This window comes from Cervus elaphus, chromosome 20 (assembly GCF_910594005.1).
Source record: "Cervus elaphus chromosome 20, mCerEla1.1, whole genome shotgun sequence".
Lineage (NCBI taxonomy): Eukaryota > Metazoa > Chordata > Mammalia > Artiodactyla > Cervidae > Cervus > Cervus elaphus.
Genome location: NC_057834.1, coordinates 52,762,608 through 53,050,965, shown reverse-complemented (window position 1 = coordinate 53,050,965; position 288,358 = coordinate 52,762,608). Strand labels below are relative to the sequence as shown.

At 39.7% G+C, this 288,358-nt stretch overlaps 1 protein-coding gene and 2 pseudogenes across 3 annotated transcripts; 2 read left to right on the top strand and 1 right to left on the bottom strand.

Moving 5' to 3' along the window:
• Positions 1–108,380: 108,380 nt before the first annotated feature.
• TRIM33 (tripartite motif containing 33) lies at positions 108,381–249,286 on the bottom strand. 3 transcript variants are annotated; one of them, XM_043875612.1, is made up of 20 exons: positions 248,549–249,286; positions 186,193–186,311; positions 185,630–185,774; positions 185,334–185,466; positions 150,814–150,930; positions 148,036–148,150; positions 145,951–146,097; positions 145,363–145,480; positions 143,677–143,951; positions 142,781–142,945; positions 135,944–136,144; positions 127,227–127,359; positions 124,541–124,604; positions 122,096–122,252; positions 120,373–120,722; positions 117,913–118,036; positions 116,764–116,838; positions 114,859–115,011; positions 113,413–113,463; positions 108,381–113,333 (listed from the first exon to the last, which is right to left on the bottom strand). In XM_043875612.1, the coding sequence occupies exons 1-20, from the start codon at positions 249,072–249,074 to the stop codon at positions 113,121–113,123; spliced, it is 3,381 nt and encodes a 1,126-aa protein (XP_043731547.1). In that variant the 5' UTR covers positions 249,075–249,286; the 3' UTR covers positions 108,381–113,120. The 3 variants fall into 3 exon arrangements, with proteins under 3 accessions (XP_043731547.1, XP_043731549.1, XP_043731548.1); XM_043875614.1 differs by lacking the exon at positions 248,549–249,286 and adding an exon at positions 189,900–189,930; XM_043875613.1 differs by lacking the exon at positions 113,413–113,463 and having other exon boundaries at positions 248,549–249,284.
• Positions 218,680–218,904, top strand: LOC122676423 (annotated as a pseudogene).
• A 560-nt stretch (positions 249,287–249,846) lies between the features above and the next one.
• Positions 249,847–253,367, top strand: LOC122676735 (annotated as a pseudogene).
• The last annotated feature ends 34,991 nt before the right edge of the window (positions 253,368–288,358 follow it).

Here is a 288,358-nt window from a genome sequence, read left to right as displayed (position 1 = left end):
TGTATAGTACATATATCATATAGGCTCAATCATGCCCAACTCTGCCACCCCATGGACTGTAGCCTGCCAGGCTCCTCTGTCCACGGGACTCTCCAGGCAAGAATACTGGAGTGGGTAGCCATTTCCTCCTCCAGGGGATCTTCCTGACCCAAGGGTCGAATCCGCATCTCTTGTATCTTCTGCATTGGCAGGCAGGTTCTTTACCACTATGCCACCTGAGAAGCCACACACATATACAGTATAGCATAGTATACATAGGTAAACTCAAAAGGACTGAATTTTTAAAAACTTACTAAAGTATAGTTGATTTACAATGTTGTGTTATTTTTCACTGTACAACAAAGTGATTCAGTTATGTATATACCCTTCCCAGGTTGTGCTAGTGGTAAGGAACCCACCTGTCAATGCAGGAAACATGAGACACGAGTTCCATCCCTGAGAAGATCCCCTGGAGGAGAAAATGGCAATCCACTCCAGTATTCTTGCCTGGAGAATCCCATGGACAGAGGAGCCTGGCTGATTACAGTCCATGGGGTCACAAAGAGTCAGACACAACTGAAGCGACTTAGCACATATATAGATAGATAGATAGATAGGTAAATATATATATTTAATTATATATATATATAAAATATATATATTTTTTACATATTCTTTTCCATTATGGTTTATCACAAGATACTGAGTATAGTTCCCTGTTGCTTATCTGTCCTAAGAGTTTGCATCTGCTAATCTCAAACTCTCAGTCCGTCCCCCCCCACTTCTCCCCCTTGGCAACTAGAAATCTATTCTCTATGTTTGTGAGTCCATTTCTGTTTTGTAGGTAAGTTCATTTGTGTTATATTTTAGATCCCACATATAATAATATCATGTGGCTGTTTTTAAAAGCACTGACTTTGAGTCTCCAGCTCTGTTACTGATTCTCTTTCTTCTTCACCTCAGTTAACTCCCCAGGACGATTGCCATATTGATGGCAATCTTGCCTGGGGCTTGTGAGGGTTAAGTAAGATAGTAGGAAAGAGTTCTGCAAAGTATTCAAAAAGTATAGGTAGATGTGATCTAGTATCATGAGAAAGTTTTCTAGTCTGTTCTTCCTTTATTTCTATTCACCTCTCCATCCTGGTAGACCTGACTTTTTCTCAGGGATCTGGACATCCCTGACCCACTGTCCCACCAGTCACAGCAGTGACCAGTCAGCAACGTGCACCCTCAGGCTGGCCGGGCCCCCCCCCAAGTCCTCGTTCAGTGCTGCCCCTTCAGGATCGTCTCTCAAGGAAGCACAGGAGTCTTTAAGAGACTGGAGCTGAAATGTGTAGGTTGAACTTGCTCACACTGATAATTTAGGTCTTTGTGCTCGGCACTCGGATGACTAAAGCCACAGCTAAAAGAGGAGCTGAAGACACTGTCGGGCCGGGAGAGCTGGGAGGTTACGTGGGGGAGGCAGCTCAGGGGGGCCACATGTGGCTCTCACTCTGCCTTTCTGACTCCACCGTCTTTAGCAGGAGTATTCTGGGCCATTTCCTCCTCTCCAAGGGCGAGAAGACAAAGGAGTTAAACGAAAAGGAAAAAGATTTTAAGCCTGATGCACACCTCACATCAAGACAATAGAGAGCTGTGGGATTCCAACTGTATTTTTTCAACCCCTGTCTCCTATCCTTCCTTCCAAGTGCACCCTCAATGCAGAGGCTAATGGCATCTTGGTATTCTATTTTTGTTCTTGACTCATACCCAAACCCCTTCTCCTAGCCAAGGTGGGGGGGTGGGGGGGATGGCAGTTGTTGAAGGAGGGGATGTTGCCATGGAAAACCTTGAGTTTCCTCTTGAAGTTACAGTGTAGAGCCAAAAGGTAGGTCAACAGAAGCACCTCACCATTCCTGGCAAAAGGACACACAGACTCTGCAGATAGAGGAGCCTTCATTTAGTCAACAAGTAAGCATTGATGGTCTTGGTGCATGAGGCGGACTCCCTGATAAGCACGGGAGAAAAGGAAAGACTGGGTGTGTGGCCTTGATGAGCTCACTGTCCAACAAGAGAGAGCAACTGATGAACAAGTGAATGAATCCTGTAGAAAAGCTTATCCCAGTGCTCTATAAAAAGCAACCTGCGGACATAGGGGTAAGGGCCAGGGGAAGTATGCTGTAGAAGACGACATTTCATCTGGACCTTAAAAGACGGGAGGCTTGTCAAACAACAAGTGGAAAAAGAGAGAGTGGTATTTAGACAAGCATCCAAGATGATTTTACACTCTCAGGGATAAAGCTGTACTCAGCCAAGCTAAAACCTGGAATTCCCCCCCACAACGAAAGCAACATGCTAGTTCTGAGACCTGCCAGGAAGTCCTAGAGGGCCAACTGCTGCCCATTTACAGTGGACCAGCCACTTTAGCTGTTTAACTACATAGTCAGTGAGCCAAGCCAGCTGGAAACAGAATAATGGGGAAAGGGATTCACTTTACAGCCAACTTGGCCAAATGACTCCTATTCCATTAAGGATGCTCTACCTGGTGCTTAAGATCTGACTTCTTGAACCTCTCCAGAAAGCAAGCCAAAAGGAACATTGCTAAAAGACTAGTTAATACAGCAAATCTTGTGTGTACTGTGTTTCATGTGTACTGTGAAACAGAGCAGTGTGGGCTAGCTTGGAGATAGGATGAGCTCAGGTTCTACAACCAGGAGGCATTCCATGCTCCGCCCCCCCACCCACTGCCTTGGCCTCTTCTAAACCCAGGAATGAAGAGTGCTGCTTTGGGGAACTCCTGGTTAAACATAACAAGTAGAAAGCATACCTTCATCTCTATTTCCCACCAAAAGTCCACTAAGATGATAGTATTAAAAAAAAAAAAAAACTACAAAAACTAAGATAATAGGGGAGGAAATTCAGCAGATAATAAATATCTATAAAATTTCCAAAGCTAAGGAGCAGATTGACCAGAGGTAACCAGGAACAAAGCCAGCAGAGAGAGAGGAAGAAGCGAGACTGACTGGACTGCACATCCCTAGAAAGGCTCAGGCACCGAAGACTTCCCAGTTCCAGTGGGGCTAGAAAAAGGACCAGTGGTTACGAGACTGAAAGAAGCAATTAGACCTATCCGTCCTCTTCTTTGCCTTGCCCAAGTAGACAGTTACTCCTAACCCACCCCAGCAAAGGCTGTGCATTTACCCGCTGGAAAGTTAAACCAGACAGTAGCCAAACTTAGGAATACTGGGTCCAACTGATGGCGGCTTTCACCCTCTCTACTGAAAACAGGGATTGTACGAAAACCAGCATACTCTAAACCCCTGTCCACTTCCCCTGCTTGTTCCAGAATGCCAGAAGCAGGCTTACATTCCTCTCCAGGGACACGGACCAACACAAGATAAAATTCCTGCCAGTAATGACTTTGGGAGACCGCCAACAAAACAGGCTGACCCCATCTGACCACCACTGCACAGTAAAACCCGTCAGACAATAAGCCCCTAGTATGTACACAGAGTGTTGGATTGCAGTGCCTTAAAACACTGGTATTTTAAAAATGGACAGTCAAGGATTACCTGGCTTTTGGGGAATACCTATAATGTAAAAGAGATCAAAACAAATCAGTAGATAAAAGAAACTTAGAGGAGAAAGAGACAGTAAAGAGAACAGAAGAAATTCTAAAATCTATAAATATTACCCTCAGAGTAAGGTAAGATAATTGCATCCCTGAATTTGAGACTAAGAGATTTTGAAATTAATATTCAGAAAATAATAAAGAGCTCTTGGAAGTAAAAAATATATAAAAAAATTTAAATATAACAGGAATTTTGAAAGATAAAAGTGAGGAAGTTTTCCAGAAAATTAGAATCAAAAGAATAAATAAATGGAAAGTGAAAGGTAAGAAAATGAGAGAATCAATCAGAGGATCAATTTTTGAATAATAGACTTACCGGAAAGAGAAAGCAAAGATAAAGGGGAAGAAATTACCAAAGAACCAGTGCATGAAAATTTCATAGGACAGAACATAGGCCTCCAGTCTGAAAGAGCCCCTCAAGTGCATAATGAATGAAAAACAGAGCCCACACCAGAGTTCATAATCAAGGGATTTCAGTGCACCAAGAAAAGATACTAAAAAGCTTCTAGAAGGGGGAAATTGGAAAAGAGATCACATGCAAATTTCCAAAGCTGGTCAGGAATCAGGGTGACAATGATTCCTTCAATAGCAATACTGGGAACTAGAAGACATTAGAACACAGATTTTAAAATTCTGAACAAAAATTATTTTCAATATAGAATCCAAGTTATCCAAATTGACAGTAAAGTAGGAGGGCAGAAGAAAGACATTTTCAGAAGGTCTGAAAAAAATGTACTTCCACATACTTTCTCTCAGGAAATTACTAGAAAATGAGCTCCACCAAAATAAGAGAAAAATCAAGAAAGAAGAAAATTTTCTCATATTCCAGGAGTAGGGAATGAACACACAGAAAGGAAGGAATTGCCAGGATGTGGTGCTGAGAATTTTCAGGGCTGAAGCTGTGTAGACTAGAGAAAAGCCAATCCAGAGATGAGCAGCACAAGACCATCAGTGGGAAGGAAGGAAGAAAAGGACAAGGGGTGGGGGGACGGGGGGTGATGAGGAACAGAAAGAATCTTCAGTCTCCCTGTCCTGAGAGGATCCCCAGTTCTGACAGTGCAGGGATTAATCAGTGATGGATACTAAGCAGTCAACTAAGCAAACTAAACATGAGGTGAATTTTTAACACCAAAAAGGGAGCAAAGAGATAAACAAGAAAGGAACTGTAATGGATTACCCATAGGTTTCAGCTGTGACTAATAATAAAAGTGTAAACTTTGGGACTTCCCTGATGGTCCGATGGTTAAGAAGCCACCTTCCAATGCAGGGGACGTGGGTTCAATCCCTGGTCCGGGAACTAAGATTCCATATGACAAGAAGCAACTAAGCCCTTGTGCTGCAACTACTGAGCCTGCACACCACAACAAAGATCTGGAATGCCACAACTAAGACTGCCGCTGCTGCTGCTGCTAAGTCGCTTCGGTGGTGTCCGACTCTGTGCGACCCCATAGATGGCAGCCCACCAGGCTCCTCCATCCATGGGATTCTCCAGGCAAGAGTACTGGAGTGGTTTGCCATTTCCTTCTCCAATGCATGAAAATAAAAAGTGAAGTCGCTCCGTCGTGTCTGACTCTTAGTGACCCTGTGGACTGCAGCCTACCAGGCTCCTCCGTCCATTGGATTCTCCAGGCAAGAGTACTGGAGTGGGGTGCCATTGCCTTCTCCAACAACTAAGACTAGATGCAGCCAAATAAATAAATATTAAAAAAAAAAAAAATAAGGAATGTAAACTCTGACCTTTGCTGTAAAGTCTGGTTTAACAGTATCAAGAGGTTGATGCAAGGACAGGACTTCTAGGGAAGAGCATGAGAGAGCTAAATCTACAGTTAAATCTATTGGTAAAAAACCAACAGGCAATATTTTAAGCAGGAAAAAAAAAGGAATAACAAAAAAGCATGATTTTAAGAAATAAGGAAGTGAGTACAAGATTAAACACCTAATAGAGTTGAAAGTGGTTGTGATAGTTACTGTTATGTGTCAACTTATGACTGGCCTTAGTGCCCAGATATTTAATCAAAGATTATTTCTGAGGGTGTTTTTGGATGAGATTAACATTTAAATAAGAGGACTTTGAGTAAAGCAGGTTACCTTCCACAATGCAGGTGGGCCTCATCCAATCAGCTGGTCTTCCTAGAACAAAGACTTGACTTCCCCCACCAAGGAATTCTGCCAACAGATAGCCTTCACACTTGAACTGTATCTCTTGCCCTTCCCTGGGTCTCCAGTACACCCACCTACACCACAGATTTTGGAATTGCCAGCCTCCATAACAGCATGAGCCAATTCCTAAAAATGAATCTCTTTCTCTATGTAGACACATTCTATTTGTTCTGTCTTTCTGAAGAACCCTGACCGATGCAGTGGATGTCACCTGGATTGGGACTGGTGTGAGGCACCCAGCAAAAGATGGGTATTTTTGTTATGAACCTGGTTAACACTTGATCCTTTGGACTGTGTACATTTTTACCTTGAGGAAAAAGGATTACATTTTTAAATGGTTAAAAAGGAATATGCTTTACAATCAGGCAGCTCTGGTTTAAATTCCACCACTGCCACTTCCTGGCTGTGTGCCCTTGAACACATCTCCCTGAATCTCATCTTCCCCAGGTGTTAGATGGATCCTTAAGATGACCTTAGGGTCATCAGGCAGTGTATGCACGCTCAATCATGTCCAACTCTTTGCGACCCTATGGACTGTAACCCGCCAGGCTCCTCTGTCCATGAAAGGCAAGAGTACTGGAGTGGGTTGCCATATCCTCCTCCAGGGAATCTGTCTCACCCAGGGATCTAACCTGCATCTCCTGCCTTGTCAGACATATTCTTCACCACTGAGCCACCTGTGAAGGCCAGGGTTGTCAGGAGGGCTAAGTAAACCAATAAATGTAGAATATGGCTGGCACAAGCTCAGTGCTAAACAAAGGGTAGTTGTAATGACAAAATGCCTCTCCTTTCATCAGCTTCCCCTGGCAGGAACTTGGGTGTTCCTTTGATTTTGTCAAGATTATTGTTCCAATAAAATACACTGGCAGAAAAACTCATTCTCTTGGAAAAGAGTATTTGCCCTTTTAATATTTTATCCCTGATGCGCTTTAGAAGACAAATGCACTTCAGTGTTCTAATTAAAACTCCTTCCAGCGCAGCGCCTGAGCCCATGAAGCGAGGTCAGGTCCTGGAGCTGCTATGGATCGATGGCCGCAGACGCCCGCGTGGGGCTGCGGATGCTCAGTGGCTTCCTGCCACCACTTGCTGCGTACAAATAAAATCACTTCCAATGACCTAATGTGTGCTGCTGCCACTCAGAAAACTGCATAAAGGAGCGAAGAGGCAGCAGCATGAGGTTCTGGTGGAAAAGGGGTGCTCTCTGGCTGGGGAAATGCGAGACTGGATGGGCGCTTACTACCCAGGAAAGCAAGGTGTGGCGCTATCAGGGAAACACGCCTGCCTCCCCCAGGGGATGGCTCTTCACCTGCTTGGGAAGTCATCAGAGGCTGGCTACCTGAGGGCCAGGGATGGGCCTCAGAGGGGTCCACAAGGGCCCTGAAATTGTCTGCAGGCTTTAATGTGAGTGCAAATGTGTCTGGGGGGATTTCCAGAAGTCTGTGCCCCTCAAAATGTGGCATTGCCTTAAAGAGCTGGCAACTTCCCATCTGTGTGCTAAGGCGCTCTCTGTGATCCCAAAGACTATAGCATGCCAGGCTCCTCTGTTCATGGAATTCTCCAGGCAAGAATACTGGAGTGGATTGCCATTTCTTTCTCCAGGAGATCTCCCCCTACCCAGGGGTCAAACCTGGGTCTCTCATGTCACCTGCATTAGCAGGTGGATTCTTTACCACTAGCACCACCTGGGAAACCCAGCTTCCCATGTGGGTTCCCTGAATATCACCAGAGTAAATAAGCATGGGGAACTCTGAGATGTCCTGGCTGGGAGTGGCCATGGATGTCGGCCAAGGTGAAGGTCAGTCCAACTGCTTTTCTGCTTCCCTGGGCCCCCCACTGCACCTCAAGTCTTGGACCCAGCATGACCCTTGGGGGAAGCCTGCCCCCGGCCTAGCCCTTCATCAGGGGCCACCTGGGCCCCCACAACCAGGGAAGAAAAGTGAGGGAAGGGAAACCACACTTTGGGGTTAGCACGGGGCCATCTGTGACGTGGACATTATAGTCCCCTTTTTCTAAAGAATGAAACGAAAACCCTAAGACAGTCACTTGCCCAAGATCATACAGCTACCTCGCTGTTGGGTCAGGTGTGAGCTCAGAGCTGACCCCAGAGTTAAGGCTTTTACCGCTCAATGACACACAAGATCTTTTGGGATCCACAGTCTACATGCTGGCTGTTCAGAAACATTGTGTTATATCTGCGATTTCCCCACAGCAGTGCCTCCTCAGGCATTTCAGCATCTGCACATACTGTTTCCACTGTCTGGAGTTCCCCCTCAGTCATGGTTATCTTGAGGAAAAATCAGCTCTCACCCATCCACACTCAGTTCAGTGTTCTTCTGAGCTCTGAACCCTCCCGCCCCTACCAGAACCTCCCTGCCCTCCCCCTCCAACCTCCAGCTCCACCGCTCCCAGCTGATTTAATTTAATCCTCCTTTCATCTCAGCTCTCAAGACACCACACATACTTTTATTAAAGAATATAGCATGTTATTTGTTTTCTTCTCTGTCCTTTTCATTAAAATGGGAACTCCAAGAGGAAAAGTGTTTTTGTCCTTTTCTCTTGGAAAACAATAAAAAAATCATATGCAACCTTCTTCTAGCTACTCAGAGCTACTTATAATTCTCCCAGTGCCACAAGATCTCCACACCTCCCTGCCCTCTTTCGAACTGTGGAATACAATACCTGGCACATAGAATATACTATTAAAGTGTCTGGGATGTTAGTTATTGAAAGGATGCATTGTTTCCCGAGCAATGCAATACGCTTGCTAATCATGTTTCCTTGTACGGCTTCTCAAACATGATCTGAATGAGACACAACTTTTTAAAAAGACATCATATTAGCTCCTGAAGTAATCTCTGCCATTCATTGGAGAAGGCTGGGAGAGAGAAAGATTACAGAGCCAAACCTCTCCAGCCCTCTTGTGGTGGCAGAAAGAAGCAAGAATGAAAGCAGAATTAGCCTTTCCAGGGAAATGTCCTCTAAATGAAACGGCAAGCAAATTGGACATGATAGATTCACAGACATTTTTATTTCTTGATGCAGCTGGACAAAACAGCCGGTTTCCATCCTCACTGCACTCTCTGCGCTGGGCCTTTATTTATTGCCGGCTTCATGGTCCTGCTACTCACCCCTCACAAAAAGATTTGCTGGAGGCTGGCTCCCTTCCCATTAAGGTCACCAGAGAACTGTTGGATGCTGAGAAATAATAACTTCAGCAGAATTTCAGTGAAGATTTAGTGGAAGTGAACTCTACATTGTGCCAGTCAGTAAGGACGAGAGCTGGCCGAGACCACACACACGGAGCCCAGCGTGGCACCACAAAGGCCAGGGCAGGCTAGACCAGGCCTGGGAGGGCAAGTCCTAGTGGGCAAGGAAAAGCCTCCTTGGGAACCCCAACAAGTGAAAGAGGTCCTTGAGGGTGGGAATCCATCATGGTCAGCATCCCTACAACCAGCCACCCAGTATCAACAGGAGCCCCCAGACATCTGTTTACCATTAATTTGTAAACATTTTCAGCAAAACTCAAGGAATGATTCAGTCAGTGACAGAAGATAAGCAGCACAATTGGCAACATGGAACCAAATGGATACACTCTCTTCTTCTTCACTGAAGCCCCTGAAATGTGCTTTCCCTTTGTCTGGGCCAACAGCAGTGCCTGGCCAGACCTCCCACCTCAATACCTTCCATTTTCAAAGGGACTTTTAAGTTCTTCTCCCTGGGAGTGTTCTTCTGTATGTCATGGTGGTTTTCAGGCCATAGGTAAACCAGCTTTCTGAATGGGTTTTTGCATTTGGGGGACCTTCAGAAAAGAAACTTATATTGAAATCCTTTCTAAGTTCATGGGAAGGTGCCCAGAAATCAAACTAGTAACTGAATTCTTCCTGTGTTCTTATCTAAACACAACATGTTTATTGCTCCACATGTTACATCCACATGCAAAGATTCATGTTAGATAAAATCCAGATCAATTTACTCCTTCACATTTTGGAAAGGGACGTCTTACACGATTCCATGACGGTCACTCAGTTAGCCCACCACATACCTCCCTGAATGTTAGGCATGCGAGCCTGAGCAAACCATTTTCTGGACCGCATTTTCTTCTTCTACACAATAAAAGCGTCACTCGGTGGTCCACAAGGACATCTCCAACTCACTGACACTGTGAGTGTTGTCTAGGGGCAAATTTGTTTTTCAGCAACATACTTCCTTCTAGATTTTAATAAGGTAACAACTTTATGGCTTTATAGAAATCTCTGTACCTTCCTCTGAACTTTGCTGTGAACCTACCTAAAATAGCTCTCAAAAATAAAATCTTTGAAAAGCAAACAGAAACCAAAAAATAATACATATAAGAAATTCAAACAAAATAGAACAATACACACCAAAAAAATTTTAATCATCCTAAATATTATTATTTAGCTATGTCTCATTAATATTGTTAAACATTATTCTAGACATCATTTGTGCATATATTCATATATAAGAGTGGATAGGTAAATGTAAATTTTTTGGAAATGGTATAATCTACATAGTCACTTCTGTATGTTTATTTTTGTAAAATTATCCAATTTAATATTTTTTAATTTAACATGAAAAAGAAACTGAAGTAAAACTAGAAATACCCCATCACAAGAAATATGTAGTGACAGATACAGTGGCCAATGATCACAAATTCTTTGTCACTCTTCTCACAGCCATGAATCTGAGCCTGGCATGTGACTGCTTTGACAAATACAATACTGTGGAAGTGTTGCTAGTAGAACTAGCAGTTTCTACTTCCTTCCTCTGGGAGTCCACCCACCATGCCTCAAGGAAGCCCAAGCAACTACACAGAAAAGGCAACGAAAAGGAATACTGAGGCACCTGGCCAACAGCCACAACGGAACTCCCAGCCAACAGCCAGCATCAACTTTGCCCGCCCAATGAGTGAGCCATTTTGGAAGCAACTCCTCCAGCCCCCATTGATACCAGGCGTAGTAGACATAAATTGTCCCTACTCTGAGCTCTGCCCAAGTTGCCAAATTGTGATAAAATATAAGATTGTTGTGTTTTAAGCCACTAAGTTTTGAGATAGTTTCTTATGCAACAATAGATCACAGAAACAAAATCCCCTCATAGTTAAGAAAAACAAGAGGGAAAGTTTAAGCAGTAGAGTTTCTCAGTTATCTATTTCACTTTTAGAACGTCTTAATTGACTCTAGCTGTTGATATTTCAAAAGAAAACCCCCAAGATTATTTAGTCTTAGCTACATATTTAAATAGTAAAATGTGTACCATGAGATTTCTTTACCACATGCTCTCAACTCCTAATTTTGTCACTTGGTTGGTGGATTTTAACCTCATGTATCCTCCCCACTGGAAAAAAACAGCAAGAGAGAGTTTTTGATTACTATCAAATATTATTTCTCTGATTGCTTTGGTCTCCCAGCCTTTTTGCTTTGTATTTACTGTTATCTCAGGCCTTTTCCTTTCTGTCAACTTTTCTCAATTAGTACCTGGAAATAGAATTAAATAATACTAAATCACATAGTGGGAAACTTATTTCCTTTTCACTGTCTTTCATTTCTGGTTAAATCAAGGAGAAAGTCTCAATCAATTCTCATATATCTTCAACATGTTTCCAAAGATATCTACTCTTCCTTTTAACAAAGAGAGAGTAGGCCTTAAGGTTCAGTACATTTAATAGGCGACAATGTGGAGACAGAATTTAACCATGTTCATTTATTTCCATGATTTTAGTTTATTCTATTTTGGCAAGTTATATTGGTTTTCAACTTAGGTGATATAAAGTTTCCTTTTAAAACAAATTTCTTAGGTTTAAAAAGTGAGCTGATTTAAAGAAAACATTGTGTATGTAATTGAACAGGTGGCACCTGAATGGGGCAAAAAATAAGTCTATGATACAAGAATGCTTGGCCTTTAGGAAAAATTTTTTCTATACTGTTAAAAAATTTATATATATAGACTCTTAACTCCTTTTATTTTGTTGTTAATTTTGTTAAAAATCTGTTCCTAGGCTCTGTTCCACCCAGCGAGGTAATGCTATCCCTTGTGGAGGGAGCCCCAGAGCTTATGCTTTAACATCACCCCCAAATTGTTCATTTCCTCACTTCACCCATCTACCTTCCTGAGAATTCCTTTCCACTTCCCCTCCCAAGCGAGAAGCCAGATGAGGAAAGGGGAAGGTGTCTGTGAAGTCAGCCCTGTGTCAACAGTTCCCATACCAGGAGAGGAACTTTGCCTCAGAGTCCCGGTTCTCTTCTGACTGGCTTCCTGATCCCCCTAAGCATCTTGACTCCTTTATTTTCTTTTTTGTCTTCAAGAATGCTAAGTTCGGGGCTTCCCTGGTGTTTCAGTTGTGAATCTGCCTGCCAAGGCAGGAGACATGGGTTCGATCCCGGGTCTGCGAGGATCGCACATAACCACTGCGCAACTAAGCTTGTGCACCACAGCTATTGAGCCTGTGCTAGAGAGCCCAGGCGCCGCAACTACTGAAGCCCGCAAGCCCTGGGGCCCCTGCCCCGCAACTAGAGAAGCCACCGCAGTGAGAAGCCCGTGCACCACACCTAGAGAGTAGCCCCTGAGCAGCATCAAAGACCCAGCATGGCCAAAAAATAAAATAAAGCAAGCAAGCTAAGTTCGGACTTCCCGGGTGGTCCAGTGGTTAAGATTTCATGCTTCCACTGCAGGGGGCATGGGTTCAACCCCTGGTCAGGAAACTAAGATCCCACATGCCCCTGAGCCAAAAAAAAAAAAAACCACAACAGAATGCTAAGTTTCTATTTGTTGCTGGGACAACTAGTGTGTGTGGTTATTTGTTTTGACTCTTCTTTCTTGTTCTCTCAGGCTGGTGAGTCTCCTCCACTCTCTCTGTGACACATCTGTGCTTCTCCTCTTCACTCCCTCAGACCACTTTTGTCCAGACAGAGGGGGTCAGACAAGCCTCAAGAGTTTGTTAACTCACATTCTTTCCCCAGTAACAATTCTGTCTGAGGCCTCACTGAGCTGCACCAGAATCTCCCATTTCTTTCTTTTTTTTTTTTCCCATCTAATTTTGAAGTTTGTGGCATGAATTTGTAACCACATCATTGTTTATTTGGTATGGGTGAGTTGTTTTTGTTATTGTAGTTTTTGCTGGTTTTTACACAATTTTTGCAGAGGAAGAGTCTATGAGCTTGCTTTTTTAAAGTTATCTTCTTCCCTTTATTATTATTTTTTTAAGATCTTTATGATTATCTGAGCTACATTTGATCTAACCAAAGTGCTGGCCAAGATTTTGGGGCACAAACTAAAAAATTCCTGAGTCTCCCCCAGGATGTCACAAGGCAATGTGGTTAGTGGAAAGGATATAGACTGGATTTTAAACTCGGCCCTACCACTTCCTAGCTGTGTGCCTTAGGGCAGTACTTAACCTCATTCAGCCTCATTCCTTCACCTGTAAAGTGGCTAACTTGTTGCCTGTCAAATAATAAATACTCAGAAAGTGTTAGACCTTTTTTCACTTTTTTCTTTCAAACTTTCTCAGTGTCAGGATTGACCAGACTCAGTGGTAGTAGAAACCAGCTTTGTTTGTTTGTTTATTCTAGGGACAAGGGATGCAGGGTTGTGTGTTAAGATTGATATGAATGCAGACTAATCCATGGGGGCAGCGGTGGGGGGAAACCACTTGTTTCCTGTCTCTTAAAGAGCCCTGAGAGTAACACATACCTAGGAGCCCTCTGAGAGTAAGCAGACTCCATTCTCTTCCAAAGAAAATAAGCCAACAGACTCAAATGCATGTGAAAGATAAGATAAAGCCCTTGATTAGGAGGATTCCAAAAGCAGGCTTGACTGATCCAGGTAAGGCCAGTCAGCTCTTTGATTTTTTTAAAGTTCTCTAAGCATTTATTTGCTCTCTTTCTCGCTCACTCAAGGTCATGCACACATTTATGCAAACATGCATATTTTTACATGTATACACACATTAACACACCAATGTGCACAAACATACGAGCACTCACACACACACATGCACTCATATTCACACTCACTTTCATATATATGCAGACACGCACATACACACATATGTTCACCCTCACTCACTCATGCATACGTTTCTCTTAAACTCTTCTCCTTATTAAAAGAAAAAAAAAATCTGCTCTTAGACATCAAGAAACAGTATTTCCTCACAGAAATACTCCAAAATGTTATCCTATTTGTTATCACAGAGGTCTGGAAGGTAGCCAACTCAATTAAAATGTAGAGACAATTAACTCCATGGGTCAAAAGAAACCATCCTGGGTGAGAGCAGAGTAACTGACTGCCTTCATCCTTCTTACCAAAAGACTAAATTTACAGTCTGCTAAATAGACTTGAATACAACAAAGCGAAACCCCAAGTTTCCTACTTGAGTTTTAAAAATCTCAAATATGATCTTTATCACAGGTGGTAAGAAGCTGAGTTCGCTAAAAACACTTGTTAACCTAATTAGGTGACAGAGCTTAAGTACCCATTCTAAATTGGAGGACGGGTGAGTGAGCAGACAAATGAAGTGGGTGGCTTAGTTTCCCCAAAATCGCTGCTGGTGGTGATTTATTTTAGAAAGCCACAGCTTTAGTTAAGTGTGAATAGCATCTGATTTATCACGTGTGCCTCATATGCTGTAACCAAAGTATTATTCAGCTCAAGGAGCCCTGAAGTTCCCGTGAACTAAATCAGCAGTAAGTCTGTGTCACTGGGCAGACACAATAGATGCCACCTTCTTACCCTGTAATGTCTTCCACTTCATTTAGATGCTCTTAATGGCAGCGTCATCCCTTTTGAGTGCACTCTGGGATTCTCAGTAAAGATGGTGCTAAATCTAACATAAACATAAATCTAATATATACATAACAGTCCTGGTGGAACCAACCCAAGATGCAGAACTGGTGGGCTGGTGACCCCTGTGGCATCTATTTGCATGCACTGATCATGAGAGGAGTTTTTGAAGGGCCAGAGGTACTAAAGTAGCAGAGAAAAGGAAGGAAATGAGAAGTTTCTGTCCCTGCCACAGTCTCCTCACCTTGCCCAGCTCCTCCCAATTGTGCAGGGTAATTGTGCAGGAGATTTTTACCTCCTGTGGAGAGAGGGGTTAGGACAGAAAGCCAAAGGAGCAGCTTCAGTGAAAGTTCTGGTGAAATTCTTGACACCACTGAGACTGTGGCAGCCAAACACAGCCAAGCTGGGAGAGAGGGGTCATCACTCCGTTTCTGTAACTACAACATACCGGTGGGAACTGGCAGGGGCTGTGAAGCTGCAGGGAACAACTGCAGTGGCCATCCTCCCGGCATAAGACCTGCTCTCACAAGAGTCACCAGCATCAGCAGAGGCCAGTAGCTTCCCTCAAGGACTTGTGCACCACGGGCTTCCATGAGAATATCAAGCAAAAGAACTCGAGGATACTCTGTCTGACTACCCGTCAGTAGTCCCTGTAAACTCACAGAGACACCTGCAGGAGACTTTAAATGGTGGCTGGATTGAAATCCTTCATTCTTCTAAAGAAGTTCCAGTGTCAATGTCAATATCACTTCTTTTGTTCTGTCCACTGAGAGAAACCTGAGTCACTCAGACACATATACATTCCACAATCAGAAGACAAATTATTCAAACCTTTATGCCGATTCTGTTGGGTGTCTAACAGTGACCAAGTCCCGGCAAATGGAGTGGAAGCTGGAGAAATATGTGCTACTTATAGGCCTGGCCCATAATAATCCCCCACTTGCTATGTCCTACCTCTTTCTCCACCTCTCAGTTGAATAGAGAAGATTCCAAAGACCTAGTTAGAGGAGGGCATACAATGTAGTTCACAAAATGGAAGGAGCCCAGCTCCTGAATTTTTTCCACAGAGAAAGCTACGAGACCACAAATAGTCACCTTGGTAGAACACAGGCGAAAAATAAACTTTTACTCCCTGGTGGCTTAGTGGTAAAGAACTCACCTGCCAATGCAGGAGACATAAGAGATGTGGGTTTGATCCCTGGGTAGGAAGATCCCCTGGAGGAGGGCATGGTAACCCACTCCAATGTTCTTGCCTGGAGAATCCCATGGACAGAGGAGCTTGGCAGGCTACAGTCCATGGGGTCACAAAGAGTCAGACACGACTAAAGTGACTTAGCATGCAAGCCACTGAGATTTGGGGATTGTTTATCATAAAAGCTAATGTTGCCTTCCTTACTGTTATACCAGAAAAATATTATCCCTAATCTACCAATGAGGAAATTGAAATTCATAGGGATTAAGTCAGTGGTTCTCAACAGCAGTGATTTTGATTCCCAGGGGAGTTGAGCTAGGGATAGAAATGATAGAGACAGAGATCTCCTATAAGTTCTGTTTCTCTAGGAAAGCCTGAGTAATACAGCTAGCATTTCTCCATTTTTACTGAAGGTAAGACATGTATACATATATACACACAAAAGAGATTGCTAGGATAAAATCTGTGTTCTTCTATTCCTCCTGAGAACACATCTGGAATACATTTCCCAGCCTGCCTTGCAGTTAGATGTGGTCATATGACCAAGTCTAGCCAATGGAACAGGAGCAAAATTGATGTGCACTTCCTCTAGGCCTGGCCATGGAAACCTCTCATGCATACAATGCTTCTAACTGGTTGGGAAGGAGGCAGTCACATGTTGAAGATGATGACACTTTCTTCAGCCTGACCTCTACATGACTACTTGAAGGAGAGTCAACCCAAGAACATGTTCACCTGCTCAGGATTGTGATGTGAACAAGAATTATACTTCTACTGTGTACATTAGGGGTCTATTTGTTATATTAGCTAACATGTTACTCTGTAACTTGCTTCTTTCACTTAAAAATATGTATCAGATGTTTTTCCATGTCAGTACAAATACTATAATTTCTTATAAGCTGTACTTTATTTCCACAACTTAGCTTTTTGAAGTTAAGAGAGATCTCATGTTAGAGATGTATAGTTCCCCAAAAGTTTCCCTTAAATGATCAGGGCATCTGAGAATCAAGGAAATACCACAACTCTTACTTTTTAGAGCTTTGCAAAGTAATAAAAATTTACTGTTGCTGTTAAAAATCAAAATAGCACCAGAGGATTTTAAAGAATAATAAAAATCCTCTAGTGTAGCTGAAATGTTTAGACAGGATAGCTCTCCACTTGAAGTTCAAATTGAAATAGTTTTGCTAATGAAGGGGCAGAATGTTGGTTAATACCAACATTGAGCAACTAATGTCGCTCAGTCGTGTCTGACTCTTTGCTACCCCATGCTCCTCTGTCCCACCAGGCTCCACTGTCCATGGAATTCTCCAGCTAAGAACAGTGGATTGGGTAGCCATTCCCTTCTTAAGGGAATCTTCCCAGCTCAGGAATTATACCCAGATCTCCAGCATTGCAGGCAGATTCTTTACTGTCTGAGCCACCAGAGAAGCCCCAAAGGGACAGAATACTCATAGTCAAAAGTGGTAGGGCTTGAAGAAATCTGAGATCCCCAGTGCAAATTAGTAGGGAAAGCATGGTTTAAGTAGTCTGATCATATACAGGTTTAACTCTGAAATCTACTCAGGATATATTCAACAATTGAAATGATGGTTTTTTAAAACTATTTTATCAGGGTCTATCCAAACAAAATAAACTTGAAAAAAAATTTCAGAGAGCATGTCTATGAAGGATTAAAGTGGCGTGAATGAGACAGAGATATAAAATCAATCAATTTGGTGTGTGCTGTGTGCTCAGTCGTGTTTAGCTCTTTGCAACCCCATGGACTGTAGCCTGCCAGGCTCCTCTGTCCATGGGATTTTCCAGGCAAGAATACTGGAGTGGGTTGCCACTCCTTGTTCCAGGACAATTTGGTGTACCATCTCCAAAAAGATTGAGAATCTATATTTTTAAGGCCATATTTTATTCATGTTAAAGAAGAGCTACTAAATTCTTTACCTTATTATCTTCTGTCAAATTTTCCAAGTTCAATAAACTCCTTTAAATTACAAAGTGCAAAGTGCATTTAGTAACATATGAGAAATAGAATGCTGGGTCTAGATTCATGGGTCAGAAGACATCATTCTCCTTAAAGGCTTTTGAAATATTATACATATAAAAAGGGCATTTTCATAGTACTAGTTCCATAAAACATTAAATATGAAAAAATAAGCAAGATCCACTGAAGTGAAACTTGACATATTAAAATTAATTTTCCTTATAAAATACATTTGCTATTTTCTCTCCAAGGCAGTGAAGGGTTTGTGGTCACTGTATAACTCTATTTGCCTCTTGATGGTTTCTGAGGTCCCTGGAATCCCCAAATTATTCTCTCTGAAATATGATCTCTTTGGTAGGGTAGAATTTTTTTCTCACAGAAAGAATTGGTGGTTTAAGAATGCCTTTTTTAGACACAGAATAAAATATTCATCAAAACTTGACTTTGGATTTCCCAATATCTATTTTTGAAAACTTGCCATCAAAAGTCTTATGATGACAAACGTTGCTAGGTGATGGGAAACGTAATAGATTTACATTATGATTTTAATATTCTCAGTCCAATTTTTCAAATTCCACAAATTTCTTTATATTTGTGCAGAAAACAACCCCTGGAATTTTCTTCCTCCTCAATTACTAGTTATGCCACAAACACATAATATTAACTAGAAGTCACTGTAGAGAATAGTTTAAGATGTAACTCACAAGATTTGATGGAGTAAATTCCGGAAGCTCTCCACCTAATGTCATTACTGATACATGAAGAAAATGTAGGTTTTACGGAATAAAATGTGGTTTGTAAAGCTGACTGAGCCAACACCTTCAAAATAAGAAAGCCGGCTGACAACTCAGTTTTAATAGGCAATGTTTTTACCCTCAAATCATGTGGTTTCTCTGTTAGTGAGTAATGAAAGCCACTTGATTTTTCTGTCCAAGAAATAACAAGTCTTTTTCAAAGAAAATAGTTTTATTTAAAGCTTTGAGATTTGGGGGAGTTTTTTCCATGATTATAAAAAATAGCATCAAAAAAAAAGCATCAAAAGACTCTTCTTTCTTTACTATAAAAAGCAGAAAACTACTTATTCTCTTGGAGTCCTCTGTGGAATTTGTATTTATTGGAGAGTAGATAGGAAATGGTCATCACTTCACCAATGTCTTACTTGCTTTTTAAATTTTTTATTTCATTTAACAAACTCTTATATATAGTGTTTATGCTAGTAATGTTCCAACCAATTTATGTATATTAACTCCATTAATCCTCATGATGCTTATGTAAGATTTGCCTCATAATTTCTTCTTTTCCCCCAAATTTAAGTGAGTTGTTACTATAGATAGGACTTGTTTTTCAATTTAAGTTCTTTTTTCCTTCAGAATTATCCCAAGCAGATAGAAATGAAGGAAAATAGAGAGTTAGCCTTTAAAATATGACTTGGGGATCAACATCAGTAGGGATATGACAAAAAGAAAAGTATACCAAAAGGTAACTATTTAACTCTGATGGAACTTGTAGTTTAGGAAATTTGTATAAAAATAGGCTAACTTCCAACCATAAAACCTAACCACCTTGTATTTATTCTATAAAGAAAAAAATCAAAAACGTTTTAAAGAAAAAATCAAAAAGTAAATGTAATGCCATAAAATGTAATGCTACAGATCATGTACTAGAGTTAACAGAGTATGCTGCTGCTGCTAAGTCACTTCAGTCATGTCTGACTCTGTGCGACCTCACAGACAGCAACCCACCAGGCTCCCCCATCCCTGGGATTCTCCAGGCAAGAACACTGGAGTGGGTTGCCATTTCCTTCTCCATACCAGAGTATAGTTAATACAATTTTTACAATGCTTACTTAAGCATTTACAGAAAATATTACCATGTAGTAGAATGCTGTCTTACACGAAAGAAGACCAAGGTCCTATTTTCAGTTCTCCATATGTGTCTTGAATTGTGTCATTGACAACACCTTCCTTAATGAAAGTTGAGAAATGGCCAGATGAATTCCTAAAGTCCCTTCTCTGTGAGCCAAGATTTTCTTTCTTGTTTCATGTACCAGCTTATCTTCTTCCATCACAGTAGTCCCCAACTATGATTCTCAGGATGCTAGATTTACACAAAAATAAAGCCTTCTAAGAAAGCGTGTTTCAGAAAAGTTTCATATTGTGTGGTCCTCCTGGAGATGCACAATGTACCAAAAACTCTGAGAAGATCTGCAATAAATGAACATCAGAATGAAAAAAAAATGCTTAATACAAATCCCTAATTTCCACTCTCACTCCCTCCCCCTTCCATTACAACCTTATTCTAAAGTATTTAATGTGCATAGACAGTACCTGTTTCTTTTCTCAATCAACATTATGTCTATGGAGTCCTCTATGCTGCACGATAATCATCTAGTCTTAGCTTGTAACATTTGACTGTGTGTCGTATATCTTGGTCTGCACTTGATTTATCCACCTCTTAATGGAGGAGCCTTGGTTGCTTCCAAGTCCTCTCCAAGAACAATGCTCTCATGTTCCCCTACATGAGAATTTTGTCCAGACAGCAACTTCTGTGTTGAAGGGCAGATGGACCCTAAGTTTCACTAAATACTGCAACTTTACAGAGTGGTCCTGCCAGTTTATACTGAAGTCACATGGCCGGGAGTCCTCATTTCCAGTCCACGTACCCTGACACGGCTTAGTTTCCTGTCGCTGGAGAGCAGCAGTGGTGGTTCCGGTTTTAAATTATTGCACCAGACAGAGACGATCAAAAACAAGATGAGCTGCCCTGCATTCATTTCTCCTCTTAGACTGTCTTAAATTGTCCTCGGTGCCAAGAGATTAGGTGGTGAACACCGAATTTAATGTCTTGTAGGGTCACCGCAGGCTCAAGAGGCTCAGTGGGGGCTCTGATTTGCAGACATAAACTCCAACTGTGGTGTGGAGTTTCAAGGACCCAGATTGTGGTCTCATCTATGAGTGATAGTGAAAATGAAGTCACTCAGTTGTATCTGACTTTTTGCTACCAGGCTCCTCTGTCCATGGGATTTTCCAGGCAAGAATACTGGAGTGGGCTGCCATTTCCTTCTCCAGGAGATCTTCCCGACCCAGGGATTGAACCCAGGTCTCCTGCATTGTAGGCAGATGCTTTGCCGTCTGAGCCACCAGGGAAGTCCATTCGCAGGTCGGTATAAACCCCTGACAGCGTTTCTGCCATAAGCTGATGAAGTTACTGGGGAACCACAGAGCAGGGCTCCTCACTTGCTTTGCACAGGGGGTGTCATTCACACAAACACACCATAGAGACAGTAAAGTACAGCAGAAAACATGTTTGCTAGGAGAACAAAGAACTAGAGCGCCAAGCATCCTTACCTTGTCCTGAAGAATCCCAGACAAGCCCCCAAGATGAAAGGTTGCTGCTGAACCACAAAAGATTCTGGGATTCTTGGCCTCCGGAGAAGAAGAATTCAATCCCTGGCCAGTGATGAGGCTTGATCACTCAGAGCTTTTGTGTAATAATGTTTTACTAAAGTATAAGAGAGACAGAGAAAATAGTGTTTATTAATGAAGGAACAAAGAAGAATGGGGGGCCTTATTTTAAAGACAATACAGCAGCTTCTTGGGTGAGACAGAAAGAAAAACAGTTGAGTGAAATTATTATAAAACCAAAGAATAAGAAAGCAACATAAAAGGCCTGTGCATGAAATCTTCTGACTTTTAGGAGTCAGATTTTTCTCAAGAAATCAAGGAAGAAGAAGAGCAGTTTTAAAAACATGCCTCATTCTCACACTCAGGGTAGTGGAAGATTAAAAATGAAAATAAGGCCAATTAAATAATAGAAGGAGACAGATTTCCTCTTAAAACAGCATATAAAACAGTGACCATATAAAACTCAAACTGGTTTTGCCTCTTTAAGTTGGTTGTTGATTAAACAAACCTGGAGTTATTTTACATAAACAACATGGCACATGCACAAGAGGGAACCCCAGTCTCCTGAATGATCTCAGAACCAAGAATCTTCAATCCAAGGAACTAAAAACTAGAACTGGAGCCCTTTAAAAAGTCCTCCAACAAGGACAATCTGGCTTCCAGCAGCACCAGTGACTCATATGGACTAATTCAAAACTAGCCAATCAGCTTCCAAGTTTGAAAATCCTCTAACCCTTTAAATTTAAGCCCAGGCCCCAGATCCAGGAGACAGATTTTGGAGTCCTGTCACTCATGTCAGTTGACCTCGCAATAAAACTCTCTTTTTCCTCAAACTTTAGCCTCTATGTGGTTTAGGTAGTGAGTCCTTGCTCAGTAATACTTTGAAGGAAAGCTGAAATCTCAGAAGATTAGATAGGCTGACATAAGAGAAGGGGGGAAATAGAGTGGGAAAGTGGGAGTTTTACCTGTTACTAGGTCAGAAAACAGGGTTGGCATTCGATGAAATCGAACAGATGAAAATGAGGGAGAAGAAGGAAATGACTTCCCTAGAAGTAGTTGGGCTCTGGGAAATTCTTTGAGAGGTGCTCTCTTAAACCTACATCTGTTAAGCTCTGTAGTGAGGACAGTTGGGGGAATAATACACTAACAGTTGTAGACTTGGAGGACCACTGGGCCAAAGAGCTAGGGAAGCTGGACCAACTTAAGGGAGCAACACCAGGAATTCGTGTAAAATGATGCAGTCATTTTAAGGGGAGATGAGACGGGGTCTGTGTCCTGAGGGAATGCACATATTGGCTCATGAAACCAGTGTAAGGGACACTAAGGGAAGATGCTCTCCAGGAGGCGCTAGTGGTAAAGAACCCGCCTGCCAACACAGGAGATGCAGGGTTCGATCCCTGGGTTGGGAAGATCCCCTGGAGGAGGAAATGGCAACCCACTCCAGTGTTCTTGCCTGGAGAATCCCATGGGCAGAGGAGACTGGTGGGCTACAGTCCATGGGGTCACAAAGAGTTGGACACAACTGAAGCGACTTAGCATGCACAAAGGAAGATGCAGCACAAGTAAGACTAACCACAGCAGAGTGAGACAGGCTAGTTACAGTCAGATCAGGCTTGTCATTGAATGCTGGCCTGACGGGAACCTCTCCTGGGTGGGATGATCTGACGGGAAGGTGAGGGTGGTCATGACTTGTGTAATCAACGATTACATGACTTAAGCACACTCAGATCTCATTAAGTGTCTTTCTCCCTGGGAAGTTTCAAAGCCAAAATGAAAAACACTATCTCTTTTTAAATGACAGAAAGCGAAAAAGAAAGGACAGCATTTAACTCCAGCAGGCAGTGGTTAAGAGAACAGACCACTTAGGGTTAAGCTGTCAGAGACTCACTGAGCCTTCCTAAGAGGAGCAGGGGAATAGTAAAGCAAAAGAAACGCCAACAGTAGAGCAGACCTCTATAAAACTGGTAGCAGAAGGAAATGCTGGGACAGAGGTGGGCCTGGGAGCTGGGCATTAGGGGCCTTCCCACAGCTGAGGCGGTGTAAGGCTCCCTGTGCAGAGTGCAGTAGTGAAGCGCTAGTGCCCTAGGCCAGCCTCGGATAGCTGTGGGTCCTCAGTGGGCCCTGGAGCATGGGCTTCAGAAAATCAACCACAGCTTCAGCTCATTAATCCGCTAAACGTTGAAACAAATGTGGGGACGAAGGGAAAATATTTCCTACCATGGTGCCTGGAACTCAAATGTTAACTCCACCAACATGTGTGCCCAAGAGTCCCCTCAACACTGAGGCTCACCAATCCAGTGTTGTTGAACCCATTTTCTGTGCCTGAGACCAAACTAACACTAGAGCTTGGATCAGAGAAAGGCTTAATTGCAACGGCCAAGTAAGGGGAATGGGTGTGTCATGCTCAAAAGACCCAAAGTCCCTGATAGGCTTCAGGGAGGGGTCTTTATAGACAAAACTTGGGGAGAGGGAGGCAGGGTGTATGACCCTCCTCTGACTGGTTGGTGTTGAAGTAACGGGTGCTATTCCAGGAATCTCAATTGTCGGCCTTCTGGTTCCAACGAGCCTGGGGTCCTTGTGCTAGTATTCAGCATGAAGTTACCATCCTCTACCTGGATGGAGGCCTTAGTTCCTGTGGAATAACTCAGAATATGTAGCAAACTGTTAACACATCCCCAGGGAGGAACCAGGCCTCTACCCCATCACTGAACTTTTGTTTCTTTTGGAGTTCCTTCACTTTCCTAACCAGTAACTGTTTGGAATGTATAAGAAGCTGAAAGCCTTTTTCCTACAAACAAGAAATGGGATATGGAAAGGCTTTTCTGGCCAGGAGGGCCCCAGAAAATCCTGTTTCAAAAGTGCCCAACAGGATCCCACCAAGCCACTATCCCCCTTTGTCTCACTCACCTCACAAAGCTAAACCCAGATCACCACTAGGCACCCAGACCCTCAGTTCCCTGTAGTTCTTGCATCCTTTTTTTTTTTTTAGTATGGGGAAATAGCACATAGCCAAGATGGCATCAGTCAGGCTCTCTCACCCCACGGCCTCTCACTCTTGCCCCACATTTTGTAAATAATGACATGGTATGGCTATGTAACAGCTGAGATCATCTATAGTACTGCCCATGCGCATGACTATACTTAGCCACAGGCCACTTTTGTTCTGTATGCATTTATAAGCTCCACCTGGAAAGCTCTTGAGGCTGCATTATGGCTGTGTCCTCTGGGTCAGCCGTGAGAGAATGCGGAGCAGCTGCTGCACCAGCCCAGAGAGAATAAACATGTTGGCAGTTCCTATGGCTCCTTAGTTTTCTTCCAGCTTCCCTGCTCGCACCTTGCTTACCCTGGGTTCAGCCAACAGTGTGTGAAATGAGACACTCAGGCTTCCCTAAATCGTCCTCTCTGTTTTCTGGGACTCCAGTTGCGCTCAGCCAGCAACCCCAGACCCTCGCCCTCTTCTCTGATCAGCTGGGTCACCCTGCTGCAGTGGTGGATATCTGGCTCCCCCTTGAGGATATGACCTCCCCTAAAACCTTCCCAATGAGTCTAGAGGAGGGGGCAGAATTCTCATCAGACATTATTTACAGGCCATTTCGCCAACATCCACCCTAAAGCCCCCAGCTCCTTTGTTTCTCATGTCAATAAACTACTCAGGAGCTCCTCATACATATCTTCCAACTTGCTTCCTTTGTTCCTTGAAGAGTTCAACCCTAGGCTCATTGTCTTTCCACTACTCTTCTCATCGTTATTCTTGGAGATTTCCTTCCAGTGGTCTGGCCTCTCAGCTCCCTGACCTCCACTTCTGCAAGGACTTTGTCCTCTGCCAAACCTCAGTCATCCACTCCCATGGCTGTATTCCTTGTCATAATCAATAAATACACCCCTCTGATTGCCTTTTCATACTGTTCATGGGGTTCTTGTGGCAAGAACACTGGAGTGGTTTGCCATTCCCTCCTCCAGTAGACCACATTTTTTCAGAACCCTTCACTGTGAATAGAAGGTGGGAAAGTGGCAGCAGAGACATTTTATTGAGTTCCAAAATCACTGGATGGTGACTGCTGCCATGAAATTAAAAGAGGCTCCTTGGAAGGAAAGCTATGACAAACCTAGACAGTATATTAAAAAGCAGAGACATCAGTCTGCCAACAAAGGTCCATATAGTTGAAGCTATGGTTTTTCCAGCAGTCATGTATGGATGTAAGAGTTGGACCAAAAAGAAGGCTGAGCACTGAAGAATTCATGGTTTCAAATTGTGGTGCTGGAGAAGAATCTTGAGAGTCCCTTGGACAGTAAGGAGATCAAACCATTCGATCCTAAAGGAAATCTACCCTGAATGTTCATTGGAAGGACTGAGGCTGAAGCTCCAATAATTTAGCCACCTGATGCTGGAAAGATTGAAGGCGAAAGGAGAAGTGGGTGGCAGAGGATGAGGTGGTTGGATAGCATCACTGACTCAATGGACGTGAGTCTGAGCAAACTCCAGGAGATAATGAAGGACAGGAGTACCTGGCATGTTGCAGTCCATGAGGTCACAAAGAGTCAGATACAACTTAGTGACTGAACAGCCACAACACACCCCCGTGCTTGTAATTGCAAGCATTCCTCATCCTGTGCTCAGATTTCCTTTCTTTCCATATCATGCACTCTAATAATCAACTCCAGAGAGAATTACCAATATCATGGAAGATGAAAGAGATCACTACAGATCCTACAGACATTTAAAAAATAAGATTATGAACAGCTGCATGCCAATTTGACCACTCAGTTGAAATGAAACTTTTAAAGAGATACAGATAAAAATGACAAAAATATCAAAAGTAACTCCTAATTAAAATCCTTACCAAAATGAAAACTCCAGTTTTCAATCCAGAGAATGAAATTCTCCAAATGGTGAATTCTTTTCAAACAATTTAAGGATGAAATGATGTTTATCCTACACAAACTCCTTCAGGAAAAGAAGAAAAATCAATTGCCATCTTGTTTTATGAAGTCCAACATTACCTTCATGTCAAAACAGGCAAGACTATAGACCAATGTCCCTCATGAACATAAGGGTAAAAATTCATAACAATACATTAACCAATCTAATTCAATTTTTTAAAGGTTTTTCTACAACCAAGTGGAACTCATCCCAGGGATGCAAGATAGGTTTCATATTAAAAAATCAAGCAAAAAAAAAATCAAGCAATGTAACTTACCATGTTAACAGAACTAAGAGAACATATATGATCATCTCAATATATACAAAGAAAGCATTTGGCAAAATACCCACCCATAATTTTTTTTAAAAAGAAGCTTACATTTATGAGAAATCTACAGCTAACATCATACACAGTTGTGAAAGACTGAATGCTTTCTTTCAAATATCAGGAATAAGAAAAGCATCCGTTCTTGTCTAGTCAACATTGTACTAGAATTCCAAACCAATACAATAAAAGAAAAATTGACTTTAGAAAGGAAAAAATGAATTTTATTTACAGATGACACATTTGTGTACATGGAAAATCCTAAGGCATCTACGAAAAAGTTTCCAGAGCTAATGAGTTTAGCAGAGTCACAGGATGAGATAAATATTTGAAAATCAACTATTTCTATAAATAGCAATGAACAACTGGAATCTTAAAATATCATTTACAACAGTATCTACAGTATAAGATACCAATGGATAAAATTAACAAAATTTACATTGAAATTTATCTGTACACTAAATATCACTGGGAGAAATTAAAGATCTAAATAAATCAAGAGAAGTACCATGAATCAGAAGACTTGATACTGTTGAGGTGCCACATCTTAAATTGTATAGATTTAAAAACACAATTTAAATTTAAGTAAACCTCTTGGTATAAACTGACAAGTTGATTCTAAAATCTATAAAGAAATGCAATGAGCCTGTAAAAGTCAAAGGAATTTTGGGAAAAAACTAAAGTGGAGGACATGTGCTATCTAATTTCAAGACCCGCAGTGATCAAGAATATGTGCTTTGACACTAGGCTAAATATATAGAATGATAGAATATAACAGGATCTAAAAATAGAATTTCAGCCAATTTGGCAAGGTAATTCAATGGGGAAAAGGACAGTCTTGTCAACAAGTGGTGCTGAAACTAATGGGTATACATATGGAGGGGTAAGTAAATCTTGACTCTTAGGTCACACCATACAAAAAAAATTGACATGGATCATAGACCTAAATCTAAACACTTTTAAACAATGAAATGTCTAAAGATAACCACAGGAGAAATTTTATCCACCTTAGGGCAAGCAAAGATTTGTTAGGAAACAAAGGCACTAGTCATAAAATAAATTGGACTTGATCAAGTTTAAAACTTCAGCTTCTCAAGACTCCTAAGAAAAGAAAGATGAGCACTGTCTAGAGTGGGAAGATTCCAAAGGTAAAGTTTTCTAAGGCCACAGACTCAGGAAGCTTTCCCATCCAATGGGAGATGTTGTTTGATAGCATCCTGGTGTTTTTCCCTGACTGTGTTAGATTTGGATGTTGCTGAAATTGGTGCTACAAAAGTAGAGTGGCATTCAGCATCAGTAATTTGATTCCTGCCCACTCCCCAAACTGGATCTTACACAGCTGGGTGAGGAAGTTCACGGAGAATACTTTGTCTCAAATTACTTTGTCTCAAATCAGAAATGGAGCCCTTGACCTAAGTGTGGGCCTGTGAGTATGTGTGTTTCTTTGTTCTTTTTTATAAAAGCACATGTATGTTCATTTTTAATCAGAAAGTGCAAATTTAATTATCCAAAACATATTGGTTGTAAGTGACAGAAACTCAGCAATAGCTAAATGGACAGGTTGTTGGGACTTCCCTGGTGGTGCAGTGGATAAGAATCCACCTGCCAATGCAGAGGACATGGATTTGATCCCTGGTCTAGGAAGATTCCCACATGTAGGGAGCAGCTAAGCCTGTGTGCCACAGCTACTAAGCCCCATGTGATCTAGGGTCCGCAAGCAGCAACTGCTGAGCCCAAGAACTGCAACTACTGAAGCCTGCGTGCCTAGGGCCTGTGCTCCACAAGAAGTTACCCCCATGAAGAGCAGACCCCATTTGCCACAACTAGAGAAAGTCCTGCAAAGCTACAAAGACCCAGTGCAGCCAAAAAATAATAAAGAAATGAAGCAGGGGAGGAAGAGTAGGAGAAAGAGAAGGAAAAGAGTGAGAAAAATTAAGGCAAAAGATTGGACAAGGTCCTACTGTATTGCACAGGAAACTCTGCTCAATGTTATGTGGCAGCCTGGGGTGGGACCGGGGTTTGGGGGAGGATGGATACATGTATATGTATGTCTGAGTCCCTTTGAGTCCACTTGAAACTTACCACAACACTGTTAAAAGCTATACCCCAACATAAAATATGAAGCTTTTAAAAGTTGTTGGGACTTCCCTGGCAATCCAGTGGTTAGGACTCCGTGCTTTTGCTGCAGGGGGCATGGGTTTGATCCTTTGTCAGTGACGTAAGATCCCACATGCCTCACAGTACAGATAAAATAAAATTTAAACCCGTTTTTAAAAGACACTGCTTTAAAAAGGGGCCACCTAACCAGCTCACCCTGAATCATTATGACTCTAAGAAGACCTGGATCCAAAGCTCCAGTGACAGGCCCAGGTTCCTCTCTCCACTGTCCACTCTACATCCTTTCCCAATCAGGCCAAGAAATTAACGATCCTGCCCAAGTCACGTGACTTGACCCCTTTCTGCCAGGGGTATGAAAAACTACTATATCAGTGTAATCTTCATGTTAAATGAATAGAATTGTGCATGCCCATTTCCTCCCCCTCCTTACAGAGTACTGCATTGCACTATCAAGCCTCAACTACTCTTCACTTGGTCATTTGTTCTTTCAGTTCTTCAACAAGAAGCCTGCCATGTGCCATGCCCTGCACTGGGAGCTGAGCGTACTAGATTAAACATGGTCCCTGCCATTAGCTGCTGAACTACAGGGCCCTTCTACAATTAGAGGAACTTCTACCATTAGAGGCACTTCCATGGGACCACCAGAAGCACTAATGTAGAGATGAATCCTAAAGAAAAAATTCACATGAATAACTTCTTCCAAGAACCTTAAAATACGCTTGCTTTTCTCTTGGCTCACAACTTTAGATTGTGATTCCCTCTAATTCTCTAGAGACCAAATCACTGGTTTCTCACGAACTTGGATATTTAGTTTTTTCTAAGATATTACCCTGACTTCCAAAGTTACTCAACATCACTTGAAACTTTAATTCCAGCAGAAGTTGCTTGTTAACTAGTACAGACATGTTGGGAGGAATGGTTATTGCAGTCGAGCAGGGCAGGGATTGGGGACACTACAATCATTCCAGAAAATTTCTATCTTATAAACTTGTCTTTTTCTATTGTGTTCAGGAATAGCAACAAATTCCCCTACTTCTTCAGTTCATAAATACTTTTAATCTCCCTGGGTAGTAAGATATCAAAAAGCTATATTTGAAATGCGGCTCCTAGCTGTAATGTATTTATCCCAGTATGCTGTACAATTCTGCATTTATTATGTTTCTTGTGAGGATGAAGTTGCATGGATAGCAATGAAGACCATCTTAGTGCCAACTCGTAGTGTATACAACTCAACATTTTCTCCAGCCTTGTAAGTTAAGTATGAAACTCGTCAACATTTTCTGTATTTTTCAAAAGATATGATTCTTAACATAAGTATACAGAAGATATAAGCACAAATATAAATATATCTACACTTATATATAATTAATCAGAGAAGGCAATGGCACCCCACTCCAGTACTCTCGCCTGGAAAATCCCATGGACAGAGGAGCCTGGTGGGCTGCAGTCCATGGGGTCGCTAAGAGTCGGACACGACTGAATGACTTCACTTTCACTTTTCACTTTCATGCATTGGAGAAGGAAATGGCAAACCACTCCAATATTCTTGCCTGGAGAATTCCAGGGACAGAGGAGCCTGGTGGGCTGCCGTCTATGGGGTCGCACAGAGTCGGACACGACTGAAGCAACTTAGCAGCAGCAGCATATACAATTAATACAAAAGACAAATTGAGAGTCATTTGCTTTGGTAAATGGAATACTCAGCACAGAATTCCTTAAAATAACATTTTAAATTGCATTAACTTGGTGCTTAAAATTAAATTGAACATAAATTCAATTTACATGTAATCTGAGGAATACGTCTACGTAAGACAGACATGCTGGTAAAGATTTGACAATTACACATATTCTAGGAATGGTCCATTCAGAGGGCCACCTGAGCCTCAATCCTCTTTCCAAGTCTGTGATGAGCCCATACGTTTACTGATTGCCCTTCGGGTCTTGGATCCAGACTAACATTTGGTTGGTGGCAGTTGTAGGGGAAAAACGTAGCGCAGCAGATTGGAAATTTACGAACCTCCTGGAAAAGCTATTTGCTAAGCTTCTGTCAAATCTGCCTGAGTAGGCTGTGGCAGCTGCAAAATCGAGGCGCCCCAGAGTGCAGATGGCGCTCCTGTCACGTGGCCAAGGGTTGGCTGGATCCCTCGCATCACAGAGCCCTTCAGCCAAGGGAGCTGGGCCCTAGTTGTTCGGCACCTGCACCCCACTCCGGCCACCACCACCACCACGCAGGGCTGCAGACACGGTGGCAGAGTAAGGTAGGGGTTGGTTCCACGCCTCCACTTGCCATAGCGCACTATGGCGGGCTTGGAAGGAGCACGCTCTCCCAGTGGCACCTAGAATATTTAGAAAACTTAGTTACAACCCAAAATAGATACCTCCCTCCAGCAATGCAAATCCTTCCCCAGCCCACTCAAAAGGTATCAACACTCTCTAATCTGGCATCTCTGGCCCCTGCTAATCTGGGTCCGTCTGCCTCCAAAAACCTGCACAGAACCTCACCTTCCAACAAGTCCTTCTGGCTCCTCCACACAGTTCCAGCTATCCCGCTACACGGAATCTTGTCAGTACTTAAAGGCTTTTGATTTATTCATTGTCATTGATTCACGTATTCATTCCATAAATATTCATAGAGCACATAGTACATGCTGGGTGCTGGGGATGCAGTTGTGAGAAAGACCTGAATTAGTAAACAAGATAAACAAGGTCCTACATTCCTACTTTCCATCTAGTCGGGAAGATCAGCAAGCAAGTAGATAAGTGAGAAGACAGGCAAGTCGAGATGGTACAGGGGCACTCAAGATTATTAAGCAGACTCAGGAATCAGAGTCGTCAAGGAATGATTGATCCCTCACTGAAACCTAGTGGGTGTTGGGCAGGTCCGGGGAAGTGTGAGTGTGGGAGCAGTAGGGACCCGTGCAAAGGTGCCTGGGGTTTCCAGGGACTACATCCTAGAGAACTGAAACAAGTACCAGAGAGGAAGCAGGACTATAATAGTTTGTGCCTCTTTATTTTGCTTTGTATGTGCTTTTAAATTCATATCTGTGTTCTACCTCATGTACTATTGTCTTCTCTGAAGTACCCAATTATTGACAGAGCTTAGTAAGCACGAGCAGTGCAATGCTCTATAAAGTGCTATCAAATAGACGACAACCCCTTGCAAATGTGCTAAAGAAGAGATCTTTCTGTAGCACCCATATGCTGCCTGTCAGGCTTCCTGTCGGTAAGACAGCCTGGGCACTGGGTGCAGAAGGGATTGCTTAGTGCTAGAGAACGATGGCCAAATAGTACCCAAATTCTTTTTTTTTTCCTTCTAAAATAAGTACATCTGGTGACTAATAAATGACATCCCATCTCCCAGACTTTGAGAGGGAACAATAATTCACGTTCCAGTGTAACAGATGGGAGGAAAAGGAAAAGAGCAGATTTAAGATCGTATAATTCTTCAATGGACATCTCTCAGGTCTCAGCTCTCTGGGCTTCCGGGAAGGATTCAATGCCTGTAACAATGCCACCCTTCTGAAAGCACCCTTCTCACTTGGCTTCTGAAATACAACACTTTTCTACTTCCTTTCTCATTATTCCTTCTCAGTTGTCTTGGTAGGTTCATCTTCTTCCACTCGGCCTTTTGGTAACTGGGAGGACTCAAGGAATATTCCAAGCCCCTTTCCTTGTCTCACTCAATGTTCACTTCCTGTGGCACAATATATTTAAAATGATGAAAGGGAAAAGTGCAACCAAGAATATTCTACCCAGAAAAGCTCCCATCCAGATTTGATGGAGAGATCAAAAGTTTTACAGACAAGCAGAAGCTAAGAGTTTAGCACACCAAACCAGCTTTACAAGAAAAGTCAGATGGGTTTCTCTAAGCAATAAAAAAGGCCACAACTAGAAACATAAAAATTGCAAAAGGAAAAAGCTCACAGATAAAGGCAAGAGACCAAAGTAGTAAAAGGAGTAAAATCATCTATATCCACGATGAACAGTTAAGAGATGCACAAAACAATTAGATGTAAAAAGTCAAAAACCAGAATAGGGGCTTCCCTGGTGTCTCAGTGGTGGGGGAGAAAAAAATCCACCTGTCAATGCAGGAGACACAAGTTCGATCCCTGATCCAGGAGGATCCCATATCCTGCTCAGCTGCAACAGAGCAGCTAATCCTGTTTGCCACAACTATTGGTCCTGTGGTCTGGAGCCCAGGAGCCACAACTACTGAAGCCCACATAGCATAAAGCCCTTGTTCTGCAGCCAGAGAAACCACCACAACTAGAGTAAGCCCTTATTCACCTTGAGAAAGACTGTGAGCAGCAACTAAGACCCAGCACAGCCAAAAATAAATAAGGAAAAGAGCCTTTTAAAGACTAAAAACGCAGTGTTAATGTGTTTGAAATTAACAGATTGGCAACTTAAATCATATATATATATATATTTATATGTAACTCATGGCAACCACAAACCTAAAATCTGCAACACAAAAGAGAAAGGAATCCAGGTTTCCTGGTGGTCAAGTGGTTGAGAATCTGCCTTGCAATGCGGGGGAAATTGCTTTCCATCCTTGGTCTGAGATGATCCCACGTACCATGTGGCAATTAAGCCCATCACAACTACTGAATCTGTGCTCTAGAGCCCAGGAGCTGCAACTACTGAGGCCCCACATGCCTGAGGGCCTGTGCTCCAAGAGGAGCCACCACAATGAGAAGCCTGTGCACCGCAGCTAGAGAAAGCCCACGTGCAGCAGTGAGGAACGAGGACAGCCAAAAAGAAATGTTTTTAAAATGTTAATACAAGTAATTCAGGGGGGAAAAAAATCTTAAAAAAAAAAAAAAAGGATTCCAAACATAACATTAAAGATAGTCATCAAATCACAAGATAACAGAATAAGGGAACAAAAAACACACAAATGACCCCAAACAATTAAGAAAATGGCAATAAAGACACACACGTCAATAGTTACTTTAAATGAACCAAATGCTGCAAGATCTACAGTGGCTGAGTGAATACAAAAGCAAGACCTGTATATAAGCTGCCTACAAGAAACTTACCTCAGATCTAAAGATACATACAAAGTGAGGAAATGGAAAGATATTCCAAGCAAAAGTAAATCAAAAGCTGGAGTAGCAATATGTATATCAGACAAAACAGACTACTTTACTGTTACAAGAGATAAGGACACTACATAATAATCAAGGGATCAGTCCAAGAAGACAACTGTATATATATATATACACCCAACATAGGGGCAGCTAAGTACATAAGACAAATATTAAGACAAAAAAGGAAGAAAATGACTAACACAATCATAGTAGGGGACTTTATAACACCCCAGTTACATCAATGGACAAGTGTGTGTGTAGATAGGCATATATACAAGGTAATACTACTCAGCCATAAAAAAATGAAATTTTGCTATTTGCAACCACATGGATTGACTTGGATATTGTGCTTAGTGAAACAAGTCAGAAAGACAACTGCTGTACAATATCATTTATATGTGAAATCCAAAAAGTAAAGCTAGTGAATATACGAAAACAAACATACTCAGATACAGAACAAACTAGTGGCTACTAGTGAGGGGAGCAGAGAAGAGGCAACCTAGTACGGAATTAAGAGGTACAGACTATTGTGCATAAAATATGCTGTAAGAATATACTGTACAGCACAGGGTATATAACAAATATTTATAAATGGAGTTTAATCTTTAAAAATTGAATCACTGTTGTAAACTTGAAGCTTATGTAATATTGTAAATCAAATATATTTAAATGTTCTTAAACGGTCTCCTTCTAGGAAATGTCTTTGGTGCCATGTCGTCAATGGCCAACACTTGACTGATTACTCCCATTCTGACTGCAGTTGAAATGAGCTCAGTGATATTTTTTTGGCTGTTTTGTAGCATCTAAACACTTTTACTTATGGAGAATTCCTCTTATAAGTCTTGTTAGGAAGCAGAGTTGCAGTCTTCCAGAGAAGCTATAGAGATATCAGGTAATAAGGCTTCTTCAACTTACTGATAGAGAAGGCAATGGCAACCCACTCCAGTACTCTTGCCTGGAAAATCCCACGGACGGAAGAGCCTGGTAGGCTGCAGTCTATGGGGTCACAAAGAGATAAACGTGACTAAGGGACTTCACTTTCACTTTTCACTTTCATGCATTGAGAAGGAAATGACAACCCACTCCAGTATTCTTGCCTGAAGAATCCCAGGCACGGTAGAGCCTGGTGGGCTACCGTCTATGGGGGCGCGTAGAGTCAGACACGACTGAAGCGACTTAGCAGCAGCAGCAGCAGCTGCTTACAGAAGAGCTAGGACTGAGGCAAGTGAACCAGTTCAGCCAATCAAGAGGTTCACTCAGGGACTCAGTCCACATCTCCCCAGGTGACAAAAGTGAAGACGATACTCTGGCAGCACCCTCCCAGGACCAGGGCTGGAGTGTCAGGTACAAGATGCAACATGCCATGTCAATAGCAGCTGCAGTGGCACAGTGTCTCCTCATGTCTGCTGGTGAGATGTTGGACCAAGTTTTGGACATTGAGCCTCCTTTTGATTCTTTCTGCCCAATTTACAAGTCTGGCTCTCAAGGCTTCTTGTGGATCCCATGAGCTACCCAGTGTCTATTCAGTAAGTCACTTTTCCACATAATCCAAAATTTTTTTCTATTCTGATGAAGGCCTGTCCATCACTGGCCCTACTCAGATGAAAGATTCTGATCATCTCTGCTGTGCTTCACCTTGGTCAGGGACCAACGGCTTTTAGTCACCAGATATCAGTGGCTTTGAGATATGATCGTCAGACTCCTAAAAGTTGCTGAGACACTTTCAGGAGGTCTGCAACATGAGTTATTTTAAAAAAATTACTGAGACATTATTTGTCTTTTTCATGGTATTACATTTTCACTGACACATAAGCAATGATTGAAATAGCTGCTGCCTTGGCACAAATCGAGGCAATGGCACCAAACTGCAATAGAAGCATTGTCTTTATCAGCATGCCCTCACAGAGGAATCAAAGCCAGGTTCACTTAGGATATTCTTCTTGAATAAACTACTCAGGAATAAACTTAACCAAAGAGATGGAAGACCTATATGCTACAAACTATTAACTCTATTGATAAGGGAAATTGAGGATTGAAAGACATAGAAAGATATCCTCTGCTCCTGGATTGGAAGAATTAGTACCTTTAAAATGACCATACTACCCAAAGCAATCTATAGATTTATTATGATCCTTGTCAAAATGCCCATGACAAATTTCATAGAACTAGAACAAATAATCCTAAAATTTGTATGGAATCACAGGACCCAAAACTACTAAAGCAATGTGTGTGTGCTCAGTCATGCCTGACTTTGCAACCCCATGGACTTTTGTAGCCCCTCAGGATCCTCTGTCCATGGAATTTCCCAAGCAAGAACACTGGAATGAGTTGCCATTTTCTACTCTAAGGGATCTTCCTTACCCAGGGATTGAAAGTGTGTCTCTCATCTTCTGCATTGGCAGGCAGATTCTTTTACTACTGCACCACCAGGGAAAAAGAACAAAGCTGGAGGCATAACAATCCCAGACTTCGGACAATAATACAAAACTACAGTAATCAAAACAGCATGGTATTATCACAGACAGATATAGATCATTGGAACAGAATAGAGTGCCTCCTCTATGGCCATAGCCTGAATGCACCTGATCTCATCAGAACAGAGAGCCCAGAAATAAACCCAGAGACTTATGGTCAATCTATGGCAAAGAAGGTAAAAATACACAGTAGAGAACACAATCTGAGTGCTACTGGAAGGATGGACAGCTACATGTAAATTAGAACACTCCTCACATCATATACAAAACTAAACTCAATGGGGAGGGAGGTGGAAGGGGGCAAGTATACCTATGGCTGATTCATGTTGATGTTTGGCAGAAATCAACACAATTCTGTAAAGCAATTATCCTTCAATTAAAAAATAAAAACAAAAATAACTCAATGGTTTAAAGAGCTAAATATAAGACTTGACACCATTAAACTCTTAGAAAATAACATAGGCAAATAGTCTCAGATATAAATTATAGCAATATTTCCTTAGATCAGTCTCCCAAGCCAAAAGAAATAAAAGCAAAAAAATAAATAAATAAAGGTAAAAAAACAATTGGAGGTGTGGTTAGGACTCTGCTCTCACTGCTGAGGGCCAACCCAGTTTTGATTTCTGGTCAGGCAACTAAAATTCCACAAGCCACACAGCAAAGCCATAAAATAATAAATAAAATTGGCCCACTTTAAAAAAATGGAGCTTAATCAAACTTAGAATTCATACAACTTAACAACAACAAAAAAACAAAATGAGCAGAAGACCTAAGCAGACACTTCTCCAAAGAAGACGTATAGATGGCCAAGAGGCAGATGAAGAGATGCTCAACATCACTAATTATTAGAGAAATGTAAATCAAAACTATGAGACATCACCTTACACTAGTCAGAATGACTATCATCAGAAAGTCTACAAGTAACAAATTCTGGAGAAGATGTGGAGAAAAAAGAACCTTCCTACATTGTTGGTAGGAATGTAAATGATGAAGCCACCAGGGAAAACAGTGTAGAGTTTTCTTAAACTAATAACCACATGATTCAGCAATCCCACACGTGGGCACGTATTAGAAAAGAAACTAATTCAAAAAGACACTTGCACCCCAATGTTTCTGGCAGCATATTTACAATAGCCAAGACATGGAAACAACCCAAGTGCCCAACAACAATTGGTTTAATAAGATGTGGCATATACACAACGGAATACTACTCAGCCAGAAAAAAATGAAATGTTGCCATTTGGAGCAACATGGATGTACCTAGAGAATATCAAACTAAGTGCAGTACGTCATAGACAAATATGACATTATGTGAAATCTAAATAATACAAATGAATCTATATACAAAACAAACACAGAGAGAAAACAAACTGGGGAAGGGAGGAGGGAGAAGAGGATAAATTAGGAGTATGGCATTAACAGGGACATACTACGTGTTACTACTACTACTACTACAACATAGAAAATAGATAAACAAGGATTTACCATATAACCCAGAAAAATATAGCTAATACCTTGTAATAACCCATAATGGAAAATAATCTGAAAATATATGTAAAATATGTAATAATTGCTTTGTATATGTGAAACAATATTATAAATCACTTCTAATTACTTTTCAAAAGAGTAAGAATTAATAAATCTTGACTCATATGTACTTCTCAAAATTCTATTTGTCAAAGTGGGAAATATTCAAAAAGCACCTCTGCAGCCTCCTGAAATGAGAAGATTGTCTCCAAAGCATTTGTGTGGTTATTGAGTTGCAAGCTGAACTAGCCACTTTTTAATGGAATCATCTTTACTTAAAAGACTGATTGACAAGCTATAGTGAGCTATTTCAAATCCTAAAGGATGATGCTGTGAAAGTGCTGCATGCAATATGCTGGCAAATTTGGAAAACTCAGCAGTGGCCACAGGACTGGAAAAGGTCAGTTTTCATTCCAATCCCAAAGAAAGGCAATCCCAAAGAATGCTCAAATTACCACACAATTGCACTCATCTCATACACTAGTAAAGTAATTCTCAAAATTCTCCAAGCCAGGCTTCAACAATATGTGAACCATGACTTCCAGATGTTCAAGCTCATTTTAGAAAAGGCAGAGGAACCAGAGATCAAATTGCCAATATCCGCTGGATCATCAAAAAAGCAAGAGAGTTCCAGAAAAACGTACATTTCTGCTTTATTGACTATGCCAAAACCTTTGACTGTGTTGATCACAATAAACTGTGGAAAATTCTGAAAGAGATGGGCATACCAGACCATCTGACCTGCCTCTTGAGAAACCTATATGCAGGTCAGGAAGCAACAGTTAGAACTGGACATGGAACAACAGACTGGTTCCAAATAGGAAAGGGAGTACGTCAAGGCTGTATATTGTCACCCTGCTTATTTAACTTATATGCAGAGTACATCATGAGAAATGCTGGACTAGATGAAGCACAAGCTGGAATCAAGATTGCCAGGAGAAATATCAATAACCTCAGATATGCAGATGACACCACCCTTATGGCAGAAAGTGAGGAGGAACTAAAGAGCCTCTTGATGAAAGTGAAAGAGGAGAGTGAAAAAGTTAGCTTAAAGCTCAACATTCAGAAAATTAAGATCATGGCATCTGGTCCCATCACTTCAAGGGAAATAGATGGGGAAACAGTATCAGACTTTATTTTTTGGGCTCCAAAATCACTGCAGAATAGTGATTGCAGACATGAAATTAAAAGATGCTTACTCCTTGGAAGGAAAGTTATGACCAACCTAGACAGCATATTAAAAAGCAGAGACATTACTTTGCCAACAAAAGTCTGTCTAGTCAAGGCTATGGTTTTTCCAGTAGTCATGTGTAGATGTTAAGAGTTGTACTGTGAAGAAAGCTGAGTGCTGAAGAAATGATGCTTTTGAATTGTGGTGTTGGAGAAGACTCTTGAGAGTCCCTGGGACTGCAAGGAGATCCAACCAGTTCATCCTAAAGGAGATCAGTCCTGGGTGTTCATTGGAAGGACTGATGCTGAAGGTGAAACTCCAATACTTTGGCCACCTCATTCGAAGAGTTGACTCACTAGAAAAGACCCTGATGCTGGGAGGGATTGGGGGCAGGAGGAGAAAGGGACGACAGAGGATGAGATGGCTGGATGGCATCACCGACTCAATGGACATGTGTTTGAGTAAACTCCGGGAGTTTGTGATGGATGGGGAGGCCTGGCGTGGTGCGATTCATGGGGTCACAAAGAGTCGGACACGACTGAGCAACTGAACTGAAGACAAGTTTTTGAAAATGAACAAGTTAAACTATCTTTTCAATGAAAACTGTCTTTTCAAAGTATTTGTAGCCAAAGACAAAATTTGAGCTTTCAAGCAAATTAGAATTTTGGAAAATGTATTTCCTCAACTTTGTGTTAGAAAAGTCTTAAAGTATCAGGGAGCTATCAAATGAAATTTGTTGTAATATCAAACATGACTTTTCAATACTGTAAAATGAGACGTACCAACATTTAGAAAATCTGCATAATTCCTGAAACCAGTATTTTCCAAACGACCAATATGTGAAATAAAATCATTCATAAGTAAAAGATCTATTCAAAGTGCACGATAACAGATTTTACTGTAACTGAGTGTGAAAGTTCATTGATATAGATTCAGATTCCACATTACAACTAACACTAGTATTTAATGTCCATTGAAACAGTCTTTTTCTCTGAAATTACCCTCGTTTTTACCAATATGGCCAAAGTTAAGACTAACCTCTATGCAAAATAAGTCTGGTTAATTGACCCACATAGGCTCTTGGAAATTGGCTGTGATGGAACTTTTTATAAGTCTCTGACTGAACTCTTAAAGGCCCATCAAGACCAGGAATGCCACACCAAAGACTTGTTACAGATTTCACCTTACAGATTTGGATGAATTCCTCTTTCCAAGATCCTAAAAATACTTTGAGATTCTTGCACCTGTTAGAGGAGGCAGCCTTATTTATTCACCTGATCAAACTGCCTGGAACCAGAGTTTCCAATTTCTGGAGGGATCAGATAGAAGATAAGTGGTTAATCCTACTTATAAAGGCATGATTTACCAAGGTGCTACAAATAATAATTACTTTAATGGGGAAAGTCTTTCTACATCTGGAAAACACAGCCCTGTAATATTTCAGGGCTTCCTGGTGGTCTAGTGGTTAAGAATCTGCTTGAAATTCAGGGGACACGGGTTCAATGCCTGGTCCAGGAGGACCCCACATGCTGCACAACTAAGCCCGTGCACCACAAGTGCTGAAGCCTGCATACCCTAGTGCCCGTCTCCACAACCAGAGAAGCCCCCAGAATGAGAGGCCCAAGCACTGCAACTAGGGAAAGCCTGTGTGCCGTAACAAAGACCCAGTGCAGCCAAAAATGAACATCTATTTAAAAGCCCCCAGCATTTCAGACAAAACCAGAAAGTATAGCCACATTCATCAGTTACCCAATCCCAGGTGACTAACCCTTTTTGGTAAGCTTTATGAAATCATTCTCCATTAGACTTTTTAAATTTCCTAGCTTTCAGGGACTCCCCTGGTGGCCCAGTGTCTAAGCTTCTGTGCTCCCAATGCAGAGGGCCTGGGTTTGATCTCTGGTCAGGGAGCTAGACCCCTCATACCATAAACTGAGAGTTTGCATGCCAGAACTAAAGATCCTGAGTGCCACAACTAAGATCTGCTACAGCCAATTAATATTTAAATTTCTTATAGATCAAACTGCTGAACTGGGTAACAGAAACCTGTGCTTGTAAAAGTCCTTTCTATGAGTCTTCCTGAAGATGAAGCATTTTTGCAAAGCATCAGCTTAACTGTCTATGAATGACAAAAGACTTGAAGGCAAGATTAAAAATCTGATTACGATGTTTTTGACAAAGAAGCTCAACCAAGTTCCTGTGATATTCATTTCAAGATAAACAGCTAGAATTTTGACTAACAACATACCAGGACATACCCAAATTTTAGAAACTTTAATTTCAAGGATGTCTATATTTAAAACATTTACCCAGAGGTGTAATCTGAGAAGGTTTATAACTCTCTTGACAATGCTTCCCATGTAATTTAACATACCAAACAATCCTAGCTTTTTATTTCTCCCTGAGATGCCTTAGGGGCCCTCAAGCATTTCAAAGCTAGCTGGAAGTCAAAAGAACTTTAATTAGGATCTGATAGCATATCTGTCAAAATGTAAAAGTTTGTCAAAAAATCAAAGTTGCAAAATACTTGGTCAAATAGGATCATAGGTTCATTATGAAAATTTATTCACTTCACCAAAACAACAAAAGATTTCAAAAGCAAATACAAATTACTTAAAAGTAAGTAAGTTCACACATCTGTTATAAAAAGCTGCATTCCAAGAAAACTTTGTTCTTTTAACAGAAACCAAATCTAATCCTGTACCAGCCCTTTTTGATTTTAAAAAAATCCATCTACCTGATTAAATTTAATCTAACTCCAGCCTGACCATGGATAAAACTCCTTTTTCAAGGCTCCCTTTTTTAAAACAAACCTTTCATAATTTTCTGTATCCATATTGAGTTTATCCCTTATCTTTCAATCAACCACCTCTAGGAAACAAATTATCCTTTTTTTTTTTCTTTGACAAAATTATGTAGTTTCATTTTTCACATGTTTTACTAAAAACATACATCTTATGTTCCTGGCATACTGAAATGTTTCCCTTATTTTAGTAATTACAATTATAATTTTAGTCATTTCCCAGGTGGCTCAGTGGCAAGAATCTGCCTGTGATGCAGCAGTCTTGGGTTCAATCCCTAGGTTGGGAAGATCCCCTGGAGAAGGAAATGGCAATCCACTCCAGTATTCTTGCCTGGGAAATCCTATGGACAGAGGAGGCTTGCAGGCTACAGTCCAAGGGATCACAAAGAGTCAGACACAACTAATAACAACAACTTATAACAATGTTATAATTTTAACCCCTAAAAGCCTTACTCTCTAGCAAACACCAAGAAGCAAGAAATTTTGGATTGCCTGCCATACCAGCACTTCAGACTAGAAGTGATTGACATATTCCATAACATCTATTTGAAATGGATGTTCAATGAAGTCCCATCTAAGCAAAACTCAACTTAACGAAAATCTGGAGAAAGTATTTTAGATATGTGTGCTCAATCACTTCAATCATGTGCGACCCTTTTCAACCCCATGGACTGTAACCCACCAGGCTCCTCTGTCCATCGGATTCTCCAGGCAAGAATACTGGAGTGGGTTGCCATTTCCTTCTCCAAGGAATCTTCCACTGAGGGATCAAACTCAATGTCAAGAGCTAAAGCAAAGGATAGGAAGGGCCCATAGGGTCTTGCTTTGTTATAAGACAAGACAAAAGCTTTCTCTACCAGAGAACTTTGGTCTCTACTCCCCTCTCCCCCTTCCAAGTTGATTTTTTACCTTCTGACTACCTTCCTCCAACTGTAGTCCTAACTAGTCTTTGAGGGCAGAAAGAGTCAATCTACACACACTCACTAGACATTTTTGTCAGGCCTTTACCTGCTGCATCTTTGAGTCATTACCTGTGCTTACGCTGAACTCCTTTAGGATGGACTAGTTGGATCCCCTTGCAGTCCAAGGGACTCTCAAAAGTCTTCTCCAATACCACAGTTCAAAAGCATCAATTCTCAAAAGCTATAGGAGAGAAGCCATCCTCTTGAGTACCCAAAGCAAAAGATGGGGAAATGAGTAGAAAATAGATTAACATTTCATATAATTCATGGGCTTCCCAGGTGACTCAGTGGTATAAAGAATATGTTTGCCAGTGCAGGAGATGGCAGGTTCAATCCCTGGGTCAGGAAGATCCTTTAGATAAAATGGCAACCCACTCCAGTATTCTTACCTGGAAAATCCCATGGACAGAGGAGCCTGGAGGGCTACAGTCCATAGGATTGCAAAGAGTCAGATACGACTGAGCAACATAATTTTTATCCACTCTTAAAATCCAAAACCCTGTTGAGAAGATTTATGGAGTCTCCTCTGAGACCCTAACCCATATAGAGAGCCACCTGTTCCACACACAGCTCCTTCTACCAGGGACACTACCATCATTCAAAGTTTGACTGTCTCCTGCTTTTCACTCATGTCCTGCTGAACTGAAATGTTGCTTTTTCAAAGGACTTATTTCAGTCTAATTTAAGCCACCTCTCCCTCCAAGTGTCCACTCTTTCCCTTCTTCAGTTCAGTTGCTCAGTCATGTCCAACTCTGCAACACCGTGGACTGCAGCACGCCAGGCTTCCCTGTCCATCACCAACTCCTGGAGTTTGCTCAAATTCATGTCCATAGAGTCAGTGATGCCATCCAACCATTTCATCCTCTTGTCTTTCTGATCCCTGGCCAGTGCCCTCACCCCGGTCCCATGCACGCTTCCCCACACTCCCCATCCCACATGGGCAACTGCCTGTGCCCCTTTCCCCATCTGGGACCGAACCAGCCTCACCTCATAGGGATGTCATAGTGCATCCCCAGGCAGAGTAGTGCTCTTGGTCTCTGACCCTGGACAACTGTCCAGGGACCTTTCAAAGCATTTATCATAATTTTAACCTTTATCTGCATTTATTTATCTTGTCTCATTAGTCTGTGGCTACCAGGAAGTAAAGAACCATGTCTGTTCTGCTTAGTTCTCTATACCCAATTAAGTACTTGATATTAATTCATCTACTAAAATAATAAGGTTAGGACTATATCTATTACTCTTTAGACTTTTTTCTAACACAATCATCAGTTCAGTCACTAAGTCATGTCCAGCTCTTTGTGATCCCATGGACTGCAGCATGCCAGGCCTCCCTGTCTATCACCAACTCCCAGAGTTTACTCAAACTCATGTCCATCAAGTCGGTCTTGCCATCCAGCCATCTCATCCTCTGTCATCACCTTCTCCTCCTGCCCTCAATCTTTCCCAGCATCAGGGTCTTTTCAAATGAGTCAGCTCTTCCCATTAGGTGGCCTAAGTATTGGAGTTTCAGCTTCAACGTCAGTCCTTCCCATGAACACCCAGGACTGATCTCCTTTAGGATGCACTGGTTGGATTTCCTTGCAGTCCAAGGGACTCTCAAGAGTCTTCTCCAACACCACAGTTCAGAAGCATCAATTTTTCGGTGCTCAGCTTTCTTCACAGTCCAACTCTCACGTCCATACATGACCACTGGAAAAACCACAGCCTTGACTAAACAGACCTTTGTTGGAAAAGTAGTCTCTGCTTTTTAATATGCTGTCTAGGTTGGTCATAACTTTCCTTCCAAGGAGTAAGCATCTTTTAATTTCATGGCTGCAATCACCATCTGCAGTGATTTTGGAGCCCAAAAAAATAGTCTCTCACTGCTTCCATTGTTTCCCCATCTATTTGCCATGAACTGATGGAACCAGATGCCATGATCTTGGTTTTATGAATATTGAGCTTTAAGCCAACTTTTTCACTCTCCTCTTTCACTTTCATCAAGAGGTTCTTTAGTTCTTCTTCACTTTCTGCCATAAGGGTGGTGTCATCTGCATATCTGAGGTTATTGATATTTCTCCTGGCAATCTTGATTATAGCTTGTGCTTCTTCCAGCCCAGCATTTCTCATGAGGTACTCTGCATAGAAGTTAAATAAGCAAGGTGACAATATATAGCCTTGACATACTCCTTTTCCTATTTGGAACCAGTCAATTGTTCCATGTCTAGTTCTAACTGTTGCTTCCTGACTTGTATACAGGTTTCTCAAGAGGCAGGTCAGGTGGTCTGGTATTCCCATCTCTTTCAGAATTTTCCACAATTTATTGTGATCCCTACAGTCAAAGGCTTTGTCATAGTCAATAAAGCGGAAATAGATGTTTTTCTGGAACTCTCTTGCTTTTGCAATGATCCGGTGGATGCTGGCAATTTGATCTGTGGTTCCTCTGCCTTTTCTAAAACCAGCTTGAACATCTGGAAGTTCATAGTTTGCATACTGTTAAAGCCTGGCTTGGAGAATTTTGAGCATTATTTTACTAGCACGTGAGATGAGTGCAATTGTGGGATAGTTTGAGCATTGTTTGGCATTGCCTTTCTTTGGGATTGGAATGACAACTGACCTTTTCCAGTCCTGTGGCCACTGCTGAGTTTTCCAAATTTGCTGGCATATTGAGTGTAGCACTTTAACAGCATCATCTTTTAGGATTTGAAATAGCTCAACTGGAATTCCATCACCTCCACTAGCTTTGTTTGTAGTGATGCTTCCTAAGGCCCACTTGACTTCACATTCCAGGATGTCTGGCTCTAGGTGAATGATCACATCATCTTGATTATCTGGGTCGTAAAGATCTTTTTTGTACAGTTCTTCTGTGTATTCTTGCCACCTCTTCTTAATATCTTCTGCTTCTGTTAGGTCCATATCAATTCTATCCTTTATGAGTCCATCTTTGTATCAAATGTTCACTTGGTATCTCTAATTTTCTTGATCTCTAGTCCTTCCCATTCTATTGTTTTCCTCTATTTCTTTGCACTGATCATGGAGGAAGGCTTTCTTATCTCTCCTTGCTATTCTTTGGAACTCTGCATTCAAATGGGCAGCTAGCTCCCAAGGCCGAGTCCTAGTGCACATCTGGGGTATATCTTTCCTTTTCTTCTTTGCTTTTTGCTTCTCTTCTTTTCACAGCTATTTGTAAGGCCTCCTCAGACAGCCATTTTGCTTTTTTGCATTTTTTTTTCTTGGGGTGGGTCTTGATTCCTGTCTCCTGTACAATGTCACAAACCTCCATCCATAGTTCATCAGGCACTCTGTCTATCAGATCTAGTCCCTTGGATCTATTTCTCACTTCCACTGTATAATCTTAAGGGATTTGATTTAAGTCATACCTGAATGGTCTAGTGGTTTTCCCTACTTTCTTCAATTTAAGTCTGAATTTGGCAATAAGAAGTTCATGATCTGAGCCACAGTCAGCTCCCGGTCTTGTTTTTGCTGACTCTAGAGAGCTTCTCCTTCTTTGGCTGCAAAGAATATAATCAATCTGATTTCAGTGTTGGCCATCTGGTGATGTCCATGAGTAGAGTCTTCTCTTGTGTTGTTGGAAGAGGGTGTTTGCTATGACCAGTGCGTTCTCTTGGCAAAACTCTATTAGCCTTTGCCCTGCTTCATTCTGTACTCCAAGGCCAAATTTGCCTGTTACTCTAGGTGTTTCTGGAGAAGGAAATGGCAAGCTATTTCAGTGTTCTTGCCTGGAAAATCCCGGGGACAGAGCAGCCTGGTGGGCTGCTGTCTGTGGGGTCACACGGAGTCAGACACCACTGAGGCGCTTTAGCAGCAGCAAAAGCAGCCGGGTGTTTCTCGACTTCCTGCTTTTGCGTTCCAGTCCCCTGCAATGAAAAGGACATCTTCTTTGGGTGTTAGTTATAAAAGGTCGTGTAGGTGTTCATAGAGACATTTAACTGCAGCTTCTTCAGCATTACTGGTTGGGCCATAGATTTGGATACCTGTGGTATTGAATGGTTTGCCTTGGAAACAAACAGAGATCATTCTGTCATTTTTGAGATTGCATCCAAGTACTGCATTTCGGACCCTTTTGTTGACTATGATGGCTACTCCATTTCTTTTAAGGGATTCTTGCCCACAGTAATAGATATAATGGTCATGTGAGTTAAATTCACCCATTCCAGTCCATTTTAGTTCAAACTGATTCCTAAAATGTTGACATTCACTCTTGCCATCTCCTGTTTGACCACTTCCAATATACCTTGATTCATGGACCTAACATTCCAGGTTCCTGTGAAATTATTGCTGTTTACAGCATCGGACCTTGCTTCCATCACCAGTCACATCCACAACTTGGTGGTGTTTTTGCTTTGGCTCCATCTCTTCATTCTTTCTGGAGTTATGTCTCCACTGATCTCTAGTAGCATATTGGGCACCTATTGACCTGGGAGTTTGTCTTTCAGTGTCCTATCTTTTTGCCTTTTCATACTGTTCAAGGGGTTCTCAAGGCAAGAATACTGAAGTGGTTTGCCATTCCCTTCTCCAGTGGACCACATTTTGTCAGAACTCTCCACCATGACCCGTCCGTCTTGGGTGGCCCCACACGGCATGGCTCATAGTTTCATTGTTAGACAAGGCTGTGGTCCATGTGATTAGGTTGACTAGTTTTCTGTAATTGTGGTTTCAGTCTGTCTGCCCTCTGATGCCCTCTCTCAGCGCCAACCCTCTTACTGGGGTTTCTCTTACCTTGGACGTGGGGTATCTCCTCTCAGACGCTCCAGCGCCACACAGCCACCGCTCATCACTCCAGCACTACATATAAATGTGTAAATCTCCCTCTAACTTCTGTTTCACCTGCATCCCATAAAATTTGAAAGCTGCATTTTTATTTCAGTTAAAAGTATTATTCTAACTTCATTCTTCAGTGATAGGTAGTTTAGAAGCATGGGGTTTAGTTCAAATATCTTGTTTTCCTAAATGTCCTATGGATTTCTAATATAAATACATGGTAGTCAGTGAACATTCTATGATTTGAATCCTTTTTATTGTCTTGTTTTATGGCCTCATATGATCTATCTTTGTGAACACTTCATGCACATTTGAAAATAATGAGCATCCTACAACTGTAAGGTGTTGATTTAATAATATCAACTAAGTTAAGGTGGTTGAGAGTGTTCACATCATTTGTCTTTACTGATTTTTGTCTAGTGGCTTAATAAATCATTAAAAGAGGTTTATGCTTCATGTGTTTTGTTACTAGACACATAAGCATTTACAACAATTATATTTTCCTAATGAGCTGATATTATGAAACATCTCTCTTGTCTCTGCTTTTTGTCTTGAAGTCTGTATCTGACTTGTTCTACTTAAACTGAAGTGAAATAGCTTAAACTCCAACTTTCTAGCTCACGTTATCTCTTCAATCTCAGTACAAAACTGAAAACAGCATGAACCAAAAAGATTATTCCTCCTAATGCAGAAAGGAGAGGTGTGACCAAGAGGCTGGCCCATCCCCTACTTTCATCCCTGAGGTAACAGCTTCTCCCTGCTCCACATGCTTTGCTGTTAAAGTTTCTCTATTAGATCACGAAAAGCAACTCTACTCATTTCTAGCATTTTTATGCCTTCAACTTTATTAAACTTGGGGCTTTCAATAATGTATGAAAAGAAAATCATTTCATGGCCAATAAAGCAAGATTGGAGAGCTTCCCTCATAGTTCAGTTGGTAAAGAATCTGCCTGCAATGTGGGAGATCCTGGGTTGGGAAGATCCACTGGAGAAGGGATAGGCTACCCACTCCAATATTCTTGGGTTTCCCTTGTGGCTCAGCTGGTAAAGAATTCACCTGCAATGCAGGAGACCTGGGTTTGATCCCTGGCTTGGGAAAATCCCCTGGAGAAGGGAAAGGCTACCCACTCCAGTATTCTAGTCTGGAGTACATGGACTGTATAGTTCATGGGATCACAAAAGTCAACCATGACTGAGTGACTTTCACTTCATAAAGCAGGATTGGATGATAGACTTTTCTGAACTGTGCATCTAACTAAGCACAATCAATGCAACTTTAACAAGTGCTTCAGTCCAGTGTAGATTCAGAGGACCGTTTTGTCGCACTCTGAGGAAATCAAGAGCAAAGTTAACTGATTTTTCTTCATTTGAACTTTGTAGAACACTTTCTATTCCTGTCACTGGAATAGCTGGAAATACAGATCTTTAGTCTGTAATCAAGAGGGTTCATAGGGGTTTCCCCTGAACTTTCATGTTAATAAAGTTTGGGGTTTTATTTTTCAGTAAATTGCTATGGTCAGATTGCTGAAAGAACCTACTGCTAGCCTTAGATTGTTTTTGTTGCAGGAAGGGGGACCCCTTCCAGGGCCCAAAACTGGGCTCTTGTCTAACACTCGGAAATGAATTGTCCAAGGAGACACATGCTGACAAAGCAAGAGATTTTATTGGGAAAGGGCACCCGGGTGGAGAGCAGTAGGTAAGGGAACCCAGGAGAACTGCTCTGCCGCGTGGCTCGCAGTCTTGGGTTTTATGGTGATGGGATTCTTTTCCGGGTGGTCTTTGGCCAATCATTCTAATTCAGAGTCTTTCCTGGTGGTGCACACATCGCTCAGCCAAGATGGATGCTAGCAAGAGGGATTCTGGGAAGTGGATAGACACACGGTATTTCCTTTTGACCTTTCCCGAACTCTTCCAGTTGGTGGTGGCTTATTAGTTCCATATTCCTTATCAGGGTCTCCTGTCATAAAACAACTCATGCAAATGGTTGCTATGATGCCTGGCCAGGGTGGGCGGTTTCAATCAGTGTGCTTCCCCTAACATTTTCAGTCTTCTCTTAGTCTCCAATGCCCCTACTGGATGTCTGAGGTCATTAAAAATCAAAACCAATTTCCGCATGGCATGGGATTTAAACATCACATACCATTATTGTAGGAACCTCCATGAATGAATGTTGACTGGCAGCTACCTAGGTGATGGAATTTGAGAGAGTCACAAAAACCCTATCCCAGGAGCAGATAGTCCACCATCAGTTACTCCTTCGAGTGAGACATTTTCTTCAGAGGTTTCACATTACAGCTCACCTGCCACTTCTGCACTGGTAACAATGAGATTTACAATCAGTAACATATTGGAGCATTTGTTCATCTGATCAACTGATGGCTCACTAGGCTTCAGTCCCCATCACACTGCAAAGAATTGACTGCAAAGCCCTCTATTTGGAGCTTTGCTTTTCTCTCTGGGTAACTCTAGTGGATTCCATTATCACCCCAAAACAGATGATGCCAAATATACATCTCAAGTCCTGACCTGTTTCTATGAACAAGACATTTCCCATCATTGGCTTCCAGGTAGTTGGGCATTCCCACTAGGCTACGATTAGCTGAAACCCAAATTTTCAGATCAAAGTTCCTTATCACATTAGCATACTACAGGCCCTAATTTGTCCAATGAGTTATTCTCCAGTCACCCTAAGACTTTTCCTTCCTCATTAAAGAAGTCTCAAAGTTCCATTCTTTCCAAGTCTAGTTGCTTCCAAAGAAAAATGAATGTAGGCAGTCTAGGGGATAAAAAATCAATAGACAGACTTCCCTGGCAGTCCAGGACTTCCCTGGTGAATCAGACAGTACAGAATCTGCCTGCAATGCAGGAGACCCAGGTTTGATCCCTGAGTCAGGAAGATCCCCTGGAGAAGGGAATAGCTACCCACTCCAGTATTCTTGCCTGGAGAAGTTCATGGACAGAAGAGCCTGGCAGGCTACAGTCCCTGGGTTGCAAAGAGTCAGACACAACTTTCACTTTCCAGTAGTTAAGACTCCCTGCTTCCACAGAGAGTCCCAGGCAGGATAAAGCCAAGGAGGAACACACCAAGACACATAGGATTCAAACTGACAAAAATTAAAGACAAAATACTAAAAGCAACAAGGGGAAAATGATAAATAACATACAAGGGGACCCCCATCAGGCTATCAGATGAATTCTGAACAAACTGTACAAGCCAGAAGGGAATGGCATGACATATTTGAAAAGGAAGAATCTACAACCGAGAATACTCAACCCAGCAAGACTCTACTTCAGATTTGATGGCGAAATCAAAAGCTTTCCAGACAAGCAAAAGTTAAGAGAATTCAGCACCACCAAACCAGCTTTACAACAAATGCTAAAGAAAATTCCCTAGGCAGGAAACAAGAGAAGGAAAAGACCTACCTACAGAAAATAAACCCAAAACAATTAAGAAAATGGTAATAGGATCATACATATCAATAGTTACCTTAAATGTAAGTGGATTAAATGCACCAGCCAAAAGACAGACTGGCTGAACAGATGAAAACATGTGCATGAATGCACTTCCACTTACCACATCACTCTGCTTGACCCCCCCAAATTGTATGTAACTATTTCATACTATTAGGTTAATCATGTTCCCATTATGGCTTGCAATTGTAATTATCTTTTATTTTTTTGTCTGGCTATCGATTGTGAAAACTGATAAACATCTTTCACTATTATGACTATGTAACTATTACTTAATACCACTGTGTCATGATTGATCAGCAGAAAAATAATAGAATTCTATATCACCAAAACTACCATTTAATAGAAAAACCTGCAATCACTTTTTAAAATCCAGATGTATATAGAATTATCTTGGAATTTTTTGAAAAATACAAATGTTCAGAGTTGTTTTTGCCAGAGCTCCAGATAAGTTTCTAATGAGCAACCATGTTCAAAAACAACTGGACTATATGAGCATCTTTTACTCTTATCTAGTTTGCTTTACTTTTTCTAGTTCATATTCATTGCTTCCATTTCATTTAGTTTGTTTTTTTCAATTTCTCCATTTCTTCCTTTTTTACAGTCTTTCTCAAGCCTATATCAAGCATAGTAGAAAAATCCTTGTATCAGTTCAGTTCAGTCCACTCAGTCATGTCCAACTCTTTGCAACCCATGAACTGCAGCACTCCAGGCCTCCCTGTCCACCAATTCCCAGAGTTCACCCAAAACCACGTCCATTGAGTCAGTGATGCCATCCAACCGTCTCATCCTCTGTCATCTCCTTCTCCTCCTGCCTTCAATCTTTCCCAGCATCAAGGTCTTTTCAAATGAGTCAGCTCTTCACATTGGGTGGCCAAAGTATTGGAGTTTCAGCTTCAGCATCAGTCCTTCCAATGAACACCCAGAACTGATCTCCTTTAGGATGGACAGGTTGGATCTCCTTGCAGTCCCAGGGACTCTCAAGAGTCTTCTCCAACACCACAGTTCAAAAGCATCAATTCTGTGGCACTCAGCTTTCTTCACAGTCCAACTCTCACATCTATACATGACTACTGGAAAAGCCATAGCTTTGACTAGACGGACCTTTGTTGGCAAAGTAATGTCTCTGCTTTTTAATATGGTGTCTAGGTTGGTCATAACTTTCCTTCCAAGGAGTAAGCATCTTTTAATGTCATGGCTACAATCACTATCCGCAGTGATATTGGAGCCCAGAAAAATAAAGTCAGCCACCGTTTCCACTGTTTTCCCATCTATTTGCCATGAAGTGATGGGACCGGATGCCATGATCTTGGTTTTCTGAATGTTGAGCTTTAAGCTAACTTTTTCACTCTCCTCTTTCACTTTCATCAAGAAGCTTTTTAGTTCCTCTTCACTCTCTGCCATAAGGGTGGTGTCATCTGCATATCTGAGGTTATTGATATTTCTCCCGGCAATCTTGATTCCAGCTTGTCCTTCCTCCAGCCCAGCGTTTCTCATGATGTACTCTGCATATAAGTTAAAGAAGCAGGGTGACAATATACAGCCTTGATGTACTCCTTTTCCTATTTGGAACCAGTCTGTTGTTCCATGTCCAGTTCTAACTGTTGCTTCCTGACCTGCATACAGGTTTCTCAAGAGGTGGGTCAGATGGTCTGGTATTCCCATCTCTTTAAGAATTTTCCACAGTTTATTGTGATCCACACAGTCAAAGGCTTTGGCATAGTCAATAATGCAGAAATAGATGTTTTTCTGGAACTCTCTTGCTTTTTCAATGATCCAGTGGACGTTGGCAATTGATCCTTGGTTCCTCTGCTTTTTCTAAAACCAGCTTGAACACCTGGAAGTTCACAGTTCACGTATTACTGAAGCTTGGCTTGGAGAATTTTGAACATTACTTTACTAGTGAGATGAGTGTGAGATGAGTGCAATTGTGTGATAGTTTGAGCATTCTTTGACATTGCTGTATAAATAATATGTATAATGCATATTTTAGAAAACTTATGAATTTTTGCCTAACTAAAAATTTATGACATTTTGATTCCACTTGTTTGACTTAATATGAATGCTAGATTTCTAATTAAAAAAATATACACACAAGTGATAAAGGTTTACTGTACAGCACAGGAAACTATAGTCAATATCTTGTAACAACCTATAACAGAAAATAACTTCAAAAATAATATGTGTGTATATATGTAACTGGATCACAAAATCCTACTTCATAAAATTTAGTAATGTTTATCTTTTTGCCAGTTTTTCTAAATGTCCTAATGTCTAATAACAATGTATGAGATATAAAATTTTAAATATATTTGTAGGATATGATTAATATAAATTAATATAAGTAGAAATATATTTAAATTATTAATGACATCATTCAAGATGCTCCTAGTTTCTGCACTTGATAAAATATTCTCAGATAAATGTTAATATGTCTCACAGTGATTATATATTTTTTATTTTCCCTTATAGTTCTTATTTTTGCTTTAAGTATCTTTGTTTCTTTGTTCGGTGTCTAATGGTTTATGACATCTATCTCTGAATTATACCTTTTATCATTAAAAATGTTTGTTTCATTTAAAAATTTAATAAAAATTGTAAAAAAAAAAATTGGCTAGTGAAATGAAATGCAACACATCAGTGGAGAGGACAGCTTGAAAATTATGAGATGTTGGATTACTCTTCATTTCAGATCAACAGTTCCAAGACCTACTATAAAAGAAGAAAAATCTTAAATTTTGTATATGGAATAAAACTTTTAAAAAATAAAGACAAAAAAAGACTCCATGCTTCCACTGCAGGGGACACAGTTTCAGTCCCTGGTCAGGGAACTAAGATCCCACATACCACACAGTGTGGCCAAAAAAGAAAAATCAGTAGGTGGGAGGCAGTTCAGTTCAGATCAGTATTTACTAAACACCTCCTATGAACCAGACACCACACCAGCATGAAGATCCAAAGACCTCCTGGGAGAAAATGACAAGGAAAACAAATATATCTGGAGTGTCATTGTGATGCTATCTTAGGCTGCTATAACAAAGAACCACAAACTAGGAGGCTTAAAAAGCAAATACTTATTTCTCACAGTCTGGAGGCTGGAAGCCTGAGATCAAAGTGCTAGCATGGTTGGCTTCTGATGAGGGCCCGCTCCCACACTGCAGACAGCACCTCCTTGTTGCCTCCTTCCACGGTGGAGAAAACTCTAGTCCCTTCGCTACCTTGTAAGAGCACCAGCCCCATTCATGGTGTCTCTACCCTCAAGACCTACCTCCCAATGCCCCACCTCCAAATACCATCACACTGGGGATTGCTTTTCAACATAGGGGTTTTAGAGGAACACAAACATCGAGCTCATAAGTGGAGCTCAGCAACAAAATCTAGAGGAGAGCGTTGCAGAGAGCAACCTAAAGGAAGTGATGCTTGGGTAAGGCAGAGTAGGAATTAGCCTGCTGAAAGGAGGCAGAGAGGCATGGAAAAACAGTGTGAGCAAAGGGACAAAGACAACACCTTGGTGGCTTTTCATTTCTGGACCTTAAAAATCAAGTCAGGGAGTGTAGATGGTGATGTGAAGGTGGCAAGAGGTGAAACTAATGGAGGCAGCCAGCAGCCAAATTATTAAGAACTTATTAATATATCCTTGAACAGAAAAGTGTGTATTATATTTTATAAGAAAATATAAAAACAAGGGTTTTAAGCAGGGAGATTACAAAGTCAGGTTGACATTTTGGATAGTTACTTCTGGAAGTAATTTGGAAGATGAATCTGAGTAGGACAAGACTGGTGGCAGGGAAACCAGCTGTGATTTAATATTGTGATTTAATTATTGGATATGTAATAGCATTACACATCCAACCTTTCCCATGGAATGGTGGGGGCACTACACTCTTTGACCTTGGACTTGATTTGGCCAATGGGATGCTAGCAGACATAGCACAAGCAGAGTTTTGAAATACTTGTGTGGTTGAGCTAACCCCCGGTGCTCCTGCCTGCACCGTGGGGAGAGCCTACCTCTGCATTCCTCTGGTAATCTATATTGCGAGAAGGATGACAGACCAGTGAAACAGACCTAAACCCAACCTGCAGCTGAAGCAGGTCCGCTCAAGCCTATCCCAGATCACTGAACCCTAGTCAATGTGTAGGTGCTGAGTAAGGAGTAAATGCTGGTTGTTAGCCCCTGAGTCTTGGGTGGTTTGCTGTAAGAATTATTGCTTCAATAGCTAATGGATATACCAGTTAAACCATGGAAATTGCTCAGTGAGAAGATAATGAAGGCTTGAATTAGGGTAGTGGCAGTACAAACAAGAAAGAGGTGAACTCGTGAAGTCCCCAGGAGGCAGGATCTAAACGATGGGGTAATTAATTGGATGTGGGCTGCATGCATGCTAAGTAGCTTCAGTTGTGTCCAACTCTTTGCGACCCTATGGACTGTAGCCCTCCAGGCTCCTCTGTCCATGGGATTTCCAAGGCAAGAATACTGAAGTGGGTTGCCATTTCCTATTCCAAGGATCTTCCCGACCCAGGGATTGAACCCACATCTCTTGAATCTCGTACATTGGCAGACAAGAGTCTTTAACCACTGGTGCCACCTGGAAAGTCCAATAACCTCCCTAAATCAACACCTTTTCTGAAGTCAACCAAAGTGGGTTTCTGTTGTTTAGAGTCAAGAGCCCCAACTAGTAAAGAAACCAGCAACAGGGGAGATGCAAGGAATTGGAGAGTTGACTGGGGGACTGATTCTCTGACTAATCAGAGGAGAGAGCAGTAAATACTTAGGAGAGGGAATCTGGCAGCCCCTGACCCGCAGCAGTAAATCACTAAAATTGTTATCACTTTTAGTCACCTGGAGGGATGAACTCATTAAAGCAAAACTTTGAAGGCCATACTGTTACTTGCATAGAACAAAATGAGGGGCATGAGTCATACGGGCTCAGGAAGCATGGTTTTTTCCTAAGAGGATTGGACAGTTTTTTTTTTTTTTAATGACATGCTTAAATCTCTAAATTTTCAACCCATAGGCTGTCTAATACTGTGCTGTCTTATCTACACTCCTTTGAGGCTAAAATAGCTGAAAACCAAGAACAGAGTTGCACTGACAAACTTCAGTATCTGTTGAATTGACTAAGTTCCCTAGGTATATTATGGGAAGGCTAGAGTATCTTTCAGAAAAGATTGTGACCCCCCAAAAAATTATAATAAAGATATTTGGGGAAATCTGGACTCAAAGAACTCTGAGCACTGAACCCCCACCATGTCTCCCTTGCCAACTGAAACACATCCCCACCCTGTCTGACGCCCAACTTAAAGATGTATAACTCCCTTCACACCTTTCAGCACAGAAGGAAGCCAGTTCTACTCATGCCCTTCCTTGCCCCATCATTTCTTATTCTTTATTATGGCATGTAGGATCTGTTCCCCATCTAGGGATGAACCCATGCCCCGTGCAGTGGAAGCTCAGAGTCCTAACCACCAGACCACTAAGGAATTCCCTCCATCGCTCATTTCTTATCACTCTGTAACTCAAGTCAGACCCCAGCACAGCCTGGAAGTAGGGGGCGGGTGGGGAGGGTTGGGAATAATTACAGCTGACCCGTGAACAACACAGATTTGAACTACATGGGTCCACTTATATGCAGATTTTTTTCAATAGTATATACCACAGTGCTGCAACTCAGCGGTTGGTTGAATCTGCAGATAGGGAAGAACACAGGGAGAAAATGTCTGCATGGAGGGCCAAATATATACTTGGATTTTCAACTGTGCGGAGGGTCAGTCCCCTACCCAAGGGCTGTTCAAAGGTCAACTGTACTTATAAAGTTAAATCTTCATCTAAAGAATTTCAGAGAATCAGATGGGAATTATTAGGATGCAGAGCTTTAATCAGGGAGTGCTCTGGAGACCCTGGTGGGCTTCCTGGTGGCTCAGACAGTAAAGAATCTGCCTGCAGTGCGGGAGACCCAGGTTCAACCCCTGAGTCTGGAAGATCCCCTGGAGAAAGAAATATCACCCACTCTAATATTCTTGCCTGGAGAATGCCATGGATGGAGGAGCCTGGCGGGCTACAGTCCAGAGTTGGACATGACTGAGTGACTATCACTGGGGACCACGTCTGTGGAATAGAAGGGACAGAAGCAGAGGTGGGCAGAGAGGTTGAGCTGGGCGCACCCTCAGCAGAGGCTTCAGCCAGCCCCACTGCAGGTTTCGGAACTGAGATGGCCATCTGGAATTGCACAAAAGTTGGGGCTAAGTGTCCAACTTTGACTAACTTTGGCTGTGGCTGCTCCAGGAAGGGGTGTGACCCAGGGCAGCGATGTTTTCTTCAGCCCTGAGGGTGTTGCCAGCTGAGGCCCACAGCCAGCAACTCTCCCAGCTGCTGAGGAAGCAAGTCTTTCATTCCTAAGAGGGGAGGGCGCTGCATTCTGGGAGCACGTAATTTCACATCATTACTTAATCAGGAGTATGATCACCAGAAATCAGGAGTTAAAAAAAAAAAAGAATGAAATCAGGAGTCAGTGTCCCAGCTCCAGTCACTGTAAGTGGTCCTAATGGCCATGTCAGTTGTTGACTTAATCTGTATTCAACAGTGCTTCATGCAAAATGAAATTCTATGGAATGATGGGGAAAAGAATTCGAAAACTTAGTGCTATAGAAATGTAGAGGATGTATCATGTATGACCTGCCCATACACCTATCCTATCCCCAGAAGATCAAAAGGCATAGATTACCAGCATCTCCAAAAAGCAATTTCATGACCAATTTCCATAAACCAATGATACATTTAGATGCAGCTGAAACAGGATCCTTGATTTTAATGGAAAAGGAAAGCTACAGAGTGGAAGCAGTTGATTTCAGGCACTCAACTGCCAAAAGCAAGATAATCATGGTAGTTACAGTAGACTGCAGGGCCGGAGTGGTAATCAAGGCTCTGACCTGAATTGGTGGGGACTAATTGATTATGTTGTCCACCATCATCAACTCTCTCTGTAGGCTGCATCTTCAGCCCCCTTTCAGTTCTGTGTCATTATATGACTAGCTTATGGCCAGTGAGATGTGCAAAGAAAGATAGGTAGGCCATTTTCAGGGAATGCTTTTTTTTTTTTTTGGCTGTGCCACACGGTATATGAGATCTTATTTCCCCAGCCAAGGATCAAACCCATATTAAAGGGGAGTGGGGGATGGGGAAGATGCCATATTCGCTCCATCCAATGGCATGAAAAATGGTCTGGGGCGGGGGCAACACCTGAGGCAGGGTAGAGCAACAAGGTAAGAGTCTGGATCTCTGGACAACCTCTTTATTTTCTGACTGTGCTGGGACCTTGCTGCTGCTCAAAGACTTTCTCTAGCTGCAGAGAGTGGGGGTTACTCTCTGTTGAAATGCACTGGCTTCAGTAGTTGTGGCCCACAGGCTTAGTTGCTCCAAGCATGTGGGATTTTCCTGGACCAGGGATCAAACCCATGTCGCCTGCAATGGCCGGCAGATTCTCAGCCACTGGACCACCAGAGAAATCCCTAGACAACCTGTTAAAGCAGAGCTGCCATACCAACCCTAGACTGCTCACCTTTAGACAGTGACATGAGAAATGGGTAAATTCTAGATAAATCACTGTTTGGGGTCTCTCTCATACCCAGAAAAATCTGTATCCTATGCTGTCTAGGATAGGATATCTGTATCCTATGTGACTTCCCTAGTAGCTCAGTCAGTAAAGAATCTGCCTGCCACACAGGAGACCCAGGTTCAATCCCTGGGTCGGGAAGATCCCCTGGAGGAGGAAATGGCAACCCACTCCAGTATTCCCTGAAGACTCTCATGGGCAGAGGAGCCTGGCAGCCCACAGCCCATGGGGTTGCAAGAGTCAGACTAAACCACCACCACCTATGCTTGTACCTAAAAGCATGGCACTGATTTAGAAGTAGCCAGAAAGAATCATTTCATGCCAAAAACCAGGGATGTGTGTTATACCATGCAAAACATTTGGTCGAATTGTCACCTACACACCTACAACACCTTGAGAGGTGTGAATCCAGCCTGTGGTTCTGGAAACAATCAAAATATTTGATTTTGATTTCAGTTGCTCAGTCATGTCCAACTCTTTGTGACCCCATGGATTGCAGCACGCCAGGCTTCCCTGTCCATCACCAACTCCTGAAGCTTGCTCAGACTCATGTTGGTGATGCCCTCCAACCATCTCATTCTCTGTCATCCCCTTCTCCTCCTGCCTTCAATCTTTTCCAGCATCAGTCTTTTCCAATGAGTCAGTTCTTCACATCAGGTGGCCAAGGTATTGAAGTTTCAGCTTCAGCATCAGTCCTCCCAATGAATATTCAGGACTGATTTCCGTTAGGATGGACTGGTTGGATCTCCTTGCAGTCCAAGGGATTCTCAAGAGTCTTCTCCAACACCACAGTTCAAAAGCATCAATTCTTTGGTGCTCAGCTTTCTTTATAGTCCAAATCTCAAATCCATACATGACTACTGGAAAAACCATAGCTTTGACTAGATGGACCTTTGTTGACAAAGTAATGTCTCTGCTTTTTAATATGCTGTCTAGGTTGGTCATAGCTTTTCTTCCAAGGAGCAAGTGTCTTTTAATTTCATGGCTGCAGTCACCATCTGAAGTGATTTGGGAACCCAAAATAATAAAGTCAGCCACTGTTTCCACTGTTTCCCCATCTATTTGAAGTGATGGGACTGGATGCCATGATCTTAGTTTTCTGAATGTTGAGTTTTAAGCCAACTTTTTCACTTTCCTCTTTCACTTTCATCAAGAGGCTCTTTAGTTCTTCTTCACTTTCTGCCATAAGGGTGGTATCATCTGCATATCTGAGGTTATTGATATTTGGGGTACTCTGTCCCTTTTTAGAATAATTTAGGAGAAACTTAGTCTGCAGTGAGGGGCAGAAGGCAGTACAATTCTGTCGGCAGCCTGCACTCAACTTGCAGAATGCGGGACTTTTGTGGGTCAAAAAGCAAAGTTAACTGATGTGAATCACTGAAGTGGAGCATTTCTAAATTAGGAGACAGCTTGTGAGCAAGAAATAAGTCTGTGGCATGGCCCCATCCTTTCTCAAGCATCTCCCTTTGGGATCTCTCTCCTAGAATAGAGAATCACCCAGTGGCCCGGAATGTAGGGGCGTTGATTTCCCCTACAAAGCAGTTGTTCCCAAAAGCCTGAAGATAACCACCATTAAACTGGGAGTAGGCTGAGGAATAAACTGGGCACAAAGGTCAGTAAGCAAATAGCCAGAGCCTTCAGACTTAAAAATCTCTACCTCGACAAGAAAGGGGGCCGTTGGTACTTTCACCTGCAACCAACCAGAAGCAAATAGACAGGAGGCCAAGGATAACACAAGTCTGGCCGGAAAATTCTCGTGACTGGTCAACCTTCAAGTCTGTGACTGATCAACCTCAGAGAGAGGTCTGCAAACCTCACATAAAGGACCACCTGGTAACTACTGAGGCTTTGCGTGCTCTCTGGCCCTGATTCGACTTCCTATGTTTGCAGAATCTGCCACAGTGTAAGTTTTCTGGGGAGAGGAAGGGCGCCTCCCCTGCCCCCACCAAGACCGGATGTCGCTCTTCCCTCACCCTGGCAGCCAGAACATGGGGAGTCCCCCCAAGCCTAGCCCAACCCTGGGCAAGTGACAGGCAGGGCAGTTAGAGCTCCCTCAGGGGACTCAGCAGCATCCCTATGTCCAGGACCCATGGAGCTGGCAGCCTAGGGGACTAGAGGTCCTAGATCAATGATCCCAATGGCCCGACCCTCTGGCAGAAGTTCTGGCCTCAGATTCCTGCTCCTTTTCTAAGCCTAAGCTCCTCAGCTTTCTGGTGAATTCTTGAGAAACTTACTGTCTTTCCAATAAATTCCCTTTTTCTGCTCAAGGTAATCTGTCTTGTTTAAATCTAAGAAGCATGACCTGTAGTTAAGGATTATCAATTCTTGAAATCATCAGCACAAAGTAGCAGTAAATATATGAGATGGTTTGAAATCGCCCAGGGAGAGCGTGTAGAGGAGAAGTGAGCTGGAGACGGGAACAGGAGGGGTGATGGCTAATGGAGCAGTGGGAAATTAAGAGATTGTGTGCGAAGAGATGGAGTTTCAGGTTCAATACTCGAGACTGGAGTTGTTCTATATGGAAATAAGGTACAAAGAGGGTTGGTGACATTCACAGAAGCCACCAGGGCTGTAAGTCACTGACCTGGACACAGAGGTCACAGAAGATGAAAACACAGATGCATTTTCACTCAGCAAGCATTTTTCAGAGCAAATTCCTCTAATCCAATTTAATTTCTTAATGTATTTCCCCTATTGTGCCATTAAGCAGTACATTTTTTCCATTTTTCACTTCTACAATCTTGAAATTCATTGGCAGTAATTCTTTCCCACTTACATCAAAACTGATTCATCATCAGCTTCTGATCTATATATTCTACCCATTTGGAGCATCCACAATTGTGAATTTCCTTTTATGACCATTTTTTCTAATGAAACTTGGTAAAGCTTGCCAAGTAGAATTTGTTGTCCTGTGAATTTTCAGTGACAAATTCTATCAAGTATACCACTGTCAGCTGTGTTTAGTAACGTTTGGAATGAATTGGATACACCCTGAGAACTCGTATATATTTCTAGGCTAACCCGTGAGAAAATGTGAGCAGTGTTAGGATGCAGAGAGGAGCAGAGAAACAAGAAGAAAGGAGGGGAGAGAGAGCCCCAGAGGGTAAAGGAGACAAAGACAGGGGCAGCTCCCTGTCTCTAAGGTTGCTGCCCAGCACTGCCGGCCTCTGACTCCTGAGCGCAGCGCAGACTGCAGTTGGTGGGGCTAAGTCATTTCTTGGGCCAGGGAGCTGTGCCCCTCATGCAGTTGCTGGCAAGGACGCTCCAGAGCTCTCCTGCCTCTGACCCAGCACTCAGCAGGACCCCGAGGCTGGCAGCTCCATGAGACTGGACCTCAGAGCCTGGACAATGCAGAGGAAAACAATGGACTTGAAATGTTTGTGAGAAGTAAACTGTTAAATGGCTTCACTTAAGACTGGTTCCAAATAGGAAAAGGAGTACGTCAAGGCTGTATATTGTCACCCTGCTTATTTAACTTATATGCAGAGTACATCATGAGAAATACTGGGCTGGAAGAATCACAAGCTGGAATCAAGATTGCCAGGAGAAATATCAATAACCTCAGATATGTAGATGACACCACCCTTATGGCAGAAAGTGAAGAAGAACTAAAAAGCCTCTTGATGAAAGTGAAAGAGGAGAGTGAAAAAGTTGGCTTAAAGCTCAACATTCAGAAAACTAAGATCATGGCATCCGGTCCCATCACTTCATGGCATATAGATGGGGAAACAGTGGAAACACTGGCTGACTTTATTTTTTTGGGCCCCAAAATCACTGCAGATGGTGAGTGTAGCCATGAAATTAAAAGACGCTTACTCCTTGGAAGGAAAGTTATGACCAACCTAGACATATTAAAAAGCAGAGACATTACTTTGCCAACAAAGGTCCGTCTAGTCAAGGCTATGGTTTTTCCAGTGGTCATGTATGGATGTGAGAGTTGGACTGTGAAGAAAGCTGAGCACCGAAGAATTGATGCTTTTGAACTGTGGTGTTGGAGAAGACTCTTGAGAGTCCCTGGGACTGCAAGGAGATCCAACCAGTCCATCCTAAAGGAGATCAGTCCTGGGTGTTCATTGGAAGGACTGATGTTGAAGCTGAAACTCCAATACTTTGGCCACCTCATACGAAGAGTTGACTCATTGGAAAAGACTCTGATGCTGGGAGGGATTGGGGGCAGGAAGAGAAGGGGATGACAGAGGATGAGATGGCTGGATGGCATCACCGACTCAACGGGCATGAGTTTGAGTAAACTCCAGGAGTTGGTGATGGACAGGGAGGCCTGGCGTGCTGCGATTCATGGGGTCACAAAGAGTCAGACACGACTGAGCGACTGAACTGAACTGGAGCCACTGGGATGATGCAGGGGTCATTTGTTACCTTGGCCTAACCTGCCTATTTTGATTATCTGTAGCTGTGTGGCTTGTGGCAAGACATTTAACCACCCTGATTGCTTTCCCAAATAGAAAATGGAGAAAACAATACTTGCTGGACTGTTATAAACACTAGAAATATTGAGCAAAGTACCTAGTATATAGTAGACACTCAAATAATGGCTTTTTAAAATTATTATCAATAGTATAGTTTAGTAAGAATTTCAGTCTGGTTTTACGTGGAAATCAAGTTGCCTTTTCATTTCTTTTCCTAAATGCCTTAGGATTCAACCCACTCTAGTGGCAGGAAGGAATGACCCAGTTCTGCCTTCACCTGAAAGAAAGGACCAATTTGTGGATGCCATGGACTTGAGCTCTGGTTTTCTGGACCATCAAGGCCTACTGTGCAGGAAAAGGGGTTCAGAGCTCTGAGTGAGGGTTCAGGTGGAAGGATGAGGGGAGGGAATTGAAGACGGGCTGGAAGCAGAGGATGGATTACTGAATGAGGTATTTGTACAGGATCCCATTCCTAGATTCTGACCCGCAGAAAGTTGTCCAAGAAAGCACCTCCTTTTTTGCTGGAGGAGCCAAGTGAGTAGATCAAGAGACTTCTGTGAGCACCAGGAGCATCCATGAGTCAGGTGAGCCAGGCCTTCCCCAAAGAGACCCCTCCCCTAGCTGCGCCCAGGGCATTTGACCTGCAGCCGGGACCACAATTCTGCCTGAAGCTCAAAAGCCACCTTTCCTGCCAGAGGGACATGTGGCCAGAGCCTCCCTGTGATGGCCTCCATGCCCCCACCTCCCATCAGTGCCCAGAACCCACCCTGGACATCCAGTGAGGGATGGTAGGGGGCGGGGCCCCAGGAGAAGGTGGGACTTCCTGCCTTCCAAGCCCCTCCTTCCCCCTCCGCTTCTTCCCAACGCCCTCTCAAGGCATTCTGGGACTTTAAACAGCAGACACTCACGTGTGAAGAAATCCTAGGCTTAGTTTGTTTAGCAAATGCTTTGTGTACTCCTGGAACAAAGTTGTGCCTTGATAAACAGGGATTATTTCAAGTCTTAAATGATCACGAGCGAACCAGTAAGCTTTTTCTCTATTTATAAACCTCTAGACCCCATTCTATGCACATGAAAAGACGAAAACATAATTGCCAGTCTCTGACACCTGCCCAATTGTCTGGAAGCCTCTCGCGTGGCTCTAGCTGTCCGGTTCATCTCTGGCGCCCCTAGCGACCTCTCAGCCACCGCGCCTCTGCGGTGCCGTGATGGTCCTCCCCATAGTGTCCACCAGAGGGCGCTGGTACTCTTCAGACGACTCCAGACTCTGCTGAAGCCAGCACGGCGTTGTATTGAAGATACAGAAGGCCTCCGCCATACATTTACCTGAACCTGAAGCCCAGGGATTTTTTAGACTGAAACTATTTTACATCCCCTGTGGCAGTCCCTCTCAGATAATAGTGATGATGATGTTGATAGTTACTTTGCCCAGGGAGTTTTCCGGCCCAGAAGAATCTTTCCTTGGCTGTTCCTGTTAAAGGATTATGACCTTTGGGGGACTAAACCCCTCCCTTGGATGTTTTGCAAAATTCTGGTTTATATTTGCATACCTGTCTAGATTTTAAAGTACTCTTCAAAAAACATCTCATTTAGGCTTCACAAATCTTTTGTTTCCCTCCCCCCTTTTTGAATGAACAGACAGGATTGCAGAGGTCACTATTACTGTTGGAAAGACACCTCCAGCTAATAAAGCTCACCTGAACCGAGGCTCTCCATCTCCAATCCCTGGCCTTCTGCCTCCCCAAATCCTATGTGTATCCACTTGCTGTGCTTTATCACACATCCTTTCTTTGACATTTTCTGTCACATAGACATGGACACCAGGGCGAGCGTGGATGAGAGCCCCAGACTCTTTCCCCAAAGCAAGGGGCTGAGAGCCAGCATAGAAATGGGGCAGTGAGGTGATGAGCTCTCCAGACTGGCCTCTGGAGATGCAGGCTCTGGCCCGCATCCTGCCCACACCTGGGTGGCCCTGGGCACCACGTTAACCCCAGCTCCTGGGCTGAGCACTGCAGAGATGGGCATAATAATAATCTCTGAGGAGACAGTGTGAAGCTCTCTTGGTCTCGCCAGTGGTTGTCAGGAAGGTAGTGTTCTGCCCGTAGTCCGAGTCCCTGGTTGGGAAAGAAGACTCCTTGAAACAATGCAACTCGCAATAGGGGAATTTATTACTGACTCGAGCCAGGGCCTCCCGCCCTCACCAAGGGTGTGAGGACGAAAGGCCCCGAGCCCCAGTTCTCTCGGGTATTTATTAGGTAAAAATAAGCAGCAGGTAGTTGGCGCAATCGGATTGGTTACACAGTGGGTAGTTGGCGTAAGCGGATTGGTTACACAGTTGCAAGGTAATTTTTGTTGGCCCAACTTGGGGCTTTCAGCTTTCCCCTGATAGGTTCCCTTTTTTTCTGGCTAGGCATATGTTGATTGGCTGGCTCCAGGAGGCCTGATAATTATGTTACCCTGGGAAACCAGGCCTACTCCTAATCTAGGCTGCCTGCCATGGCCTTAGCCTTGACAGCCTCACAGTAGAAGCTGGGGCGAAAGTGCTCTGGATCGTGTTGGGGTGAACAGTTTATGTTACCAGTGCTATAGGGGAGAGAGACGTCACCTTCTGGGACTTGCAGGCGTCCTTGGGACCAACTGCCAAGGGAGGGCCCTGGCTTCCTGAGGAAAGAAGATGGAGCCAGAGTAACGGGAGAGCAAGTTTGTTTAGCGAGAGCACGTTCCACAGGCAGAAGGCAGATGTCTCATGGTCGCGGGTTTTTATGGATTAAGTGATCTCATAGGCTGACGAGTGGGACGAATATTCTTGCTACTTTGGGATATGGTGGAAATTTCCCAGGAGTTGAGCCACTGCCCATTTTTTGGCTTATTACGGTCTTCCTTGGGTCTGTCATGGTGGAAGGGAGAGTGATTATTAATATTACAATGAAGGTATAATGAGCTTTAAAGGTCAATGACCAGACTGTTGTCAAAGCTACCTCAGTTCCAGCCAGTCTTTATCACTTGCCAGCAATGGTACCTCTCAACCATTTTTTTTCAATATTTGTTTGCCTGCACCAGGTCTTAGTTGTGGCATGTAGGATCTTTTAGTTACAGCATGTGGGATCTAGTTCCCTGACCAGGGATCAAACCCGTGTATCCTGCATTGGGAGTGTGGAGTCTTAGTCACTGGACCATCGGGAAGTTCCTGCACCTCTTCTTTATCTAGTGTTTATGTCCCGCCCCTTTCCCTCCTGTCTCACCAAGGCTATTGCCCCAGAATCATTCCTCTCCCCTGCCCTGCCCTGCCCTCAAAAGGAAACCATTATTCTTTTTGAAGTTTCAGAAGGAAACTGCACAGAGAAATAAGAACCAGTTAGAACCAACTAGGCCCAATGGCAGAAAGTGAAGAGGAACTAAAGAGCCTCTTGATGAAGGTGAAAGAGAAGAGTGAAAAAGCTGGCTGAAAACTCAACGTTCAAAATGGAGGAAAAAATGGAAACAATGACAGACAATTTTCTTGGGCTCCAAAATCCATCCACTGTGGACGGTGACTGCAGTCATGAAATTAAAAGACGCTTGCTCTTTGAAAAGCTATGACAAACCTAGACAGCGTATTAAAAAGGAGGCTTCACCCTGCTGACAAAGGTCCATATAGTCAAAGCTATGGTTTTTCCAGTAGTCATGTATAATGCGAGAGTTGGACCATAAAGAAGGCTGAGTGCCAAAGAATTGATGCTTTCGAACTGTGGTGTTGGAGAAGACTCTTGAGAGTCTCTTGGACTGCAAGGAGATCAAACCAGTCAATCCTAAAGGAAATCAGTCCTGAATATTCATTGGAAGGACTGATGCTGATGCTCCAATACTTTGGTCACCTGATGTGAAAAGCCGACTCATTGGAAAAGACCCTAATGCTGTGAATGAAAGATTGAGGGCCTGAGGAGAAGAGAGTGACAGAAGATGTGAGATGATTAGATGGGCCTAAGTTTGAGCAAACTCTGGGAGACAGTGAAGGACAGGGAAGCCTGGCATGCTGCAGTCCATGGGATCTCAAAGAGTCAGACATGACTGAGCAACTGAACTACAAGGCCCAAGACAGTGAAAGATTTGACTTCCAGGAGACCTTGAGCCTGATTATATGTGCCCTGTAACTGTAACTCATTAACATGCTAAATGACACACCCACCAGCACTATGAGTGTTTGACAGTTGCCATGACAACAACCAGTAAGATCCCTACCAGGACTAGAAAGGAGAACTGCACCAGTTTGGGGTCCAAACCACACCTCTATTCTCAGATAAGTCATGAATATTCCTCACACTCTTTCCATTTCCCTCTCTCTTAACTTTGTTTAGTCGCTAAGTCATGTCTGACCCTTTTGTGACCCCATGGACTGTAGCCCACCAAGTTCCTCTGTCCATGGGATTTCCCAAGCTAGAATACTGGAGTGGGTTGCCATTTCCTTCTCCAGAGGATCTTTTCAACCCAGAGATCAAACCTGCATTCCTGCTTGGCAGGTAGATTCTTCACCACTGAGCCACCCGGGAAGCTCCCTCCTATATATTTGGTGTCTGTCTGAATTGGGTTGAAATTGACTTATGAACCAGTTTCCTGCTTCTCTATTCTTTGACCATTGAATAAAACTTGTGCTGTTCCAGTCTCAATGCTGGTTTTTATTATTGGCTACTCAAGTCCACTCAGAAAAAGAACCTCCCTGGCCTGACTGAGACAAGAGATCTTGACTTGGGCTAGGACCCTGGTGCAGTTCCAGTCGACCAATTCGGTAACATTTCCATTTATCAGTCAAATCAGAGCACACGTCTTCTCACCAAAGCCAGCTTAGAGCCCTGCCCCATCCTTCTCTCCATGCCAACAAACCCCTTCTCAGTGAGGCAGGAGATAGATGGACCCCAGGTCGAACAGCTGGAGTTTGCCCCCTGTGGATAGATACCTCAAGATGAAGAGGAGCTGAGTCCTGTCCAGATAGAGACCATATATTTCTCATTCTCAAGGAGAACTCCCTGACTATACATGCCTGGAAAGACTCCTTAGAGGTCAGAAGGGAGTGATGTCAACCTACCGATAGGCCTCTTCACTTGAATCCAACTTGACTAAGAGATGTGTGCACACATGGGAGGATCTTGAGATAAACTACATGTGCTGCCGAAGTGAGCACAATCCTGAGATAAACTAAATACAGACTCCGAACCAGGCAAACCAAGATGATTGGCCAGAGGAAACCTGGAGGAAATGCCCCGTGTAAGTGATTCAAACCACCACAAGGACACAATTCTGAGTCTGCTGAGCCTGTCTATCCACACGCATTCTTTTTCTTCCTCATAAACACTTGTTTCACTATTTCCCTTTTCTTTGTGGAATTCATTTCTGCAAAGTCAACAGGCCAGGGGCCTTATCACTGGCCACCATCCCTGGTGGTCTAGTGATGAGGATTCAGCACTCTCACTGTGGCAGCCTGACCTCAATTTCTGGCCAGGGAACCAAAATCCTTCAAGCCGCTGCAGGCCGAGGCCACCTGAGATCATCGGGAGCCAGATTTTCCACAGCCAAGACTCGGTGGTTTGATCTAACAATTACTTGTGAGAACGGATATCTGAAAGGTCAGACCCGTGGGAGAGTGTCCCTGTTCAGCAGGAGTGGGAGGCTACCTCTGTGGCTGTGGACACGCTCCGAGTGCCGCCCCCACATCTGCCATGTACTTTAATTATTGAAGTATAGTTGATTTACAGGCTTCCCTGGTGGCCTCAGACAATTACAGTGATTTCTGCTATACAGCTATTCAGTTAAAACTTTTTTTTCATATTTTTCATTATGGTTTATCACAGGGTATTGAATAAGGGCTTTCCAAGAAGGGCAATGCCAAAGAATGTTCAAACTACCGCACAATTGCACTCATTTCACACGCTAGCAAAGTAATCCTCAAAATTCTCCAAGCCAGGTTTCAACAGGACGTGAACCGTGAACTTCCAGATGTTCAAGTTGGTTTTAGAAAAGGCAGAGGAACCAGAGATCAAATTGCCAACATCCGCTGGATCATAGAAAAAGCATGAGAATTACAGGAAAACATCTACTTCTGCTTCCTTGATTATGCCAAAACCTTTGACTTTGTGAATCACAATAAACTGTGGAAAATTCTGAAAGAGATGGGTATACCAGACCACCTGACCTGCCTCCTGAGAAATCTGTATGCAGGTCAGGAAGCAACAGATAGAACCGGACATGGAACAACAGACTGGTTACAAATTGGGAAAGGAGTACGTCAAGGCTGTCTATTGTCATGCTGCTTATTTAATGTCTATGCAGAGTACATCATGCAAAATGCCGGGCTGGATGAAGTGCAACCTGGAATCAAGATTGTTGGGAGAAAGATCAATAACCTCAGATACGCAGATGACAATACCCTTATGGCAGAAAGAAAAGAGGAACTAAAGAGCCTTTTGATGAAAGTGAAAGAGGAGAGTGAAAAAACTGGCTTAAAGCTCAACATTCAAAAAACTAATATCATGGCATCTGGTCCCATCACTTCATGGGAAATAGATGGGGAGACAATGGAAACATCGACAGATTTTATTTTCCTGGGCCCCAACATCACTGCAGACAGTGACTTTAACCATGAAATTAAAAGACGCTTGCTTCTTGGAAGAAAAGCTATGACCAATCTAGACAGCATATTAAAAAGCAGAGACATTACTGACAAAGGTCCATCTAGTCAAAACGATGGTTTTTCCAGTAGTCATGTATGGATGTGAGAGTTGGACTATAAAGAAAGCTGAGTGCTGAAGAATTGATGCTTTTGAACTGGGGTGTTGGAGCAAACTCTTAAGAGTCCCTTGGACTGCAAGGAGATCCAACCAGTCAATCCTAAGGGAAATCAGTCCTGAATATTCATGGGAAGGACTGATGCTGAAGGTGAAACTCCAATACTTTGGCCACCTGATATAAAGAACAGACTCACTGGAGAAGACCCTGATGCTGGGAAAGACTGAAGGCAGGAGGGAAAGGGGACAACAGAGGTTGAGATGGTTGGAAGGCATCACCAACTCAATGGACATGAGTTTGAGCAAGTTTCGGGAGCTGGTGATGGACAGGAAAGCCTGGCATGCTGTAGTCCATGGGGCCACAAAGAGTCAGATACGACTGAGTGACTGAACTGAACTGAAGTGGCGCTAGTGGTAAAGAACACACCTGCCAATGCAGGAGATGCAAGAGATGTGGATTTAATCCTTGGGTTGGGAAGATCTCCTGGAGGAAGAAATGGCAACCCTCTTCAGCCTTCTTGTCCAACCTTCTTGTCTGGAGAATCCCACGGACAGAGGAGCCTGGTGGGCTACAGTCCATGGGGTCACAGAGTCAGACATGACTGAAGTGACTTAGCATGCACACATGCATGAATAGTTAATAGTTCTCTGCAATTTACTCTTTATTACATTAACTCCCCACCCCCATCCCATCTCTCAATCCTCAGCCCCTCTGGGGTAGCTCTGAGCTTCCTGTTTTATTTCTCCCAGATGCCACACCTGAGGATTATCCAATGTAATGATCAGATTAATCACAAAAGTTGTTTTTTCTCTAAGGGAAGTGGGCAGGCTCTGGCAGCCTTTCATAATAACAGTCTCACAAGTAAAAGAAAGCAGTCAGATTCCAAGAAACAGTGCCATTTGCATTTTGCTGTCACGTGTGAGTGTGGTTCAAAGACTTAAATCAGGTGGCTTTCAAAAAATTTTGCTCGCTTCCGTTTTTCTGACAAGAACAATCACTGAAATATGCTGCATTTACAGGGTGCCTTTTATCAAGCACCAGCTTCGTTGTTTCCCTCACAGCTCTCCGTCCAAGTTGCTTTGGTTCTCTTTGTCCTCAAGAGAGGGTTTTCCTGCACCTGGACCTGACTTGTGTCTCAAACTCAGGAGGGGAGCTGGGCTTTGAGGAGGAGGTTGGGAGCCATAGGGCCAGTGGCCAGGCCCCAGGGTGTCAGGCCCAGGGCAAGTTTCCCAGGGGCTCCTGCCAGACACATTCTGCATTCTCCAGACCATGCCTGACCACCCTGAGGGGGCGACCCACCTGTGGGCTGGGCACTTCATGTCCCTTCCATGCTGGGCCAGAACAGGCTGAGCAGGGGCTGTGGGGCTGCACTCCCCTGAGGCACTGCAGACCACAGCAGCTCCCAGCACTCAGGCCCGGTGGGCCTAGCTCTCCTGGAGCAGCAAGCTGCTAACTTGTAGCAACAATGTCCAGCCTCTCACCCCTGGCCTGCCCTGAGGGGTCTTCTCTGTGGAGCAGACATCCTACCCTCCAGGCTCCTTCCACATTCTGCAGGCTGCTTGCCCTGGGCAAGGCCGAAAGCCTCTCAGCCTTCGGGTGTCAATGGTCTGCAGGAGCCAGAGCGTCCTCCCGCCTCCCCTTCCCCTGTCAGGGTTCTGGTCTCCAGGGCTCCGCACTTCAGAGCCCCAGCTCGCAGCCCCACCTCTCCTGGGAGCCTGGGGCAACCAGCGAAGCCAGGCCATAGCTGAGATTACACTGCACTGAACTTTCAGTTTCTGTCTGGGGATGCTCACATGGTTTCTGTCTTCATCCTCAGGACCTTCCTGTGAACTCGGGAAGCCTGTGCCCGCTGTGACCTTTACACATAAGGGATCCCTGGCTTAGGTCTGAGCTTACACAGCCAGAAGCCTTCAGACTCACTTCCTCACTCGAAGGCCAGGAAGTCCACGGTTGCTGCTCTCTGCTTTTGTAACCAAGCAGGACCCTCCGGGGCCTTCCCAGGACAGACCCTTCCCCATATCCTCCGCCTCAGCTCCCCTCTGAAATACCTAGATAACAGTATCTGGTGCCTTTTCCTGAGCTGTTTTACAGATGCTAAGACCCCCACTAAATAGAAGAAATGAACTACGTGATGACCATGAGCACAGTAGCCCTCAGACCTACTAGTAGCACCTAAGGATTGATAATGTTAACCCCTGTGACCCTTTACCTTGTTACCATCAACCAATCAGAATTGTGCACCAGCTGATCCCATACCCTGGGAGAGCCTCCGTCAGCTGATCTTTTAAAATACTTTCCTGAAACCCATCAGGGAAGGTATTTTGAGCACTAGTTGCCCAGAACTCCATGCTTGGTGCCCTGTGATCAGCTTTCCTTGACCACAACCCAGTGTTAGTAGGGTAGATTGGCTTTACTGAGAGCAAGAGAGTGGACCCAAGTTTGGTCCAATAACACTCTTCAGGCTTGCCCCTCAGAGGTACCCTGAGGGCCATCCTTGGTCACGAGGGCCTGGGTGAACCATCCAGGTGGGGCTAGCTGAGGCCATTCAATCTGGAGAGTGGCTAAAGCCCCAGTGCAGGTGGGCATACATAATGGAGAAACTCCCATTCACACAAGACACAGTTATTGTAATATGTGCTTTATTTGAAAAGAAATAGCTTTTAGAGGGGGCTTCCCTGGTGACTCAGTGGTAAAGAATCCACCTGCCAGTGCAGGAGACATAGGTTCGATCCCTGGTCATGGAAGATCCCACATGCCGTGGAGCAACTAAGCCCTGAGCAACACAGCTACTGAGCCCGAGCACTGAAGCCAGGAAGCCACAACTACTGAAGCCCTCACGTCCTAGAGGCTGTGCTCCGCAACGAGAGAAGCCACCGCAAGGAGAAGCCTGCACCCTGCAACTAGAGAAAACCTGTGCACAGCAACAAAGACCCAGCACAGCCAAAAATAAATAAAATTATTGTTAAAATAGCTTTCAGGGACAGCTAAACTGCATTTGTAACTCATCTACATCTGAGGCTACAAAATGAGCACAATTTATCTAAGAACGGCACATAACAGTTGCTGATTCCTATGTGCCAGCTATCATCCTTGCTCAGTAAGTCCCATAAGGACCCTGTGAGGCAGGTAATCTTACCATTATTCTTATTTTACTGATGAGGAGGCTGAGGCATGAAGCAAGCAGAACACTGTGGGGCTCTCCTGGGTACAAAAGCCCCTCCATGACCCCTATTTCTTATTTTTAGAAAAAGGATTTAGTCTCCTAGGCCTGAAGTCCAAAGAGCAGATTTAAGAAGGTGCTAATCAGGGACTGAGGGAATGCAGAAACAGAGGAAGAGCAGTCAAACAATAAATCAGCCATAAAACAGTCCTAGGGATATATACTAACAATCTGATACATGTCTTTGAGTTCTGCAGGAAGTACTATAGTGAGCCCTCATGGCACCGTAGTAGCAAAAGCTTTGCCGCCTAACACCTCAGTCCGAAAGGCTGAACTAACAGCTCTAACCTGAGTCTTTAATCCTAGGTGATGGAAAGATTGTATACATACACACAGACTTGTTTTACCTGCCCACCCACCCATCTGGAAAGAGAGATGACTTCTAAATGCAAAAAAACTCCCCTATAAAGTATGGGGCTGAGATTTTACACCTCACAGAAGCTGTCCAAAAACCAAAACAGGTAGTAGTCATCCACAGCCATGGGCACCAAAAGGGAACTCCTCAAATTTTCCGAGGAAATGACAGGGCAGATAGGGAAGCAAAGAAAGAGACCCTGATGCCCATAAAAGAAATGGCTCTAATCCCATCCCTCACCCCTCCTAACGTTATACCCAGATACTCGACTTCCAAGGAGAACAGGGTATGAGACAGAGGGGGAATGAAGGGAACAGTTGGGTGATGGCACATAGATCAGAAATTGCTCATATTCTCTGCTTGACCAATGGAAAACTATTAAAGTGCTACATGATTCTCTCCATTTGGGGAAAGGTGCAATGTCTATGATTGTTTCCCTGCTTTTTACAGGGAAAGGGCTCCTGGAGACAAAAGAGTCACTGGAGCCTGTGCCCTTCATGTCACCCATAACCCAGGAGGCCACATCAAGCTTCCACCTCTTGCTAGTCCAGTCCAGCAATGTGGGACTTACCCAGGAGAGGACTGGCAAGTAGGTTTCCCTCACATCCCCTCTTTCCAGGGCTTCAAATACTTATTGATCTTCATAGATAGCTTTACTGGATGGATAGAGGCCTTCCCTAATAGAATAGAGAAGGCAACTGAAGTAGCATAGCTAAGGCACTCCTAAAGGAAATTATTCCTAGATTTGGATTGTCCCAAGACCTTGGTTTGTAGCAAAGGTCACACAACAGTTTTCACAGGCTTTGGGAATCAAATAGCACCTCCATCCATCCTGGAGACCTCAGTCCTCAGGTAAAGTGGAACCAGGCTAATCATACTCGAAAGAAAAACTTTAGTCAAACTGTCAGGAAACGTCAGAGCCATGGTATCACCTGCTGCCAACACAGATCCTAAAACAACCACTAAGTTAAGACCCTTTGAAATGACATACAGAAGGCCATTCCTTACTCTGCACATGCTAACTGACCCAGAAACATAGGCTCATCTTAAATACAATATAAATCTGGGCCAGATCCAGAAGGGTATGTAAGAATATGGCGACAGTACAGCTCTCTCCAGATGACAGTCCCAGTTACCCTGTTGTAAAACCTGAAGACTGGGTACTTTTAAAGACCTGGAAGAATGAGTCCCCTGGTGACTCCTGAAATGGAAGGATCCTTAACCAGTCTGGTTGAGCACCCTGATAGCAGTCAAATTCCAGGGGATCACCAGCTGGGTTCATATATTCAGGAACCTAAAGATCCATTGTGGATGGCAACTGCAGTCATGAAATTAAAAGACTCTTGCTCCTTAGAAGGAAAGTTATGACAAACCTAGACAATGTATTAAAAAGCAAGACATCACTTTGCAGACAAAAATCCATATAGTCAAAATTATGGTTTTTCCAGTAGTCATGTACAATGTGAGAGTTGGACCATAAAGAAACCTGAGCACCAAAGAATTCATGCTTTTGAACTGTGGTGTTGGAGAAGACTCTTGAGAGTCCCTTGGATCCAACCAGTGAATCCTAAAGGAAATCAGTCCTGAATATTCATTGGAAGGACTGATGCTGAAGCTCCAATACTTCCGGGCACCTGATGTGAAGAGCCAACTCATTAGAAAAGATCTTGATGCTGGGAAAGATTGAAGGCAAAAGGAGAAGGGGGTGGCAGAGGATGAGATGGTTAGATAGCATCACCCATTCAATGGATATGAAGTCGAGCAAGCTCCGGGAGACAATGGAAGACAGAGGAGCCTGGTAAACTGCAATCCATGGAATCGCAAAGTCAGACACAACTTAGCGACTTAACAACAACAAAGTCCATCATGGGCCATAGCGATGGAAGGTTTCCATTTTCTTATAATCTCCTCTTCTCAGCCATAGTGATTTTTATTTCACCTAGTGCTTCCATACAGTTGCAAATCTGCAACTAAGACCTTTCAGTCCAAGAAGGAGGGATCAACAGGTTTAGACCTTCCATTTTAGAAATAGATACTAAATTTTAAGCTGGAGATTAACAAAAATATGCTGGTCTTGTACAACCAGATTCCTACCCCTGCTTGAGGCTCTGATTATAATAGTCTTTTGCTGATCTTTAGCTCCTGCTACTCTATTTAGTTTTCTCTGGGGCATCACAAAACAATGGTGATGCAGGGATTCTAACCACTCCCCGAAGCAGATTCTGCTGAAACAACAAAGGCCCCCTGGGGGCCCTTTAATGACAGGGCAAGAGTTTTATGACCCCAACTAGGTAGGGGGTACAAGCCCCTTGCCAGCCTGAAGTTATGGAAGATCTTCACCCTCATCTTCCCAATAAAGGTTTTTGGGGGTTTTGTATCTCTCAGGGAGGATTTGAGGCAGAAGGTAAATGCCCACCCCTCCCTCTCCAGGGTAAACCAATTGAAGATTCATTCCCTGTGGACCAAAACTCCAAGATGAGAATAACAGGACAAGTAGGGAGGGAGCTGGGCCCTGCCCAGACCACATATTTCTCATTCTTGAAGTTAGGAGATTTCCCTGACCACACATGCATGCAGAAAAGCTCCTTGGAGATCAAAAGAGGAGTGATAACTACCCTTAGGACACTTTAGTAGAATCCATCTTGGCTAAGAGATGTGTGCACACATATGAGAGGGTCCTGAGATACAACAAATATGGACTGTGAACCAGGCAAATCAAAATGATTTGGCCAAAGGAAACCTGGAAGCAATTTAAAAGTGATTTAAACTGCCACAAGGGCGTGATTCTCTCTCTGAGTCCATATGCGTGTCTGTTCACAAACACTGTACTCTTTACCTCTGAATAAATACTTGCTTCACTACTTTCTGTGGAAATTCTTTTCTGAAAAGTTGAATAGCCAAGGCCTTTGTCACTGACTGCTGGTCTAGCGGCTTCGATCTGGTGTTCTCACAGCTGGGACCCGGTCTCAATCTCTGCCTGGGAACCCAAACCACTGCAGGCTGAGGCCACTGGAGATCATATCAAGATGCCCACCTAGGTGGAGGTCAAGCTGAGCACAAGTATGTGGGCCCCAGACTGGTTGGAACCAGAAGCTGATTGAGATTCCTGGACCACCACCCTGTTATCTCACCATCAACCAATCTAAAAAGTCATACCTCCCTGTCACCCTCACCCCAAATGTTGCCTTTAAAAACCCTTCCCTGAAAGCGATCAGGGAGTCTGGGTCTTCTGCACATGATCTGCCTGTTCTCCTTGCTCAGCCCTGCATTAAACTTTTCTCTTCTCCCAACTCCAATGTTGTAGCTCGCTTGGCCTCACAAACCCAACTTGGGTTCAGTCACAGGTAGAATGATAAGTAACTTGCCTCACAACTAGGGTTCAACCCCTGCAGTCTGGCTCTGAGCCCACACTCTTTGTTATAGCCACGCTTTCCGGGAAACAGACTCACTCAGAAGGACAATGCAGATAGTGGAGTGCAGTTTATTACGCCGGCGGGCCCAAGGCAGAGTCTCCTCTTAGCCAAGGACCCCGACCAGCATTTGTGAAAATCTTTTATACCCCATGTGTCCAAACCCACTACCCCAATTCCCTTGAGACTTACATAAACAAAGGAAGGGTAATAACAACTACAATAACCCCATCATTCACGTGTTATGTGTTCAAACAGTCAATAATCAATAAGCCCGCAGTTACATTCCAAATAGTTAATAACTGATGAGCCTGTGCTTACATTCTGATAGATAGTGTCCGGAGGCAGGGGTGATTAGTGTCTGTTTTCTCTTCTTCAAGATTCCCCTGCCCAGAGGGGGCTCTTATCCTTTCATTGTCATTCCCACAGGCGCTAAGCACAGAGTTCAGAGTCCACTGGAGAGGTGGCTGCGAACGATCAGCACAGACAGGCCTGAGATGGCATCCAGGCCCTATGAATTCCTTCTTCATTCCCCCCTCTTGATGCTCTTAGTTTCCATAACGAGCATCATTTATTGAGATATATTGTACCTTAGCCCTCCTGCCACCCACATGAGAGAATGCTATCAACCTCTGGGTTACAAAATTCACAAGGCATTGTAGGAAGCAGGGCCCACAAAGCAGTATGATCAAGATTACTATAACAACAGTTCATTAGACATGGCTTTCACTTGATTTTGCATATCCTCCAAGGCAGCAGATACATCTTCAGACAGGTCAGGGATGCACACACCATTCGCCAAAGTCCCTCCTTGGGCTGCTGTGAGTATGTCTAATGCCATCCTATTTTGAATTACTGCCTTCCTCATCTGAATCTGTTCCTCGTTCAAAGCTTGAATGGCTTTAGTACTGTCTAAGAGGGCCTGTTTAATGAAATTAATTAAGGCCTCTACCTTAACCATGATATCCGTTGTCCCTACAGAGGGTATAAACAAGGCAGCAAGATAGTCATACCATTGGAACACAAATCGTGTCCATCTTGCATGCAGATAAGGCAGGTTTACTGGAGGCTGGTGTAGGCTAGGCTTAATTCTGCCATGGGCGAAAGCAAATCCTAATGTGCAATGCCGCACCCAGCCAACTGGTAACCATGGCCATAAGTTAAGCCCACAGAGCCACTGGGTCCCATTGGGGGCTACCCAGTGGATTCCAGGATTATATTTCCAGTCGGAACCGGGCCACTGAGCAGACTGATTGGGGTGATAGGTAACTTCCAAGATTTGTTTACTTTGTTCAGGGGACAAATAACAATTCTTTTGGGTCTAGGGGATGGTCTCCAAATCCAACTTTCTGTTCTTTTTGTTCCCAGCAAATAGTAGCAGGGGCAATCAACTGTCCTTTCTCAGGAGTCATCCTGAAACATTCATCCCAAACCTGGTAGTATTGCTCAAGGCACCGGGAGGCCTGTCCCCCTTTTGTAAGGGAGCCCTTTTCCTCTTTAATTCTCATATATGAGGTATAAGCCTTTGTTATCTCCGTAAGGCTGGTGTTCATGTTAAATGTAACCCTATGTCCCTGGCCCATTGATGGCTTCTTCTAACACCAGAGGGCAAAGAAAGGTTATGGTTGGTGAGAGAGAGGAAAGTTCCTTTCTGTTGTTGAAGTCCCCATAATGGAGTGACGATACCCACCAGGGGAGTCTGTCTATTACTGACAGGGGCATAGCCCCACATACCCAAGTTCAGAATTGCATTGGTGAGGCCGAGCAGCAGGAGTTGTTTACCCAGCTCCATCCTGTAGAGGGCTCGTCTAGGACCTAGTTTTCTTCTTCCTCCTCAGAATGATCTTGGTTTCCCGTGGGTCGGTGGGGTCCTTCTGGGTGGTCCACTCGGCGTCCTCCGGGTCAGCGTGGTATGTCTTCTTTGCTCTGGTGTGATGGATCAAGGGACAATACCTGCAACTTTAACTGCAGTAGGGGTAGTTAGAATAACATAAGGGCCCTTTCACCAAAGGTCTAGCAAATCATGTTTCCAATCTTTGACCCATACTTGGTCACCAAGTGTAAACTCATGAATCTGTTCCCCAAGGGGGAACAGCACCCTTTCTTGTACAAACTTAGTTACCCGATTTATTACCTTACCCAGTTCCATCTGCTGTGAAATCCTATCCCCCCTTACCTGAGGCAAATTTGTTGACACCTGTTTTCTTATGGGAGAAGGCCTCCCATACACAATTTCGTGTGGAGAATAGCCTTGGGACTATGGGGTCATCTGAGTCTGAGCAGAGCCATTGGGAGCAAGTCCACTCAGGAGCAGTCAGTCTCTGTGATCCACTTGGAGAGTCTCTTTAAGTGTCCGGTTGGTTCATTCCACCATTTCAGAACTCTGGGCCTCCTCTTTGTAGATCTGTGCCTTCTTCTTCGACACCCGGTAACCTGCTTCCATCAACAGCTGGAGCAGTGCATTTGTCCCTTTCCAGCATTTTTCCTCGGTCTCAGGCAGCCAGCAGCAGGTCATCCCCCTATTGTAGGAGCTGACATCCATACTCTTCCGGATGGAATGAGTCCAGATCAGAAGCCAAGGCTTCCCCAAAGATGGCTGGGAAGTTTTTAAACCCTTGTGGGGGAGTCCAGATGAGCTGTTGTTTGGTGCTCCCCACTGGATCTTCCCATTCAAAGGCAAAGATGGGCTGTGACGCTGGGGCGAGGCGTATGCAGAAGAAGGCATCCTTGAGATCTAGGCAAGTGTAAACTTTAGTCCTCGGCGGGAGGAGGCTAAGTAAGGTATAGGGGTTTGGAACAGTGGGGTGTAAAGTCACAGTAGCCTGGTTGACTAGCCTGAGATCTTGTACAGGCCTATAGTCCTGTCCTCCTTCCCTTTTGACTGGCAGGATTGGCGTATTCCAAGCCCACTGGCACTCTACTAGAATGCCTGTTTGTTTCAATCTATTGATGTGGGGCAATATGCCGGCTCAGGCCTCCATCCATAGCAGGTACTGGCGCTTTCTAACCAGGATGGTGCCTGGTTTGAGTTCCATTATCACTGGGGCATGATGTTTAGCCAGCCTGGGGGGAGGGGGGGTTGTCTTCCACCCAGACCTCAGGGAATAATTGAGTTAGCTCCCTCATGCTCTTCTGGCCCACCCGGTTCTGCCTTCAGAGGCTCATGCAACCTCCACTCATCTTGGGGTGGTATTGAGAGAGAGGGCAAATAAGTCATAGAGTCCGTCCAGAAGGTGGGCCTCTCCTCAGGGGAGAAAGTCACTTGTGCTCCTAGTTTGGAGAGCAAGTCTCTTCCCAACAGGGGTACTGGGCACTCAGGAATGTAGAGGAATTCATGAATCACTTGGTGCCCACCCCCCCCCATCTGACATTTTCTGGGCTGGCAAAACGATTTAGTCATCTCTTCTCCCGATACCCCAGTTACAGCGGTAGTCTTTTTGGACAGTGGTGCCACAGGTTTTGTTACTACCGACAGTTCTGCTCCTGTATCCACCATGAAGTCAATGTTTTGGTCCCCCACTTTTACGGTTACCATGGGCTCTCAGGGACCTGATATCTCTGAGCCCTGGCAGCCCTAGTTAATTTCCAGGTCAGCAAGCCCCACAACTGCGGGAGCTTCCTCTTCCCTCCTTGCCTTAGGGCATTCACTCTTCCAGTGGCCAAAAGCTCGGCGCCGGGCACACTGGTTTGGCTGTAAGGGGCCCAGGGCCTCCCTTGGGACCGGCTGAAGGACTGTCCTGTCCCTGGGGCAGATGAGGTTTTCTGGAGGGCCCGAGTTAGACTTTCCCAGAGCAGCAGCTTGCACTGTAAGTCTCTTGTCTGTTCTCTTTCGTTCCCTCCGGCTCTCCGGCAGAGCGCAGTCTCTGCTTAATTCCAACATCTCCCTCCCCCTCTTGTCAGTACTCACCGGGAGAGGCGGGTATAGCTTGGGCGGCTCGGTTGGAGCCGGATTCTGGAAGTGTTGGCCAGAGGCTTCTGTCACCGGGATCGGAGCCTGCCCAAACGGCGGCTCTACGAACTCCGGGAAAGCTGGCGGAGGAGCAGCGGCTGTTGCAGAAACTTCACCTGGCCCTGGATCGGGTATTAAGGCAGCCTCCGGTCCTGGTGAAGCACTGGGAGGCAGGCGTGTCATTACCCAGCATGGGGGAGGGGTCAGGTCATCCCCGTCCAAATCCTGTAGAATTTCCTTTTTTATCATCAGTCAATTTTTGTGCCCTTAATATTTTTCCCTTTCCCTTCTGGATACAGAACCTTGTCCAAGTAGGAGGGTCTCAAGCTAACCCTAGCCATGAGTCAATAGATGGATATTGATCCAGGTGTCCTGGCTCTCCTGTGACTACTGTATAGACTGCTTCCACTATTTTTAAGTTCACCGTGTTCTCCGGTGGCCATCCTGCTCCCATAGGGGTCCATTCGACCTCACAGAGTATGTCGAGGCAGTTAGGCTTCATCTTCACCCCATAGTCTCCTCCTAATCCCTTCTTTAAATTTTTAATCATGCACTCCAATACAGTTGCCTTAGATTCACTTTCCCCCATCTTGCTTACCTTCTCGGACCTTCTTCTACTTTTCCTTTTCGTTCTGTCTACGAAGTTCTCAGTACCCTATGTACTTCTGATATTTCCACTCAGTGACACTTAAATTGCCATTCTGCCTCCTTCCTCATTGGGGCGAGAAGAGCCTTACCTGCCAGACCCCAGAGGGAGAAGGGGGATTGGCGTGTCTTCACCTGCCAGTCAGCATAGCTGAACCAGAACATCACATGGTCCGAGACTGTTTCTCCCTTAAAGTCCGTTCTGCCTTGGTGGGCTTGATCAGGTGCGAATGAAAACACAGATGGGTTAAATATCCCATGTCCCAGGCCATCTCCGGAAAAGCCAATTCATACTCACTTCTGTATCCCCCTCCTTCTAGCCTAACAATTCCGAGGGGGTCAAGAATTTCACAGCAGACAGGACACCTCCTGGGGGAGGGCAGAATACGAGCATACAAGGACCAGTTTCCTATCCTAAAAATCCCCTGGCGATCGCTTGGTAATAATTTTCCCCGAGACGGCGTGGAAACACCTCCTAAATGACCTTCACAAATTTCCTTCCTAAACCCTAGCACGCTCGTCGACCTGTGTACCAAGCAATCGCCGCCTGCCTATTCCAGGCTCCTGTGGGTCCCCGCTCCTTCTAGTCCCTCCCAGGGGGGTGATCAGGCCCCCTCTTCCACCCTGCTGGGTGGGCTCCTCCTCACCTGAGCGCTCAGTTCCCCTGCTGCCGTCCACTACCTGCTGACGTGAAAGGTCCGGGCGTTGAGAAGCAGAATCCTTCCAGAGGGGCGAGGCACCTTCCCCCCTCTAGGAGATTCAAGCCACAAAGCCTCGGGGTGGCCTCAAATGAGACCTGTCTCCTCAAAGTGAAGAGTTTCCTGGCCAATGCACCAAATGTTATAGCCACGCTTTCCGGGAAACAGACTCACTCAGAAGGACAATGCAGATAGTGGAGTGCAGTTTATTACGCCGGCGGGCCCAAGGCAGAGTCTCCTCTTAGCCAAGGACCCCGACCAGCATTTGTGAAAATCTTTTATACCCCATGTGTCCAAACCCACTACCCCAATTCCCTTGAGACTTACATAAACAAAGGAAGGATAAATACAACTACAATAACCCCATCATTCACGTGTTATGTGTTCAAACAGTCAATAATCAATAAGCCCGCAGTTACATTCCAAATAGTTAATAACTGATGAGCCTGTGCTTACATTCTGATAGATAGTGTCCGGAGGCAGGGGTGATTAGTGTCTGTTTTCTCTTCTTCAAGATTCCCCTGCCCAGAGGGGGCTCTTATCCTTTCATTGTCATTCCCACAGGCGCTAAGCACAGAGTTCAGAGTCCACTGGAGAGGTGGCTGCGAACGATCAGCACAGACAGGCCTGAGATGGCATCCAGGCCCTATGAATTCCTTCTTCATCTTAACTACTAGATTATACTTCTCAAGACATGTCACCAAAAAAAGAATACATTTGAGAGTTAGAACTGAAACCACACAACTCAGATGGGATTCAAACCCAGCCAAAACTTGAACCCACTGTCTCTTGAGACTGCACACCTCGACTCAGGACTTAATGAAGTTCAGGTTCTTTATATCTCATTACAAAAGAACTCAGTGAGAGACAAAGTGATCAGTAAGAAGTGGATTTATTGATAAAGTGGCTATTTCTCCCGTGGTGAATTTTAAAAGGTCTGTGCTAAGAAAGCTTTTATCTAGTGAAAGTCACTCAGTCGTGTCCAACTCTTTGTGACCCCATGGACTATACAGTCCATGGAATTCTCCAGGCCAGGATACTGGAGTGGGTAGCCATTTCCTTCTCTAGGGGACCTTCCCAACCCAGGGATTGAACCCGGGTCTCCCGCATTGCAGGCAGATTCTTTACTAGCTGAGCCACTAGAAAAGCCCAAGAATACAGTAGTGGGTAGCCTATCCCTTCTCCAGCGGATCTTCCTGACTCAGGAATCAAACCAGGGCTTCCTGCAGTGAAGGCGGATTCTTTACCAGCTGAGCTACCAGGGAATATCTAGGAGACTGCTTAATACATACCTAGATTGAGAGAATGAGGAATGAATGAAGGGGCTCTTCCAGAAAGAGCCCTGTTTGTGGTCCGGACTGCCTCACATCTGAGTATTGGTAGCACGGGAGAGGTAACTGGTTTCAGCTAAGCTAGTTGAGTCTTGAGAACAAAGAGCCTCACAGGTAACCTAGAACCACACCCCTGGGAGCCCTGGTGCTGAATCAGGAAGGAGCTAGCCAAGCACCACCACCCTCAATTCACGGGCAGGGCTCATTCTGAATATCTGCGCTGTTCTCCTTCAAACTCAGACTCACTGCAGCTGCTCTTTCCTTCATTTATCAATTCTAGCCTTTATTTATTAATACCTCCTATAGCTCCTGCCTCATTGTAGTTTCTATTTCCTCATCACTTCAGCCTGGCAAGACCCCTCGAAGCCCTAACTCTACTTCTTGATCTTGCCCCACCCCATGAGCTTTGATTTTATCCATATTCCCAAATTCAAATGCCTCTTGCACCAATCAGCCTAAGACCACAAGGGACAAACCTGGGTCTTGATCTGACAAAGCAGGTTTCCTGACCTGTGAACAGTGAGAGAGAATGCTCACAGCAGAGGAGCCCAGAGGCATCTCACCAAACGCAAGAGAAACTGGGTTAGTGAGTTAGATTGAAAATGCTGGGGAAGAGCATAGGTGACATTTAAATGAGCGGGATTTTGTTAGGCTCACAGGAAAGCCAAGCTGAGTAGGAAGAGGTTGGATCAGGTCTGGGCTGCAGAGAGAACCAAGAGCCTCTTCTTTCCTCAGAATCAGAGCCAGGACAGCGGTGGACAGTTGTGTCCAGAAAGCCCTTAACTACAGCTCTGCATCTGGGCTGTAAACCCAGGCTACCTCCCTGTGTCAGGGTGACTGAGACCCTCCAGGCAAGAGGTGATGTTTCATTCACATTGAAAATTTTCAAACAGTGACATTTCTGATCATCTATGATTTCAGAGAACAACGTTTCTCGGTGCGTGAAAACAGTCATTCTAAGAAGGACGTTATGGTGACATTTTTCAGCTGCAGCAGATCCTTGGGAGATATTGTTTCCCATCAACTTTGCAGCTTAATTTATCCGTGTCTGTTATTCCAGCATAAATAACCAAACAGATTGTTGTTTTTTTCAGTCCAAGAGGGAGGATTGGATGGACCTAGTCGATCTCCGCAGGCTGGGGCCCAGCTCAGGCACTGGGCATCGCATTGGGATCAGCCCAGCCTAGCTGAGTCCCCCAAGGTGGAGCTGGGAGCCAGAGGCCCGTTTGGGGTTGCCTCCCACAGGGGCGTTAGGTGCTCCCAGTCACGCTTGGGTGCCTGGCGTGGGGCAAGTAACTCCTGCACATGAGAATGGGGGCTCCAGCTCCAGAGCTGAGCAAAGCCCCTCGTACCGACAGCCTGGCTTGGGTTCAAAGCATCAGAACATCTCTACTGCACCTTTCCAAGGAGAAGGCCATATCTTAGGGCATACTGCTAAGACACTTCACTCGTGTCTAACTCTTTGTGACCCATGGACCGTAGACCACCAGGCTCCTCTGTCCGTGGCATACTCCAGGTAAGAATACTGGAGTGGGTTGCCTTGTCCTTCTCCAGGGGATCTTCTTGACCCAGAGATTGAACCTGTGTCTCTTACGTCTACCTGCATTTGGCAAGCGGGTTCTTTGCTACTAGCGCCACCTGGGAAGCCCCATAGGATAAACTGCTACAACACCAATCTGAAAAGATGAGGGCTTAAACAAGATTGAAGCTTCTTGTCTCTCAGGTAACAGTTCAGAAACAGGTGACGAGGTGGGCAGCCCTGCTGCCCTCACGGCTTCCACTTGTAGTTCAAGCGCAGAATGCGATTCTTGCCAAGGCCCCAGCCAACAAGGAGGGAAGAAGGAAGCGCACACACTCAGTCCTGCTAAGTGTGCGCCTGGGCAGGACACGTTCAGCTCCCATCTTGTTGGCAGGGCTGGGCTCAAGCGAGGAAGGCTGGGAAATGTCCTTGGCTCGATGGCCACGTGACCAGGTGAGCCTTTCCTATCGTGAGAAAGCGGGGAGCAGACAGCCCCAACACTCAGTGACGGGGACCGTGTCAGGCCAGCCTCTTCCACTCCCAGGCAAGAGCTTCCTTCCCTCTTCTGTCCCGTCTCAGGAATTCTAACACTGGAGCCTCCCTGCACCCAGACAAATGGTGAGGGGGCTGCGGATCATGGCAGGCGTCTCCTGCTGATGGCAATGAGAGCCTGCTTCACCTATCCTTCTGCAGTGTCCCCCAGCACTCAGCTCCCTTGCCTACTCACCATCCCTATATGCCTGCCGCCCCTTCCTTCTGGTGTATTTTGGTGGGTGGAGCACTGCACCAGACCACCCCTCCTCCGACCCCCTGCCGGCAACACCGGAGCATCTTGAGGCCGGTCACTGCCTCCAGGGCTTTTCCCAGCCTCCTCCAAACAGCCTGTTCTCTTCGGCCTCCCACAGGCCAAAATGTGTAGGGTCAGAGGGCACTGAGGCTGTGCCGGCCTTTGCTCAGCCCCCTTACTGCCCGCCCATCTGTGCAACAGTCTTGGCCCAGTGACCACCTGGGGAGGCAGGTGTCTTCAGTGTCCAGGGCAAGCAGCAGAAGACAGGAGGTGTCCAGGGACCTCAAGCACAAGCCCACGTGCCAGCCCCAACCCACGCGGTCCTCCGCAGCCGGCACCCCTGGAGGATCCTCAGGCGCTGATCCCCAGGCCCAGGCAGCCCCTGCATCCCTGATGTGATGGACACTCTTCTGACTCATGTCAAGCCCAGAGAACTGGCGGACACAATGGGCCACACCCACAATTATTATAGACAGACACCTCCCGCCCCAGCACTTGCTTGTAAGTTCACATGGAGGAATGCCCACCTAGAGATGAATTTGTACTAAGGTAATAGTAACTTCATGTGCTGAGAGGCAGGGTGGCATAGTGGTTGTGCACATAGACCTGAAGTCAGGCTAACAATTTAAATCTAAGATCTGCCACTTACTAGCTCTGGGGCCTTGAGCACATGACCTAACACCTCTGAGCCTCAGCTCTTTCATTTATAAAATAGGACTAATAATGGGAACCCACTTCATAGTCTTCACAGAGAGGATGAAAAAAATTGCTTACGTTAAATAAGTGCTTAAAACTGGGCCTTGTTGTTTAATCTCTCAGTCGTGTCCAACTCTTTGGACCCCGTGGACTGTAGCCTGCCAGGCTCCTCTGTCCATGGGGATTCTCCAGGCAAGAATACCGGAGTGGGCTGCCATTTCCCACTCCAGGGGATATTCCCAACCCAGGGATCGAACCCATGTCTCCTGCTTTGGCAGGTGGATTCTTTACCACTGAACCACCAGGGAAGCCCAAAACTGTGCCTATCACAAAGCATTTGATAAATATTGGCTATTGTTACCTTCTAGAGGCCTCTGGATTTTAGTAATGGATAGCAACAATGCGTGGCTCTGTGGAAAGACACTCCAGCGAGGAGCTCCCACATCAGTTCCATGAGGGACCAAAACCTTGGCACTTCCTTCCTCTCCATCCCCTCTTGCCACCATAGTCCTGGGGGACTTCACTATCCTGGTGGATGAGTCATCTAGTCACTGGCTTCTTACCACCTTGACCTCTTCTCCTGCCTTTCTACATCCTCCTGTGTTCATAGTGGGGATAGTGTCATTCCAATTTTCCTCACCCTGAAAAATCACTAACCCGTGTCCCATTATCTGAGGACAACCTTCCATCCTTCCAGCTTGTCTAATTGCTACCCCAACTATAACAGATCTTCAATCTCATTAAAATATCCTGCTCATCCAGATAGTGTTCTCCTTATCCATCACTTCTTCTCATTACCTCTGGTTTTCTTAAAATAATTTTTATTGGAATACAGTTGATTTATATCATGTTAATTTCAGGTATACAGCAGGGTGAATCAGTTAAACATATATCCACCCTTTTCCCATATAGGTCATTACAGAATATTAAGTAGAGTTCCCTGTGCTGCCCAGAATCCTTATTTATCTGTTACATATACAGTAGTGTGTATATATCAATCTTAATCTTCCAGTTTATCCCTCCTCACCCCTTTCCCCCTGGTAACCATGTGTTAATTTTCTACATCTGTGACTACTTCTGTCATTACCTCTATCTTGACTTATGGTTCATCTTAATCTGTGATTCATCACATCATTAATTTCAGTCAACTCGTTTGCCTTCTGTACTTTCTATGCACCAGTCAGGCAAACTCCATCCTAACCCTGGATGATTCTGCTATCCTTCTACCTGCCCTCAGCCAGTTGAGCAATATTAGAGAAAATAAAGACCTGATATACTTAGAAAAGTATATCAGGCACTGTCCTAAGTGCTTTTCACATAACAACTCATTCACTTCTTCCAACAATCCTATGAGAAAAGGATTACTATTCTTTTCATTGTACAGATGAAGTTCAGAGACATTAAGTAACCCATTCAAAGTCACACAGTCCAGGCTTTTCTAGCTCAGAAGACTGAGCTCTGGTCATTACATTAAATTGCCTCTTACATAAAGTCTCACAAAAAAATGAACTTATAAATTCATGGTCACTAATCTCAAGTAATGCCTCATCAATGCCTGAGCTACAGCTATTTTACTCTCCACTACAATTATTTCAAACTTTTATTCTTCTCAAATATCCGATCTGCTGCCTCAACCCTCTCTACAACCCCTTACTCCCAACTGATGACCCCCAACATAATGCACAGAAAAAAGTGGGTTGCCGTTTCCCTCTCCAGGGGATCTTCCTGACCCAGGGACTGAACCCACATCTCCTGCATTGCAAGTGGATTCTTTATCGCTGCATCACCTGGGAAGCACTCAGTAGCATCGTAGGGATGGCCAATCTCCTGCAAGAGTGAGGAATCTCTCGTAAAGTATATCACGACTTGGTTTTGGAAGACTCTCTCCTCTTGCTTCTACCAAGGCCCTGGCTATTACTTTTGTTCCACTGAATCCACCCTCTCACTTACCTTGCCTTCTCCTTTGCCCTTCAAGTCTCCAGCACATCTCTCTGAAAACATTTTGGCCTTCTGATCAACTGAAACATTCCTCCAGGAAATTTAGGCTTTAAGACTTTCATGAAATTCTCCTGTTAGGGCCTGGCTGGAGAGGAGTTTAGTGGACAGGTTAAAGAGATTAGATAGCCAGGGTGACAAAGACTATTGATGACCAGGAATGGAAGATGCCAAGAGACAAAAATTCATCTTCAAAGACCAGAGTCTGCTGTTTCTGTAAATGCAAGTAGCAGTTTATATGGTGGAATGAAAAACAATCAGGAGTCTTCCAGTCATGACACGCAGTTTTGGAATTCCAGTCTGTATATCCTTACCTAAAACAGATACCTTGTAGGACAACTGAGACTCACAAGTTAGCTGATCTCTTGCACATAGCAGCATAGGAATAGTCACATACTGACTGACTTAGTCTGGTCTGACATGAAAGGAAATGTGCATATGGAAAGTAAAGGAATGGGAATGGAACTGTGATGAGGCACTGGATAATGAGGTCTGCTAAATGGATAATCCATGTGAAAGGTCTGTGTATATATGGAGACAACAAAGAAAATGTGTTGAAAGAAATGTTATATAACATACTCCTTCAGCTAGGTTTTCTTATCTTGGAAGAAGAAAGTGAATAAAAATTGAGCTGGTGAATAATCCATTTCTTACTATTCTTTGGAAGGACTTGGGTAAAATCACTTCTTCCTCATATGGTTAGAATTAGTTTATAAAGTAATTTGTCCCTGGAATTTTCTTTAATGAAAAATTTTAAATTATAGACTTTCTTTAAGTTGTAAGAATTTGTATCAGTTTTTAAGTCTAGAAACTTTATTTTTTTATTTTTTTTTATATTTTATTTTATTTTTTTAGGAAGTTTTTGCAGTTGCTTTCTTTCTTTTTTTTTTTTTTTTCATTTATTTTTATTAGTTGGAGGCTAATTACTTCACAACATTGCAGTGGGTTTTGTCATATATTGACATGAATCAACCATGGAGTTACATGTATTCCCCATCCCGATCCCCACTCCCACCTCCCTCTCCACCCGAATCCTCTGGGTCTTCCCAGTGCACCAGGCCCGAGCACTTGTCTCATGCATCCCACCTGGGCTGGTGATCTGTTTCACTATAGATAATATACATACTGTTCTCTCGAAACATCCCACCCTCGCCTTCTCCCACAGAGTCCAAAAGTCTTTTCTGTACATCTGTGTCTCTTTTTCTGTTTTGCATATAGGGTTATCATTACCATCTTTCTAAATTCCATATATATGTGTTAGTATGCTGTAATGAGAAACTTTATTTAAATTTTCCAATTTACTGGCAGAAAGTTGCCCATGATACCTATTCTTAAAATTAATTTTAACTTACTAATTATAAAAATACAGAAAAATCAAACAAGTATAGTGAATTTTTTTTTTTAGTTTAGTAAACTTTGACAAGGTCGACACCACCCTTGCAACTACTAATTGGAACAATAAATAGTCACCCGAGGAGTCCCTCCATATGCCTCTTCCTATCACTGCCCATTTCCTCCCTCTAAATGTAACCACCATCCTAAATTATTAGAGTCAAGTTTTTCATAATCCAAGAATGCATTCTGAAACAATCTAATTTAGCCTTTCCGATGTTTTCTTTTTAAACCGACATGTTTTTTAAAACCCCTTTAACACACAAATCTCAACTTTCATCTTTCTTTTCCTCACAATATATCTGCTGAAGAACAAAGACAGTTCCTTCACAGTTCCATACAATCTGGATTTTGCTGACTGCATAGTCATGGTGCGATTCAACATGTTCTTCTCTGCTCTGTAATTTCTACAAATTGGCAGTTGAATCCAGAGGCTTCATCAGATTCAGGTTTGATTCTTTTGACAAAACAGTAGGTTGGGTTGTGTTCTTTCATCAGGAAGTTTATAATGCTAATGGTATGGACCTAACAGAAGCAGAAGATATTAAGAAGAGGTGGCAAGAATACACAGGAGAACTGTACAAAAAAGATCTTCATGATCCAGATAATCCCGATGGTGTGATCACGCACCTAGAGCCAGACATCCTGGAATGTGAAGTCAAGTAGGCCTTAGAAAGCATCACTATGAACAAAGCTAGTGGAGGTGATGGAATTCCAGTTGAGCTATTTCAAATCCTGAAAGATGGTGCTGTGAAAGTGCTGCACTCAATATGCCAGCAAATTTGGAAAACTCAGCAGTGGCCACAGGACTGGAAAAGGTCAGTTTTCATTCCAATCCAAAAGAAAGGCAATGCCAAACAATGCTCAAACTGCCACACAATTGCACTCGTCTCACACGCTAGTAAAGTAATGCTCAAAATTCTCCAAGCCAGGCTTCAACAATACGTGAACTGTGAACTTCCAGATGTTCAAGCTGCTTTTAGAAAAGGCAGAGGAATCGGAGATCAAATTGCCAATATCTGCTGGAATATCGAAAAAGCAAGAGAGTTCCAGAAAAACATCTATTTCTGCTTTATTGACTATGACAAAGCCTTTGACTGTGTTGATCACAATAAACTGTGGAAAATTCTGAAAGAGATGGGAACACCAGACCACCTGACCTGCCTCTCGAGAAACCTATATGCAGGTCAGGAAGCAACAGTTAGAACTGGACATGGAACAACAGACTGGTTCCAAATAGGAAAAGGAGTATGTCAAGGCTGTATATTGTCACCCTGCTTATTTAGCTTATATGCAGAGTACATCATGAGAAATGCTGGGCTGGAAGAAGCACAAGCTGGAATCAAGATTGCCGGGAGAAATATCAATAACCTCAGATATGCAGATGATACCACCCTTAGGGCAGAAAGTGAATAAGAACTAAAAAGCCTCTTGATGAAAGTGAAAGAGGAGAGTGAAAAAGTTGGCTTAAAGCTCAACATTCAGAAAACTAAGATCATGGCATCTGGTCCCATCACTTCATGGCAAATAGATGGCGAAACAGAGGAAACAGTGTCAGACTTTATTTTTTTGGTCTCCAAAATCACTGCAGATGGTGACTGCAGCCATGAAATTAAAAGACGCTTACTTCTTGGAAGGAAAGTTATGAGCAACCAAGACAGCATATTAAAAAGCAGAGACATTACTTTGCCAACAAAAGTCTGTCTAGTCAAGGCTATGGTTTTTCCAGTGGTCATGTATGGATGTGAGAGTTGGACTGTGAAGAAAGCTGAGCACCAAAAAATTGATGCTTTTGAACCGTAGTGTTGGAGAAGACTCTTGAGAGTCCCTTGGACTGCAAGGAGATCCAACCAGTGCATCCTAAAAGAGATCAGACCTGGGTGTTCATTGGAAGGACTGATGCTGAAGCTGAAATCCAATACTTTAGCCACCTCATGCGAAGAGTTGACTCATTGGAAAAGACCCTGATGCTGGGAGGGATTGGGGACGACAGGAGAAGGGGACGACGGAGGATGAGATGGCTCAGTGGCATCACCAACTCAATAGACATGAGTTTGAGTAAACTCCAGGAGTTGGTGATGGACAGGGAGGCCTGGCGTGCTGTGATTCATGGGGTCGCAAAGAGTCAGACACAACTGAGCGACTGAACTGAACTGTGGATTGCTCATTGCAAAGATCCACCAATTCACTGAAGGTTGCAAAATGATATTTTGATTCCATAATTTGATTTCCATTCAACTTTGTAAAGGAATGCTTCCCTAATCTGCTACTTGGTTACTCAACGATACAGTTCATATAGGAAAGAAGGATACAGTATTTGATTCTCTCCATGTATGTACCATGTTTGTAGTTAATGAATTGGTTCCCATCTTCTAAAGGTGACTGATTTTTATATTATTTAAAGAACTCAAATATAAATGTATTTTATGGGTTTCAATCAATTGCAATTATTCTTTTTGAAATTAAAATTGTATCATTTTTGGAAAGTGGAAATCTCTTCACATCGGCTCCTGAGTCCTTATGATATGACCACAGTAGTGATTAACTTCCTTCATTTTCATGTGATAAGATGCTCCAGGCTTATACATTTCTCACACCAAAATTAGAATCAGTCACTTAACAAAAAATCTGATTAATTTTGGTGGGAATAATATTTCAAGACCATAAGCTAGCTTGGATATAATGACTTCTTTTGTGGAACAGTTAGGAAAGCAAAATAAACTAAAAATTATTCTTTTAAAAATGAGATAATTTACATAAAATAAAATACCTCAATTTAAAGTATATAGCTAGATGAATTTTTAAAAATTCATACATTTTTGTAACCACCACCACAGCCAAAGTGTAAAACATTTTCACTACCGAAAATGTTATGACCTTTTTCAGTAAATCTAGTCCCCCCACTGGAAACAACCACTCATCTAAATTCTATTACCATACATTAGTTTAACCCATTCAAAAGAAATGTATACTTTCCAATTATTGGATATTATTGGATATCCTCTTTGAAATTTATATTTCCACATGCTCATTTTAGGTATAATCGTTATAAAAAAAATAAGTTTACAAATTTTCAAATATAGTTTGACAAAGTTCCTTTTTACTAGGCAGTTTGGTTTGTTTATATTTACTGACTACTAATATTTGGATTTATTTCCATATTATTTTGTGCTTTCTATTCATCTTGTTTTTTATTCCCCTCTTCCTTCCTTAAGTTTCCCTCTTTCCCTGCATGTTTATTACACAGTCTATTACTTTTGAGTTGTTATTATGCATACTAAGATCTAAGTATCTTGACTCTACTGTCAAACAACTCAAGGCTCTTAAAATGCTTTGAGTTTCTCTTTCCTGCTTACATGCTACTTTTGTTCAGTATTTCAGTTCTTATTGTTTATGAGCAGGCTTCTTTATTTTCCCAATTTTTTTTCTTTTGGTTGTACCGTGTGGCATCTTAGCTCCCTGACCAGAGATGGAACCCGTGACCCCTGCATTGGAAGCACAGAGTCTTAAACACTGGACTGTCAGGGAAGTCCCTCAATATTTATTAAGCTATTTCAAATACCACCCAATTCACCCACTTAAAGGATACAATTCAAAAGTTTTTAGTATATTGTGCACAGATTTTAGTATATTGTGCACAGATATGCACAATCATTACTACAGTCAATTTTAGAACATTTTTCATCACTTCCTAAAGAAACTCCATGCCCTTTAGCTGTCAATCCCTAACCCTAAGCAACTACAAATCTATTTTCTGTCTCCTGTAGGTTTCCCTGTATAAACATACCACATACTGTTTATACATTAGTCATTGATGAGCATTAGATTATTTCCACCTTTTGGCTATTAAGAATAAAATATTGCTAAAAACAATTGTGTGCAAGTTTCTTGTGGAACTAGGTTTTCATTTCTGTTTATACACTAGGAGTGTAATTCTGGATCATATGGTAAAGCTATGCTTAATATTTTCAGTAAGTGCTAGACTGTTTTCAAAAGCAGCTGTACCACATTAGTCTCACCAGCAGTGTATGAAGGCTCTGATATCTCCACATGCTCACACTTGTTACTATCTGACTTTTTACTTCTAGCCATCCTAGGGGTTTGCTCTGCATTTCCCTGATGATTTTGAGCCTCTTTTCTTGTACTTATTGGCCATTTGTATATCTTCTTTGGAGAAATGTCTGTTCAGATCCTCTACCTGTTTCTTAATTAGGTTATTTGTCTTTTTATTGAATTTTAAGAGAGGAGTAAATTCTGGATATGGTCCCTTTTCAAATATATGATTTGCAAGTATTTTCTCCCATTCTGTGGGTTTTTACTTTCTTAATGGTATCCATTGATGAATATGAAATTTGATATTCATATGAAGTCATTTATCTTTTTGTTGTTGCTATGCTTCTGGTGTCATGTCTAAGAATTCTTTGACAAATACAAGGTAATGAAGATTTTCCCCTGTGCTGTCTTCTAAAACTTTTATGTGTGTGTGTGTTAAGTCACTTAAGTCATGTCTGACTCCTTGTCACCCCATGGACTGTAGGTTGCCAGGCTCCTCCATCCATGGGATTTTTTCAGGTAAGAATACTGAAGTGGATTGCCATGCCATCCTCCAGGGGATTTTCCCGACCCAGGGACTGAGTCCATGTCTCTTATGTCTCCCCACTGGCAGGTAGGTTCTTTCTCTCTTATAGCTACATTTCTGATACACCTTAATTTGTTTGTTACGAGATAACGGTCGAACTACATGATTTTGTCCACGGCTATCTGGTTGAACCACTCATTTGTTGAAAAGACTATTCTTTTGCCAGTTGAATTGCCTTGGCACTCTTGTTAACAAGTTAGCTGACCAGAGATTTCTGGGTTTATTTCTGGAGTTCAGTTCTATTCCATTGATCTACTTCTATCTCTGTGCCCATACCATAATGTCTTGATTATCTTTGCTTTTTGTTAAGTTTTGAAATGAGAAGTGTGAGCTTTATTCCTTTTCAAGCTTGTTTTAACTATCTTGTCTCTTGCATTTCCATGTGAGCTTTAGAATTACCACATCAATTTCTACAGAGAAGTCATCTTGGATTTTGACAGGGATTATACCAAATCTATTGACATATATCAGTTGGAGTATTGCATTATTAACAATGTTAAGTCTTCTGATCCATGAATGAGATGTTTTTCTAAGTACTCAGATCTTTTAATTCTGTTTTATACTTTTCAGAATTTAAGTTTTGCACTCATTGGTTAAATTTAATTCCTAAGTGTTATATACCACCCTTATGGCAGAAAGCAAAGAAGAACTAAAGAGCCTCTTGATGAAAGTGAAAGAGGGGAGTGAAAAAGCTGGTTTAAAACTCAACATTAAAAAAAAAATTAAGATCATGGCACTTGGTCCCATCACTTCGTGACAAATAGATGGGGAAACAATGGAAACAGTGACAGACTTTATTTTTTGGGGCTCCAAAATCACTGCAGATGGTGACTGCAGCTGTGAAATTAAAAGATGCTTGCTCCTTGGAAGAAAAGCTATGAGCAACCAAGACAGCATATTAAAAAGCAGAGACATTACTTTGCCAACAACAGTCCATCTAGTCAAAGCTATGGCTTTTCTAGGCGTCATATACGGATGCGAGAGTTGGACCATAAAGAAAGCTGAGTGCTGAAGAACTGATGCTTTTGAACTGTGGTGTTGGAGAAGACGCTCGAGAGTCCCTGATGCTGGGAAAGATTGAAGGCAGGAGGAGAAGGGGATGACAGAAGATGAGATGGTTGGATGGCATCACCGACTCAATGGACATGAGTTTGAGTAAAATCTGGGAGTTGGTGATGGACAGGGAGGCCTGGCGTGCTGCAGTCCATGTGGTCGCAAAGATTAGGACATGACTGAGCAACTGAACTGACCTGAACTGATTATTTTTGATGCTATTATGAATGGAACTTTTTCCCTTATTTTATTTTCAGGTCATTTATCGGAAATGTGTAGTAACACAATGGATTTTTATTTACTGATCTTATTTCCTGCAACCTTGCTGAACATGATTTTTAGCTTTAATATATTGTTACTAGATTCCTTAGGGTTTTTATTATAGAATCATGTCATCTGTGAATGGAGATATTTCTACTTCATCTTTTCCAATTTGGATGTCTTTTATATATTTTTCTTGCCTAACTGCCCTGGCTAGAGCCCCCAGTAAAATGCTGAATAGTAGTAAGAGTAGATATGCACATCTTTTCCCTAATATTTGTGAGGAAGCATTGTGTTTACCACTTAGCATGATGGCAACTGTGGATTTTTCATCACTCAGTTCAGTCACTGAGTCGTGTCCTACTCTTTGCAACCACATGGGCTGCAGCACGCCAGGCCTCCCTGTCCATCACCAGCTCCCAGAGTTTACTCAAACTCATGTCCATTGAGTCGGTGATGCCATCCAACCATCTCATCCTCTGTCATCCCCTTCTCCTCCCACCTTCAATCTTTCCCAGAATCAGGGTCTTTTTCAATGAGTCAGTTCTTCACATCAGGTGACCAAAGTATTGGAGTTTCAGCTTTAGCATCAGTCTTTCCCATGAATATTCAGGACTTATTTCCTTTAGGATAGATTGGTTGGATCTCCTTGCAGTCCAAGGGACTCTCAAGAGTCTTCTCCAACACCACAGTTCAAAAGCATCAATTCCTCTGTGCTCAGCTTTCTTTATAGTCCAACTCTCACATCCATACATGACTGCTGGAAAAAACCATAGCCTTGACTAGACGGACTTTGTTGGCAAAGTAATGTCTCTGCTTTTTAATATGCTGTCTAGGTTGGTCATAACTTTCCTTCCAAAGAGTAAGTGTCTTTTAATTTCATGGCCACAATCACCATCTGCAGTGATTTTGGAGCCCCAAAAAATGAAGTCAGCCACTGTTTCCCCATCTATTTGCCATGAAGTGATGGGATCGGATGCCATGATCTTGGTTTTCTGAATGTTGAGCTTTAAGCCAACTTTTTCACTCTCCTCTTTCACTTTCATTAAGAGGCTCTTTAGTTCTTCTTCACTTTCTGCCCTAAGGGTGGTGGGTGTCATCTGCATATCTGAGATTATTGATATTTCTCCCAGCAATCTTGATTTTAGCTTGTGCTTCTTCCAGCCCAGCATTTCTCATGATGTACTCTGCATATAAGCTAAATAAGCAGGGTGACAATATACAGTCTTGGCATACTCCTTTTCCTATTTGGAACCAGTCTGTTGTTCCATGTCCAGTTCTAACTGTTGCTTCCTGACCTGCATATAGGTTTCTCGAGAGGCAGGTCAGGTGGCCTGGTATACCCATCTCTTTCAGAATTTTCCATCGCTTATTGTGATCCACGCAGTCAAAGGCTTTGGCATAGTCAGTAAAGCAGAAATAGATGTTTTTCTGCTTCTGTTAGGTCCATACCATTTCTGTCCTTTATTGAGTCCATCTTTGCACGAAATGTTCCCTTGATATCTCTAATTTTCTTGAAGAGATCTCTAGTCTTTCCCATTCTATTATTTTCCTCTATTTCTTTGCACTGATCACTGAGGAAGGCTTTCTTATCTCTCCTTGCTATTCTGTGGAACTCTGCATTCAAATGGGAATATCTTTCCTTTTCTGCTTTGCTTTTTGCTTCTCTTCTTTTCACAGCTATTTGTAAGGCCTCCTCAGACAGCCATTTTTCTTTTTTGCATTTCTTTTTCTTGGGGATGGTCTTGATCCCTGTCTTCTGTTCAGTGTCACAAACCTCCACCCATAGTTCATCAGGCACTCTAAATATCAGATCTAGTCTCTTAAATCTATTTCTCACTTCCACTGTATAATCGTTAGGGATTTGATTTAGGTCATACCTGAATGGTCGAGTGGTTTTCCCTACTTTCTTCAGTTTAAGTCTGAATTTGGCAATGAGTTCATGATCTGAGCCACAGTCAGCTCCCGGTCTTGTTTTTGCTGACTGTATAGAGCTTCTCCCTTTTTGGCGGCAGAGAATATAATCAACCTGATTTCGGTATTGACCATCTGGTGACGTCCATGTGTAGAGTCTTCTCTTGTGTTGTTGGAAGAGGGTGTTTGCTATGACCAGTGCATTCTCTTGGCAGAACTCTTTTAGCCTTTGCCCTGCTTCATTCCGTACAGGCCAAATTTGCCTGTTATTCCAGGTGTTTCTTGACTTCCTACTTTTGCATTCCAGTCCCCTATAATGAAAAGGACATCTTTTTTGGTTGTTAGTTCTAGAAGTTCTTGTAGGTCTTCATAGAACTGTTCAACTTCAGCTTCTTCAGCACTAGTGGTCAGAGCATATGTGATATTCAATATCACGGATTTTTCATAGATGCCCTTAGTCAGGTTGAGAAAGCTCCTTTCTACTTCTAGTTTGTTGAATATCTTTTTTTTTTTTATCATGAAGGGGTTCTAGATTCTGTCAAGTGCTTTTGTTACATCTACTGAGATGATGTAATTTGTTTTTTATTGTATTGATTCAATTGATATTACATTGACTTTCTGATGTTGAACTAACTTTACATCCCTCAGATAAATCCTATTTGATCATGGTGTATAATTCATTTTTATGTTGTTTCATTTAGTTAGCTAGTGTTTTGTTGACCTGTATGTCCATAATAATAGATATTTGCCTGTAGTCCTTTCTTATGATATCTGGTTTTGGTATCAGGGTAACGCCTCATAAAATTGGAAAGTATTCCTTTATTACCTATTTTTGAGACCATTTTGTGAAAAATTGATGTAAGTTCTTTAAATTCAGTAGTGAAACCAATGGAGCCAAGCTTTTCTTCGTGGGTAGTTTTTTGTTTTTAAAATTACTACTTCAGACTCTTCACTTGTGAGAGGCCTATTCAGTTTATCTATTTTTTTCTTTAGTTTTAATAGTTTGTTTTCCTAGGAATTTATTCTTTTCATCTAGGTTTATCTAATTTGTTGTCACACAATCACTTATTGTATTCTCTTATCCTTTTTTGGGTGGGGAGTGAGACAGCGATACCTTGCAGCATTCAGGACCTCAGTTCCCCCACCAGAGGTGGAAACTGTGCCCCCTGCAGTGGAAGAACAGTCTTACCCACGGGACCACCAGGGCAGTCCCATAGTCCTTTTGCTTCTAATAAGATCAGTGGTAGGAAGGAAATATATACTACTATATATAAAATGGGTAACCAACAGGGACCTACTGTATAGCATGGAGAACTATACTCAATATTTTGTAATAACCTATTAAAAAATCTGAACATATAATACATATATGAAATACACATGAAACTGAATAGCTGTGCTATACACCTGAAACTAACACAGTATTGTAAATCAACTGTACTTCAATTAAAAAAAAAAAAGCAAAAAAGATCAGTGGTAACATTCGATCCTTCACTGGATTCTAGTAATTAGAATCTTTTTTTTCCCCTTGGTTAATCTAGCCCAAAGTTTGTCAATTCTGTTGATCTTTCCAAAGAATCAGCTTTTGGTTTTATTTATTTTTTTCCCCTATTGTCTTTATGTATTTCATAAATTTCAGCTCTGGTCTCTCCTTTCTTGTTTGCTTTAGATGCAGTTCGCTGTATATTTTCCGTGTCTTAAGTTGGAAGGTTGCTGTGCTTAGTCAGTCAGTCGTGTCTGACTCGGTGTGACCTGATGGACTATGGCCTGTCAGGCTCCTCTCTCCAGGCAAGAATACTGGAGCAGGTTTCCATTCCCTTCTCCAGGGCATCTTCCCCACCAGGGAAACCCAAGAATACTGGAGCAGGTAGCCTAACCCTTCTCCAGGGTATCTTCCTGACCCAGGAAAGGAACCGGAGAAAATGGCAACCCACTCCAATATTCTTGCCTGAAAATCCCATGGACAGAGGAGCCTGGCAGGCTACAGTCCATGGGTTTGCAAGAGTTGGACACGACTTAGCGAATAAACCACCTCCTGCAACGCAGACAGATTCTTTACCATCTGAGCTACCAGGGTAGCCCACTGGAACGTTAAGCCATTGATTCAATTTTTTTCTTACCATAGGTATTTTTAGCTATAAATTTCCCTCTAAGCAATGTTAAATGAATTTCATTAAGTTGTTACATTTTGTGTTACTTTTATTCATCTCAAAGTATATCCTGATTTCCCTTGATTTCTTCTTTGAACCACCGGTTATTTGAGTGTTACACTTAATAATTCACTTATTTGTGATTTTTCTCAAACTTTTTTCTGATTTCATTCCATTGTTGATGAAAAACATTTTGCATTATTTCTATCCTCTTAGACTTAATAGATCAGTTGGTTTATAGTTTTTTTCATCTTGTTTCACTGTTCTTTCTGGTTGTATCAACCATTATTCAAAGTGGGATATTGAAATCTCCAACCATTATTGTTGTACTATTTCTCTCTTCATGTATATCAGTTTTTTGCTGTCTTGTATTTTTGTGCTATTAGTAGGTATATGTGTAATTGTTAAATCTCCCTGATGTGGACTGACAATCACTTTATAAACTATTCCTCATACTATGTCTTGTTCTAAAGTTACTCTCTATCAAAGTGTAAGCACTCCAAGTTTCTTGGGGTTGCTGTTTGTAGGACACATTTTATTCCATTCTATTATTTCAGTCTATTTGTATCTCTGAATCTACATTTCCTGCAGACAATATATATTTATCCATCCAGTGTGACCATCTCAGTCATTTAGTTGGATTGCTTAATCATCACATTTACTGTTTTTTAATAACATCATTGGATGAATGCCTAAATTTTTAATTTTTGCTTTCTGTCTCATGTCTTTTTTTCAGTCCTCTTTTAATGCCTTCTTTTGCTTTAAGTAAATATTTTCCCAAGTAGTATTCTAATGTCTGAATTTTCACTGTACATTTTGAGGGTTTTTAAGTTTTTCTAGGCTTTACCATACACATCTTAACATGATCAGCTACAGGTTTCCTAGCTAATTCCTTATAGGAATATTACTCTTATAGCTCTATTCCAGTTTCCTTCTTTTTGTAATATTATACATAAAATTTCTTTAATGTTATAAACCCAACAATACACTATTATAATTATTTAACCAATTTAAATGTTGACAATATGGGTTTGAACAGCATGGGTCCACTTATACATGGAATTTCTTCAATAAATACATTCTATAGTACTATATAACCCATAGTTGGCTGAATCCCTGGATGCAGAGCAATAGATAGGTGGGGCCAACTATAATGTTACACACAACTTTTCAAATGCAGTGCCCCAACCCCATGTTGTTCAATGGTCAACTGTATAGTAATTTCCTTAAGCCAATATAACTCCTACCCACCTCCTTTATGCTGTTATTAGCAAATACAATACACATATCTTATATTTCAGTCTGGGCCCAATGACATATAATATACATATTGTCCCATATAGTTGCTATTTACAATTAAGAGAAGGAAAATATGCATTTATGTTCATATAGTTACATAATATCTTACACAATTATCTTTACTGAAACAGATTCAGATTACCACATGGTATCATTTGCTTTCAACCTTAACTCCTCTTCAAATTTTTTGTAAGGCAGATCTCCTAGCAACAAATTCTGTCACATCTTGCTTTATCTGAAAAAGTCTTTAATTTACCTTTGCTTCTGAAAGGGATCTTTGCTGGATATAGCTGTCTTGGTTGACATTCTTTTCCTCTGAGCATTTTGAATTGTATTTACAGCCTTCTGGTCTCCAACGTTACTGTTGCGAAGTCAATTGTTAACCTTACTCCTTTGAAAGTAGGTTGTTCTCCTGCTTCTTTCAAGATTTTGTGTCTTTAACTTTGATACTTTTAAATTTGCTGTCTCTGAACATTTTATCATATTTGGGTTCACTAAATTTCCTGGACTATAAAGTTACTGATTTGCAGTACTTTGTGGAAATTCCTTGAGTATTTCTACTTCTCCTTTCTCTCTTCTCCTTCTGGTATTCCCATCCTGCTTATGTTAGAGTCTTTAATTGTGTCCCACATTTCTCTGAAGCTGTATTCATTTTTAAAAATTTTCTATTGATCCATCTTCACGTTCACCTATTTGTTCTTCTTCCAGTTAGTTGGAGCCTCTCTAGTGAAATTTTAAAATTGTACTTTTCAATTCCAAAATTTCCATTTGGTTCCTTTTTTTTTTTTGCTGCACCACACAGCTTTCAAAACTTCCCTGACCAGGGTTCAAACCCATGTCCCCTGCAATGGAAGTGTAGGGTCTTAACCACTGGACCACCAGCAAAGTCCCTCCATTCCTTTTGAATATGTCTCTATTGATATTCTCCATGTGACATAATGTGGTCATCAGATCTTCATTTATTTTTTAACCATAGTTTCCTTTAGTTTTACTTTCAAGTGTCTCTTGTCACTCTCACAGGCAGTTTCTGTTGAATGCTTTATTTCCAGTGTATGAGTTACACTCCCCTGTTTCTTTGCATGACTATTTGTCAGGAACTGAAGATTTTAGATAATGCATTGTAGCAATGGGTCCTTCCCCTCTCTCACCTCCAAGGATTCCTATTTGTGACTGTCTAAAATTTGGTGCCTTAAAACTGGCTTAAAACTCAACATTCAAAAAACTAAGATCATGGCATCTGGTCCCATCACTTCGTGGCAAATAGATGGGGAAACAATGGAAACAGTGACAAACTTTATTTTCTTGGGCTCCAAAATCACTGCAGACGGTGACTGCAGCCATGAAATTAAAAGACACTTGCTCCTTGGAAGAAAAGATATGACCAACCTAGACAGCATATTAAAAAGCAGAGACATTACTTTGTCAACAAAGGTCCATCTAGACAAAGCTATGGTTTTTCCAGTAGTCATGTATGGACGTGAGAGTTGGACCATAGAGAAAGCTGAGTGCCGAAGAACTCATGCTTTGGTGTTGGAGAAGACTCTTGAGAGTCCCTTGGACTGCAAGTTCAAACCAGTCAATCCTAAAGGACGTCAGTCCTGAATATTCATTGGAAGGACTGATGCTGAAGCTGAAGCTCCAATACTTCGGCCACCTGATGTGAAGAACTGACTCAATGAAAAAGATCCTAATGCTGGGAAAGACTGAAGGCAGGAGGAGAAGGGGACAACAGAGGATGAGATGGTTGGATGGCATCACTAACTCGATGTACATGAGTTTTGAGCAAGTTCCAGGAGTTGGTGATAGACAGAGGTCTGGCATGCTGCAGTCCATGGGGCCACAAGAGTCGGACATGACTGAGTGACTGAACTGAAATTTAGTGAAATGTTACCTCCTCCCCTCTCCTAGTATTAAGCTTCCGATGTACCTCAAGAGGCACAGTTTTGGGTATAATCACAAATTCTTGGGGTTTAGTAGGGGTTTAGTCTTGTTTGACTATGCTCAGCTATTAAACTCATGTACTGTTTTCAACAATGTTGTGGGCATAAGAGTGCTCTATAAACTACTCCAATCATATTAGAGTATTCTGGCTCCTTTAAAGGCAGAGAAATACTCCAATCATGTTGGAGTATTCTGGCGCCTTTAAAGGTAGAAATCTGTTTGAAACTTACAATCCTAGGGATGGCTCCTTCAAGCTACCTTATTCCCTATAAACTAGTTGAAAGTGAAAGTTGCTCAGTTGTGTCCAACTCTTTGCAATACCACAGACTAAACAATCCATGGAATTCTCTAGGCCAGAATACTGGAGTGGGTAGCCTTTCCATTCTCCAGCAGACCTTCCCGACCCAGCAACTGAACCAGGGTCTCCTGCACTGCAGGCGGATTCTTTACCAACTGAGCTATCAGGGAAGCCCTTATAAACTAGTGACCTACAGTTTAAGACTGTATCTTGAATTTCATCTCAGTTGTCTCGTCACAACCTCTAGTGTTTCCTCTTCCTGGGTTCTACAATCGCTGTGGACAGTGACTGCAGCCATGAAATTGGAAGACAGTTGCTTCTTGGCAGGAAAGCTATGACAAACCTAGACTATGTTCAGAAGCAAACACATCACCTTACCAACAAAGGTCTGTTTAGTCAAGGCTATGGTCTTTCTAGTAGTCATGTATGGATATGAAAGCTGGACAATGAAGAAGGCAGAGCACAAAAGAACTGGTGCTTCCAAACTGTGATGATGGAGAAGAATCTTGAGAGTCCCTTGGAAAGCAAGGAGGTCAAACAAGATAATTTTAAAGGAAATCAACCCTGAATATTCATTGGAAGGACTAACATTGAAGCTCTAATACTTTGGCCATCTGATGCGAACAGCTGACTCACTGGAAAAGACCCTGATGGTGGGAATGATTGAAGACAGGAGAAGAGGACAACAGAGGATGAGACATTTGGAAGGCATCACCAATTCAATGGACATGAACTTGGACATACTCCAGGAAATTGTGAGGGACAGGGAAGCCTGGTATGCTGTAGTGCATAGGGTCATGAAGAGTTAGACACAACTTGACAACTGAACAACTAGTGTTGTGCCCTCAGGCATGAAGTTATAAATGCTCTGTTGAAAAATGAAGTCACTTCTTTCACAAAAGGAGATATTGGTTTCATAAACTGCTTCTCCTTCAAGGCAACATCTTTTAAGCCCAAGCTTAGACAATGTCAAATTTCTGAGTGTGATACCCCTAGAAGCTCAGTGGAGGAGGTGGGAAAGCAGCCTGAGGTCTTGGTTTGCCTCTCCTGGCATGGAACCACCACTTCATGAGACAGGGCAAAGGTGATCAGTGTCTCAGTATTTTAAGCATGCCACATTCAAGGTGGGGTCTCCTTTCTGAGTGGAGGCTGAATAGGAGAGTGCTCCCACTTCTAACCACACTCAAGACTTGGCACCAACAACAGGTAGCTGGGGGCAGGGTGAGACAGATGTCCTGCTTTTCCTAGGAAAAGAGCCTTCCAACTAGGAGTTGAGAGGAAGCCTGTGTTTTGGGCTGCAGCAATCTGAAGCCTCTATGTCACAGAGGTTACAAGGGAGAGGAGGGAGTCATGGAATGTTCAGAACCTGTTAACGGTTGAACCAACAGAATTTTCACATGTTTTCTCGAGGAGATGTTTCTTCATCTGCTGTTTGCACACAGGACCACCTTCAGGGGCTTTATATGTTTTTTCCAGTTTCCAGGAAGCGGAAATGCTGCTGCCATAAATCATTCAGCCTTTTTTTAACTTGCAAAAACTGACATTATTGTTTTATAAAGTTTACCCTCATTAAACATTTTCTTTGGTCACCATTCCTTACTATGTCTTAGATCTTTGTTTCTGCTTTTCTTGGAGTAAACCCTCACATTCATTTAATGTAGACAGATATATTGGTGTGAAAGTGAAGTCGCTCAGTCATATCCGACTCTTTGCGACCCCATGGACTGTAGCCCACCAGGCTCCTCCGTCCATGGGATTCTCCAGGCAAGAATACTGGAGTGGGCTGCCATTTCCTTTTAAACCCTATTAGCCAAAACGTGCTTGCCTTTTTTGATAGGCCAGAATTTTGTACCCAAAACTAACAGTTTCCTCTCAATATCTATTATTCCACTGTCTTCTGGTTTTCATTGTTATTCTTAAACAGCTGTAAAGACTACTGTTACTTTCAGGAGAGCTCTTCTCTTACAAAGCAAAACCACCAAAATAGAAGGTCTTAAAAGAGTAAGAGTATTACTCGAACTTCTCACTTTTTTATGTCTTCCACAACTTAGCTCAGTAGATCTAGATAATGATTTTTTTTCCCAGACGCCACCAATTTGAAGATGTTTTTACTCCAAATTTGGCAAATTCTTAGCAAAATGCCCTCAAGTATCATCCCTAAGTATTCTATCATCTCCATCTCATACTTTATTAGATGTTCCTTGACCTTCTCCATATATTCTCGATGTCCTTTAACCTCTCCTTCATATACTCTGTAATATACTGCATTCTGTATAATTTCATCTTGGTCTTTCATCTATTTTTTATTTCTAAATATTTTAGGTCTGACTGGTTATTTTTCTTTCCATGAACTCTTGTTATCCTGCACCTCCACCACTTTTAATACTCTTATTCCTTCTCAAATTGTTGATGCTCTATTTTCGGTATTGTATTTCAATGAATCTAAGCCATCAAATATTGAAGGCTATGCCATTTTTTTTTTGACCACTAACATAACCAAAATATACTACAATGCCATCCCAATTTTAGACATGTTAATTTAAAAAAAAAGTCTTCAAACACTCATCCAGTATGGTCATTATGGGTCAAAATCCACTGTTTCTCCCAATTTTAAGAAAACTTCTCATTTTTGCCATTCTGAATGAATCCAAGGCACATTACCTGCGAACATTACTGGAGATTGGGTCTCAAGTGGTTTCCATGAGTATTAACATTGATTCTGTTAAGTGGCTGCAATCACCTCTGACCTGAACTTTAATTTCTATGACTGGATAAATAATATGAGTCAATGTTGGCTTGTGGGTACAAATTCTTAGGGAAGACTTTTTTCCTTCCCTGTACATAGTCTCCTCTTCAGTAGGCTATTCTGGTTCATTCTTTCATTGAGTGTATCATATTTTGAGGAACCAGGTTTTAGAAAAACACCTCATTCTGACCTCACACTTACATTGGCTTTACACTTTGATCTCATTCCAAAGTCCTGAGGACACCTGGAGCAATGATCCTCTTAACTCTTCTCTGGATTCATGCTTTTTGTCCCACCCTTCATTCATTTTATTTTGAAAATTTTCAAGTATCCAGAAGTTTGAAACAATATGCACTCATCTACCTTTAACTGACTTACCAGTTTTCCTGGTGCATTTGCACTATCATACATACACACATATTTTGCCTAACCATTTATAATACTTCATCCCCAGATATTAGAGCATGCCATCTCCCAAGAAAAAAGGGATTTTCTATATAAGCACAAGTCTATTATCACACCTAAGGAAATTAAACATTCCGTATCATTTAAGAGTTCATATACAGATTTTCACAGATGTGCCTAAAATGTTTTAATGGCTGGGATTACTTAATTCAAGATCAAATCTAAGGTCATGCACTACATGTAACTGATCTAGAATAGTCTCCACATCTCTTTTACAAAACAGTTACTTTAAGAATTTGTATCAAGCATCTCTGTAAATGTCTTATATTCCACTTATGTCTATTCCACATGATTAGATTCAGGCCTAATACTTTTGGCAAAAATGCTACAGGTGACAGGGTGGAGCTTTGAGCATCGTCTTCCTAACTCAGCAATACACTTAAACAAGGTTTTTGTTTTTAACTGAGTCTTATTAAGCATTTCAGATGTTTGGACCATCAGGGTTCCTCAGGGCATGCAGTCTGCCATATTGCAGAAACTGATGTCCTTGTATGTTGCCTTTCCAAATCACCAATGTAACATATTTGTAAACAAAAGAACAGTGCTATATTTACCACTACCTGAGGCTCAAGTAATATGAAAGGGAAGCTTGAGACAAAAGCTGGCACTAAGGTACTGTATCCTGTTAATTTTTGCATTGATTATTCCCGAAAAGTCTAGGGCAAAATATGAGTATCTGCTGGGATTTGGAAGTCTAACTACCAACTAAATTAGTGAATGACAAGTTAACTACTTCAAGAGGATAGATTTACAAGTCTTAAGGTCTTGTACTGAAGAGTCTTTTACCTCATCAGTAAAAAGGGAGAAATTTACATTTCTAACCTGCCCCTTTTCATGGTAATAACAGGCAGGAGAAACAGGAAAAAGGAGGCTAAATGGTTGTGGAGAACTTACTATGTGTCTACCCTGCGGCTACAAAGGATCTTGTGTCTATAGCAATTCCATGACCTGGATATGAATATCCCTATTTCTCAACATAAATAATCAAAGTACACAGATCAGTAACTCTAAGTTTATCACTTCAAATCAAAAGGTTTCAATTGCCCAATGGTCAAAATCCATTCTTTTCCCACTATACAATGCATATAGAAAGGTAACAATTTGGAAATGGCTCAACTCTGACATTTGTTGGTGAATGCCTATCACCTACTAGGCATATTCAGTGAATACAACAGAGGTGATTCCTGATGTATCTTACAGATTCTATCTGCAGCCCAGGATAAGCACCAGAATTATCCTACAGGACACCTACCTTCTCCTTAATTCTCCAGAGGAACTTTAAACTCAGCAAATCTTCAAATCTATTCCTTTCTCCCCTTATTTTAATAGGTACCACATAAAATGTCTTAGGCAACCACATGGCCTCAGTTACTGGGCCACTGGGATAGTTACTGAGATAGCTCACTTCTTAAATTTCTCTAAAATTTGACTGCCATTTTCCAATCTCCACTGCCAGATAACTTAGGGCTCACCTAGATTACTCATAGCCTAAAACTGCCTTTCCACTACCAATCTCTTCCATAACTCATTCTTCATAATCAGATCAGAAAGATCATTTTAATTATGTCAACTAACCAAGCCCCATCCTGCTTAAAATTCTTCAGGGACTCCTTGTTGACCTCAGTGAAAAAGCCCCAAGCCATTTTATCATAACTTCCAAGACATTCTGCTTGAAAAGGATCCTGCTCCGTTCTTCAGCTTAATATTTTACTACTCCAATTTACATTCTATCCCAGTTAAACTGACCCTTTCAGTCCTGGAATACAAAAATGTTCTCTTTTACTTTTAGGCTTCTGTATATTTATTCTCTTCATTTTCTCTTTTACCTGGTCCTATCTTTTAAGAGTGAGAGAGATCATTTCCCTGATCAACAAAATTTGGGGTTAGGTCCTTCTCTGTGTTACTAACTATATTCTGTGTTAATCTCTATCATTCTCAAATGGAGTATAAACACTTGGGAGGGCATGGACTGTATTTTATCTTGTTCATCAAAGTATCTTCAGTGCCTCACACAGAGTATAAATTTTTTAAATCTAAGTGATTAAGTCTCAAAGAGGAAGAAAAAAAAAGAAATTCATTTGAAAACTTTTTCAATTTTCTAATTTAATAGAAATAACCAAAACAATGTGGCTTTCAAACAAGGTTTTAAACTGATCTAATACAACTTCTACAACACATTCCAGAGCATTATAACAAGAAATATTTACAGGCAGCTAATGTATTAAATAACCATGAAAAGAAAATCTTGCTTTTATTACACACCAGCAAAAAACACAGGAACAGAACAATTAGAAACTGCAACCTTGTTTCAAAAAAATTAAATATGATTATTTAGAGAATACAATACCACAGAAACAGCACTTTTTCTTTCAGAATCATATTGAAGGGTAGTTAACTATGTGCAAAAAAAAGTAACTGTAGTATTAGTAATAATAATGAGGGGAGAGAAGAGGGGAATAATAAAGAGGGGAGACAAGGGACTAGTAAGGCTGTGAATTTAACCCTTTCGTGTGCAGGTGTGTCTACACAGAAAATCAAAAGGCTTTCAAATTGCACAAGTTTTCTTGTTATAGGCTTATATACATGTTTCACTGTGATTTAAAATATAGTTAATGCCTACATTTTTCAGACCAGGAGCAGACATGCATTTCGTTCTTAAGATTGAAATTTAGGCCACACTTGAAAGGGAATATTGCAGTGGCACTTGCAAGATCATTTCAGTGCCTTCCCACATACAAATCTGGAGAATTTAAAAGAACAGCATTTTTAACTTTAAAGATCACTTGCTAGAAAAGGGCTAAACTTAATTTTGTACATTTTGTAGTTTGATTATAATAAATATTTCCAAATTGACTTATTTTTGAAGATAATTTTGTTTCTCAGATACAATAAAAATATATAAAAGACCACAAAGGCAAACACAAGGAACTAAGATGGAAGAAATACTATATGTGCATTTTGACCAAGTAAAAGAAACCATTATATCAAGAGTATATGTTGAAATCTGAAATGTCTATGTAAACTGTGGCATATAAATTTTCTTAAAAAAGTACCTTCGATTTTTTTACTCAAACGCCTACTTTTAAAAAAATATGCAACTTTCCCCAATTTTTAAAATAAAATGCCACAATATATTGTCATTAGGTCCAGCATACATTTAAATTCCTTAATTTTTAAAAGATAGACTGGGTGATATGCATACAAACTTTCCTATAAAATCACCATCCACGAGAGGATTATGACATGCTATTAGGCAACAGACTTAAAGCAGTGTTATTGCTTTATCAAGAAGATAACTGTGAGAAATAAAATATCCAGGTCTGGTATATGATGATCAAGTTGTGATTCACCTTACACCTTGGATCACCTCCAGCAGATTATTAATATAGGACAGTATGAGTTAAGAATTCATGGCATGACTTAAGAACTTGATTGTTTGAATTACGGAAGTTGGGGAGGGTAGACTACTATAAAACTGTTCACTGATCCAATGTTAAGTATGCAAATAAGCAGTGCTGACCTCAAGAAATGACATTTTTTAATACTTCATGTGTTGTATATTAGTGGGCATGGGTAAGGGATATTAAAAGGCCAAGGGAGAATGGGCCACAGCATTTACTCCATTTTAAATACGAAGAGAATAATGGATGATAGGCCACAACCCAAGAGCATAGTCCAAAAACCTAAGTCTACTGGCTTATTAAAACTAATCACTCATAGTTACATGGCAGGTTACCTGCTGAGGTAATTGATAAATCTACAATTTGCACGCTATAAACCTTTTGCTTCTATTTAAAAGTGTTATTTCTTTGGAGTAACTAAAAATCTCAATGTTGTAACAAAAAAATTAGCATTAACTAACTTTAAAATTTATTTAAAATTTCCTTATATAAGAATAGAAGTCACAAAGTACCTTGTTGATTCCAAAAAGAATAATTTTGACAGTGGATTCAATGCCTTAGCCTCTCTCTGGTAATGATCTGATGTTTCGGTAGAGCCTGACCTACAACTGAACCACACTCGGGAACACACACGCTTTCCCCTCGCAAAGCAGTTCTCACTCAGTGATCAGCTGAGCCAGGTGCTAAAAAATGCAAATTCAGGCCAGAGGAACAGACCCAGGAACACTTTGTTCTTAGTGGAAATGAAAAATGAACTGCGGTGCAAGTTTGCAAGCTTTTAAGGAAACATTTAACATCTTCAAATCAAAAATACTACCTTTTAACAAAGAATACAATTTTAAGGGAGTATTAAAACAAACTGACTTCAGGGATTGATATTCACTGTTTGTCTTTTTAAAACATAAATGAATAGGAAAATGTAAGATATCTGAATATAAATTTTTTATACTTTAACAGGCATTTAGTGAACAAATCAGCTTAGAAACACAATGAATGATAAAATGTGAAAGAAAAAAAGGTTTAATGAAATCTACAGTGAATACTTTCATATAATGGTGGTTTGTTGATAAGTTATATAATTGAAAAGTAATTCCTCATCAGTATGAACCTACCTTCTGTTAACAGAAATGGAACCTATTAAATGCTGGCAATAAGTGGCTTTTGAAGAACCAATATTAAAAGAAAATAAAAACCAAAATCTCCATCTAACATGTAACTGTCTTTAAGGAAACACATTAGCTTTTAAGGCCCCAAATATCAAATATTTTACTTACAATCTGTTTCTGGTAGAACGTGTTATCTAAGACCATGAAAAGGATTCACATGAAGAGCAAGCACAAACTATCAGAACTCAATGGCTTGGCAAAATGAAGTTACATTGCTACTGATCACTTCCCAAAATGTGCCCTTAGGTAAGTCTCCTGATAAACGGAAATCATTAATGTTGTAGGGAAGAGGAAAATGCACATAGATAAAAGTATTTTAAAATAATAATTTTTCCTTTTTATAAGAAATCTGTTCTGAAGAATCTGAAATTTGAGTAAATTGGTAAGTTTGATATATGTTTTAAAGTTTAACTTATAACAACTGAAAAAGCTAAAAGAAAGCCACAGAATGAAGTCAACAGCAATAATAAAAGTAATACACCATTAGAAGGCTTGAATCATATTCATGTTTACCCCCACCACATGATAAAGAAAAACAACCCAAAGAAATTTGCGTAATAACTTCTTTAGAGCACTTTATTTGATTCAATACGCACTAAAAAATATTTACCTCTTAGACAATTATGTCAAATAAGTTTTTCTGAGTAGTCTACTGTCTGAACTGTTTAAGCTGAATTTTTAAAAAGGCAAATGATTTGCCACAAATCTGCTGACATCTGAAAAATATCTAATGGCAAGTCTTCTATTTTGGTCACTTTACATTCTAATATGTCCATACAAAAGTAGGACTAAAATTTTTAACTCAACAAAAGAGAAGCCTGTACACAGTCTAGAACATACATCTTGGATCTGAGCATCACAAATGAAGAGAAGAAAAATGAACAGAGCCAAGGTGATTTTATCTGCCTCGGGTGCTAAAATCAGGGTAGTGAAGGTGGGTCTACTCCAGTAACCATTCAAGTGGGGATTTGATCGGCTCATCTTCAGGATATACTTACAGGTCTGTTCTAAGTCCTTAAAGCCCCTAGTCCATGCAAATGTCCCACTTGGTGGACGGATGAGTAATCTAACCCCACCGGGTTTATTTCAATATTTCGATATTTTAATAATAAGCTGCTTCTGAAGATTTTCTGAGAAGTCTGTTCTCTATTAAAATAAGATAGAACCTCAAAATATGCATGTGAACATTAGAAATAGACAGCATATATTACAAATCCATTCTTGATAGGAACATTAGTAAGAATACATATTAGCTTAAAAAACAGGCTCAGCAAATGTTGCTGATCTGCCAGAAGTTTTAGTTCACTATTTACAAATAAGACAAAGTGAAATACAGAAAATTTTACACATTTGGTAGTTGACAGATAACTGTTTGCCAATAGTGGTCTATCAGAAAACCGATATGAAGGAAGACGGGGTAAGAGCCAGCTGTCACCTCAATCAAAATTTTAAATGTACAGAAAACTAGATTAATTTTCAAACAACCATTCTACCTTTCATGGGAATAAATGTGTGATCAGATGATTTGATTGGGAAGTGCAATTCTGTGGAAGTGTTTTCTGTAAATGACTATTATAAATGATCTGCTACTGAAAAGTTACCATATTTATTTCAGTAGAACACTAGAATTGATTAAATGATGATCAATGGGCATGTTTCCCAAATTCTTTAAGTATGAACAGAAAATAAAACTACTGTTGAATTCTTTAAACCAATATAAAAACTAAGGCCCAACAGCATCAAAACAAGAGAAAATATAATGGCATGATCCAATGCACATCTGCACTAATATCAAAGTGGAATCTGAGAACTTTGATTTTTGACTAGAAAATAACCCAGTATTGTATATGTGTGAAGGGAGAGACATGAAAGTTGTTTTAGTAAATGTGCACTCTAGTCCAAAGAGACAATTTAACCAGTGACATGACCCTTAAGTACTTGAACACTCAGTATTTGCACCAATCAATACCAAATGATCAACATCAGCCCATTCTAGCAATCAGAACCATTCTCTGAGTAACAGAAATCTTCAAATCATTTCACTTTCACTTTTGTTTTTACTTTTAAAGTTGCAAATAGAGTCCTTTCCCCCTTTCTTGACCAGAATGTGTTTTCTGTCCATTATTTCAATCTAATACTGTGTAAAAGCTATCAGCTTCTTCAAGAAGGAGCCCACTGTAGGCAGGATATTCCAGCAACACTTAAATAGAAGTTTTTCTTTCTTTTTTGAACAACTGGTTTATGTTCATGTCATTTTACTTTATATGTACTGGTCTCTCGTCTGACTTTAGGCGTTTTCTGCGGGGCTGAATAAAGTCTTCATCAGAGTCCTCAGTTACCTCACCATCATCCTCTTCCTGCTCAAACTCTGGCAAAGGTGCGAAGGTCCTGTCTGAGTAGATCTCTGTGAGTTTATCTTCAAAGTACAATGCAACTGCTTTCCCTGCCTGAGCTACTTCTGAATCAGCCTGCAAGCAAAAGATAGGAATATTCACCTATTGGTAATGCATATTCCTTCACCAAGTTTGCATGGTCTGAAAAGCTTACCTTCAAATTAATCTCTTGTGTTTCTGCATAAACTTGAACAACTTTCATCATCTAAAAAGGATACCAGAGTCAAAAAAAAAAAGGGAAATTATAATCCTTTCTAAAGTTATAAGACTGCATAGGATTGGCGACGAAAGTCAGCCATATTAGGGGGAACAAACTGCTATGACCAGATCAAGTTCTTCCTAAAATTATACAGAACATGGACCCACTTTCTTTACAAAGCTATTACTAAAGCTACTGTGAAATTTTCTCAAAATTCTGAATTAGTGAGGTCAACCTGAATAGGAGTTGCAAAAAATTATTTGAAACAAATAATATAAGAAATGTTTTGCTTTGTTTTTTAAACCGACAAGCTTTCCACAATCAATCAGAATTCCATCTGTGTGGTAAATTGTTAATCATAAATTGTTAAACAATCATTAAAATAGGTCTTCTCCCTGGCAAACGTTATTAGCTATGGTTCACGAAAGCATACTTATTTGAAAATAACTGAATTAGAAAATAAGACAAGAAATTTGGGACTGTATTAATTTAACTTCAGGAGAATGAGGTTTTACTACATTCTCTGTGACACAGTGCTATAAAGGCAACTAGACTTATCACTAATATTTTTAATATGAAATTAAAAAGCCACCTAGATGCTCCCAGAGGCAACTCTGAGTACATTTCACATGATTCAATGTGAATTTTTTAGTAATATTCATATGGCACTCGAATTTTATCAGAAATAAAGAAACTTTTAGTAATCTGAAGATTTTGTGGATTCTCATCCATTTTCTTCTCTGATGATAATTAAAATATTCCTTAACAAAAAGAAATTTGACCTTCCCAAAGATAACAAAAACATCCTTGAAGGTGATATAGATCACATTTCTACTAAAGGTATGGATAGCTCATCTTTAGTCTCAAAAAAATACATAACCAAAGTTAATGAAAGTCATAGCCAAGATGTTGAGAAAACTCAACATTATATACTCTGGATTACTAGTCAAGATGAGCCACTTGAGTTTATAATCTTAAGGTTCTATATTTACATGGTCAAGAATGAAATCAAAGACACTGGTACAAATCCCTTTCCTAAATGTATCCAAAATGTAGGCTTGGATGTAATCATTTCCTACAAAATGTACTTAACTACAGACTATTTTCTATACTTATCTCAACCCTCAACATATTCAGGAAGGGATATCCAATAAATATCCAATAATATTCTTAATTTATTACATTATATTTAAGTATATATTTCAAATTATATACAGTAAACTTTATTCTTTGGAACTGTGGATGCAATCCAATTTTACTTTTGACAGACCTGGAGCAGAATAATTTGTTCAAATCAACTTAGAAAAAATCTCTTGGCAGGGAAAACAAAATCCAGGAACAAAATAAGCAAACAAACAAAAACTAATAATCCAAGACTCTATAGTTTGGAAGCTAACATACTTCATTAAACCTTTCACAGTTCTTGAAGATCAAACGAACATCAGCCACAAAATCATCTGGGATTTGGTAGTGTTGGGAATGTTTTTTCTGAAGCTTCTTTTTCACGGTGGATAAATCCATTGGTTTCTTTATAATTTTATAGTAGTTTGGTATCTAAAGAAACAAATAAGGATAGATAAGGATTCTCCAAAAATGCCAAAGTGTTTAATTTGAAAATGCGAAGTATATTAATTTTAGAGAAAAATATGTTGATTAAGCCAGCTGCGTGCAAATTTTGAGTATAGTGAATTGTACTTGAAATCTTCTGCCACAATCACACAAATATCAAATCACATTCAGAATACGTGGTAGTCTCCTTGGTCCTCCATGAAGGACCCAAAGTTCCATGTTTAATAAGGTAATTAGGGGGGAAAAAATCAATCAGCAAGGATACCCAACCACTAGTGTTAGGGACACACCTTGCCCATCAGAACTGTATGACTTTAAAAGGAAAGAAGATTACAAAATGTATTGCTATTAATAGAACATAGTATCCTTTATAAAGGATAAAACCTTATATCACAGAACTCTGAACACAGCAATAGAGGTGAAAGAGACTGTAGTGACACAAGAAAAAATTTTATTAACCATTTAGTTGCCATGTCTTTCTCTAGGGGACCTTCCCAGCCCAAGAATTTAACCTGGGTCTCCTGAATTGCAGGCAGATTCTTTACCATCTTCAGCCACCAAGAAAGCCCCTATTATCCACTTAGTGGTCATGCTTGGGAGTTCTGGCCCCAACTCCTGGCCAGAAATTTGTATCTTTGCAAAAATAACTGAACACAGAGAGACAATTTTAAAAAGTTCATTAAAAGAAAATGTTGTAAAGAAAATTTCTACCATAAAGTCCCTGAACTTGAAGACCAGACAGACTTCCTGGTGTCAGATGACTACTATCTGAACAAAATGTCTTCCTTGTATCTAGAACCTTTTATACTTTCCATTTCTAAGCCTCCCTAAGTAAATAAATTACTATTCAATACCCTATATAACAGGTCTGGTATTCAATAATATCTTAATTCAACAATCAACAGCAAGCAAATACAATATGTGTAGCATATTCTTATCACATTTTTAAGGTATCCCTGGTATTCCTTTTGCTACAGGATTTGAGAGCCTAAATTTATTCCTTACAAAAACCTGCTTTAAGAAAAACAAAGCGCAACGGTTTACAAATTCTCCCCACAATCTCCCCACAGTCTTCTCTTAATCTTGACTGTTCATAAAAGAGGGCTTATGAAGGCAAAACCAGTGTAAACGGTTCAACTTTACACTTTTATTCAAATTAATACTTGCATAGAGATTTTTCTCCCCAAGGTACAAATCCTAGAATCAATCGTACAACTAGAATTTTAGAAATAATTTCGTTCAAATTCCCCCTCTACAGTTAAAACTAGAGGCAGAAAATTATGTAAATCTCCCCAGTTATAAGGCTGGTTAATGGCAGAATTAGAAGTCAAGTGTTCTGATTCCAAGTTCAAGACTCTTTTAATTATGCATGTAGCTATAACCCTTATGTCCATTTAAAAAATAAAAGATGTGGAAATTAAGTTTTGATCAGAGCCAGTCTTTAAAAACAAACTGCAATTTTAACAGTGAAACTCAAATCCATTTAGCCCTAATAACATCATAAGTACTTATTACTTAGAAATTTTATCAAATACTATACTAAAATTATTTTACACAGGTTATTGTATAGAATCCTGAAAATAACCCAATGAGGGAAGAAACCATTTTAGAAAAGAAAGTGGATGAAGAGATTATTCAGGCCTGAGTTTTAACATTAGCAGACTAAAGCCAGAGCCCATAGTCTTAAATATTATACTAAACTTATTCACCAGGAAAGTACTAAGGTAAACAACTCACCGAAGCAGGAACCGGCTCCTGGAATTCAATACTTAATTCATGGCAGTAGAGGTAAAGCAGAAGACGTTCACATTTCTGGCCCAATAAAAGAAAAGAAAACTCATGAACTGTTTTCCCCCCTTAAAAGATATTCTTGAAAATGAGGACTTTATCAGTATAAAGTGTTACTACAATAAACTGAAGATAAGCTCTCTACATATGAGCTATCCTCCTACATATAGCTATACTAGCTGTAAATACAAAACTACCTGTTTCCCACTCAGTTCTGAGACCGTGACTACCTTCTGCCCTACTGTATATAACTTATTTACCTACTATTACCTCTTAACCATTGCTACTCATTCTAATTTCCCAAGGCAGGCAAGACACATGCTATTCCCTTTCTTGAAAGGATTCCACTCAGGTTCAAAATGAAATAAAAACTGTCTTCTCAATCCAATTCAAGAATTTTGTTATACAATCAGAAATATTCTGTAACACTCTAAACACATACTTTCTCCTCAAAGATAGTGGAAGATGGATTTATGCAACAGATCAAAGTCAAACGTAATTGTAACAGAAGTCTGTGAAAGATATTCTGTCTTTGGAGATCAGAGTACAGAACAGATCAGCAGAAATCTGAGTGAAATAATGAGGATTTTGGATTTCATTCTTAATATGATGGGTGCTTAGGGATTTTAAGCATGGAAGCGATAGACCTGTTTACATATTTTAAAAAGAACACAATGTACTGCGTAGAAAATGGACTGTAAGGGGCAAGAGTAGAATCAGGAAGTCTGGTGAAGAGATCTTCTAATTTCTGGCCTGAGCAAGAAATGACTGGCAGTACTATTTGATGATGGAAATTACTGAGACAGGAAAGCAGTTTTTATGTCATTATTTTCTTGCCTTTGTTTATTGAAGGATAGGAGAAGAAATCAAGATTAGGCTGGGAAATGTTAAGTGTGAGAAAGCAAAATTCAAGAGCCTAGAGCTAAGGGCTCTAAGGTCTACAGACAGAGATTTCAGAAGTCATGAACGTATATACCATCAGATAATGTGATTAAAATATGAAAATTTACCAGGTTATATGTATGTTACACCGAAGGAAAAAAAATATATAGACAGACAACTACAAAATACCTAATAACAAATCAACTTGACACTTACCCTTTGGTCCACGGGGCTTAAGCCCTGTGCAGTTTTCCCCTTCTTACTATGTTGCAAATTATCACAATCATATTCAACTTCTGGCTTTCCAATATCTCTGCAAAATGTGCATATCCAGTCCCCACTAAAGAAGGAAACAGGCAATCAGTCTTTGGAATTATAACAAAACTCACTCCAGGAAAGCTAGTTCTCTAGAGCTAAGTCTTCAGTTTCTTTGGTTTTTTTTTTCAGTTTCTTTGTTTTCTTTCCTTTCCAGTTTTTGTGGAACTCAAGAGGTACTATTTTTGCCAAATCTCATAAAGTGAAGTTATGTGATTAAAAACGTCCCAAAATGTCTTCATTCTTCAACTGAATGAAAAGCCTTCTGGAAAGCAATATAAAACCACTACCTCCATTAAAGATGGGTCTCGTCATAGCACAAAGCTGATGATCAGCACTTGCAGCATAAGACCAATTTTTCAAGACCCCAGTATTACCACCACAGTGACTTCATACACGTGAAGCAGAAAGGAAGACAGGATACACAGGTCCTCAGGTATCTTGTTTTGGCATGCAATGCCAAAAATAAAACAATTATTTTTTCATAGCTAGTCTTTTAAATCTGCTCAGTTAATAGTTTTGTTTACATCAGGATTTCTATCAAGCTATAAACTCCAATTTGATTCCTTAGTATGCATTTTCTCCTTTCCCTCCCTCATTATATATATATATATATATTCTAAGGATTATACTAACACTGCATCACCTTTTCAATTCCTCCCAAAGCATCTGCCTTTGAGAGAAAGTTTTCAGTGGCAAAATTCTAACGTTCCAGCAGATGTTACTATCCAAAGGAAACAAAAATATGAAAAGCTTTAATTTCAAGACCAAAATGCCAAAGCCTTTCTTTTTTAAAAGAGGAAACAAAAAGAAGGCTCTTAATACAGCTACGGTAAGTGACTTTACCTTCTAAAATTTAGGTAAAATTACAATTCTTCAGAAAAATATTCTGGCATTGTTCCTATATACCCAGTACTTTTCTAATCTTAAAGGTTGAATTTTTCAAAAAGGTAGCACTACTCAACTAAAATCATTGCTTCTTAGGAATCTGAGAGAAAATGTGAATCTTTATCTAGAGGCAAAAAGAAGCTGAGCTTTCCCAAGGACACTTAAAAATTTTTGAGGTTAGAGATGGAGAAGAAGGAAGGCTCAGAGAATTAAGTGTGATTCTATTATTTTATGGTCTCTGAAATCAACTGGAGATGAAATAGCATAAACATAAATATGTTAAATGGAAGGGGAGAAAAACAGCTCTTCTAATCCAAATTCTACTACTTGTAGATGAAGAAACTAATCCCTGAAAATCAGTGAAGTGTCCAAGTTAGTCAGTTCACTACAGAATTATGACGAGACTACAGGCATCATAATCAAGCCCAGCATATTTGTTCTACTGTATTAGCTGGTATCATCAGCTTGTACTGAGTGCTCATCAATTAATATTTTAATGCTTGAAACCAGATTTACCTGCCATGGGGTCATACAATCCGGGGACAGTGCTCATATGCTGCCCAAATCTTTATTTATCTTTACCCCCATGTTATTCTCTTCTAAATAAGGAACTCAGTAACTTTCCACTCTATAATGACTAAAAGACATTCCAACTAGAGGATCAAGGAAAAAGTCTGAGAACTTTGCACATGGTGCCTCAGGCAGGCACTACTAATGAACTGCTTCCAATAGTGAAGATGAAGCTATTCTCAAAAAAACCTGACATTAAAGGTGTTTTCACAAAGTACTTTTTTCTTTAAAATGCCTTCCAAGAGCTTTCAAACCTTAAAAAAGTAAGTTTTTGGTTAGAGCCAATAGAGTTGCCTAAAACTGAATACTATTCATAATTATTACAGACCTTATAAAAATTGATGGCAACAGATTAAGAAATTATCTTCAAGAGGAAATCAACTGAGTTTCTCAATGCTCTAGTCCACTGCTCCTCATAATTTAGAGTTCATCTAACTTGCTTATATGAAGTATAAACTGAAGGTGAGTAAACAGTCTATTTTTTATCACTAATGTACAACTTAGATCTTGGACATTTCTTCATTCAGCTGTTAATTTCTCTAGAATGTAATGGAGTAATATGCTTCCCTGGTGGCTCAGGTGGTGAAGAATCCACCTGCAATACAGGAGACCTGGGTTCAATCTCTGGGTTGGGAAGATCCCCTAGAGAAGGGAATTGCTACCCACTCCAGTATTCTTGACTGGAGAATTCCACTGACACAGGAGTCTGGCAGGCTACAGCCCATGGGGTGGCAGAGTCGGACACAACTAAGCAACTTTCACTTCACTTCACACAATGGAGTAATAGGCTCTTTGTTTTATATAAATACTAGGCATTGGTTAAGGAGGCCATCTGTCCAGAATAACTTAATTTTTTTAGCTTATAAAAAACAACAACAAAAAAATCAGTTATTTCACTTGTACCTTGGAAAGCTAAGAAGTGTTGGAACATGACAAGTTAGATGAAAGACCTTTGGACATTTTTCACAGCACAAGAGATCCCCTCCATTTTGGCAGACAGCACACCAATCTTCATTTGGGTCATCATCTTTGCTGCTGCCATCTCCTCCAATCCGTGCTGACCTGTGCATGAGGCTTCGAACTGGGGACTTTCCATTAACAAGGCTGTTGAGCCCTGACTGTTTGCAGCTTTCATTCATATCTGCAGGTTCAGTTTTCACATGGTTTTCCAGGCTTGTTAATGCATCCAACTCACTCTCTAGATGCAGGTTGGTTGAAAGAGGTGGTGTCAAGCTACTCTCAGGACTGCTCAACTAAAACAAAGCAAGGACAAATTCTTGAAGAATCATTTAATCCTTATGGTATGCATTGTGTGTGCTACTGTGGGTGTGTTTACAACATGATATACTGACAGAACTTAAAATTATTTTGGAATTTATTGTAAAATTGCTGGAAATCATATTAGTAACATAAAAACTGAAAATAACCCCAAAATTATTTTGGCATGTTAATGAATTATTTTAGGGAGCCAGTCACTATACTATTGGTTCACTTGGTAATAAAGGAATTAAACTGTTAAGCATGTTGATTGGGAAGTAAGTATCAGGGTATTCTCCTATAGACAGCTGGCTATGATACACTAATTTTTCACTCAAGAATCTGTTGTGCAGATTTTTTTTCCCTTTTCTATTGGCTTTATTTTCTTTAACCATTACTTTTAATTAAAGTGCAGTTAATTTACAATGTTGTTGGTTTCAGGTATACAGCAAAGCGATTCAGTTACATATGTGCTTTTTTTCCAGTTTTTTTTTAATGGGTTATTACAAGATACTGAATACAGTTCACTGTGCTTCCTACATGATAGGTCCTTCCTTGTCACACAGCTTTCGAAAAGCGTTTTGAAATATTCTTCTGCCCACTTATCATCCTACTAATATAGAAAGACTGTGACAATGTAAAATCTTTCACCACCTTTTTGTACTGTTTTTCAGGGGAACTTTCCAAACCAAATTCTGAATGAAGAGATAACAGTACTCTCTAAATCTACAGAGCTGAAATTTCTATGTGCCAACCATGTAGAAAATTAAGACATAAATTGTAGGTACCAAGAAAAGAACCAAGATCAAAATTTCTAAATGAAGAGAAACTGGGCCTGCCTTCATTCTATATTATAAATTTTATAGTAAAATGTTCCATCTGAGGAATTGGTTAAAAATTGATTAAAAATTATTAATAATTCATAGGCCAAAGGCAATCTTCTCATTAAAAAACTCTCTTGAGCATTAAACTTCTTTCATGTCAGCAGTCTTAATCCTGAACTCACTGGTGTAGGAAAATGGCCAAGGATTTTTGTGGCTTGAGACTCAATGTGACTAATGAAATGATTAATAAATTTAGAAAAAGCTAGAACCCAATTTAGAATCACGGCAAAATTACATGACAAATTACAAACCAAAAGATAGCTTGAAAGGAATCCTAATACAAGCCTTTTCTGATCAATTACATTTGACACTTAGATGGAAAAATATCAGTTAGAAAAAGAGAGATTTGGCTTATACCAGGCACAAAAATTTAGAAATGAACACAGGTCCACAGGATCACTATCCAGACTTATCCAGGCAGAGATGAAAGGATCAGTGAAGGGACCTCCTGGCATCACCGACGGTTGGTTCCCCTGGAACCTTACCATGCAGGCACTCCGTCTGCCATCCTCAGTCTTCTCCTGTTTCACAGCTCCTGAAAAGCTACATATTTCATCCTCAGTGCCAGGTTCTTGCTTGACCTTCACTTGATCAGACTTAAAACTAAGACTGTTCTTCTCAGTTCTTCCTGATGACCCACAGCTAACAAAAACAACAAATAAAGGTCACATATGTTTGACTGCATCGTGTACATTTACATGAAACAATTATATGCAAAGTTCATTAAGTTATATGAAATGTTCATTAAAGTAAAAGCAATTTGTTAAGCTCACAGCAGATAAGGATACTTCATAATATGGTTAAGAGGAGTGTATTATAAACTCATACCATCAAATCTTAAAAAACGTTTATCAATCTTTCAGGAGACCCTAAACACATTTCATCGTCTGAGGAACCTACACTACATCATTTAGGGGATCTAGTAAATGATCATTTCCCTAGGCTACTAGTATAGTGACTGCTTCTCTAAATATAATAGAAGTTTAAATTGTTCTCTATCTCCAAATATCTAAAGGAAACATCAATAACAGTGATCCATGAAGTGCCCTCCAAAGGAATCACTATTTCAGCTTTTGAGTCCTAATGTGAATTAATGTGAAGAGCAGACTTCACTGGAAAAGACCCTGATGCTGGGAAAGACTGAAGGCAAAAGGAGAAGAGGACAGAAGAGGATGAGACAGTTAGATAGCATCACCAACTCAATGGATATGAATTTGAGCAAATTCCAGGAGATAGTGGAGAACAGAGGAGCCTAGCATGCTACAGTCCATGGGGCTGCAAACAGTCAAACACGACTTAGTGACTGAACAACAACCAAAGGCTAAGAGGGACAGATGCGTGACTAATCGGCTCTATCTAGATCATAGAGCAAACCACCGGCAAGAGAAGTGAATTAACTTTAAGACTGTATCACTGCCAAAAATGAAAACCCTTTTCACTCAATGTGTACTTTTCTACTAAAAGTACTGATTATTTAAAGTGTAATTTAAAAACAAGTAAATAATATAGAATCAGTCTTCAAAATGCATATACATATAAATAAAAAACATTCAATGTATCTTAAATAAAATCCTTACTTTGCACTAAATTATTCAAATTAAAAACAGAAAAATCAGTCAATATTTATTAAGTTTACCTTCAGCACAATACATTCTCTCTCTTCCCACACTATAATATCTTAGCTCTCTGTCCACCAAAAAAGTAAAAGAAACCATGAACAATTCAGTAGCAGTGAATTCAGTAGCCTCGAGTACCCACAAGGTTGTCTCAAAGCACCATTTGTTTCCCCACTAATATGACCAGGATTCCTTATGCAGTTCTTGCCTCAAGCCTGAGACCAGCTATTTGACTAAGATGAACGTGTGATATCATTTCACAACAGGAAGCAAGAATGTTTAAATGACTACTGGGGTTATAGCAAAATAACTAAGAAAAAGTTCTGATAAGCCAAATATGGAACAATTTAATTATCAATAGAAATAACATCTATAATACTAAAATATATAAAATATGTTTAAATATATGAGCTCTTAAAGTTAATATTGGTTAAAATTGGTCACTGCTGGAGGGTGCTGGGAATCAACTCATTACTATTAAAATAGGTAAATAAAGAGAATCAATTTATTTTGCCTTTCCAATAATCAAATAGTTGGCAGAAAATTTTTCTTTACAGACGTATTCAAAGAAGGTATAATACAGTAATTAAAATATCATTTTCAAGCCAGAAAAAAATAAAGCTGAGGCACTGACAATCAATGGTTGCTGTCACAAAAAAAATCTATGTTTTGTGACCCTGACAGTACACATTACCACAGTGAAGTAGTATCCCCATCCCTTTCCCTCAAATCAAACCTGAATCTAATCAAACCTCCTGACCTAAACAGCAATACAGAGAAAAAAATCAAAAGGTAGTTTTTACATGAAAAGATGGGGAAATGAGGAAAACTCTTTAAGAAAAACAATACATTTCTCTTCAACAAATACAATGAGTTTGACCTCAATGTACATGTTGATGGCAATGTATAGGACCTATCTGAATCTGATTAAACAAAAATAATTTTTAAAAAAAGTATTTATGAGAAAAATTAGGAAATATGAACATTAACTAGAGCTCTATTGATTAGAGTTAGCTACCAAATTTTTTTAGGTGTGTAATGGTTCAATGGTTATGAAACTTTTAAATCCTTACCTTTTAAGTAATAAATATAGAAACAGTTCCAAATAAAATGACAAAATGTCTGAAATTTATTTAAAATAAATTTAGACTGGGGAATGGGTGGAAGTATAGAATAAATAAAGACTGGCCATAACCTGATCATTGTTGACGATGGCTGAAAAGTATATGGGAGTTCATTATAATAGTCTATTTTTCAAAATACATATTTGATTTTTCTTAATAAAAATAAAAAAGCTATTAATGTAATACTCACCTGCCTCGACTACCAGTACTAGAAGTACTAGGGGGTCTCACAGGTGTGTGAGAATTGGATAAACCTGAAAATTAATAAGTCAAAATGAATATCTATGCAGGTAAGAAAGTTCAGAATTCTATCTACCCACTACAGAATTCAAGTATTATTATAAAGCAATTCAGCAATTCTTGGAAATCAGACCTAGTCAGTCTGTAAGTCAAGGATTTCATGTATAATCACTGGCAACTGTCAATCAGATTCTCTTAGCTGAGCCCAGAAAGCATTCTCAGAATCCTCTCAGAGCAACACTATTCAATCAATGGAAACTACTATATCAAGGGAAAGCTATTTGCAATCCCACCCAAAGTCATTTGATAAATATCCTACCTATATTAATTATTCTTTAAAAGTCCTGGCATACATTCATTAAACCTTAAAAACAGTATTAATCAAAAAATGTATTAAATGTGGATTTTTCATGCGATGCATCATTAAGTCTGAACTGTTCTAACTCTAGAAATAATAAGGGGGTATGTTTCAGGAAGAAACATGAAAAATACATTCCATAACCACTTCCACAGTGTCCATCTATTTCGAGCTGCTTTAATCATTCGTTCATGTGATAGGGTTAATAAAACTGGGTATCTCATGGACTTGATTGGCCACATTTTAACTGCAAACTGAAAATTCACTTGCCCTTTCTCATTTCTTGCTTTTTGAACAAATTTTCAATTTTTTCATTATTTAACAAAGTGTTTTAAACTTGAGTTGAAACCAAAGAATTCTTCAATTGACAACCTGCACTGTAAAATAGAATGCATGGATAGTAAATACATCTACAAATCCAGCAAAAAACATAAATATAGCTGGAGGTTGAGGGAGGGGAACATCAGATTTCTCAAGAGCATATACCACAGATACATATTATTTCAATTCACTGAAGACTGCCAACAACATTTGAAGAAAAATAATTAAAGCAATCAGGGAAAAAAATATTATTATAATGGTTAAGTTTATGTCTCAACTTGACCAGAATATGGTACCCAGTTCTTTGTGGAAAGGTATTTATTATGTTGGTGCAAACGTAATTTTGGTTTTTGCTTTGTTGAGATTTGCCATTTGATACTGGAATACATTCTAAATAAATGTGGTTATGTTATACATCATTTTAATGCACATTTCTCACTTTTTTTGCTAATGACTTATTACTTGCTGTTTATTTTATATTTATTTTAGACTAGGGAGATGATGTTAGACAAAAACCAAATTTATCTCATCTTTGAGAGATTTTCTTATTTAAGTTCAAAATGGGCTGTAAAGCAGCAGAGACAACTCGCAACATCAGCGACGCATTTGGCCCAGGAATTGCTAACACACAGTGCAGTGGTGGTTCAAGAAGTTTTGCAAAGGAGACAAGAACCTTGAACATGAGGAGCATAGTGGCCGGCCACTGGAAGTTGACAACGACCAGTTGAGGGTCATCATCGAAGCTGATCCTGTTCCAACTCACAAGAAGTTGCCAAAGAACTCAACATCGACCATTCTACAGTCATTCAGCATTTGAAGGAAGTTGGAAAGGTGAATAAGCTTGATAAGTAGGTGCTTCATGAGCTGACCAGAAATCAAAAAAATTGTCATTTTGAAGTGTTGTTTCCTCTTATTCTACGCACCACCACCAATCATTTCTCTATCGGATTGTGATGTTGATGAAAAGTGGATTTTATACAACAGCTGGTGATGACCAGCTCAGTGACTGGACCGAGAAGCTCCAAAGCACTTCCCAAAGCCAAACTTGAACCAAAAAAAAGGTTATGGTCTCTGTTTGGTGGTCTGCTGCCTGTCTGATCCACTACAGTTTTCTGAATCCTGGCAAAACCATTACATCTGAGAAGTATACTCACCAAATCGATGAGCTGCACCAAAAACTGCAATACCTCAGCCAGCATCGGTCAACAAAAAGGGCCCAATTCTTCTCCACAAACCTGACCGCATGTCAGACAACCACTGCTTCAAAAGTTGGAACAAATTGGGCTACGAAGTTTTGCTTTATCCACCATATTTAAGTGACTTTTCACCAACCGACTACCACTTCTTCAGGCATCTCAACAACTTTTTGCAGGTAAAATGCTTCCACAACCAGTAGGATGCAGAAAATGCTTTCCAAGAGTTCGTTGAATCCTGAAGCACAATTTTTATGCTACAGGAATAAACAAACTTATTTCTTATTGGCAAAAATGTGCTGATTGTAATGGTTCCTATTTTGATTAATAATGATGCGTTTGAGCCTAGCTATAGTGATTTAAAGTCAAGGTCCAAAACCGCAACTACTTTTGCATCAACATGATAGATGTTACTGACATTTAAATCAGTAGATATTGAGTAAAACATAATGAAGGTGGGTCTCTAATCAGTTGAAGACCTTAAAAGATTGAGTTCCCTAGAGAAAGAAGGAATTTTGCCTCAACTCAAGACTGGCATCAACTCTTCCCTGGGTGTCTACTCTCCTGACATGCCCAGCAGATGTCAGATGTGCCAGCCCTAACAATCACATAAGCAAATTAATTCCTTAATCTGTCTCCTCTCTCCCCACACACACATACCCCTCTACTACTGGTCCTGTTTCTCTGGAGAACCCTAATACATACACTGAGAGATACTTTTTTAAGGTGTTACAGAAATGAGGTGGTACCTCAACTGACTTTACCTGATGATCCTGGAGATAGGGCAGAGGGTCCTGGGGAGGGATTCATGGTGCTTGTGGGCTGTGGGGGTAGGTGACTGCCTGAGATGTATCTACTTAGTAGATTATCTAAACTACTTGAACCAGCATCTTCCAACTAAAGAAAAAGAACAAAAAGATAAATTTGCTTTGATTAAAGCAGATAACTTATTTCATTAATATAATCATTTATACTCAGTTTACTAAAACAGATTATCCTATATCAAACTCAGCTTAACTGTTGCTTCCTTATCCTCCTGAAGACCCACACAGTATAGTTTATGCAAATATAGCTTTAATTAAAATGATTCAATAAATACCTGGCAGCTCCAGACAAAGCCCAATAACCCACTAAATCCCTTGTGTTTTACTATGAAAATAGCTCTGACACACCCTTACACTTTTGCCTTTTCTCAAGGCTGATGTAGGATCCTGTTTTCAGCATCTTTGTCCCTAGCATCCTCCTAACTTTATTTCAACATCCATAGTCATGCCAAAATCATTCATATCTATCAATATGATATGATTGATATCAATCAATATCTAACTAATTAGATACCTGATCATGTCTGTATCTAATTTAAAAGTTCTGAAAAGTCTATTACTCAACAGAAAGCCTTTATCTTGAGGTATAAGGTCCCTTATTACACACAAAAAAGGAGGCACTCAACAGAAAAACTAAGACCTTTTAGCACACTGGATGCAGTAAGTTAAAAGCCAGAGGACCTGGCGCTGTGACTTTAGGCTAGTTCCCAATGTGAACATCAGTCCCTATCTTTAAACATCCCACTCACAAGGAAGAACTGTGATGATGAAATGGAAAAATATTTATGTAGAAAAATAAGTAGTAGCAAAAAATATTTAATTATGAAAATTACCTTAAGAAAAATTTTACACTATTCCATATCAGAAATGCTCAAATTATTAATTAAATAATTGCTCATCTTCTAGGTCTTCTTGCTTACTTACTGATCTACTTTTACCCATACCTGCCTCTTTTAATCTTCTCTCTTACTAGAGGCAAGATCACTTTTTAGGCAAATCTACTTCTCATTCAAAACAGGAAACTGGGGCCTGGTGGTTAAGAATTCACCTTGCAATGTAAGGAACGACAGTTCAAACCCTGGTCCAGGAAGATCCCACATGCTGTGGAGTAGCTAAGACCATGTGCCGCAACTACTGAGCCAGGGCTCTAGAGCTCCTACGCTGCGACTACTGAGCCCACGCACTACAGTGACTGAAGCCTGTGCTCCGCAACAGGAGAAGTCACTGCAACAGAGGCCCATGCGTGCCACAGAGAGTAGTTCCCTCTCACCACAACTGGAGAAAGCCCACGTGCAGCAACGAGGACCCACCACAGCCAAAACATAAGTCTTTAAAAAAAAATCCCGAAAATTGAAGACATATTGGCACATTTACTTCTCACTCTCCTTTTCCCCTCAAAATCACACTGATTTTCAAGGCTATAAAACAGGAAAGAGTGACATCAAATCTTGAAGAAAAACTACAAATATAAACCAAGGTAGAACTGGACTGACATAACAATGATCAGAACAAAGCAGCCCACAACATACTACAGTCAAGAAAGGACTCTCCTAAAGTAAATAGCTTTCATCATAAAAACAAGCTGAACCTATCAACAAAGTGGAGGGAAGGTACCTCAAGACAATAAGGGTCATTTATGATAAGCCCACTGCTAACATCATACGTAACAGTGAAAAGCTGAAGTGAAAGCCTCTCCTGTGAGATCAGGAAAAACAAGCATGCCCACTCACTACCACTATTCAACATGGTATTAGAAGCCTAGCCAGAGCAACTAGGTAAGAAAAAGAAGAAGTAAAACTGTCACTATTTGCAGAGGACATGGCATTATATATAGAAAACCCTAAAGACTTCACCCAAAACCTGTAAGAATAAATGAATTCAGTAAAGTTGCAAGACACAAAAATCAATATATGAAAATCTGTTGCATTTCTGTACACTAATAATGATCTATCAGAAAAAGAATTTAAGGAAACAATCCCAGGGGAGTTCCTTGGATTGCCTAGTGGTTAGGATGCCAGGCTTTCACTATCAGGCCCAAGATCAATTTCTTGTCAGGGAAATGAGAACCTGCAAGCCGGGTGGCATGGCCAAATAAATAAATAGAGCCAGGCTCCGCAAAAAGAGAAGCCACCTTAACAAGAAGCCCATTCACTGCAACAAAGAGTAGCCCCCCACTCACTGCAACTAAAAACTCAGCACAATCAAAAATTTAAAAAATGAATACATATAATTTTTAAGAGTACTTAAAAAATAAAATCACATGAAAAAGAATAAACCACCTAGGGATAAATTTAACCAGGAGGTCAAAGATATATACACTGAAAAATGTACAACATTGATAAAAGAAACTGTAAGACACAAATAAATGGAAAGATACTCTGGGCTTGTGGATTGAAGAATTAATACTGTTAAAATGTTCATAATAACTAAACCAATCTTCAAATTCAGTGCAATCCCTATCAAAATTCCAATGGCAGTTTTCACAGAAACAGAACAATCCTACAACTTCTTTGGAACTACAAAAAAAACACAAATAGCCAAAGCAATCTTGGGAAAGAAGAAAGTTGGAGGCATCATAGGCCAGAATTTCAAAGCCACAGTAATTAAAACAGTACGATACTGGCATAAAACCATACATACAGATCAATGGAAAAGAATAAAGACACCAGAAATACACTCCTACATATATGGTCAATTGATACAAGACAAAGGAATCAAGACTATACAACAAGGAAAGGATAGTCTCTTCAATAAACAATGTTGGGAAAACTGGACAGCCACATGCAAAAGAATAAAACTAGACTATTATCTTACACCATACACAGAAACCAACTCAAAGTGGATTACTCAAAGACCTGAATGTAAGACCTAGAAGAAAACAATGGCAGTAATAAGCTCCTGGACACTGATTGTGGCAATGATTTTTTGGATCTGATTCCAAAAGCAAAATTAAACAAGTGGGACTACATTCAAACTAAAGAGCTCCTGCACAACAAAGGAAATCATCAACAAAATGAAAAGGAGACATACTGAATGAAGAAAATATCCATAAATCATATATCTGATAAAGGGTTAATATCTAAACTACATAAAGAACTCACACAACTGAACAGTAAAAAAACTAAACCATCTAGGGACTTCCCTGGCAGTCCACTGATTAAGACTCTGTGCTTCCACTGCAAGGGATGTGGATTTGATTCTTGATCAGGGAACTAAAATCTTACATGCAACTCCCCAAAATCCAATTAAAAATTGGGCAGAGAATTTGAATAGACATTTTCCCAAAGAAGACACAGAGATGGCCAACAGGTACATGCAAAGGTGCTCAACATCACAATCCTCAGGGAAATGCAAATCAAAACCACAATGAGATATCACTTCACCCTAGTTAGAAAGACTATTATCAAAAGGACAAGAGATAACAAGTGCTGGTAAGGATGTAGAGAAAAGGGAACCCTTGTGAACTGTAGTGAGAGTGTAAATTGGTGCATCCACTATGGAAAACAGTATAGAAGTTTCTTTAAAAGTTAACAGAACTATCACATGATTCAGCAATTTCACTTCTGGGTATTTACATGAAGAAAACAAAAACACTAATATTTTTCAAACTTAAATTTTTGGCCACATCAAGGCACGCAGGATCTTAGTTCCCCTACCAGGGACCAAATCTGTGCCCTCTGTAGAAGCACAGAGTCTTAAACTCTGGATCACCAGGGAAATCACCCCAAACACAAATTTGAAAACATATATGTGCCTCCATTTCACTGCAACATTATTTATAACAACTAAGATATAAAAATAACCTTAAGTGTCCATCAATAGATGAAGAAACAAAGCTATAGATAAATGAATAAAATTGTGTGATATATGCATATACACAATGGAATAAATATTAGCCATAAAAAGGAATCTTGTCACATGTGACAATATGAATGGCTAAGTGAAATAAATGAATGAATAAGCTAAGTGCAATAAATCAGACAAATAGCATATGGTCTCAGTTACATGTGGAATTTAAAAACAAACAAAAATAGAAACAAGCTTATAAATACAGATAGATTTGTGGTTGGCAGAGGTGGTAAGTGGGTAAAAGGGATAAAAAAGTACAAACTTCCAGTTCTAAAATAAATCATGGGGAGATAATGTACACCATGGTGACTATTATTAATACTCTATTATATATCTGAAGATTTACTTTCTTAGCAACTTTCAAAGTCCTCCGCTCTCACACACAAAATTTTTATGTATGGTGACTGATGTTAACTAGAATTACTGTGGTAATCATTTTGTGATGTATATAAATATCAAATTACTATGTTGTACAATTGAAACTAAGTCAATCATACCTTAATTTAAACAAAAAGGTAAACAGGCCTTTCTCATAAAGCCCTTTAATGTCACAAATAAAAGGCAGAAAGTGAGAGCATGCTGTGGGCTAGCTAGAGGGATGATTAAGAGATATGAAGAGTTGTGCCTGCTCAATGGTCACCGCTACTGGCCAAGGATTCACTTGTTACGCTGTAACTACAGGAAAAAATCCCTAGCTATAACTAAAGTTACCTAGAGAATCTGTGAGGAGGAGCAGTTCCCAACATGGGCCACAGACAGAAGTTGAGCTATATCTCACCTAAACGTAAAGGAGTGGATAAGAGAATTCAAAACAGACATGAAAGGTCCATGTTACCTATTTCTATTGCCACTCCTTTTATACTCTCCCACCTACAGTTTGTATCTCTGGCCCTAGTGACAACCCTAGAGTTAGAAGAGTGAAAATATTAGGAAGAGGCAAACTTCAAGTACATAAAAGGGCTTCTCTGATGCCACTACAGCACTGACAGGGGAATGCCAGTGCAAGTATTTATCTCGATGTTTCATCGGGCATGGATTGAGTCACTATAACTAAAGTCAGAAGTCTAACTGGAAAAATATTAATTCACTTGTTTATTAAACCAATGTTATTTAAGTGTCCTTGAATAACGGCATGGAACAGGTAGGTGTTATATAAATAATTTCTAAGACTTCAAAGGAAAAAGACAATCTACAAAGGAATGTAAACAATCAATGAACTGGACTTCCCTGGTGGTCCAGTAGTTGAGAATCTGCCTGCCAATGCAACAGACAAGGCCTTGATTCCTGGTCCAAGGAGATCCCACACGCCACAGGGCAACGGAACCCACGTGCCACAACTACTGAGCCCACGCTCTACACCTTGTGTGACTCGTGCCCGAGAGCCTGTGCTCTTCGGCGAGAAGCCACCACAATGAGAAGTCCAAGCACCACAACTAAGTAGCCCCCACTCACCACCACCAGAGAAAGCCCATGCAGCAAAGAAGACCCAGTGCAGCCATTAATAAGTCAATAAACATTTTTAAGATCAATGAACCTAAAAAAAGATTTAAAAAAACCCACACGAATTAAAGAAATATAAATGAAATCAACAAACATCGTTTTTACCTATCACATTGGTAAAGATGGAAGACAGCCACTATCAGGAACACAGTACAGAATGGGTATTCTATAACATTTAAGTTTACATATGAATACCAGAAAGACACATATGGTTTTCCCAAGACGTCATATTATCCATATAGTATCCAAATAAATTACTATGTCAAGTATGGAAAACTGTTTACAAAGAATTTAACACATCTACTGTTTAATAATCTAATAATAATAATTTAACACATCTATTGTTTAATAAATCTATTCTGAACAGAATCTAATATTCACTTAACTATTCAAAAAGAATCCAGGTTCATCATATATTCCCTCAAAGTCAAAATTACTAACAGATATTACAATTCTTCTGGAGATGAATAGTAAAGTGAAATAAAAAAATAATTCAACTTGAGAGAAATCTATTTAAATCAACTTCTACTCTACACTGGATAGCTGTAATGACCAGTATTAAGATATATCAATGAACACCTGAGACTGCTTTGTATTTATTTCCTGTCTGCACTGCATAGTTAATGCTCCCTTGTCTGCTTCCTGTGTAACCTCCCCCACACTTCTTTTCACTATACCATAGAAAACTACAGGGTAGGAGAAAAAGTATGCAATTCTTCAAGAGACTATAGGTTTACTTCCCTTTCTATTTTTGGTTGTACTTCTGTGGTAACCATCTCAAACTGCTTTAAAAACAGGTGTCAATGAGTATTTGCAAAGGAAGCATGTTAGTTGCTCAGTCATGTCTGACTCTTTGCAATCCTACGGACTGTAGCCCACCAGGCTCTTCTGTCCATAGAATTCTGGACAAGAATTCTGGATTGGGTTGCCATTTCCTGGATTTTCCCGACCCAGGGATCAAACCCCCACCTTCTGCATTGCAGGCAGATTCTTTACCATCTGAGCCACAAGGGAGGCCCAGTGTTGGCACGGATGTGGAATAACTGAAATCCTCATACACGGACACTGGTGAGAATATAAAATGGTGCAGCCACTGTGAAGAGTTGGGCAGTTCCTCAAAAACTTCTATGACCCTGAAATTCCACTCCCAGAAATTTAGAAAACTGATAATCTATGTTCACAAAAACTTACACACAAATGCTCATAGCAGCATTACTCCTAAGAGTCAAGAAGTGGAAACTCAAATGTCCAGCAACTGATGGAAGGATGGACAAATTTGGTATATATTCACAGGACAAAATATTCAGACAAAAGAAGGAATTAAGTACTGATATATGCTACAAAATAGATAGATTTGGTAAACATTATGCTAAGCGAGAGATGCCAGAAACAAAAGGCCACATACTGCATAATTTCATACATACAAAATGTCCAGAATAGGCAAATTCATAAAAACAAAATAAATTTGTGGTTTCCAGGGACTGGAAAAAGGGAAATGGAGAGTGACTGCAAATGGGTAGTTTCTTTTAGGGTGACGAAAATGTTCTGGAATTAGATAGTGGTGATGGTTGCACAATCTTGTGAATATACCAAGAACCACGGACTATACTGTCCATTTCTTAAAAGCTGGATTTCATGGTACGAGAATTATATCTAAATTTTTTAGAGCAGATACTACTTTAATAAAACAGTAAATAAAAATAAAGTTAGGCCATATGTCTGCAAGGAAGAAAAATTTCATAACAGAAAACATGGATCCTGTTCTTCCTATCGCACTTAGAAAAACTAAAGATGGGAACGGATATATTCTGGAACTTCTTGTCTTGATTTCAAAGCTCTTGCGCAAGGTAACAAGAAAAGTCTAATAAGGGCTCATTTGCCTTATGATACCCAGGCTTTTCAAAAATGTGGAGCATCCATCCTTCCTTCATCTGTTCTCTGTGGCCCTAGAAAATTATGTTAAGTTTGACATTAGCAACCTTTCTTTCCCTTTGAAAGTTTCTTAAGAATTGGAACCAAGTCTTGTTTCGTTTTATCTTCAGCATCCACTTCAGCATACAATGAGTGCTTGAATGACTTCTTTAACACTGTACCTACCTATCCCTGGTTGCCCAGAGCCCCTCAATACTCTACTTTACCACACCTACAATCCCAAACCATCTCCCCACTATCTCTATGGACAGCAGTGGGAGAGAAATGGATTTCTAATCAGGTGCTAGGCTTTGAAATGCAACTTACCATTTATTGGGTGACTCTGAGAAGTAACTAACCTCTCTCTTTCATGACATAGGGATACTGTAGATACCATATGAGATGATTTCAAGCATTAAACTGAAAATTTATAAATTATAAGCTTACAACTTACAAATTTTATTTTTTATTGATATATTCTAAAATTCTATACTGTACAGTCCAGTACTCTCAACACCACTACACCTACCAATCACTTAGCCAAAAGATTTCTCCTATTACCAGGGAAGCAATCAGATTAAGAGAATTCACAAGTTAGTGATTCTGAAACAATTCAGAAGTTATAGAAACATCCTTTAAAACTAATACTATAAATCCACTAAATACATAATACTAAATTGCAGCCACGAGAGTCACAGGTCCTAATGTTTGAGTGATTTCACTGCTCCTTGCTCCCACAGTGACCCTTGACTCTGAATAACTCACACTATACATGAGATTACTCAATAAAACCTTCAAGTTTTATATTTCATTTTCTAAAAATGCTTTTAATTCAAATACCCTTATAAAATTTTAGAAGGCACCAAATGATATTTTTCTTCAGAAAAATAGGTGAAAGGGACACAACAGCTCAGAGACCCATCCTGCCCATCTTCTACTCCTCACTATTACTTCCTCTCTCAGTACCACCCCTGAACATGCCTGATATCTAAACCTTCCAACCTCCTTTCTCAGTTGAACCTATTTGCATAAGTCTCTTTTCCACCTAACAGAAGATTCCCAAAAATTTAATTTATTTTGGTCCTGCGTCTTCTCTCTGGATCTAAACCTTCTCTCTGTATCTAATGAAGCAAAAGTGCTGCATTAAACACTAGGTTTGCCTGTTGGTAGATGATAGATAAGCAAAGCTGACGCCCTGTAGCTTTAAAATATTGAGAAGTACTAGGTCTAGCACACATAAATTTTAAAAATTCAAATATTTAGACCAGATTTTTTTTGAAATTTCAAAAGAAATATTGCAGCTGAATTAAAAAAAAATACAAAAGCAACCAGAAATATATACTCAACTCCCTAATTAACACAAGGTTTTAAATCTCTCATTCAACTTAAATACAAACCTGTATAGGTGGAATATCTGGCAGCGATGGAAGGTTTTCTGGATTGGTAACTGAGGGAATTAATTCTATTGCTGTAACAGATGGGCTGGTGGGACCTCGATTTGCATTCGCCATAGTAGCTGTAGTAGGGCTGGTTGGATTGACTGGGTTGTTATGTACTGACACAACAGGAAAGGGTCCAGCATGCCCTGGGTTTGAATGCTGTTAGGAAAAGAAGATATTATCATTACTTGATCTGCCAGGATGGCCTAACATGAGCAGTATCTTGACAACAATTTTCAGTTTAGTAAGGATACACAAATTCAGTGTTTGATACCTGTGGCCGAGAGACAAAGTAGGCCCTCTCAAACTTAGGCAGGAAAAATAAAATTCAAACTTAGCCATTTCATTTTCTGTCCTCTTTTTTTTTTTCATTTTCTGTACATTTTGGTATAGTATTTAGGAAAAAAACAAAAACTTGCCAATAATTGTACCCTGTCAGTCTGGTGATATGATTTTACTTGAGAACAAAGATATATAAAAATAGATGATCTGGAAGTCCCTAAAGTTTTCAATCATCAGACACAGAAAACCTCTGTTCTGTCTATATTTCACTTTGACACTTTGGTCTTTTAGTAAATAAAAATAATTGTGTATTGTGTAACTAATATGGTAGAATGACGAATTTACAAATGGAAACCTGGTTATCAATTCCTAACTCTTAATTCTGTGTGACGTTAGGCAAAATCACAATCTTGGTAATTTAGAAATGTGGATAAGGACAAATGAAAATGGACACCTGTCTTTCTGAAGGTTGTTATGAGGATCATTTAAGATAACATATAGAATTTACAGAAGAGCTAACACTTATCTGACTCAAACTCTTCCAGAAAACTGCAGAGGAAGGTAAACTGTGAAACTCATTCTATGAGGCCACTATCACCCTAACACCAGAACCAGACAAAGATCCCACAAAAAAAGAAAACTATAGGCTAATATCACTGATGAACATAGATGCAAAAATCCTTAACAAAATTCCCGCAAACAGAATCCAACAACATATTAAAAAGATCATACATCATGACCAAGTGAACTTTATCCCAGGGATGCAAGGATTCTTCAATATCCACAAATCAATTAATATGATACACAACATTAACACATTGAAAGACAAAAACCATATGATTATCTCAAACGATTCAGAGAAAGCCTTTGACAAAATTTAATATTCATTTATGATAAAAAAAAAAAACCCTCCAGAAAGCCGGCATGGAAGGAACATACCTCAATATAATAAAAGCCATATATGATAAACCCACAGCAAACATTATCCTCAATGGTGAAAAACTGAAAGCATTTCCCCTGAAATCAGGAACAAGACAAGGGTGCCCGCTCTCACCACTACTATTCAAAATAGTTTTGGAAGTTTTAGCCACAGCAATCAGAAAAGAAAAAGAAATAAAAGGAATCCAGATTGGAAAAGAAGTAGTAAAACTCTCACTGTATGCAGATAACATGATCCTCTACATAGAAAACCCTAAAGACACCACCAGAAAATTATTAAAGCTAATAAATGAATATAGTAAAGTTGCAGGATATAAAATTAACACACAGAAAGCCCTTGCATTCTTATACACTAACAATGAGAAAACAGAAAAATTAAAGAAATAATTCCATTCACTATTGCAATGAAAAGAATAAAATACTTAGGAATAAATCTACCTAACGAAACAAAAGACCTATACATAGAAAACTATAAAACACTGATGAAAGAAATCAAAGATGACAAAAATAGATGGAGAAATACACCATGTTCATGGATCAGAAGAATCAATATAGTGAAAATGAGTATACTATGCAAAGCAATCTACAGATTCGATGCAATTCCTATCAGGCTACCAATGGTATTTTTCAGAAACTAGAACAAATAATTTCACAATTTGTATGAAAATACAAAAAACCTCAAATAGCCAAAGCAATTTTGAGAAAGAAGAATGGAACTGGAGGAATCAACCTACCTGACTTCAGACTACACTACAAAGCTACAGTCATTAAGACAGTATGGTACTGGCACAAAGAAATATATATCAATGGAACAAAACAGAAAGCCCAGAGATAAGTCCACGCACCTATGGACACCTTATCTTTGACAACAGAGGCAAGAATATACAATGGAGAAAAAACAATCTCTTTAACAAGTGGTGCTGGGGAAACTGGTCAACCACTTGTAAAAGAATGAAACTAGAACACTGTCTAACACCATACACAAAAATAAGCTCAAAATGGATTAAAGTTCTAAATGAAAGACCAAAAACTATAAAACTCCTAGAGGAAAACATAGCCAAAACACTCTCTTGACATAAATCACAGCAGGATCCTCTATGACCCACCTCCCAGAATATTGGAAATAAAAGCAAAAATAAACAAATGGGACCTAATTAAACTTAAAAGCTTTTGCACAACAAAGGAAACTATAACCAAGGTGAAGAGACAGCCTTCGGAATGGGAGAAAATAATAGCAAACGAAGCAACTGACAAAGAATTAATCTCAAAAATATACAAGCAGCTCATGCAGCTCAATTCTAGAAAAATAAACAACCCAATCAAAAAAATGGGCCAAAGAACTAAACAGACGTTTCTCCAAAGAAGACATACAGATAGCTAACAAACACATGAAAAGATGCTCAACATCACTCATTATCAGAGAAATGCAAATTAAAACCACAATGAGGTACCATCTCATGCTGGTCAGAATGGCTGCTATCCAAAAGTCTACAAACAATAAATGCTGGAGAGGGTGCAGAGAAAAGGCAACTCTCTTACACTGTTGGTGGGAATGCAAACTAGTATAGCCACTATGGAGAACAGTGTGGAGATTCCTTAAAAAACTGGAAATAGAACTTCCATACAACCCAGCAATCACACTGCTGGGCATACACACCGAGGAAACCAGAATTCAAAGAGACACTTGTGCCCCAATGTTCATCACAGCACTGTTTACAGTGCTAGGACGTGGAAGCAACCTAGATGTCCATCGGCAGATGAATGGATAAGGAAGTTGTGGTACATATGCACAATGGAATATTACTCAGCTATTAAAAAGAATGCATTTGAATCCGCTCTAATGAGGCAGATGAAACTGGAGCCTATTATACAGAGTGAAGTAAGTCAGAAAGAAAAAACACCAATACAGTATATTAACGCATATATATAGAATTTAGAAAGATGCTAACGATGACCCTATATGCGAGACAGCAAAAGAGACACAGATGTAAAGACCAGACTTTTGGACTCTGTGGGAGAAGGCGAAGGTAGGATGATTTGAGAGAACAGCATTGAAACATATATATTATCATTTGTGAAATAGATAGCCAGTCCAGGTTTGATGCATGAGACACGGCACTCAGGGCCAGTGCACTGGGATGACCCTGAGGGATGGGATGGGAAGGGAGGTAGGAGGGGGGTTCAGAATGGGGGACACATGTACACCCATGGCTGATTCATGTCAATGTATGGCAAAAACCACTACAATACTGTAAGTAATTAGCCTCCAATTAAAATAAATAAATTAACTTAAAAAAAAAAAGAAAAAAGCTATGGTTTTTCCAGTAGTCATATACAGATGTGAGAGTGGGACTATAAAGAAAGCTGAGCACAGAAGAACTGATGCTTTTGAACTGTGGTGTTGGAGAAGTCTCTTTGAGAATCCCTTGGACTGCAAGGAGATCAAACCAGTCAATCCTAAAGGAAATCAGTCCTGAATATTCATTGGAAGGCCTGATGCTGAAGCTGAAACTCCAATACTTTGGCCACCTGATGCACAGAACTGACTCACTGGAAAAGACCCTGATGCTGGGAAGACTGAAGGCAGGAGACGGAGACAACAGAGGATGAGCTGGTTGGATGGCATCACTGACTTGATGGAAAAGAGTTTGAGAAAGTTTCAGGAGTTGGTGATGGACAGGGAAGCCTGGCGTGCTGCAGTCCACGGGGTCGCAAAGAGTCAAACACGACTGAATGAACTGAACTGAACTGACATACAAAATAAACAAGCTACAAGGATATACTGTATAGCACAGGGAATATAACTAATATTTTATAACTATAAATGAAATATAATCTTTGAAAATTTTGAATCACTATGTTGCACACCTGAAACACATACTATTGAAAATCAACTATATCTCAATTAAAAAACAAAACAAAATATTTGCAGTAGGTTTCTGATATATTTTCTCAGGATAAAGAAAATTTCTTCTATTCAGTTTACAAGATTACCATGAATTATCACTAACTTTTATCAGATACCTTTCTGATCCATTGAGATGATCCTTAATGTGGTGATTTAAACTAGTAGAGTTGTTTAATGTTCTTGTTTTCTCAAGATAAATTTAATTATGTGTGATAAACATACATATATATGTGTTATGTTAAAAAAAAAAGATAACGGATTAAGATCTTTGGGAAATAACTTAGTATACACATATAAATCATCTGAAATATTTTAAAACTTAGAATTCTAACAGTGATTTCTATAGGACCCAAAGTCTAAGGACAATGTTCTAAGATGGCTTGTCTGATTTTGTAGCTTCTGCACCATTCTAAAGGGTGTACCTGCCTCTTGGTACTATTTAAAGGCTTTCCAAGAACTAAGGGGTCATTGTGTATTTGAATACTTTTAAGGAAATTAAAATCTAGATAGTCAACCTTCATATATACTTTTTTTTCTGAAGAAAACCCAATTTACTTAAGAATGTACCATGGTCTGTGAGTTTTTTCCAACTATTTCTTTCAAAACTGTCCTTCTCCAAAAATAAAATATAACACAGGATATCTCTAACTCATCCATAATCTAATCCAGCATACCACCCCAGCATAAAACAAAAAACAAAACCAAAAAAACCCCTGAAGAGATAGGCAAATGTACAGTTGAAAATAAAGGCATGAATCAGCGGAGAAAGTGTCCGGCTCTAAAACCTGGGTAACAAATCTTTGGATTGAGTTCTGATACTTAATGATCAACAAAAATGACGAAAGGCCTAAAGAAGCTGTCAACTGATAAATCAATGTTAAATTCTGACTTACTCTTAATAGTAAAAGGTAACAGACATACAAATATGCATAAACGAATAGGAAAGGAAAAAGGCTCTATCGCATAAAGAAATGTATATCTCAAAGAATTTAACTTTTGTTCCCTAATATTCTTAAACCATGTAAATATGCATCTTAAACTGTATAGGAATAATTTTAATGAAAATCTGGTCTAAAGAAAAAGTATTAATGCTTGATAATAGCATTATAAACAGAAATCAGAATTTTAAAATCAAAAGATATCTTTCCAGCAGAAAACAACAAACTGATTCACAGGTCTATCTAACATAAATATATTAAGATAAAATTCTATAAAAGTAGATGATAAATTCAAGTCCAAGGAGAAAAAAGTATGGAATTTTGACTTTCAAAAAATAACTTGCTAAGATAAAGAAATATTGTATGATATCCCTTATATGAGGAATCTAAGAAGAAATAATACAAATGAACTTATTTATAAAACAGAAACAGATTCACAGACTTAAAAAACAAACTTAGGGTTACCATGAGGGAACAATGGGGGCAAGGGATAGTCAGGGAGTGTTGGACCGACATGTACACACTGCTGTATTTAAAATGAATAACCAACAAGGTCCTATTGGATAGCACAGGGAACTCTGTTCAATGTTATGTGGCAGCTTGATGGGAGAGAAATTTACGGGAGAATGGAGACACATATATTTATGGCTGAGTCCCTTTGCTATCCACCCAAAACTACCACAACACCATAAATAGGCTACAATCCAAGAGAAAATAAAAAAGTTTAAGAAAACAACAACAACAACAAAAAAAACAATCTGCCACAGTACTTGGAGTAATATCCACTCCAGTGGATCCACTTACAAAAATAGTGCAAGGGTTTTACTTTATAATGTCAGTATTTATAATATGGTAGACAGTAAGCCCTTTGCAACTATTTAAAGTTAAACTTGTAATGGAAGTTTTGAATGTCAACCTTCAAATGTGAGGTATTATAGTATGTATTTTTCAAAAGTCTTTCAGAGGTAATTGAGCCAAAAAATTGGAGGACCACTTCTCTAGGATGGTATTTGTGCAACTTTCGTATGCAGGTCCATCTAAATCAATACAAGTTCACATACTTCTGAGTACTCCCCTCCTGTAAATCCTGATTCAATGGATATGGCTCAGAATCCATTTATGACAAGGTGCCCCAGTAATTCTCATGGCCTTAAAATCATACTTTGAGAAACATCACTCTAACAATGATAGAATGACTTTGATATATAATTAGAAATCCTATGTAAAAGTAATCATACCTCCTATACAATCTACTATTCAAGCAAAGATTAGAAAGAAAACATGCCTCTCTAGACACAACAGTAGGCATATTCATCCTAAAATAAACAACGCTGAGTAAAGAGAGGAATAAAAAAGTCAAAATGTCACATTAAAAGAGAAGAACAATTTCAAGAAACTAAAGTTTTATTCTTAATTTTACCATTACCTCTAGGAACTCTGGGTAAACAACAAGCTCCTTTATTTTTTACTTCTGTAAAATGAATTGGTTGGACTAAATAAGGGATGCTCAACACAAAGTATACATTGGGTTTAAAAACATCAAAGAAGCTCTTAAAATTTAATACAAATTTTATATGTATTTTCCTGGGATAGGAAGATAACAGAGCATTGGTCAAATTCTCAAAGGTATCCATGACCACCCTTCCTCCCTCCTGCAACTGATTAAGAAAATTGCTGTCTTTTAGTTTTAAAATTGTATGATTCTTACAAATGTAACTCTAGGCATACTTGTCTTTGGAGGTGTGGCTGTATCATGGAATACTGAGGGCCGCTGTGCCTGGGTATCCCTGGTATTCGGGCAGCATTCTGCGCCAATCTCATCTGATGGGCTTGGAAAGCTCCACAGTTCATGTTGCCTCTTTGCATTGCTTGCACACTGATCAATCTTGGAGGCTGCAAAAGGTAGATATTGCATTTATGTAATAATATTTATAAATCTATCTTTCAACTATAAAATGTTACAGTAAAAATTTTCTCAGGATAGTAAGAAGTGTAAGTCATTCTGCTCGTCTCTTGCCCCAATCTCCTTCTCTTAGACTAAGTGTGTTTCAAAACCTATCAGCATTAACTTAATCAACCCCAGATTAACAGTTTTGATTTGAATGGGAGAGAAGAAAGCAGGGAAGATACACCAAAGGAAATGATTTGACCAAAAGCCTAAAGAACATATAGGGTATTAGACAGAAACAACACGGTTCTTTGACCCAAAACCACAGGTACAGAATAAAAAAGATCTGGTATAGAGGGATAAAAATGTGTATACCTCCATGGTGTGTGTGCTCAGTCGCTTAATGTCAGACTCTGCCAAGAATACTGGAGTGGGATGCAATTTCCTACTTCAGGGGGTCTTCCTGACCCAGTGACAGAATTTGTGTTTCCTGCATACCTCCATAATACTAGTGAGTTAATTGTTTCCCATCATAACTATTTATCTCTTGTCCTTCCTCATATCTCCCCCACATCCCTGCTATATCCAAGGAAAATGTCTAAACTGATCTTTGAGCTCTGTCCCTTGATCTCTGTCCCCATCGGTAACTTTGAAACGTGTAACACCTATATAGGACAGAATATATATGGCCTTGAGGTCTTCATAATCTTTATCAGCAATGAGGTAGCACACTCACCTGCTGCTGCAACATCTGAGGGGCTGCTTGTCTGGAGTGCTGCTGTGTTGCTGCTGTTGTTGTTGGTGCGGGTGCAGGTGGCTGCTGCATCCTCATCTGCTGCAACTGCTGATGTTTCTGTGCATACACTTGCTGCTGCATATGCTGAAGTCGAAGCTGTGCCAAGTTAATCTGTCCAGGGGTTTTACTAATGTGGTTTGTCCCTGGAGGAACTTGCCCAACTACAACATTAGGAGTATAACCAGGAGCTGGTTTACTCTCTATTACTAGATTACCTGAAGGATTTAAAAAAAATGAGAATAATTTGCAAATAATCAACTAACATCTACATCATGGATTAATCATTATATTTTTCTCTCTCCTCTGACAACTACCACCACTCAAAGCTTCTAATAGGACAACAAGAAAGGGAGCTAGGTTCAAAGATGGTAACGATCAGAAACCTAATATAGTCCAAAGCCAATTAATTGACTTCTGATTACTCAGAAAATATTATCTGCCCTTATTAATTACACAAATGTACAGAAAATTAAAGAGCTGAAAGATATACTATGAGAAGAGGCCCACCTAGTCAGTCTAAATAAATTCTCTCCCAAGGAGACTGAAGGATATCTGAGACTGCTAATACCGACTCCATCTGCCTTTGAACTGTCAAAATGTGCAGCACAGAGTACTACACTGTCTTCTATGGACATGTTGAATGTTTTAAACTATTACTATTTATATCCTTGGAAATGACAAATTCTCCTTCCTTTTTCCAGAGTCAAGTACTTTCTAGGAATAGAAGGCATATTTTAGGAAGGTTTGATCTAAAGTAGAGTTCGCAAACCTTTTTCCTGTAATAAGCCAGATTTTTAGGCTTTGCAGGCCACATAAGATCTATCATATACTTTTTGTTTTAACAACTCTTTAAAACATAAAAGCCAAACTTAGCTACCACATCACACAAAAACAGTCTGCTGATGCCTGATCTACAGGTATAGTCAAACCTGAATATACACAAAAATAATAATTATTTTTACAAAAAGCCATTCATTTTTGCTTTTACAGCTTCCAATGGTGAGGACTTGACTATTCTGAAAATAAGTTTAATCAATCTTAGACAGCTCTAATTGTTGCTTGGGGGTGGGGGTGGGGGGACAGGGAGGGCGATGTTGTATTGTAAACTGAGCTGTTTGTATGTTTATCTATAATTTTCACTTACAGTCCTTAGGTCCACACTGTAGAGTAACAAAAGCAAAGTCCACTTGGCTTCCATGTCAAAAGAGCTACTCTTATCTTTCAAACATGCCTCAGAACATGGGATTTGGACACATTAGCATGCTGAAGGCCTTCCACAAGTGGACAATTTTGTACAATATATAAGCTACTAAGCATGTAAGAAATTATTTAGAGAAAAAACTCATTTGCTAAGTTTTTGACATGTAACAGTCAATAGCAATTTTAAAAGATGTGGGGGGAAAAGTTAGAAATGATACCTACTGTTGAAAACTATACAAAGGCGACTCTCAACATTCTTAAAGATGTAATGAACAAAGCTGAAGTGAGTTTCCAAAAAGAACTTATCTTCCAAAAGTTTACATGTTAGAATGACACTTAAAATCTTGAAGTATCTAAGATCTGTTTTAGCTGCTTTCTCCTAATTCAGTGTTCCAAGTTATAGCCATACAACTAATTATTTCTTACCTAAATTGACTACATTCTTTGCCCAAAAGGTAGGGTCACAATGGAAGCGTATTGCTCCATTAGCAGCAGGGACAGGATCACATCGTGCTTTCAAAATATGGCGCAACTGAAAAGTAATCTTAAAAGGAAAAAAATCACATTAGTCTTAAAATTAAATACCACTTGAGAAAACAAACAAGATAAAGACATAATAAAAACTCATATAGCCCCAGAGTGTCCATCTCAGATGAGACAGAATCAGTATTTAAAAAACTGTATTAACAATCAAATGCACATGCTTGAATGTCTGCCATTTCTGGAGATAAACTACATTATACAAGTAGGTATTTCCAAAATCTATGACTGATTCAAACCTTAGTGTATGATTTCATTTATATGAAATTGTAAAAAATGACAGAAATTCAGACTAGTGGCTGCAAAATGCTAGGGGTAGAGAAAAACAAAAAAATTTTTGCAGGTAATGGAAACTTCTTTATTGTGGTGTGATGGTGATTACATCTACTGAAATTCAAAATGTAAATTTAAATAGGCATAAGTAACATCTTAATAAGGTCAATTTAAAGAAGAAGAAGGCATTGTGTGTCTCACCAGTCGCTTGCTGTACAGTAGCGCTGTGCTGCTACCACTTGCAATTGCCCAGTTCGTAAAGTTCATGACGTGCTTCACCTGCCGGGAGAGGCCTGTGATGTCATTCTGCTGCTGTAATAGCTTCATCTGTCTTTCTTTTGTAACATTCTGAAACAGAACAAGAGGTTCACTGAGGAATTACTATATGTACATCAGTTCAATGTCTACCGCAAATGAACATAATACTTATATTTCTCTTTAAATATGGGATAACTTAAGTGCCTCATTATTTAATGAGTCTGTGATCAAGGACAAAGTTACTAACAAAAGAGGGACTAAAATTTAGTTCTTAGTTCTCTGGGCTAAAATAGACACTGTATATACAGAAACTAATGTTAGTTATGTCTCCCTTTTCCTTCAGAAGATGAAAAGTCTTTGTTAAAAATAGTGTCCTTCCACTAGGCTAATCTAATATATAGAGCTTATGACATATGAGCTGACCTTTAGAAATAATTTTATTATCTTAACTCAATACACTTCTCAGGCCAAAGAAAATTTTGTGTTACCAGTGCCATCTACTGGTGTGGCAATGAGGCTGAAAAAATCTTTTAAATATTAAGACAAAGGGAGAAAGATGAATTGCAGAGTGGAAGCAAAGACCAATTTGAGGAAAATGCTGCAAAGGAAAAATAAACTGCTTTCTGGGGATGAAACCTGCCAGAAGGAATAGAGGATGCTCTATGTCCTTTGACTTTCAGCATGCTAAAACAACTTGCCTCTTCTGTCTTAACCACTTTCTTACAAAAATGATTTATCTGAGTTTACTGAACAATTTTTCTCCTAAGGAAATAAGTTGCTCACTTTATAATGTAAATCAGTAGATAAAAATATTCAACTGATGGGAGTTTTATTTACAACTTCCCAGAAAATCATCCCTTTTAAGTTAAGGAAAACCTCTATTTTACAAAGTTTAGAAACACACAACACTAGAAAATATCTATTGCTTAAATTTCAGCATGTTAGAAATATGGGGCAGATTTATTATTAGGTATTTGTGTATATTTTAGCAATAAGAGGCACTTTAATTCAAAACTTTTAATTCAAAAGTTCTTGAAATGGTTTCAGAACATTACTTTAGACCTATAATTAAAATGTATTACTGTAAGTTAAAAGGGATCAAAAATAACTGCCTGCTCATGCTCTCCCTTTACAAGGTCCTTTTGAAAACAAAAATCCATTAAGGTTAAACGCAACTAGGCTGGATATAAAACAGTCACAAGAAACCTCAAACTAACAATATGCGTGAGAATACTTTTAATCTGACAATAGTGGAACAATGGCAACATGTATTTCAAGACAGAAATTCAGAAATAATACTCTGCTGACATATATTTATATGTAACTATGCCTAATATTTCACAATTTTCTATAAAGCAATAGCAACAGAAAAAAATCTATGAAAAATTTGAGGTTAACAGTAACTAAAAGTTAAATAATCAAACATCCATGTAATTTAAATTATTACTTTTCAATTGTACTTTAAGTGTAACCCCATATTACCTAAAGCAATTTCAAGCCACAAAATTTTGAGATCAACCAACTATGGTCAGTACAGTCTCTGATTAAAACAATCTGGATTTCACAAATTGACTGGCTTCTCATCTAGAAATTTACATTCATATATTAACCTCAAAATATGCAACATAAAGACATAATACAACAAAATTACCAGTAAATGAGTCAGTAAGACTCCCAATATACATTAACATGTAAAAGTTAAACTGAGGGGCTCATCTTGAGGGGAGAAGAGGGAGTGTGGCAGGTCAGTTTTGTCTTCATTTATATCACATTTTAGTAATAATTCTTTCATTTCTAAGAGGCCAACACTATCTCCTAACTGATACAGCTGAAGTATTATTAATTAAATTGGGCTAGAAAGTAACTTGAAAAAAGGATTTTCCAATTAAAAAAACACACAAAAAAATTTTTAACTGACTTTACTTTCATACCCCCCCAAAACCAATCTAAAAGAGCTTTCAATAAACATTAAAAACAGCTAAAGAGCAAGAGAAGCAGTTTTTGTTTTATTTTGGCTTTGAACCATACCTCTAGCTGCTGTAAGAGAGATTTTCCTTTCTTATTAATTTCATTGATAAGGGTGAAAATGGCCACTTTAATTTCCTGTTCTACTCGTTTGTTAGTCTCATTTACTTCTTTTATCCTGAATAAGAGAAATGCATCATTAGGTTATCGACTTATCCTACGTCTCTGAATTACCAACTGTAACAGAAATTCATCCAACTGGGCACTTAAACGAGTAATTAAATTTTTGTCAAATGTACAACTTATGTTTTGGCAGACCTGACCACTCAATTTGGTCCAAACAAGTTATATATGTAGACAAAGAATGAATTAAATATTTAGTAATTTTAAATTAAGTTCATAAAGGACAGTTTGTTACACTACATGGCAATCTCCTTTAGTTTCTATGACTTAAAAGTGATATACAAATATCTGCCATCAATGATTGCTGGTTAGTGTTAAATATGGCACATTGGTTCTATTTAATCATAGTGCTTTTCAAGAACAATGAGCAAAGAACCAATGTTGCAACCAATACTATTATCTTTTGAAATAGTAGGAAGCATAGAAGCATTTAGGTTCACTTGTAACTACTTCAAATGTGAATTCATATATACTCATTGCATGGGTTTTTCTCAAAATGACTTACTTCTCAGAATGTTTTAAGGGAATAAAACACTTTCATTCCTTTTATAAAAACAGCTGTTAAATGTTTTAGAAATAAATATAAGCTACCATGAAGCTATGAAAATTCTGGTTGCAAATATGAAATAGCCAATATCTTGCTATTTATAAAATAGGAAGAGAAAAACCCCACAAATATAAACACATAAAATGTTAACGAACAATCATAAGATGGTAATCTTCAACTTTTACACATTCTACTTTTGTACAAACTATAACTAACACTTTCAACCACTAAAATTGCCTTTCATTTATCAAGTACAAATTTGAATAACTTGAATACACTGGGTCAAGAATGTAGTTATCCCTCCTTTGTACATCAGGCACTGATTTGAAATTTTTACTCAGTGCTATCCTTATCTTATTAAAGTGAGTGGAGGACAATTTTTTTAAAATGAGAGTGCTAATTACTGTGCTAAGAAACACATGACTCAAAATGATTTGGAAAGGAAGGGAGGTTCAAGAGGGAGGGAACATACACATACCTATGGCTGATTCATGCTGATGCATGTCAGAAACCAACACAACATTGCAAAGCAATTATCCTCCAATTAAAAATAAATAAATTTAAAAATTAAAAAAAAAAAAGATTCAGCCAAAGGTTGAAATCAAGCATGCTGGCAGTAGAGTCAAACACCCCTAGGTTTAAGCATGGATAATACACATTTTTCGATTGTAAAGGAAGTAAAAAAATGAACGTACAGTAAAAAATGGAGAAAAGTCATCAAAGAATTTAAAAGAAGTATAATTATGGATTTTAATCTTAAAAGTTTTATTTTAAAGCTTTCTGGAGATGAAATTCTCCAACTATCTGTAATCATACGACACATAAACCTCAACTGTCTATACAGATTGAGGAACATTCATACAAAATATGTACAAAATATATGTATAAAAATATGGGACTATGATATGAATTCTCTCTCTATCCTTTCTCTGAAAAGGATAACCATCTGTAATTTATGAGAAGACAGTTATGTTCTCCAATATCGTCTACAATATAACAGTAGTATAAAAAACATCCTGACATAACCACAAGAACAAACCATGACTAGTATCTGTGTATATATATTTACATTTTATCTACAACCTCTGAGGAGCCTCTATTTTCCTTTGGTATAACCTTTCAGGGTCAAAGTTATAACATCTCTTAATGTCTAATGTATTATTATCTAATATACTATACAATCACCATCCATTCATCTTCAATATTTTAAGTATTTACTGTCTTTTTAAATCATCAAAAATTAATTTTAATATTCTAGAGAACCTAAAAGTCTTAATTTTGTGAGTCTGAAGAATAAAAACATATGAACCCTTATTCATACCTCTAAGAACATAGGGGTTTTAATTATGCCAGCTCCAAGTGTTTGTCTGCAAGGACTCCTTTAAGAGTCCTAATCTTCTTAACCTACTCACTTATGAACTTAGTCCCAACAGCCTTTATGGGTTTTGTGTGTCTGTTTTTACTTGGTTTTTTGTGGCCACACTGCATGATCTGAGTCCCCTAACTAGGAATCGAACCCATGGCCCCTGGAGTAGAAATATGGAGTCTTAACCACTGGCCCACCAGAGAAGTCCCAGTCCCATGTGCTTTATCAATAAATTTAGTTAATTCAGAAATTAACGAAAATAGGATGTCTAGTGTTCGTGATTTTAAAAAGCGAAAATTTGAAGGTTAACTATGTGCCAGAGACTGTGTTCTCATAATAATACAAGTAAGATAAATACTGTTTTTAATGCTTGTTTTACAGATGGAAAATTTGTCCACCATTCTTCACATTCTCTCCTCTGTCTTCCAATCTCTAGTTAAAATTTTATAATTCAACTCTTTATACATTAATTGCTTTTTCTACATTTAACTAATAAGCCTTACGAAGACTAGAGTGATATTAATTATATTAACAGTCAAAGATGTATCCTAAATGAGTATCCAAAATTTTAGTGAATTAAATTTTCTTTAATAAATATCATAATCCAAACTCAAATCATTTACTCCTCAAAAAAATCTTTTCTATATATGCTTAATATAATATAGAAGGAAAACAAATTTAAACTGGACCCACTGAGTTTAATAATCCTTAAAGTGAAATTTTGGTTTTAAGGAACCACACTTACCTATTCTGCACCTGAGTAGCTGCAAAATGAACATAATTCTTCTTCTCAAGAAGCTTAGCTAGTAGATTCTCAATTGCACCTTTCTGGTTTTGAAAAGCTTCTTCCAAAAACTGATACCTTCAAAACAAAACAAAACAAACAAAAAAAAAAATTACATTTGAAACAGAAAATTTATGACTGTGATTTGGGAATGAACAACTGCTAGATGAGTCAATCTTAAAACCTTACTTAAATGATCAACATTCTAAGAAGGACACACACCCCTTACATCACACCAGCAACTTTTAACTATCAATTATCCTTCACTCTTAACCTGACCCAGTGAATCCACTATAAAACAAACAAACAAAATTACTCAAAACTGCTCAAGTGTTTGAGTTTTGATTCAGGATTTTGCATTTTTTAAAAACCCAAATAGTGGCATGAGTTGTATACATTTTAAATCATAAAATATAATCACATGATACAAAACACTTTCAAAGGTGGGAAAACCACCCACAATTCCAAACTCATAAAATCAGTGCTACTTTGTAATGTATGTGTGTGTTAGCTGCTCAGTCGTGTCCGACTCTGCGATTCCATGGACTGTAGCCCACCAGGCTTCTCTGTCCATGAAATTCTCCAAGCAAGAATACTGGAGTGGGTTGCCACTTCCTTCTCCAGGGGATCTTCCCAACCCAGGGATCAAACCCAGGTCTCCTGCATTGCAGGCAGATTCTTTACCATCTGAGCTGCCAGGAAAATCATACAGAAATATAATATAAAAGATCTGAAAAAGAGAGAAGGGGAAGATCAGCTAGAACTCTAAGACAGTAGCTCAGATGATTAGGGTATGGTACTAATGGGTAGCTGAGGAAACAAGCTTGAACAATGGTCTCGGACTTTGTCATAGTGATCAACATCTTTGGTAATTTGAAATTACCAAATTTAAAATCTTTGGTAATCTTTTGTAATTTCAAAACTTTGGTGATTTGAAAGTTTAACTGGAGCCATAACATCCATGGTATAACCTAAAAACTGAATGCCTAGCTAAGGCAAAATCAAGAAAAGATTGCCAGAAAAGAGAAGCTCAAGGTACTGAGGAAGTTTTCATTGTCTATGTGGACACAGATCATTAAAGTAAAAGCAGAAATTGAGATGCAGAGGAAGGCTATGAGCACCTAAACGTTTGTACCTTTAGTAAAAGTCTGTGCTATGGTAAATACAGGAGGAAAGGCTATGCAGTTGTTAACAAAAGGAAAGTCTGCTGAGTGTTGGGGTTTAAGATGTAAAGGAAAAACGGAGAGAATTAGAATGCAAAGTTTAGAGCAATAGAGTGATTGTGGTTACACAGAACAGCTGGCAAATGAGGTTTTTATTTTGTGCATTAAGAATTTTTTATTACAGTGAAATATACATAACAGGCATATCATTTTATGATTTTCATGGAGAAAAATTTTAAAGCAAAAAAAAAAAACTATTTACAATGTAAAGTCTAGCACATGATAACTTGGATGATATATTAACTAAACAGCACAAAAGCATGTGAGTATTTTAATTTAAAAGGCTTTTAAAAGAGGTTCTGTTACAAAGGTGAACCAAACTATTCCTTCACTGAAGAAACATTAAAGGAACAACATTTGATTCATTTCCTATACCATTGATTTCTCGAAGGCCAAAATGAAATTTTACTTTGTTTAATCTGTATGGATAAAGCAGGAATATGAGATTTCCATGCTAACCCTTTTGACTTAAGCTTTACATTGTAAAGAAGAAAGATCTTTTGACCCAGAGTTTAAATATGTCAGCAAATAAGGCGGCATTGGGCAGAAAGGTCAACTAGTACCATAACTCAACAAAATTTTAATTCATGAAATTTAAATCTGTACAATTTTCTTTTCTCAACTCAAAATAATGTTTCAGAATCCTACTTCTAGAAATGTCTTAATGCATTCATATGAACAAGCAGGAAGCAAATACACCATGATACACCTAGGAGAAAGTATATTCCCTTTCCTGCCTTCATACAGGTGTTGACACCTACACTGGATGTTAAAGGCTAAGACCTTTCTAGGTAAACAAACCTGGGAGAAAGGTAAGAGCTTTCACTGGGGCAAACAATCTGAATGCACAAAAGTACACAGTTCTGAAGACATCTGTCAACTTCAGGGCTAAGGAAAAGACAACGCTAGAAAATCAGGGAGGCGCCAGATGTTAAACAGAGCTGTCCATTCTGCTGAAGCTGGACTCAGATAAGTAACAGCTAACCAGCAAGAGACTGGTAAAACCTGATAATCAGATTTGCCTCCATTCACTTGAATGAATGTCTACTGTATTATTAGAAGAAAAATACTAACTTGGGCTTGAAAAACAAATGAACAATACAGTAGTTTTGGCTACAAGCATCTGATTCTCTTAGCTAACAGAAAAAACACTGAATTTTCTTTTTGAACTAATCAATGTAATAGTTGAAATACTTCAGAAATGAAGGGGAAGAACAACTAATAAATGGATTAAGCATAATTTTGTTAGTATGTAATATGCAGTTTCTTAGATTTTAATCTTGCATATGAAGCAGTGATTCCTAACAGGGAATTCTTCACCATGTTATTTTGTGTATTTCAAAATGTCTATATAAAAATTATGCACACCCACAATTTAGTAATGATGGGTTTATAAGTTAAGACTTTTTGTCCTTTGGCTAGAATTATAGAAACTCAGTATAACATGTATACTACCAATTACATGTTTTGGATGGAATCATTATGCTTATATATATATAAATTTATTGAGAAATAAATTATTATTTAAAGCTGTTTGCTAAGTTTTTGAAAAGAGGGCTCTCATAAGCATGGGAAGTGAATAAATAAAAGGATTTTTCCGAAAGCTGAGAATCGCTTAGCTAAAACTGCAAACTGTAACTTCTGAATGCACATTTAAAGTCTTGTCAGGTCCTGAGTTGTAAAAGGATGCCACTCTATTTGCCAAGTAATTATTCTTGGCCAAGTAATTATTCTTAGGAACTGTCAGAGTGTTTAACAGTTGATAAGATTTTACTCTGGTACTTCCAGGGAAATATATCATCTTAAGTTTGTATGCAAACTGAATATCTAGGTAAACATCCTTTAAAGCTGATATGTAGTAATTCTGACTCAGTTTCTTCCTTAAATCAGTTATCTATAAAATTTCATAAGTATGAATTACATAAATTTTCAAGCATAGATTAAAGCACTGATTCAATCCCACAGAACCAATCATCCACTTGCAAAAAGTATCCATTTATAGCTAGTTTTTTCAGTATACCCACCTATTCTATCCTCAAGATTACTCTGAAAAATACTCCAAACATAATTTATCTAAGGATTTATCAATCTAGAAATAACAACAATTAGCCCATTTTGAGAACATACAATGTTTTCAGGCACTTTGCTAAATATCTTACATGGATTCTCATTAAATCTTTAGAAAGACTTAATAACTAAGTAATATTACAGTCATCACAATAACAGATGATTTGGACAACTTTCTATGTCCCAGGTCTTCTTCAGAAAAATATGTAATAATCATATCTTACAGGATTAGTCCAAGAATTAAATTGATAAAAAAAATATAAAGCACTTAAATAAACATACTATTTTGCTTATTAAAGCACAGTAAAGGCTTAAAGCTTGTTATCACTGATATTTTTAGCAATATTTTAAAACCATTTGCATTGTTTAAAATAGAAAACCTCAATCCAACCACAACAACAACAAAAGACCTACAGTGTATATAAAGACCTCATAATAGTGCTGGGAGAATTTTAAACTGAGTTATGTTCCTTACTCAAGACAGTATGTGAAAGGGAGATGATAATGCCATAAGGATTCAGCAACAGCTGAAGAGAGCATGCACTCTAAGCACACATGATAAGAACCAAAAGGAGAGAAATCTCAAGAAAGCTTGGGGAAGACATTAGGATTCTCACATAAATAGAAAAGGGAACAGAACAAAAACTAACTTTAAATCACAAAAGCAACACAATGACATCAACTCATGTTTCAGTTACTTAAGACTTCATTAGTAGATCAAGCTGTTACTTTACATTGCTACCTTTCTTCAAATTTCCTAATCTTTTCTTCTGTAACATCTAACCTGCTCTTAATTCCATCTGAAATCAAATAGAAAAAAACTGGAGGAGAGATAAATAGAGGAACAGTGAGTTTTAGGACAACTGTAATAAAATACATGTATGACTGGCATCCCCAAATAGGGAGGGAGAGGGAAGAGACAATAAATATTAGAAGAAATTGTAACAGTGGAATGAAATTTCCCGAATTTGACAAAAACTATAAAACCTGTATAGATCTAAGCAGCTCAACACCCTCCAAGCACAAGAAACATTTTAAAAATTACACAAAGATATATTGTGTTCAAATTGCTTAAAGTCGATAATAAAGAAAATTTTTAAGTACTGAGAAGGAAAAAGATATATTACATACAGAGGAATAAAGACAGAACAGTATCTAATGAAATAATTATATGGTTTTTACCTTTCAATTTGTTAATATGGTGTACCATATTGATTGATTTGCAAATGCTGAAGAATCCTTGCATCCTAGCATAAAGCCCACTTATCATAATGTATGATCTTTCTAATATGTTGGATTCTTTTTGCTAGAATTTAGTTGAGGATTTTTGCATCTATATTCATCAGTGATACTGGACTGTTGTTTTCTTTTTTTGTGTGGCATCTTTGTGGTTTTGGTATTAGGGTGATCGTGGCCTTGTAGAATGAGTTTGGGAGTTTTTCTTCCTCTGCATTTTTCTGGAAGAGTTTGAGTAGGACAGGTATTAGCTCTTCTCTAAATTTTTAGAAGAATTCACCTGTGAAGCTATCTGGTCCTGGGCTTTTGTTTGTTGGAAGATTTTTTATTATAGTTTTGTATGTGTAAAAGAATGAAATCAGAACATTAGAAATTAGAACTTTCTAACACCATACACAAAAATAAACTCCAAACGGATTAAAGACCTAAATGTAAGACCAGAAACTATAAAACTTTTAGAGGAAAAAAAAGGCAGAACACTCTCCAACATAAATCACAGCAACGTCCTCTATGACCCACTTCCCAGAGTAATGGAAATAAAAACAAACAAAGTGGACCTAATAAAACTTAAAAGCTTTTGCAAAATGAAGGTAACTATAATATAAGCAAGCTGAAAAGACAGCCCTCAAAATGGGAGAAAATAATAGCAAATGAATCAACTGACAAAGAATTGCTCTCCAAAATATACAAGCAGTTCACGCAGTTCAATACCAGAAAAATGAACAACCCAATCAAAAAGTGGGCAAATGACCTAAACAGACATTTCTCCAAAGAGGACATACAGATGGCTAACAAACACATGAAAAGATGCTCAACCTCACTATTAAGAGAAATGTAAATCAAACCACAATGAGTTATCATCTCACACCAGTCAGGATGGCCATCATCAAAAAGTCTACAAACAAGAAATGCTGGAGAGGGTGTGGAGAAAAGGGGACCCTCTTACACTGCTGGTGGGAATGAAAACTGGTACAGTCACTATGTAAAACAGTGTGGAGATTCCTTAAAAAACTGGGAAAAGAACTATCATGAGACCCGCTGCTGGGCATACACCCACCCCGCAAGGAAACCAGAATTGAAAAAGACACATGTACCCCAATGTTCATTGCAGCACTATTTATAATAGGGAGGACATGGAAGCAACCTAGAGGTCCATCAGCAGATGAATGTTTAAGGAAGTAGTGGTACTTATACACAATGGAATGTTACTCAGCTATAAAAAGGAATGCATTTGAGTCAGTTTCAAGGAGGTAGATGAACCTGGAGCCTATTACACAGAGTGAAGTGAGTCAGAAAAAGAAAGATAAATACTGTATATCAACATATACATGGAATTTAGAAAGACAGTACCAACAATTCTTATATGCAGGGCAGCAAAGGCGACAAATGTAAAGAGCAGACTTCTGGACTCAAGGCGGGGAAGGTGAACGTGAGATGATTTGAGAGAATAGCATTGAAACATATACATTACCATATTTAAAATAGATGACCAGTGCAAGTTCAATGAATGAAGCAGGGCACCCACAGCAGGTACTCTGGGACAACCAGAGGGACAGGGTAGGGAGGGAGGTGGCTTCAGGATGGGGGGGAAATACGTATACCTGTAGCCAATTCATGCTGATGTATGGCAAAAACCATCACAATATTGTAATGAAATAAAATTAAAATAAATTAATCTTTAAAAAAAGAATAGACTTCTCAGTGGAAACAATTCAAGCCATAACAGAGTAGAGCTACATCTTTAAAGTACTGAAAGAAAAACTGTCAACTTAGAATTAGATATACAAAAACAGCTTTCAAACATGAAAGTGAAACTTTTGGGAATGATAAAAATACTTTCACTATTCTGACTGATGATGGTTTCACAAGTGTGTTAACTTTGTCACCAATATCCACCTGCTCCTTTACCGCCTCTACATGACTAAAGGAAAGTTACTATAAGTTGTGGACAAGAAACGAATCCTTAGAAGTAGTAGTCACAAAGTGCACCATGCCAATTTTTAGACCACGTACACATCATCTGATGGTCTGAAACAATCTCATTCTGGATGTGTAATAGCCTCAACCTGGCAGTGCTTCAACGAACTGGCAAAAGGAAATTCAAACCTTTATTGAAGAAAGCATCAAATTCTAGACAAAGTATCTGCATAAATAATTTTAAAGGAAAATGAGATGTTCATAGTTTTAAAACAGCTATATATATATATATGGCATATTTGAGTGAATGAGCAAGCCCATTCACTACATCAAGGCTGTGATAGATGATACTGTTAAAGTGCTGCACTCAATATGTTAGCAAATTTGGAAAGCTCAGCAGTAGCCACAGGACTGGAAAAGGTCAGATTTCATTCCAATCCCAAAGAAGGGTGGTGACAAAGAATGTTCAAACTACCATACAATTGTGCTCATTTTACACACTAGTAAGGTTATGCCAAAAATCCTTAAAGTTAGGCTTCAGCAGTATGTGAACTGAGAACTTCCAAATGTACAAGCTGGGTTTCGAGGAGGCAGAGGAACCAGAGATCAAATTGCCAACATCTGTTAGATCAGAGAAAACAGATACTTCAGTTCTGTGAAAACTAAGTAGAAAACGTCTACTTCTGCTTCACTGACTACATGAAAGAAAGCTTTTGACTGTGCGGATCACAGCAACTGTGAAAAATTCTTAAAGACGTGAGAATAACAGACCATCTTACCTGTCTCCTGAGAAACCTGTATGTGGGCTCAAAAAGCAACAGTTAGAACCTTACATGGAACAACTGACTGGTTCAAAACTGGGAAAGAAGTACGACAAGACTGTATATTGTCACCCTGTTTATTTAACTTACATGCAGAGTACATCATGCAAAATGCCAGGCTGGATGAAGCTCAAGCTTGAATCAAGACTACTGGGAGAAATATCAACAACCTCACATACACAGATGATAACATTCTAATGGTAGAAAGTGAAGAGGAACTAAAGAGCCTGTTGATGAGGGTGAAAGGAGAGTGAAAAAGATGGCTTAAAACTCAAACTCAACTTCAAAAACCTAAGATCATGGCATCCGATCCTATCACTTCATGGCAAACAGAATGGGAAAAAGTGGAAGTGGTGATAGATCTTATTTTCTTGGACTCCAAAATTATTATTATTTTTTATACTAGCCAAAATTAGAAACAACCCAAATTACTATCAATAAAAGAATGAATTAACTATAGCCAAGAGGTTTCCAAACTTCCTTGGGTGATGATGCCATTTAGCATCTCAGCAGTCTTTTTTTTTTCCACAGAACTAAAGTACCTAATATTTCCATTTATCAAGTAGCTAAGTAAAATAAAAGACAAGAATCCAGATTTTATTTCATTTATTCATTTATTTATTTATTTCATTCATATTTTAGTTATTCTTTAAACTGCACTTTTAGACAGTTTTCTGTATTTGTCTATACACACACTCATATATATAATATATATAATTATATATAAAATAATATTATATAATATTGTTAATATATTATATATTATTATATTAATTATATTATATAACTATTATATATTATATAATATACAATAATATAAATATATTATATACAATATAATATATAAATATTTATAATATAAATATAGTATAATATATTAATATATATTATATAATATAATTATATAATAAAATCACAATATATATGAAGTCACAAGATATGTATATATTAATATATATATATTATATATGTCATAATGACTTACATATGTCATTAATAAGACTTCAAAGTATCCAGTGAATTCTTCTCTTTGCCAGAAGGATTCAAAGGCTAGAAATACAACAGTAAACAAGACAAAACAGGGTCCTATTCTTCCTTTCCTTGCATTCTAATTAATGAGAAAACAATTTAAATAGTGATGTGACAAGAGAGGATATGGATGGTTAGAAACTATAGATTGGATATACAGAGTGACATTTTTGTTAAGATCTCAAAGATAAGTACCAGTCATACAGAGATCAGAGATCAACTACAAATGGTGACAGGCAGGCTTACATTGCTGCAAAGGAAAAGTGATCAACCAGTTTCAACCAATACAAGATTTTACTTTACAGAATTTTAGCAACATACATCTCAACCAATCTGTCCCCTTCCCACATGGTAACTGATGACTCTGAAGAATGGTCCTTTCTCAAATCTTCTGAAATTCCTGTATTTCAAGCTAATTCTCAGCCATGCCCACTTCTTCTAGTCATAGCAAACATTCTGCAAGGTAACTTTGAGCCTATGAGTTCCTCAGATAGGTGGATAGATTCACAAACTACAATACTAAAATTAACCAGGCTTTTTCAGCAAAACCAAAATGAACTATTTTTGGAGATTATCATGAACTACTACCGAACCATTACTCAATCTCAAGCCTCGTAAAGATGGTGAGGCTCCCAAAACATCAACGACTGTCTCTGTTTTTTGTATTATATGCATAATCATCACCTAGCATGGTACTTGGTACATGGTGAGTACTCAAATACCTACTGAACAAATGAGCTGAATGAACACTGAACTTCAGTAAACAAGCTGCTTTTTCTCTGAAAATAAATGCACTTCAGGAAAACAATTTGTCTGGATAGGAAAATTTGATTTGTTGCCATACCCCTTCCTGAGAAGACTGATGGTAGATATGAATTGGTATATCATTTCTACCAGCTATTTGGATCACAAATTGTTGCACAAATCATTTAATTGTAGATATTCTACAATCCATACATACAGATATATGGATTATTTGAGGTGGGGGATGTCAGGGTGAAATAGAGGAGTGGGCAGGAATCTAGATTTAGGGACAGAAGATCTTATTCTAAATAGGAAATAGGCGAAAGGGAACATAAAAGAAAGTATGTTCAAGACCCCCCCGCCCCACTTCAAGATGAGGGGCCCCAAGCTTATGTTTCAGATCTTTTTGCCTGGTACAGAAAGAAAGTGAAAGTGAAGTCGCTCAGTCATGTCCGACTCTTTGCAACCCCATGGACTGTAGCCTACCAGGATCCTCCGTCCATGGGATTTTCCAGGCAAGAGTACTGGAGTGGGTTTTGCTAAAGATGGTTTGGCTATTTTTCTCAATATAAAAAGAAGTTTGTAAACAATTAAGCCCCAAAAGAACATGGAGAAGACCACACATTTACACAAACTAGGCCACCAAGCAATCACCAAAATCAGTGACTTGTGAAGTCCTATAAAGCACAGACAAATACAATAACTAGAAAAGTGAAAGTGCAGTCACTCAGTTGTGTCCAACTCTTTGCAACCTCATGGACTGTAGCCTACTAGGCTCCTCTGTCCATAGGATTTTCCAGGCAAGAGTACTGGAGTGGGTTGCCATTTCCTTCTCCAGGGGATCTGTCTGACCCAAGGATTGAACCTGGGTCTCCCACATTGCAGGCAAACACTTTACATTTGAGCCACCAGGGAATCCCATGAAGTCCTACAAAGTGCAGACAAATACAATAACTAGAAGCAGGCAGCAACTGGGGGAGAGAAGAATCCAGGATCAGACACACATCACCCAATGTGTACTACTGCATTTGCCCTGTTACAACACTGTGAGGCAGGTTTGCAGTGATCTCACAGCATGTAAAAGTAACCCCCTTTTCTTCTTTAGCTCCATGACCCTAATCACTGCTACAGCAGGATAGGACACTGGCTCTGGGAACTACAAAGAAGCCACCAATGATGGTCTCTCTGGAAGCCAAGGAGGAAACGCCCAAAACTGTTAAAGGTTAAGGATCTTGTCCTTGCTTCATATACCCATCCCTGGGCAGCTCAAGATGGGTACAGAGGCATTGTTCCTAACACCTATCCTTATCCACTCATATTTTTTTACAAAAACACACACACACACACCCGCTGGGCACAGTAGGCCTAGCCTAATCAAGCAAAGGATGGACACCACCACCCCCCGCCCCCGCTGGGCACAGTAGGCCTAGCCTAATCAAGCAAAGGATGGACACACACACACCCCCCCGCTGGGCACAGTAGGCCTAGCCTAATCAAGCAAAGGATGGACACACACACACACCCCCGCTGGGCACAGTAGGCCTAGCCTAATCAAGCAAAGGATGGATCTGGTATGTAAAGCGAGCCCCATGCCCTGGGATTAGAGGTTTGTAAAGCGAGCCCCATGCCCTGGGATTAGAGGTTTGTAACAGGAAACCTTCATCACACATAGAGATGGACCTTCGTCTAATCTTGGCTTCCCCTCTCTGCACCTTTTACCTGGCCCAAGCCTTTCCTAACCTCTCTGCACCACCTTTTTCTATTCAGGCTAATTTCCAACCTTTCAGTAGAAGGCAACCAAGTCACGGGGGTAACCCAGTTAAAAACTAGCCTCCCATGACACACTGAAGATGAATGGGTTTTAAGAGGATACCATAAGAACAGCCAGCTCTAACATGCAAATATAAGGTAGGTCAATAGGCTATAGACCCCAAATAGTTTTTCTTTCTGGTGATACAGCAACAAAAAGTATTCCAACTGTGCAGGCCCAGAGCTCCTGCAAACTTATGCCTGAGATTGCTCATATAACTGAGAACACAGTACAAGAATAAGGGCCTCTGATTAAAATTCACAAAAATACAAAACCAGACTACTTATATTATGAAAAGAAAGTTAAAATGCACAAGGTAAGTCATTTGTCAGTGTGGCTGGCATCCTGGAGAAAGTGGGACCCAAGGAACAGTCACCCAAGGGAACAAATAAATAAAACTGTCTTGGCCCCGAAAGGGGTGCAAGTGAGCTTAGAAGCAGCAGGTCTGCAGCTGTCCCCTCAACCATCCCTTTCGCCCATCTTCACAACCCACTGCTTGGGGCAGTTCTCAGCACCCTTCCCAACATGGGATTATAAGGAGACAAGATGCGGAAGACCCTGCCTTCCCTTGAGATATCCCCTCCCAAAGAATATAGTAGCTTGTGGTTTGTGTCCATCAGTCTGGTCTCATGATTAATCTTTACATTCTGGCATTGGAAACATTATTTCATATCCTTCTTTAAGAGTAAAACACCTTCCCTCTCCAGGCCACTTTCCAAAACTGGAGATTCTGGAGATGGAGGCTCAGATAAAGCATGCAGGGAGGGTTATCCCCGAAGCCTTTACGTGCATCTGTATGGAGCATAACTGGAGTTCCTTTGCCTCATCCGTTTCCCCAACCAAGAGGGAAGGGGGGTGATGCTATGGATCCTGGTCTGAGATACATGCCTTACCCACTGTGTTCCTGCTTCCCCACTTTGCCAACTGATGCCTGCTTCTCAAGATTTCCTGATCACAAAACGTCCATCCTCGCTTTTTTTAAAAAAGCCTAATTCCAAGAAAAGCTATTTCTTTAGGAAAACATTTTTGAGAAATTTCACTTATACAGTTCCAGTCAAGGGACCATCACGGTATACTCTTTTGTTACTCTTTAACAAAAATGTCTGACATTAGATTCTAAGCAACTACTCTCTCTTAAACCATACTGATCCTCAAAAACAATCCACAAACACCATTCTCTAACTATACAGAAAACTGTAATCAGGGATAAAAAATATTAAGGTGGAGCAAAGGTGACTTCCACTCTTAAACCATCACAGAATAACTAGTACCAGAATAGCCCTGCAACCAAAGATTAATAAGTCAGAAATACACAACACAACTATATTTAGTCACTGGACTGTAAGCAGAAAAATCTTGTAATTCCTCAGAGAATATCAGAGAACATCCCTCTGTCTGAAGACAGTCACATGGTAAGAGCACAGAGGGCGGGACACTGAGCAGAGCAGAGTGTCTCTGAGCTGAGGGGCGGAAATCAGGGCCTGGGACGCCATGAGCCAGTGGGATTCAGGGAGGAGGACCCCGGAATGGAAGGCGCTGTGTAGGGTGAGACTGGGGGGTGGGATACAGGAGAAGGAAAAGGAATTCCTCACAAGCCCTTAGCCAATCTCTGGGCAGTAGTACACAGGATGAGATTATGCAGGGATTAACAAAGAGCAGCTGTTATGAAGTTGACACTGTGAAGAGACAAAGTGGAGATCAAGCAGTTCTAGGAGACAGAATTCCAGCTGAGCCAGTGGAAGAAGAGATTTTGTTTACTTCCCAGGCATCCATCTGAGAAACCAGAAAGGCTACACATTAAAAGAAAGAAAGAACTATACTTGGAATTGATGCTTTTGAAGAACTGATGCGTTTGAACTGTGGTGTTGGAAAAGACGCTTGAGAGTCCCCTGGACTGCAAGGAGATCCAACCAGTTAATTCTAAGGAAATCAGTCCGGGATAGTCATTGGAAGGACTGATGCTGAAGCTGAAGCTCCAATATTTTGGCCACCTGATGCGAAGAACTGACTCACTGGAAAAGACCCTGATGCTGGGAAAGACTGAAGGCAGGAGTAGAAGGAGACAACAGAGGATGAGATGGTTAGATGGCATTACTGACCTGATGGACATGAATATGAGCAAGCTCTGGGAGGTGGTGATGGACAGGGAAGCCTGGTGTGTTGCAGTCCATGGGGTTGCCAAAGAGTCAGACATGACTAAGTGACTAAACTAAATTGCTACTTGGAAGAAATTCTACCATAGGCCTATTCTGTCCTAACGAAGTCTAAAATCAAGTCTTCACAAGACCTTCCAAGAAACAGAGTTCAGAAGCTGAGAGAGGCTTGGGAAATACCTTGGATTTCCACAGATCCATACAAAGAGTAAAATCAAGCTTACACAAGATCAAGGTGATCAGCCAATGATTTAACTGCTTGCTAGAATAACAATTAACATTCTACAGAGGAAGATAAAAGAAACCAGAATTTCTATATCATCCATAATGTCCAAATCACAATTAAAAATCACTAGGTATTCAAAGAAATAGGAAAGTATGACTCAAAGTAAAGAAAAACCTGTTCAATACAAACTGTCACCAAGACAGTTCAACAGCAGTGTTAAGCAACTACTTCGAATAGGCTACTGGATATTTACTCAAAATTTAAATGAAGTCTCAGCAAAGAAATAGAAACTGTTTTTTAAAAGCTAAAATTCTAGACAAGTACAATATTGAAATAATTCACTGGATCTGTCTGGTAGCAAATGGGAGATGACTTAAGAAAAGGGTGAGTGAAAATTAACACAAATGAGAAGTTGTAACAACTGAAGTGAGAAAACCAACTGAAGGAAAATGAATACAGCCTCAAGGACCTATGTAACAAAATCAAGTGTCTAACAAATGTGTAACTGGGAGAGAGAAAAATCTTTTTAATGGCCAGCTTTCCAAACTGATGAAAACCATCAACTTACAGGTACAAGTTCAGTGAACCACACACGAGATAAACAAAATACAAACATAAAAACACCATGGTTCAAATGGTGAAAACCAAAGAAAATCTTGAAAGCAGCCAGAGAACTGCCGAACAACATTCAGTCAAGACCAGTATGAATGATATAATTAAAAACAAAGAAGGCCAGAATACAAAGTAATGACTTTAATTACTTTAAATGTGGAAAGAAATTGGTAGTCCAGAATTTTATAAATAGTGTAAATACATTTCTAAACATCTATTCCAAAGAAGCTGACAGTATCAATTGCCAGCAGACCCGCAAAACAAGAAATGCTGAAGAACAGCTTTCAGGGCAAAGGAACTGAAGAGATGTAGAGAAACAGTAACAGTAATAAATGGGTTAATATGAAGACTGGGCTTACAACCAGAGAGCCCTTGTGTTGCAACTACTGAGCCCACAGCAGTTGTAGAGTGCCTGTGTCACAACTAGAGAGAAGCTCACAGTTGTAACTAGATATTTGTAGTTTAGAACACCATGATCTACCTTTTATAAAAACTGTAATATCTAAGATTGGGCTTCCCTGGTGGCTCACTGGTAAAAAATCTGCCTGCCAATGCAGGAGACACAAGTTTGATCCCTGGGTCAGGAAGATCCCCTGGAGAAGGAAATGGCAACCCACTCCAGTCTTCTTGCCAGGAAAATCCCATGGACAGAGAAGTCTCAAGGGCCATAGACCAGGGTTCACAAGAGAGTTAAGACACGACTTAGCAACTAAATAGCAATACTTTAAAAAGCCAAAAGTGGATATAAAATAAATTACCAAAAAGTTTTAACTTAAAAGATGGCAGGAAAGAAACAAAATAATAAAGCAAAAGAGGGGCTTTCCTGGTGGGTCAGTGATAAAGAATTCACCTATTAGTGCAGGAGATATGGGTTCCACCATTGATCCTCAAAGATCCCACATGCTGCAGAGCAGCTAAGTTCATGTGCCACAACCACTGAAGCCCGTGCTCCAAAACAAGAGAAGCCACTGCAACGAGAAGCGAGCACACCACAACTAGAGCAGCACCTCCACCCCCCACCCCGCCACAACGAGAAAGCCCGTGCAGCAACAAAGACCCAGCACGGCCGCAGATAACTAAATACATTTTTTAAAGCACAAAAGAAAATAAAAAATAAAAAGTTAAACCTAACCTCATCACTAAATTCAATAAGCCTCCTACATACAAACAAGTTCCATTCCAAGAGAACATAGCTAAGTCCAATTTTTTCATAAGTCCAACAAAGTTAGTGTAGGTATCCAACTAAAACAATCTGTGATATAGTACTGTAATAGGTTTATAATACTTTTCACACAAGTAATACATAGAAAACAAACATAAAAAATAAAAAAACATTTTTAATCTTACAGTACAGTACCTTGAGAAGAACAGCTGCTATTTAGTCACTAAGTTGTGTCCAACTCTTTTGCAACCCTGTAGACTGTAGCCCACCAGGCTCCTCTGGCCATGGGACTTTCCAGACAAGAATACTGGAGTGGGCTGCTATTACCTTCTCCAAGGAATCTCCTCAACCCAGGAACTGAACCCGAGTCTCCGGCACTGGCAAGTGGATGCCTTACCACTAAGCCACCGTACAGCACAAAAGCTGGCATACAGGTGCCGCATCAAGTGAACAGGCGAGTAAGGGGGAGGAGGAGGGAGGGGCTGGTACAGCTGAAGGACTGTCAGCAACAGGAGACAGAGGGCAAGCCGCACTTTCACTCATGCCTGACAGACAGAACACATGTTCGCATCTTTGAGAAGGTTCATGTGTAGGGAATAGCTTTAAAAGAGTAAGAGCCTCCAATTAAAAGAGAAAGTAAGAAGCCTTCAACATTTAATTGATAATTCCGGGAACCCTTCTGCACTGTTGAGAATGTGAACTGATACAGCCATTACTGAAAACAATACGGAGGTTCCTTTAAAAAAAAAAAAAAACTAGTAATAAGTCTTCCATATGACCTAACAATCCCACTACTGGGCATATATCCTGAGAAAACCACAAATCCAAAGACACATGTACTCCGATGCTCACTGCAAAAATGTTCACAATAATCAGGACGTGGATGCAACCTAGATGTTCACTAACAGATGAGTGGATAAACAAAATGTAGTATACATACACAGTGGAACGTTGCTCAGCCATAACAAGAAACAAATCTGAGTCAACTGTAGTGAGGTGGATGAACCTAGAGCCTCTTACAGAGTAAAGTCAGAAACAGAAAAGTATCATATATTATCAGTAACACACACACACGGCATTGATCACCCAGTAGAGAACGGACCTGCTGACACAGTGGGAGAAGGCAAGGATGGACACCCTGAGAAAGCAGAACCGACATACACACACTTATGTCACCTAGTCGCTCAGTCGTGTCTGACTCTTTGTGACCCACGGTCCGCCAGGCTCCTCTGTCCATGGGATTCTCCAGGCAAGAATACTGGAGTGGGTTGCCATGCCTCCCTCCAGGGGATCTTCCCGACCCAGGAATCGAACCCAGGTCTCCCACTTGGCAGGCAGATTCTTTACTATCTGAGCCACCAGGGAAGCCCCTATTAATAGCATGGGGCTAGACCAGACATCTCTAGCATAGTTTAATGGCTTGCACCCGTGCATGCTGTCACTTCGCTAGTATCCAGCTCTATGCGATCCTATGGACCATAGCCCACCAGGCTCTTCTGTCCATTGGATTCTCCAGGCAAGAATACTGAAGTGGGTTGCCATGCCTTCTTCCAGGGGTTCTTCCTGACCCAGAGATCAAACCCGCATCTATTAACTCTCCTGAATTGGAAGGCAGGTTCTTTAGCACTATCGCCACCTGGGAAGCCCATATGTATATACACTACCATGTATAAAATAGGTAGTTAGTGGGAAGCTACTATAGAACACAGGGAGCCCAGCCTGAAGCTCTGTGATGATACAGAAGTGTGGGAATGGGAGAGGAAGGCTCTAGAGGGAGCACACATGTAAAAAACCTCTGTGTGTGTGTGTATATATATAATGTATATATAATTGACTGATTTGCATTGCTGTACAGCAGAAACCAACACAATATTGTAAAGCAGTTTTTCACCAATTAAAAAAAAAGGGGGGGGGGATAATTCCTATATTCAGGCAGCTCTACTACCTCTTTCTTCCCCTATACCTAAATTAACAAATATTTATTCAACAGATGAAAGGTCTAAATTTGTGTAAAATATTGGGATTTAGTGAATAAAACAGATACCTATCCTCATGAAACTTACATTCCAATGGGAAGAACACAAAAAATAAACAAGCTATAAATTACAGAATATGTTTAGAAAGTGATGTTTTATATATTAATAAATATATGTATATATATCTATATATTAAAAAAAACAGCAGGATAAGGAGTAAAATGGTTAACTGCAATTTTTAAATTAACCTTTATTGGAATACAGTTGCTTTACAATGTTGTGTTCAAACTGCAATTTTAAATATAGTGATCAGAATAGATCTCATTGGCAAAGCTACATTTAATCAGAGACTCAATGAATATATGAAAGTCCGCTATGCAAATCAGTAGAGCAAGAAAGCTCTAGTTAGAGAAAACGGGCAGGCAGCAGCACCCCTAGCATGTTTCAGAAATAGCAAGTACAGCTGTAGCAGAGTCAGAGGTACGAATAGTAATAGATGAAATGCGCATTTATATGACTCTATAGAAATCTTTTACTCTGAACACAGCACACTTTGAGCAGGGAAGTGACACAGTTTGAGATTCACTCTAGCAGTTGTGCTAAGAATAAACTGAAGGGCACTATTAGAAGCATGAGGATGATTTATGAGACTACTGTAGCAAATCACACAAGAAATCACAACCATCATGGTGGTTGAGACTAGGTTAGTATCATGGAACTAACAGTAATGAGGTAGAAGTTGTGAGACTGGGGGATATATTTTAAAAGTGGAACCAAAAAGATGTTCTGGTAAGTTCGGGTTTGGGTATGAAAGAACAGTGAAGTCGAAGATGATCCCAAGATTTCTGGCCTATGCAACAGAAAAATTGAAACAAACTGAGATGGGGCTAGGCTGCCAGGGGAAACAGCTTGGAGTAGGTATCAATTCAATGGATATACAGTTGACCCTTGAACAACACAGAAGTTAGGGACCCCAACTGATCAATCAGTCAAAAATTCAAATATGACTTTATAGCTAATCTTGAACTACATAATTCCATATCTGCAGATTCAACCAATCTTGGATGTGTGGCACTGCAGTATGTATTTAGTGAAAAAACAAAAAAAAAATCCACATATAAGTGGACAGTTCAAATCGTGCTATTAAAGGGTTCACTGTATTATATGAGAAAGCAGACACTCAAGCAGAGATGCTACAGTCTGTAGAATAGACAAAATTGAAATTCCAGGAGAGAGTACTGAGCCAGAAATATGAATTTGGACAGTACAGGCATACGGATGGTATTTAAAGTCATAAGACTGTAATCGTAGATCATGGAGTAAGGCCTGGCACATCCAACATCAGGAATCCAGAAAAAAGAGCAAATGAGACTGAAAAGAAGTAATCAGTGTGGTGAAAGGAAAACTAAGAAGTAGTCAAGTATTCAACAAATAAAATGTACAGAAAAAATGAACAACTGTGTCAAATGTTACTGATATATACGGTATTAAGACAATGACTGAGAAATGACTTCTGGTCTTAATAATGCAAAGGTTACTGGGAACTCTGAAAAGAACAATGCTGGGAGAATGCTGACAGTCAAACATGCATATTTAAGAGACTAGGAGAGGAGAAAATGGAGGTCATTCTTAGAAGCAATTCTTTCAAAACTTTTGTTGCAAAAAATTAAAAAAGGAGAGACACAGTTGTTGGCAGAAAAAGTAGGTTAAAGAGAGAGTCTTGTGTTTTCTTTCATTTTTAAAGATAGAATAAAAGTTTCAGAATACTGAAATACTGATGGAAATAACTGCTAGAGACTGGAAAAACTGAAACTGGCAGAGATGGCCAAACTACCAATGTCCCCAGCTACATAAAATAAGATGGAATCTAACTGTATATTAATTGGAGCAACTGGCTCAATAAAGGTAGAGGGTTTAATTAAGATAACAGAAATGTAGAGGTGTGGGTACAAGTGCTTGTAGATATGTAAATGTGGTAGAGGGAACCTACAGAAGCACTCTTGATTGCTTCATTTTTCTCAATGAAGTAGGAAGCAAAACAAGTATCTGGGAGTGAGGACAGAGGGTGACATGCTGGACATTTAAGACAGAAAAGGTGTGAACGCACAGTTCGATTGCAGGCAACACTAGGGTGTCTCTGAGGTTATGTGCTCATGAACTGAGAAAGCAACCAGTTGTGGTCAGTATTTTTTCTCGTGTGATATGTAACTACATAAGCAAAGCATCAGGATGGTGGTTCTGCCAAGTAAGTTCAACCAAGTGGGATATGGGAGTCAAGGCTAAATGCCAGGGAATGAAAATGATTAGCCATAAAATTAAAGAGAGAATGGGTTAAGTGAGAACATAAAGAAATGAGGTAAAGTGAAAGGGTAGTACAATCAATGGATTAAAATAAGTTACTGTGTGGTGAATAACTGTTGAAGTCTGGTACTAAGCAGAATGAGCTAGAATGAAGAGGAATGCTTAAAATTGAACATAACTGTTGAAAATGCCAAGGTCTCGAATGTGATCACAGATGTGAGTGGCAAATAAAGATGACATAAACCTTACAAAAGAGTTCAGAAACATAAAAGACCAGAGTGTCAGAAGGATCAAATCTGTGCTTATTACAACTGCCAGAAATTCTTAGAATTTCTTAGAACTGTAGAATTTCACAGATTACCACTGAATTAGGAACTAAAATCTGTAAGAGAGAAAGTACAATGACCCACGGGTTATATGTGAAAGTACCAATGAGCAATACAAATGATGGCACTTGAGATTAACATCTGGAGATTTTTCAGGAAGGTAAGAGGAAGAATGGTCCAAAAAATAGCAAATAGAAGACCTAGTTCAAATCTCTAGGCCCAGCAACACATGAGATAGCAAAGAAAAAACAGCACCAGTTAAGAAGACTACAGTGGAAGCAGCGTCCTAGAGGTCTGCTTCCATTACAGCAAAGGAGGTACAGAAAGGGATCAAAAATGAGGCTGAGAACAGAGAGACCCTGCTGAAGACAAACCATGAGCTACAGAGAACGAGCATCAGAAACTGTCACCTGGAAAGCTTTACAGGAATTAAAGCAGAGCAAATGAGGGGAGACCTGGGAGTGTGGGGCTTTTCTTGGATGACAAACAGGGGTAAAGACGATAATATTAGTCCTAGCAGATTTAAAGCAGATAATGGTAGAGAGGGTGTAGATATTGGTGGTGAAGAAGGGTGGGGCCTGAGGCTTTCTCTGTTAATCTGTGGAGAAGAAATCCTAGCTCCAGTGAGTCAACAACATCTTCACTCCAGATGAGGACAGAAGAGTCAGAATTGTGTGGTCTTAGAACATGAAGGTTTAGTCATGACCCTTATTTCGAGAGAAGCAAACTCACTCCAAATGTGTATGTTATATCTTGCCTCAAGATGACAGGGAAGGGAACTGAGAAGTTCTGAGAAGGTACAGTGAGTGTGCGGACCCTCTCCACCTATGATAATGGGGGCAGGTCTATGAGATGCCTTCCAAAATGAGAGGCCTCTATTTAAATAGCTTTATCAATTTTACAGTTAAGAATTCAACATTTACATCACCATCCTCCCTACTTCTATCCTGCTCAATTTAATTTTACCATAAAATGTTTATTTAAGATATCAAATTTAACATGGTCAAAACTACCAACTCCCTACATACACCTAACAAAGTATGTCTTCCCACAGTCTTCCACACCTCAGTAAATTCAAGCCTAATTCTGCTACTTTTGGTTAAGATGAAAGCGAAACATCTTGGCGTTATTGGTATCTCATATAAACCATATATCAACAAATCCACATATAAGTTTCAGGCATCAAATCCAAGTTCAAAACATACAGAATCTGACTATATTTTACTATCTCCAATGTTAGTCTAAACCACCATTATGTCTTGCCAAAATTATTGAAAACAATCTCCAAGCTAATCTCATGATTCTGTCCTTGTTCCTTCTTTAATCTCTCTTCACTAGAGCTAGTGTGATATTTTTAAAACAATCATCAGTTAAACCATTCCACTGCTCAAAAGCTTGAACATCTGACTCAGTAAAAGGCAACATTCTTACAATAACCTACAAATCGCTAAATTGTTCCTTTCTGTCCTTGACTTCATCTGACAACCATCTACCCCTTGGTAACTGCCCTCAGACCATACAGCTACTCAAAGATGTTAAATATGCTACTATCTTGCCTGTTGCACTTGCTTTATCTGAAACATGCTCCTTGCCAAAGTTAAGCAAGGCCTGATCCCTTTCTTCCTTCAGTCTCTGCTCAAATGCCACTTCATCATGAAAGCCTTTTAAAACCACCCTATTTAAAATAAAAACCTGCAAACTTGCACGCTCACATGCTCTGTCCCAATTTTCAGAGCATTTTTCTCTATGATGATCACCACCTGATGTATTTACTATTTGTTTCACTCTACCATGAAAAATTAAGTCATGGGGACGGCGACTTTACTTTGTTCACAGAAATATACCATACCAAGCACTAAGTATACAACTACTTGTTGAATTACTAAGTGATTGTAAACATGGTCCAATATTTAGCCAAGGAGTGTAATATTTTCTTGAACATTTTTTCTTTTGGAATTGATAAATATCCTTTGCTCTCATTTGCTTAACTCTCAATATACTGATCCCAAACATTTCTAATGTTCCATCAGATATGTCTAACACTTGTCAATAATATTTTTTAAAAGACCTAAGATAACAAATTCAATAGAAGTAGTTCAATTTTTTTCCTTGAGGCATCCTTCATGGGGTCCTTAGTTCTCATGCTTCAGTCTAAACTAGCTAGTATACACTTGTCATTCTAGGCATTCCCATTCACTTTCTTGGTTTACTAACATTTCTGTGGATCACATTCTCTAATAGCTCTCCAGAAAGTGGTGTATGGGAGGCAGTTTCAAAATCCTTGCATGCTGCAAAATGTCTACATCTTACTCTCACATCGATTAACAGTCTGGATATAGAATTCCAGGTTGAAAATATTTCCCTGTCAATCTCCCAACTGTTGCAGTTAACAGTTTCAGCGTCTTCTACCTCCCAGTATTGCTACTTTTAAAGATTATTTTTTAATTTTTTTTAGTTGGAGGCTAATTACTTGACAATATTGTAGTGGTTCCTGTCACACACCGACATGAATCAGCCATGGATCCACATGCATTCCCCATCTCGATCCCCCCTTCCACCTCCCTCTCCACCCCATCCCTCTGGGTCTTCCCAGTGCACCAGGCCCGAGCACTTGTCTCATGCATCCAGCCTGGGCTGGTGATCTGTTTCACCATAGGTAATATACATGTTTCGATGCTGTTCTCTCAAAACATCCCACCCTCGCCTTCTCCCACAGAGTCCAAAAGTCTGTTCTGTACATCTGTGTCTCTTTTTCTGTTTTGCATATAGGGTTATCATTACCATCTTTCTAAATTCCATATATATGTGTTAGTATGCTGTAATGGTCTTTATCTTTCTGGCTTACTTCACTCTGTATAATGGACTCCAGATTCATCCATCTCATTAGAACTGATTCAAATGAATTCTTTTTAACGGCTGAGTAATATTCCATGGTGTATATGTACCACAGCTTCCTTATCCATTCGTCTGCTGATGGGCATCTAGATTGCTTCCATGTCCTGGCTATTATAAACAGTGCTGTGATGAACATTGGGGTGCACGTGTCTCTTTCCGATAAAGATTATATTTAGATTCCCATTTCTCTGTAAGTTACCCACTCGATTCTTTCGCAACTCTGCTTATCTCCATTCTAACCCGAGTATCATCACTTTATGATGATATATAACTCTGATAGGAATCCTTTACTGTTGTGTAATGGGCATTAAATGGGTCATTTCAGACTGGCAATTCTAGGTTTATAGGAGAATTTCTTATATTACTTGATAATTTCATTTCTTTTTCTATAATTCATACTGGTAAGCAAAGGACCTCATAATTTTTAAATCTTTTAAAAAATCTTTTTGTTTTCTAGGAGGCTAAATAGAATTTATCAAACCTATCGACTGGACTTCCCTGGTGGTCCAGTGGTTAAGAACCCATCTGCCATTGCAGGAGACCCGGGTTAGATCCCATGTGGGAAGATCCCACACGCCATGGAGCAACTAAGCCAGTAGTCGCAAGTACTGAGCATGCCTACAGCCCAGGCTCCACAGGACAAGCCACGGCAACAAGAAGTCTGTGTGCCACGAGGAAATACCCTCCACTCACCACAACCAGAGAAAGCCCAGGTGCAGCAGTGAAGACTCAGCGCAGCCATAAATAAACGAATGACTTTTAAAAAAGAAAAGACCAATTGAGTTTTTTTACCTATCATACTTACAAGAGTTCTTTTGTATTTTAATCACCTGGGGGGTGGGGGGGGGGGGGGGGCCTGTGTCTCTAGTATGTGGTAGGATCTTAGTTCCTCCACCAGGGATGGAACTTGCACCCCCACAGTAGAAATGAAAGCGCGCTTAACCGCCAGACTGCCAGTAAAGTCCTTTAAATTGCTTCTTTTGTAGAGACTCTGTCATTAATTTGTAACCAACAGCTTGTCATTGATTCAGAATGTCATAATTTTTGTTTTACATTTCCTTTTGTTCCTGTGTTATGTCCTTTCATGTGGATATCTATATCAATCAGAGACATGTACAGCTGTAGTGACTAACAGTGGCTCATACAACAAGAACAAACGCGGGCAGCTGATGGTGTCAGTTTAACAACACCAAAGCTAGAACCTCTGAGATGCTCTTGCCTTTACCCTTATGAACATATAATGATGTCAGAGTTCCAGGAATCATCCAAATTCAAGGAAGGAAAAAGGAGGAAGATGGGTGACACCAGCAAGTTCTGTCCCTTTTATCAAGAAGGTAAATACTTTCTGAAAATCATGCTCTGAACAGATTTCTGCTTGTATTTTAGGGGCATAAACTGTAGATGAGAGCCACCTTAATGCCAGAAGTGTTGAGAAAGGGAATACTTAGCTTTTCTAGTCCCTATATTTGAAGCCAGACAAGATACAAGTTGAGAATTCTTAACTATCTCAAAATGCCTGGCATGTGACACTGGCTCACATCAGAAGTCAGATGACCCTTCCATTGATTCACATCCATTTATATATAAATATACTTTAAAACTGCTTATAATCATCTGTGAGAGACAGCAAAATCTATGAACTGATGGGCTTCACTATAATCTTTTTAATAAGAAATGAACACCAAATAGCAACATTAGAAGGCCTCTTCTAAACATCTACTTCCTCCAGAGAGTGAAAAAAAAACCTCTAATTAGAGAAAGCAGAGTGAGAAAGAAGATTTTTGTTGCTTTTATTGTTGTTCAGTTGCTGAGCTGAGTCGAGTCCTACTCTTTGCCACCTCACAGACTATATATAGTACATCAGGCTCCTCTACCCTCCACTATCTCTTGGAGTTTGCTCAAATTCACGTAATTTGAGTTGGTGATGCTATTTAACTATCTTGTCCTGTCACCCACTTCTCCTTTTGCCTTCAATCTTTCCCAGCATCAGGGTCTTTTCCAATGAGTCAGCTCTTTACAACAGGTGGCCAAAGAATTGGAGCTTCAGGAACAGTCCTTCCAGTGAATATTCATTGTTGATTTCCTTTAGTATTGACTAGTTTGATCTCCTTGTAGTCCAAGGAACTCTCAAAGAGTCTTCTCCAGCACCACAGTTCAAAAGCATCAATTCTTCGGCACTCAGCCTCCCTTATGGTCCAACTCTCATATCCATACATGACTACTGGAAAAACCAAAGCTTTGACTAGATGGACCTTTGTTGGCAAAGTAATGTCTGTTTTTTAATATGCTGTCTAGGTTTGTCACCGCTTTTCTTCCAAGGAGCAAGTGTCTTTGAATTTCATGGCTAGAGTCACCGTCCACAGTGATTTTGGAGCTCAAGAAAATAAAATCTGTCACTGCTTCACTTTTTCCTCTTCTATTTGCCATGAAGTAATGGGACTGGATGCTATGATCTTAAGCTTTTTTTGAATGTTGAGTTTTAAGCCAGCTTTTTCATACTCCTCTTTCACCCTCATCAAGAGGGTCAAGAGTTCCTCTTCACTTTCTGCCATTAGAGTGGTATCATCTGCATATCTGAGATTGTTGATATTTCTCCCATCAGTCTTGATTCCAGCTGGTGATACAGTCCAGCATTTGAAATGATGTACTCTGCATGTGAGTTAAGTAAGCAAGGTAACAATGTACGCCTTGTTGTACTCCTTTCCCAATTTTAAACCCGTCCATTGTTCCATGTTCAGTTTCTTAGTCTATTGTCGTCGTTCAGTTGCTAAGTTGTGTCTGGCTCTTTTGTGATCCCATGGACTGTAGCCTGTCAGGCTCCTCTGTCCATGGGATTTCCCAGGCAAGAATACTGGAGTGGGTTGCCATTTCTTTTTCCGGGGAATTTTCCCAACCCAGGGATCAAACCCGTGTCTCCTGCCTCGTAGGCAAGTTCTTTACCACTGAGCCACCTGGGAAGCATAGGGAAGAATAGTGAAATGTAAAAATTCACTACTGGCAATCTGGAATCAAGTTGGGTACATGAACGTCCCATAGTTTAGTATGCAGATTTACACTTTTAATTTCCTCAATTATAACCAAGTACCTCATCCCAACCCTCCATCTACACCTATTATCCCCCAAGTCCAGAGCCTCTGATTTTACTTATCCAGAGAACAGACCTAACTTTTGTGATACCTATCACCTCCAGATCCTGAGCCACCATAGGTTCTGGGAAATAAATCAAGTGGCTTCCTTTATACTCATTTGCATGATCCTGGATTGTAGTTCACTCAACTCTACTAGGTCAATTATCAGATCCAAAAATATTCAATCCATTTCCTTGTTTTGAAAAATTAACTGAAATGTTCAATGTTGTCTCTTATTTCATTCTTGTCCTTTATATAGGTCTATATATATATATTTTTTTTAATGAATTAGAATCTTTTCTTCTTGTTTTAAACTTTTGGCTGTGCAGGATCTTTGTTGCTGCACTTGGGTTTTCTCTGGTTGCAGTGCCCAGGCTTCTCTTGTTGGAGAACACAGGATGTAGCATGCACTGGATCAGTATTTATGGCACATGGGCCCAGTTGCTCCGGCATGTGGAATCTTCCCAGATCAGGGATCAAACCAGTGTTTCCTGCATTGCAAGGTGAATTCTCAAACAATGAACCACCAGGGAAGCCCTAGACATTTTTCATACTCATTTACTGTAAACAGAATTATTACAGAGAGGAAGAATAACCCCACGGTTTAGCTAGAAACTATGCAGTACTCTGAGATAAAAAAAATTCATAAAATCCTATAGATGCAGGATTTCCCTGGTGGCTCAGTGATTAAAAAAAAAATCCACCTGCCAATGCAGGAAACATGGGTTCAATCCCTGATCCAGGAAGATCCTACAAGCCACAGAACAACTAAGCCCATGAGCCACAACTATTGAGCCTGTGTTCTACAGTCTAGGAATCCCAACTACTGACACCTTCACATCTTACTCTGAAATGAGAAGCCACCACAATGAGAAACCCATGCCCTGCACCCACAGAGTAGTCTCCATTTGCCACAACTAGAGAAAAGCCACTGCAGCAACAAAGACCCAGCACAGTCAAAAACAAATAAATATAAACAATAATTTTAAAAAAGTCTACAGATGCTTTCCTTTTTTAAAAACAGTGAGACTGTTAAGAAAACCAAAAATCTCAATAAAGTGCTTTTAGAAAAATTCCATGCTGGTCTGGTGGTTAGAACTCCGTGCTTTCACTGCCGAGGGCCCAGGTTCAATCTCTGGTCAGGAAACTCAAAAGCCTGGCAGCATGACCATAAACAAAATATAACAATGGTCAGACTGTTACTGAGCTCTTACTGTGTTAAGCAACTTTACGGGTACAATTCTCAATTCAAACCTAACACCCACTTTAGGGTGGTACTACTACATTTTCTCCATTTGAAAGATACACACTCATGCGCATACATACCAGAGTTCACCATCTGTATCACTATACTATGTAGCAATCACCTTTAAAAGAATGGGCGGGTGAGAGGGGACTAAAAAATATAAATATAGAGTATGTAAGTCAGTCTGGTAAAGAACCCGCCTGTCAGTGCAGGAGATGTAAGTGACACGGGTTCAATCCCTGAGTCGGGAAGATTCCCTGGAGGAGAAAACGGCAACCCATTCCAATGTTCTTGCTTGGAGAATCCCATGGACAGAGGAGCCTTGCAGGCTACAGTCCATAAGACCAGAAACAATTGGATGTGACTGAGTACACATATAAGTCAGTAATGATTCTGGAATGAGGCTAAAGTTTGATCAAGAAAAAATTCACATCTTTCTGATAAAATCAAGATTCATCATAAGAGCCTAGAAAAAGTATAACAAGCTAAGGAAAATCAAGCTAAGGAAAGAATAAAAGAAAAGAATAAAAGGAAAGAATAAAAACAAAAGGGAACTGTAAGAATTAGAATATTTAACAATATAATAAATTATTTTAAAAATTAGATTGCAAAAAAAAAAAAAATTAGATTGCTAAAATGACCAATGACTCAAAATATGGCTATGCTAATAAAAAATAAGGAAATAAACTTAGCTGTTCAACATTATAAATAAGAAAGAGACAGAAACACAGATTTCTGTAAAGTTTTTTATGGTCTATTTCCAAGGAAATACATTTTTAAAATCTCTACTAGATGGTCGGATTTTCTAAGAAAATATGTACTGTCACAATTACATGAATGAATCAAGAAGAGATGGGAAACCCAATTTGATTAAGAAGCATGTGAGAAACTGAGCCCCTTGAACTAGCCCTAAAAGGCGTTAAGTCCAGACACAGAAATAGAGTAGATAAGTTCGAATGAAAGTGTTGGAGAAGACAAGATACCAAAGTGAACTGGTTTTAAGAAATAGTTCTTGAGACAGACTCTGTATGATTTCAATATATTTAGACCATGGAATTTCTGCACCATGCTTTACATCCCTGGATGTTTCAGTGTCTCCTGGTTTATAGTCTATGGGAACTTGAATAGAATTTGTATCCTGCTGTTGTGTGAAAATTGTATAAATCACAATTATGTTGAATTGGATCATGGTGCTTTTCAGGTCTACTACACCCTTCTACTTTTCTGTCTATTCAGTCTAATTTTTGAGAGTTTGATATTAAAACTCCAACTAAAAATCTTAATTTATCTACTTGAAAAAATAATTATATATAGTGGAACTATATGTAACTTTTTACCTACAGTTTTTCCCTTGTGGCTCAGATGGTCTGCCTGCAATGCGGGAGACCTGAGTTCAATCCCTGGGTCAGGAAGATCCCCTGGAGGAGGAAATGGCAACCCACTCCAGTATTCCTGCCTGGAAAATCCCATGGACGGAGGAGACGGGCAGGCTACAGTCCACAGGGTTGCAAAGAGTCGGACACGACTGAGCAACTTCACTTTCACATGTACCTTTGTTCTGTATTTTCCAAGTCTTTTGCAAATGTGTTATCATATACTTTCATAATTTAAAAAAACAAAAAACCAACAATAAAAGAAATAGTTCTATTGACAGTGTTCTGTAAGTTAAGAAAAGCAAAGAAGTTCAAGACAAGGTGTTTATAACCGTTAAGAGTATAAATAGGAGATAACAGATTGTGTAGTAAAAAATTTAACTTTGCCCAAAGAGAGGTCTGGCCTTTGCCCTAAGCAGCTGGAAGGGCATCTCTAAGCCCTTGAAATGTACTGCCTGACAAAAGTACCTTTGTTTCAACTTGGGGCCTTAAGGCCACATGCTAATGATATGATTTATTGTAGGGTCTTCAGCTCAACCTCAGGAAGGGCTGGAGACGGGTCAATTACATGGATAGTAAACTCCATCTGTATCTACATGACAGAATTCCAATAAAAATCCTGGACGCCAAGGCTCACGCAAGCCTCCTTGGTTGGCAATATACCCTTCATGCTGTCACGCATCACTGCTAGGAGTTAATTACATTAAGAATTTCACTGAGAAAAGACAACTGGAAATGCCACATTTAGAACTCTCCTAGACTCTGCCCCATGCCTTTTCCTTGGATGATTTTAATCTATATCCTTTCACTGTAATAAATGTTAGCTGTAAATATACAGCTTTCAGTGAGTTGGAACAAATTATTAAATCTGAGGGTAGTCTTGGGAAATTCTAAACTTGGAACTAGTGCCAGAGTGAGAATGAATAAGATAAATTTTATTTAAAAGTGTGAATGGTTTTGGGGATCACCCCCAAATTCTACAGTTGATAGCAGAAGTAAGAGAGGAACTGTGAATTGTTCTCTAACTTCATAGTTAACATCAAAAGTGGGATTCACTAGAATGACACTGACTCATTGAAACTTGTGGTAGGGAAGAAGGAGGAAAAGATGACAAGGGTTATGAACCTTTGATTCTTGGATGATTATCTACTCAATGGTGGTATGGAACTGCAGCTGTGGTTATCAGAGGTAAAAGTTACCAAGAGAACTTAGAAACTAGATCCAACTCCCTAGGAGCTGACTCACTGGATAAACAAGGAAATGCAAACTAATAAGAAGGTAATTAAACAATTCCTTGGATATTATCATCTGTACTAGCTAAAATGAAGAGTGTGTTGGGACAGATCCTGACACTAGACAAAGCTTAGATTTCAGCCAGGCTGAGCTACAGCCACTAAGCCTAAGGGTCATTCCAAATGGAAAAATTACACTGGGAAAACAGGCAGCACCTCTACGACTTCCAATAACAATGAAGTCGAGGTTGAGGAAAGACAAAATCAAGAAACTAACGAAACCAGAGTGTACAATGCTAAGGAATTATTTCATTTTGTGGACTGACACTGTATGCTTCCTGAAAATACCTCTATGAAAATACTGTGAGAGTGACAACACTTAGAGGTAGTACTGTTGATTTTGAAGGCTGCAGAATAGAAGAGCAATGTTTGAGCTGATGTGGGACCCAGCACTCACTGCTGAACCACCACAGATGGTTACCCAAAACCTCAGTACATAGCAGGTCATTCCAGAGGGGACAGCGAGCTGAGTGGACTGGATAAAAGCCCCTGTAAAGTTTTTTTACCCTCAGACAGGTGATTGTCCTTCTCCTATAAATGCCAACTAGAACTTCCCAGAAGAACTGACTGACATGCTTCTTATTCAAGCCATGTGAGGTTAGCATTATGAAGATCAGGATACTCGTCTACTGAATATGCCTCTTACTAAGGTTAAGAAAAATAATACAGTTAAGGAGGACCTTATACATGGGTACCCCCATGTAATTTTACTGCTGCAAAACCTAGCAATAATCTGAGATGCCTTATCAGATTTATTGTCTCAGCATTATGGGCCTTACAGATGCTGAGAAAACTGGGGTGATTCACAAGAACATAGGAAAAGACAAACAAGACAGTCAAGAAATTTATCCCAAAAGGATGAAAAATTTTAGGTGGCTGTTTAAAAATGGGGAGGGGGGAAGACAGGAATAAAGCAAACAATGATGGGGTTGAAACAAAGGTCTTAATACAGCACTCTAGGGGGTTGGGAGGACCAATGGGAGCTACTGCTGGTCCTCAATGTTAAAAGGCATTAAACAACTCTGTTACACTTACCCTAGTATGAAGAAATGTTAAAAGCTAGAGGGTGAAGAGGACAATGAGAACCTGACCTTGTACTCCCTGGAGCAACTATTCCATGGATTAATCAAACTGAGAACTAAAGGAGAGGCCAGGGTCTTCTGGCTCAAAGTCCAGCTGGAAAACACAAGGCAATATGCATTTGTGTGGGTAAAATAGCCTGGGTTGGATAAAAGACATTTCTGGGACTCCCTGACATGGGAGCCTAATGTACTATGATTCTAAAATCTGCTGAAGTTACAATGGGCATTAATGTTAGATTGGGAAGAGAGGGATGGTTGATAGCATTAAAGTGAAAGTCTGGGTGAAAGCTGGAACATAGTGATATAAACAGATTATGTGAAATAGTTTTCTCTCTCCTTTATATGATTACTAGAATGGGTATTACTGATATTGTCTAATACTGTAAAATATAAGAAACACATGTTCACCTTGAGGCAAGTCTTGATTAAACATGCTAAATGAGAACAATTAAAACTGTCCAAGTCCACAGAAGTTGTCGACTTGAGACAGTACAGGATACCTAATGGATAAAAAGAATTTATGACTTTAATGACAAATGACAAGCTGCTTTGCTCTCACTTGTACCAATGAATTCTCGGTACAATAACCATGTGCACCCTGTAAAAAAGTAAATGGTTCATCCAGTTAACAGTACACTATTTAAAGCTTGAATTCAATAATGCCACCATAGCATCAGCAGTCCTTGATATGGTTTGAACAAGAGAAAAAATATATACAGCAGACTTAATAAGTAGCATTCAGGGACTGAACATGCAAAATTTTTTTTCCCTCTAACTCTGAAGAAAAGCCAAGAGCAGTTTTTCATGTGGAAGGACCCTAACTGATGTTTACTATACTAACCACAGGGTTATTTCAATTCACCAGCTTACTGGTATAATTTGTTTAGAAGAGATTTAGACATAATGCAGGTCCTGAGTATAATAATATATGATGTTGATTTCACGGTAATATCAGAAACTAAAGATAAAGGTAAGACTGACGTAAATGCAACGGTGACACACATGAACAAAAAGGCTGTTACTGAATGTAACAGAGGTCCAAGGACCTGCCCAAACTGGTAAAATTCTTAGGAATAACCTAGGTAGGAGCCACCTTTATCATTCCACAGGTGAAAAAAAATAAGCAGCTTCTGCCACCTACACCCCTAGAACTAAACAAGTAGCCCCAACATTTGGTTGGTATATTTGAATTTTAAAGAACATATACTCCACATCTGGGAATTTTACCAATACAACCACCCAAAACAAAATCATTTGAATGAGGGCCTGAACTATGTCTGAACAGCAAAAAGCAGTCTTTCTCTTGATGCTTATGGACCCTGTGATCCACAACTAGACATGATTTTGGAAGTGTTAGCAACACATACGCAGATTGAAACTTATGGCAAAAACCTCTGAGTGCCACTCAGCAGAGATCCAGTATTTTGGACCAAAAAATTTCTGGATGCCATGGTAAAACATATGCTATTAAAGAGAAAATTACTAGTTTGCCACTGGGCACTGAGGTTGACACTGTGACTGCAGGGCATAAAATAACCAAGAAACCAGAAATACCCCTTATGTCTTAGGTGATAGGAGAAAACAAATAAGGAAGGCAGAGTCCAGAAGTGTTCCACAAAAACAGAGATGGTTTGTGCAGGAACATGCAACCAAAAGGATGCAAAGAAATATTTATCGTATTTATGAGCAGGTGAAAGTTAAAGTGTTAGTCAGTTGTGTCCGACTCTTTTCAGACCCCATGGAACTGTATAGCCTGCCAGCTCCTCTGTCCATGGGATTCTCCCGGTAAGAATACTGGAGAGTGGGTTGCCATTTCTTTCTCCAGGGTAGCTTCCTGACTCAGGGATCGAACCAGGGTCTCCTGCATTGTAGGCAGATTATTTATTGTCTGAGTCACTGTACTCTCTTTCCCCCTAAACTTGACCTTGGAACTACTAAAGGAACTGCTGAATGCTATGATCACATAGGTGGTACTCCAAAAACAGCTATTAGCTAACAAAGAGCTGCGTGGTTTATGGATGATGGTTCCCAAGTGTACAGAAAGCAATCTGTTTAGAAGGGTACCACTCTAACTGAAGAATGTAATAATGAATCATATCAATGAGCTGGACTGCATGCTGTTATCCCCTATATATGGGTTTTTACTGAACCCTGAAGTTGGTATGACAAGAGAGGGTGGTTCTCGAGGACTGTTTCCTAACTTTGCGAAGATGATAAAGAAACAGTCTGGTAAGACTCGCTAATGAATGCTATATACTGAACACTTTAAACTTTGTGAGGTATCACTGAAGGGTGTTTTTAAAGGGGTTGGGGTAGGTGAGGCACAACAACATGTTAGCCAAATGACACTGGCAGCAATATAGACAGAATGAATTTGACAAGGTAAAACTCAAAGCAAGGACACTAGTTGTAAATGTGCTGCAACAGGAACCTAGGCTTTTAAGTCCAATGCCATTGGTTCTGCCATAGTTTACCCAGGAAATCTAAAGTGTGAATGAACTAAAGAAAAGGTAGGAACATTCAAGAGGTAATCAGGACTTGGATATAAGGAGTAAAGGAAAGTGATGACAGAAAAGGAAGGATGGATTATGGTTAACCTTCTGTGTTCCTACTCTTTTTGCTTTACACCATCAATGTAAAAAGCCACAAGAGATCTAGGAGCTCAAAAACCGGACAGCAGCTATGAGAAAGTAATTTCATATCTCACTGAGATTTATGACAAGACAAGGATAAGATCTGGACATCAGTCACCTCCAATAAAACAATAGCTAATCTGTAGGTAAGATGAAACATTTTGTAACAAAGGATATGAAAGTTCAAAGAAATGGGTTGTAGAACAGTGAAAGGTGTCTTGACAAAGAAAACAGAACATTACCTTTATGAGATCAAGTTTGAAAGATTTCACACACTGTATTCTATATTCTGAATATCACATGGGAGAAAATGAGCAAATGAGCTAAAACATATCTGGAGTCCAACTGACTATGTTCAAGTCCTAGTTCTACCACTTATGGGGACATGCTGTATACATTATTAAAGCTTTCTGTGAGTAGACTTGCTCACTTTGAAACAGCTGAGATATCAGTACCAATACTTCATGGAGGGTTGGTATGAATTAAACAAACATACGGCATTCAGAAAAGTGCCCAGCACAAGCTATGGATGCAATATTTGTCAGCAAATAGGATTCATGTATCCTCTAAGAGAACTTTAATAAATTCCAATGGCTCTAACAAATTAAAAGCTCTAAAACATGAGAGTTAAACATTTAAGTGTGGTTAATTGAACTTAACAACTAACTAGAAATTTCCGTAGTTTCCAGAATAGTTCTGAAGTGACAAGCTGGTAATAAGTGAACACTATTGCATTCTGAGGGTAAAAGAGGGTTGAAATACAAAGCTTATTTTAATGAATTAGTAACTATGCTACTTAGATGTTTATAAATTCCCAGTTTTTCTACAAACTAAATCTGACATAAAATCAGTATGTTTATATACTTTGATGCTAAAATGGCTATCAGTCATACACATGAAAATATTACCTTTTAAGATGACAGCCCAAAGCCCATAACCATGTGATAAATACCACAGAACACTTGAAAAAAACAAGTGAGTTTGAACCAGAGGGACTATATATGAAGAAATAATATAACTCTATTATTGCAACCCAAATCCACATACTAATACATTTTCAACAAATATCCATAAGACAATTAGATATGAATATAGAAACCATTAAACAATGTACCAAAAAATGTATCTTGCTCTAAGACATAAAAAATACAAAAAAATATGTTTTAGGAAAAATAATTCTATAATAACTTTTAATAATATTTCTTGATAAGCAATAACAACGTCTGTACCTATGTTCTTTGTGTTCCAATAGCTGACAGTCTCTACATGTCAGTCTATCACATGTTTCACAGAAAAGTTTCAACTGTTCTTGTTTGTGTACAGGGCAGAAAACAGGACGCTGACCAGATGCTCCAACAGACTCTGTAGTAAAATAAAACATACATTTTTAAACTAAACAAAATTTTTGTCTAACTTTATAAATTCTTACTGATGCTGGTATCAAAAGCTTGTAAAGTTAAGTAGAAATGCTATAGGGGCAAAAGACAGAGAATGACAGTAATCATTAAAACTGCTTCTATCTTACCTGAGACATCTTCTTTCTTCCTGATCAAGTGATCTTTAGTGAATTTTACTCTCTGATGAGCTTCAATACACGTCTTACAAAGCCATTCTCCACACTCTACACAAAAGCCAACCGCACTTGCATTGTCTTCACAACTAGTACACACCTAGAAGCGGAAATAAATACTAACCTGCATTAAATTTACAAAATATAGATCCACAAAATAAACAAGCAAAAACTTTCTACCTTACTCTCAAATATACTAATTACTGTACCTAGAATAAAATCATCTTGCTATCCATTTCTCTTCAACAAAATCCTTCCCTTCCAGATCAAACATTCAGGTGGGTAAAAACCTAAGTCTCAAAACACAAAACTGATAAAAGCTTTGAATTTTTAAGTGATAACTTTTAATCTCTTTTAACCAGGTCTGAGGGTGTAGAATAAAGACACTCTTCATTTTCAAATTGAAAGATGAAACTAGGGCATAATTACCCTAAATAATGTAACAATTCAAGCATGTTTTCTTATAATTTACATTTTGATATCAAGAAAGTAATACAAAGAAAAATTGAGACGCATACCTGTTCTGATTTCTCATCAGAACTGCTAGGAGTTTCAGATGTATCTTTCACAAAATAATTATCCACGAGGTCTATCTGTCTGCATTCTTGGCGGCATACTGGGCACCGTATTACACCAACTACAACACAAAACAACATCAAGAAATATTTTCAGGAAAATAAGGAAATTATACACAATGCCTATATGTGAACTACTCATTCATATATCATAGATAAGAAGAAAGAAATGAGCGCTAAGAGCTGAGTAAAATGCCATTCCACTGAGTTATTTCATTGGGTGAAAATAACACCCATTTGGGAAGATAAAATAAGCATTAATATGCAAATAAAAAAAACTTTAAGATGCTACTTTATTACAATATGTGGTTGGTAATAATGGCCCCCGAAGATATCCAGGTCCTAACCATTGGAAAACTGTATGACTTTATACAGCAAAGGAGATTTTGCGAGTGTTATTAAAGCTCCTGTGATGGTAACATTGTCCTGGAATATCTGATAGGCCCTGAAACGTCATCAGTTCAATTGTTCAGTCATGTCTGACTCTTTGCAACCCCATGGATCGCAGCACGCCAGGCCTCCCTGTCCATCAACAACTCCAGGAGTTTACCCTACTCATGTCCATTAAGTCGGTGATGCCATCCAACCATGTTATCCTCTGTCGCCCCTTCTCCTCCTGCCTTCAGTTTTTCCCAGCATCATGGTCTTTTCCAGTGAGTCAGCTCTTCACATCAGGTGGCCAAAGTATTGGAGTTTCAGCTTCAACATCAGTCCTTCCAATGAACACTCAGGACTGATCTGCTTTAGGATGGACTGGTTGGATCTCCCTGCAGTCCAAGGGACTCTCAAGAGTCCTCCAACAGCACAGTTCAAAAGCATCAATTCTTCTATGCTCAGCTTTCTTTATAGTCCAACTCTCACATCCATACATGACTACTACAAAAACCATAGCCTTGACTAGACAGAACTTTGTTGGCAAAGGAATGTCTCTGCTTTTTAATATGCTGTCTAGGTTGGTCATAACTTTCCTTCCAAGGAGTAAGTGTCTTTTAACTTCATGGCTGCAGTCACCATCTGTAGTGATTTTCAAGCCCAAAAAATAAAGTCTGCCACTGTTTCCACTGTCTCCCCATCTATTTGCCATAAAGTAATAGGACCAGAGGCCATGATCTTAGTTTTCCGAATGTTGAGCTTTAAGTCAACTTTTTCACTCTCCTCTTTCACTTTCATCAAGTGGTTCTTTAGTTCTTCTTCACTTTCTGCCATAAGGGTGGTGTTATTTGCATATCTGAGGTTATTGATATTTCTCCCAGCAATCTTGATTACAGCTGGTGCTTCATCCAGCCCAGTGTTTCTCATGTTGTACTCTGCATAGGAGTTACATAAGCAGGGTGACAATATACAGCCTTGACGTACTCCTTTTCCTATTTGGAACCAGTCTGTTGTTCCATGTCCAGTTCTAACTGTTGCTTCCTGATCTGCATGCAGGTTTCTCAAGAGGCAGGTCAGGTGGTCTGGTATTCCCATCTCTTGAAGAATTTTCCACAGTTTATTGTGATCCACACAGTCAAACTTTGGCATAGGCAATAAAGCAGAAATAGATGTTTTTCTGGTACTCTCTTGCTTTTTCCATGATCCAGCAGATGTTGGCGATTTGATCTCTGGTTCCTCTGCCTTTTCTAAAACCAGCTTGAACATCTGGAAGTTCACGGTTCACGTATTCCTGAAGCCTGGCTTGGAGAATTTTGACCATTACTTTGCTAGCATGTGAGATGAGTGCAACTGTGCGGTGGTTTGCACATTCTTTGGCATCCTCTTTCTTTGGGACTGGAATGAAAACTGACCTTTCCAGTCCTGTGGCCACTGCTAAGTTTTCCAAATTTGCTGGCATATTGAGTGCAGCACTTTCACAGCATCTTCTTTTAGGATTTGAAATAGCTCAACTGGAATTCCATCACCTCCACTAGCTTTGTTCATAGTGATGCTTTCTAAGGCCCACTTGACTTCACATTCCAGGATGTCTGGCTCTAGGTGAGTGATCACACCATCATGATTATCTGGGTTGTGAAGATCTTTTTTATACAGTTCTTCTGTGTATTCTTGCCACCTCTTCTTATATCTTCGGCTTCTTTAAGGTCCATACCATTTCTGTCCTTTACTGAGTCCATCTTTGCATGAAATGTTCCCTTGGTATCTCTATTTTTCTTGAAGAGATCCCTAGTCTTTCCCACTCTATTGTCTAAGACTCTATTTCTTTGCATTGATCACTGAGGAAGGCTTTCTTATCTCTCCTGGCTATTCTTTGGAACTCTGCATTCAAATGGGTATATCTTTCCTTTTCTCTTTTGCTTTTCGCTTCTCTTCTTTTCACAGCTATCTGTAAGGCCTCCTCAGACAGCCATTTTGCTTTTTTGCGTTTCTTTTTCTTGGAGATGGTCTTGATCCCTGTCTCCCGTACAATGTCACAAACCTCCGTCCATAGTTCATCAGACACTCAGATTTAATCCCTTGACTCTATTTGTCACTTCCACTGTATAATTGTAAGGGGTTTGATCTAGGTCATACCTGAATGGTCAAGTGGTTTTCCCTACTTTCTTCAATTTAAGTCTGAATTTGGCAATAAGGAGTTAATGATCTGAGCCACAGTCGGCTCCCGGTCTTGTTTTTGCTGACTGTATAGAGCTTCTCCATCTTTGGCTGCAAAGAATATAATCAATCTGATTTCGGTGTTGGCCATCTGGTGATGTCCATACATAGAATTTTCTCTTGTGTTGTTGGAAGAGGGTGTTTGCTATGACCAGTGCGTTCTCTTGGCAAAACTCTGCTAGCCTTTGGCCTGCTTAATTCTGTACTCCAAATTTGCCTGTTACTCCAGGTATTTCTTGACTTCCTACTTTTGCATTCCAGTCCCCTATAATGAAAAGGACATCTTTCTTGGGTATTAGTTCTAAAAGGTCTTACTATCACAAATGGTCTAACAAGAGGCAGGCAGGGAAGATTAGACTACAAGAAGATGAGAAGGCAACTGATAATAAAAGCAGAGATTGTGCTTTGGAGATACAGACACAAGCCAAGGAATATAGGGGGCTACTATAAGCTGAAAAAAGAAAATGGATTCTCTCCTCAGAGCCTCCAGAAGGATCAAGACATGCCGACACTTTGACTCTAGTCTAGTAAAACTGACTGCAAACTTTAGCCTTTAAGAACCGTAAGAGAATAAAATGTATGTTGTTCTAAAACACAAGTTTATGGCAATTCTGTTATAGCAGAAATAGAAATACACAATCTTCATCTTATGAATTCTGAGTTGATTGAGAGCGACCTGAATTCATCCTAATGTATAATGTGGGAAGAAAGATCATCTGAGACTTAACCTGCCAGTGTTCTAGCATCTATCAGAAGAAACAAACCTGCCAAGGTAAGAAATGAAAGTTCAAGTTAGTTAAAAATTAGAAAACAGCAGCATAGTCAACACAACAGAGTGACTACTATATGTCAGCCATAAAACTGAAAAACATAGAATGACACAATCCTTGTTTTTAAGAAAGGGCTGAAGACTAGTATTTTTACAGTTTATACCATGTACAATTGTAGGAAGCACCATACAAAGACAAGGATATAAACAGTCCAAAGAGTGGTAATATAGGAAGTACAGCTCAGTGGTAGTGAGGGTTAGGGGGTAGGAAGAAGGAACCAGACACTCTACTTACCACTATGTGTGTCCATGTTTGCATTTTTGTGTGGGGACTCATGTGTGTATGTAATCCACTGCCTTTTCTTTGAAATTCCTAAGATTAAAATAGGGAGGAAATCCTATATGTTGCAATGATAATTTTTTTTTAATTTTAGGAAATTAAAAAGTCTTTGAGCTCTCCATCTTGATTTATTCTTGAGTTACGTGCCATAGTTGCTTTGAAATCTTTGATTATCCGTAGTTTTCCTAAATTGTTTAAGAAATAATCCACTTTCATCTGTTTTTTAAGTTACTGAATCTAAATTCGTAAGACAGAGCTCTTTGATAGCAGTTTTTTAAATGCTGCAGGTTTGCAGCCATTACCACTTCAAAGAAGTCTGAATAAGGAAAAAATTTTCCCTTGTTAAATTAGTTCCTATTTCTGTAGAAATTACATTTTTAAATCTGTGATAGATGAGTTATCATAATGCAAGTATATAGTTCTTTTTTTTTTCTATCAACTACTCATTGTCATTCAACAGTAATGACATTAAAGATGCAGCAAGCTTATAAAGTACTATTTTCTAAAAGAAATAGGAGGCATCTTCATCTTTATTATTCTACTTCTGGTTATGCAAACACTCGTAACAGAAGTGTTTATGTCTGGTCAGAAATCTGGTCAGTAATCAATTTTGATTTTGTTAAGTTAAACAGTCTGTAGGCAGGCAGAGTACTGGGTACACAGTGGTCCAAAGTAAGATAGAAGCCTACAGTAAGAATGCTAGATCTTAAAAAAGAAACTGGGAGTGGGGAAGGAGGTGGGTGACGGGTTCAGGATGGGGGGGACACATTGCACCCATGGCTGATTCATGTCAATGTATGCCAAAACCCATCACAATATTGTAAAGTAATTATCCTCCAATTAAAATAAATAATTTTTTAAAAAAAGAAACTGGTTTATGATTTATAAGTTTTGTGCCTTGGTCAAACATTAACATGATGTCACAAATTCCCTGGCAGTCCAGTGGTTCAGAGTCCATGCTTCCACAGCAGGAGGCACAGGTTTGATCCCTGGTGGGAGAACTGAGATCACTCAAGCTGCCCCACGTGGTCAAAAACTTAAAAAACAAAAGTCCTGTCATTGAAAAATGATGTCTGTGTAGAATGACAAAAATAACCAGTGTTGAATCATGTTATATTTCCTGACATTCCACATTATCCCAGGTTGCTAAACGTGTGCTTTCCAAGAAGTCTGACTTATTGAATACATTTACTGTCCTATGTGACAGTTTTGTCACTGTTAGAGATTCAGTAATTAAAATGGGAAACAGAAGCTTAGGTTATTTTCCTTCTCAAAACTATGTTCCTTGGAGCCACATTATTATGATGGCTTTCATGCTCTTGTACACAGAATGTCTTAAGCTGAGTGCAGTTTAGAGGATCCTAATTACTTCTTTCAACGCTGTGATCTGACCTGTAACAAATCCGTACTATACACTATGTAAATTGCTAAGAAGTCCATTATAAACCAACTGAATGTACAAATCTTAGTGCTGGTGCTGAAATCTCTTCAGAATAGTCACCATGATATCAAGGTTTGTTTCAACATTTGTAAGCATCAAGTGTCAATCAAAATTGAAGATGAAACACTAACGAATGTTGAATTCTCAGGCTTTAGGTATACTTCCTCTTTAGATTTTTTGGTTCTCTGTTTTTACCGTACTGTTTCATTTAAATTTCCTACACACTAACTTCATATGTGCGACTAAAATAAAACTTCAGTATATATTTTAAAATGGGTTTAAGACTAGTATTTAATTTTTACAGTTTATACCATTCACAACTTACAAAGACAAGGATATAAACAAAGAGCTGTACATCCAAGAAGGATAGCTCAGTGGTAGAACATTTGACTGCAAAGAGTTGTACACACACAAACTACAGAAGCTTATACAGTAACTGTGATGGAAGGTCACGCTAAAAGGAGTATCAGCACTGCAGTAACATGAAGGGGAAGAAAGCGCAGTAGGCAGGGGACACATGTATCTATGTGCGGCTGATTCATCTTGCTATACAGCAGCAGCTAACACAACACTGTAAAGCAACCATGCTACAATAAAAGTTAAAAAATAAATCAAAGTAGGAATATCAGTCTCTCAGCAAACATGTATACTTTGCTACACAGAATTTTACAATTATATGTATATGAAACAAAATATTGTGTTTATACTACAAAATGCATACAAATATCCCCCTCAAAGGAAATGCATAAAACAATTCGTGAAAGCAAAGGAAGAAACATTATGGTCAGGAGAAATGGAAAAATGAATATAAATATTTTTACATCTAAGATGGCATGAGTTAAAAGTCGTTCAAGAAACATACAGCATAACTACAAAGGAGAAAAGTATAAGTAAGGAGCAAAAACACATGGGCAATTAACTTCTTACAGTGAATAAGGTAAGTCTTCACTGAGAAGGTGACAGTTACACACAATCTTGAAGAATCAACTGCATTCACTAATGTACAAGCGAGAGTATACTTGGTTGGTCTGGGTTCATTAAACCCTGCACATTTCTAAGGAAAGCCTTCAATACTAGCCCTTGATGGGCATATGGGAGATGCCTTCTGAACTCTTGGAATATTAATTATGCCTGATAAAAGTGCCTCCCCCCAAAAAACATAAAAAGTTTCTGTTTGCCTGAGGCCTGAGGCCATCGGCATTCAGTTTGACCTCTGGATTGACTGGAGGTCAAGCAGGTGGTATCAGTTCTGTGGAGGTTCTACACCTGTATGACTGATTCCCCAATAAAAACCAGAGACACAGAGGCTCAGGTGAGCTTCCCTGGTTGGTGACACTCTTTGTGAATACCATCACACACTGTAACTGGGAGAATAAAGCGTCTGCACTTCTAACCCTACTGAAGGAAGACGCCTGTAAGTGTGCGCCTGCTTCCTCCCGGACTGCACACCGCGTACCAGGAGCATAAGGGGCTTTCTTAATTCTAAGTCCTTCCAGCAAATCACGAATCTCAGTGTGGTCTTGGGGACCCCAAAAAAACTAGGAAAGAAAGAAACAGTGTGGAAAGAAAGAAACAGTGTGCAAACCAAGAACAGCAGAAGCAAAGTTCACAAACAGAAAAAAAGAAAAGAATAGGAGCCTATAGATAAAAAACTATCTGTAGGTATTAGCAGATATATAGTTATATATCTAAAATATTGAGAAAGTTAAGAAATTTGTGACATCTAAAGGAGTATCTTTCAAAAGACATTCTGTTCTGAGCAAGAAACACTATTATAAAAGTATCCATTATATCTGTGTAAAAGAATGATTTGATGCAAATCATACTAGCTTTTGATTTCTGAATTCAATAAGCTCAGATTCTTAAAATTTCTACTTCCACCTAGCAAGCTGACATCACAGTTTATGACTCTTCATCTTTTCAAAAAATGTAGATAGCAAAAGGACACTGAATACCACAGAAGAAACACAACCCAAAGTACACAAAGTGTAGGGGGATACATTTGAGAAAGACGTTTGTCATAAAGATTTTCAGAGAAGCTTGAAATTCAGAATTTGAAACATGAAAGAACTCCCAAAGAGACACAGGAAAATTTAAGTTGGCAGACATCAACAAACCCCATTCCTATGATGACTACTTATTCCTGTCAGATTACCCAGCAAAGTATCTCATCACCAAAACAAAAAGAGCTGAAGTTTCTTTAGGGATCTTTTTGGTATTCTATATTCATAAATACATTTTTAGATTATATAAACGTTTTTGTTGAAAATGAAAATCTTTTGAGTTTGTAAGTATCCCCTATAATTAGTGATGAAGTGAGTGTGCTCCTGAGTCTGTCACTCAGTACCAGCTGTCATGCTGTTTTCAGTATTACACAAAACCGAAACCCAAACTTCAAAGCCAAAGTCAGTGACCAGTTTTACACATGATGTTCCTAGAACTGATTTCATTACTTCAAAGCTCCAGTTCTGAGAGACTCATTCATACTTACTCATTTCCTTTAAGTGTTAATTTACTAGAATGTATAATCATTGGGGTGGAGGATGGGAGGGGGTTAAAGGCTAAAATAGACAAGTCTACAAACTAGTTTATCTCCACAGTGCTGTTAAGTGGAATTTAGTTTCAGTAAATTGACTGATGGACTTCCATTCAAGACGGATCATTAAGCAGATGTGAAAAGACCATATGACCCCCAACTCAAATACAGAAATAGCTAACATACAACAAATTAAAGTGTAAACTCAAAAATAACTAAGTCTACACCCAAGAACGCAAAATTCTGAAGTGCCAAAAACAAAACAGGGCACTCAAAGCCTAAGTAGTGAGGCAGTGATATAAGTGAGCTACAGGGGTTGTCATTACCACTGTTGGGAATAGGAAGTAAGATAAAGGTCAAAAGGTGAAACTGAACTGCCTCAATAAAGCCATGGGGCAGTCTTTAAGCACTCTACAAACAAAATTCCTCACCAGCCCTGGAGTCACCCACAAGCAATCTCAACACTAAATAAGCTTCATGCATAGATATGTAAACAAAGTATGTACTATTTGCACAGTACACAGACAGGCCAAGTCAAGAAACTAAGAAGCTTGCCTAGTATGCTAGTAGCTTCCAGGTTGGTGAACTGGTAGAGATTCAGGAAGCATGGAAACTCCATACCTCTTCCCACACACCCTGACCTATGCATCACTTCTATCTGACTATTCCTGAGCTATGGCCTTTTATAATAAACCGGGAGGTAATGCTGGATGACTTAAGGGAAGTTCACGTAGTGAGGCAACCTCTAGTCCTGAAGCTTCATGTCCTGGCACCAGTTCTTCCGCAATGTCAGAAACACTGAATGGAAAATTAGAAGGAAATCTATTATAAACCAGAAGGAACCCAGTCCATCACACTAGTCATCTTCTCCAAGGGTGAAGTCAACATTTCTCTTCTGTCCTCTATCCTAAGCTCAAGTTCTTATTTAAAATCTCCTCTTTAATCAACTCATAACTCCAAGCAAAATGTTCACAAAGTAGAAGTCATTATTTTTGCCCAATAGCTACTTCTTTTCCTGGGATTTCTACTTAGGTAAATTCACATATTCATTCAACAACAACCAAAAGAAACTCTTCTGGACTCTTATAAACAAAAAACCATCTCATTAGAACTCCTTCCAACCCAAGGCACAAGAGGAACGCCCACTGAAGATAAGCTCATAAATAAAACTAGCTCATAAAAAAAACTACAGTGCACATGAAGAAACCCAATACTGTTAGAATAAGTAGACAAACACAAGAAACCAAGAAGTAAAAACCTAAAACCACAGAAAACAAAACAGTCTGATAGACTTCAAATATGTGTAAAATGCTCACAGAGATAAAGGACAAATGGAATCTATGAAAATGGGTAGATATGAAAAAGAAAATGAAATTGAATAAACTTAAAACACTAATTAATAAGCAAGTGGTAACTGTTAAGGAAACTATTAAGATAGAAGACAGATATGAAGAAATTATATAGAATTCAACACACAGAGAAGGAGAGATAGAATGCAAAAGAGAAGAAGCAAGCTAAAGAATTCAATGAGCCTTTCTGGCAGTGACAACCTCCCCACAAGAACAAGCCTCTCACAAAGGATCTCCTTCATCCCTCTCCATAAAAGAGGAGGAAACATAAGGAGTGCCTGGTGCGGAGCCCTAAATTCCCCAGTTTTCATGGATGTGAAATGCCCAAGATGCTATAAAATCACCACCATCTTTGGCCATGCACAAATAGTTTTGTGAGCTGGCTGCTCTACTACCCTCTGTCAACCTATAGGAGGAAAAGCAAGACTTCAGGAGAATGTTCCTTAGACAGAAGCAGCATTAAAAGCACCCTGAATCAAGATGATTGGGAAACCGTCCCAATAAACACATTCTGGACATCCAAAAAAAAAAAAACAAAGGAACTAAATGAGAAACTCCAGCATATGTTAAAAGAAGTTCATTAAGGAAATGAAGTAGAGATGCTGAAGAGATAAAGGCTGGAAATTTCAGACCTAAAGAAATGAGCCCTCAGACTGCAATCCAACTCTTAAGCAAGATAAAAATACCTCTGCACCTAAACATCAGCCAAGATGAAGAAGAAATTTTTGTTTTCTTTTTATGGCCATGTCATGTGACTGTGGGATCTCAGTTCTCTCACCAGGGATTAAACCCAGGCCACAGCAGTGAAAGCCCACAATCCTAACCACTAGGCCACTAGGAAACCCCTCAAAAAACTCTTATAACTACTAGTAATAGAAGAAAAGCAGACTTAGAGCTTATCTCATCAGTAAAAAAAAAAAACAAAAACAAACTGCCAAACAATAACAGGAATAATTATCTTCAAAGCTGTTGGAGAAAATAAAAGTCAACTGGCAATCTATATCCTGATAGTCATTATTCTACAATAAGAGCAAATCAAATTACCAGACACAAAACAGTACTATTCATTGCTATAAGAACTAATAAAGCATTGGGCTGAACCATATAAAACTGCCAGTATTCAACAACTTAGGACCTGCAAATATATCAATTTTATACAGTTCAATCTGATAACTGAGAACATGGAAAAATATTTAGAAGTGAGATGCAAAAAATAATTCGCAAAGGCATCAATTAAAACATTGATATCTACCTTCTCTAATTGCTTTAGGTGTAGAGTTAGGTTATTTATTTGGCTTTTTTCTTGTTTCTTTATGTAAGCCTGTAATGCTATGAACCTTCCCCTTAGCACTGCTTTTACAGTGTCCCATAGGTTTTGGGTTGTTGTGTTTTCATTTTCATTCATTTCTATGCATATTTTGATTTCTTTTTTGATTTCTTCTATGATTTGTTGGTTATTCAGAATAAACATGCATGGGCTAAAAGTAAATATAACTATGACAGAGATTAAAAAAACATAAAATACTAAAATATAATGATTTGTTCTATTATAATTAAACTCCAGCTTTAACAATTATTCTAATTAAAATATGAAATGAAAATTGAGATATGATTAAAATTATGTCAATTAAAATAAGGTAAAATCTTTCCTTAATAAAATAAGCAAGGGCCTTGAAATTCAATCACACAAACCAGAGTCAAGTTTCAGAAATTCCAAGAAAGAACCTCTATTAGTTGGCATCTTTTTCCAGTCTGATTCACATAAACTGGCTCATAAAACACTGGGGACATGGGGACTCTGCCAGCCCACATGCTTTATCAGACGTTTCCCAGCCCAACTCGGCTCGACCTTGTACTTCTGCCCTCACCCCAGTAAGGTTTTTAATGTGCCTACTTGAAAGTACAGGCTATGCTGGGGACAGGAAATAATCATATCAAATTATATCTATATTTGCATTTGTACAAGGTTTCACTGTAAGATCAGTTAGTATTTACTGAGAAATTTATTTGTTTTAGTTCATCCAGTTCTTGTAACAGCTCTGTAAAGTAGGATCTCAATTACTACACCCATTTCAAAAGTGAGCAAACTGAGGTTCAGAGAGATTAGATAATGTTCTCAAGTCACAGGACAATCTAAGTGGAAGGGAGAGGAGACCAAGGTGGAAACTAAAATGTATGAACCCACAGCCCATACTCTTTTTAAAAATCTATGCTAAACTAGCCCTCAAATTAAAAGACTGGTCTATTAAACTAAGGCAGTCATAATATAAATGGCTTCTCTGGTAGCTCAGCTGGTAAAGAATCCACCTGCAATGCATGAGACCCCGGGTCGGTCCCTGGGTCGGGAAGATCCCCCGGAGAAAGGATAGACTACGCACTCCAGTATTCTTGGGCTTCGCTGTGGCTCAGCTGGTAAAGAATCTTCTCAGGGGACCCGGGTTCGATCCCTGAGTTGGGACGATCCCCTGGAGAAGGGAGCAGGCCAGCATTCTGGCCTGGAGAAGTCCATGGACTGTATAGTCCATGTGGTCGCAAAGAGTTGGACATGACTGAGCAACTTTCTCTTTCACTTTTCAGAGGATAAATTATAGGCAGAATTGATTGAGTTAATGAATGCATATATGTAAATAGAGAGCTAACAGTTACAGCAAGGGAAGAAATTTAAAATTCTAGATGATTTGCAAGTTTCTGCAAGGGTAATTCATGGATAATTACACAATTACTCAAAATGAGGGAAAAGTAATTTTAGCCAGGATGTAATGAATAAGTTTTGGGTAGACTGTGTTTAACATATACATATAGCCACCAGCATACAAGTAGTTCAACTCTGAAGTACAATTACGATTAGTGAGAGAGTACAGGATCAAGGACAATATATATCCCTTTGTACATCAACCTTTATGCATCAAGCAAAAGAAAAGGAGGTCTCAGATTTAGGGGACAGATTTAAACATTTTCAACTTGCAAATCACAGTAAGGACATTTTACATTAAAACCCAGTATACAAACTGGGGCGGGGGGGGGGGGGTCAAACAAGAGTCAACTACTTTTTCCATTAATTACTCATAATCTAGTCATTACTGTACCAATCTACTTTTAGAATTACACATTATCGGGCTTCCCTGGTGGCTCAGTGGTTACAAATCTGCCTGCCAACGCAGGAGACATGGGTTCAATCCCTGGTCCGGGAAGATCCCACGGTGCAGGACAACTAAGCCTGTGTGCCGCAACTGCTCAGCCGGTGCTCACGAGCCTGGGAGCCACGACTACTGAAGAGCCTGTGCTCTACCAAAGAAGCCACCATAACAAGCAGCCCATGCGTCACCACGAGACACGTTGCCTCTCAGCACAACTAGAGAAGAGTCTACGCAGCAATGAAGACCCAGCACAGCAAAATTCATCATTTAAAAAAAGAATTACACACTATCTTTAAATGTCAGCTGACTCGGGCATGACCAAACAATCTTTTTATTCAGCCCCAGCTTTTCTTTCCCTTGCCCGGGAGCAGTCAGTCCAAATCTTTAATCATCAATTCCCTTCCACTTAGAAAGTAATTCTAAATGAAAAAATACAGACATGTTTTTCAGGTGGAAAAGGGAATGGAAGGGAATTTACACCTACAGCCAGCCTCTCATCACTTAAGTGGGAGGCCAGATTAAATGATGAGAGTGAGTCTTGTGAGCTAAGTGCTAAAAGTCCACGCTGAATAATTCACAGAACAGGAAAAAGAATCTGGAGAGAATAAGATTATCAGGTAGTGCCAAAAGTTCCAAGTTAGAAAGGTATATCCATTCCCATTGCTAATTCCTCCCTTCACCTTGCACATACCTCTTGTTCATCTCTATTCCTTCCCTGTGTGTACAACCTAACAGGCAGCTAAGAAGCAGTACACACCTGCTGAGGAGGAAGGAAAAAATAACCAGATTCTGAAGCAACAAGTCACTGATTTTTTTCTACAGAAATTTTGTAACAGTGAAGGTAGCAACAAAAAGATTTGTGTGTGAGTACTGGGGAGCTGGAAATGTGGAATGATAAATATGCTGCCCAATCTTAGCAAAGACATTGTCAATAGAGAGAGGGAAAGAGAATGATTTGCTAGGAGAGGCAGAATAAAGAAGTATACTGCTTTATACAGGAGAAAACTGGAGTTATATTAGAAAACAACTAAAGTAACTTACAATCAAATTGGCTTAACCCTACAAAAAAATTACCACAGAGAACATGTATTTCAATTATTAGTAAGCATCCTATAAATCACACAGCTCAGTTTTACCACTGTGGTGATCATTTTGTAATGTATAAAAAAATCAAATCACTATGTTGTACACTGGAAATTAATATGTTGCATTCAATTAAAAAATTAAATACTTGTACAAAAAATAATAACACATAGGCAGGCTGAGCACAGTAAAACAAAACTTGAAAAGTAAAAAAAAAAAAAAAAGAAAGTATTTTTTACCACTAAATATAAAACTGGCTTAAGCTGAAGTCATAGATGGCCACTTAAGTGCACAAATGATCATACAAGACCTGAAATTGATTATCAAATATAACAAAATATGTTTAGGAAACACAGCAACAAGCACAGATGTTACTATAAGGCTTACTGATATTCTTTAAGCTTCCTAATTCTTAAAGATAAATCTTTAAATTAAAATTTAAAAATCTAACATACTCAGAAAGTTATAAGTTCATTATCAAATAAAGCAATCTAATTTCAACACTCTAATTATTTGACATAAAGTTGCCAAAGTTTTAATATTAAACTTATGTGAAAAATAACATACTTTTAAATTGGTAATTCAGCTTATAGCCTAGTAGCTATTTAAAATTCCAGTTTAAAAAAGAATAAACAGTTCGGCCAATAATTTATTAAGAATGATTTTTATACTTTTAAGAGCAAAGAAGGAGGAAAAAGCTACAGGGATAGCATTTGGACTACAAAGCACAAGGTATATATATACTGATACTATCTAGTCCTTTGCAAAAAAAGTACTGAACATCTAGTTTGAATGAATGATTTTTCACTAACTTGGGAATTTCAAGATGGTTCTTGAATTCAACTACTCAAATCCAAAACTATAGGAATTTTGAGTCTTCTTTGAGGATATAGCTCACAGGAGAGAGGGGTATATACACACATATGCTAATGTGAGTAAACTTGTATGCACCTAGGTTTTTCCACTCTCTCTTCACGGAAGTGGAAAGGCCCAGTGGATCTGAAGCCTTGACCATGAAGAGCCAGGATTACCACAGCTGCCTGGTACAATGCATCTGCTCATTAACTGCCTATTCTAGGAGGCCCCCTGGGAGGCAGAGTCAGTCAGTCAGTCCTTGGATCGTGAGGACTGCTCCAACCCCAGCTGTACAAGCTGAGCAGGGAAACAGTAAGGCTTTACTACTCTTGGGATAAGGTAATTAACTTGAAAATATTAGAACAAGCCACTGAAACAAAGTTTATCATGTCTTCCATGGTTTACAGTTCACCACTGACCAGTAACAAGTCCCATAAAATCGACCCTGTAAAGGGAGCCGTACTCATGTACAGGCAAAGAACAAGTGTATGTGTTCCATTTGAGGAAGTTCAGTAACTTGAGGGAGACCAATGTGAACAATCGGAACCAGCTGACTGACTTCTATAGAGGCAGGACTAATAGAAGGAACGAAAGAGAACTTCAGGAGAAAAACAAAAAAACCAACTAAGAACTCTGAAGAGAAATGAATTAGAATATATATCACACATATATGGAAATGAGTTCTGCTGGAATTAAATAAGCATGATTTTCATTTAAAAAAAATAGAAGACCTTGGGGAAAAAAGCAAATTAATCAAATCAAGAAACATACTTAAAAGATTTTAAAAGAAAAGGATAAATAAATACCAGCAAATGGGGATGGGTGGCAGGAGAAAGAGCAAACAAAAAAACAAAGAGAAAAAAGGAAAAAGAGTATTTTCAGCTTGCTCAAAAAGTTCTTTTGGGTTTTTCCACAACATCATATGAACTTTTTGGCCAACCCAATAGCATTATATAAACCTAATCTGACCTCAAAAAGTATTAAACAGGACAAGGAGAAATTTTATTTAACAGTGAAAGATACAATCCAAAAACCATCAAGGTTTATGCAACACACAAGATGACAGCCACAAACAAAAAGTAAAAATATATGCATATGCACAAATAAAATGGTAAAATATAAAATTTAGTGGCTCTTGACTACGAACAAAGATAGTGGAGGTGATGGAATTCCAATTAAGCTGTTTCAAATCCCGAAAGATGATGCTGTGAAAGTGCTGCACTCAACTATGTCAGCAAATTTGGAAAACTCAGCAGTGGTCACAGGACTGGAAAAGGTCAGTTTTCGTTCCAATCCCAAAGAAAGGCAATGCCAAAGAATGCTCAAACTACTGCACAATTTCACTCATCTCACACTAGTAAAGTAATGCTCAAAATTCTCCAAGCCAGGCTTCAGGAATACGTGAACTGTGAACTTCCAGATGTTCAAGCTGGTTTTAGAAAAGGCAGAGGAACCAGAGATCAAATTGCCAACATCTGTTGGATCATCGAAAAAGCAAAAGAATTCCAGAAAAACATCTATTTCTGCTTTATTGACTATGCCAAAGCTTTTGACTGTGTGGATCACAATAAACTGTGATAAATACTGAAAGAGATGGGAATACCAATACCACCTGACCTGCCTCTTGAGAAACCTGTATACAGGTCAGGAAGCAACAGTTAGAACTGGACATGGAACAACAGACTGGTTCCAAATAGGAAAAGGAGTACGTCAAGGCTGTATATTGTCACCCTGCTTATTTTAACTTATATGCAGAGTACATCATGAGAAACGCTGGGGTGGAGGAAGCACAAGCTGGAATCAAGATTGCCGGGAGAAATATCAATAACCTCAGATAGGCAGATGACACCACCCTTATAGCAGAAAGTGAAGAACTAAAGAACCTCTTGATGAAAGAGGAGAGTGAAAAAGTTGGCTTAGAGTTCAACATTCAGGAAACTAAGATCATAGCATCCGGTCCCATCACTTCATGGCAAATATCTAGGGAAACAGTGGAAACAGTGTCAGACTTTATTTTTGGGGGCTCCAAAATGACTGCAGATGGTGACTTGCAGCCATGAAATTAAAAGACGCTTATTCCTTGGAAGGAAAGTTATGACCAACCTAGATAGCATATTAAAAAGCAGAGACATTACTTTGTCAACAAAGGTCCATCTAGTAAAGGCTATGGTTTTTCCAGTGGTCATGTACGGATGTGAGAGTTGGACTATTAAAAAAACTGAGCACCGAAGAATTGATGCTTTTGAACTGTGGTGTTGGAAAAGACTCTTGAGAGTCCCTTGGACTGCAAGGAGATCCAACCAGTCTATCCTAAAGGAGACCAGTTCTGGGTGTTCATTGGAAGGACTGGTGTTGAAGCTGAAACTCTAATATTTTGGCCACCTGATGTGAAGAGCTGACACATTTGAAAAGACTCTGATGCTGGGAAAGATTGAGGACAGGAGGAGAAGGGGACGACAGAGGATGAGATGGTTGGACGGCATCACCGACTCAGTGGACACGGGTTTGGGTGCAGTCCGGGAGTTGGTGATGGACAGGGAGGCCTGGTGTGCTGCAGATCACAAAGAGTTGGACACAACTGAGCAACTGAACTGAACTTCTTTATCTGAATTGTGAAATCCAGAAAATTTTGATTAAAGTTTAGTTTCAAAACACACAGTGAAAAAGACCTGATCTGAACTGGCATGAAACTATTTACATCTTTAGTTACCCTACTTAATGTAAATACTGCTGCAAAATACTAAACTATTTAATTTACACAGATACTACCACAAACCCTGCTGAAAGGTTAAGTACTATCTTTCCTCTCTAAAACGAAAATTTATGCATCCCAAAGTGCACCTGACACCAAGCTGAATCCATGAAAGGAATCTTTTAACTTAAAACAATAAAATATTTTTGTTTTCCTACATCCATAAAACTTTAACCATGTAACTTGGCCATGATGGGGGGGGGGGGGGCGGGGAGGCGGGAAGTAAAAGGTTTTACTGCCCATATGTATGGACACAATCCAGTTAACTCTAAAAATAAACAAATTAATTAAATAAAATATAAATTCTCCACCCCTCCCAAAAAAGTGAAATGATTCCTAATTAAGACATGGTACAAAAGACCTATACATAGAAAACTATAAAAAATTGATGAAAAAAATCAAAGAGGACACAAACAGATGGAGAAACATACCATGTTCATGGATTGGAAGAATCAATATTGTCAAAATGGCTATTCTACCCAAAGCAATCTATAGATTCAATGCAATCCCTATCAAGCTACCAACGGTATTTTTCACAGAAGTAGAACAAGTAATTTCTCAATTTGTATGGAAATACAAAAAACCTCGAATAGCCAAAGTAATCTTGAGAAAGAAGAATGGAACTGGAGGAATCAACCTGCCTGACTTCAGGCTCTACTGCAAAGCCACAGTCATCAAGACAGTACAGTACTGGCACAAAGACAGAAATATAGATCAATGGAACAGAATAGAAAGCCCAGAGATAAATCCACAAACCTATGGACACCTTATCTTTGACAAAGGAGGCAAGGATATACAATGGAAAAAAGACAACCTCTTTAACAAGTGGTGCTGGGAAAACTGGTCAACCACTTGTAAAAGAATGAAACTAGAACACTTTCTAACACCATACACAAAAATAAACTCAAAATGGATTAAAGATCTAAATGTAAGACCAGAAACTATAAAACTCCTAGAGGAAAACATAGGCAAAACACTCTCCGACATAAACCACAGCAGGATCCTCTATGACCCACCTCCCAGAATATTGGAAATGAAAGCAAAAATAAACAAATGGGACCTAATGAAACTTAAAAGCTTTTGCACAACAAAGGAAACTATAAGCAAGGTGAAAAGACAGCCTTCAGAATGGGATAAAATAATAGCAAACGAAGCAACAGACAAAGGACTAATCTCAAAAAACAAGCAACTCCTGCAGCTCAATTCCAGAAAAATACATGACCCAATCAAAAAATGGGCCAAAGAACTAAACAGACATTTCTCCAAAGAAGACATACAGATGGCTAACAAACACATGAAAAGATGCTCCACATCACTCATTATCAGAGAAATGCAAATCAAAATCACAATGAGGTACCATTACATGCCAGTCAGGATGGCTGCTATCCAAAAGTCTACAAGCAAAAATGCTGGAGAGGGTGTGGAGAAAAGGAAACCCTCTTACACTGTTGGTGGGAATACAAACTAGTACAGCCGCTATGGAGAACAGTGTGGAGATTTCTTAAAAAACTGGAAATAGACCTGCCATATGACCCAGCAATACCACTTCTGGGCATACACACTGAGGAAACCAGATCTGAAAGACACACGTGCACCCCAATGTTCATCGCAGCACTGTTTATAATAGCCAGGACATGGAAGCAATCTAGATGCCCATCAGCAGACGAATGGATAAGGAAGCTGTGGTACATATACACCATGGAGTATTACTCAGCCATTAGAAGAATTCATTTGAATCAGTTCTAATGAGATGGATGAAACTGGAGCCTATTATACAGAGTGAAGTAAGCCAGAAAGATAAAGAACATTACAGCATACTAACACATATATATGGAATTTAGAAAGATGGTAATGATAACCCTATATGCAGGACAGAAAAAGAGACACAGATGTACAGAACAGACTTTTGGACTCTGTGGGAGAAGGCGAGGGTGGGATGTTTCGAGAGAACAGCATCCAAACATGTATATCATCTATGGTGAAACAGATTCACCAGCCCAGGCTGGATGCATGAGACAAGTGCTCAGGCCTGGTGCACTGGGAAGACCCAGAGGAATCGGGTGGAGAGCGAGGTAGGAGGGGGGATCGGGATGGGGAATACATGTAAATCCATGGCTGACTCATGTCAATGTATGACAAAACCCACTACAATATTGTAAAGTAATTAGCCTCCAACTAATAAAAATAAATGGAAAAAAAAAAAAAAGACATGGTAGAGGATCCCCCGGCAGCCCACTGGTTGAAGCCCTTGTCTCCACTGTAGGGAGCACGGGTCCCACCCATGGTGGGGAACTCAGACTCTCCATGTCTGTGGTGCAGCCAAAAAAGAAAACTCACAGAAATGATATTCTGGGTTCAAACAGGAAATTTTTAAGTGAAAAAAATTACTAAAATGGAAAATACTTTATAACTACATTTTACTTCATAACAAATTATTACACAGTAAAATACAAAAGGAAAAAATATTTGGCCTACGTGACATTTATTGTAACAATTAAAGACATATACAGTTACAGTTAAACTACTGAAAGTCAAAAAATATTTTCGAAAGTAGTAAGAAAATGGGGCTTCTTCCCAGGTGGCTCAGTGATTTAAAAAATCCATCTGCCAATGCAGGAGACACGGGTTCGATCTGTGATCTGGCAAGATGCCACGTGCCATGGAGCAACTAAGGCCGTGTGCCAAAACTGCTGAGCCTATGCTCTAGAGCCCAGGAGCTGCAACTACTGAGCCCATGGGTGGAAACTACTGAGACCCGAAAGCCTGACAGCCCATGTTCTACACTAAGAAAACCCACGAGAAGCCCAAGCACCGCAACTAGAGAGTAGCCCCCGTTTTGTCCGCAACTAGAGGGAAAGCCCTCACAGCAGCAAAAGACCCAGCACAGCTATAAATAAATAAATAAAAAGAAAGAAAAAAGAAACTTCTGATGTACAACTCTTTTTTTTCTTCCTTCTTTTTATTTATTTATTTATAGCTGTGCTGGGTATTTTTCAATGCTGTGAGGGCTTGTACAATTGAATGACAGTAAGATTTACATTAGACTTTGCAGAACAACAGAGGTCAAAAACCAGCGGGGTGACACAATTCAGAGTGGTAAAAGAAAACATCACCAACAAAGGACTCTATACTCATCAAAAATGACCTGTGAAAATGAAATAAAGAAATCCTCATATAATCATGAATGTAGAGAATTCATTTCAAACTGACCTGCCTTCAAAGAAGGTCCTCAAGTTGAAAGGAAGTGACCTCAGATGTAACTCAAATGCATACAGAGATAAAGAGCACAAGTAACATTAACCCTTGTTAACCTTACTGCAAGATTAAACCAGTCAATCAATCCTGAATATTTATTGGAAGGACTGAGGCTGAAGCTCCAAAACTACGGCCACCTGACACAAAGAGCCGACTCATTTGAAAAGACCCTGATGCTGGGAAAGATTGAAAGCAGGAGAAGGGGATGACAGAGGACGAGATGGTTGGGTGGCATCACCGACTCAATGCTCAAGTCTGAGCAAGCTCCAGGCGATGGTGAACAACAGGGAAGTCTGGCGTGCTGCAGTCCACGGGGTCTTGAAGAGTAGGACACGACTCAGGGACTGAACAACAAGGCTAATTATATTGATAAATGTATCACAGAATATAAATCTTATTTATTCTCTTCCCTTAATTGATTTTAAAAAGTTGCATAAAACAATAATAGCACAAAGGAGGAGATAGAAAATGGACTTACACTGGTGCCAGGACACAACACCAAACCATGCCACAAACCCAGAAAAAACTAGAGAACGCCAGAAATGGTAAATAAACCAGGTTAATATGACAAGCTCTTACGTATTTTTCCCTTTCTTGTCTTTAACTTCTTTAAAAACCATCAAAGTGTATAAGCAATGACTAACAATATTGTTGGGTTTGTAACATACAGATGCAATGTATGAAACAACAGTAGCACAAAGACACCCGTACCAGGTTTTTCTTATATATTTTGAAGCAGTCTTGTTAGGTGCACATATGGTTATAATAATATCTTCCTTATAATTGCCATTTTCATAATTATAAAATTTTCAGTTTGTGTCTAGTAACTTTTTTCTCAAAAACTATTTTATCTGATATTAGTTTCTGTATTTTATGGAAATCAAGTTAGTAGTAATCTAAAGAAGACTGTGATAAACCAAGATACATACTGGAATCCCTAGAGCAATCGCTAACAAAGGAATTAAAATAGAACACTAGGAATTACCTAAGTATTACAAAAGAAGGCAAATAAAGAACCAAGGAACAACAACAACAACAAAAAGTTGCATAGAAAACCAACAAAGATTTGCTGATATAAATGATGACGGTAAATGAGACTGAAATAAATACTCCAGTCAAAAGATAGGACTGCTACTTACAAGAGACACAGAGATCAAAAACATAAATAGGATGAAAGAAAAAATATGGAAAAAATGTCATGGAAACTGTTAACTATGAAAGAGCTGGAGTAGCTATACTAATATACGATAAAATAGTTTTTGAGAAAAAAGTTATTAGACACAAACTGAACATTTTATAATTATAAAAATGGCAATTCTAAGGAAGATATAATTATAAGCATATGTGTACCTAACAAGACTGCTTCAAAATATAAAAGAAAAACCTGGTAAAACTGAAAGTAAACAAATAGAAGCATGAAGATGAATGAATGAGTGGGGGGATAAAATACACAGGCTCACTAAATGTGAGACATTATCAAGTGGCTAAATATATGTGTAATTGGTATTTCAGAAAGGATATTTTAAAAAATCAGAAAAATATTTTAAGAGAAAATGGCCGAATTTTCTCCAGCTTGAACAAAAATAATCCAAAATTCAAGAATCTCAATAATCCCTGAGGATTACACCTCTAAATAAAACCATACCAAAGCACATCATAAAATCAATTGCTAAAAACTAACAATAAAGAGTAAGCAGTGGGAGAGGTGGGTACGAACGTATTACACACAAAGGAACAAAGATAACAATGACAGCAGACTTTTCATCAGAAACTGTAAATCCATGGGACTTGCCTTGTGGTCCAGTGGCTAAGATTCCATGTTCCTAATGCCAGGTTCTATCCCTGACCAGGGAACTAGATCCTACATGCCATAACTAAAATATTCTGCATGCTACAACTAAGACACAGTGCAGCCAAAATATATAATTTTTTAAGCCAGAAGTTGTTAATGGAATGCCATCTTTAAAGCAGTAAAAGCAAAAACAGACATGAATCAACAAACCAAATGAAATGACAAACTACAGGGGAGAAAACAAACAGCAGAGATTACTGATGCAGAATCAGTGCATAAATATAAAACGAATGTCTAATGTATTCAAAACAGAATAGCATTAACTATGACCAAAGGAAAATACAAAAACAGATTTTAAAAAGAACAAAAACCTAGAAACAAAAACAGCTAAGTAATAAATTTAAAATAAATGGAGACCATAACAAAGACAAAAGTATAATGAAACTTTTCAGTACACTTCTGAATGGAATTAAAAAAAAAAAAACTCTTCAAGAAATTTTTTGAGGGAGGTTTATTTTTTGACCCCTGCCACACAGCATGTGGGATCTTAGTTCCCTGACCAGGGGTAAAACCTGTGACCCCTGCAGTGGAAGCAGGGAGTCTGAACCAATGGATTGCCAGGGAATTTTAGTTAACTAAAGTTTAAATAGCCACAACTAACTAGTGCAATGGTACAAGACCTAGGAAGTTCCTAGGAATTCAGACCTAGGAAAATATTTGAGATATTACTTAAAAAAAAATACATTAACTTTTTAATTTTTTGAGAAAATGGAATTACACACACACACACACACACAAATCAACAGCTAGCTAACTTCCACTAATGGAAGAATGAAAAGTGAACCCTCCCCTCAAAGTGCAGATATAAAACTTGACAAAACTGTCACAAACAAAAGAACCCATCCATTTCAAAGCACTGGGAAACAATCATTATCAGACAAAATGAGAAGTGCTTATTCTACAAAAATATGCTATCGTAAAAACAGTGGAAGGCATTGGCCTTCTTGCCTGAGCATGATCCTACGATCCCTATTTCCACTCGAAAATTCTAGTATGCACCATCAGCAGTTTTACTAGAGTGAGGGTGACCATAAAAAACAGGAGCTCTGTTCTCATACCATATACAAAAATAAACTCAAGATGGATTAAAGACCTGAATGTAAGACCAGAAACCATAAAACTAAAACAAAACGTAGACAGAACACTCTTGACATAAATGGTAGCAATATTTCTGGATCTGTCTCCTAAGGTAAAGGAAACAAAACCAAAAATAAACAAATGTTGGGCTTCCTTGGTGATCAATGCAGGAGACACCACTTATCCCTGGTCCAGGAAGATACCACAACTAAGCCCGTGTGCTACAACTACTGAGCCTGCGCTCTAGAACCCAAGAGCCGCAAATGAGCCTCTGGGCTGCAACTACTGAAGCCGAGTGCCTAGAGTCCATGCTCTGTAATAAGAGAAGCCACTGCAATTAGAAGCCCACACACTGCAACCAGCAAGTAGCACCTACTCATCACAAGAGAAAGCCCACACACAGCAATGAAGACCCAGTGCAGCCAAAAATAAAATAAATAAAAATTTTAATTAAAAAATGGGACCTAATTTAACTCAAAAGCTTCTGCACAGCAAAAGAAACCAGGAACAAACAAAAAGACAACCTACTGAGTGGGAGAGAACATTTGCAAATGATATGACCAATAATACCCAAAATATATACTGTTGTTTAGTCACGAAGTCGTGTCCGATTCTTTTGTGACTCCATGGACTACAGCCTGCCAGGCTCCTCTATCCATGGGATTTCCCAGACAAGAATACTGGAGTGGGTAGTCATTTCCTTCTCCAGGGGATCTTCCCAACCCAAGGAATGAATGCAAGTCTCCTGCATGGCAGGCGGATTCTTTACCACTGAGCCACCAGGGAAGTCCCATAAAGCTCATGTAACTCAGTATTAAAGAAAAAAAAACAATTAAAAAATAGGCAGAGGACCTGAATAGACATTTTCCCAAACAAGACATACAGATGACTGACAGTGCTCATCACTGCTAATCATAAGAGAAATGCATATCAAAACCACAATGAAGGACTTTCCTGGTGGTCCAGTAGTTAAAAATCCGCCTTGAAATTTGAGCCACTCAGGTTCAATCACTGGTCAGGAACTAATTCCCACGTGCTGTGGAGCAACTAAGGTCGTGCACCACAACTAGAGAGTCCATGTGCAACAGCTGGAGTCTGTGCGCTGCGACAAAAGATGCTACATGACACAACCAAGATTCCGAGTGTCCCAACTAGGACCTGACAAAGTCAAATAAACAAATAAATATTATTTTTAAAATATATCCTCACATCCATCCGAATGGCTATTACCAAAAGACCACAAATGACAAATGTTGGTGAGGATGTGGAGAAAAGGGAACAGTCCTACACTGTTAGTGGGAATGTAACTGCTGCACCCACTTTGGAGAACAATATGGAGGTTCCTAAAAAAAAAAAAAAAAACAACTAAAAATAGAACTACCATATCATCATCCAGCAATTCTACTGGAATAAAATTAAAGAAAGTGAAATGCTAACTCAAAAAGATATATGTACCCCAATGTTCATAGCAGCATTGTTTACAATGGCCAGGATATGGAGGCAACCTAAGTGACCATCAACAGATGGATAAAGAAGTGTATATATACATAGAGAATATTATTCAGCCCTAAGAAAAAAAAAAGAATGAATGAAATTCTGCCATTTAGAACAACACGGATGGACCTGGAGAGTATTATGCTTAGTGAAATAAAGTCAAACAAAGAAAGACAAATACTTTATGTTAAATTTACATGCAGAATCTAAAAACTACAACAAATGAATGAATATAACAAAGCAGAAACCGACACAAAAACAGAAAACATCAATAGTGAGAGGGAAAGAGGAGGCACAAGATAAAGGTTGCACAAGATTATGAGGCACAAACTAGTAGGCATAAGATAAAAAAGCTACAAGGATATAGTTACAGCACAGAGAATATAGCCAATCTTATATAATAACTTCTGTATTTTTTATTTTCTGTTCCTTGTTTTTCTTCATATAATAACTTTAAATGGAGTATAATATATAAAAATATTGGCTCACTGTTGTACACCTGAAACTAATGTAACTATGTTAATCAACTATACTTCAACTTAAAAAACAAAAAAGCAGCTTTGCTGCCATATGAAGCAGGATCAATTAGGTCAGGAGAGCCAATGTGAACAGATTTGCCAGCTAATAGTAGGTATTCCAGTTTGGAGAGAACACCCTGTACACACTGAAGTCTGGGTCACAGCTAAAGCAGGCAGCAGGCCCCTGGGAAAACACAAGACACTTAAAATCAGAGAGTCACAGAATTAAGATAAAACCTTCTACACACACCTGGCTAACTAAAAGAGATACTCAAGAAATCCCAGCAAAAATAAAAGGCCAAATGAGACTAAAAACTGGCTGCAACTTTTAGTGTGTTTCCCGAACTAAACAAAGATGGATCACTAATGGTGTGAGGCTGATAAACTCAAGATCTTTGATCAAAAATTCCACCCTTAAGCACTGACTGACCACCAAGCTATGCAGACATACTAACAGAAGTGAACCCTAGAAAGCCAGGCTAAATAATAAAAATAAAAATAACTGAAAAGAGGTATCCATGCCTGTGAGCTGCACAAATTTCATACTCTTAAGACTAAGCAAGTTACTACAAAATAGCAACAACCTGCAGAAAAATAAACCAGAACTCAGAGTTGCTATAATATAGGAAATCATAAAGAAACAGAGAAGTGTGACTTAACCTGGGGGGGGGGGGGGGGCGCGGGCGGGAGGGGGAGAATCAGTCAACTAATCAACTGAGTCCAAACACTGGAGTTAATAAACAGATTTCAAAGCAAGCAGCTATTATAAAATACTCCTAAGAATAAAGTAAAATACGATGACAGTACTCAACATATAGGAAGTCTGAAGAGAGAACTAGGTATTATAACAACAATCCGTAAGATAAAAAGTAGAACATCCAAAATAAAAATTTAATCATATATCTAGGCTCAATAGCAGACTTAGTGGACCTGTAGATAATCTAAGTATTCAATCCTTAAAAGGCAGAAAGATAAAAAAAAAATGGGGGGAGGAGGAGGAGCAGCCAGGGAGACATCAAGATCTCAAAATCAATGTAGTGGAAGTCTCAGAAGATGAGAGTAAGGAGTAGGAAAAATGTTTTGAGAAAATGTCCCAAACTCAATAAAATACATTAATCTGAAGAGTCAAAAAGCTGGAAAAATTCAACTATAATAAAACAAAGAGAATCAAACCTTGATTTATCATGCTCAAACTACTGAAAGGCCAAGATTTTTCAATGAAAATCCTGAAAGCAGCAACAGAAAAACAATTCATCACCCACAGGGGAACAACAACATTAACATCTGACTTTTCATCAGAAACAATGGAGGCCAGAAAGCAATGAAGTGACATATTTAAAGTAACTGAAAGACTGTAGAACCAAGGATTCTTTATAAAGCAAAAATAGTCTTCAATCTGAAAGCAAAGTAAGGAAATCCCCAGATAAACAAAAATTAATAGAATGTCATGAGCATATCTCTACCACAAGAGAAATACTAAATGAAGTTCATTCAGGCTGAAAAAAACTGAAATCAGACAATACCCTGGATCCACAGAATGGAAAATAGAAGCATTAGAAAGGGTAAACATGGAAGACATAAAAAAGACTGTTTTCCTCTTAATTTCTTTTAAAAAAAACAAAAAACGTAAGATTGTTTAAACTGATAATCAGAATAAAGTTTTTTAAACATATAAACAGAATAATACAATAGTTACAAAGGAGAAGAAGTGAGAAGAAGTGAAAGTCGCTCAGTCGTATCCAACTCTTCGCAACTCCATGGACTGTAGAATGCCAGGCTCCTCTGTCCATGGAATTGTCCAGGCCAGAATATTGGAGTAGGTATTCCCTTCTCCAGGGGATTTTCCCAACCCAGGTCTCCCACATTGCAGGCAGATTCTTTACCATCTGAGCTATCAGGGAAGCCCCAGTTACAAAGGAGAGGAAGGGATCTACAGCAAAGTTGCTAGATTTTAACAAAATAAATATAAAATCACCTTGAAATGGCTTGTATTAAATTAGACATATAATTGCTAGAGGAAAAACTAAGACAAAAACAAAGTAAAAACAAAAAGAGAGAAAATTTTAAAGAACATTAAAAATACAGGACACAAAAGGCTTAGTAACAGAAAGGAACCAAAACCCGACATGACAAAGAGAAAACAAACATCCAAAGTCCAACCAGGGCTTGACCTGGTTTCGATCCCTGGGTCGGGAAGATCTCCGGGAGAAGGGAATGGCTACCTAAATCCAACCACACAACTGCTGTTGCTGTTCAGTCCCTAAGTCGTGTCCGACTCTTTGAGACCCCATGGACTGCAGCACCTCAGGCTTCCCTGTCCTTCACCATCTCCCAGAGTTTGCTCAAACTCATGTCCATTGAGTCAGTGAGGCCATCCAAACCATCTCATCCTCTGTTGTCCTGTTCTCCTCCCGCCTTCTATCTTTCCCAACATCAGGGTCATTTCAAATGAGTCGACTCTTTGCATCAGGTGGCCAAAGTAGTAGAGTTTCAGCTTCAGCATCAGTCCTTCCAATAAATATTTAGGACTGATTTCCTTTAGGATGGACTGCTTTCCTTTAGGATGGACTGCTTTGATCGCCTTCCTGTCCAAAGGACTTTCAAGAGTCGTTTCTTACACCACAGTTTGAAAGCTTCAGTGCTCAGCATTCTTTATGGTCCAACTCTCATATCCACGTATGACTGCTGGAAAAACCATAGCTTTGACTATATGGACCTTTGTCAGAAAATTGATCTCTGCTTTTTAACATGCTGTCTAGATTTGTCATACCTTTCCTTCCAAGGAGCAAGCATCTTTTAATTTCATGGCTGCAGTCACCATCCGCAGTGATTCTGGAGCCCAAGAAAATAAAATCTGTCACTGTTTCCACTTTTCCCCATCTATCTGCCATGAAGTGATGAGGAAAAAATGGACAAAGTACTCCAATATAAAGGCAGAGATTGTCAACCTGGATAAAAGACAAAATCCAACTATATGGGGTCTAAAAGAAACATTTCTAGATATAAAGACACAACAGACTGAAAGTGGAAAAAAAAAGGAAAAAGATATACCATGAAAATAATCATGAAAGGTGGAGGAAAAAGACTCTTAGACAAGAAAGATTACTCACTAGACATAAAGATACATATTTTATATGCTAAAGAACCAATACATCAAAAATAGCTAACAATTATAAATGCATATGTACCTAAAAAAACACATGAAGCAAAAATAACAATGAAAGGAGAAAGGGATAATTAAACTATTGCAGATGGAGATTTCAATACTCATTTTGCAGAAATTGATAAAAACCGTCTTAATAAAATATAAAAGCCTTAAACAACATAGCAACCAACTTGATGTAACTGATCTACTCAGAACATTCCATACAAAGATCAGTTCAGTTCAGTTGCTCAGTCATGTCCGACTCTTTGCGACCCCATGGACTGTAGCCTGCCAGGCTCCTCTGTCCATGGAATTCTCCAGGCAAGAATACTGGAGTGGGTTGCCATACCCTTCTCCAATGGCTCTTCCCAACCCAGGGATCGAACCCAGGTGTGGTTAAAAGAGATCTCTTATTAATAATGAAAAGATGCACTTATCATCCCTATCTCTCAGTCTTACAAGTTCTGTCCAGAACTAGGGACAAAGATAAAACACGTAACTTATAGTATCTGCAAGGAAGAGGAAATAAGCCATGTCAGAGACCTTGTGCCGGGTACAGAGCCTAAAATAGTATTACCTGGCCCTTTAAAGAAATAGTTTGCCAACTCCTTTGCTAATTAATGGGCTTCCCAGGTAGCTCAGTGGTAAAGGATCTGCCGACCAAGCAGGAGATGTTGGTTCAATCCCTGGGTCAGGGAGATCCCCTGGAGAAGGAGATAGCAACCCACTTCAGTATTCTTGCCTGGGAAATCCCATGGACAGAGGAGGTCTGGCAGGCTACAGTCCCTGGGGTCGCAGAGTCGGACACGACTTAGTGAGTAAACAGCAGCAGCAGTGCTAGTTAATAAAACAAATCTCAATAATTTGAAAGGGTTTAGATCATTCATGGTATGTTCTCCTACCACAATTAAATTAGAAGGTAACAACAGAAAGAAATCTGAAAAGCCCAAATTTTGGAAAGTTTAAAAACCAACTTCTAATTAACCAACAGGTAAAAGAAGAAACCATGAGGACAAACAGAAAATACCTTGAACTGAATATATGTTAAAGTTAATATATACAAATTCACTGGATACAGTTAAAGCAATACATAGAGTCCAAAAGAAATTCTGCCATAAAATGTTCTATATCTGCAAAGTCAAATGGGGCAGCCATTAGGCACATGAGATCAGAGAACACTTGAAATGTGACTAGAATGACTGAAGAACTTAATCTAGTATTTAACTTTAGCATTAACAGCCACATATGGGAGTTACCTAACACATTTGACAGCACAGGCTTAGAAAGTTAGAGCTTTAAAAATATACTAGAAAACAACAACAACAAAAATTGTAACCAATAATCTGATCACGTGATTCTGAAAATCAAACCCAAATTAAGTAGAATAAAATAAAGATCAGAGTAGGTATCAATGGAGGGAAGGGGGATAAAACTCAAAGGTGATTCTTTGAAAAGATCAACAAAATTGATAATTAGCAGGATGGGAGACAAGGTGCAGGTAATGAAAGGAAGGGGGAAGGGAAGAGATGGGGCTATGGGTGTGCGGAAACACACTGAGATTGATTTAGAAGTTAAAAAAGAAAACAAAGAATACGAAAATCAATAATATAAGAGTGAAAGAGGACTTAACAACAAACCGTACAGAAATCAAAAGAATTAAGGGAATATTATGAAAGGCTTTTTTCCTGATAACAAAGATCTTAATTTAAAATGTTCATCTTTTTTTTTAACCTTTTTATTTTGTATTGGGGGTACAGCTGATTAACAGTGTTGCGATAATTTCAGGTGAACAGCAAAGGGACTTATAAAAGTTTTTATACCAACAAGATAAATTTAAATGAGTCAAAGAAACTTCCTCAGCTGTCCAGTAGTCAAGACTCCATGCTCCCACTGCAGGGGGCACAGATTTGATCCCTGGTTAGAGACTTCCCTGGTGGCTCAGACCGTAAAGCGTCTGTCAACAATGTGGGAGACCAGGGTTCAATCCCTGGGTGGGGAAGATCTCCTGGAGAAGGAAATGGCAACCCACTCCAGTATTCTTGCCTGGAAAATCCCATGGAGGGAGGAGCCTGGTAGGCTACAGTCCATGGGGTTGCAAAGAGTGGGACACAACTGAGCGACTTCACTTTCACTTTCACTTGAGAAACTAAGTTCCCACAAGCCAAGTGGTGCAGCCATAAACAAACAAGTCAAATTCCTAGAAAATATAACCTACTAGAAAGTTCCTAGAAAATACAAACTACCAAATACTAGCTCAAGGAAACAAAGAAACTGAACACACTAATATGAAGTAAAGAAACTAAATTTGTGATTAAAATCTTCTACAAAAGAAAGTCCAGGCCTGCTGGGTTTTTTCAATGATAAATTCTCTCAAGAAAAAAAATAATACAAACCTTACACAAACTCTTTAAAAAACAGAGGAGGAAGAACTTCCCCGATGGTACAGTGACTGGATCAGAGTTTACCAGAATTCCACATGCCTCGCAGCAACTGGGCCCAGGGGCCACAACTACTGACCCCAGGGGCAGTAACTACTGAAGCCCGAGAACCTAAAGCCCATGCTCTGCAATAAGAGAAGCCACTGCAGTAAGAAGCCCATGCACCACAACAAAGAACAGATGCTGCTCGCCGCAACTAGAGAAACCCCATGTGCAGCAAGGAAGATCCAATGCAATCAAAACGTAAAAAAAATAATGTCTTAAAAAATTAAAAACCAAGGAAAAGAGAACAATTAACAACTCATTTTAAGAGGCCAATATTACCAAAGACATAAGATGACAAAGACATCACAGAAAAAATATTCTAAGGAAATTATATTGGGGAACAGAGAGACAAGGATCATTCCCAAGTTTCTTGCTTTAGGAATAAGAAGAATAAGAGCTTACAAAGAGTACATCTTAAAATTTTCGAGACAAGTTCAATTTTAGACATGGTAAGTTTGAGATGCATCTGGGTCATTCAAGAAGAAATATTAAAGAGGCAGTTGTGTTAAAACTGTACTTGAGTGAGACTGCATAATGATAATATAATGTTTTATTCTGATATGTCCTACCAGATAAGATGACTTCTACTCTTAATAGCTTCTTAGTTGTTTTACATTTTCTGGTAAAAATAATATAACTAGCATTTTATATGTTAGTGATTTCTGGGTTTCAATGAGTTATTATATAATCATTTATCTTGTTCAAAATTTTAACCATGTCCACGTTTTACTTTTTAAAAATAATTATAAAACACTAAATAGTGGGAAAACAGAGCTAAATAACCTTGACCAAGATCCTCTGACCTGTAAATTTTCTAATTTGCAAAAAATAAATCATACTGGAAATTCCCTGCGTATCCAGGGTTAGGACTCCAGGCTCTCCTGCCGAGAGTCACAGGTTCAATGCCTCATCAAGGAACTAAAATCCCACAAGGTGCATGGCATGACCAAAAAAATAAATACAAACATACAGATAATTAAATAATAAATTATACTGATCATCCCTTCAACTGTTAAGTGCTTATTTAGGTCTTCCAAACCACCGCATGATATCCTGAGAGCAGAAATCATCCTAATACTGCCTTTCATAGAACAGGAATTGAAGCAAGAATTCAATGAACCATGATTCTATAATTTCACACCTATAAAGTGTCAAATGTCAGGACCTAAAGAAATCCTCAATATATCCACTTCAACAAATAGTGTTGGGAAAACTGGATTGCCACATGCAATGTGGAATGAAAGAATGAAACCGAACCCCTGTCTTACACCATACACAAAAATCAAAGACCAGAAACCATAAAACTCCTAGAAGGATACAAAGGGGATAAGCGCTTTGACATCAGTCTTGACAACAGTTTTTTCAGTTTGATGCCATGAGCAAATGTAACAAAACAAAAATAAACAAGTGGGAAACATCAAACTAAAAAGCTTTTGCACAGTAAAGGAAAATATCAACAAAATGAAAAGGCAAGCTACAGAATGGAAGAAAATATTTGCAAGTCGTTTTCTGGTAAGAAGTTAATAACCAATATACATAAAGAACTCACGTAACTCAATAAAATCCAATTTAAAAATGGACAAAGAAATGGAATAGACATTTTTGCAAAGAAGAAATACAACTGGCCAACACGTACATGCAAAGGTGCTCAACATCACTATCCATCAGGGAACAGAAACCAAAACCACAACGAGGTATCATCTCAAATCTGTAAGAAAGGCTTTCATCAAAAAGACAGATACCAGCTGAGGAGACATGATGAGCAAAGCTCATTCTCCTGAGTTGAAGATATTTATGGACAAGAAGCTATTGAAATTAAATGGTGGCAGATATGTCCAAGGACTATTGTGGGGATTTGATCCCTTTATGAATCTTGTGGTAGATGAATGTGTAGATGGCAACTAGTGGCAACAGAACAATATTGGAATGGTGGTAATACAAGGAAGTAGCATCATCATGTTAGAAGCCTTAGAACGAGTATGAACAATGGCTGTGCTCACCAAAGGAATCAACTGCTTCCATGCATCCCCTTTCCACATTTTACGAGAAAAATTGGGTCGTGTACATTTTCTTACTGAACTTTTTTGTTAAATAATTGTAATAGTCAAAAATGCTTTCTCAGCTGTTCTCAATAGAGAATATTTGATCTTATTCTGATTTTTTTCTATCTTGACCTGTTCCTGGTTGGAAAAACAACAAAAAGATAACAAACAAGTAGTGAAGATGTGGAGAAAAGCAAATAGTTGTGTACTGATGGTGGGAATGTAAACTGGCACAGCCATTATGAAAAACAGTACAAAGGTTTCTTAAAAAAAATGAGAACTGATATATGACCCAGCAATTCCACTTCTGGGTATATATCCAAAAAAAGAAAAGAAAACAAGATGTCAAAGAGACACTGCACTCCTGTGTTCATGGCATTATTCACAATAACCAGACATGGAAACAACCCAAGTATCCATCAACAGATAAACACTTAAAGAAGACGTGGTGCTACTATTCGACATAGTTTTGGAAGTGTTGGCCATAGCAATCAGAGCAGAAAAAGAAATAAAAGGAATCCAGATAGGAAAAAAAGAAGTAAAACTCTCACCTCTACATAGAAAATCCTAAAGACTCTACCAGAAAATTACTAGAGCTAATCAATGAATATAGCAAAGTTGCAGGATATAAAGTTAACACACAGAAATCCTTTGCATTCCTATACACTAACAATGAGAAAACAGAAAGAGAAATTAAGGAAACAATACCATTCACCATTGCAACAAAAAGAATAAAATACTTAGGAGTATATCTACCTAAAGAAACCAAAGACCTATGTATAGAAAACTATAAAACACTAATGAAAGAAATCAAAGATGACACAAATAGATGGAGAAATATACTGTGTTCATGGATTGGAAGAATCAATATTGTGAAAATGAGTATACTACCCAAAGCAATCTATAGATTCAATGCAACCCCTATTAAGCTACCAACGGTATTTTTCACAGAACTAGAACAAATAATTTCTCAATTTGTATGGAAATACAAAAAACCTCAAATAGCCAAAGCAATCTTGAGGAAGAAGAATGGAACTGGAGGTATCAACCTGCCTGACTTCAGGCTCTACTACAAAGCCACAGTCATCAAGACAGTATGGTACTGGCACAAAGACAGAAATATAGATCAATGGAACAAAATAGAAAGCCCAGAGATAAATCCACAAACCTATGGACACCTTATCTTCAACAAATTAGGCAAGAATATACAATGGAAAAAAAGACAACCTCTTTAACAAGTGGTGCTGGGAAAACTGGTCAACCACTTGTAAAAGAATGAAACTAGAACACTTTCTAACACCATACACAAAAATAAACTCAAAATGGATTAAAGATCTAAATGTAAGACCAGAAACTATAAAACTCCTAGAGGAGAACATTAGGCAAAACACTCTCCGACATAAACCACAGCAGGATCCTCTATGACCCACCTCCCAGAATATTGGAAATAAAAGCAAAAATAAACAAATGGGACCTAATGAAACTTAAAAGCTTTTGCACAACAGAGGAAACTATAAGCAAGGTGAAAAGACGGCCTTCAGAATGGGAGAAAATAATAGCAAATGAAGCAACAAAGGATTAATCTCAAAAATATATAAGCAACTCCTATAGCTCAATTCCAGAAAAATAACTGACCGTCAAAAAATGGGCCAAAGAACCAAACAGACATTTCTCCAAAGAAGCCATACAGATGGCTAACAAACACATGAAAAGATGCTCAACATCACTCATTATCAGAGAAATGCAAATCAAAACCTCAATGAGGTACCATTACATGCCAGTCAGAATGGCTGCTATCCAAAAGTCTACAAGCAAAAATGCTGGAGAGGGTGTGGAGAAAAGGGAACCCTCTTACACTGTTGGTGGGAATGCAAACTAGTACAGTCACTATGGAGAACAGTGTGGAGATTTCTTAAAAAACTGGAAATAGAACTGCCATATGACCCAGCAATCCCACTCCTGGGCATACACACCGAGGAAACCAGATCTGAAAGAGACACGTGTACCCCAATGTTCATCACAGCACTGTTTATAATTGCCAGGACATGGAAGCAATCTAGTTGCCCATCAGCAGACGAATGGATAAGAAAGCTATAGTCCACATACACAATGGAGTATTACTCAGCCATTAAAAAGAATTCATTTGAATCAGTTCTAAAGAGATGGATGAAACTGGAGCCCATTATACAGAGTGAAGCAAGCCAGAAAGATAAACACCAATACAGTATACTAACGCATATATATGGAATTTAAAAAGACGGTAATGATAACCCTATATGCAGGACAGAAAAAGAGACACAGATGTACAGAACAGACTTTTGGACTCTGTGGGAGAAGGCGAGGGTGGGATGATCTGAGAGAATAGCATTGAAACATGTATATTATCAAGTGTGAAACATCGCCAGCCCAGGTTGGATGCATGAGCAAGTGCTCAGGGCTGGTGCACTGGGATGACCCAGAGGGATGGGATGGGGAGGGAGGTGGAGGGGGATCAGGATGGGGAACACATGTAAATCCATGGCTGATTCATGTCAATGTATGGCAAAAACCACTACAGTACTGTAAAGTAATTAGCCTCCAACTAACAAAAATAAATTAAAAAAAACAAAAACAAAAAAAACGACGTGGTGTGGATGCATGATGCATACCTGCATACGGTCACACAGACAAAAAACGGGACAGTGTTCAGCCACGAGGAAAAAGGAAACCCTGCCATTTGTCACAACACAGATGGATCTAAATAAAATAAGCCAGACAAAGACAAATACTGCATGGTGTCACTTACATGTGGAAACTGGAAAAAAAAAACCTTAAAAGTCAAAAACTCTAGTCAAGAAACACTAGAAGTGGTTGCCAGGGGTTGGGGGTTGGAGAATAGAAGAAGAGAGAGAAGCTTATGATAAAAGGATACAAATTCTCTGCTCTAAGATGAATAATGACTGAAAAATCTAATGTACAACATGGTGACCATAATTGATAACACTATATTATACAGGTGAAATTTCCTTAGCAATTAGAACTTAAATATTCTCACTGATATATATAAAAACACAAGGTGATGGATGGGTTAACTGAATAGACATGGAGGAATCCTTTCACACTATGTATCAAATCATCATGATGTACATTTCAAATACCTTACAATTTTGTCAACTATACTTCACCAGGGCTTCCGTGGTGGCTCAGATGGTAAAGAATCCACCTGTGATACAGGAGACCTGGGAATGGCTACCCACTTCAGCATTCTGGCCCAGAGAATTCCATGGACAGAGGAGCCTGGCAAGCTCCTCTACAGTCTACGGAATCGCAAAAAGTCAGACACAACTGAGCAACTTTGACATCACTTCACGAGGATATCTCAACAAAGCTGAAAAAAAAAGGAAAAAATCCTCAGTATCTCCACTGTCGTGATCTTAAATACAGGACATTTTAATTGAAGCCAATATTCTTTCTTACCTAAACTACTAAATCTTGCCCTCCGGGTCAGAGGGTAGTAACAGGGAGCTGAATCTACCCCCACTAGACAATGACAAGACAGAATAACATGGTGGAAAGTGAGGCAAGTCATCACTCTACTCCCAGTCTCTGGTATGCTGAAGTTCAGGGGAAGCTGAGATTCCACCCTTAACCTACAGCAAAAAAGTGGGGTGAGTCAGCCCTAGGCTTTCTCTTCCCCTGTGTCAGGGAAGCTCAGTGGAATTGAGCATTGTTGTTTAGTTGCTAAGTCCAGCCTGACTCTTGCTTTTCCCAGGCAAGAATACTGGAGTGGGTTGTCATTTCTTTCTCCAGGGGATCAACCCAACCCAGGAACCAAAACGCCTGTCTCCTGCATTGTAGGCAGATTCTTTACCACTGAGCCACCAATACACACTGTCCAGTCGCTAAGTCGTGTCTGACTCTTTGCGACCACACGGACTGCAGGCTTCCCTGTCCTTCACTATCTCCCAGAGTTTGCTCAAACTTATGTCCACTGAGTTGATGATGTCATCCAACCATCTAAGCCTCTGTTGCCCCCTTCTCCTGCCCTCAACCTTTCCCAGCATCAGGATCTTTTCCAATGAGTCAGCAACAAATTTATGAGTTAGTATATCCCATTTTTGTAAGGTAAGAGCAAGTGGGAACTGAAATTTCAGCTCATTCATTTGCAACAAGGCAGTTAAGAGTCAGCACTCCACTTCTGCTGAAATGGTGACATTAGGGCCCAAGGAGAAGCCAAAACCCATTTAGCTATCATGTTGTTCCATAGGAAAACCGCTAGTTAAAAAGGATTAACTATGACCCTGAGTATCAGAATATAATGTCCACAATACCACAAAACACTCAAAAATCAGCCAAACTAACAACTAGGAACATTCTAATTTAAATGAGAAAAAACAACTGACGTATGTTCAAGAGAATCAGATCTTAGAATGGTGTGACAAAGAATTTAAAGAAATTAACATACATACATGGGTACATAGTCGTGTCTGACTCTTTGTGATCCCACAGACTGTGGCCCACCAGGCTCCACTGTCCAGGGAATTTTCCAGGCAAGAACATGGAGTGGGTTGCCACTTCCTACTCCAGGGAATCTTTCTGACCCAGGGATTGAACCCGAATCTCTTCCATCTCCTGCACTGGCAGGTGGATTCTTTACCACAGAGCCATCTGGGAAGCCTATACAATACCAAACTAAAATAACTAAAAAACTTGATAAATTACCTCAATAGTAAAGTGAAAATGACAGAGAACAGAATCATTGAACTTCAGACCAAATCAATATAATTTACCCAAAATAGATGAAAAAATATTTAACAGTCTCAAGAACCTGTGGGAGAATAAGAAAATGGCTAACATTCATACCACTGCCATCCTAGGAGGAGCACTGGAACTCAAAAAGTATTTTAACAAATAATGACTAAAAATCTCCCAAACTTGCCAACATATAAACGTACAGATGCAAAACCCTAAAGAATGGAATTAGAGGGATAAATCTAAAGGATTTACAGAATAAATCCAAAGAAATCCACATCAAGACCCATCATTGAGTTCTGAAAGCTTACAGACACAGAAAAGCCTTGAAAGGAGTCAATGTAATTGCGTTACAAAGAACATCAACTCCAACAACAGTGGATTTCTCAATGAGGGACATAAGGAAGTGGAACAAAGTTGTTCAAAGAAGAAAAGAAAAAACATCAACAAGTCCTGTACTCAAAAAGAAATATCCTTCAAACAAGAAAACCAATCAAAAAGATATTCTCACAAAGCAAACAAAACTTTGTCATTGGCAAACCTACCCTTAAATGTATGATTAAAGAAGTCTGCTAAACAGAGGAAGTGAAGTCGCCCAGTCGTGTCCGACTCTGTGACCCCGTGGACTGCAGCCCACCAGGCTCCTCCGTCCACGGGAGTTTCCAGGCAAGAGCACTGGCGTGGGGTGCCATTGCCTTCTCCAGGGGATCTTCCCAAAGAAGATGTGTTAACAGAATGAACATCAATCTTCAGAAAAGAACACTGTAATGGCTAAGAATGAGGGTAAACAATACGTTTCCTCATGGGTACCTTAAATCTTATGTGATGGCTGATGTAAAAATTATAACAATATCTCATAAGGTGCTATATATAGAGGAAATATTTAAAGATAATCCTAGTTTACAACAGGAAAAGGGTAAAAGGATCTGAATACTTTCTATACTCAACTCCAAATAATAAATCATCAGTATAGACTGTAAGTTAAAAATGAATACAAGATCTAAAACAATCATTAAGAAACTATTCAAGCGCTATATAAAACTATATAAAAACACTATAAAAAAAGATGGAATCTTAGAACTTCCTGATAGTCCAGCAGCTAAGACTCACTCTCCCAGTGCAAGGGCCCAGGTTCATCCCTTGTTTGGAAACTAGATTGCACATGCAGCAACTAAAGATACTACATGTCACAATTAAGACCCAGTGCAGCCAAATCATAAATAAAAATAAATATTAAGATAGAATTTTTTTTTAATGTTTACGTAACCCACATGAAGGCAAGAAAAGAAAAACAGAGGAATCAAACAGTAAGAGATTTAATACTTAGCATATCAATAACTGACTTAAAATATAAATGGTCTAAATACACATATTAAAAGACAGAAGTTGGCAGAATGGATAAAATTAAAACATGCTCCAACAATACATTCTCTAAAAGAAACCCACTTCAAACAAAGAAGTTAAGTACTCTTTTGTTTAAGGCAAAAAGACAGGAAAAGAAGATACACCATGAAGATACTGATTTTCTTAAAAAACAGAACAGGAACAATTTTTGAAAAGGTAGTGGAAGGAGCTCTGCAGATGCCTTCATGGGGAAATAACCATAACTGGGGAAATTTTTTTTTTAATAACCACAGGAAATCTCTGTCAATTGTCCTCAGACCATACAGTTTTTTAAAAAAAAGAACAAACATACACTTAGGGAAAGTACTAAAGCTTGGTGGAAGAAACAGCAAGTCTGTGGCACTGAAGCTACAACCCACTCTCCACCTCCCACAACTCCAGGTAGACAGGACCAAAAAGACCTTCCCACAGGCTCCAAGTCAAGGGTAGGCCATCAGCGTTTCTCATCCTGCACAGACAGCTCTGGACTGCAGATGCTCAACTCAAGGCAGCGCAACCAAGAGGTCAGAAACTCCTTTCCTCCACACAGCCCCAAAACATAAGACACAACTCTATCCTAGACACAGCAGAACAAAAATTCTGGGGCCAACTGGCTCATTTGCTTGTAATGCACAGGTTGCATGCCCAAGAAGAGCAAAGTCAGTAAGACAACTGTACTCCACCTAGTATCCTGCTCATACAGTAGGGAAGTCACCCCAAGAAGTGAGCCATTAGCCCCACCTACAGCTCTCCCAAAAACACAAGAGACGACTCCACACATGGACATCATCAGATGGTCAATACCAAATTGAAACTGATTATAGTCTTTGCAGCCGAAGATGGAAAAGCTCTATACAGTCAGGAAAATCAAGACCGGGAGCTGACTGTGGCTCAGATCATGAACTCATTGCCAAATTCAGACTTAAATTGAAGAAAGTAGGGAAAACCACTCGACCGTTCAGGTATGACCTAAATCAAATCCCTTATGATTATACAGTGGAAGTAACAAACAGATTCAAGGGATTAGACCTGATAGACAGAGTGCCTAAAGAGCTATGGATGGAGGACTGTAACACTGTACATGAGGCAGTGATCAAGACCATCCCGAGACCATCCCCAAGGAAAAGAAATGCAAAAAGGCAAAATGGTTGTCTGAGGAGGCCTTACAAATAGCTGAGAAAAGAAGAGAAGCAAAAGGCAAAGGAGAAAAGGAAAGATATACCCATTAGAATGCAGTGTTCCAAAGACTAGCAAGGAGAGATAAGAAAGCCTTCCTTAGTGATCAATGCAAAAAAAATGGAGGAAAACAACAGAATGGGAAAGACTAGAGAACTCTTCAATAATATTAGAGCTACTAAGGGAACATTTCATGCAAAGATGGGCACAATAAAAGACAGAAACGGTATGGACCTAACAGAATCAGAAGATATTAAGAGGTGGAAAGAATACACAGAAGACCTATACCAAAAAGATTTTAATGACCCAGATAACCACAATGGTGTGATCACTCACCTAGATCCAGACATTCTGCTTATTGTCACCCTGCTTATTTCATTTACATGTGGAGTACATCATGTGAAATGCTGGGCTGGATGAAGCACAAGCTGGAATCAAGACTGCCAGGAGAAGCATCAATAACCTCAGATATGCAGATGACACCACCCTTATGGCAGAAAGCAAAGAGGAACTGAAGAGCCTCTTGAAAGTGAAAGAGGAAAATGAAAAAAAAAAAAAAAAAGAAAGTGAAAGAGGAGAGTAAAAAAGCTGGCTTAAAACTCAACATTCAAAAAACGAAGATCAAGGCATCCAGTCCTATCACTTCAAGGCAAACAGTTGGGGAAACAATGGAAATAATAACAGACTTTATTTTCTTGGGCTCCAAAAATCACTGCAGATGGTGACTGCAGCCATGAAATTAAAAGATGCTTGCTCCTTGGAAGAAAGCTATGACCAACCTAGACAGCATGTTAAAAGGCAGAGACATTACTTTGCTGACAAATGTCCGTCTAGTCTAAGCTATGGTTTTGAGTTGGACCAGAAAGCTGAGTACCAAAGAATTGATGGTTTTCAACTGTGGTGTTGGAGAAGACTCTTGAGAGTCCCTTGGACTGCAAGGAGATCAAAACAGTCAATCCTAAAGGAAATCAGTCCTGAATATTTATTGGAAGGACTGATGCTGAAGCTGAAACTTCAATACTTTGGCCACCTGATACAAAGAGCCAATTCACTGGAAAAGACCCTGATGCTGGAAAAGATTGAGGGCAGGAGGAGAAGGGGATGACAGAGGATGAGATGGTTGGATGGCATCACCAACTCGATGACATGAGTTTGGGTAAACTCCAGGAGTTGGTGATGGACAGGGAGGCATGGCGCACTGTGGTCCATGGGGTCGCAAAGAGTCAGAAACGACTGAGCGACTGAACTGACTGACAGCTCCAGAGCAGCAGCTCAGAGACTTCACCCAGGGAAGAGGCAGACTTTAAGAACAGAGAGCTCTGAAGTACTTCCCCAAACAACTGACTTTACTTGGAACAGAATATGCAAGAGTTCAAGACTAAGAGCACTTCCTGAAACAGAAAATCTTGATGGTAAACAAGAGGAAGTTGATACCTTCGTGAGAACAATAAGCTAAACTACAAGTCAACTGTTTATCAGAGACCCAAGGAACCTAAAAAGGAACCCACCTGGGATCATGACAAACCTCAAAGACAATCTCAAAAACTATCTTAGAACAGGGTCTGAATTTCATTACAAAGGACTATGGGAAAAGTTATATCCCAAGGCATAGCCTGGTGTGATATCAAGAGAGGTAGATTTCATAACAGATCAAAAATATAAACAGAACACACCTAAAATCATGATATGCCAGGATGACTACATATGCCCAAGATTAAGCCCTCTGATAAGAAATATCAGAGGCTTCATATTGTTCAATCACTAAGTTGTGTCCAACTCTGCAACCCCATGACTGCAGCATACCAGACTCCTCTGTCCTCTATCTCCCAGGGTTTGTTCAAATTCTTGTCCAATGAGTTGGAAATGCTATCTAACCGTCTCATCCTCTGTCGCCCCCTTCTCCCCTTGCCCTCAATCCTTCCCAGCATCAGGGTCTTTCCCAATGAGTGAGCTCTTCAGGTGGCTATAGAATTAGAGCTTCAGCAACACTCTTCCAAAGAATATTCAGAGCTGATTTCCTTTAGGATTGACTAGTTTGATCTCGTAACAGTCCAAGGGACTCTCAAGAGACTTCTCCAGCCTAACAATTCAAAAGCATCAATTCTTCGGCACTCAGTCTTCTTTGTGGCCCAACTATCACAAACATACATGACTAATGGAAAAACCATACATCTTTTACTATACGGATTTTTGTCAGCAAAGTGATGTTTCTGCTTTTTAATACTCTGTATAGGTTTATCATAGCTTTCCTTCCAAGGAGCAAGTGTCTTTAATTTCACGGCTGCAGTCACTGTCCACAGTGATTCTGAAGCTCATGAAAATAAAATCTGTCACTGTTTCCACTTTTTCCCCATGTATTTGCCATGAAGTGATGGGACCAGATGCCACGGTCTTAGTTTTTCTAACAAGTTTCATGTCAGCTTTTTCAGTCTCCTCCTTCACCCTCATCAAGAGGCTCAATAGTTCCTCTTCACTTTCTGCCATTACAGTGATATCATTTGCACATGTGAGGTTGTTGATATTAAAAAGCAAGAGAGTTCCAGAAAAACATCTATTTCTGCTTTATTGACTATGCCAAAGCCTTTGACTGTGTGGATCACAATAAACTGTGGAAAATTCTGAAAGAGATGGGAACACCAGACCACCTGATCTGCCTCTTGAGAAACCTGCATGCAGGTCAGGAAGCAACAGTTAGAACTGGACATGGAAAAACAGACTGGTTCCAAATAGGAAAAGGAGTACGTCAAGGCTGTATATTGTCACCCTGCTTATTTAACTTATATGCAGAGGACATCATGAGAAACGCTGAGCTGGAGGAAGCACAAGCTGGAATCAAGACTGCTGGAAGAAATATCAATAACCTCAGATATGCAGATGACATCACCCTTATGGCAGAAAGTGAAGAAGAACTAAAGAGCCTCTTGATGAAAGTGAAAGAGGAGAGTGAAAAAGCTGGCTTAAAGCTCAACATTCAGAAAACTAAGATCATAGCATCTGGTCCCATCACTTCATAGATGGGGAAACAGTGGAAACAGCGTCAGACTTTATTTTTTTGGGCTCCAAAATCACTGCAGATGGTGACTGCAGCCAAGAAATTAAAAGACACTTACTCCTTGGAAGGAAAGCTATGACCAACCTAGGCAGCATATTAAAAAGCAGAGACATTACTTTGCCAACGAAGGTCCGTCTAGTCAAGGTTATGATTTTTCCAGTAGTCATGTATGGATGTTTTAAGAGTTGGACTATAAGGAAGGCTGAGTGCCGAAGAATTGATGCTTTTGAACTGTGGTGTTGGAGAAGACTCTTGAGAGTCCCTTGGACTGCAAGGAGATCCAACCAGCCCATCCTAAAGGAGACCAGTCCTGGGTGTTCATTGGAAGGACCGATGTTGAAGCTGAAACTCCAATACTTTGGCCACCTGATGTGAAGAACCAACTCATTGGAAAAGACCCGGACGCTGGGAAAGACTGAGGGCAGGAGGAGAAGGGGGCGACAGAGGATTAGATGGTTGGATGGCATCACCGACTCAATGGACATGGGTTTGGACGGACTCCGGGAGTATGTGATGGACAGGGAGGCCTGGCGTGCTGCGATTCACGGGGTCGCAAAGAATCAGACACGACTGAGCGACTAAACTGAACTGAATCTTAATTTCAGTTTATCTTTCATCCAGCCTGGTATTTTGCATGATGTACCATGTATATAAGTTAAATAAGCAGGGTAACAATATACAGCCTTGACGTACTCCTTTTCCAATTTACAACTAGTCAGTTGTTTCACGTCTGGTTCTAACTGTTGCTTCTTGACCCACATACAGGTTTCTCAGGAGACAGGTAAGGTGGTCTGGTGTTCTCATCTCTTTTAAGAATTTTCCAGTTTGTTGTGATCCACACAATCAAAGGCTTTAGCACAGTTAATGAAGCAGAAGTAGATGTTTTCCTGGAATTGCCTTGCTTTCTCCATGATCCAACAAATGTTGGCAATTTGATCTCTGGTTCCTCTGCCTCTTCAAAACCCAACTTGTACATATGAAAGTTCTCAGTTCACATACTGCTGAAGCCTAACTTGAAAGATTTTTGGCATAACCTTGCTTTGTGAAATGAGTGCAATTGTACAGAAGTTTAAACTTTCTTTGGCATTGCCCTTCTTTGGGATTGGAATGAAAACTTACCTTTTCCAGTCCAGTAGCCACTGCTGAGTTTTCCAAATCTGCTGACACATTGAGCACAACACTTTAACAGCATCATCTTGTACAATTTTTAATAGCTCAACTTGAATTCTGTCACCTCCACTAGCCTTGGTCACCTCTACTAGTTTTGATCATAGTAATGCTTCCTAAGACCCACTTGACTTCACACTCCAGGATGTCCAGCTCTAGGTGAGAGACCACACCATCATGGTTATCCAGGTCACTAAGACCTTTTCTGTATAGTTCTTCTGTGTTTTCTTGCCACTTTTTCTTAAATTCTTCTGCTTCTGTTAGGTCCTTACCATTTCTATCCTTTCTTGTGCCCATCCTTCCATGAAATGTTCCCTTGGTAAGTCCAGTTCTTTTGAAGTGGAATATAAACCTGACTTCGTTAAAATGATCTAGTCAAGTCACTAAACAAACAAACAATTGGCAGTCTTGGGGGTTGGGGAGATAAGCATTACAAAAGAAGGCAAAAATGGAAAAACGAAAGAACAAAGGTTATGTGATATATAAAGAAAAGAAAAAGCAAGATGGCAGGCATAAGTCCAACTATATCAACAGTAATATTAAGTGTAAATAGAATAAACAAGCCAACCAAAAGACAGCAATTGTTAAGCTGGATTAAAAACAAAACCAAAAATAAGCTTTTTTGGTTACAAAAATACAAAATATACAATTTATATTCAAATACACAAATAGATTCAAATGTGGTCACAAAGAGTCAGACAGGACTGAGCAACTGAACAACAATGGAAGGTAAGAAAAGATATCATACAAACAGCAACAGTAAGATAATGGCTATACTAATTAAAGTACTTCCTAGTCCCCAGAATATAAGGAAGAATGAAAGACTAATGTATAAAACTAAATTGTATTTTTATGCAGTAAATAATGAAGTAATAGACAATCCAAAAAAAATGAAATTAAGAAGATATTCTCGTTTATAATAGCATTAGAAAGAATACAGTACAGTTGACCCTGAACAGCATGGGTCTGAATAGCACAGGTAAACCTATACATCAGTATTCTCCAATAGAAAATACCACAGTGGGCTTCCCTGGTGCCTCAGACGGTAGAGAGTCTGCCTGCAGTGCAGGAGATCCAGGTTCAATCCCTGGGTTCGGAAGATCCCCTGGAGAAGGAAATGGCAACCCACTCCAGTATTCTTGCTGGAAAATCCCATGGATGGAGGAGCCTGGCGGGCTACAGTCCATAGGGTTGCAAAGAGTAGGACACAACTGAGCAACTTCACTTTTTAATACTACAGTATCACACAATTCATGGCTGGTTTTATCTATCGATGCAGAATCACAGGTATGGAGAAACCAAATTGTATATACTGAGAAATGACTGTAAATTATGCACAGATTTTTGCTTTGTCTGCTCAGAAGGTTGGCATCCCAACCACGACAATGTTCAAGGGCAAACTGTACTTAGAAATAAATTTCTTAACATGTAAAACCTATATTCCAAAACCTGTAAAATACTGTTCAAAGAAATTAGAGAATTCCTAAATATAGGCATACCCTGGAGATACTGCGGGGTTGGTTCCAGACCATCACAATAAACTGAGTTTCACAATAAAGCAAGTCACACAAATGTTTTGGTTTCCCAGTACATGTAAGTTACACTTATACTACACTGTAGCCTGGCAAGTGTGCAGCAGCATTGTGCACAAAAATATATACATACACATACCTTAATTTAAAAATACTTTACAATTAAAGTATTCATCAAAGTTAATCACCATCTGAACCTTCAACAAGATGTAATCTTTTTGCTGGTGGAGAGTTTGAAATATTTCAAGAGTTACCAAAATGTGACAGATACATGTAGTGAGCAAATGCTGTTGGAAAAATGGCGCTGATCTGCTTGATGCAGAGTTACCACAAAACCTGCATTTGTAAAAAAACACAGCAGCTGCGAAGCACAGCAAAGCAAGGTATGCCTATAAATGTAAAAATGTCCTACGTTCATGAATCAGAAGATTTGATGTTGTTAGGATGGCAATACTCCTCAGAACTGGCTTACAAACTCAACATAATTTCTATCAAATTCCCAGCTGGTTTTTTTGTAGAAATCAACAGGCCAATGCTAAAACTCATATAGAAAATCAAGGGACCTATAAGAGAATAACTAAAATAATCTCAAAAAAGAACAAAGATGGAGACTTACTACCAACTTTAAATCTTACCACAAAACTATAATAAGCAAGACAATTTGGTACAGGCATAAGGATGCACATAAACAGTCATCACCCAGTATTCATGGAGGAATGGTTCCAGGACCCCTATAGATACCAAAATCCTTACATAAGTGAAATATTTGTATATAACTTACACACAACTGCCTATAAACTTTTTTTTTCTTCCATATACTTTTAATCATCTTAAGATTACATTTAATACCTAACACAACGTAAATGGTATGTAAATAGTTGCCAGGGTGGCTTTGCTCTTTAGAACTCTGAAAATTTTTTTCTGAGTATTTTCTATCTGTAGTTGGTTGAATCCATAGATGTGAAACCCCAAGATATGGATACCGGCTAAAATGTCAAAGACAGATAATATCAAGTATTAGCAAGAATACAAAGCAATTAAAAATCTCAAACACTACTGGCAGTAGTATAACTTGATACAACCATTTAAGAAATCTGTTTGGCATTATCTAGCAAAGCTGAACTCATGCGCAACTTATAACTCGGCAAGTCCACTCTAAAATAAGGATGTAAGCAACAGAATGTGTGCATATGTTCCCCAAGAGACATGTTAAATAAACATCTTCATAATAGTAAAACACACTATAAACAACTCAAATGTCCACCAATATTTGAATGGATAAATTTTAGTACATTCATACGATGAATGCTGTGCAGACAATGAACAAACTACAATCAAAAGCAACGTGAACAATCTCACAATGTTGAGCAAAAGCAGTCAGCCACAAACTAGTACAGACTGTATGGTTCTATTTAAATAAAATTTGGAAAAAAAAAAAAAAAAAAATTGGGGGGCTTCCCTGGTGGCTCAGTGGTAAAGAATCTGTCTGCCAACGCAGGAGAGACAGGTTCGATCCCTGGTGAAGGGGGATCCCACAGGCTGAGGGGCAACTAGGCCTGTGCTCCACAACTACTGCACCTGTACTCTGGAAACCAGGAGCTGCAACTGCTGAGCCCATGGGCCATGAGTGCTGAAGCCCTGCAGCCCATGCTCTGCAACAAGAGAAGCCTTTGCACTACAAGTAGAGAATAGCCTCTCCAGCAACGAAGACCCAGCACAGCCAAATAAATAAATAAAAATTTAAAACAGGCGTATTAACCTATGTTGTTAGAAGTTAGGTTCACAGGTAGTATATAATAACTGGAAGGAGACTCAGAGAGTACAGGCCTATAGGGTAATAATGTCCTTTCTCATTCTGGTTGTCGAATTTACAAGTGTGTTTACTTTATGCATACTGACTGAACTATATGCTTTAGATTTTTACACCTCTATATTTCAATAGAACATTTACTTAAAAACTACATATCATTAAAAATAAACCAGTTATTTTAGTCCCCATCACAAAACTACTCTATAAGCAAAACTGATTACTACCTGGATAATGCTCTCTACTGAAAAGACAGTTTTCAAACAACTTTTCGACATGATATTGCCTTTTTCCCAAGTTTCATCATGCCACATTAAGTGACCCATTGGACTCAACAGTAGATCGAACAGACATCAAATGTGCCACTGTAATAAAAATTAATTTCATGCTGTTCAGAATTTGGCAGCAGACCTGTGAACTGCTCTAGTGTAATATGCTGCTACAACACATCAGCTGAGAACCGTTCATCTAACTCCCTTTTTAACATGTAAAATCTTGAGTGTTTTCAGAAGAAGGAAGAACAGGTAGGTAAATTTCAGATGTATATTACAACATGGCTTGGTACAGAATTAGTGAAGTTCTGAAGGCATCTATATCACCAGTTAGACTTCTGTGAACTTGTTAATCAACTGAACTTGCATTTCAATCAATTTACCAATTTGACTAGACAATTCATACTTTGACATTTTTGTCCCATTTTCTTATCTAACTAAATAGTAAAAATAATACTAATCATTCTAATAATGCTTAATTCTTATTAAAACATCACAATATCACTTACTGAGACACTCTAAAAGAAAAAGTCTACATAAGTGGTTAAGCTTTTAAAACTATGATATCAAACTAATTATAAATTGTTAATATGTCCAACTCAAATAAAAGTGACTAATCAGATTCTGAATGAGGGCAAAGGTAGAAAACTGATAATCAGGTATTATCTGGTCAGGAAGGAGTATTTTTTTTTTTTTTGGAGTATTTTTTAAGTCTAAATTTTACTGCTTCTAGGCAAGGCAAGCTTTGATACTCTGTCTTACACTTGTTACCTGTCTCGCCTCTAAAGGCACCTATTTGAGGCTGGTCTATTAACCTCCATATGGGAGAGCCACAGTTAGGTAAAATTTTACCTTTCTGCCTCAGTGGGTTTGTTTCTTTATTTAAAAAAAAAAAAAAAAAAAAGAACTGAGAATATTACTTGAGAGATTTCTTATATGCAAACAACATGAAAAAATTTAACCTGAAGCTGATGTTATTTTACAGATAAGGTACATGAAGTTTAGTCAGATTCAAATAAACCTACCCATATCTAATTCTATCCTGCTATTACTAATTCAGATACCCTACCTTCAAATCACATGACAAAACAGGGGCTAGAAAACAGAGCAAGAGAAAACTGGATCAATATTAAGACAGCCTGGATTACAGTCAAAAGCATTAAGAGCCAAAATCAGTCACCTCATACACATGAGAAGGGAGACCGTGACCCCCCCCCAACCAACATTAAAAGTGAAAGCTGTAAATTTTAGCCATGACTAATGCCTACTTCTGAACCATATTTGAAAGTTAAAAAAATTTTGATTTCATTATTTTATTTTTAAGAAATTCTGCCATGATGAAATATTTCATTCTAGTTTCTAATTTCTCTGCCCATTGCTTTCCTGTGAATTGGGAATATCATGTCCAGTACTGTACTATCCACATATGTTGTACTCTTTAACAGAGCTATAGTAAAAATGCATAATAAATACCTTGCCATCTAATTCAAAACAAAATAACCCACATTCCATTGTCCCTTAAAAGTGTGACATTTAAAATCCACTCTTTTGTTTGAAAAGATAGGTATGCATGGATAACTGAAATTTTTGCAAAGATCATGCTACAGTTATACATGTGCCTATCAAGTTATAACTGCATCACTGCAATTTGTAGTACACCAAAATGCAGTACAAAGTAATCAATACCACATACAATCTGTCACAACTACTCATTTTGCCACTGTAGCGTGAAAGCAGTCATATACATAACAAGTGGGCATAACTGTGCTCCAAAAGTTTAACTTATGAAAACATAAAATTTTCACATCACAAAATATTCTTTTGATTTTTGTTCAATGATTTAAAAATGTAAAAATCACAAGTCGTTAAATACCAGTCAGCAGGCTAGATGTGGTCCATGGGAAGTATATTGTCAACCCCTTATTTACAGTAAGATCGAACACTGAACTTCCGATCAGAATTTTATTGCCTCACTCAAATACTGAGTGGTCCAAAAAGTTCATTTGGTTTTTTTCTGTAAGATGGTTCTAGGAGCATGCTTAGTTGTCTTTAACTTCATTCAAAATAATTTTGTCAGATTGTGCTGTGACAGCTGTCTTATCAGTGTGCATTAAAAAAAGCTTATTAAAATGGTGAATTGTGTAGCCATTTTAACATTGAAAATAGAAGGAAAAAGCAACATTTTCAGCATATTATGCTTTACTATTTCAAGAAAAGTAAAAACACAACTGAAGTGTAAGAAAAGATTTGTGCAGTGTATGGAGAAGGTACTATGAGATCGATCGAATGTGTCAAAAGTAGTTTATAAAGTTTTGTGCTGGAGATTTCTTGCTGGACCATGCTCTATGGTCAGGTAAAGCAGTTGAAGTTGATAGAGATTAAATCAAGACATTAACTGAGAACAATCAACATTATACTACACAGGAGCTCACCAACATACTCAATATAGCCAAATCAAGCACTGAAAAATCATCTGCACCAGCTTCATTATGTTAAATTGTTTTGATGCTAGGATTCCACGTAAGTTAAGTGAAAAAAAAAACCTTCTTGACTGTATTTCCACATGCAATTGTCTGCTTAACGGTAACAAAAATGTTCCATTTTTAAAACCAATTGTGAAAAAATAAATAAATAAATAAAAATAAAACCAACCGTGATAGGCGATGAAAAGTGGATACTGTACAATAACATGCAATGGAAGAGACTGTGGGACAAATGAAATGAGCTACCACCAACCACACCAAAGCTGCTCTTCATCCAAGGAAGGTGATGATGTGTATATGGTGGGATTGGAAAAGAGTTCTCTAAGATGAGCTCCTTCTGAAAAACCAAACAATTAATTCCAACTTGTACTGCTCCTATTTAGAGCAACTGAAGGCAGCGCACAACAAAAAGCGTCCATCCAGAGTTAGTTAACAGAAAACACATACTCTTTCGTCAGAATAATGCAAGAGCACATGCTTCTCTGATGACCAGACAAAAACTGTTACAGCTTGACTGGGAAGTTCTGATTCATCTGCTGTATTTACCAGACATTGCACCTTCAGACGTCCATTTATTTTGGTCTTTTAAAAATTCTCTTAATGAAAAAAATTTCAATTCCCTGGAAGACTGTAAAAGGTACCTGGAACAGTTCTTTGCTCAGAAAGATAAAAGTTTTGGGAAGATGAAGTTATGAAGTTGCCTGAAAAATAGCAGAATGTAGTGGAACAAAATGGGGAATATGCTGTTCAATGAAGTTCTTGGCAAAAATGAAAAATGTGTCTTAAATTTTTACTTTAAAAAACTAAAGGAACTTTTGGCCAACCCAGTAGGAAGAGAACCAAGGATTATCCACTGTATGAGGAAGCCCCTCTGATACAAAAAGAGATCAATACAAAAAGGAAAAAACAAGATTAAAAATAAAGTCAAGTAGAGCTTTCAAAATGTCAACTGAGTAACCAGTGATTAAAACTCAATGCTTTCACTGTGGAGAGCCTGGGTTCAATTCCTGGTTGGAAAACTAAGATTTCACAACCTATGGAGCGTGGCCAATAAAAGGAGAAGGAAAAGCATAAAAGAAAAGGTAGGAGACAGCACGAAGCCAGTAATGCAAACATTCAAACAGTAACAACTCCAAAAACAGTGAGGGGAGGCACTTTAAGGGGAGGCGCGTGGGGAGGGTCCTTGCAAAACCTTTCCCAAGCTTAAACCTTTGTTCACTAGAAAGGAACAGCGCACAACACAGCACGGGGAACTTTAAAAACAACGGAAGGAAAAAAAGAGACACATCACTATTTCAGAAAAGGATGAAGAAATACTGATAAGTGCCAAGAGGAAATAAATAAAACAAAAAAATCTAATTGGGGTCATACAGAGGAGCAAAATCAAACTAGCACCAGCAACACTGTCCACTTGAAAACTCTGGGAGAGACAGCTTAAAGTCCTGAGGAAAAGATTTTAACCTAGAATTCTGTATCAAAGCTATCGTTGAAAGAAAAGAATAAAATAAAGAGAACTTCAAAAATGCAAAGGCTCAGAAATTTTATTCTTATTCTTTCTTGGGATGTGCAAACAAAGGAGTAAACAAAGAATAGGGAAGCCTATGTAATTAGAACCAAGACTCTCTTCATAAGGGAGGCTTGAAGCATTACATCCTCAGAAGAGCACCGAAGCAAATAATCAAGACAGTAAAACTTTAAATCAGACCAGCAAATAATCAAGACAGTAAAACTTTAAATCAGACCAATAGCATAAGGAAAAAACTGCCACTCTCTGATTTCAGAGTGAAGGAGTAAGTTTTCTTCTGAGAAGTTCCAAATACAAGTCAGCCTATAAAAACTCTAAGTAAATCAACATTTGCAGGTTCTAAGAAACACCAAACTAAAAATTTACTTCAGTGACTTTTCAATGGTGGCACCAGACAGAAGCAAAGTCTCTTTTCTACTGTTTGGAGACTTGCTCGCAAAAACCAGGTCTGGCAGGATTCACAATTAAAGCCCTAGTATACATATGCTCAAAATCCAAAACTATGAAACACTGGAAGACACCATCTACCATAATCACGAACAGGCAGAAGCAAGTAATAGTAAAACAGGACTTCAGGAACTTCAGATAATGGAATTATCAGATGGAATTATTTCAATATAAACAAGAATCAATACACTTCGGATATTTAAAAAGTAAAATGAAAAACAAGAAAAACAAAGCAAACACAATTAAATATAATTCAAGGGAAAGATTTACAGTAAAAACAAAATAAGTATATAAGAACAACTCATAAAGGATGTGAAAGACTTTTCTAGGGGAAAAAACTATTAATATTCAAAAACAATACATTTAAGCAAATAGAAAACCATAGAATATTTCTGAACAGGCAGACACCATACTGTAAAGACAGCATTTTTCTCCCAAATTAATCTGTATATTCAGAGCAATTCCAACATAAATACAAATTTTTAAAATGAACTTTCACAAGATGATTCTAATATAAGAGCTGAAAGTCTAGATCAGTCAGGACAATCTTTAAGATGAACAAGGTATATATGGAGGCGGATGAAATTAATGTATAGCAAGGTTTACTGTAGCTTTATGAAAAGCACTAAAGGTAGAAAAAAGTGGGGAAATTGATTTTTAAAAAACCTCTCATCTATCAAAACACAGCTTTCTAAGTGTTAGTTGCTCAGTCGAATTTGACTCTTTGTGACCCCGTGGACTGTAGCTCGCCAGGCTTCTCTGTCCATGGAATTCTCCAGGCAAGAATACTGGAGTGGGTCATCATTTCCTTCTCCACAGCTTTATAAAAAGAAAAAATCTAGTATATTGGTTTATTGTTGTGTAACAAATTATCCCACAACTTAGTGGAGTAAAACAATTTCATTATCTTTCAGTTTCTTTGAATCAGGAATCTGGGAGTGACATGGCAAGCGGTTCTCTCTATGCTCTAAAGAGGCTGCAGTCAGACGTCAGCCAGGACTGCAGTTATCTAAAAGCCCGATCATGTTGGACGATCCACCTCCAAAGTGGCTCGTTTACATAGCTGGCAAGTTGGTCCTGGATGCTAGCAGACCCCAGTTCTTTTCAGAACTGTTAGAGTGATAGCCGGAGAAGGCAATGGCAACCCACTCCAGTACTCTTGCCTGGAAAAATCCCATGGACGGAGGAGCCTGGTAGGCTGCAGTCCATGAGTCGAGAAGAGCTGGACACGACTGAAGCGACTTAGCAGCAGCAGCAGAGTGACAGCTTGTTTTCACTCAGAACAAGGAATCCAAAGGTTACGGAAAAAAGCTGTATACCTTTAATGAAGCCTCAGAAGTCACTGTTAATTCTGCTATATTCTGTTGGTCACCCAAACAAGAACTGTGAGCAAAGACTAAAGAAGGGTACAAATACTAAAGAGAACACCGGGGCCATCTTAGAGGTTGGCTATCACACCAAGCCATAAATCTTCACTTTACATAACCAACAAAGTATCAGTATACAGAATTTATCAAGAATTCTTACAAATCAAAAATTTTTCTAAAATATTAGCAAACTGGAGAAATAGAAGACATATGGACATGTTATTCACAGGAACAATAAAAAACTGCACGTAACAAGCATTCAAAAAGTATTTTTCCCTAGTACCACATAATTCATGCTATTTACACATCATTAAGATATAGATTTTAAATATTTTTCTAAAAATGGTGCATTTATGTTCCTTCATCGTTGTTTTTTCTCACTCCCCCTTGGGACTGATGTCCATTCTAGAAGCTGGTTAGGGAAGAAGGTGATATAATCTGTGACCACAGAGGAGACAAAATTAATGTATCCAACACCATGAGCCCAACCTCAGAACTTGTCCTCTGAAAAATAAGATGATAGAACTCAGTCGACCAGTCATAAATAGGAAAAAACAAAATTAATAGATCCACAGCAAGCTATTTACAAAAGATCCAACACTATAAGTTATTAAGTACTGTTTTCCTCTTTACATTCTTTTGGGGACAAGCTCTTTATGAACTGTGATGGGTACCCCAAAATTAAGGACTATACATGTATGAATCTGCTGTCTTCCGCTATTCCATGGTCTGACACTCTTTCTAATGGCTCTATATTATCACTTTGCTATAGCCCCTTTAAAGAAGCAAGTCTCAAACTTTTTGTTCTCAGAATCCCTCTTATACTCAATCATTGAGAAACTAAAGTTTTTGTTTAGATGGGTTTTATCCATCAATATGTACTGTATTAAAAAGAAAAACTGGGGATTTTTAAATATCTCAATATAATTTTTTTAATTTTTATTTTTTATTTAAATTGGTGGCTAATTACTTTACAATATTGTGGTGGTTTCTGTCATACATTGACATGAATCAGCCACAGTTACACAGGTTCCCCCCCCACCCCCCAGTCTCAAACCTCCCTCCCACCTTCCTCCCCACCCCATCCCTCTGGGTTATCCCAGTACACTGGCTTTGAGTGCCCTGTTTCATACATCAAACTCGGATTGGTCCTCTATTACACATCTGGTAATATACATGTTTCAATGCTATTCTCTCAAATCATCCCACCTTCGCCTTCTCCCACAGAGTCCAAAAGTCTGTTCTTTATGTCTCTTTTGCTGTCTTGAATACAGGGCAGTCGTTACCATCTTTCTAAATTCTATATATATGCATTAATATACTGTATTGTTTTTCTTTCTGACTTACTTCACTTTGTATAATAAGCTCTAGTTCCATCTACCTCATTAGAACGGACTCAGATCCGTTCTTCTTAATAGCTGAGTAATACTGCATTGTGTACATGTACTACAACTTTCTTATCCATTCATCTGCCGATGGACATCTAGCTTGCTTCCATGTTCTGGCTATTGTAAACAGTGCTGCGATGAACACTGGGGTACACGTGTCTCTCTTTTTTTTTTTTACGTGTCTCTTTCAATTCTGGTTTCCTCGGTGTGTATGCCCAGCAGTGGCATACACTGGGTCATATGGCAGTTCTATTTCCAGCTAAAATTTTTATTTATTTTTAACACCAAAAACATTTTGTATTGGGGTATAGCTAACAGTAAATAATTGTTAATAATAATGTTTCATTAAAATGAATATTCATTCATTTAAAAATAAACATACAGAACGCTGAAGTAGAATATTTATCAGAAATAATTTCCAAAACAAAACAAAAAGTTTTAGTAAAGAGTGACACTGATTCATATTTTTTTAAATCTCTTGAATATCCAGTTTAATAGATGTCTGAATATAGTTTTTGCATTTAACCTGTTGTGAGAGGTTGCTCTGTTTGAAGAATAAAAAGAAAACCTGGCCTCATACAACCATTTTAAGAAAAGGGAAAAGTATTTTAATAGTCTTTTCAGACAATGTGTGGATACTCTTCTTTAATATATTTGAAAATTGCAGAGTTTTTATTTATTTCTTAAACATCAGTTGCAATGTGAAATTTACCACAGTGATGAACTTTTACTGCTCCCTTACATTAAAATCTAATTTTTTCTATTGGTCTATTTTGCACTTTGAATCTTTTTTCTATGCATGATTTTGTAATATCATGCATTGTTCATTTGGAAAATATTGGCTCACGATGTAGATCTTCCAAATGTTGACATTTCATCGTACAGTACCAAAAACACAAAAATGTTAGTATCACTACCAGCCTTATCAGAAAAGCCTTTAAATATTGATAAGATACAAGTTTCCCAAAGTCCTAATTTTCATTTAAAAGCTCAATTTTTATCACTGGCAACATAAAACAATGTCAGTTGCTTTCCTTAAAGTGACAGAGCTCAGTTCATTCATTTTTAAGAAAATGGCTGCCAAATATCCACATCATAGTTTGTTAATCATTCTTTCAAGTAAAAATTATTTTCCAAGAAAAAAAGCAGCTAATCCAGCTTGGAATTCAAACAACTGCACGAGTACTTGCCTTACCACACTTCAGTCTGCAGAAGCACTTTGCATTATCACATTTTATCACACACAATATTAAGGATCAAGATTTTAAAAGTAATTTTTACTGCTTCAAGAACATAAAAGTAAAACGAACGTGATCTTGTTGGTGGCGGTAGTTTTACTCTAAGTATGTGATGGTAGAGCTAGAATAATTTTTAAGAGGGGTCTGGAGGTACTATCTTAATTCCTGCTAAGGTGCCAAGCAACTTTATCCCTCATTGATTTCCTATTATTAATACAAACATCAGAACAGTGAATAAGGCAAATAATGAATCAGTGTTGCAATGAAAACAGTTTCAACTTTGCCAACACCTGAAAGTGTATCAGAGACAACCTTCTCCCCACCGTCAGCCCCGACCTCAGTTCCGAAGACCAACTTCGAAAAACTACTTTAAGTTACTATTCTCACTTAGAGTCTGTTAAGAGGAGTATACATAAGGAAATGAAAAGCAATCAGATTTTCCTAACTAAAACTTTTGGTGTAGAGATATTAGACATCGTAAAGACTTTGGTTTTTTTTTTAAGACTTTGGATTTAGAATATGAATTTACCTAAGTTTTAGGCAGCTGGAGAGATTTGGAATGCAAATAACTGTCAGGTGTGCTCTATTTCATCAAATGTCAGAAAAACACCAACAATTTGCCTTCCTGCCTCTTCTTTCTGCTTATCATGAGACAGAAGTTAATCACAAAGGCAATGGGCGACAACTGGAAGTCAACAGAAATAAGAGCAGTACAATTTATTGGGGGCTTACCAGGTGCCAGGTACTATATGCAGCAATTTACAGTGTATTAACCCATTTAATCCTCACAATAACACTATGAAACAGGTATTATTATTCTTCTCAATTTACGGACGCTAAGTAACAAACCCACAGTCATTCAAGTAGTAAATAATAGAGCTCAAAAATAAATGCAGACATTCTGACTGCATTCTGATTCCTGAATTGTGTACATTTAACCAACCACAATGCTAGAAGTTGTTAAAATGCTTTTGTTTGATACATCTTTAATGACTGATTGCTGATGACTATATAATCATTCAAAAACTCAAGTAGGGCCTAAAAAAATTCTCAGATAAGTCACACCCAGAACTAGCCAACTGCCATTTATTGCACATACTGCTGGGGAAAAAACTTCCAAGAGCTCTAGCCGAAGATTCCCCGAGTGGTTCACCAAGTGCTGTGCTAAGTCCCTCCAGTGGCGTCCGACTCTGCGACCCTACGGACTACAGCCTGCCAGGCTCCTGTGTCCATGGAATTCTCCAGGCAAGAATACCGGAGTGGGTTGCCATTTCCTCCTCCAGGGGATGTTACCGACCCAGGGATCAAATCCACGTCTCTTATGTCTCCTGCATTGGCAGGAGGGTTCTTTACCGCTAGAACCACTTAGGAAGCCCATGCTCAGTGATAAAACCATTTTGAGGAAGAGCTTTTCACACTATATCCAGAGGTATTCTCTCTCACTTACAACGTGGATGTTGCCTTCTCAGACTTTTCACAAAAAGTTGGAGATTCGTAAACAGAATCATTTTCCCATGTTGATTCTTCCATTATTCCCCACAAAAGTTAAGTATATTAAACTTATGTAGACATGAAACATTAGCATTAAAAACAATAACAGAATCAGAATTTTACTGGATAAGAACTCGACTAATTCATATTGCAGACCTGGAGAAGCTCTCTAGCTGACCCACCCAAAGCTACACAGTAAATTAATAGCAGAACCGAATGCAAGTTACTCCCAAACCAGATCTTCATTCACATCACCATGCTGTCTATGCCCTACTACAAAAGTCTCAACTCCTTCAAGAGTTCATCTGAGAGGCTATTCAGATGCATCAATGCATATTTGTACTTTTATTGATACATTATTAGATTTGCACATACCCACTACTAATGTCTATTCTGACTCAACCTGAAACAAACCTAAAAAAATAAACACAAAAGCACTTTTAAAAGCTGACTATTGAGATTCAACAAATATTAACTAATCTATTTTGATTTTCCAAATACTCCAAAAGCACATAAATCAGTTTTTCTCCTCAAAATATTTAAATCCATGCCTCTCAAAGCGTGAAAGGTTCCAGAATCAGAATTAACAATATACTTATTAAAAATTCAAATTCCCAGTGTCATCCCCAATTAAACTGAAACAATCTCTTAAACTCCCAAAATGGTATTTTTAAAAGCTCTCCATATGAATCTTATTCATCCAAAATCAATTTATTGAACATTCACTCTACAATATTCCAGTGGGAAACCAGGAACAAACAAGTAAACAAAAACAAGAAAACATTTTGGATTTTATCTGTGCCATGAAGAAATAAAGGTAATATGTCAAAGAGCGACCTGGAAGACTACAATTGTCCTTTAGTAATCTCAAGGGATTGGTTCCAAAACCCCCGTCAGCTATGGGACAGCCAAGTAACAGTACTTTAAGGAGCAACCAGACACAGAGTTTTCAGGGCAGTGAAAATATGTTGCATGATATTATGACAAATCCATGTTATTATACTACATTTGCTCAAACCCTCAGAATGTACAAGCATGAAACCCTGACATAAACTATGGACTCTGGGTGATTATGATGTAGGGCCATCAACTCTCAAAAATGTACCACTCTGGTGAGGGATGTTGATAATGCGAGATACTATTTAGGTCTGGGGGGGGAAGAGTTATATGGGAAATTTCCTTATCTTTCTGTATCTTTCTTAATATTGCTATAAACCTAAAATTGCTCTTTAAAAATAAAGCCTTAAAAAAAATAAAAGTCAGAAGGTCTTTCTGCAGAGGCAACATTTGAAGTGAGTAGCCCTTCACTTAAGAACAGTGGTTCTCAAATTTAGTGTGCATCAAAATCACCTGGTTAGATGGTCTTGAGTGGGGCCCATTCCTAACAAGAGTGCAGATAATGTTGATGTTGCTAGTCCAGAAACCACACTTGGAGAATGACGGATCTAAAAGAAACAGCTAAAGGGTTTGAATAACTTTGGTGTGTTAGAAAAAAGAGGAAAACAAGGCCATTAGAAGGGAGGGTAATGCCATTGCTTCGGAACCACTTAAGACAGTAAATCAAACTACCAACCATGCCTATCCAGACCACAGATAGGATCACAGGCTGTTCAATAATACCTTACAATTGCAAAGCATTTCACAGTTTAAGAAAGTATTTTCACTTTCATTACTTAATTTGATTTAATGAGATATAAGTGAAGAACTATAAGCTACATTTTAGAGATAAAGAAACCAAAGGACAGAAACATGATGAACCTGAGGGAACCAGAAAACAAAGGGCAGAACTATGTTCCCTAACTTCAATCCAGTGTTCCTTCCAGACAGCAAGTTTGATTTTTTTTTTAAAAAAAAAGCAAAGCAAAAGATACACACAGGAGGTAATACTAAGTCATTCTCTAGACTCTGCTGCCTAAAAATATGGTGGCTTCCAGACTTAATTTGTTCTAGACACTGGTTAGAAAGCAACACTACCTTAAGACTGACAGTATTTAGTCTCATCTGCTTATTTCTCCTAGTTCAAAAACAAACGACGACGAAGAGGACATTTACGCACAATTATTCTCTGTCTTGCATAAATAAAACAGAACTAATTTCATAACCTCAGTCCCTCAGCCACATCAATCAAACACAATCTTGTATCCCCTCTAAATCTCTCACCTAATCCAGGTTCCCACAAGAACACTGAATCTCACAAGTCTTAACTATACTCATGAGGCCCTCAGCAGTTAGTTATACACTCATTATCCACCCTCCCTATACCCATTATCATTTAGTATCTTCTCCATCAATTAAACCCTCACTTTTAACACTCTTCCCTGCAGGTCTCAATAATACTTCAAATCCAAAACTGAAATCATCATATCGTCCCTCCAAAACACACGACACACACACACAACTGTTTCTGTGCCTGAATTATCTGATTTTGCATTAATAGCACTGCCACCCACCAAACAAGAAACCTGGAACTTGGCCTAGACACCTGTGTCTCTCTCACACCAATCTCAACTGGCCCCTCATCTCCATTCTCAGTGCTACTTACAACTAGTTACCATCAATGATAAACTAGCTGCCATTTCACTAATAACTACCATGTACTAGTCACTTTGTTACATGTACTAGCACCATGTACTGGTCACTTTGTTAAGTCACTTCATTCTATCAATAACTTTATGAGGTAGATAATTTTTGTCCTTGTAAAATTAATCTGTCCAACTAGGTAAGAAGTGACCAAGTAGGCATCTAAGAAAAACGTTTTCTCCAGAAGTCCATACCTTTCCCCCATAACAAAACACTTCCTTCTTCAACACCTGACAACAGTCCTTTACCAGCCAATTTCTCTCCTAGATGACTGCCAGGATTCTCCTAACTAGTCCTGCCTCAGGTTTTTTTCTTCCCTTACCTTTCAATGTGCCCTCAAGCAATCCTGGTAGATCACAAATGTCATCCTTTTATCCTAATACAAAAGTCTGTGAGGTGACTTCCTTGGTGGTCCAGTGGCTAAGACGCGGCACTCCCAATGCAGGAGGCCCAGGTTCAATCCCTGGTCAGGGAACTAGATCCCACATGCCACAACTAAAAGACCCTGCATGCTGCAAGGAAGACCCTTGCAGGATAAATAAATATTAAAAAAAAAAAAAAAAAAAGGTCTGTGAGAGACTCCCTTTAGTCTATCTACAATGTACCAAGATACATTCCATAGGATGAATCCAAAACCCTTTAGTACAGGTCGACAATCCCTTACCTTCAGCCCCAAACTTCAAAAGCTTTGAAATTTTAAAGTTTTTTCATGAGTCTGCAACAAAACCCACCCTGTACTGTGAGGGGTTATTTCTCTATCCCATTAGTGATATTCATATGCCTTACTACTGAAACATTAACACTTAATGAATTGTTAACCCAGACCCCGCTGGAGTATTGAAGACCTCAGCAGGAAAAAGAAAAATTTTCAAAGTATTCTGACCTCTAAAACACACCTGGTCCTAAGAGCTTCAGGTAACGGATTGTAACTTCTTACCTACTCAGTCCATCAAACCAACTTAATTTCCAGTGATGACATGATCCGTCCTAGGAATGTATAAGATGTTCTGTGTTCGGAAAACTCTACAACTCAGTGACCTACTCACCCTTCAAGAAACCTACGCAAGGACTGCTTTTCAGTGAAGTTTTCCTGACCTTGTCTTGACTGTGCCACAACCACTGCATCCACCTCCACTGCTCTATCTTATACGTCTGTTTCCCCTATGTTGGGCAGTGAACCGACTCCTCACTGAGCATTTTATCCAATCGCAGCACGGTATCCGAAACACTAAGGGTCCATTAATGTCCAAGAACTGAAATTCATCCCAACTCTCCCTAACACCCAATTCCCTTCAAAGTTCAGTTCTCCTTTACCCCTAAACCTAAGGTTTTTTCCCCTAGCCATGCAGGCCCCTCACAGCGATTTTGTTTGCAGAGTTCCTTCTTCTCAATGTCATCCTAAAGTTACTTTCTACCAGACGCCTTTTCTTAGCCCCAAATTCTCCAATGCCCTTTAACCTTCCTGGTCCTTCCTTCCCCTAGCTTTGAACAGGTCTCCCTCTAAGGCAATTCATCCTCACTGCCCTTATCTCTTACCTACTCCCTCAACACCTCTCGGGGCTGGGCCCTCCCTTGAAAACGCTTCTCACAGGCGGATTCCCAGACCCCCTCTTCGCCCACAATCCGTTCCATCAGCTCCCAAACCTGCGCTCGGCCCGAGTCCACGCCTTCCTGGCCCGTATCTGCACACCACGAACCTCCCCTGCAGCCGGCGTCCCCTCCCCCAGCCTCTCGCAGCCGGCACCCCTCCCTTCACCCTCCCCGTCTCTCTGGAGGTTCAGCTCCTCTGAGAACTGTCCCAGGAGCCGTGTCTTTCACCTCTGAGACTCCTCAGGATCACGCCGGTCAGAGCAGCCCCGCGCCCGAGTACTCTCAGAGGACCCCAGATGCTCCTCGGCACAGCAAAGCCCCTTCGGCCCAGACCTCGGGCCGGGCCTCCCGCTCACCTTGCTGGATGTCGCCGTTGCTGCCCCCCGGGATGGGCACGTTGAGTTGGCGCTCGGGCTCAGGCAGGCAGCGCAGGCAGAAGGAGTGAAGACAGGGCAACAGCTTGGGCTCCGCCTCACGCCGGCTCTGCAGGCTCTGCTGACACACGGCGCAGGTGTCCAGGAGCGAGGCTGGAGGTCCAGGAGGCGGCCCCGCCGAGGGACCCGGAGCAGGAGCCGAGGCCGGAGCTGGGGCTGGCGTCGATACCGCCCCCCCGGGAACTCCAGGGCCCACTGAGGCTGCAGGGGCTGAAGCAGCTGGGGCCGAGCCCGAGGAGGCCGCGGCCACCCCCCCGTCGTCGGGCCCGGCCGCGCCGCTCTCCGCGCCGGCCCTGCCGCCTTCCTCCTCCTCCTCCTCCACCAGCACCGCGGCGAGAGGCGGCTCCGCCTCCTGCGCCGCGGGCCCGGCGGCCCCGGCAGTTACCGGCGCGCTACCGCTGCCCCCGCCGCCGCTCTCAGCCTCGCCGCCGCCTTTGTTTTCCGCCATGTTTTCCTCTTTGAACCCGCCGGACCGCCCCGCGCCGCCCGCCGCCGCCGCCGCCGCCGCCCCCAGCCCCAGCCGCAGCCGCAGCGAGAGCCGCCGCCGAGAACGAGCAAGCTAGAGAACGAACGAACGAGAGCGCGCGCGCACGCAGCTCCCCCACCCTCGCGTCGCGCGGTTGCTGGAGGGCGGGCGCGGCTCGCGCACGTACGCACGGACGTCCTCCGGAGGGAGGCGGGAACTCCGGGCGCGGGCGCGCAGCCGTCCAGGTTGCCCCTCCCGACCTCTGGGGCCCGCACGTTAGATTTCGCCCCGCTGCAGTTCCGTTCGCAGTGAGCCCTTAAAGCCAGAGACTGTTGACGCTGAACTACCTGTAGTCGCGGTGGTTAAGAGCTCGGACGCGGCCACTATACGGAGAAGAGCGGGAAAGGGTGGAAGGCCGGGGCTGCTTCCCGCGGAGCGAGCGACTCTCGGGTGGCGCGGTTCCCAGGGTGGGCGCATCTCCGCGGAAACCTCCCTCCGCGCGGGGTTAGACTCCCAGGCCTCCTGGGTCTCTGTGCTTTAATTGGCCGCGTTCCTTTGGATGATTGTATCTCTCGGGAGCAGTAAAGGGAGGATTTTTGTTTTTAACTGGCGGCGTACCAGAAATAGGCTGAAAAAACTCATTGAAGAAAAAAAAACTCTTTAACCGCTATTTTTAGCTTCTTAAGGTGATTGTTTCTCTGCCGTTGCTACGCATCAGAAAACCAATCAACCGAGAGGCTTTTTCAGAGCGGAGATGTGCCAGGACCACACCCCAGACCTGCATCAGGAAGTGGGGGTGAGCTGATGAATGTTGAAAGCGCTTTGACTGACTGATGGGCGTCGGTTTGAGAAGTCAACGCTCTAACCAATATTATGTTCTCAGAGTCCCACTTAGTATCCTGGCGTGAGTTGAGTCGCAAATACTCTAACCAGTGTAGGTAATAGCAGCTTTCAGGAAGGGTTGTCTTTATTTGGGAAACAAGTACTCTGGCTGTTTTAATGTTCAGATCATGAAGTACTTTCCTCTTCTGACAATGTTCCCAAGAAACTGTTATTCTTGAACTGGTGTAAGTCCTTACAATAAGCCACCTCGAAACATTTTTCATTTATTCGTTCAAAACAGTGACCTCTTACTATGTGACAGGTAATGTTTTAGAGATGCTAGGATTGCAGCAGGGAACAAAGGAGACCCTTGACTTTCAAGGAGTTTGCAGTCTGGGGGAAGAGTGATGTAAATATATGCAGGGAATGATAAAAGCTGTGAAGGGGAAAAAAGAATTCAGATTAGAGATGATTGGGGAAGTCCTCTGTTATCAAGCTTTGGTTCTCTTGCAGAAGAGTGTTCTAATCAGGAACAAGCAGTAAGTTCAAAGGGCCTGAGGTAGACAGATTCTTGGCTTGTTAGAGTCTATGTGACTGGCGTGACTTGACAGAGGCAAAGAGAAGTAGGAGATTAAAGAATTAAAGGAGCTGGTCACATACAGAGATGGCCTTCAACTTGCTAAACTTTTGTGTCTTGGAAAAGAACTTTGAAAAACTGCTTTCTCGCCTCAAACAATTTAAGATGATCCTTAAAAGTTTTCATCAAGAGTGTAAATAGTTGCAGAGACTGCAATTTCTGACATTTTGCATTACTAACGTTTTTCAGTTGTCACATTAATTTTAAATCTACCCAGTGGAAAGTTAAACAGGTGGTTTAACAAGCATCATCCATTTAAAAAGTACATAATCAAAAGTATTCCACTTCTTAAATAATATTAAACATGAAAAGTAAAATGTTAATTGGGAGTGCCTCTTAATGAGATGACTGGTAGTGGGTTTTGTTTTTTTTTTAGTTTGTGTAGACATAGATGTATATAACATTACTAGGAAGAGATACAGTCCTGTATCACATTTTTATTAACCTAAGTCACTGCGTTTAAAAAAGAAGTGTGTATATGTATACACACACACACACACATATATGAGAGTCGGATCATAAAGAGGGCTGAGTACTGAAGAATTGAAGCTTTCAAACTCAAGAGAAAACTCTTGAGAGTCCCTTGGACTGCAAGGAGATCAAACCAGTCAATCCCAAAGGAAATCAGTCCTGAATATTCACTGCAAGGACTGATGCTGAAGCTCCAAGATTGAGGGCAGGAGGAAAAATGGGTGACAGAAGATAAGACGGTTGGGTAACATCACCAACTCAATGGACATGAGTTTGAGCAAACTCCAAGAGGACAAGGAAGCCTGGCGTGCTGCAGTTTATAGGGTAACAAAGAGTTGGGACACAACTTAGTAACTGAACAACGAAAAACAGTACCTGGCACGTGGTAAACATGAAATGAATGTAAAAGTAGACCCAAAGGTTCATGAAGGGAACACAACTGGAAGTAGAAACAAAGGTACCTGAGAGAAAAATCTCAAAACATACTATGGACTGAACTGAGCAGTGGGTATAAGGATCTTGCCATTTCCCTGACGTTGGCTATCTTTTATGCCAACTGCCTTGCAAGAACATTGTAAGAAAAACACAGTTCTGAAATGGAGAGATTATCCATCAGTGCCTAATAGCTCTGGCTGTGGAGGAAACTGCCCTGATGTTGCTGGTAACCAGAAGAGAAAAGAACTTTCCAGCTATCCAGAAAAGAGAAAGAGCACTGGGAGTAAGCAATGGTGAGAGCATAATTCATGAGCTAGGTACAAGAGGTTGGCAGCAGTGAGGCAGAGTTGCCCAAGAGTACCATGAAGGTTTGCAATGGCCAGTTCTGCCACTCTTGGACAGAGCAGCCTTGGTTGTCAGCAGGATTGGAAGCAATTCACAAAGACCAGCAGAGGAATGCTGAACTGCAGTTAAGATTTGGGGCATTTCTGTTAATGCACCATGCTTACAATCATGAGTGGGTGAGACTAGGGGATATAAAGGTGACATTTTTTTATTTAAAGTTCACTTCTCGGAACACAGGGGTACATAAGCACATGTACCTTGGTTTAGCATGTCTTTGGACTTATCAGAAAGTTCAGTTTCACAGCAAGGACCTTCCTAATGCACGTGTCAAAAGATTGAAATTTAAATCGGTGATGTTGAGAAGGACAAGATTTTTGTTCAGAAATATGCCCAGTGCTCCACCATGGAAAGGCAAAGCAAGTATAGGAATGGTCTGGATGGAAGACAGGTGAGGCCCCTGGATTCCCTTACAATGATGCCAACAAGAACAAAGGCATCACCTGAGAGAAAGGTATTTGGAAGATCCCAAGAAGTACACCCCTGGAACAAAAATAATCTTTGCTAGTTAAGAAGGCAGAAAGGGCAGACTTGATAGCTTATCTCAGAGCTTCTAATGAGTAGTTAGTTGGCCCACTTCCTTATTTCTTCAAAACAGAAATCTCAACTTCTTTTATGTGTAACATTTAAATTGATTGCATATACCAGAATTCAGTGTCATCAGCACTAATTTGTAACTTATGTCATCATAAGGCTTAAGATAATTAAAAACAAAATCTTAGAAAAAGATTTGGGCAAAAGATGTTGGGCAAAGTGCACTTTGATTTCCTGGTGCTCTGTTTTCTGAGTTTGAGAACCGCTAATACCAAGAAAAGTCTTCCCAGGTGGTGCTAGTGGTAAAGTACCTGTCTGCCAATGCAGGAGACATAAGAGATGTAAGTTTGATCCCTGGGTTTGGAAGATCCCCTGGAGAATGGCATAGCAACCCACTCCAGTATTCTTACCTGGAGAATTCCAAAGACAGGTCAGCTATAGTCCGTATGGTCGCAAAGACTCTGATACAACAAGCGACTTAGCCCTCATGCGCAGAGTACCAAGAAAAGAGAGACAAATGACAGAATTCTAATTGCTAGCTCTTTGGCTTTTCTATATTTCTAAAGCCTTCCAAGGCACATGGTTAATCCCAGTAATAAAAACAACATTTAAATAGCAGATTACAATTTGTAAAGTGATTTCACCCACATTATCTTTATTTCTTGCAACCAGTAAGATACATTCCAATTTAGATAATAAACAGACTTCATAGTGTGAGTGTACTGTAGTGTATTAGCTCTCTGTTGTTACACAATAAGGTTGTTTTCAATTTTTGCTATTATAAATAATACTGTGATAAGCATTGTGATGAATAATACTTTGTATGTCTATAGTTATTTTTTTCTGAATATTCCTAAAGCTAGAATTGCTGATTCCACAAGTATAGCCATTGTAAAAAAATTTAATATGTAAATAAGTTATTAGGTTATTAAGTAACTAGATTGTGCTTGATGTTTTTGCCACTACAAATAAAGATAAATTAATGTGCAACCTGTTTTTCAAATTTGTTTCTAAAGTTCTGTTTCCTCACATCCCACTTACTCCTCAGTCTCGTCTGGCATGGCTTCCATTTCCAACAGCTCTTGCTAAGGTCATCAAGGACCTCCATGTTTTTTTAAATCCAGTAGATGTATTTCGTTCCTAACCATATTTGTCTTCTCAGTGGGATTTCATATCTTCGACCATTCTCTCTTCTAGAATCACTTTCTCCCGTGGTTTTCATGACACCACACTCATACCTCTTCTACTGCTGTTTTTCTTTTACAAATGTGTTGGGGTCTCTAAGAACAGACTAGAAGAACTCACAGGACTCAAAAAAGCTGGTATACTCATGGTTATGGTATATTACAGTAAAATGAACAAATTAAAATCAGCAAAGGTAAAAGGTGCATGGAGAAAAGTCCACAGGAAAACAGGCACAAGTTCCAGGTGTCTCCTCCCAGTGAAGTTGCATGCACTAATTCTCCCAGCAATGATTTGTGACACCTTTGTGAAGTGTTACCAAACAGGCAAGTTCACCCAAGCCTTGGTATACAGGGTTTTTACTGTGGGGGAGAGTTTGTCCCATAGGTATGGGATCACCCACCTAACTGACCTCAGCTGTTTGAATTCCAACCTACAGAGGTCAAACTGATACATCATAGCCCAAGGCTTCAAGCATACTAAAACAGGCATTCAGCATAAATCACACTAATTCAGCCAAAGTAATAGAGTATGGCCCAAGGCCTCAGGTATACCAAGGACTCTTGTTGGCCAGAGTATTCCAAGGGCTCAGGGGTTATCTCCCAGGAGTCAGTCAAGGACTAACTCTAAAAACAAGCCCTTCTTTTGAAATGTGCACGGTTTGAGTAATACAGGCCTACTAAGTTAGCCGTTTGCTACATAGACTTGCTCAATGCTGGGCTTTCTGAAATATGCTCTAGACCCCCTTCTCAATCAATTTTTGTTCCCCTGGGAAAACTCATCATCCTGTACCTTCGTTTGCCATCCATACAATGATAACTCCCAAGTATATGACTTTAGACCAGATCAGTTAATATCTCCATAAGAATGTCTCAAAGGCACCTCAAAGTCAGCCTATCCAAGACTCAATCCTCTTTTCTCCAAACTTCCTTTTCTTCTCCACATTCCCTATCTCAATAAATGGTGTTTTGCACTAGAATGGAAGATTTTAGAAGATACATTCATATTGACAGATTAGATACAGAAGCGGGTCATACTTAAAACCTACAACTTCTTACCATTCATATTCAGTCTGTTACTCAGTCCTGCCAATTTGACTTTCTAAGTATATCCCAAATTCCTCCACTGTTCTTCATTTCCATTGTCACCACCCTAAATCAGCCTACCACCCATAAGATACCACAATCCTCATTTCTGCATGCAGTATGACTCCCCTGTAATCCAGTGTCTAAACTGCAGTTAGGGACTCCCCTGCTGGTCCAGTGGCTTAGAGGCTAAGACTCTAAGCTCCCAATGAAAGGGCCCAGGTTTGATCCCTGCTTGGGGAACTAGATTCCACATGCTGCAACTTAAGAGTTCACATGCCGCAACTAAGACCCGGTGCAGCCAAGTAAATAAATAAATAAAAATAAATATTTAAACTGCAGTTAGTCTTTTCAAAGGAAACTGATCCTTTCTTCCCCAATCCTTATCTTCATGACTTTCTCTTGCTCTTAGGATGAAAAACAAAATCCTTAAGGTCAAAGAGGCCCTGTTTCACATGTCTAGTATGGCCTGGACTACTTCACTAGCCATAGAATACCCCACTTCCCCCTTGCTTTCTACGTTCTAGCTACACTGGCCTTTCAATTTCTTCCCTGTTCTGTGCCCCCTCTCACCTCAGGGCCTTTGCACATTCTGCTCTCTAGGTGAAATGATTGTTTCTCCTACCACCACCACCCAGTTTGTAGAGTTAATGCCTATTTAACCTTGGGGTCTGAGCTCAAGTATTGCTTTCTCAGAGAGCTCCTGTCTAGATCAGTTTTCTTTGCTGGATATTCCCATTGATCTCTCTTTCTTTCCTTCATAGCTACTTGTGAGAACCAGTATAGCATAATGGTTAAAAGCAGGGGCCAGGTTATCCAGGTTTGAATGCCAGCTCTATCACTTATTGACTGTGCAACATTGGACAAGTTACTTAACCTCTCTCTGACTCAGTTTCATTGTCTGCAAATGTGTATATTAGTGGTGGGTATAATAAAATTACATATATATATATATATATATACACGCTTCCCTGGTAACTCAGCTGGTAAAGAATCCACCTTCAATGCAGGAGACCCCAGTTCGATTCCTGGGTTAGGAAGATGCCCTAGAGAAGGGATAGGCTACCCACTCCAGTATTCTTGAGCTTCCATGGTGGCTCAGGTGGTTAAGAATCTGCCTGCAATGCAGGAGACCTGGGTTCGATCCCTGGGTTGGAAAGATTCCCTGGAAGAGGGCATGGCAAGCTACTCCAGTATTCTTGCCTGGAGAATCCCCATGGACAGAGGAGCCAGGCAGGCTATAGTCCATGGGGTCTCAAAGAGTCAGACATGACTGAGTGACTTTCATATATATATGTAAATATATATTATATATATATATATATTATAGTACATATTGAGCTTCCCTGATAGCTCAGGGGGTAAAGAAGCTGCCTGCAATGCAAGAGACACAGACTATGTGGGTTTGATCCCTGGGTCAAGAAGATCTCCTGGAGGAGGAAATGATAACCCACTCTAGTATTATTGCCTGGGAAATTTCATGGACAGAGGAACCTGGTGGGCTACAGCCTAAAGGGTCGCAAAGAGTTGGATGACTGCACATGTGTAGCATGTATGTATGTGTGTAGCATGTATGTATGTATGTAGCATAGTACATATAATACATTATTTTATAATTAAATTAATGCATGGAAAGAATTTAGAATGGGTTCCAGTGAGTATAAGTACATAAGTTTTCATTTTATCATTAGGGTCTCAATTTGTAATAATGCATTAGTGTGATTATCTGATTGATACTTGTCTCTCTCATTAAGCTCCATGAAAGCAGGGATGATAGCTGTTTCTGCTTATGTTATTCATAGTGCCTGGTATATAGGTACTCATAATTTGATAAATTAATAAGTGATTCTTAGACTTATATTGGATCCAAAAAATTATATATACTAAATGTTTTCTATAAAGGAAGAGTTACCTTTGTTTATAAGAGTGACTTGACCATGTTTCTGCTTAAAGGAAAGAACTAATAATAATTCAGAATTTGCAAATAAAGGGAAGAATGAAAACTTTTAAAGAAGCTGACTCCCTAAGAATCTGGGAGAAAATAGGATATAGAACACAGCTGAGCAGCAGACATAGATGCAAGTTCAATCCCTGGGTTCGGAAGATTCCCTGGAGGAGGGCGTGGCAACCCACTCCAGTATTCTTACCTGGACAATCCCATGGACAGAGGAGCCTGGCGGGCTACGGTGGGTCATAAAGAGTTGGACACAACTAAAGCAACTTAGCAAGCACACATACACGCAAGAGAAAGAATATCATTGCCTGGAAATTATGCGAAAGAAGATAGAGAACTGTAGAGATGTAGGTCATTTTGTCCTTTGAGGGGTGTGGATAGAAGTAGGAAAAGCCTATGTGTCCTCTGAGGAAGAAACAAAGCTGCGTGCCTAGAGGGGCATCAGTAAGTTTAGCTGGGCAGTTAGAGTTCTTTTGGCTGTAAGTAACGAAAGATGATGGAAAGAATGGTTATTGAGAAGGCAATCAGCGTTGTGTGTTACAACCAATAACTATTAAAAACCGTTTTCTTCTTACCCTTCCTTTTTCCCTTCCCTAGCAATTGTGCCCAGAAGCCATTAAGTGGGACCAAAAGTGCAGTTCTGTGCCTGAGACAGAGAAGAGCTGTGCTCCAGAGCAGAGTCAAGACTGAGCAGAGTTTCCCCATGGGGACAGGGGTCAGCCTCTGCAGGATGGGGAGAAAGGCTTCTCCATGCTGGAGTCGGGGGGAGGGAATCAGGAGTTTGGAGAACAAGCAGCATGACAAGGGTGTCCATGCAGGGAATTCCCAGCCACAGACAGTCAAAGCCAGGGTGGGGGCAGCTAGCATGGACTCAGAGCCCACACAGTGTGAGGAGGGTGGCCTGTCTCTGGTATCAGAGCTCAGGATGGATGAGGAAGGCATCTGTGTAGAAAGAAAACCCAGTGCAGGGTATTGAACTCTGAGTCTGAGTGGGGTAAGGAAGACATCTAATGGGAGAACCAGCTTGCATGGGTAGGGGTTAGCCCAACATGGGGTAGCCTAGGAGGGTTAAGGAGGGCATCGGTGCAGGAAAGGAGCCTGTCATAATGTGTCAGAGCCTTGATGGGGTGAGGGCATTCTTCTCAGTTACAAATATGGAAAGAGAAAATTAGACAGAACTGCCATGCTGGGTTGCAATTGTGGTATCTGTGTGCCCCAATGAGTGTCAATGGATAGAGAATAATAAATACACTTGCAGAAATAAATGCAGGTGAAAGTGAAAATCGCTCAGTCATGTCCTACTCTTTGCAACCCCGTGGACTATGCAGTCCATGGAATTCTCCAGGCCAGAATACTGGAGTGGGTAGCCTATCCCTTCTCCAGGGGATCTTCCCAACCCAGGAATCAAACCAGGGTCTCCCGCATTGCGGGTGGATTCTTTACCAACTGAGCTATCAGGGAAGCCCATGTATCTACAAGGAAATCAAAACATTTACCTCCACCCTCTTAAGATCTCTGACTGGAAAAAAAAAAAAAAAGATCTCTGACTGGGCCTGAGAATTAAATTGATATAAAACCAATTAAGAGGAGAAAAGCATACAGATTTATCTAATGTAAGTTTTACATGAAATGTGAGCCCTCATGAAGAAATGAAGACCCACAGCAATGAAAGGGCTTATATATTAGGTAGAACAAAGAGAGGCAATTGTGAAAAAGTAACTAAAAAATATGAGGGAGATTAAAGGAAGATAAGAGTTTTTTGTTTATTTTTTGGGCCTTACCACATGGCATGTGGAATTTATGTTGCCTGATCAGAGATTGACCTGTGCCACCTGCATTGGAAGAGCAGAGTCCTAACAACTGGATGGCCGTGGAATCCCAGATAAGAGTTATTTTAGCAAGATCTATTTGTATAAAATTCTCTCAACCTCAACTCCCCATCTCTGGTGATGAAAATGTTTCCTTCCTCTTGGTGTAAAGACATCTTTCACATGGGAGTTTCATCTGCTTTCAGGTAGAAAAGGGGAAGTCAGAATCCTTCACCTACTGTTTTTTAAAAATATTCTGTTCAAAATAATCTTTAGGCCTTATTAGCACGTTTTAGGGTAACACATTCTGCTGCCCTTTATATATATTCATGTGTATATTAATATATGTGTGTACATGGAACCTATTTTCCTTAGGCCTGTCCACTGAGAGGCTTCGTAGCAACAATACCCTAATAGCAACAAATACACCTAGCACATATTGTACTTCAATAATACTTTAATTAAACAGTACATTAAGGACTTCCCTAGTGGTCCAGTGGATAAGAATCTGCCTACCAATGCAAAAGACATAGGTTTGATCCCTGGAACAGAAAGGTTCCACATGCTACAGGGCAACTAAGCCCCAGAGTCACAACTACTGAGCCCACATGCTGCAACTACTGAAGCCAGCAAGCATCAGAGCCTGTGCTCCACAAGAGAGGCCCCCACAATGAGAAACCCATGTACCGCAACTAGAGAGTAACCTCTGCTGCAACCAGAGAAAGCTGGTATGCAGCAATGAAGACCCAATGTAGCCAAAAATAAATACCCAAACAAATAATAAACATTACATTAAGACAATAAAAAAGTCGATGTTACAGATTCACAGCCTCTCATTTACAATTCTAAAACTACAGATTTTGAAAATCAGAAGTTTTTGTTAAAACACTTAGCACCCGGATCTTAGTTCTTAAATACTCTTCCCTTTTTAAACAGAACTAGAGATCCTTGGAGCTTCCCACGTGGAGCTAATGGTAAAGAACCTGACTGCCAATGCAGGAGACATAAGAGATACGGGTTCAATCCCTGTGTCAGGAAGATCCCCTGGAGGAGGGCATGACAACCCACTCCAGTGTTCTTGCCTGGAGAATCCCATGGACAGAGGAGCCTGGCGGGGTATAGTCCATAGGGTCACAACTGAAGCGACTTAGCATGGATGCACGCACGCAGGGCCTTTTGGTGAAATGACTAATTCCAAGGCGGCTGCTTCTGCTGCTGCTAAGTCGCGTCAGTCGTGTCCGACTCTGTGCTACCCCATAGACGGCACCCCACCAAGCTCCTCTGTCCCCGGGATTCTCCAGGCAGGAATACTGGAGTGGTTTACCATTTCCTTCTCCAGTGCATGAAAGTGAAAAGTGAAAGTGAAGTCGCTCAGTCGTGTCTGACTCTTTGCGATCCATGGATTGTAGCCTACCAGGTTCCTCCACTATGGGATTTCCCAGGCAAGAGTGCTGGAGTGGGTTGCCATTGCCTTCTCCGGATTCCAAGGCTACCGCAGAGAAAACAGAAACAGATATTGTGAGCCTGTAACATCTTACTGTTGCAGTTAAGGAAGTCCACATAAATGGTGGAAACACATTAAAAAGGTAAGAAAAGCCAGCTTGAATAAGCTTCCAATAACCAAATCTGAAACAATTTAAATATCAAAATAAGTAATGATTGCTATTCTTATTTAGTCGCTAAATTGTGACTGACTCTTTGTGACCCCATGGACTATAGCCCGCCAGGCTCCTTTGTCCATGGGATTTCCCAGGCAAGAATACTTGAGTTGGTTGCCATTTCCTTAGGAACAGATTATAACCTGCTGAATAAAACAGGAAACCATGAATCCAAACTGATGAAAATAAGTAAATGGATCAAAAGTTTGTTGAGGAAATTTTATTAACATAGCCTCCAAGTTTATATATTTGCATAATTTAATATTTCTTTTATATAATTCCAAAGTACCAAAATATTACTCACAAAGTACTTGTTTTTTACAAAGAAAAAAAGGAATAACTTTTTAGCGGAGGAGAGTAGTAAACACTACCTTAATAAGAAATTGAATGTAATAATGAGACAAATCAAAACTGTATTAGGAAGGCGCAAGAAAACAGAACACAATTCTTTCACAATTCTGCTAAAATAGAATAACCTGCCTCCAGTCATGAGGAAACATCAGATAAACCCAAACTGAGAAACAGTCTACAAAATATCATGTCTCCAATTTTCAAAAGGTTCACAGTCATGTGGAACCACATTAAGAAGATGGCAAACTACAAGATGGAAGAAACCTTGGATTTTGAATCACTATCTACTGATTATGAAGATTGTTTTTGGAATTTATGGGAGTGATAATTAAATTTCTGCCTGAGCCAATATCCATTTGGAGGAACAAAAGGAAAAAAATCAAGGTCATGAACATCAAGAAAAGACTGAGAAACCATTCCATATTGAAGAAGACTAAAAGACGTGACAAAATGCAAATAAAAACTGCAATGAGATATCACTTCACGTACAGGTTGCCATGTTCTTCTCCAGGGGATCTTCCAGACCCAGGGATTTAACCTCGGTCTCCCACACTGCCAGCAGACTCTACCTTTTGAGCCACCAGAGAAGGCCCTTACATTAGGGTATCTATTATCAAAAGAAAGGAAAAGAAAGGAACAATGTTGGCTATTATGTAGAGAAATTAGAACCCTTGTTCATTGCTGATGAGAATGTAAAATGATGTAACTGCTCTGGAAAACAATATGGCAGTTCCTCAAAAAATTGTACTTTGAATTACCATGTGATCCAGCAGTACCACTTCTGGGTATATATCCAAAAGAATTGAAAGCAGGAACTCTAATAGATATTTGTGCACTAATTTTCATAGCAGCATTGTTCACAATACCTATAAGGTGGAAAGAACTCCACTGATGAATGAAGGTATACATAAAATGTGGAATATACATATCAGGGAATATTATTTAGCCTTTAGAAGAAAGGAAGCTCTGACACATGCAAAAACATAGATGGACTTTGAAGACATAATACTAAGTGGAAAAAAACCAGACAGAAAAAGACAAATACTATATGATTCTACTTATATGAAGTACCTAGAGTAATCAAATTCATAGAGACAGAAAGAACAGTGGTTGTCATGGTGTGGGAAGGAAAAACATGGGGAGTTATTGCTTCATGGATAAGGACCTTCACTTTGGAAAGATGAAGGAGATCTAGAGATCGATGGTGGCAATGGTTGCATGACAATGTGAATGTACTCATGCCACTGTATATATTTAAAATGGCTAAATGTAAATATTTAAAAGTGGTTAAAATGACAAATTTGTTTTTATGTAAAAGACATTTCTGGAACTTTATTAGGAAGTATACTGATCAGTAAAACTTGAATGGGTCTGAGGTAGTAGTGATACACGAATATTAATTTCCAGGTCTTGACAGTTGACCCAGGGCTACTTATGAAAATATCCTTGTTTGTAGGAAATACATGAAAATGTTTCAGAATGAAGAGGCATCTCTGTTTGCTCTCAATGATCCAGGGAAAAAACATTTTTGTGTTGTGAACTCTTCAAAAAACTTAAGATTATTTCTCTAAAAAATTTAAAGGTAAAATTTAAATGGAGCAGTCATCTGTGATACAGTTGAGAAAAATGAGTGCTGGGTTAGTTTTCATTTCAGGATTTAAGCACATGTCTCCTGGATTACAGTCTTGGAGCACTTTCGTACATAGTCAATACAGTGTTAATATAATAAAGACTCCAAGTATGTATTTTTATATATATGGGGCTTTATTTGTTAAAGGTTGGCTTTTTCTAACTACTTGGCACATTATTGTGTTATGAGTCACCATCCTCCAGACAATGTATCCTTAGGAAAGATAGTCATAAGTTAATAATAAGGAAAAGACAATGGAAATAGGAAAGCAAGGCTGATGTACCAAAAACTCTGTCTGTATTCTAAAACTAATTACCAGTGATTTTTAACTTTTTTGTTATTTTGCATTATAGTTGTCACAGAAATGTGTGGATTTACTACAAGAAATTGGTTACAAATAACTTTCCTTAGTTGTAAATATGCTATCTTCAAACAGAAAATGCAACCTACCTATTTTAAATTACTTTTACATTTTATTTGGCCTTAAAAAAACTCAACGACTATCTTTTATTACGTAAACATACAAACTAAATACTGAAAGGAATGGTCCAGGTTGGGATTGAAATAGAATTGTTAAGTAGATTGATGGCTAATGTCATGGAAGAAGCAGGGAAGAACTGAGATCCTGAATGGCCTTGGTGGGTAGGTGGGGTGTTCTGAGGCAGCTCTTTAATGTACAAAGGTAAGATGTCAAAGGTCAGGACCAAATCTGGCCTGTTTTTGCATGGTCCCAGAAGATAAGAATAATTTTAATGGGTGAATATTTAATGGATGAACTGACCTGAGCCCTCAATTAAGGAAAATGTTATTCCTAAAAAAAAAAAAAAAAAGGTAAACTTTTTATATAAAAACCCTCATTCAGTTCAGTTCAGTCGCTCAGTCATGTCCGACTCTTTGCGACCCCATGGACTGCAACATGCCAGGCCTTCCTGTTCATCACCAACTCACGGAGTTTACTCAAACTCATGTCCATCGAGTCGGTGATGCCATCTATCCCCTTCTGCTCCCACCTTCAATCTTTCTCAGCATCAGGGTCTTTTCCAATGAGTCAGTTCTTTGCATCAGCTGGCCAAAGTATTGGAGTTTCAGCTTCAGCATTAGTCCTTCCAATGAATATTCAGGACTGATTTCCTTTGGATGGACTGCTTGGATCTCCTTGCAGTCCAAGGGACTCTCAAGAGTCTTCTCCAGTACCACAGTAAAGGCATCAATTTTTCATTGCTCAGCTTTCTTTATAGTCCTGCTCTCACATCCATACATGACTACTGGGAAAACCATAGCTTTGACTAGATGGACCTTTATTGGCAAACTAACGTCTCTGCTTTTTAATAAGCTGTCTAGGTTGGTCATAGCTTTTCTTCCGAGGAGCAAGCGTCTTTTAATTTCATGGGTGTAGTCACCATCTGCATTGATTCTGGAGCCCGCAAAAATAAAATCTGTCAAAGTTTCCACTGTTTCCCCATCTATTTGCCATGAAGTAAGTGATGGTACCAGATTCCATGATCTTAGTTTTCTGAATGTTGAGCTTTAAACCAACTTTTTCACTCTCCTCTTTCACTTTTATCAAGAGGCTCTTTAGCTCCTCTTCACTTTCTGCCATAAGGGTGGTGTTATCCGCGTATCTGAGGTTATTGATATTTCTCCCGGCAACCTTGATTCTAGCTTGTGCTTCATCCAGTCCAGCATTTCTCATGATGTACTCTGCATAGACATTAAATAAACAGGGTGACAATATATAGCCTTTATGTACACTTTTCCTGATTTGGAACCAGTCTGTTGCTCCATGTCCAGTTCTAACTGTTGTTTCTTGACCTGCACACAGATTTCTCAGGAGGCAGTTTAGGTGGTCTGGTATTCCCATCTCTTGAAGAATTTCCCACAGTTTGTTGTGATCCACACAGTCAAAGGCTTTGGCATAGTCAATAAAGCAGAAATAGATGTTTTTCTGGAATTCTCTTGCTTTTTTGATGATCCAACAGATGTTGGCAATTTGATCTCTGGTTCCTCTACCTTCTCTAAATCCAGCTTGAACATCTGGAAGTTCACAGTTCACGTATTCCTGAAGCCTGGCTTGGAGAATTTTGAGCATTACTTTGCTGGCGTGTGAGATGAGTGCAATTGTGTGGTGGTTTGAGCATTCTTTGGCATTGCCTTTCTTTGGGATTGGAATGAAAACTGACCTTTTCCAGTCCTGCAACCACTGAGTTTTCCAAATTTGCTGGCATACTGAGTGCAGCACTTTCACAGCATCTTCTTTTAGGATTTCAAATAGCTCAACTGGAATTCCATCACCTTCACTAGCTTTGTTCATAGTGATGCTTCCTAAGGCCCACTTGATTCACATTCCAGGATGTCTGGTTCTACCTGAGTGATCACACCATCATGACTATCTGGGTCATGAAGATCTTTTTTGTATAGTTCTCTGGTGTATTCTTGCCATCTCTCCTTAATATCTTCTGCTTCTGTTAGGTCCATACCATTTCTGTCCTTTATTGTGCCCATCTTTGCATGAAAAGTTCCCTTGGTATCTCTAATCTTCTTGAAGAGATCTCTAGTCTTTCCCATTCTATTGTTTTCCTCTATTTCTTTGTATTGATCGCTGAGAAAGGCTTTCTTATCTCCCCTTGCTATTCTTTGGAACTCTGCATTCAAATGGGTATATCTTTCCTTTTCTCCTTTGCCTTTCACTTCTCTTCTTTTCATAGCCCACATTATATCCTTGATTTTGCCTCTTGGCCATCAAAGTCTGAAATATTTACTACCTTCCCTTTATAGAAATGTTTGCTGAGCCCTGTTCTAGAGGTGTGCAATGGTCTATGTTCATATGAAGAATGGAGTTGCAGCAAAAGTTGGTGTTCTTTACAGACTTAATTATTTGTGAAGTGTTATCTGCTGAGAGTGATGGAAAAGTGGCTGTAGGAGATAAAGCAGCTGTAAAGTTTTGAAATAATTGCTGTGGAAACTGCCCGTATATAATAAATGGACAGTTCAAATCATGGCAAAGAGTTAGAATCGTTACAGGTGATGTTTGTGCACCAGTCATATACATCGAAAAGAAAATTAGGTCACCCCTCACTTCTTTGCCTAATAACTGTGCATAAATGAAAGTCTTAAATATGAGAGAATGAAAACATTAAAGTACCAAAAGAAAGTTTGGGTAAATGTCTTTTATAAATTTGGGATGAGAAATGTCTTTTGAATCTTGATGAAGATTTGACAAACAAAAGTTGAGGCTGTATCTTTGACCAAACAAAAACATTTGGAAGAGGTATAGCCCTCCTGTCCTAAAAAAAAAAAAAAAAAAATTATTCAAGGCTAAAAAGCAATTCACAAATGAAAAATATCTATACAACATACACAATAAACAGCTGGGATAGTATCTCTTAACATAATAGTATTTCCTATTGTTTATTTGTAAAATTTTAATCAGATGAAGTTAGTATTCTTTGTTCTATAAATAGCTAATTAAGTGTCCGGTTTAGTTATGCAAATGTAATTGGCGAAGGCAAGATTGTCCTGCAGGAAGGTTCTAACAAAGCTTTTCTGTGTGTGTTTCTTCCCCAGTTAGCACTTGTGTCACCTTAGTTTTTCCTGGTGAGTCACTGCGGAGGAGGTGAAGCAGTTTGCCTTAAAAGCCCAGTACTTATTGAAAAGAGGAGACCAAGAAAACCTTATACTCACCAAGATCTGAAGTTAAGGAGAATTTGTGTGGATGTGCAAAGACCCAATGGCAAAGGAGGACTGAGTAGATACCAGTTCTAGTTCTGTGTGTGTATGTGTGTGTGTGTGTGTGTGCGCGCGCGTGTATGTGCATGCTCAGTTGTGTCTGACTCTTTGTGACCCCATGGACAGATTGTAGCCTGCCAGGCTCCTCTGTCCATGGAATTTCCCAGCAGGAATACTGGAGTGGGTTGCCATTTCCTCCTCCAGGGCATCTTCCTGACCCAGGGATCTAACTCTCTCTGTATTTGACTACTAAAAGAGAAATCTGTTGCCCTTTGGCTGAGTAAGCCTCCTTCAGGATTCTTGGACAACAGGGAGAGGAGGGAAAACTACAATAGTGGATGTTGAACTGTCTTCAAATAGAGCATGTGAAAGTGAAGGTGTAGTCGCTCAATCAAGTCCAACTCTTTGTGACCCCATGTGTTGTGGAATCTGGAGTCACAAAATACACCTCAGAGGATACTCAAGACAGTGGAGTACAGTTTATCATGCCAGTGAGTCCAAGGGGGATCAGTTCCCAACAAGGACCCTGATGTTTCTGAGAGGCCCAGGTTTATACTCCCCTGCTATGTGACTGGTTACATGTTAGCAACCCCTTTGTTGTATATGACTGAGTTTTACAACAAATAGGTGCTAGGAGAACAAACAATTAAGGTTAAAGTGGGGGGAACAATGATTATACATCAAGGGGGGATGTCTCCATGGTTGATATAACAGGGGCAGCCTGACCTCAACTACAATCTCCGTTTGTCATCTGTAGGGAGGGAAGTCTCCAGGAGACCTGGCTTTCATGAGCAACAGTTTCCTCACTCTTGGGCAAAGTTCATGCCCAGATCACACCTTGTCTTTAAGACGGATGACAGGCTTCAAGATGGAGTCTCTCTTGCTTCTCTCACACTGGCCCCAACACATGTACTGTAGCCTGCTGGGCTTCTCTGTCCATGGGATTTCCCAGGCAGGAATACTGGAGTGAGTAGCCATTCCCTTCTCCATTAGATCTTCCCAACCCAGAGACTGAACTCTTGTCTCCTGTGGCTCCTCAATTGACGGTGGATTCTTTACTGCTGAGTCACCAGGGAAGCCCCAATAGAGCACGTGGAAAACCTTAACAGCAACAGAGAAAATTTATGCATGTAACTGACCACACTTTTATCTTGAGTTTGTGGAGCAGATCATACTATTTACACTAATATAGAAAGAACTCTTAAAAATCAAGAAGAAAGGTCCTATTGTTAGGGAAACACTGACTGAAACCCCCTGTCCTGGCCAGGCAAGATAGAAACCACTTGTATGAGTTATCTTTACAACGGAAGGTACTGGAAAGGAAAGCAGAACAAACCAGCTACTACCAACCAGAGGAATTCGGGAAAGGTCTAAAGGAGAGAGGAGACACTAGCCCGTATGTCCTATCAACCTCCCAGAATCCTTCTTGCTGGATTCCACCTAGGCTGAGTGATGCGCACACCACCAGGAAGGACCCTGAGTCAGACTGATTGGCCAGAGACAACCCAGAAACTAACTCCACCATCATAAATCCCGCGTCTGTGAGCCATGTGGCGGAGCTGTTCTCCTGGGTTCCTTTACCCTGCTTCTCTCCACTCAGATGCCCCTACACTACAAAGTCTCTTGTTTAGTCAGCACATGTGTCTCCTTGGACAGTTCGTTTCTGAGTGTTAGACAAGAGCCCACTCTTGGGCCCTGGCAGGGCTCCCCCTTCCTTTAACACTACTGTATATCACAGGGAACTATATTCAATATCCTGTGATAAACCATAAAGAAAAAGAGTATGAATATAAAAGAAGTCTAAAACTTTTTTAAAAAGCTACTGAGACTCCCCCCTCAAAAAAAAAAAAAAAATCAAGAAGGAGAAAGCATTCAATGTAGAATAGACAAAAAGCATGATTAACCAATTATTTAAGAACAAAAATAAATGCATATTAAGTGCATGAAAAATGTTTAAGGTGCACTGGTAATCAAAAAAAAAGAAAACAACTGTACAAATAAAAAGTGACAAAAAAAAAAAAAGTGACATTATTTGTCACAGATCAGATAGTTCAAGGAGATATTATTCAGTGTTATAGATGTGAAAAAATATATGTATTCCCATGTATAAGTCAAGAGGTACAAGTTGTTATTAAGTATAAATAAATAATATGTATATTTGTTTAATTTTAGAAAATACATAGAAGAGGGATTTCTAAGGAAGTAATTGGACAAGCAGCCAAAGATTTGAGAACATTTGTTGCAGCATTGTTAGATAATATACACAATTCACGAGTACAATAGATTAGTCTATGTCTTGGAGTTCAGTTCAATTCAATAAAAGAGATTGGTACAATGCTTTCCAAGTTTATGAGAGTCCTAAGATTTCCCTTCTGTGTAATGTCTATATTATTGGAAACTCATTCACTGCCATCCACTACCAAGTCCTACCCCCAACTATGCCTAATTTGCTGGAAATCCTGTCAGCTGTTTTTGATAAGAACAAAAGTATCAAAGTTGAATAAGAAGGAAAGAAAAGAGGGTGAAACAAAGAGTAATCATCAGTTCTATTAAATGATAACTTGCTAAATAAGTAATAAACTGTAACCTGCTCTCACTGATCAAGCTCACTTTGTTTTTACAAAAACTTGCATATCCTCCAAGCATCATGTAGCCTAAACAATGTCCTGAGTCTTAAAAGGTTTGCCCAAGTTTGTTTTTCAGGAACTTGGAGTCAGCTGTTGTCCATTTTGAGCTGGTTAATACTGGCTGAGACCACGGATCCTCCAACTGGGCAAGTACAAGTGTCCAACTGATGACGTTTTGGTGACAGAGGGCCCCAAACTCCACCCTTAGAACATGGCTAATGCCAACATTTTCTGAACATTTGTTCCATAAAGAAGCCTGTAGCTTACTTTCACCTGTGTAGAACGATTACCTGATATTTTCCTCATTTCTAATTGAAGTGTTTGGTTTGCTGTGTGTCAGGCAAAGGAACTTGGTTTGGTAACAGGAAGAACTGGGATTTCTCAGTCTAAAAATTTTGACTTTGTCTGTGGCTATAAAGAACTAAAGGTCTTTTGTACTAGCATGAGGGAAATTGTACTGGGCTTCACATGAAATATAAGTATGATTTAATCACTTCTAGAAGGTAGACTCTTTACTGACCCTTTTCAGGTCATTACTAACAGCTCCACTTGGATCAGTTCATATGCCCTTGTTCTTTATGTATAAACTATATAATTTATCATCTAAGCCAAAATACTTGATGATGAAAGGGGATGCTATTAATAATTATGCTGTGATTGTCCTGAGAAACTATTTATACACCATACGATTTTGCCATGTTCAAGGGGGGGGGAACAGGCCTAATTGACTGCAGATATTATTGGATGTAAATTGAAACACAAATCGGATAGACAGCTACCTCAGCTAGAGAAATAGATATTGATTGATTTGTGAAAGATATAGAGACACATGGCACAACAAATTTTAATAGATATCCATCTTATTTTGCAATAGAGTCCACTAAATTTGCTTCTCACCTGGTTTCTGCTTCACAAATAGGCTGGTTTTATTATAACTACCTTTACAATTTTGAAAAATGCTGTTGCTAGTTATTTAGATCCTTATCCTTCTGTTACTGAACCAGGTTCATTTGCCAGGTAGATGCTGAGGTCTGCAGCAGAGATAGGGTTTTATTCACCTGACAGTCAAGAAAGGAGTCAGGGGAACAAATCTCAAACCCAACTCTTTCAAAGACGAAAGGTTTCAAATATTTATGGGTAGAGGGCATAGGATGGTCAGAAGTGCAGGGGAAGGTGATTGGAGGTAAGAAAAAAGGAAGCAAAGTAACTGTTGCTCTGCACAGGTGCAGCTGGGCTTCATGCTCCTTCATAAGATGTGTGTTCAGAAAATATCGGTTTTGGTGTGATCCAAGGCTGGAATTTTTAGCCTTCTGACTCAAAAGGTCACCTATGGAGCACATGAGCAGGCCCAGTTAATGGGTCCATGGTCTCAGCCGGCTAGAACTGGACAAAAGCTGACTCAGAGTTCCTGAAAAACAACTTGAACACACATCATGCCAGAGACGCTATCTGTAGCAGGCGGTGAAGTGAGTCTTATAATTCATTGTCCAAGCTACGTGAAGCTTGAAGAGTATGCAGTTTTGCAAGCTTGATCAGTGAAGACAGATTATAATTTACTATTTACTAGACAAACAAATTATAATTTAATAGATTTAACTAATAACCATCCTCAGTTTCGCTTTTACATATTTTAACATCTAAAAGGGAAGGAGTGGCAGATACAATAGGTTGGCTCATTCAGCCTTCTTTTTGAACTCTTTTTGCTTTCCTTCATCTAACTGTAGAGGCTTGTGCTCCCAGACCCTGTTGTTGCTGAGTGTGAGGGTGCAACTCAATTCATGCTAATGAAATTTAAGTGGAAGTCTGCTGCTGCTTCTTTTTTTTCCTTCTTCCTATTTGGAATGTATAAAATATTTGATGCACAGCATTCATTAGTAAGAAAGCAGAAATAGGACTGCTAGGAACGTTTTCTTCCTGCTGCATATGTGTGTTGGTTTTGTTTTTTTGGGGGGGAGGTGGAAATTTGTACTTATTCATATTTCTCCTTTTTTATTATACAAAACTTAGCACACCATATATATTATTTTGTGGCTTACAACTTCTCTCCTTGTTAGTACATAGAGATCTTCTTTATTCTTTTTAATGGCCACATATTATTCCATTGCATGAACTTTAAAAGCAAACCTCAATTTTTAATAGAAAGAAAAACAAACTTCTAGTCCTTCCCTCTCCCACCCCTGGAAGGACTGGAAGTTTGGGATTAGCAGAAGCAAACTATTACTACATACAGGACGGATAAACAATGAAGTCCCACAGTATAACACAGGGAACTATATTCAATATCCTGTGATAAACCATAATGGAAAAGAATATATACATATATATATATATATGTATAAATAAGTTATTTTGCTGTACCGCAGAAATTAAACACAACATTGTAAATCGTCTATACTTCAATAAAATTTTGAAAAAGAAAACTTAATTGTATACCAATGATATAACCTCAGAGAGAAAAATAATTCAAGTAATTTTGAGTACACATTTCTCACTGTATACATTTAGTGGGATATGATTTGAAGACAAACAGAACTACAATGAAATCTTAAAATTTCACTTAGAAGATTTGTTGTTGGTAGTGATATTGGTGTTGTAACACTGAAACTCTTGTGTGTGACATAGGGAAGAGAAAATAACTGAGACTGAAACCCAGAGTTTTCTCTGCAAGAGAAGGAAAAGGAAATATGGAATGGGGGAAAGTGAGGAAAGACCTTGTGATGTTTGATTAAATTGGAGGGGTCTATGTAAACTGATGGTTTTTGTTTTGTTTTATTTATTTTTTATAATTTTATGTATTTATCTATTTTTAGCTGAACTAGGTCTTCGTTGCTTCGCAGGCTTTTCTCTAGTTCAGTGAGCAGGGGCTGTGTACTCTCTAGCTGAGTGCACAGGCTTCTCGTGTCGAGGGCCTCTCTTGCTGCAGGGCCCGGGCTTCAGTAGTTGGAGCATCTGGGCTCAGTAGTTGCGATTCCCAGGCTCCAAAGTACAGGTTCAATTTTTATGGCGAACAGATTTAGTTGCTCCGCGGCACATGGGATCTTCCTGGACCAGGGATTGAACCTGTTGTCCTCCGCATTGGCAGGCAGATTCTTTACCACTGAGCCACCAGGGAAGCCCCTGTTTTAATTTCTTTTCCTAGCTTTTGAAAAGGCCACTGAAAAGGCCTAGAAGCAATGACAACTCAGAACAGTTTCTATGTATTATTCTCCACTATGAAGAACCAGAACTCCTTAAAGAAATGGCTGAATTGAGGTCTGGGGCAGAGAAAGCACAAGATAAGCCTGCAATGTCTGGTTGTGCCAGAAAGCAAGGAACTGTTCAAAGACTACTGGGAACAAAAGGACAAAGGAACCAATGTGAAGGGTCTCCCATTGTCCAGATTTGAGGCAATACGGGAGTCAAACAGCATAATGATGGGAAAGGGTTATAATATACTGAGATTATTTTTTAATTCCACAAGTTCACAGTGATATGAGAGCAAGAGGGAGAAAAGCAGATGCTGCTGAATCCCTGTTCACCTTACCCTCACAACCCACTTACATTTTTATTCTAGCCACAGTTCACATCACCCTGACAATTCCCATCTTCTTGCCCGTTTTCTTTATCTTCTTCTTGAGATCTTTCTCAGGGACCACTTAAAGTACATGGCTTCTGAGGGATGAGGAAGGTGGGGTCACTAATACCTCCATGACACGTCTTAAGTAACGGGTGTTGGGGTTAGTGAGACAATTCTAAAGCATTCCATTGTGGTTTCTCCATGGGACAGAACCTCAATTATCCACAGCAGAACTGTTCATTGATACACTGTTTACTAACTTTTCTCCTTACCCTAACTATCCCCATTTTCTCTGTTCCTCCAGTATCATCTCCCAAATAAACTACTGACAACCAAGTTCCTATGTCAGAAACTGCTTTGAAAGATACAAAAAGTAAAAGAGTTAAAGAGGCTAGATAAAGGGGGACAGGGTAACTTTGCTTTATAAAAGAATGCCTGCTAATACATATAAAAGGAATAATAGAATTGGGAAAATCACCATTTTGCAACCTTAAATTAAAATTTGATTCAGGCAAGAACTATTATTAATTTATATTTATATTATTATGAAAGGTTAATGGGGAACAAGATATTCACAGTCTCAAAATATCACCCCTCAGTTTACTTAATGATTATAAGGAGATATACATGTTATGTGGAGGGACTGGTCACCACCTCTAACAAGTATATTAGTCTGCTGAGGCTGCTATAACAAAATACCATAGATAGGGTAGCTTGAACAACAGAAATTTATCTTCACCGTTCTGCAGGTTGGGAAGTCAAAATGAAGGTTCTGGCCAATTTGGTTCCTGGTCAGATCTCTTTTCCTGACTTGCACATGGTCACCTGCTTGCTGTATCCTCACATGACAGGGAGAGAGAGAGAGACTGTGACTAACTTTTGATATTTCATTTTTTAATGACACTAATCCCACAATAAGGACTTCACATTCATGAACTTATCTAAATCTAACTACCTCTTCAAATACCATCAGTTTAGGGGTTAGGGCTTTAATTTATGCATTTTAAGTAAGTTTTATTTGTTTACTTTTGGCTATGCTGGGTCTTGGTTACTGCACGTGGGCTTTCTCTAGTTGCAGGGAGCAGGAGCTACCTATAAATTACTTCCAAAATGCTTAGCAATAATAAATGAAGTAATACAGAGTTTGAAAAATAATACATAGATTAAAATTTTTTAAATAAGGCAAGTGTGGCAAAATATTAGCAACTGGTGAATCTAGGTGAAAAATGTTCATTGTGCTATTCTTTCAACTTTTTGATAGGTTTGAAATTTAAAAAAAGAACTGAGTTAACTATTACACGGAAGCCGTATGAGTGTGGTTTTTGTTGTCAAAGTGGAAAAATGGATCCCTGTTAATGCCTTTATTCCAGGCCAATGTGTCATTTCTTTCATGCTCTATGATGCAGAATTCTAGGACTTTAATAAAATGTTTGCCGTACTTCTTGACCACTCCTCTTAAAAGGTTCTAGGTCATTTCTAATGTTTCAGTATTATGAATATATTTTATGTATTATTTTTATACCCTTAAATAGTTGCTTAGAATCAGTTCAGTTCAGTTGCTTAGTTGTGTCTGACTCTGCGACCTCATGGACTGCCGCACGTCAGCCCTCCCTGTCCATCACCAACTCAGGGAGTTTACTCAAACTCATGTCCATTGAGTTGGTGATGCCATCCAGCCATCTCATCTTCTGTCGTCCCCTTCTCCTCCCACCTTCAATCTTTCCCAGCATCAGAGTGTTTTCCAATGAGTCAGTTCTTCACATCAGGTGGCCACAGTATTGGGGTTTCAGCTTCAGTATCAGTCCTTCAAATGAATATTTAGGGTTGATTTCCTATAGGATGAACTGGTTGGAACTCCTTGCAGTCCAAGGGACTCTCAAGAGTATTCTCCAACACCACAGTCAAAAGCATCAATTTTTCGGCGCTCAGCTTTCTTTATAGTCCAACTCTCACATCCATACATGACTACTGGAAAAACCATAGCTTTGACTAGACAGAACTTTGTTGGCAAATTAATGTCTCTGCTTTTTAAATAGCTGTATATGTTGGTGATAACTTTTCGTCCAAGGAGCAAGCGTCTTTTAATTTCATGGCTGCAGTCACCATCTGAAGTGATTTTCGAGCCCCCCAAAATAAAGTATGTCAAGTTTCCACTGTTTCCCCATCTATTTGCCTTGAACTGATGGGACCGGATACCATGATCTTAGTTTCCTGCGTTTTGAGCTTTAAGCCAACTTTTCACTCTCCTCTTTCACTTTCATCAAGAGGCTCTTTAGTTTTTCTTCACTTTCTGCCATAAGGGTGGTGTTATCGGCATATCTGAGGCTATTGATGTATCTCCCAGCAATCTTGATTCCAGCTGTGCTTCATCCAGTCCAGTATTTCTCATGATGTACTCTGATTAGAAGTTAAATAAGCAGGGTGACAATATACAGCCTTGACATACTCCTTTTCCTATTTGGAACCAGTCTGTTGTTCCATGTCCTGTTCTAACTGTTGCTTCTTGACCTGCATACAGATTTCTCAGGAGGCAGGTCAGGTGTCTGGTATTCCTATCTCTTGAAGAATTTTCCACAGTTTGTTGTGATCCACACAGTCAAAGGCTTTGGCATAGTCAATAAAGTCAAAGTAGATGTTTTTATGGAACTCTTGCTTTTTCAATGATCCAACAGATGTTGGCAATTTGATATCTGGTTCCTCTACCTTTCCTAAATACAGCTTGAACATCTGGAAGTTCATGGTTCATGTACTGTTGAAGCCTGGCTTGGAGAATTTTGAGCATTGCTTTGCTAGCATGTGAGATGAGTGCAATTGTGCAGTGGTTTGAGCATTCTTTGGCATTGCCTTTCTTTGGGATTGGAATGAAAACTGACTTTTCCAGTCCTGTGACCACTGCTGAGTTTTCCAAATTTGCTGGCATATTGAGTGCAGCACTTTCACAGCATCTTCTTTTAGGATTTGAAATAGCTCAACTGGAATTCCATCACCTCCACTAGCTTTGTTCATAGTGATGCTTCCTAAGGCCCACTTGATTCACATTCCAGGATGTCTGGTTCTAGCTGAGTGATCACACCATCATGATTATCTGGGTCATGAAGATCTTTTTTGTATAGTTCTCTGGTGTATTCTTGCCATCTCTTCTTAATATCATCTGCTTCTGTTAGGTCCATACCATTTCTGTCCTTTATTGTGCCCATCTTTGCATGAAAATTTCCCTTGGTATCTCTAATTTTCTTGAAGAGATCTCTAGTCTTTCCAATTCTATTGTTTTCCTCTGTTTCTTTGCATTGATCACTGAGGAAGGCTTTCTTATCTCCCCTTGCTATTCTTTGGAACTCTGTATTCAAATGGGTATATCTTTCCTTTTCTCCTTTGCCTTTCACTTCTGTTCTTTTCATAGCTGTTTGTAAGGCCTCCTCAAACAACCCTTTTGCCTTTTTACATTTCTTTTTCTTGGGGATGGTCTTGATTACTGCCTCCTGTACAAAGAGACAAACCACCATCCATCATTCTTCAGGCACTCTATCAGATATAATCCCTTGAATCTATTTGTCACTTCCATTGTATGAGTTGTAAGGGATTTGATTGAGGTCATACCTGAATGGTCAAGTCGTTTTCCCTACTTTCTTCAATTTAAGTGTGAATTTGGCAATAAGGAGTTCATGATCTGAGCTACAGTCAGCTCTGGTCTTATTTTTTGCTGACTGTATAGAGCTTTTCCATCTTTGTCTGCAAAGAATATAATCAAACTGATTTCGGTATGACCATCTGGTGATGTCCATGTGTAGACTCTTCTCTTGTGTTGTTGGAAAAGGGTGTTTGCTATGACCAGTGCATTCTCTCAGCAAAACTCTGTTAGCCTTTGCTCTGTTTCATTCCATACTCCAAGGCCAAATTGCCCGTTACTCCAGGTATTTCTTTACTTCCTACTTATGCATTCCAGTCCCCTATAATGAAAACGGCATCTTTTTTGGGTGTTAGTTCTAGAAGGTCTTGTAGATCTTCATAGAACTGTTCAACTTCAGCTTCTTCATCATTACTGGTTGGGGCATAGACTTTGATTACTGTGATATTGAATGGTTTGCCATGGAAATGAACAGAGATCATTCTGTTGTCTTTGAGATTGCCTCCAAGTACTGCATTTCGACTCTTTGTTGATTATGATGGCTACTCCATTTCTTCTAAGGGATTCTTGCCCACAGTAGTAGATATAATGGTCATCTGAGTTAAATTCACCCATTCCAGTCCATTTTAGTTCACTGATTCCTAAAATGTTGATGTTCACTCTTGCCGTCTCCTTTTTGACCACTTCCAGTTTGCCTTGATTTGTGGACCTAACATTCCAGGTTTCTATGCAATATTGCTCTTTACAGCATCGGAATTTACTTCCATCACCAGTCACATCCACAACTTGGTGGTGTTTTTGCTTTGGCTCCACCTCTTCATTCTTTCTGGAGTTAGTTCTCCACTGATCTCCAGTAGCATACTGGGCACCTACCAACCTGGGGAGTTCATCTTTCAGTGTCCTATCTTTTTGCCTTTTCATACTGTTTATGGGGTTCTCAAGGCAAGATTACTGAAGTGGTTTGCCAATCCCTTGTCCAGTGGACCACGTTTTGTCAGTTGCTCAGAATAGCTGCCATTAATTCTGAGAATCCTTAATTAAATTATTGTTTCTACTACAGAAGGCAATGAATACCACAGGTCCATGGTTACCAATGACACAGTTCCTTCCTGATCTGGTTCTGTGCAGGTTCATCTTACCCCAGCTTTGAGTTCATTTTCCATGCTGTTCAGCAGTTCTCTAGTTAGGTTCATATTAAAAGAGAACCAGAGTTCTCTTTTAACTCACTGTAAAGCAATCAATATATTTTCTTAAGATATGAGTTCCTTAAGCCCTCATTACACAGCCATGCATTTCTTTTCCTAAAATTAATATTTATTGACAAGTAATATAAGAACATGTTATCTTCATAAGATGGTAGAACATTAAAAATTTAAGCAACTTGTGACAATTTATATCTTCTGCTTATTCTGTGCTAGGCACTGTTCTAGTAATAAATACAAAAGACAAAAAAATCCTCACTCTTGTAGAATTTATATGCTAAGCTGAGGGAGCCAGACCCCAAAATATTTAAAATACATAACTCATGATTGTTTTAAGAGCCATATGGGAAATAAAACAGGGAAGAGGAAAAGGGACAGCAGAGGAGATTATTTTATGCAGTGTTCTCTAGTTTTCACAGTATAAGCCTTTTACCTCTTTAGTTAAATTTATTCCTCAGAATTTTATTCTTTTGGATGATATTATAAATGAAATTGTTTTCTTAATTTTCTTTTCAGATTGTTTATTTCTGATATATAGAAATACAACAGATTTTTGTGTGTTGATATTGTATCCTGCAACTTTACTGAAATCATTTATTAGCTGTAAAAGTTTTCCTGTGGATACTTTAGGATTTTCTATGCATAAGATCAAGTCATCTGCAAATTTACTTCTGCCTTTCTGATTTGGATGCCTTTTATTTCTTCTTCTTACCTAATTTCTTTGGCTGGAACTTCCAGTACAAGTTTGAATAGAAGTGACAAGTATCCTTGAATTGTTCCTGATCTTAGAGGGAAAAGCTTCCAGTCTTTTACCATTGAGTGTGATGCTAGATCTCAGACTTTATCAATGTCCTTTATTAGGTTGAGGAAATTCCCTTCCATTAGCAATGTATGCTCTTGGGTTGGATTATTTTTTTTATAAAGTATATTATTGGGACAACTGGTTAAATTTGAATGGGGCCTGGGGTTTACATAGCATTAATTTCCTGATTTTGATTATTGCAATGTCATTATATTGGAGAACATCCTGTTTGTAGGAATCACATGCTAATCTATTCAGGAGAGTTGTGCATCATAGGCTCAAATGAAAGTTTTCTGAAGCATTTTTGCTATATACTTGAAATATATTTTTCTGTAAGTTCAATATTATTGGGTAGGCTAAAATGTTCATTCAGGATTTTCTATAAGATCTTATGGGAAAACCTGAACAAACTTCTTGGCCAACCCAATACTTCAAAATAAATACTTTTTTAGGTAAACATTTTTGTTCGAAGAAGCCCACCACAGACAAATTTAACAAATGACTGAATGAGATATTTGCAATTTAAATTCAATAAGGGATAAACATCTAGAATATAAGTAAACTCTGGTAAAGCAACAGGGAACAACATCGGTAACTCCAACAGAAGAATGAACAAAGGATATGAACAGATAATTCAGAGAAAAGGAAACTCAGAAGGCTACTGAGTATATGAAGAAATGCTCAGATTCATTGATGATCAGACACATTTAATTTGAAACAAAATAGGTATGTCTTTTTAGTTATTATATTAACAGGAACTTCATGCCCTGCTGGTGGAGAATGTAGCCTGGTGCACACTTATGGAGAGCATGTTTGCTCAAATTAGTCAAACTAAGGATATCCACCCTCCAACAGGTTCCCTCCGGGGTGTCTATATATATATGTGTGTGTGTGTGTGTATGTGTATATATATATATATATATATATATCTCAAATTGTCCCATGGGACTATGCAAGGAAATAAACAAAGATATTCACTGCAGTGTTATTTGTGATCATGAATAACTGGAGGCTGTCTGGATGTCCCTGGCTGGGAGAGGGGTTACTCATCATGAAGATTCGTGTAGAACTTGGTAGCAATAGTCTAGATATATAATTAGCAACATGGATGGTTCTTAAAAACACATTTCTAAGTAAACAATTGTAAGAAACTGAATGATACTATACACTTTTAAATAGTGAAGACAGTAATTTTTTTTACCACAATAAAAAAATGAAATCAGAGGTATCACCATACGTGATTCTCTATCTTTGTTACTCATACTAAAAAGCTGTATACATTCTGTAAAAACAACTACAAAGATGCACTTTTCAAAATATTTATTTAGATTATTTAGCATCTGTTGTAATTCCTCTGCTTCTTTTGATAGGTGTGTTTTCTTTCCCTACTTTTCCTTCCTTTTGGGTCAGTTCTGTTCTTTTTATTTTAATCTGTGAGTATGTATTTCCCTGAGTATGTTGGCAAGTCTTTTTGAAGCTGCATATTGGAAAAGGTTGGAAAGCCAGGTCATAGTCTTTGTCAACCCAAAGAAATATAAGTAGATAGAAATGGAGAAGTCTTAGGATGTAGAGCCATAGGTACTACAAAGCTAGTGGATCACACCACCTTCCCTTGCTCAGTCCCAACATACACACCTATTAAAAGTTCAAAACAACCTTTTATCTGCTCAGGGGGTTCTTATGATTTGCTGTTATTCCCTGGAAACCCATCATTTCTCCAAGGTTAATCCCAAGAGTAAGAGCCAACAGCCTATCTATTTCACCACATCTGTCAAAAGATGCTATTAAACACATTAGAATGTGAGAAAAGGGGAGTTGGGGCTGGGTGATGGAATTTAAAGGGAATGAATGAATAAATAAATTAAACAGGAGAGGGGTCTTGAATGGGACAAAAAGCCACACAGTACTCTGAATTTTATCATTAGAAATAGTAATTTCTTGCCACATTACACTCTACTGCAATTTCCACAACTGAGCACAAAAGAGCATTCCACAAAAGAGCATTCAACTCTTTCAGATTTTTCTTCTAGTACTTATCTTGTATTTCTAAAAAAATTTTAAAGCTCTTATTTCTTCTTCTTCTTCTTTTTTCTTTTTTTTTTTTAGTTCTTTTTTTCTTTGGCTGCACCACACAGCTTCTAAGACCTTAGCTCCCCAACCAGGATTTCAACCCAGGCAATCAGCAGTGAAAGCATAAAGTCCTAAGCATTGGACCATCTGGGGATTCCCTAAACTCTTATTTCTTAATTTTCCAATTTTAGATGCTTTCCATTGACCATAGAGGGAAATTTTTTCTTATACTAATACAGTTTGAGTTTGATTACCTCACTTGCTTAGATCTTTTAAAGGCCCCATTCTTAACTCAAACATGTAAGTTTGTATTATTTTTCTTAAAGATCACCCCTCACATCATGGGTTCCTCTGACTCTACAAAACTCAAATGCATCCCTGATTTACTGCTGAGGCTTCCCTGGTGGCCAGACACTAAAGAATCTGTCTGCATTGCAAGAGACCCAGGTTCAGTCCCTGGGACAGGAAGAACCCTTGGAGAAGGGACTAGCTACCCACTCCAGTGTTTTGCCTGGAGAATTCCATGGACAGAGAAGCCTGGAGGGCCATGGGGTTGCAAAGAGGCAGATACAACTGAGCAACTAACACTTTGACTTTTGGGACAGTGAGGTTTTAGCTAACTTATATCCCATCCCATTCAACACCCACCAAAACACACACTTTCCCCATCCTCAATATTCCATAATTATAGTCTGTTTTTACTGTGGGCAAGAATCCCTAAGAAGAAATGGAGTAGCCATCATAGTCAACAAAAGAGTCTGAAATGCTGTACTTGGGTGCAATCTCAAAAACAATAGAATGATCTCAGCTGGCTTCCAAAGCAAACCATTCAATACCACAGTAAACCAAGTCTATGCCCCAACCCCTAATGCCAAAGAAGCTGAAGTTGAACAGTTCTATGATGATCTATGCAATATCGCTCTTTACAGCATCGGACCTTGCTTCTATCACCAGTCCCATCCACAACTGGGTATTGTTTTTGCTTTGGCTCCATCCCTTTGTTCTTTCTGGAGTTATTTCTCCACGGATCTCCAGTAGCATACTGGGCACCTACCGACCTGGGGAGTTTCTCTTTCAGTATCCATTTTGCCTTCTCGTACTGTTCATGGGGTTCTCAAGGCAAGAATACTGAAGTGGTTTGCCATTCCCTTCTCCAGTGGACCACATTCTGTCAGACCTCTCCACCATGACCTGACCGTCTTGGGTGGCCCCACATGGGATGGCTTAGTTTCATTGAGTTAGACAAGACTGTGGTCCTGTGATCAAGTTGGCTAGTTTTCTAGCCACAAGCTGGAATTAAGATTGCCGGGAGAAATATCAATAACCTCAGATATGCAGATGACACCACCCTTATGGCAGAAAGTGAAGAGGAACTAAAAAGCCTCTTGATGAAAGTGAAAGAGGAGAGTGAAAAAGTTGGCTTAAAGCTCGACATTCAGAAAACTAAGATCATGGCATCTGGTCCCATCACCTCATGGGAAATAGATGGGGAGACAGTGGAAATAGTGTCAGACTTTATTTTTTGGGGCTCCAAAATCACTGCAGATGGTGAGTGCAGCCATGAAATTAAAAGACGCTTACTCCTTGGAAGGAAAGTTATGACCAACCTAGACAGCATATCAAAAAGCAGAGACATTACTTTGCCAACAAAGGTCTGTCTGGTCAAGGCTATGGTTTTTCCAGTAGTCACATATGGATGTGAGAGTTGGACTGTGAAGAAAGCTGAGCACCAAAGAATTGATGCTTTTGACTGTGGTGTTGGAGAAGACTCTTGAGAGTCCCTTGGACTGCAAGGAGATCCAACCAGTCCATCCTGAAGGAGATCAGTCCTGGGTGTTCATTGGAAGGACTGATGCTGAAGCTGAAACTCCAATACTTTGGCCATCTCATGTGAAGTGTTGACTCATTGGAAAAGACCCTGATGCTTGGAGGGACTGGGGGCAGGAGGAGAAGGGGACGACAGAGGATGAGATGGTTGGATGGCATCACCGACTCGATGGGCATGAGTTTGAGTAAACTCCGGGAGTTGGTGATGGACAGGGAAGCCTGGCGTGCTGCGGTTCATGGGGTAGCAAAGAGTCGGACACGACTGAGCGACTGAACTGAACTGAACTGAAGATGATCTAAAAAACCTTCAAGAACTAACACCAAAAAAAGATGTTCTTTTCATCATAGGGGACTGGAGTGAAAAAGGGGGAAGTCAAGAGATACCTGGAGTATCAGGCACGTTTGGCCTTAGAGTACAAAATGAAGCAGGGCAAAGGCTAATAGAGTTTTGCCAAGAGAACGCACTGGTCATAGCAAACACCCTTTTCCAACAACACAAGAGAAGACTCTACACATGGACATCACCAGATAGATGGTCAACACTGAATTCAGACTACACTGAATTCAGATATTCTTTGCAGCTACAGATGGAGAAACTCCATACACTCAGCAAAAAACAAGACTAGGAGCTGACTGTGGCCCAGATCATGAACTCCTTATTGCAAAATTCAGACTTAAATTGAAGAAAGTAGGGAATACCACTGGACCATTCAGGTTTGACATAAATAAAATCCCTTACGATTATACAGTGGAAGTGACAAACAGATTCAAGGGATTAGATCTGATAGACAGAGTGCCTGAAGAACTATGGGCAAAGGTTTGTAACACTACACAGGAGGCAGTGATCAAGACTATCCCCAAGAAAAAGAAATGGAAAAAAGGCAAAATGGTTGTCAGAGAAGGCCTTAGAAATAGCTGTGAAAGAAGAGAAGCAAAAGGCAAAGGAGAAAAGGAAAGATATTCTCATTTGAATGCAGAGTTCCGAAGAATAGCAAGGAGAGAAAAGAAAGCCTTCCTCGGTGATCAATGCAAAGAAATAGAGGAAAACAACAGAATGGGAAAGACTAGAAATCTCTTCAAGAAAATTAGAGATACCAAGGGAACATTTTATGCAAAGATGGACTCGATAAAGGACAGAAATGGTATGGACCTAACAGAAGCAGAAGGTATTAAGAAGAGATGGCAAGAATACACAGAAGAACTATACAAAAAAGATCTTCACGACCTAGATAATCACGATGGTGTGATCACTCACCTAGAGCCAGACATCCTGGAATGTGAAGTCAAGTGGGCCTTAGAAACATCACCGCAAACAAAACTAGTGGAGGTAATGGAATTCCAGTTGAGTTATTTCAAATCCTGAAAGATGATGCTGTGAAAGTGCTGCACTCAATATGCCAGCAAATTTGGAAAACTCAGCAGTGGCCACGGGACTGGAAAAGGTCAGTTTTCATTCCAATCCCAAAGAAAGGCAATGCCAAAGAATGCTCAAACTACCACACAGTTGCACTCATCTCACACACTAGTAATGTTCAAAATTCTCCAAGCCAGGCTTCAACAGTACATGAACCATGAACTTCCAGATGTTCAAGCTGGTTTTAGAAAAAGGCAGAGGAACCAGAGATCAAATTGCCAACATCCGCTGGATCATCAAAAAAGCAAGAGTTCTAGAAAAACATCTATTTCTGCTTTATTGACTATGCCAAAGCCTTTGACTGTGTGGATCACAATAAACTGTGGAAAATTCTTCAAGACTCGGGAATACCAGACCACCTGACCTGCCTCTTGAGAAACCTATATGCAGGTCAGGAAGCAACAGTTAGAACTAAACAGGGAACAACAGACTGGTTCCAAATAGGAAAAGGAGTACGTCAAGGCTGTATATTGTCACCCTGCTTTTTTAACTTATATGCAGAGTACATCATGAGAAATGCTGGGCTGGAAGAAGCACAAGCTGGAATCAAGATTGCCGGGAGAAATATCAATAACCTCAGATATGCAGATGACACCACCCTTATGGCAGAAAGTGAAGAGGAACTAAGAAGCCTCTTGATGAAAGTGAAAGAGGAGAGTGAAAAAGTTGGCTTAAAGCTCAACATTCAGAAAACTAAGATCATGGCATCTGGTCCCATCACGTCATGGCAAATAGATGGGGAAACAGTGGAAGCAGTGTCAAACTTTACTTTTTGGGGCTCCAGAATCACTGCAGATGGTGAGTGCAGCCATGAAATTAAAAGACGCTTACTCCTTGGAAGGAAAGTTATGACCAACCTAGGTAGCATATCAAAAAGCAGAGACATTACTTTGCCAACAAAGGTCTGTCTGGTCAAGGCTATGGTTTTTCCAGTAGTCACATATGGATGTGAGAGTTGGACTGTGAAGAAAGCTGAGCGCCGAAGAATTGATACTTTTGAACTGTGGTGTTGGAGAAGACTCTTGAGAGTCCCTTGAACTGCAAGGAGATCCAACCAGTCCATCCTGAAGGAGATCAGTCCTGGGTGTTCATTGGAAGGACTGATGCTGAAGCTGAAACTCCAATACTTTGGCCATCTCATGCGAAGAGTTGACTCATTGGAAAAGACCCTGATACTGGGAGAGTTTGGGGGCAGGAGGAGAAGGGGACGACAGAAGATGAGATGGCTGGTTGCCATCACCGACTCGATGGGCATGAGTTTGAGTAAACTCCGGGAGTTGGTGATGGACAGGGAGGCCTGGCGTGCTGCGGTTCATGGGGTCGCAAAGAGTCGGACACGACTGAGCGACTGATCTGAACTGACTGAACTGATGGCAGAAAGTGAAGAAGAACTAAAGAGAATCTTGATGAAAGTGAAAGAGGAGATTGAAAAAGTTGGTTTAAAACTCAACATTCAGAAAACTAAGATCATGGCATCCCATCCCATCAGTTCATGGCAAATAGATGGGGAAAAGTGACTAACTTTAATTTTTTGGGCACCAAAATCGCTGCAGATGTTGACTGCAGCCATGAAATTAAAAGACGCTTGCTCCTTGGAAGAAAAGCTATGTTAAACCTAGACAGTCTATTAAAAAGCAATGACATTACTTTGCTAACAAAAGTCCATTTCATCAAAGCTTTGGTTTTTCCAGTAGTCATGTACGGATGTAAGAGTTGGATCATAAAGAAGGCTGAGTGCTGAAGAACTGATGCTTTTGAAGTGTGGTGCTGGAGAAGACTCTTAAGAGTCCCTTGGACTGCAAGATCAAACTGGTCAATCCTAAAGGAAATCAATCCTGAATATTTATAGGAAGGACTGATGCTGAAGCTGAAGCTCCAATACTTTGGCCACCTGATGTGAAGAGCTGATTCATTACAAAAGATCCTGATTCTGGGAAAGATTGAGGGCAGGAGGAGATGGGGATGACAGATGAATAGATGGTTGGATGGCATCACCGACTCAATGGACATGAGTAACCTCTGGGAGATGGTGAAGGACAGAGAAACCTGGGGTGCTGCAGTCCATGGGGGTCTCAAAGAGTTGGACAATACTGAGCGAGTGATCAACAATATTCTGTTTTTAAATTTTACATCGTCTACCATGTTTTAACCCACAGACGTTCTTCTGTGCTATCTTTTCCACATTATCCTGTTTTGTCTTGTGGATCTGAAACCAAGCAGGACTCTGGGTCTCCTGGGCACAGAAGCCTTTCCATGTCCCCAATCTTTGTAGAGATCAGGCTCCAGCCTGCATGACCTTCCTTTAGTTCCAAAGGGCAGATTTGAACAGTTGCTATTCAGAGAAGGGAGGAGATATAAGACAAGGGTGGAGCAGCCAAGAAACAATAGTGCAGCCTTGGGGCAGAGTACTGGTTCTGCCTCCAGGGATACACATAACAATATCTTTGAGCTCTTTATAGAACTAAAAGCAACAGGTGGAAGATATCAGCATTCTTTATACCACAGAAGACCACCTGAGGTTGGGTTAAGGGAACCAAAGAAGCACATCACGAGATTACCTGTCATCAGATTAAAGAAGTGCAGGCCCTGCACACACACTAATCTTGTCAGCAACCCCACCCTTGAAGTGTTGCTATAAAATTCCTCACCAGATCCTGATTTGGACAGTTTTGGAGTCTGCTACATCCCTCTTTGCCTGGTAAAGCAATAAAGCTACTCTTTTCTACTTCATCCTAAACTATGTTTCTGAGGTTTGATTTGGCAGTGGTAAAAAGAGGCCTTTTTGGACATCAGATCAATATTTTATCTCTCTAGTAATATTACAGGATTTGGTTTGTTTTGTTGGATAGTTGGTTGGTTTTACAGTTTGATTTAGTTTAACTCCCTAAATTGTCTCTGTTTCTTCGAAGTTCCTTCCTTCTTCATGGTATGTTTAGGTCTCTCTCTTATGTTGCAGGCTTTCCTTAAATGTATGGTAATCCAATCACATTTAAAAATGGGGTACTTAAAAAATGATCAGGAACAGAGATGGGGGAAGTTTTGTAAACGGTGGTTGTGGCTGTTGTTGTTTATTCACTAAGTCATGCTCAACTCTTTGGGGTCTCCATGGACTGTAGCCCACCAAGCTTCTCTGCTAATGGGATTTTCCAGGCAAAAATACTGGAGTAGGCTTCCATTTCCTTCTCCAGGGGATCTTCCCAACCCAGGGATCAAACCCACATCTTCTGCATTGGAAGGCAGATTGTTTATCACTGAGCCTCCAGGGAAGCGTGTTCTTTCTCTTAGTAGGCAGGCTTTAAGATGTCTCCTAGTGATCCTCAGGTCCCTCCCAATGGTCCTGCCTTTGCAGTGAATGATCGTTAGTGCGTCCAAGCTTGCTCTGCATGCTTCATGATAGGCCAATAAATCCAAGAGATGAGGTGTTGAGGCAAGGAATATGACTTTATTCAGACAGTCAGCTGACGGAGAAGATGACAGACTAATGTCTTCAAATAACCATCTTATGGGGTCTGGATGCCAGATTCTTTTATAAAACAGAAATGGGAGGAGGCAGGGAAATACAATAAAAAGGCTAGTAATCTTGCAAATGTCTCCTAGAATAGTAAGCCTCATGCAAAGGATGTGTTAATTTCTTCCTTCCTACCATCTACAGGTGCACAAGGTTCTGAACATAAGCACTTTAGTTTAACTGCCAAGCAGAGGGGCAGGATTCTCTGAGGCAGGTCATTATGTACAATTAGAATAACAAAAGCAACCAAAATCAAGTCCAAAAAACAGTTCCAACACAGAGTCAGAATTGGCTTTTCCCTGCAACAGGATTATTTTTTCAAAGAGAGGTTGATCTTCGCCCTCAGTTCCTGGGAGGTCATTTCTGAGCTCTCGAAATTTTCTGCCTGATAAGAGTATCTTGTTTATCTGGGGCCTATGGCCATGCCAGATAGTCTATGCTAACAGTGTGATTTCTAATGGTGGCTCTGGACCATGTTCAACCTCCAGAGGGGCCAGAGATTAAGGTTAGCCAGACAGGCAATCAAGTTTACATGATTAAGCCCCAGTACAAATTCTGGACACCAGTGTTGGGGTAAACTTCCTCAGTTGGCAGTGTTACATGTGTATTGTCACACACTGTTGCTATAAGAAGTAAGCAGTATCTGTATAACTCCACGGGGAAAGGAAGACTGGATTGACTGCACTTAAAATTGCAGTGTCTCCTGGACACTGCTTTATATGCCTCTTCCCTTGGGTGATTTTGATCTCTCTCCTTTTGCTGTAATAACTCGTAGTCATGATTGTAATAGCTTTCAGTGAATTTTGTCAGTCCCAGCAATTTATCAAACCTGAAAGTTTTGGAGACCCCTAAATGTGCAATGCCTTTGTGTAATCCTCTCCCTTTGAGTGTGGATTGGACTTACTGTCTCATTTCTAGCAAAGAAAATATCCCAGAAGTGCTGGGATGTCCATTCCGAGATTAGTTTATACATAGGTTGAGGCTTCCATCTCGGGTGCTTCTTCTTGAATTGCTTGCCCAGGGAGAAGACAGCAGTCATGTTCTGAGACACCTCCAAGGAGAAGCTCACTTATGAGAGTCCAGCAACCACATGTATGTGCTTGGAAGTGGATCTCACTTCAGTTGACAGCTTGACTGCAATCCCACAAGAGACCTTGAGCCAGAGATACTCTGTTAAGCTATGCTCTGATTCTCGGCCTGGAAAATGGTGAGATAATAAATTTTGTTGTTTTAAGCTGCTGAATTCTGGAGCAATTTGTTACACAGTGGGTGACCATAAAGGTGATTAGGAGGATCCTATGTATTGAGTGTCCAGAATTGTTTTTAATCTGTAGGTATTTTTCCTGAGGCCATTCAATTTCTTTGAAGAAGAATCCTCCAATCTCCCAGAGAATATATGCCTGGCTCTCTGAGTTCAGGGGCCAGAGCTGGAAAAGGGCCCAAAGTTTCACTTATTCCCCCCATTTTTAGCCCCAAGGCAAACCTCTGCCTTCTAGTGCGTTTGGTGTACCTAATTATGAAGGCTTTCCCTTGCCATCTGTCTGGAGAAGTTGTTGTAGCTACATCTAGGTGGAAAAGGGGCCTGGTGGGTCTAATTGCTTTGCATGTAGACTTTCAAAAAATTTCCTTATTTTCAGCCCAGATCCTTTTTCTCACCTTTTAAAATAACTATTATCATTCACAAAAATCAACCCCAGAACCGTTACAGATCTACCACGAAAAACAAAGCTGTAAAATTTTAGTATGTAACATAGAAGAATATAATGACCTCAGGATAGAGAAAGACATCTTAATGTAATTTTTAAAAATATAAATTACAAATGAAAAAAATATAAATTGGCCTCCATGAAATATAAGAACTTTTGTTCACCTAAAAACATAATAAAAAGAGTAGAAAGACAAGACATATAGAGTTACAACACATATAATGCACAACAGGT

Excerpts from the sequence above, each read along its gene's own strand:
- TRIM33 (XM_043875612.1), bottom strand. The coding sequence starts at position 249,074 with ATGGCGGAAAACAAAGGCGGCGGCGAGGCTGAGAGCGGCGGCGGGGGC. Across the intron at positions 146,098-148,035 it reads CTCTCTTACAGCAGCTAGAG|AATGTTACAAAAGAAAGACA; the intron begins GTATGGTTCAAA and ends GTTCTGTTTCAG. Across the intron at positions 122,253-124,540 it reads AGTACTGGTAGTCGAGGCAG|CTGTGGGTCATCAGGAAGAA; the intron begins GTGAGTATTACA and ends TGTTTTTGTTAG.